The sequence below is a fragment of the Chiloscyllium plagiosum genome, unplaced genomic scaffold (assembly GCF_037043375.1).
Source record: "Chiloscyllium plagiosum isolate Xiang-an unplaced genomic scaffold, Cpla_swu_hap1 HiC_scaffold_4, whole genome shotgun sequence".
Taxonomy (NCBI): domain Eukaryota; kingdom Metazoa; phylum Chordata; class Chondrichthyes; order Orectolobiformes; family Hemiscylliidae; genus Chiloscyllium; species Chiloscyllium plagiosum.
Genome location: NW_028270142.1, coordinates 42,912,984 through 43,201,341, shown reverse-complemented (window position 1 = coordinate 43,201,341; position 288,358 = coordinate 42,912,984). Strand labels below are relative to the sequence as shown.

General features: G+C 41.0%; 7 protein-coding genes across 25 annotated transcripts in view; 3 read left to right on the top strand and 4 right to left on the bottom strand.

Annotated features, from left to right (window-relative positions):
• col14a1a (collagen, type XIV, alpha 1a) overlaps positions 1-29,355 on the bottom strand; it is a 225,792-nt gene extending 196,437 nt beyond the window's left edge. For 5 of the 6 annotated variants that reach the window (XM_043688687.2, XM_043688688.2, XM_043688690.2 and 2 more), the window contains exons 1-4: positions 29,222-29,355; positions 24,362-24,490; positions 14,312-14,428; positions 2,971-3,117 (exon numbers count right to left, since the gene is read on the bottom strand). In XM_043688687.2, the coding sequence (XP_043544622.2) occupies positions 2,971-3,117; positions 14,312-14,428; positions 24,362-24,452 (355 nt within the window). In that variant the 5' untranslated portion in view covers positions 24,453-24,490; positions 29,222-29,355. Of the gene's footprint in view, positions 1-2,970; positions 3,118-14,311; positions 14,429-24,361; positions 24,491-24,584; positions 24,661-29,221 lie in introns of those variants that run through there. The other variant, XM_087986196.1, reaches the window with a different exon arrangement.
• A 23,883-nt stretch (positions 29,356-53,238) lies between these two features.
• On the bottom strand, positions 53,239-53,601 carry LOC122549500 (histone H2B, gonadal-like). The gene has a single exon (XM_043689360.2). The coding sequence runs from the start codon at positions 53,599-53,601 to the stop codon at positions 53,239-53,241; it is 363 nt and encodes a 120-aa protein (XP_043545295.2).
• Positions 53,602-77,198: 23,597 nt separating this feature from the next.
• On the top strand, positions 77,199-120,482 carry entpd3 (ectonucleoside triphosphate diphosphohydrolase 3). Of its 3 annotated transcripts, none has more exons than XM_043688693.2 (10): positions 77,199-77,292; positions 92,329-92,460; positions 94,125-94,242; positions 98,744-98,894; positions 100,154-100,313; positions 103,391-103,618; positions 105,261-105,530; positions 105,631-105,741; positions 106,484-106,621; positions 118,973-120,482. In XM_043688693.2, exons 2-10 carry the CDS (start codon positions 92,341-92,343, stop codon positions 119,159-119,161), a joined length of 1,485 nt encoding a protein of 494 aa, XP_043544628.2. In that variant the 5' UTR covers positions 77,199-77,292; positions 92,329-92,340; the 3' UTR covers positions 119,162-120,482. The 3 variants fall into 3 exon arrangements, with proteins under 3 accessions (XP_043544628.2, XP_087841953.1, XP_087841954.1); XM_087985827.1 differs by lacking the exon at positions 77,199-77,292 and adding an exon at positions 77,658-77,742; XM_087985828.1 differs by lacking the exon at positions 77,199-77,292 and having other exon boundaries at positions 92,391-92,543.
• Positions 120,483-129,133: 8,651 nt separating this feature from the next.
• Positions 129,134-135,107, bottom strand: rpl14 (ribosomal protein L14). The gene is made up of 6 exons (XM_043688701.2): positions 135,083-135,107; positions 134,648-134,749; positions 133,409-133,503; positions 132,173-132,272; positions 131,968-132,021; positions 129,134-129,246 (listed from the first exon to the last, which is right to left on the bottom strand). The coding sequence occupies exons 1-6, from the start codon at positions 135,083-135,085 to the stop codon at positions 129,184-129,186; spliced, it is 417 nt and encodes a 138-aa protein (XP_043544636.1). The 5' UTR covers positions 135,086-135,107; the 3' UTR covers positions 129,134-129,183.
• Positions 135,108-135,134: 27 nt separating this feature from the next.
• On the top strand, positions 135,135-190,184 carry gask1a (golgi associated kinase 1A). Of its 3 annotated transcripts, XM_087986194.1 has the most exons (7): positions 137,169-137,293; positions 140,842-140,939; positions 142,364-142,459; positions 156,785-158,254; positions 177,827-177,949; positions 184,144-184,247; positions 188,359-190,184. In XM_087986194.1, the coding sequence occupies exons 3-7, from the start codon at positions 142,385-142,387 to the stop codon at positions 188,558-188,560; spliced, it is 1,974 nt and encodes a 657-aa protein (XP_087842320.1). In that variant the 5' UTR covers positions 137,169-137,293; positions 140,842-140,939; positions 142,364-142,384; the 3' UTR covers positions 188,561-190,184. The 3 variants fall into 3 exon arrangements, with proteins under 3 accessions (XP_087842321.1, XP_087842320.1, XP_043544635.2); XM_087986195.1 differs by lacking the exons at positions 137,169-137,293; positions 140,842-140,939 and adding an exon at positions 135,135-135,627; XM_043688700.2 differs by lacking the exons at positions 137,169-137,293; positions 140,842-140,939; positions 142,364-142,459 and adding an exon at positions 151,813-152,214.
• Positions 190,185-203,630: 13,446 nt separating this feature from the next.
• pomgnt2 (protein O-linked mannose N-acetylglucosaminyltransferase 2 (beta 1,4-)) lies at positions 203,631-245,422 on the bottom strand. 10 transcript variants are annotated; one of them, XM_087986191.1, is made up of 4 exons: positions 244,911-245,422; positions 236,418-236,597; positions 229,151-229,280; positions 203,631-208,334 (listed from the first exon to the last, which is right to left on the bottom strand). In XM_087986191.1, the coding sequence occupies exon 4, from the start codon at positions 208,260-208,262 to the stop codon at positions 206,508-206,510; it is 1,755 nt and encodes a 584-aa protein (XP_087842317.1). In that variant the 5' UTR covers positions 208,263-208,334; positions 229,151-229,280; positions 236,418-236,597; positions 244,911-245,422; the 3' UTR covers positions 203,631-206,507. The 10 variants fall into 10 exon arrangements, 9 of the variants coding, with proteins under 9 accessions (XP_087842317.1, XP_043544641.1, XP_043544640.1 ...); XM_043688706.2 differs by lacking the exon at positions 229,151-229,280 and having other exon boundaries at positions 244,890-245,422; XM_043688705.2 differs by lacking the exon at positions 229,151-229,280.
• Positions 245,001-283,689, top strand: snrka (SNF related kinase a). The gene is made up of 6 exons (XM_043688703.2): positions 245,001-245,133; positions 255,181-255,904; positions 271,116-271,257; positions 273,734-273,946; positions 275,757-275,891; positions 280,735-283,689. Exons 2-6 carry the CDS (start codon positions 255,316-255,318, stop codon positions 281,915-281,917), a joined length of 2,262 nt encoding a protein of 753 aa, XP_043544638.2. The 5' UTR covers positions 245,001-245,133; positions 255,181-255,315; the 3' UTR covers positions 281,918-283,689.
• The last annotated feature ends 4,669 nt before the right edge of the window (positions 283,690-288,358 follow it).

Sequence of the window (288,358 nt, the reverse complement as noted above, 5' to 3'; positions counted from 1 at the left end):
ATTTCTTTTGCCTGACTCTGGTAACCCTGCAACTATTTTACTTTTCACATATTTATGCAATTCAGTTTTGAAAATTACTGTTGGGTCTGCTTCCACCAACCTATCAGACAGTACATCCCAAATCATCATAAACTGAAACATGAGGTATCTCCTCGACTCTCCTTCAGTTCTATTTCCACATCCCTTAAATCTGTGTCCTTTACTTGGTTGGAGGGTTTGAGACATAGGGAGAAACTGAATAGGCTGGAGCTATTTTCTCTGGAGCATCAGAAGCTGAGGGGTGACATTATAGAGGTTTATAAAATCATGAGGGGCATGGATAGGTCTTTTCCCTGGGGTGGGGGAACCCAAAGATAGAGGGTAGAGGTTTAAGGTGAGAGGGGAAAGATTTAAAAGGGACCCAAGTGACAACTTTTTCACGCAGAAGGTGGTGCGTGTATGGAATGAGCTGCCAGAGGAAGTGGTAGAGAGGCTGCTACAATTACAACATTTAAAAGAAATCTAGACAGGTACATGAATAGGAAGGGTTTAGAGGGATACTGGCCAAATGCTGGAAAATGGGACTGGGTTCATTTAGAATATCTGGTCAGTATGGATGAGTTGGACTGAAGGGTCTGTTTCTGTGCTGTATGACTCTACTAAGCTTTGTACCAGTGGAAAGTTTTGCCTTTCTTATATTTCCTAGTTTTCAACTGGTCCTGATCTGTAACTTTTTTCCAAATGCTCAAAATTTATTCAATTTATTTTGGAGAATTTTTATTGTTTCCTTCCACCCTTTCATTGTGTCAAAAGTCTTAAATCTGTACCTTCTTGTTATAAGCAAGACATAATCCCTCAAAATTTTGAGCACCTCTACTATATTTCATGGCACAATATTCTCTGCTCCAATGGAAACAATCCAAGCTTCTCTAGTCCCAACACATAATTAAATCATGGAACATTATAATAAAACCTCTCTGCATCCTGTCCCAAGGCTTTGACATCCTTCCTAAGTATGTGCTCAGAACTCAACACAGTGAGTGGACATTAGCTATGGTGAGACTTAGGTCAGAATCAGACAAAAAGTCCAGTGAGGCCTATTTTGACACTGGGAGAATTTTGCATCATCTTTTAGATTTTGACACATGTGAGGCACATTTGAACACCTTATTGATGCCACAACTCACCTCATTAACTTCCTAAGTTACCAAATGTGCTAAACAAGCTTATCATTGAGAAATCTCACAATGGAAATCAGAGTAGGTACCTTTATGTTAGACACTGAACACCAACACCTCAGGTCACACTCCATAGGGACTGACCACATGCACCCCGTAATCCATGGACTTTGGCATCTGACATGTGCCAAAGAACCCTGATGGCACATTTCTGATTCAGAGGACATTGTTGTTCTTCAGTGCTGCACTGGCAACTATCATTATAATGCTATGGTAAGGAGCCTGTACTCAAGGGGACACACGCCCAGCTCACGGACAGGACCGGGCTACATTAAAAGCTGTTTGCTCACTGCCATAGCGCTCACTCACTTTGAACCTACCTTGATGCTCACAGCATTCTTGCTTGTATTGCTTTGCCTGTGTGCACTCTGCTACCTCAGCCAGAGTTCCAAGGCTCATACTACTTATGATTCGCCTTGCCATTTAGTACAGGAACAAAGCAGGAAACTCGTCACAGGCTTCAACCAAGACATGGAGGATAGCCTTTGCTTAGGACTTTCCAGCTCAGTAAGTCAAGGGCAGCCTCCGATATTGGTCCAGGGGCTTGGACGTGATCAGGCTTTCCCAGTGATTAGAGTCAGGATGCTCACCACATAAGAGGCAAGGCAGACAGCTGCCTGATCTGTTCTTTCTGCCCTATTGTGGGTTGTTTTCCTCTTGTAATGGGAGAGGGGCAGATATAAAGGGAAATGAAAATGGGTTGCACAGTGGTTACTTTTGGTATAGGTGAGGGAAAGGGTGTGTGTCTCTAGGGAACAGGAAGACCTGTGTCTGCACCACCCCACCCAACAGGATCGCTAGGTCCATGCCCGCAAAGTGGGGCACAAATTTTCTCCCATCAGTCAGCCATGTCTGAGAGAATTGTCAGCAACTATATAGGACAGCTCCGACTGACAGTGCTTGTCCAAGTGCACAACAGACTTTTATAAAGATGGCATAAGGGATGCCAATCTGTTGGCAGATATTGGCTGAGTAGCAACTTGTTCTGGGAACAGTGTAAGGTAAGATGGATATAGAATCAGATACAAGGGATGCCATAATGATGGTTAGTTAGTTAATGAGTTGAGTTTGGTAAGAATAGTTAAGAAATCTCACTGGGTCTTGTGGCAAGAATCTCTGCAAAAAAACTCAACACAATTCACACTTAGCCAAAAAAAAGTACGAAATATTCAGCCCAATAGTCTAGTTGAGATTTTAGAGCAAATCAGATATGGTTAGGTCTGAAATAGTTTCCATCAGCATAGTATCGAGTTGGAAAAGTTTAAGGAGGGAATGTAGATCCCAGAGAGCTGAAGGCACAGCTGCAAACATTGGAGCAATGGATGGGCAGGCAACCAAAATTGGAAGGTAGAGATATCATGGATGGTTGTAGCATTGGAGGAGATTACAGAGGTAAGAAGAGGGGGAGGCCTTGAAGGGTATTTGAAGAAATAAAAACGAGAGTCTTAAAAATTGAGATGCTGCCACACTGGGAACCAACAAGGTCACGAGGGGTAGTACATACAAGTGAGGACAAGAAAGACCAGCTAAGGTTTAAAAAGGATGGAAATTTCACAGCAACTAGGGGACCATTAGAATAGTCACAGGAGTCAAAAGAGGTTTATATGCTACATTAATACGTTCACGTACTTATTGAATATCACATGATTCCACCAGCCAATTCATTATGTTATTTGTTCAGAATCATTTCCCCATCCTCCCACCATCTGACAAAAATATGATACATTTGATAAACATCCTATTAAATGCTTACTTATGAACTGTCCCTGAGCCGGTGAACTCTCTTTGTTATTGTTGCCGATTGCAAAAAGCCGCACCATGTATTCCTGATTTGGGAGCAGACCTTCCATTACTGCTGCTGTTTCACCCTTTGGTAAGCTCAACGTCTGTGGTTTGCCACCTGTTATTGAAAAATAATCACAAATTGTTAAAAGACAAATGCAAAGCATGAGTCTGCTGTAAGAAAAGTAAAAACAAATTGTGCCAGCTGGCAGGGTTCTTATTCTAGGTTCTTGTATCATAGCTGATCTGCCTCTTAACTGCATCCAGTCACCTCTGTTCCCCTACCATGAATATTATTGTCAAACAGAAATCATCTTATTCCTGAGTTCTCTACCTGAAGGCAGTTCCAACGCAAGGCTTGACATTCGCCATCATAGGTAGGTCGAAGAGGCCGGTGCCAATTCCACCCCATGCTATTGGCACCAATCTGCTCCACACCAGTTGTCCAGTCAATGAAGCCGGCCAGAGCCTAATGAGGTCCAGTTGCAGAGGCAGCATATACTTTTAAACACATGTTGTAGCTTGAAGGTATGGATCGTGATGGTAATGACTCTAGTTACTTACCATCACATGGCTGACCAGGAATCATTCCCAGTCTTAAGCTTCTGGTGTGTGCTGAAAGAATTTAAGTGGATAATCTCTGTACAAGCTGTTGATAATCTGTTTGGGCACATTATGAACACATTTCTTTTGGTCCTGAGAGGGGGCCCTGAACCTAGAGATTCTGGTCTAGAGCCAGGGACACTACCAACTGAACTATAAGTCCTCTTCTACAAAGTTTCTGTCTACCTCAGTTTTTAAATTTTCAATTGAAGCTCCAATCTTAGCAAGCTTTGGGTAAAGATACTTAACACATTTCCCCAAAACAATGCTATTGTTAACTCCAGAGCAGAGTATTATAGCTCTCAGCAATTAACGCTCAGAATTCCTTAAAGTGGCATGGTGTAATCAGAGCATGCACAAACAACACTTCCTCTACTCATTGCTTAAATTATAGTCTTGGATTATGGAACATAGTTTGCTGTTACATTCCTTGCCAGACAGAACTTTGCGGATATTGCTGGAGGCTGCTTTACAACAAAGGCAGATAGAACCCAAAACTGCACTTTATGTTCACTTGAAAGAGAGAAATCTAACCCATTTCATACAACTAATCATTACAAAACCTCAACCAATTTGCAATGAAACAGCAAATGGCGAGTTACAACAGTTCTTGCACAAGTATTTCCAGTGCTGAATGCATGTCGATCATTCGAGAGCATTAATGCCTGAAACTGATGCGGGTCAATGAAGTAGCCTCAGGAATGCAGTTTTAGGCTGTAAGATTAATTCAATCATTCAATCACAGTATTGCACATCAAACTAATTGTCCATCTCAGGAGGCAAAACTTGAATAAATATCCAAAGCTGTCTTGCTATTGCTGCACTTTCTTGTTCCGACACTGACTAAGAATTAATCAGTTAATGAATATGATGCAACATGAAAATACAAAAGTAGTGATATGTGGTCAACAGTTCAGCTTAACTCAGCACAAAGCATGTGCAATATTAACAATACATTAGCAGCTATATTAAAGAAAATGGCTTCACCATTCACAACAATAACTTGCATCTTGACATACGAACAGATTCAAGAACTGCTATTTCCTGCTGTTATCAGACATTTGAATTGATGTCTTAAATGTTAATGTTGATCTCACTATGCACTTTCTCATTAGCTATATCACTGCATTCTGCATTCTGTTCTGGTACCCTGATGTACTTGTATAGTATCATCTAGCTATAAAGCATGTAAGACAACAATTTTCACAGTACCTTGGTACACGTGACAGTAACAAATCAAATCAAATCAAATCAAATGACTTTAACATTGTAAACCCAAAGTGCTTCACAACAGCATTATCAAACAAAGTTTTGAACTGGACATAATAGGGCAAGTTACAAAAGGTTCAGTAAAAGAAGACGCTTTCAAGGAGAATTTGAAGGAGGAGAGTGAGGCAGCAGCTCAGGAAGAGAAAGCTCAGAGCCCAGATTGCTAAGACATGACAAAAAATAGTGCGGCAATAAAAATTGGGAGGAACTGGAATTGAAGGAGCAAGGGATTTTCAGAGGATTCTAAACCTGGAGGAAATCATAAAGATAGAAAGGGTAAGACCATAGAGGGATTTGCAGTCAAGGATTTACTGGGCCAGTACCATCAGAACTGAACCAACATGAGGAGTTGCTGCACCATATTTTCATCATCTGTCTACAGTGTGACTGTGTCTGTTTGCTAATACTGTTACCGGATAATTATAATAAATTGTCATTGTATCTGAGCTGTAACAGGCCTAAAGGCCTGCAGAAACATCTGGTCAGAAGATTAAGGAGTGATCTAATTGATGTGGCTAAGTTGATCAAAGCATTTGATATAGTCAATACAAACAAACTATTGTGTCTGGTTGAGTGGAGTTCAGAGCAAAGAGCTTAAAATTAGAGACTGGCTGCTCAGATAATGTCCATATTCACATAGGGTGGTTTGTGTATATGGAACAAGCTGCCAGAGGAAGTGGTAGAAGTGGGTCAGTTACAAAAGACATTTGGACAGGTACATGGCTAGAAAAGGTTGAGGGGGATATGGGCCAAATGCAGGCAAATAGGATTAGTTCAGTTTAGGAAAGCTGGTCAGCACGGACAAGTTGGGCCGAAGGGCCTGTTTCCATGTTGTATGACTCTATGATTCTATTTCTTCACACAAAGATTAATGGAAGTCTGGAACTCATCGGTCTTCCAAAAATGCTGCTGAGGCTGAAGGGACAATCATAAATTTTAAAATTAATATTTATAGACTTTGTCGTGTAAGGGATTGGTCAGAATCTAATAAAATGGAGGGAAATGCTTAACAGGCTGAATGGCTTCGTCTGTTCCAATAACTTTTGGTTAACAGTTTGGGGTATTTGCAGAGAACCCCAAACATCTAATTGCTTGGATGTTGTAACTTTACATCAAATTTTACAGCACACTCACTGCTCCTCGGATGCTGCCTGAACTGCTGTGCTCTTCCAGCACCACTAATCCAGAATCTGGTTTCCAGCATCTCTAGTCATTGTTTTTACCTATTTAGCTCACCCAGTCCATCCCAATATTTATGTTCCACACAACCCCCTTTCCATCTTTTTAAATTCATCAACAGTATGTGAACATCAATTATTGCCAGACCCTAATTGTTCTGGAGAAGCTGATGGTGAGTTGCCTTCTTAAACCACTGCAGTCCTTGGGGGTAGTTCCGCCCACAGTGAGGGGGTGATCCAGCATTGTCCCAGCAAAACCAAAGGAATGATGATGTGGTCCCACGTCAGGGTAGTGTGCGACTGGAGAGAAAATTGAATATCGTGGTGTTCTCATGTAACTGATACCCCTAACTTCCCACTTGTTAAGGGTTTGAAAGATGCAAAGTAGGAATTTTGGTGACTTACTGCAGTGGATTTGCAGATGGTACACAATGCTGCTACTGTAGTGAAGGCAGCTAATGTAGTTCATCTCATCTTATCAGTATACCCTTCTTTTTCGCCTGTGTACTTCCAACCTCCCTTAAGGTTTTCTACCTGCTATTGGTTTTGGACAATTCCTGTGCAGCAAGATTCACGTTCTTATCACTTTCTGTGAACAGGAGTCTGCTGAATTCCCAACTGGATTTATCTGACACTCATGGTCCCTACAACTCAGGAGTAGAAATATCTTCTCTGTTTCAAAATCTCTTTAAAAATAAAGGACTCTGATAGGTCACCCCTCAGAAAAGAGGCCCAGGTTTTCAATCCTTCCTATAAGATTAGATTAGATTAGATTACTTACAGTGTGGAAACAGGCCCTTCGGCCCAACAAGTCCACACCGACCCGCCGAAGTGCAACCCACCCATACCCCTACATTTACCCCTTACCTAACACTATGGGCAATTTAGCATGGCCAATTCACCTGACCTGCACATCTTTGGACTGTGGGAGGAAACCGGAGCACCCGGAGGAAACCCACGGGAGAATGTGCAAACTCCACACAGTCAGTCGCCTGAGGTGAGAATTGAACCCGGGTCTCTGGCGCTGTGAGGCAGCAGTGCTAACCACTGTGCCACCGTGCCACCCTGTCTTCCCTGTATGTCTCTTCCACACCTCCTCCAGAGTCTCTAAAAACATGTTGACATATAGCGACTGGAAGTGTTCAAAAATGTTCAGTTGAATCATAGTTTCAATGCTTTTTGAAACTTTATCCATTGAAAATTAACTCCAGTGATTGGTTTGCATTTGTTATGGCTTCATTAGCTGGTGTTGCTAGTATATTGCTTTGATACCCCAAGGATATTTCTCCAAGAATTAATCAATGAACTTGAGTTGGAAAGGGAGCAAAATCTCTTTATGTGACTTGTCAATGAAATGGTTGGCAGCAGTCTGGAGTGAGCTGAAAGCAAATGGGAAGCTGTTTTTTTTTTCACTGCACCCAATCAGCTTTTCACTAATGGCCATGGAAAGAGATTTCACACTCTCTTTGGAGATTTATTTTCTGAGTTTCACTTTTACTGGGTTTGAAATTGAAAGTCTTGGAAATACAGTAGTGCCTCGACATACAAACAACCCCGTTCACGAACAAGTCAGTTTACGAACAGGATTGTACTTAAAATTTTGCTTCAACGTACGTACGAAATTCAAGGTACGAATGAAGGTACAAACGCAAAAAGCCCGTGTGCGACCACGTGGTTTCATTGTTCTGCTTTGCTACGCACTTGTTGAACGTAAAAGCTCTCAGGCCCCGCGTGATCTCATTCAGTTCGTCTTTGGCGCGTGTGCTGTGAACAGCCGTCCAAGCATTCTTACGCTATCCGAACAATGGGAAAAATTGATTTAGTTTGCGAACTTTTCGGTTCACGAACCGGGTCCCGGAACGGATTAAGTTCGTAAGTCGGGGCACTACTGTATTTTCCAAATAAATAGCAAATTAAAAACGAGCACTGTGGAAAAATTTCTGCTGACATTACCATTGATCAAGCTCACAGTCCTGCCCACCAATAGTATCATTGATGAAGAACTCGAGGTATTCTCCTCCGTGACACAATCCAGTAGCTGCAAGAGGAACTTATCCCAGATCAAAAGCTGGGCAATTAGTGAGTTAATGAACAGGAAAGAGTTTATATTCTATGCAACTCTTAACAATGAGGAAGCAAATTAATGCACTTTCCACAAATCAAAAGCAATTTCCCCCACCCCACCACTCTGGAACTATTAAACAGGAAACACCCTGGGGTTTCCATCTGAAAATTTTCCTCAGATGTTTAATAGAGGTACAGGGTATACCAGGATCTTGTGTTAACTAAACTGGGACATGCATCAGCTCACTCAAGAGAAACATCTGGGTGCTTTGAAAGTCAATTCCCTTAAAGAGTTTTGCGTAAATGTGCGCAATAGTGTGCTCTGCAGCTCCAAGGAAACAGCATAATGAGGATAGAAATTATAATTGCTCTTCTCATATGAATGGATAACAGATTTGTGCCAGGCTCCACACTCCATTACAATAGTGCAGCCAGGGACTCACTCACACAGAGCTGCAAAGCACAAAACAGGTCATCGGTCAATGGGTTGTTCGGTGTTTATGCAAGAGTCTCTTCCCAGTCATCTCACCCTATCAGCATATACTTTGAATCCTGTGTTCCTCATACCATCTTCCAGCTTCCCCTTGAACAGGTTGACAGTAGTAACCTCAACCATACGTGTGATAGCAAATTTCCCATTCTCACCACTCTCTGTATCAGAATTCCCTACTGCATTTATAAGTCACGGTTTTGTTTTTTTTTGGTCCCTCGCTATAGTGTCCCAAAACAAATAAAACATTTTCTCTACATTCAAGAATCAATGCAAAAAAAGTGAAAGGATTGATTTTTTTGATAAATAAAAGTATCAAGAGTTAACGGAAACAAAGTGAGAAGATAGAGTCAAGATACAGATCGGCCATGACTTAACAGGATTGTATATCAGCTAACTGGGCTGAGTGGCCTCTGTTTCCACTCACAGCAGTGTCATAAGCAGTGGCTACAGTCCCAGCACAGTATTCCAAGGCAGCTCTGCCTCATGCTGCTCTCAAAGCTGTACCAATTGCTTCTCATACAAGAAAACTAGATTCCATATAAAGATCCTACTGAAGATCCCTTTGAATTATTGACTTTGAACCCTTGAAGAAGTTAGCACAGTACAGCAATCAATGTTGGTCAGAGGGTCACCCTGAAATAACACCTTCCACGTGGAGCTCTCCTCTGAAATATTCCTTGAAGGCATTTCATGTAAGTCTATCAGATAAAATTTGACACAATAATTGGGCATATTAAAATACCATTTGGAACCCTCCTCACTCAAACAAGTATTTTGTAATGAAAATTTAACACACTCTTTAAAACTTGATTTCAGCTTCGAATAGAAACCCCAAACATTGGCACAAGTTCAGACATCTGCTTAAACATTTGGCAAGAAGGGCAGATTTTGAAAAATATCTGAAAAGCAGAAAGACAGGCAGAGAGGAGGGAACGCCAGAGTTTAGGGTCCTGGTCACTGAAGGCTGCCAATGATGAATCATTGGGAATCGGGAATTCTCAAAAGGCCAGAATTGGATGAATACAGAAATCCAAGAGGGGTATGCGGCTGGAGAAGATCACAGGGATAGAAGGTGGTGAAACCTTGGAGAGTTGGGGAGATGTGGGAAATTTGAAAATAAGGATGAGAATTTGCAATTTCAGGAATCAACAGCAGATTAGTCGCATCTCAGCTACTTGGAGTTAAGCCTGGGCTCTGACTGTGAAGTTAACAGTTAGTAACAGCATAAATTATTAAGACAACATTTTTTTTTCTGTACTTATCTGAAGTTGTGCCAATGTTTGGTGTTTCTATTCAAAGCTGAGATCATGTTTTAAACAGTGTGTTAAATTTTCATTACAAAATACATCTAGGAGTAAGAAGGGTTTAATTTATTTTCACTTCTGCCCAAGATTTAATCCCAAGAGTTCAAGACCTATTCAATTGTCATCCACAAAATAAAAGTTGACAGCGAAATTTCTAAAGCAGTTAATGATTCACAAAGTCAACACAGAAAATGTGGTTTAATACCCAGCATCAACTTATTAAAGTTGTCTCCCACACACAGATGACTGTGGCCCCTGGATTCATTGCTCTGTCAGTACATGGGAATGTTTACTACCTCATAAACAAGATAACACCAAGATATATTGCTTCACTGAGCTATGTTACCTGCAGCTAAACTGACCATGTTAGTTAATAGCAGCTGAGCATAGCTCTCATTGATACAATCTGCACTTGCACCACATGGATGAAACGCAATGTTAATGATTGATATTTCCTAACACAGGAGAAAAACGTTGAGGCTTTAGGCAACCATGGTGATGCTGAAGTTGTAGTAACATTTGTTTATTATTTGAACAAACAAGATTCATGCTGTTATTACACTGAAAGAACTTGACATGGTCGTAATGTGAACATTTTGCAAAGTAAATTGTCATTTAAAAAATAATTGCAAGAAGGTTGAGAAGTAATCTTGTACAGGCATTCAAAATCATGAAAGATCTTGATATGGTGAACATGGAGAAGCTGCTTAAAGTATCAGCAGGGTCTGTAAGTATCAGAGGGACAGATGTCAGGTCATCGGCAAAGAAACCAGAAGTGATAAGAGGAAATATTTTCAGTTACATGGCACGTTTTTTTGAACTGGAATACATTGTCTAAAAGGACGGAGGGAGCCAGTTTACAAGTAACATCAAAGAGCAAATCTGATAGATTCTTGAAGGGAGACATTGAACGGGTCGACCAAAATGTGGGTATAAACATGATGAACGGAATCTACTCAGATGAGTTCACGAGTTTATCTCACTCACTAACTGGCTGTCCACTACGGATACTGGTGAGGCCAACGGTCATCAGAGGAATGTAGCAAGAATGAGCTTGTGGCATCACAAATGTTTCTGCTGCACAGGTGACTGAAGGAAGAGGAGAAAAGCAATAGCAGTGGATGATTTAATAGTTAGAAGAGCAGAAAGACATTTCTGTGGCCAGACTGCCTCCAGAATAGTATGTTGCCTCCCGGGTACCAGGGTCAAAGATGTCACAGAGTGGCTGCAGGTCATTCTTTTGGGTTTTTGCAAAACGCCAGAGGTTGTGACTCATGTTGACACCAGTGACATAGGCAGAAAGAGATTAAATTCTGGAAGTAGCATTTTGGGAAATAAGTGAGACTGAAAAGCAGGATCTCAAATGCAGTAATCACAGGGTTACTCCCAGTAATGTGTGTTGGCAAATACAAAATAGGAACATTGAGCAAATGAACATATGGTTGGAAAAATGGTGGAGCAAAGGCCTGAAATTTCTCAGGCATTCGGACTAGTTCTGGGCAGGTGAACATGTATAAGGAGATGGGTTATACCTTAGCAGAACCCAGAATAATACACTTTCTAGAGAAGATTTAAACTAGCCTGTCGAAGGGTGGGAGAATTTTAGAATTCAGCAAGAGGACTGAGGAATTGGAAAATAAAGAGAAAAGTGAATATGAGTACAGCAAAAAATTGTAAACACTTTTATAAATACATAAAATTAAAAATGCTAGCAAAGAGAAATGTGAGTCAATTACGAGTGAGACATGAAAGTGTATAATATGAATAGAGAAATGGCAGATAATTAAGTACTTTATTTTTGTCTTCACAGAGAAAAACACAAGAAATCTCCCTGAAATATTCAAGATGCAAAGATGTAGTGAGAGTGTAGAGCTTAAAGAAATTAGTATTTGAAAAAAGATGTAGAATTGGAAAAAAATTAACAGGACTGAAGTTGACAAATCGCTGGAACCAGTGACCTTCAACTTAGACTGTTAGAACTGAAAACTGCAGAGATAATACAAGCATTGGTAGTCAGAATGGATACAGAAATTAATGAAATACTCTTTACCTGAGTAGTAGGAAAAAGACAAGAAAGTACCCAAAAAGATGTGATTACTGGATACTCAGAAAATAATGATTGCCTGATTGGTCAGTAAAAATGAAGGGGAAAACATGTTTGACAAAGATTTTTTTGGGAACAGTATTAGCAGAGTCAACAAGGGGAAACCAGCAGATGGCATATATCTGGATTTTCTAAAGAGTTCTGATGAAGGTCTAAATAGGAATAACAAACAACATTTATGCACATTGGATTGTGGTAATACACTAATGTGGATGTAGGAATGATAGGCAGAAAACAGACAGTAGGAATAAATAGTTCATTCTCAGGTAAGCAGGCTGTGATCAGTGAGTTACTACAAAGATCAGGGTTTGGGATCTAGCTATTCACAATCTATAGTAATGATCTGGTTAAGGGATCAATTATAATTTTTCCAAATTTGCAAATGCTGTAAGCATTTGTGAGGATGACACAAAGAGGTTTCAATAGAATTTAGTCTGAGTGAATCAGCAAGAATATGGAAAATGCAACGTAATGTGGATAAACATGAGGCTATCCACTTTGGTAGGTGAAACAAAGGTACAGAGTATTTCTCAAATGGTGGGGATTTAGGAACAGGGACCAAGGTATCCTCATTCACAAAAGCTAGCATGCAAATGAACTAAGCAATTTGAAAGACAAGTAGTATGTAGTCTTTATTACAAGAGGATTTGAGTGCTGGAGCAAAGATGTCTTAATTCAGTTATATAGAACAGTGGTGAAACTGCATTTGAAGGATAGTATGCAGTTCTGGTCCCTTTGCCTGAGGGAGAATACAGTTTTCATGGAGGGAATATATTGGAGGATCACCAGACTAATTCTTTGGGTTACGGCACTGTTCTATGAGGAGACATTGGAAAGACTGCATTGGTACTCTCTAGAGTTTAGAAGAATGAGAAGTGATCTCATAGAAACTTCAAAATTGTTAAAGGGTTAGGACAAGAAGGCATAGAAAGGGGGATGTTGCTCCAAGATGTGGGGCCCAAAACTAGATGACACAGTATCAGAATAAAAGCTGAGACATTTAATACTGAGATGAAGAGGAACTTCTTTAGAGAGTGAAGAATCTATGGAATTCTCTACCCCAGAGGGCTGGGAAGTTTAATCATTAAGATTTCTAATTACTAATGACATCAAGGGATAAGAGGATAATACGGTAATATGGTAATATAGCATCATAGTAGATGATCAGCCAAATTTAGAATGTCACAGTAAGTACAAAGTGTTAAATAGTACATTCTGCTCCAATGTTCTTAGTCATTTGATCTTGTCACTTCTCCTGATGGTATAGACTATTTTAGTTACAGTTCACATTAACTCTATAATAAATTCATCATCAAGATGAGCTGGATACATGCATTTAGTGGGAATCTAGATATAAGCCAAAAAGGAATATGTTGATAGCGCGAACTGAAATAAGGTGGGAGAAGACCTGTGTGGAGAATATAAAATAGCACTGGCTAGATATGCTGAATGGGGATGCTGTGAAAATCAATGTTATTCCAAATATTAATCACTATCATAGCAGCAGACCTTTTAGTCTTTGGAATCATCTTCCAATATCACTGATTAGGAAGTAATCCAATACCAGCACTCTTTGATGGTCATTATTTACTAAGTCTTGACAGAAGGAAGCTATTATTTAAAAAGTGAAAGCCAAAGTTGTTTTGTAAATATTCAGATGATGGTAGGCTTTCCCAGACATAGGCAACTCTAGATTGCCTCTCAGTTCACTCCTAACACTTATCCCTGACTTCCCACACCAATTGCAGTTCATAAGTGCTGCCCAGCAAATGTTGCATTTATGAAAAGGCTTGAAGTGTAATTTCAGCCTAACTGTCCAGGCAGGAACCAGAAATGGCTGGAAAGATAGTTTGATAGCTTTTATCCAATATTGTCATCAAGCCAGACTAAACTAATATGCGGTTTTCAAACTGCAGTGCACCCAATTTCCTGGTGAGCAGATTGGGTTAAAATTACTCCACAGGGTCCATGTTTTTTTAAAAAATCTTGGATGATTTTTCCCTGACCATTATAGGATTTAGCTCAGATTTTCCTACCCATACCCTTTTCAAATAAAACCTGCCTATATATTTTTTTTAAGAAAGCAAATGTCACAGTAATGTATAAACATGGTATGACCCCTTTGAACCATGTATAAATACAGGATTGAATGATATAAGAAGTAATATTCAAGTAATGTCATTTTTAAACAAATTTCATTTTAAACAAGGCATGGGCGGAAATCCACCAAACCAAATGAAAGCAAAGTTTGGATAAAGTCGCAAAATGTTCTGAAATTCAAAATAAAAACTTCTTACCTACAACTGGTGTCACGGTTAATCTGTATTCCTGAAATCTCCCCCTAGGAGCTTTCCATGTAATCTTAACACTGTCCTGAGACACTATAGTAAACTTTAACCGTGTTGGAGAGGCAACTACAAGATGTACAAAAAGAAGAAAAATTAATTAAACATTTGAAACAGACCTCATCATTATATCAGAACATGAAGGGCAATAAATTCAAGGACAAGTCAACAAAGCAGGCAGTCAGTCATTCATTAAAATGAATACATACACATTCTCAACTACAAATATCTACCAGGGTTCTAAACTACATATAGTGTTTGAGTGCTTGTAAACCCTATGAAAAAAACTGAAATGTTCAAATCCACTCACAATACTCACAGTAATGACAATTTTGATCAACTCATTAAGTGCAAAACTATTTAATTATTTATGTTGTAGTGTAGAACCCTGGTCCCAAACACACTACAAAGAACTGTATTAGTTTGAACAGCAAGAAACTACTTTCCAAGCACATTATCCCCATGAATAGTTTCTACATTGATCTACACAGTGGAAGACAAAGACAAAGCAAGGTGCGCATGTGTGGCACCAGAATGCATAAAGACACTATGCATTTCCCCCGCCACCAAACATAGAATCCAAAAGAATTGTCCAATTTTTCAAGTATTTCACTTCTTTGATGGAAGGCGAGGGAATTCTAACCCAAACCTCCGCTGCTCCTTCCATTTTAAAGACTTGCCCATTGGACAAGGCAGCAGGAACAAGTTTATTATCCATCACCACAAACCCAATCAGTTCAATTAGTTGAACTCCAGTGGCCAAATTCAGGGGTCATAACTAGGCAGAGACGTTGTGCAAATCCAAATGCACACATTAGAATAGGGAACGTTTACAGCCCCAAATGCCTAGCAGTTTGCGTGCTTCCCAGCTATGACCCTTGATCTTGTTCAAAAAAAACTAAAGTCAACAAACAATGCAAGGCATCAAGTATCCATACCATGATATGAAAATTAATGGTTTTGTGCCAAAATACAACTATGCTTAACTAGATATGTTATTGATAGCTACCAATCATTAACAAAATTATTTTTGGTACAGTTGTTAGTATGTCATCCATAGGATGATCTTTAATGAGATTTTTTATTAGGAAACAGATGAATTACGTAAACTCAAAGTGGAATTTGTTTTGTACAGTTTGCACTGCAATTCAAAATACTCAAGGGTGACATGTTGTGTTCTGTCTTCCACGGCTTTGTGGTATGCTAATACTCAGTTCATACATGCCTATAACCGTCACAGTACTCTAAACATGCCAAGACTACTCTATAAAGAAAAGTCAGGACAATGATTTCAGTTAACTCATGGAAATTCTCGTAAATAGGGTCATAGAGACGCACAGCATAGAAACAGACTCTTCGGCCCAACTTGTCCATGCTGATCAGATATCCCAAATTAATCTAATCCCACTTGCTAGCATTTGGCCCACATTCCTCTAAACCATTTCTAGTCATATGCCCATCCAGATGCCTTTTAAATCTTTTCATTGTGACAGCCTCCACCACTTCGTCTGACAGCTCATTCCATACAAGCACCCCATTTGCATGAAAAGGTTGCCCCTTAGGTCCCTTTAAAATCTTTCCCCTCTCACCTTAAACCTATGTCCTCTAATTCTGGACTTGCCCACCCTGGGAAAAAGACCTTGTCTATTTACGCTAATCAACATGACATGCAAATAACACTAAAGCCGCCACACTCTTCTTCAGAAAGCTGGGGCATAAGAACACGATGTGTGCCAACTAAATAAATATATTTCTTGTATCAGCTGGAATATTTGATATAACTGATCCTCAATGGATTATAACTACAATTAGTAGCTTGATTTTCATAAAATTCTCATCCTTTTTCTCAAACCCCTTCTGGTCTCATCCCTCCCCGGCCCATGACCTTGAGATTTCTGTACTCAATCTGGCCTTTTGCACATCCCTGAACTTAACTGCTCCACCAGTGGTGGCCATTGCTTAAGCTCCCCTGGGGCCTTCTGAAATTTCTTCTCTAAACCACGTTCACTCTCTATTTCTTTTCTTTCATCTCGTTCACTCCTTAAAACCTAACACTTTGGTTGAGCTTTGGTTGGCCAACTTAAAGTTGCTAGGTAAAAACAAGGACTGCAGATGCTGGAAACCAGATTAGAGTGGTGCTGGAAAAGCACAGCAGGTCAGGCAGCATCCGAGGAGCAGGAAAATTGACCTTTCGGGCAAAAGCCCTTCATCAGGAATAGAGCAACTTAAAGTTGCATCATATGTATCCAGGCCTAATTTTGCTTTATCCTTCCTGGAAAAGCCCTTGCAGGTTCTATTATTTTAATAATTCAAGCAAATAAAGGTCATTATTGGTCACTGTCTGGGCATTAAGATGGTGGAAACCTTTCATAGAACTCATCCAATTTTTAACCAATTGAGGGATAATCGTATCATTGTGTCCTAATAAAAATGCACCTTTAGTACAGTAACAGTTATTAGCTTGTCAGCTCTAATATTAGAAAGTCATTGATTTAACATCCAAGCCTCCCATCCTATTTCTTTCACTCGAAAATTACAGGACACCGATTTCTCAAGATGTTCTCTCGACATGAAGTACTGCTCCAAACTGTGCATGCTAAGATTTCCAATACAGAATTGTACAAAGTGATAAAAATTAGGACATGCCTAGTTTACATTTATAATGTCATACAACATGGAAGCAGACAGTTCAGTCCAACCAGTCCACACTGACCATGTTCCCAAACTAATCTAGTCCCACCAGTCTGCGCTTCACCCATATCCCTCCAAACCTTTCCTATTCATGAACTTATCCAAACAGCTTTTAAACACTAACTCTGCCTGCATCCATCACTTTCTCTGGTTGTTCATTTCATACACGAACCACACTATAAAAAAAAATGTTGCCCTTCATGTCCTTTTTAAAACCTTTTCCTCTCACCTTAAAAACATGCCCCCTAGTTTTTGAACTCCCTCAGCCTAGGGAAAAGACCCTTGTCATTCACCTTATCCATGCTCCTCATAACCTCAATAAGGTCACCCCTCAACCTCCAATGTTCCAATAAAAGAAGTCCTAGTCTTTCTAGTCTACTTTTATATCTCAAACCCTCCATTCTTGCCAACCTGGTAACTTTTTTCTGAGCCCTCTACTAGCTTAATAGTATCAATCCTATAACAGGGTGACCACAACTGACAACCCCTGTCAACACTAGGTGAAATGTGTAAGGACAAGTGGCCCAGGCTTTGAAAATTTGATTCATTGAGTGAAGTTAGTATCTTAGTTTATTAAGCAAATAACTTCCAAGTTATTTTCTTAAACAGTAAAATTACCATTGCATCTATCAATCTCCATGCTTCCACATTGTACTTTTAAAAATAAGTATAAGGAATTCCATATAGAAGAGATTCATTTTAGTGCAGAGAAGCATTTTGGCACAAAGCAGTTTGTTTTCTGCCAAGAGCCCAGTGGACAACGAATGCCAACACAGACAAAAACAAGACAAAAAAATGATAGTTATGTGATTACCAACCTGAATATGGCACCTTTTTTTTCTGTTGTACTTTATTATCCATGCAGCAAAAATCTTGCTCCCCCCCAAATTAAAAATTACGAGCCAACCCAAATTTGGGTTGAAAACTTGGGTGTCAAAATGGCCAATAAAAATGATTCATTTAAAAAGAAATGTACAACTATAAAGTATGGGTCTGCGAAATACCCAGCTGAGATGTCCACAGCTTTATTAACATGCTGAACTAGAAACAAAAAATGCCCCAAGACTAGTGAAGGTTTGACAGATAAATGGTTTCTTTTGAAAGAAAAATAATTATGTAGGTATGCAGCCCTACAGCTCTGTCAAGGGGGCCATCTTTATTAATCTGACACAAAGGTTGGTTTCCTACAATTAACTTTCCAAGGCCCATACTTGTGCTTACTGTTTGCATTTGTTGCAAATACTTTGAAAAATGTATCTGAATCTAAGAAGTTTAACGTGTACACAAAACAGGATCCATTTTATGTAAAGCTGCAAGTGTTTAGATGTTGAAAATGCTGATCTGTTGTAAGCAGATGCAAGAAACAGACATGTGACCTTGTATGATACAGAATTAATTAATTACACAATATAGATCTACTTAAATCTTCAAAATAAATGTAAATTTCCAATGACAGCCTGTGCAAAACATTACTTTATGCTGGGAAATTGGTACTTTTGTAGCTGCAAGGTCATGAAAGTATTACATTTACTGGTTGAATCATGTTCTGTTTTCTACTGGACTTCAGACTAGTCCCAAGGTGCAGCGTCATGGCATTTAATTAGAATCACCGAACCAAAACAATGAATGGCAGACATTTGGAAGTTTGCAACTTAACGTGCCCAGCTGTTTTGACTACAGATTTCAACTTGAATGAGGGAGTTCTTGGCTGTCAACTTACAAGGTTATCAGCTAAGTTCCCAGTGCAATGCCTTGGCTATCATAATGAAGGAAGTTTAATATCAATGGTGATGTGAAACAGCTGAAAAATTTAATTCATTTGAAGATCATCACAATTTCCTGTTAATTTGCCACAGATAACCCACATTTAAAAATGTGGTGGAAAAGATGTAACATGGGGGGAAAAAAGCGAGGAGAAAGTGAGGGCTGCAGATGCTGGAGATCAGAGCTGAAAATGTGTTGCTGGAAAAGCGCAGCAGGTCAGGCAGCATCCAAGGAACAGGAGAATAGACGTTTCGGAATGAGAAAAGTGTGTCCAGCAGGCTAAGATAAAAGGTAGGGAGGAGGGACTTGGGGGAGGGGCTTTGGAAATGCGATAGGTGGAGGGAGGTCAAGGTGAGGGTGATAGGCCGGAGTGGGGTGGGGGCGGAGAGATCAGGAAGAAGATTGCAGGTTAGGAAGGCGGTGCTGAGTTCGAGGGATTTGACTGAGACAAGGTGGGGGGGAGGGGAAATGAGGAAACTGGAGAAATCTGAGTTCATCCCTTGTGGTTGGAGGGTTCCCAGGCAGAAGATGAGGCGCTCTTCCTCCAACCGTCGTGTTGCCATGGTCTGGCGATGGAGGAGTCCAAGGACCTACATGTCCTTGGTGGAGTGGGAGGGGGAGTTAAAGTGTTGGGCTACGGGGTGGTTGGGTTGGTTGGTCCGGGTGTCCCAGAGGTGTTCTTTGAAACGTTCTGCAAGTAGGCGGCCTGTCTCCCCAATGTAGAGGAGGCCACATCGGGTGCAGCGGATGCAATAGATGATGTGTGTGGAGGTGCAGGTGAATTTGTGGCGGATATGGAAGTGTCCCTTGGGGCCTTGGAGGGAAGTAAGGGGGGAGGTGTGGGCGCAAGTTTTGCATTTCTTGCGGTTGCAGGGGAAGGTGCCGGGAGTGGAGGTTGGGTTGGTGGGGGGTGTGGACCTGACGAGGGAGTCACGGAGGGAGTTGTCTTTTCAGAACGCTGATAGGGGAGGGGAGGGAAATATATCACTGGTGGTGGGGTCCGTTTGGAGGTGGCAGAAATGATGGCGGATGATACGTTGTACATGGAGGTTGGTGGGGTGGTAGGTGAGGACCAGTGGGGTTCTGTCCTGGTGGTGATTGGAGGGGCGGGGCTCAAGGGCGGAGGAGCGGGAAGTGGAAGAGATGCGGTGGAGGGCATCGTCGACTACGTCTGGCGGGAAATTGCGGTCCTTGAAGAAGGAGGCCATCTGGGTTGTACGGTTTTGGAACTGGTCCTCCTGGGAGTAGATGCGGCAGAGACGAAGGAATTGAGAATATGGGATGGCGTTTTTACAGGGGGCAGGGTGGGAGGAGGTGTAGTCTAGGTAGCTGTGGGAGTCAGTCGGTTTATAGTAAATGTCCGTGTCGATTCGGTCACCCGAGATAGAAATGGAAAGGTATAGGAAGGGGAGGGAGGAATCTGAGACAGTCCAGGTGAATTTCAGGTCGGGATGGAAGGTGTTGGTAAAGTAGATGAACTGTTCAACCTCCTCGTGGGAGCACGAGGCAGTGCCGATACAGTCATCGATGTAGCGGAGGAAAAGGTGGGGGGTGGTGCCAGTGTAGCTACGGAAGATGGACTGTTCCACATATCCTACGAAGAGGCAGAATTAGCTGGGGTCCATGCGGGTGCCCATGGCTACTCCTTTGGTTTGGAGGAAGTGGGAGGATTGGAAAGAGAAGTTGTTCAGGGTGAGGACCAGTTCAGTCAGTCGAAGGAGGGTGTCAGTAGAAGGGTACTGTAGTTGGGTCGGCGGGAAAGGAAGAAGCGGAGGGCTTTAAGTCCTTCGTGATGGGGGATGGAGGTGTACAGGGACTGGATGTCCATGGTGAAGATAAGGCGTTGGAGACCGGGGAAGCGAAAATCATGGAGGAGGTGGAGGGCGTGGGTGGTGTCCCGAACATAGGTGGGAAGTTCTTGGACTAAGGGGGACAGGACCGTATCGAGGTATGCAGAAATGAGTTCGGTGGAGCAGGAGCAGGCTGAGACAATTGGTCGGCCGGGACAGTCAGGTTTGTGGATTTTGGGCAGGAGGTAGAAACGGGTGGTGCGGGATTGTGGGACTATGAGGTTGGAGGCGGTGGATGGGAGATCCCCTGAGGTGATGAGGTTCTGGATGGTCTGGGAGATGATGGTTTGGTGGTGGGAGGTGGGGTCATGGTCAAGGGGGCAGTAGGAGGTGGTGTCCGCGAGCTGGCATTTAGCCTCAGCGGTGTAAAGGTCGGTGCGCCAAACTAGTACCGCGCCTCCCTTGTCTGCTGGTTTGATAGTGAGGTTGGGGTTGGAATGGAGGGAGTGGAGGGCTGCACGTTCCGAGGGTGAGAGGTTGGAGTGGGTGAGAGGAAAAAAAGCGACACCAACAAGCGTTTACTGGCTTGACAGGAAAGGTGGAATTTTCAAAAGTTGCTGCATTTCTATTTTATTGTTCTTTTAATTCATTCATGGGATGTGGATGTCACTGGCTAGTTCAACATTTATTGTCCATTCCTATTTGCCCTCGAAATGACCATGGTGAGCTGCCTTCTTAATCCACTGCAATCCAGTTCTAACACTTGAACTATTTGGTAAAGCCTTAATTATTCATTTTGAATTGATATCCACTTAAACAACTCTTTGTCTTTGTTACAACGGCCAACACTTCATTTATATTTTGAAGCAAATACTTTCTGGGTTATGAACGCACATTGGTTCTAAGCATTTTACTGATGTGATCATAATCATACAAAGTGAGCTCTTCTTCTACTTAGCAAAATCACCTAAATTACTTGGAAGCGGTTAGCTGTATATTATCATCCTATAAATTCGGTGAGCTCACTTGGCTGAACAACAATGCAGAGTGATGCCAACAGAGTGGATGTAATTCCTATACCAGCTGAGGTTATCTTGAAGGAATCTCCTTTCCAACCATACCCCTCGCCTGAGGCATGGTGACCCTCAAGTTCAACCACCACATCTCTCTCTAATGAGGGAGCAGCTCTCTGGTCTGGTAGCAGCCCTATGGTGACTTTACCTGTACTCTATGAATTGTCCATTTTAAGAACTTTGTGAAGGGTGTTCAGTACATCATTCGACATTTTAAGAACTTTGTGAAGGAATTTTGAAGCTATTCTTAAATTGCAAAAGAAACTGACAGTATATTTAATTCACCATGTTACCATGCAATTAAACCATACAAATGATAATATTTGTACTGTAACAAAAATCTCCCAATGCAAAAAAAATCCAATATTGTACATTTTATTAAAGCAGCTGACTTTGTATCAATTCCTTCCTTTTGAGCTAGTATTTTCAAACCTTTAGATCTCCAAAATAATTACTTTGCTTTAATGCCTTATAATCAGAGTAGAGTTTATGTTGGTCTGAGATTCAGGGAATGCATTTATATGAAGGACAAACGTTCTTGAAGAGAACATGATGTCAGATATTTCTCTTGCAAAAACTAAAGATAAATAAAATATGAAGAACTAAGGGGAGTCCAAGTGAGCACCTAACAAGCAAATTGCAGTGATTTAAAAGTGCAGGACACATTATGTGAAAATGACCAGAATGTAATGAAATTCTTATGGTAATTTAATCAATTTAAAGTGATATACAAACAAAGCAAAGGTAATGGGACAAAAAACTTTTCCACACTGCAAGTAGTTAGGATATGGATTGCAATGCCTGGAAATGTATTGGCGGCCGGTTCAATTGAGGTAGTCAAGAGTGCATTGGATGATTATTTGGATAGAAATGATGTGCTGGGATATGAGGAAAAGGCAAGAAATTGGCACTAGGTAATAGAACCAGTGCAGGCACAATGTGCTGAAAGACTGGAGCACTGCTATGACCTTCCAAACATTTTTCTGAATCTGATTTTGCCGAAACACAGTCATAATTATAATAAGCTCAATTTTAAACTTTAATAATTGTGCATTAGTCCCTAGTACTTAAGAGAGGTTTTTAGGTCATGGAGAATGAGCAGGCGAATGGGAATTGAATAGCTCTTTCAAAGATCAAGCACAAGGACAATAGCCTCTTTCTGTTTCTATCTATGATGATTCCATAAAGTGCACTAGCAAGGTTACTGTCCATAACACCAAATGATGCTTCCTTGCATACCACTGTGCATCACCCGTGTTGCAGGAAATTAAAATGCTGCCATTGCCAGGCACGGGTAATGAATTAGTAGAGAACAAACTGAGAAAACTTACATTAGCATTAGACCATGCTGATTCATATTTCCAATAACTGTGCTTCCCAAGGGCAATACTTAGAACAGAGTGGCAACCACTACATGGTGTCGCTATATCCTCCTGAGAGGAGGTTCTCATTTTAGAAATCTCAAGGAGACAAGTAAACTCTCCTAAAACTGCAGCCCCGGTCCCCTCAAATCAGTCAATAATTTAAGAGGCCTGCCATCAGGAGGAGAGATGTAAAATAAAATGCAATATGTTATGAGGCAACAGGTGATCTTAAAGCCTTATGTTGTCCCCATTGTTCATCTATCCATAATGATCATATTGCGAGTGAATTACACTAACCATCAACAGTTGAAGTGTCCTTACCACATTGCAATCCTATTTTCAACATGTGTAGTTGATTTACAGCTGATAAGTATAACTATGAGTAACCTTTAAACAATTAAGCCTAACCAATCAATTGATACAACTATGGAATGTTACTTTGTAAATGTGCTTGTGGAATTACAGCTCTATTTCCACCAGTAATGGTTGCACATCTTTATTATCAACCAGTACTACACCAACCTGAAGCAGATTCACATTGCAAATTGGAACATAATCAATAGGTGCAACAGGAGGCCATACAGTTCATTCAAGGCTGTGACACTCATCAATAGAATCATGACTGACCTTCTACCTCAACTGCACTCCACAGAAACAGCTAAATTTTTGCACTCAATTCAAAGGCTAGATCAAACCTGACCCTTTCATTTCAGTTAGATCAGAACCTAACTGTAGTCTTACATTACAAGTTGTGCTGAAGCAAAGGGAAAGCCTGTGTCTACAAGTGCAAGTGTAAATGGAGTTCAAGGCCTATTAAGTGCCGACAGTCAGGTATGAGGCAGGCTTAAATGGCAGGTGCTGCAAATCCTCGTGATATCCTGATCCAAAACAAATGTGACACAAGATTGTGTAAAACTGTTCCGCAAAATTAATATTGAATGTGGTACCTTACATACAAGAATGAAAACACATCTTGGAAATGAAACATGCACTTACTCCAGCTTTACAGGAAAAAAAGGAAATGATTACCTATTATTCCAATCAGACAATGAGTTAATCATGCTGTGCATATTGGAAATAGTCACAAAAAGGGTTAATTACAACTTTTACGTTGTTAATATATTAATGCATATTTCAATAATTATTTCACGTTCTGTTTCGATTAACTAATGAATGACTTTAAAAAGCATGATTATAACAATCAAAATTAACATGTACAATGTATTATAAAAGATTGCAAGATTACAAATCAATTGATTTGTCCACATCTGCACATCAGAGGGATTTCTTAAACATTTATTTTATCTTGTCAACAATTACCTTGACCCTGTGCCTTGCTGATGAAATGAGCTGTCACTGCTACAATGGCCAGGAGCAGACAGGTCCCTATTCTGTGTCCAAGGACCAACATATTTAAATCTTGCCTGTGGCCGGGTTTACTCAGCAATCCTGTAAAATCAACAAAGAAGCAGTATTTCTCAGGAAAAGATCACAACTAGCTTAAAATTAAAGCACATTCCCTTCAATTAGTTAAAATCAGCACATTATCACATTTGAGAGATTGGCCACCAAATTGGAAAAATCGATAGTTAGTATCATTCCATCATCAGTAATTTAAGATAAGTCCTGCCCGTATGCAACATTTTTGTATGTCAACTTTCGTCATGAAGTAAACCATTTTACTGTACTCTCACATAGTGAAGTCTGACTTGTGGATGAATTCATTATGACTTGAGCTCCTCCCCTGGTTGTTATGGGAACTTCAGTTGTGACTCCGCATGTCAATTATATACAAAGATATAACAATAACAGCTTGCATTTATCTGGCAGCATTTTAATCAAATAATATTCCATACTAAGTAATATAAGGAGATATTAGCAGAGGTAGTCAAAAGCTTGATCAAAGAATTAGGTTATAAATAGTAGTTTAAAGGAGAGAGTTTAAGGAGTTTTTATGGGAGGGCCTAGGCAGCTGAAGGCATAGCCACAAATGATGGAGCCATTAACTTTAGGGGTGCAAACGATGCCACAAGTAGAGAAGCATAGAGGCAATTGCCTGATGGTATGATCAGTATTAATGCAGATACCTAGGGCTCAAATCTTGCCATGGCAGATGGTGGCATTTGAATCAATAAAAGTCTGGAATTAAGAATCTAACAATGATCATGGAACTTTATTAATTGTAGGAAAAACCCAACTAGTTTCACTAATGTCATTTAGGGAAAGAAACTGTTGTCCTTACCTGTTCTGACCTACATGTGACTCCAGATCACTTCTCTGCCATTTCCTGCTCTCCCATTATTATTTCCATAGCCTCATTCTCTTAGCAACCGATGTTCACTTTTGTCCCTTGCTTTCTTCTCAGCTAGTTAAAGAAGCTCTTGCTATCCATTTTTATAGTATGTGTTGGTTTACTCTCATAGCTTATTTTCTGGTCATCTTTTGTTAGCATTTAAAACTTTCCAAACTCGATGGTTTACCACTAATCTTGGCCAAATTGTGTGTTTTTTTTTCATTTTGATATTATCCTTCACTTTCTTCATTAACCATGGTCTGTCTATCCCATCTAGAACTCTTCTTCACTCGGATTCATCTTTACTGGGAGTCATTAACTATTTCCTTACTCTTCTGTCATTGTTCCTCAACCACCTTTACTATTAAACTCCTTTCACAGTCCACCCCAGTCAACTTTACCCTCACTCCTCTGTAATTACCCCTATTTTAATTTAGCACAATTGTTTCCAACCCACGTTTCTCACTCTCAAGTTGAGTGCTAAATTCTGAAAAATTATGGTCACTGTTCCCTATAGGATCTTTTACTCTGAGATAATTTATTAAACCAACCTAATTACAGATTACCGGATTAAATATTGCTTGATTCCCTGGTCAGATCCACAATATATTGTTCTAGAAAACTGTCTTAAACACAGAATGAAATCTTCCTCGTGTCTAGATTTTCCCAACCTACGTGAAGATTAAAGTCACCCATGAATAATGCATTGCCTTTTTTAAAAGTGCCTGCATTATAACTCGATTCATTCTCTGTCCTACAGATCAAATACTGTTAGGCAGTCTATAGACTACTTCTCCCAGTATCCTCTTCTTGTTATTTCTTACCTCCACCAATGTGGATTCTCTATCGTCTGATCCAATGTCAGTTCTTGCTATTAACTTATTACATGATCACCAACAAAGCTACTCCTCCACCTTCTTTCCTGCCTGTCCTTCAAGAAAGTCACATGTCCTTCAATATTTAGTTCCCAATTTGATCTCCTTGGAACCCATGTCTTCATAATGGTTAAAGTTTGTGCCCTTAAACCCCTAACTTAACTATTAATTCATTTGTTCTGAATGGTAAGTGCACTTAAATTTTAAAAATAATTAATTTTGTCTTTTATCTATATTTTTCCCCTTGAACCTTGTGTGGTTTAATGATAAATTTTGATCATTTGCACTCTTTGGAGGCATCCTGTCTACATTAAAAGATGAGCTAGATACTGTAAATGCAAGTTGCTTTAAAGTATAACTTTCAAACTAAGTTTACCCCAAACAGTCTTTTTCAAACAAATAAAAAGATCAAAAGTTAATTGACATGAATTGTAACAAAAACTTACTTAATCTCCTGAGTCTGGAGAGCAAGCACAGGTAAATTACAAAGGAAACTGAAATTTCATCTTTGCTACCCCCAAGATCATAAAAACAAAATTCTGAAAAAAAAGCAACCCCTACATCCAAACCCACGCTCAATAAAACCTGCTGTGATTGTTTCATGGTTGGAGTGGTTCACCTAGTTCATATCCTAATCCTTGTAACATTGATTCAGAGCGATTTACCTATAGTGCTTTTTCAGATTTATTTGACATGGATCAAACTTATTTTGTTATATGCCCTGTACACACCGATGCTATAGGAAACCATTTTTTCTCAGGATTTAAGATCGTGATCCAGACATCTCCAAAAGTGGCCAGTATAAAAACTGGCCTGTTTCCAGCTTCTCAAATTGTATAGAAAGGCAATTCTCAACAAGCAATGTCACACGGCAAAGTTCAATTGGGAATCCTTCAAGAAGCAGGGTATTCAGTAATCATTTTAGAAAATGCTACACATGGAAACACCGATCATTGTCTGTTTTTGTCATTTACTGATTTTGGGCAGTACTGACTGAATCAGCATTTATTGCACCATCCTGAATTGGAACTGAGAATTGGCAGTGAACTGCTTTGTTAAAACTGCAGCATTCCATGTGGTGCAGCTACACCCACAGTGTTGTTAGGGTGGGTGTTCCAGAATTTTGACCCAGCAACAGTGAAGGAATGATGATTAGATTTCCAAACCCTGGAAACCACTCCCTATCAATACTGCAGGTCCAACTAGAGCTGATTGACTGTGGCTGTTCAAAGATGCAGCTCAACACCAACTTCTCAAAGGTAACTAGGGATGGGCAATACATGCCAGACCAGCCAGTGACCAGCCAGTCCACATCCATGAAGGACTAACAAAATAGCAGGATAGTGTGTGGCCTGGAGGGAAACCTACAGGTTGTGAACCCATGTATCTGCTGCTCTTGTCCTTCTCAATAGTATAGGTCATTGGCTTCAAAGGTACTTTCTAAGGAACCTTGAGTGTTGCATTGCATCTTGTAGGTAGCATCCACTGCTGCTACTGAGCATCAGTGGTGCAATGAGTGAATATTGAAGGTAGTGGATGGGGTGCCATTCAGTTGGGTTGCCTTGTCCTGATTGGTCTTGAGCTGTGTGTTGTTGGACTGCACTCATCTGGGTATGTGGCGAGTATTCCATCACACTACGGACTTGAAACTTGTCGATGGTGAAGAGGAGGAAATTTACTTATCATAGAAATCCTAGCCACATTTCTATACGGCTAGTCCAGTTCCATTTAATGGTAACCCCCAGGGTATTGATAGCAGAGGATTCAGCGCTGGTTATATCATTGAATGTGAAGTTGAATGTGAATGTGAAGAAATAGTTAGACTCTCTCTTGTTGGAAATGATCGTTGTCTGGCACAATGTTGCTTTCCACTTATTAGCCCAAACCTGAATGTTGTCCTGCCCTTTCTGCATATGAACATAGACCGCTTTGTGAGGAGTCACGGATGGTGCTGAATATTGTGCAATCATTGGTGAACATCCCCAGTCCTGACCTTACGAGCTGAGGATGGCTGGGCAGTTTTCCTGATCCTTCCCCAGTAGTGGACCCTGCTAACTCTCCAACTCAAACTGAAATCAACCGGGTTCAAAACCAACAGGTGGCGTGAAGCTAAACAATATCAGTTCACCCAGTCACACAGGAACTTGCAACAATTGCAACTGGGCACCCTCCAATGAAACCGGGGCACCCTGTGTGTAAGTGAACTCCCTGCCGCGCGATTAGAGCCACATTGTGTCTGGGACTTAGTCCACGCTTCGCAAACTCGGTCCCATTCATCCGCCTCTGAGCGCGATTCCAGTGAGATTTAATGCACCGGAAGCGTGTGATGATTTCTTTCTGTAATTTCGAAACCCGCATTCCCCAGAGAAGTGTTTTGAAAATAAAAACAAGGGTAACACGGGAGGCAAAAATAAAAGGTACAAACGCGAGTACTTTTCTGTTGTTCGTTCAATTCGGGAGTTCAAAGCCACAATGAGCGAAATAATTGCAAGGGGCCGCCGCCGCTTTTGATCGCTGGGCAGGGACATTGGGGAGGAAATTTCATTGCAATGTTTAAACTCTCCCAGCAGACGCGAGCGACAGGAGAGGGAGCAAGTCAGGGCATAATCTGTAGATCGAACTCTCCCTCAGAGGGCAGGTATCCAGGGAAACACAAAAACATGTCTTAGAGCCAAACAGATGTGTGTCCAAAAAGTAACAGCTGGCCCCAGAATACCTTCCCGGAGAAAATGTTATTAAAACCCCTTCAATAATTGTCCACATCTTTGCTTTAAGTGTTAATTGATATTAGCATAGTTGAGCACAGCGAACACCATCTTCAGATTTACAGATGTCTACAAGATTTACTTTAGTTTTACTGGAAGAGGACTTGATCAAAGTCAAACCTCCAAACTTATAAAGATCTTAATTTACTTTTGAGTAGGCGTTTCCCCTTATCATTCCCGAAACGACTTTGTCATTAAACATAAATAGAAATGGTTATCTCGTTAAATAATTAGGAGAATTCCTTACCTTTGAGAGACAGGAAGCATTAATGTAAGAGTCGGTTGCTTTATTGTTATACAAAACAAAACTTTCCCCTCACCAGAGGTGACAGCTCCCTCACTTTCCCAGTGTATGGGACTGCGAGACCTGTTCAATCTGATGTTATCTCCTTCCCACTCCACAAGCGCAAAACTCAGTACCCAGCCCCCAGCTCCCCTGGTACACCCCCACCCAGTCCCAGCCAATGAAAGACTCGACAAACACACCCCAAAAAACCTGATTGACAGATTCTTTTGAGAGGGAGACAAAGAAAAAGGTGGATGAGGGTGAAAATCAGGACACAATCTCACGTTTTCAAGGAATCAGGAGTAATAACACACTGAGGCAAGGAATGTGTCTGGCCACAAACACCAGCCATAAAACTCTTTTAGGTACGCTATTTCTCAACTACTGTGATCCAATTTGTTAAAACAGGAGAATGGTTGGGACCACTCACTGTAGAAGTATAATACTCAAACTAGTTCTTTTAGCAATCTGGAAAGTAACTTTGACTTTCTTTGACACCAGCACTAAAAGACATGCATATTCCTTACTTACCACCCATAGCATATAGAGATAAATAATTCTTCAAGAAATATGACTTTCCTGATTACCTATTCCATGAATCACACAGAACTTTACTTTTAGTGTAACAAACCAAAATCAATAGTGACTAAACAATATTGAGTAGATAAATAATGCACTAATCTACTGAAAAGATAGCTCCAATTTATCAATCACCACAATTGAAAAGCCCTGCCACATTTATATGTGCACTGCAGCTACATAGCCTTCTAATAAAGTCCCACATTTTCTCCAGCAATTCTGCAGGATTTCTTCTCCTGCTCCACCAAGAGGCATCTTACGGTATCTTTTCACAGATCTCTTCACTCAATCTTCAATGTATAATCAAGCTGACGTCTAGTAGCAAGGCAACTTCTGATGACTCCTAGATTTTTAAATCAACACAGGTCCCATCTCACCAAATAGGAAAACAGTTCTCACCAGCATTTTGCCCTGTGCTAGTGGTAAACAGTATAGTGCTTTTTCTGCTGCTGGACACTAACAACGTTTGATCTTCCTTTTCACATCTCTCTGATTGACTGACACTGAGTTTGTAGCCAGCAAAACCAGTGTCCAGTCTTTTGAGTGTGTAAAGGAGACTTGTGTTTCTATGAGTTTCAACCTGGTCCACTATCCCAGTGGCAACTGAATCACATGAGCCTGCCTGTGGACAGACTCCAGTAGGATTTGCATCCTCATCCTAGGACATCCTGTCTTATCCTAAATTAAAAGAAACAGTTTAAAATTAACCATCCTATGAAGACTTGCATTTGTAACAATAGCACCTTCAAACTAGTAAACCATGTGTGTTACAAACAAAATTGGACACTGATTTTCATAAAGAGATATTAGATTAGATTAGATTAGATTACTTACAGTGTGGAAACAGGCCCTTCGGCCCAACAAGTCCACACCGACCCACCGAAGTGCAACCCACCCATACCCCTACATTTACCCCTTTTTTTAACCTAACACTATGGGCAATTTAGCATGGCCAATTCACCTGACCTGCGCATCTTTGGACTGTGGGAGGAAACCGGAGCACCCAGAGGAAACCCACGCAGACACGGGGAGAATGTGCAAACTCCACACGGTCAGTCGCCTGAGTCGGGAATTGAACCTGGGTCCCTGGCACTGTGAGGCAGCAGTGCTAACCACTGTGCCACCGTGCCGCCCTTAGGATAGGTAACCAAACAATTGGTCAAAAGGGAAGCTTCAAAGAGGTTTGTAAAATAAGGACGGGGGAGAGAGAGAGATTTACAGAGGGAATTCCATAAATTCAGCACAGGCAGTTTAATGCCTGACCACCAATTATGAAATGGTGAAAATTGGAATGTTCAAAAGACCAGAATGGAGGATAGACAGCTTGGAACATAGGAAGGAGACATGGCTATGAATAGAATTGAAAACAAAGATGAAAAATTTAAATTTGAGTTCAAAAGAATTAACATAGTCATTTTGATAGATGGGTGTGTGCTTTGAAAATAGATAGGATCTTTGAGGCTCTATGAGAGATTAGTCTGCTGGAGGAGTTTAAAAACTCACTTCCAGAGTTGGTAAGAATTCACGTGAAGCAACAGAAAGTTCAGGAAGTGAGAATGGCAGCAGAATTAACAGATGAATATATGTTGGTGCCTAAGACAAGCTTCCAGCCAGAAATCTGTCCTGTAAGGCATAGAAGTTGGGAGAAGAGGAGATCCTACACTCCGAAACCAAGAGTAGAGAGAACTGGTAAGAACTTACCACAGGATAAAAAAGAAGCCCAAGAGGGTGGAAAGGAAGTGAAAGGCCTCATGTGTTTTCACTGTAAGGAGTAGGACACAGAAAATTACAGTGCCGGTGGTTTCAGAAGGGCACTGGGAAAAGGTGTTTTCACTACCAGAAGGTGGGACACGTAAAGACACAGTGCTGGTCGTTAAAGAAAAGCCCTGTGGGAAAAGATGTGGTAAAAGAAGCTAAGCCAGTGGCATTAGTAAAGGTAGTAAAGGAGACCCCCAAGAAGAGTCAAGGAGCTACAGTAGAGGGGCTGGGTAAGGAGTTAGTACCTGATCTCTACAAAGAATTTACCACTGTGGGTAAAGTTTATTCAGAAAGAACAGGGAGAGAAGGACAAGAAATTATAATTTTGAGAGATACAGGATCTAACCAGTCTCTGAGAGTAAGGGACGAGCGAACATGTACTCTTTCAGATCAGTTACCTGAGATTGTGGTAATTTGTGGGATAGCCGGACAGAAATTTAGCGTTCCTCTATGTAAGATCAGGTTGGAGTGCCAACTCAAGACTGGAGAAGTTACAGTGGGAGTGATTGACAGAGTGTCAGTTCCAGGAATTCAGTTTGTTCTTAGGAATGATTTGGCAGAATACAAGGTGGAAGTGACACCCTTGTTGTGGAGAAGCCCAAGAAAGGTCAAGAAACTGAGGAATTAAAACAGAAATATCCTCGTATTTTCCCAGACTGTGTGCTAACCAGATCCCACTATCATAAGTCACAGCATGAAGTGAAAAGTAAAGAGAAAGATGAAGGAGCTGAGGTTCAGTTGGCGGACACCCTATTTGATGTAATGGTGCAGGAAAAACCTGAACAGGTAGAGGGTCAGACAGAAGTGTTTAATCCTGAAAGGCTAAGGGACTTGCAATAGCAAGACAAGACAACAGAAGATATATATGTGGATGCGTACTCCAAAAATGAGGCAGAGAATATTCCAGAGGGTTATTATCTGAAAGAATCCTAGGACAGAAATGGAGACCACGGCAGGTTAGTGCAGAGGAGAAATGGGCCGAAGTGCACCAGATTGTGTTGCTGGTAGCATACAGACAGGAAGTGTTACGGATAGCACATGAACTACCTGTAGGAGGTCACATGGGGTTACGAAAGGCTCAGGCTAAGGTACAAAAACATTTTTATTGACCTGGAATGCACAAGGATGTGGTTAACCTTTGCCGAATGTGTCATACATGCAAAAATGGTAAGTAAATCACAGGCGGTAATAAAATCAGCACCTTTTTTGCCAATTCCCACATTTGAAGGATCTTTCTTGCAGGTTATAATTGATTGCATAGGTACCCTCCCAAGAACTAAAAGTGGGAACCAGTACTTCTTAACCATAATGGATGTATCTACCAGATTTCTGGAGGCAATTCCATTATGGAGTATCAAGGCAAAAAGGGTAGTAGAGGAGTTAGTAGCTCTCTTTACATGATATGGGCTACCCAGAGAGGTTCAGTCAGACCAAGGGTCAAATTTTACTGCTCGGCTGTTGAAGGAGGTTATGGATAGCTTAGGTATACAGCACTTTAAATCTAGTGCATATCATCCTGAATCCCAGGGAGCTTTAGAAAGGTGGCATCAGACCTTGAAGACCATATTGAGACCATACTGTCTCAATATGATTGGGATAATGATTGGGATAAAGGTATCCATTCATATTATTTGCCATTAGAGATGCCCCAAATGAACCTGCTCAGTTCACTCCCTTCGAATTAATATTTGGGCCTGAAGTGAGAGGTCCTTTGAAATTAATTAAAGAAAATTAACAAGACATAAAATTGGAGATCTCACACTTAGATTATGTATCAGAGGTGAGGGAGAGACTAAATCAAATAGGTGAGTTAGCTAAACAGCATGAGCTAAACAGCACCGAAAGAGGACACACTGTAGAATGAAACAGGTGGCAGATAAAAGCTCTGAGACTCAAATGTTTTCCCAAGGGGATGACATATTAGCACTGTTAACAGTGATACCAGAGATCCCTTCAAAGCCAGGTTTAGTAGTCCCTATCAACTTGAGAAAAGGTTGAGTCAGGTGAACTATCTACTAAAGATGCCAGATAGAAAAAAAAGGTATCGGGTATGTCATGTGAACATGTTGAAACCGTATTATAATAGAGAGAAAGAACTGGAGAAACAGGTGTTAGTTACTGCCCCACAGAATAAGGAATCAAATCTAGATGATGTTGATTTTGATGTGCCTCAAAATAGATTTAAAAATGAAAAAGTCCTTGAGGAGTGGGGTAGGTTAGTAAGCTATCTGTCTCAGGAGCACAGAACGCAGTTGAAAGATTTGTTACTGCAGCATGAGGACATGTGTAAGAATCAGATGGGGAGGACTAATGTTATTGAACATGAAGTAGGTGTAGGGAATACTGCTCCAATAAAACACATCCCTATCGGCTTAATCCTTTCAAAGTCAGATAGGTCCAAATGGAGGTGGAGACCATGCTTGACAAGGACATCATTGAACCAAGCCAGAGCGAGTGGAGTTCACCGATCATATTAGTTCCCAAACTAGACAGGAGTCCATGATTCTGTGTGAATTATTGGAAGGTCAACACCATTATAAAATAGGATTCATATCCAATTCCTACATTGGAGGACTGTATCATGAAAGTTGGACCAGCCAGTTACATCACCAAGTTGGACTTAATACATTGTTAGTAGCAGGTACCTTTATCAGAGACAGCAAAAGAAATTTCTGCATTTGTAACCCGAAATGGGCTATATCAATTTAAAGTGATGCCCTTTGGAATGAAGAATGCACCTGCACATTCCAAAGACTCATGAACAGATTTGTGGCTGGGTTAACAAAACTGCACGATCTATTTGGTCGACGTCGTGATCTTTCATAAGTCCTGGAAAGATCATATGGTACAGTGGGCAGAGCTCTTTGAATGACTACAAGAAGCAAAACTTGTGATAAACTTAAATAAAACCAAATTCATGAAAGCAGAGGTGACGTCCTAGGGACGTAGCATCAGGCATGGAGGTTTGACCCCACGGAACACAAAGACAAAGGCTATCGAGGAATTTCCACAACCAACCTCGAAGAAAGATGTGCTTCAATTCTTAGGACTCAGTGGATTCTATCAGAAGTTTGTTCCTAACTTCAGCTGTGTAGTGGCACCGTTAACTGACTTGCTGAAGAAGAACACAAAGTTTCAGTGGACAGAACGATGCCAGGAGGCATTCAACCATTTGAAATCAGTATTAACCACCAAAACCAGTTTTAGCTACACCAAACTTTTCAAAACCTTTTAAAGTTGCCCTTGATGCTAGTGACATAGGAGTTGGAGCTGAGGATGATTCCTCATCAGGAAGATGAGGATGGGTTTGAAATGCCAGTTGGAGACAGTGAGGTCTGCAGATGCTGGAGACCAGAGTTGAGAGTGTGTTGCTGGAAAAGTCTAGCAGGTCAGACAGCATCTGAGGAGCAGGAAAATTGACATTTCGGGCTGGAGCCCTTCATCAGGAATGGACTGCCAGTTGGTTACTTTTCAAAGAAGATCAACATCCACCAAAGGAAATACTCCACGATCGAAAAAGAACTATTGAGTTGGTTACTGGTCTTACATTTTAATGTGTGTGTCACAAATAATCTGTCGGAGATTGTGGTGTATACAGATCACAATCGTCTTACATTCTTAGAATGCTTTAAAGGTAAGAATATGAGACTGTTTCATTGGAGTCTTATGTTACAGACTTTTAATTTAAAAATCGTACATGTACAGGTTTTTGGGAAGAAGGTGGACTTCGATTAAAGTTATTTGTATGGTAGGGTAATGTGTTTAAAGAATAGAAAAAAAAAGTGAAGCCATCTTTTCATTATGATGGTTCATTTTTTATTAAGGGGGGAGGTGTTAGGAAGGTATAGAAGTGTACCGTACCTTTAAGAAAGTTAAAAGCGAGCAGAACTACCTGACAGCACCAAGTATTCTGAACAAGATACAATGTAACCTTTTGGTCCAGCAGCTAAGGTAGCTGGTTGCCTGGAGACAAAAACAAATGCAAATCAGTTTAAATTATACCCCAAAAAATACCAAACTCCAATCATGTTTGAATTTAATATATTGACAATATTGAAAACCAATGACACCATCCGATGCTTTATAAAACATAAACAGTTGAGAGGAGAACTGACAAACCACCAACATCTGCAGACTGCCTGGAAAATTAGACGTCTTAAAGGTACATTTATCTATCAACCACCTGTGAAAGAGAAATCCTAAGAAGAAGAAAATCTACAGAGGAACACACAAAGGGAAGATTCAATAGCTTCCTGGTTTTGAAATTTGAATTTTAGTAAATCTTAATTGGGGTTTTATTGGACTAGTATTGTAGAAGGGGAAGGTAAAAGATAGGTTAGAGAAAGGTGTTGTAAATAGTTGTTAATTAACTATTCTCTGTTAGACTTTAAGAAATAAAGTTGTGACTTTTTACTTTAAATAGTTCTTGGCCTCTCGAATTTTCACAGGTTACCGCACGGGGTAAATCATTTCAGTTTTGCTGGTTTAAATTAGCAGGTGGGGTTCATCCCATGTTGTAACACTCGGGATTAGTTGAGCGATCAGGTCGACTTCTGTTAATAATACAGTATTTTGAACTGAAGCATGAATTTCAGCCCCTCAAAATTAGTGCCCATGTAATAGTCGACACTATAAATTGAACCTTTAAAAATAGTCTAACAAATTAAACTTTTACATGAGTATATATGGTATATTGAACTCTATGTTCAAAACATTCATGTTTTGGCCTCAAACGTGTTCAGTGGTAGAAAATTCCACAGACACACCAATCTCCTAAATGACCTACCCTGTATCCTTAGTTTTGGCCTGCCTGGTCATCAGGAACATCGTTCTTGTGTTGCCTAATCCAGTTAGAATTTTATAGGTTTCTATGAAATTCCACCTAACTGCACATCTTTGGAATGTGGGTGGAAACCAGCCATCAAGCGGCACCCGCTCAGCAATAACCTGTTCAGTGATGCCTGTTTGGGTTCCATCAGAGCCACTCCTGACCTCATTACAGCCTTAGTTCAAACATGGACAAAAGAGCGGAATTCCAGGAGTGCGGTGAGAGTGACAGCCCATGACATCAAGGCCACAATCGACTGAGTGTGGCATTAAGGAGGCTGAGCAAAACTGGTATCAATGGGTATCGAGGGGAAAGTTCTCTACTAGTCAGAATCATACTTGACACAAAGGAAGATGCTTATGGTTGTTGGAGGTCTATCATCTCAGCTTCAGGGCATCTCTGCAGGGGTTCCTAAGGGTTGTGTCATCGGCTCAACTATCTTCAGCTGCTTTATCAATGGCTTTCCTACCATTGCATGGTCATAAATGGGGATGTTGGCTGATGATTGCTCAATGTTCACAACTCTTCAGATACTGAAGCAGTCCACGTTCAAATCCAATAAGATGAGTCGCAGGTAGATAGGATAGTGAAGAAGGTGTTTGGTATGCTTTCCTTTATTGGTCAGAGTATTGAGTACAGGAGTTGGGAGGTCATGTTGCGGCTGTACACGACACTGATTTGGCCACTGTTGGAATATTGCGTGCAATTCTGGTCTCCTTCTATCAAAAAGATGTTGTGAAACGTGAATGGGTTCAGAAAAGATTTACAAGCATGTTGCCAGGGTTGGAGGATCTGAGCTACAGGGAGAGGCTGAACAGGCTGGGGCTGTTTTCCCTGGAGCGTCGGAGGCTGAGGGGTGACCTTATAAAGGTTTACATAATTATGAGGGGCATGGATAGGATAAATAGGCAAAGTCTTTTCCCTGGGTCGGGGAGTTCAGAACTAGAGGGCATAGGTTTAGGGTGAGAGGGGAAAGATATAAAAGAGACCTAAGGGGCAACTGTTTCACACAGAGGGTGGTACGTGTATGGAATGAGCTGCCAGAGGAAGTGGTGGAGGCTGGTACAATTGCAACATTTAAGAGGCATTTGGATGGGAATATGAATAGGAAGGGTTTGGAGGGATATGGGCCGGGTGCTGGCAGGTGGGACTAGATTGGATTGGGATATCTGGTCGGCATGGACGGGTTGGACCGAAGGGTCTGTTTCCATGCTGTACATCTCTATGACTCTATGACTCCATGTGGACAATATCCAGGCTTGTGTTGAAAAGTGGCAAATAACATTCATGCCACACAATCAGCAGATAATGACCATCTCCAATAACCACTGCCCCTTGACATTCAATGGTGTTACCATCACTGAATCCACCATTATCAACACCCTGGGTGGTAAGCATTGACCAGAAACTTAACTGTACTCACCATATAAATACAATGACTACAAAAGCAGGTTAGAGCCTAGGAATAATACAGACGTAACTCACCTCCTGACCTCCCAAAACCTATCCGTCATTACAAGGCACAAGTCAGGAATGAGTTGGAATACTCCCCATTTGCCTGGATGGATGCAGTTCCAACAACATACAAGGAGTTTGACACTTTCCAGGACAAGGCAAGAGTGGATACTGCAGATGCTGGAGATTAGAGTCAAGATTAGAGTAATACTGGAAAAGCACAGCAGGTCAGGCAGCATCCAAGGAGCAGAAAAATCGATGTTTCATCAGGACTTTCCAGGATAAAGCAGCCCACTTGATTGGCACTGCATCCAGAAGCATTCACTTCCTCTATCACCAACACTCAGAAGCAGCATTGTGTACAATCTATGAGGTGCACTGCAGAAATCCTTCCAAGACCTTTTGACAGCAACTTCCAAACTCCCAAACTCTTCCATCTCGAAGGCCAAGGGCTGCAGCTACATGGAAATGCCGCCATCTGCAAATTCCCCTCCAAGTTTCTCACCATCCTGACTTGAAAATATATCATTGCCCCTTCAATGTCACTGAGTCAAAATCCAGGAATTCCTTCCCTAAAGAATTGTGGGTCTACCTACAGCACATGGACTGAAGTGTTTCAAGAAGGCAGCACACCATCACCATCTCTAGAGCAACTAGGGACAGGCAATAAATGCTGGCAAGTCAGCAACACGCACAGCCCGCAAGAGAATTTTTAAAAAGTGATGTTTCCCAATTAATCATAGCCAGCTCACACTATATACCACTGTAGTTTCCTTTATTTAGTTTCAAGATCCTTGTCATTATGCTCCCTGAGCCTTTGAGTTACAGTTGGCAATCACACCGTTGTAACTAGCGCTGAAAAATGTATGCGTCTATTGATAGGAAGGCCAATTGAATCCATCTGAAATCTGTTCCAACGTGCATAGAAAGGTTAAATAAACAGGCTCATAATATTGTTGGATAGCATCCAGATGTAATCCTAATTTTATTGTCAGAGATGATGCCAGGGCATGATGTGTTCGACATTGTACAGCTGTAGTAAAGAGTTCTCTAGTTAGTAAGGACTGGATTTTCCCAGTCCAATATAAGCAGGTTTGGAGATGAGGGCTGGGAATTCAGAAAATAACGGGTTCATCAACTCAGGCAACCCCATTCCTGCTCCTGTGAAACATTCCCATGGGTGTGCTGGGAAATGGATCAGATTATTTTCCTTGTTCTTGGAACATGAATATCACTGGCAAAGCCAATGAACAAATTTATTGCCCATTTCTTACTGTCCTACAGAAAGTGGTGGTGAGTTAACTCCTTGAACTGCTGCAGTCCAACTGGTGTAGGTCGACCCCATTTTTTTGCAGTGGGCTGTTGAGCCTTTCCAAAAGCAATTTAAAAGTTAGCCACCTTGTTGTAGATCTGGATTTCTCTGTTAGTCCAGAAGATATAAGAACAAAAGTAAGCCATTCCGCCAATCAAGTGTGCTCCATCATTTGATGAGATCATGGATGGTCTGATAGTCTCCCACTTTCCTGCCTTTCCCCCATAACCCTGAATTCCCTGACTAATTAAAAATCTATCTCAGCCTTGAATTACTTAATGACCCAGCCTTGACAACTGTCTGTGGTAAAAAGTTCCAAAGATTCACAACCCTCAGAGAAAATAAATGTCTCCTCTGACTTCTTCTGACTTAACTGTGCAAATGCTTATTTTGAGATTATGCCCCCTGGACCTAAACTCTTCCACAAGGGAAAAAAAACGTTCTGCATGTAACATGTCAAACTCCCAATGAATCTTGCATGTTTTAATAAAGCTGCCTCTCATTATCCTATATTCCAATGAGTACAGGTCCATTCTACTCAACTTCTCTTCATAAGACAGTCCCTCCATACTTAGTATCAGCCTATTGAACCTCCAATGTATCTTTCCTTAGAAAAGGGAGTCAAAACTATTCACACTGTTCTAACTGTGGTCTGACTAGTGCCTTGTATAATTTTGTACACCATTCATTTTGAAATAAAGATCCAACATTCTATTTGCCTTCTCTATTACCCTCTGAACATGGATGCTAGCTTTTTATGATTCATGGACAAGGACTCACAAATCTCTCTGTTTCATATCTTTCTGCAGTTTCTTCCATTTAAATAATATTCAGCTCCTCTATTCTTTCTGCCAAAGTGGATAACCTTACATTTTCCCACATTATATTCCATCTGCCAAATCTGTCTAGTGTACAAAAAGTAGAACAAGTCCAATCTGGCCAATTACCGCCTCATGACTCTACTCTCAATGATCAAAGGAGTCACCAACAGTGCTATTAAGCACACTTGCCTAGCAATAACCCACTATCCAATACTCAATTTAGATATCACAGGGCCACTCAACTCCTGATATCACTACAGTCTGGTTCAACTGTGGACAAAATATGTTGACAATATGTGTTCAGTTTCCAGAGGAGAGATGAAAGTGGCAGCCCTTGGCATCAAAGTTACAAATGTGGCATCGAGGAGCCCCTTGCAAAACTAGAGTGACTGGGAATCAGGGGGAAGACTCTTTACAATTGGAGCCATACCCAGCATGAAGGAAGATGGTTCTAGTTGTTGGAGGTTAGTCATTTCAGCTCAAGAACATCTCTGCACGAGTTCCTCTGAGTAGTATTATAGGCCCAACCGTCTGCAGCTGTTTTACCAATTACCATCCTTCTGTCATAAGGTCAGAAGTAGGAATATTCGCTGATGATTGCACAATATTCAGCACCATTCATGACTCCTCAGATACTGAAGCAATCTATGTCTAAATGCAGCAAGACTGGACATTATCCAAGCTTAGGCTGAAAAATGACAATTAAAATTATACCACACAGGTTCTAAGCAATGATCATAGTCATACTGTACAGAAGGCACCTTTGACCCATCCAGTCTGTACCAACAAAACCAAAAATCAATCACCAATCAACATTAATGCCACTTTCCAGCACTTGGCCCATAGGCTTGAATGCTATGACATTTTAAATGTGAATCCAAGTTCTTTTTAAAGATTGTGAGGTTTTCTGATCCTCCAAGCAGTGCATTCCCAATTCCCACCACCCTCTGGGTGAAAAAGATCTTCCCCAAATCCCCTCTAAACTTCCTGCGCTTCAACTTAAAATTATGCCCCCTCATATTGATCTTTCAACTAAGAGGAACAGCTGCTTCCTACCCATCCTGTCTACATCCCTCATAATCTTATACACCTCCATCAGGTTCCCCCTTAATGTTCTAAACTCTGAAGGAAACTCCTCAAGCCTATTTACCCTCTGTAGCTAAACTGCTCCATCTCAGACATCCTGGTGAATCTCCAGTGTACCCCCTGCAGTGCAAACACATCCTTCGTATAGTGTGGTGGCCAAAACTGCGCATAGTACTCCAGCTGTGGCCTAACCAAACTTTTGTTCCGCTCCCTACTCTTATAATCTATGCCATTATTGATAAAGACACATGCCCCCATGTCTTCTTAGCTAACTTATTAACATGTCCTGCTTCTTTCAGGGATCTGCACTCAAGCACCCCAAGATTTTTTTGTTTCTCTGACATTCATTGAGTACTCCCTTGTCTTCTTACTTCTTCCAAAGTGCATCACCTCACACTTCTGAGTGTTAAATTCTATCTGTCACTAAACTGCCTATCTGACAAGCCTGTCTTCATCTAACCTATGAACTTCTTCCTCATTAATCACACATCTTCGATTCACCGACAAGCGTATTAATCATCCCCACCACATTCTCATCATTTTAATTTATATCTGTCACCATTTCCAACAAAAGAGAATTAAGCCCCTTGACATTCAGTAGCATTATCATCACTGAATCTCCCACTATCAACATCCTGAGAGTTACATAGCCAGAAACTGAACTGATCTTGTCATATAAATACTGACTTCAAAAGCAAGTCAGAGGCTATGAATCCTGTGGAGAGTAACACATCTTCTGACTCCCAAAATTCTGACCATCTACAAGTCACAAGTCAGAAGTATGATGGAATATTCCTCACTGGTCTGAATGAATGCAGCTCCAACAACACTCAGTAAAATCTAGGCACCATCCAGGCCAAAACAGCCCAATTGATTGGCACCTCATTCACACAAACATTCACTCACTCCGCTACCAATGCTCAGCAGCAGCAGTTTGTACTATTTACAAGATGTGGGCGGCATGGTGGCAGTGGGCGGCACGGTGGCAGTGGGCGGCACGGTGGCACAGTGGTTAGCACTGCTGCCTCACAGCGCCTGAGACCCGGGTTCAATTCCTGCCTCAGGCGACTGACTGTGTGGAGTTTGCACGTTCTCCCCGTGTCTGCGTGGGTTTCCTCCGGGTGCTCCGGTTTCCTCCCACAGTCCAAAGATGTGCAGGGTCAGGTGAATTGGCCATGCTAAATTGCCCGTAGTGTTAGGCAAGGGGTAAATGTAGGGGTATGGGTGGGTTTCGCTTCGGCGGGGCGGGATGGACTTGTTGGGCCGAAGGGCCTGTTTCCACACTGTAATCTAATCTAATCTAATCTAAAGAAATGTTCTTCAGAAATTCACCAGGTGCCTTCAAAAGCACCTTCCAAATGCAAAACCTCCACCATGTAGAAAGACAGGGCAGCAAATACATGGAAACACCATCACCCACACATTCTCATCCAAGCCTCTCACCCAGAGTTGCAGAGTAACACTCGCTCCCGAACAGCACATTACAACAAATGGACTGCAGCAGTACCAGAAGACAGCTCACTACCACCTTGTCAAGAGCAACTATCAAAGGGTAATAAATGTTGGCCAGGCCAGTGACACCACATCCCATGTATGAATTCTTAAAAAAAATTCCAAGTCAGATGACTCTACTTTGCAAGAAGCATTCTGAAAAGTCAATCATATTGGATTCAAAGAATTAACCCCGTTCCTGTCTTCATTGTTGCTATCAGACCTGTAAAGTTCCTCTTGCACATTCTGTTTTTATTTTAGAATTCCAGCCTGTGCAGTATTTTCCTTTTATTATACTTGGTAAAGTCAGGCATTGGGAGAGAACAATCTCAATCAAAGGTGCTTTTCATAAACATTCTGGACAAATGATGTTAAGGTTTAGCCGTGATCTTGTTGAAATATGGAACTCAGTGATTCACTCCTCTGTCCTCTCAGTTTTTTTCTCTGTAACATTTGTGGAAACATAAGGTGCATCTCATCAGGTGAAGGTGTACTTAACACTAACTTGTGGGCACGCAATCCATCTTTTCAACTCAAGACAAAGGCCTGAGCGTCTCTTTCAACTCTTCCCGTCAGAGATTAAGTTGAAGGAAAGTACCTTCTGAAGCCTTTCATTTTCCACAATTTGCTCTGTCACTTCTCCAGAACCTTTCCAAACAGATCAATAAAAGGATCAGTGTGACAGAGGTCAAATTCATTCTAGGCTAAGGAAGGTTTATGGACACACTTTATACTAGAATGTATGTGGACAGAAAATCCTTACAGCTCCATGATAAACTCTCTAGTCCAGACAAGTTAATCTCTGCTTCCAAATCAGAGGCTGCCTGACCCACTGAAGGTTCCCTGTGCTGTTTTGTTTTTACCTTAGGTTTCAGATTAATCAAGAAATGAAGCCCAGAAGGTGCCTGACAACTGCCACATCTGTTATCCATGTGAAATAATGGCAAGTACCTGCAACTTAGTCTCTAAACATCAATATCAGATTGGAGAGCATTCATCTGGAGTGTCCAGATTGGGAAAAAGAGGACCAAATTTCAGAAAGCTGAAATGATGTTGCAATCCTAATGGAGCAAAAACCAGTTTGGAGAATGGTGAGAGGCCATTTAAAAATGGGCTCTGCACTCTATTGTGGCAAGTGAGCTATGTCAGTTCCATGACCCCCTTTTACACTGCATGAAGAAATTTAATGACCTTACCAGGATAGCCAAGGCAAGTTCTTTCCTTCCTTTGACCCTTTACTGTAGACACTTTGTATATCTAGACGTTTCCATTCATATTACCCTCACAGGAGTCAGAATTGAAGTAGGGATCTGACTCTGAGAATGAGGTTCTATGAAGGTCAGCCCCATGTCCTGATTTCATCATCTCTTTTAATAGGTTTCAATTGCACATCACTAAGGATACCTCTCACAGAAACAAAAGAAATGTTCATATGCAAAAATAACAGTAACTTGTATTTCTTTTAGCATGTTAAACCTAGTCAGATTTTGAAAGGTGTTATGAAATGAAATTTGATACTGGGTCACAAAAGGAGACATTCGGATAGGTGGCCAAAATCTTTGTCAAAGCAATTTAAAGGAGACAATGAGGTAGAGAGGTTTACATGATCAATTCCAGAACTTAAAGCCCAGACAGCTGGAAACACACAGACCAATTGTGAAGTGATTATAATCAGGGATACACAAAAAGACTAGATTGGAAGATTGTGGGGCTGGACGATGTTACAGAGGGTGGAGCCATGGAGGGAAAGCAAAGGTAAGGAATAAATGAATAGGATCAAATTAGTTCAAAGTCAGAGATAGTCTTTTACCAGTGACTTTACGCAAACTACAACCTGTGTTTTATTCCCTCAATAGTTTTCTGGCATCTATTGAAGAAATATAAAATATTAAATTACTTTTGAGGATTAAATCTGAAAGAACAGACTCTAGTATTTCATGCAGTGGATATCTTTCAGAAGATGGTAAACTCGTCATGAACTAAATTCAGCTAATATTATATATGTGGTAGTGATATTCTTACAATGTAGTATGATGAGTTGGACCTTATTCCTCATTTACAATGAAAACCAAGAATTATTTCCTAGAATGTGATGGGTGATCCTGCCATTAAAGCTATAGCAAAGAGAATGAACTTGGGGTTCACAGACATTGTGCGGGCCTTCAACCCAGAAGTAACATAATAAAGAAAAATTGTAATTTCATCAAAATGACTTTGGACATAACAAAGACACACATCCCTGAACACTGTGGGCAATTTAGCATGGTCAATTCACCTAACTTGCACATCTTTGGATTGTGGGAGGAAACCGGTGCACCCGGAGGAAACCCCCGCAGACACAGGGAGAATGTGCAAACTACACACAGTCGCCCAAGGGTGAAATTGAACCTGGGTCCCTGGCGCTGTGAGGCAGCTATGCTAACCACTGAGCCAGCATGCCATCCTTTCTTTACTTTTACAAAGTTTGAAAATGACTTATATGAGTCATTTTCACAAATTATAAATGGCTGAATTGTACCCCTCTTGGTTAAGAAATACAGGTTCCGCTGATCTGATTATACTTGACCTGAAAACAGTACCAACAGAAAGGAAGGAAACTAAGAAAAAGAAAAACTGTGTATCTGGAAGGAACAAAGGAGATCTGCAAACAGAGGAGCTGGAGGCTGAAGATGATCAACTCTTAGATACAGAAGGAAAACTAAAAAGCAGAAACAGACCACAAAATACTATGTTGTTGGTGTTGGAAGAGGCTAGTTTCTCTGTTTTGCGGGAGGTCCTAGGCAGATTGGCTAAAAAGCTCTAAAACCTGGAAAGTACAGTGAATAGGTCATAGATATTATCTTGCTGGATCTTTTCCTAGAGGTGCCTAAGTCAAGACATTGATGGCTTAGTTGAAAAGAAGCTCTGGAAAGTTCTACCATTAGGATTGGAATGACCCAGGTGGGAGAGGATATGTTGAAGGTGAGTGCTTTCGATGTGTAGGACTCCTGACCTATCCTGTGTAAATACAGAACAGCATTTGCAATGTCGCATTTGTACAGGGAGTGATGTGAATACATGTGCTTGGATAAGATTTACCTTTTTTCTAACAGCTATTGACCTTTACCTATTTACTAGTTACATTTTCCTTTTTATTTGAAGTATCATTTGCCAAAGTTTCATGTGTAATTTCCATTGGTTCTTATTTGTGTTGAAGTAAAAGCTACAGAAAGTGAAATCTTCATAGTCATTTCTTCATTTCGGCATTATTTGTTGATTTGGTTATTTTCACTTAGCTGCAGGGATCATAACTACATAAATCTCTGAAGGTAGCAGAAAAAATTGATAAAGCTCTAAAGTATAACCTTATGAATAGAGGAAAAGCAAAGGAATTATGTGAAACCTTTATGAATCATTGGTTAGGCTTCTGCTAGAAATTGTATCCAATTCTGGGCAGCACATTTTTAAGCCTTGCAGAGTGGACGAAGGAGATTTACTAGAGCATGATCAGGAATGGGTGACTGCAGGTCTGGGGAAGCTGACACTGTTCTTCTGAGAGCAGTGAAGTTTGTTGGGAAACTTGACAGAGTTATTCAAAATCTTGAAGAGTTTTCTCAAGTAAGTTCAGAAAAGCTCACAGGAGGGTCAGTAACCAGAGGATACAGATTACGGGCAAAAAAGGGGATGAGGAGGAGCATCTGAGTTTAAAGGAGTTTAAAGGTTTAGGGACGAAGTTCTAAGGTTTATGGCTCAAGCAGCCAATAACTTTGTGAAGCAATGAAAATTGATGATGCACAGAAAGACCAGATTGAAAATAATTCTATAACTGCAGCGTTAAAATGAAGATTATGGTGCTCTGCCTGAGAGGATGATGGAAAGAGATTTAATAGTAATTTTCAGAAAAAGGAACTGATTAGTAACTGGAAACATTACAGGGCTAAGGGAAGATTGTTAACACACCCCAGGGCACTAACACTAACTGTAAAAGGGAATAGCTAGCAAAAAGCTGTTCCAGGAACAATGGGCACATGGATTCCCTCTGTAGTTGTCCTACTGTGATAGAGACCTCATTGCACAGCAGGTGTGAGTCATTTATAGAGTCAGAGAGTCATAGAGATGTACAGCACGAAAACAGACCCTTTGGTTCAACTCGTCCATGCCGACTAGATATCCCGACTCAATCTAGTCTCACCTGCCAGCACCCGGCCCATGTCCCTCCAAATCCTTCCTATTGATACACTCATCCAGATGCCTTTTAAATGTTGCAATTGTACTAGCCTCCACCACATCCTCTGTCAGCTCATTCCATATACGTAACACCCTCTGCATGAAACAGTTGCCCCTTAGGTGTCTTTTATATCTTGCCCCTCTCACCCTAAACCTATGCAGTCTAGTTCTGAACTCCCCCACCCCAGGGAAAAGACTTTGTCTATTTATCCTATCCATGCCCCTTATGATTTTATAAACCTCTATAAGGTCATCCCTCAGCCTCCGACGCTCCAGGGAAAGCAGCCTTTTAAAAAAGGTATTGCATTTACACAACTTCTTTCCCAGTCTCAGTATATCCCAACTTGTTTGCAGCCATTCTGAAGCAAAATATTGAACCATTTTGGTAAGACAAACAAGTTCAGAACTTATACAGTTAGTGTTAGTGCCCTGGGGTGTGTTATCAAACAGAGAGTCCCAGAGATGCAGGTACATAGCTCTTTGAAAGTGGGGTCACAGCTGGCAGGATGTTGAAGAAGGCATTTAGCATGTTTGTCTTTGTTGCTCAGATCATTGAGTATAGGAGTTGGGACATCATGTTGTGGTTGTGCAGGATGTTGGTGAGACTACTTTTGGGATACCGTGTACAGTTCTGATCACCTTGCCATAGGAAGGATATCATTAAATTGGAGAGAATGCAGAAAAGATTTACAAGGATGTTACTGGGACAAGAGGGTTTGAATTATGGGGAGAAGCTGAATAGGCTGGGATTTATTTTTCACTGGAGCATAAGAAGTTAAGGGGTGACCTTAGAGAGGTCTATAAAATCATGAGGGGCAATAGATAAGGTGAATAGCAAAGGAAGGGGAGTTCAAAACTGGAGGGTGAAAACTGGTGCGAGAAGAAAGATTTAAAAGGGACCTGAGGGGCAACTTTTTCACACAGAGGATGGTTCATGTGTGGAATGAACTGCCAGAGGAAGTGATTGATGCAGGTACAGCTACAAAATAAAAAGACGTTTAGACAAGTATGTACATAAGAAAGTTTAGAGAAGTATGGACCAAACGCTGACAAATGATGCTAGTTTCGTTTGGGAAACTAAACCTGCCCCACCAGGGCCCAAACATTTTAGACCATGTGACACCACTGTGAAAGATGCTGACCACGCCAACTCCTGCCCTAATTTCAGGAACTCCAACCACAATGCCGTGTTTCTTCTCCCGGCTTACAGGAAAAAGCTCAAGCAGGAGACCCCCCTCATGGATGCAGGTCCAGTGCTGCTCAGAGGAGGCAGAGGATCAACTCCGGTGCTGTCTGGAATCGGTTGAATTTGCCATGTTCAAACAGTCCGCAGGTACCTTGGATGAGTACACCACCACCATCACAGAATTTATCAGCAAGTGTGTGGAGGACTGCGTACCGAGGAAGTCAATCCGGGTGTTCCCCAACAGGAAACTGTGGATGAATCAGGACATACAGAACCTGCTAAAAACCAGGTGTGAGGCCTTCAGATCAGGAGACCCACTCAAATATAAGGAATCCAAGACCTTTGCAGAGCCATTAAGATAACCAAGGACCAATATCGATCTAAACTAGAGACCCAGACAGACACCTGGCAACTATGGCAAGGACTGAATGATATCACAGATTCGAAAAAGAGACAGTGCAAGATAGCAGATGATGACACATCCCTCCCAGATTGTCTCAACACCTTCTATGCTCGCTTTGAGCAGAATTTCGGTGGAGAGGTAACACCTATTCCGACAAGTCCTGATGAACCTATTCCAACAGTCACTGCATCAGAGATCAGATTAGTTTTCCTTTGTGTGAATCCAAGGAAAGCGATGGGACCAGACGGAGTACCAGACCGTGCACTCAGAGCATGCGCAAATCATTTGGTAGAGGTCTTCTCGGACATCTTCAACCTCTCCCTGCAGCAGGCCACTGATCCTGCATATAACAAGAGGGCCGACATCATCCCTGTGCCTAAGAAGGCTCCTGCAGCAGGTCTCAATGACTACCACCCAGTGGCCCTAACTTCAGTGGTCATGAAGTGCTTTGAAAAGCTGGTCATGGCATTAATCAAATCCAGCCTCCCCACTACGCTTGACCCACTCCAATTTGACATTCGGACTAACAGATCCACATTTGTTGCCATATCACTTGCCCTTCACTCCTCCCTGGACCATTTTGACACCAAGAACAGCTACGTAAGAATCCTACTCATTGACTACAGTTCAGCCTTCAACACTATTATCCTCTCGAGACTGATTACTAAACTTAATGATTTCGGACTAAGCCCCACTCTAGATCCTCAGTTTCCTGATCCACAGGCCACAATAGTGAGAATTGGGGACAATATTTCATCCTCACTAACACTCAACACTGGAGCCCCCCAGGAGTGTGTACCCAGCACCCTACTGTACTCATTTATACCCATGACTGCGTCACCAAATACCAGACTAATGCCAGTTACAAGTTTGCTGATGACACCACCATACTCGGTCGAATCTCAGATGGTGACGAAACAGGGAGGTGCAAGACCTAGAAAAATGGTGCACTGAAAACAACCTAGCTCTCAATGCCAGCAAAACCAAGGGACTCATTATTGACTTTCGGCGGGATGTTACTCATGCCCCCCCTACACATTAACAGCACAGAGGTGAAACGAGTGGAGAGTGTCAAGCTCCTGGGAGTGGTCATCCACAGTAAGCTTTCTTGGACACTTCATGTGGTTACACTGGTGAGACAAAGCATTGTACCCCTGATAACAAGGAAAAGACAAACACACAACCTCAACACCAAGGAGAGGGAAGCACTAAAAACACTAAGAAATGATAAGAACATAATCATACTACCAGCAGACAAAGGCAGAATGACGGTCATCCTGGACAAAGCAGAATACATCCAGAAAGCGCAACAACTACTTGAAGATACCAACACCTACCAAAAGAGAGAGTTTGACCCCCACCCCACAGCTCACCAATAGAATAAACAATACATGAGGAACCTGCAAAAAAACAGACAAATAACCAGGTTTGACCTACAGAGAATGAAACCTGAAAGCAACACCACCCCCAGATTCTATGGACTACCTGAAGTGCACAAACCAGATATCCCACTCAGACCCATCGTATCTCTACCAGGGACACCATCACACAAACTGGCTAAAGAACTACAGCAGAAACTGAAACACCTGATCAGCGGATCTAGACACTCTATACAGTCAACACAGGAATTCTTGGACATCATCAGAAATATACACATAGACAAGGAAGAAACTATGGTCTCATTCGATGTAACGGCACTGTTCACCTCTATCGACGAAACCTTAGCCAGAGAAACAATAGCCAACCTGCTGGACATACAGAACAGACAAGACGGGGAACCTATCAACAAAGACGGTATACTCAAACTACTGGACCTGTGCCTCACAACACACTTCACATTCAACAACCAAATATATGAACAAATCAATGGCTCACCCATGGGCTCACCCATCTCTGGACTCATAGCAGAAGCGGTAATGCAAAGATTAGAACAAACAGTCTTACCGCAGATTCAACCCAAACTCTGGGTCAGATATGTAGATGATACCTTTGTAATCATGAAAAACACAGAAATAGAAAACACACACCGGATCATCAACACCACACTCACAGGAATCCGATTCACTAGAGAGGAAGAAAAGGACAACCAATTCCCATTCCTAGACGTGATGGTACAGAGAACACCGAACGGAGAATTCACTACAAAGGTATACAGGAAAGCCACACACACAGACCAAGTCCTGAACTACGAAAGCAACCACTCCAACACACACAAAAGAAGTTGTATCAAGACACTGTTCAAAATGGCCACAACACACTGCAGCACACCAGAACTGCAAAAAGAGGAAGAAGAACACCTCTACAATGTATTCGCCAAAAACGGATACCCCCACAATTTCATCAACAGATGCCTAAGGGAAAGACAACGGAATGAGGACATGCCACAACCCAAAGGACTAGCCACGTTACCATACATCAAGAACATTTCTGAACTGACAGCCAGACTACTACGACCACTAGGACTCATAACAGCACACAAACCAACAGCCACTCTCAGACAAAAACTCACCAGGACAAAGGACCCGATACCCAGCATGAGCAAAACCAATGTAGTGTACAAAATCCCATGCAAGGACTGCACAAAACACTACATAGGACAAACAGGAAGACAACTAATGATCCGTATCCATGAACACCAATTAGCCACAAAACGACACGACCAGCAATCCTTAGTAGCCACACACACGGATGACAAGCAACATGAGTTCGACTGGGACAACACTACTATTATAGGACAAGCCAAACAGAGAACAGCCAGGGAATTCCTAGAGGCATGGCACTCATCCACAGATTCTATCAACAAACACATTGACCTGGACCCAATATATCGGCCACTGCAGTGGACAGCTGGAACTGACAACCAGAAGCGGCAGAGACAAACCACTATAAATGCCGGAGGAGACATCGCAGAAGCGCTTCACAAAAGGCTCCCAAGCACTGAGGATGTCACCTAGACAGGCGACGAAACGTTTGCAAAACAAATTCCCAGCTCAGCGAACAGAACCACAACAACGAGCACCCGAGCTACAAATCGTCGGACAAACTTGAACTGGTTACAAAGGCCCAACAACGTCTCTTCCTCAGGCAGTTGAGGAAATTTGGCATGACAGCGAATACCCTTGCAAACCTTTATATGTGCACCATTGAGAGCATTCTGCCTGGATGTATCACTACCTGGTATGGCAACTGTACTATTCAAGATCGGAGATGGTTACAGAGAGTGGGAAACTCAGCCCAGGCAATCACAAAGGCCAACCTCCCGTCTATAGAATCCATCTACCAAGTACCCTGTCAAGGAAAGGCTGCCACCATTCTCAAAGATCCATCCCACCCTGGCAATGTTTTCTACAACCTCCACCATCGGGGAGAAGGTACAGAAGCCTGAACACATGCACCAGCTGGTTTTGAAACAGTTTCTACCCTACTGTTGTTAGAATACTGAATGGACCAACAAAATCTTAACATTCGCCTGTACTTGCGTTTTTGTTTTTGCCGCTGTTTACCTATTATTTACTATCTATGCTATTTAACTCTGTGATCTGCCTGTATTGCTCACATGACAAAGCTTTTCAATGTGTCTTGGTATACGTGACAATAAATTCAATTGATTTCAATTCAATTAAATTCAATTCAACTTGTTTGGCATGGACTGGTAGGACCAAAGAATCTGTTGCGTGATGTATCACTCTATAACTCTATGACTCCTGATGACAGCTCATTTGCACTTAGTAAGATCCCACAAATAGGAATGTGATGTTGAACAGATCAACTGCATTTTAGTGATGTTACAAAGGCGATCAATATTAGACCTGAAAACAAAACTTGCTGGAGAGTGGAAAGGGGGCAGAATTATGCAATAAGTGGGGTATGGAGTGCAGGGGGAGAAGGGGTGTTGATAGTGCAGACTAAGTGATCAGAATGTGAGAATGGTGTGTCTAACTGCCAGATTGGAAAGAATAGACAGTTCCACTGGAGTAGGAGAAGGGAAGAGAGGACATGGTGACCGAGAATGTAACAAGTAAAGCTCCAGGAAAAGGAAGGGATGAGAATGGGTTCACAATTTGAAGGTGTTGAACGCAATATAAAGTCCAAAAGGTTGTAAAGTGCCTTGTCTGAAGATGAGATGTTGTTCCTCCAGCTTGCGCTGTGTTGCACTGGAGCACTGCAGCATGCTGAGGACAGACTTGTCGGCATGCGAGCAGGACACTGTATTAAAATGACTGGGTACGGGAAGGCCGAGGTCATGCTTGCGCACAGACCAGGGGTGTTCTGTAAAGCAGTCACCCAGTCTGTGTTTGGTTTTTCCAATGGAGAATAGACCACATTGGGTATAGTGAATGCAATACACAAGATTGGAGGAGGTACAGGCCAAATAATGCTTCATCTGGAAAGACTGTTTAGGCTCTTGGATGGTCAGCAGGGAGGGGGTGAACGGGCAGATATTGCACTTTCTGCGGTTATGTAGGAAGGTGCCATGAGAAAGAGGGGAGTCCCGGAGGGAATGATCCCTGTGAAATGCAGATTGGGGAGTGAGGGGAAGATGTGTTTGGTGGTGGTCTTCTGCTGGAGCTGTCTGAAATGTTGGAGAATAATCCGATGAATGTGGAGGCTGGTGGGGTGAAAATTAAGGACAAGGGGAACCTGATCACACTGTTGTGAGTGATGGGAAGGTGCAAGGGCAGAAGCACACATGATAGGTCAGATGCGGTTATGGAAGAAGGAAGCCATGTCAGTAATATTAGGCTCAGGCTGCCAGAAAGAACTCTGAAACATTTCTTCCGGATTATACTATGGGATGCCAGTGCTCCCTCCGAGAGGTATTCTCTGCAGAAAAGGACAGAATTGTGGGAAATCTACTTGGTCACCACCTTTGTGCCCCCGGACACAGCATGCTTGGCCAGCTCCTCAAGCAGCAGTAGGTGCACAGCGGTCTGGATCTCCAGGGAACTGATGATGCTGCACTTGTTGTAACGGGCCAGGTGGGAAGTCCCCCCACCCCCGCTGCTCCCACCTCCACCCCCCGCCATGATGCACTCGAAAATATCGTTGCTGAGTGAGTTCATGATGCTCACGGCCTTGAAGGAGATGCCAGTGTCGGGGTGAACCTGCTTCATCACTTTGTACTTTCCTTTCCTGAACCTTGTCCTCTTCTTGCTGCCCTTCGCAGCTTTCTTAGCACCATTCGTGGCAACTTGCCATTTCTTTTCCATCACCATGGTGACAGTCAATTTCAAACACAGATAGAATTGTGGAAGTATCAATAGCAATTCTGCTGATTGCCTCTGAGTTCCAAACAGGTATTCCCTAAGTATATTTACTCCAGCGGGGCTGCATTTCTGTCAGAGTTTCTACCAACCTCCACTTGCAACTTTGGATTTTCCAGCAGCCTGTTGAGTTTTATGGGCAGTTCATATGTCAATGTCACAGCTGTTGCTGAACTTTACCTGGAACAGTCAATGAGAAGGAGTCAAAGATGCTAAATTCAGATCAGTTCAACTTCCCAACAACTTTGTCTAATTGCCAATGAAATTGGAAGTAACCTAACCTCTGGCTGCACAATGTATTTGAGCCGTACTCCAGGGACTGAATCCATGCCAATATTAACTGGACCTACCTCAGACACATTCATAGTCTATTAAAGAGAGACCTGAATGAGGTGTCAATTTCCTCTTTCATCTTCAAAACGAAGCCCAGTATTAACTGGGTAGATCCAGTTACCAGTATGTGATATTTGCATTAGGTCCATATTAAAACCTCTCTGTATGATTTAGACATGAGCACTTTCACTCTTGAAGTTCCCTCAAAAAAGATTTCTATTTCAATATTTCGATTTCATTTATCATCACAGCCGGATACTCCAACACATTTTATAATCCAAGCAGTACTCCTAAAGTATAGTCATAGTTACAATGTAGGAAATAGCAGCCAATATGTTCACAGCTCGCACCCACAAACAACTATGTGTTAGTGACATGTTAATCTGTTACTAGTAGGATAAATATTAGCCAGATCACTGTTGAAGACTTCCTTAACCTTACAAAATAATGACTGTGGGATATTTTATGTGTGCAAAGACATACATAGCTTCATTCAAAATATGACATTGCTGATTTGCTGATGGTACAGCTCCCCTTCAGTACTGCACTGGAGCCTCAGAGCAAATGATCACTGCAACTCTGTGGAGTGGAATGGGAACCCATAGCATAGAGGTGAAAATGTTGCCCAATGATCAATTGCTGATCATTGGGTAATATTGGGTAAGATCCAAAAGCAGCCTGTAGTTCTATAATCTAGTACAAGGCAAATTGAAAATATTCCAGTAATCACGAGGATTCATTGTCCATAATTCCGGATTAAATTTTGTTTATACAAATGACAGACAGACTTTGGAATCTTGGAGAGTCAGATTATCGTACTGAATTGAAGGAATGTGTTTTATTGTTAAAGGTATGGGCAAATGCCTTTCTTCACTGAAAGCGGAGAATTAATAAAAGACGTGAGTTACATTCATCACTTCTGACAGTAATTACCTGAAAAGAATGTTGAAATAAACGTAGCCAACGCACCAAACCTTCCTGACAGCCATAAGTTGAAGTCAAGCATGTTTCTACATGTAGAAACAGATTTTGTGTAAAAACCATCATGTGCAAAGCTTGCACATCATAAGTCACCAGATTATTCAACTGTCAACAGTAACATCTCAAAGCCGCAGCTCTCCCATCTCTCACTTTGTGTCAGCTCACCTCTCACCAGAGGTCACTGATTGTGATCAGAGAGCTCTAACCTTGGTATTTTAATATCCCTCCTCAATAACCTCACAGCAATGAGGTCCAATCATTCATGGCCCATTATTACTTCAGCATATTTTGGAAATTTAGCCTGACAGGCCTTGACAGGTGGTTTTACCTTGTGGGGGATTCTGGAACTAAGAGGCACAGTTTCAGAACAAAGGGTCACCTATTTAAGATGGAGTTAAAGGGAAATTTTGTCTCTTAGAGAATTCCAAAGACTTACAACCTGTATCTAAGAGCTTCAATATCTTCAAGGCTAAGATAATCTGACACTGGTGTGATAGTTTCCCTCATGACCACTCCTTGTGGTTTTTGCCACCTCCACCCTTATGTGACATTGGGGGAGGATCTTCTGAGGTAGTTCAGCAAACTTCCTTTAACTGTGTTTTCTATTGGGCCCATCTAATGTTTACTGGTAGAGGACTGTACACTATCTACAGAAGCAGTACTGTTCTTAGTTGACAGGGATTTGTTACAAAATAACATTAAATACAATTACATTTGGTCAGGAATAATTACTAGGACTTTAGGGAGTGGGCATAAATAAAACAACTCTCTCTAAAAACTCTGGCAGAATCTCATTAGAGCATGAGTAGTGTAGTTTATAGTGAGATTTGTGGCAAAATTAGGTGAAATGTTCAGTGAGGCCTAACACGACATTGCAAACAACTTGGTGCATCTTTGATGCCTTTGTCAAGTGGTGAGATGAGATTCTCAATAGACACCACTGAGTTACTAACTAAGGGGGATTATTGCTCATTAAATAACTGTAAAATCCACAACTTGTCTCATTAATATGCAGCTTCCTATCTTACCAAAAAATGCCAAGCAAACTGGATATTGAGAATTCTCAACCTGGAATTCAGCATGGGTATTTTGTGATTCCAGCTCAACACTGACTGTGAGGACCCTCCATGTTGCTCAGTACCAAACTGCAGCTCAGGGTATGATCCACTGGCACCAGCTGCATGCACCCATCATCCAAGGACATTAGCATCCAATATTTGCCAGTCCCTTCTGACAATCATGGCACCTCCTGAAACCACTCGCAGGCTGCTTTGGACACATGGTCTCACATCGGCAACTGGCATTGAAAGGTTGTGGCAGTGAAACTTTGCACACAGGGGCAACTCAATCACTGGACCAGGCTGCATCTTAGAGCTGCTCACTTATTGTATTAGCATCATCCACTTAGCACTAACCTGCATGCTCACAGAATCTACGCCTTGTCATGCCTTTCCATGCATGTTCGCACACTGGCATTTCAGCAAGAGCCAAGTGTACTGTTTTGCACAAACAGTGGGATCTGTCACTGTGGTGCAGGGAGGAGGTCTGTCATTATGAAAGGCACACCGAGATATCAATGCAATATCAATACAATATCTACAGCATGTGTGCCAGCTGCCTGCATGACAAACACACTGCATATTTATTCAATCAAATGTCTTAAACTGATAGGGACTCGTCCTCAGTTCAGTTGCAGTTTTGCTTAGTAAATCAGTTCAAGATGTAGCAGCTGCCTGACATAAATTTCGTAGCTTTACAAGCTGTCCAGAATTGTGATGTCGCCTATATATTTAAACAGATCTTAACACATCAGAAATGTTGATGGCAAATACCTCAAACCATTGAACAGTCTCAATGCTCCAACGGCAAATTCATGCCAGATGTCACTGGACAATTAATATGAACAGAGATGATGATATTCCCGAAATGTCGATTTTCCTGCTGCTCGGATGCTGCCTGACCTGCTGTGCTTTTCCAGCACCACTCTGATCTAAACTCTGGTTTCCAACACTTGCAGTCCTCACTTTTGCCTAATTAATATGAACAAGTCACCTTGAGAGTAATGGTGAATCAGAAGCAATACAGTCAATGGACGGTAAAGTAAACACAAGAGGGGATCTTGCAGATGTAGAAAAACCAAAATAAAAACAGAAAATGCTGGAAATACTCAGTAGGTCGGGCAACATCTGGGAAGAGAGAAGGCATTAACATTTCAATAAATGAATAAACCTTTATCAGAACTAAGGAATTAACACTTTTTAAACAAGTGCCATATGCAGGACTTTAAGCTAAATTGCACAGAGACAGCAGCAGAGCTCATGTGGCCAGAGATTTGGAAGTTTAACAAATAGGACAAAGAAATAATGCAGGGTAACAATGTGGATAATGATAACCAGAGTGTGACAGGAAGGGAGAAAGTGGACAAACAATAATACATAGTTTAAAAGTGACAGACAGTCAGAGTTCTGCTTTTGCTGGGAAGCTTGTTATTCAAAGGTTCATCTGGGATTGACATCTCAGTGTAAGACTGGAGCAGCAAGTAGGCTGTGAATTCCTTTATTTACAAAAGGAGTACCACCTCGAGCTTGGAGCATTTCTAGAGGTTCAAAAAAAACTGTTGGTTGTGCTTAGAATAATATTTTAACATTGATTGATGCAAAAATTAATTGAATGGAAATGAAGCCGACACCTCAGTGTGCCCATGAGGAATAACATAAGATTGATCTATACTTTCATAAATTGTGAGTACAAGTTCTTCATAATACTTAGTAGATGGGCAGGAGATGATATGGACTTGTGCCCACTTAACAAGTCCTGTGCTATTTTGACATCCTGCCCACCAACCTCTGGATTTTAAATAAACATCCATGTTTATCGATCTATCTATAGCCTCACTCCTTCCTTCTCTGGAACTCACTCCAGCCCCAGAATCCTCTAGAGGCTGCTCCAATTCATGCGTATTGGCCAAGAGATCAAGGAGAACAAGGTGTTGGCCTGACTGTAACTGAGGGGAGTTACCACTCTCCTCCTGTAATGTCAGTGAGCAAGAGGATGAGACCATTCAACCTATCATGCCTGTGCTGACTCTGTGGGTAAGCTGTCCATTTATTCCTGTTCCATTGTTGTTACCCTCATAATTGTGCATCTTTCCCTCCTTCTCCAGCACTTATCCAACTTCTTTTTGAAACTTATTATTGAATCTGCTTCCAACACAATACTTGAACATCTCTGATTTTAATCCTTTCATAATTGGTTGCGCCTTTAATTGGCTGGACTTTGAACACAGTGAGAAAAACAGTGGAGAAAATGGATATCTGATATAATGGACTGGATTCAGATGACCAATAAAGGCTGCACAGGAAAGAAAAAGGTGAAAGAGTAAATGACAGTCAAGCTTCTGGGAAGAAGATAACACCCATAAAATAAAAAGAATTTGCCTAACCGCTAAACAATCTATTGGTAAGGTCATAGAAAAACACAATTGCTCTTTCTGGTTAGAAGTGAAATGGGCAGGTTTTATGCAATACAAGACCATCATTGGCACATATTACAACCTCATTGTTACCTTTCTGTCCTCATTAAAAGGCTCCAGAAGGATTTCAAGACTAGGGGGCATATTTTTAAGGTGAGAGGAGAGAGATTTAAAACAAAACATGGGGGTAATTTGTTTACACAGAGGGTAGTTCGTGAACTTCCTGAGTAAGTGGTGGATATAGATACAGGTGCAACATTTAAAAGACACTTAGATAAATGCATGAATAGGAAAGGTTTGGAGGGATATGGGCCAGGAGCAGGCAGATGGGACTAGTTTAGTTTGGGGTTATGTTCAGCATGGACTGGTTATACCGAAGGGTCTGTTTCTATGACTCTATGTCACCCAGCAGGTTGTTGGAATAGACAACATGGAGGAATTTGAGGAGGGTGAAGGTGTTGGCCTGACTGTAACTGAGGGGAGTTACCACTCTCCTCCTGTAATGTCAGTGAGCAAGAGGATGAGACCATTCAACCTATCATGCCTGTGCTGACTCTGTGGGTAAGCTGTCCATTTATTCCTGTTCCATTGTTGTTACCCTCATAATTGTGCATCTTTCCCTCCTTCTCCAGCACTTATCCAACTTCTTTTTGAAACTTATTATTGAATCTGCTTCCAACACATTCTCAAATGTTGAATTCCACATCACAACAGCACTTGTGTAAAGTAAAATTCTCCTCATCTCCCTTCCTTTTTTTACTATCAATTTCTTAAAAATGACTCATTTGGTTATTGACCCAGCTGCCACTGTAAACAGTGGCTTCCTATCTAGTTATGTCAGCTCTGACTCAGTTGGTAGTATTCTTGCATCTGAGTCACAAGGTTTCCAGTTCAAGTCCCATTCTAGGGCTTAAACATAGAAATCAAGCCTACCACTCTAGTGCAGTACTGGGGGAAATGTTGCCTGTTAGATGAGATGTGAAACAGAAGCCTTCACCTGTCGCATGAGGTAGATTTATAAGATCATAAAGTGTGTTTTGAAGAGGAACAGGGGAGTTCTCCTTGATCTCTTGGCCAATACTTATCCCTCAATCAACATGAGTGCATTATCTGGTCATTATCCCATAGCTGTTTGAGGGCACTTTCTATGCTCATACTGCTGCTCCGTTTCTTACATTATAACCGTGACTAACTTCAACAAGTACTTAATTGGTTATAAAGAATTTTAAAATGTCCAGTGGTCATAAACTAAAATGCACTAAATAAAGGGAAAGTTTTCATTTTCACTCTATCAATGCCTCTCATAAATTTAAGCACTTCTATTAAATCTCTCATTAAAATTCACTGCTTTCAGGAGTTACTCTGTCCATGTCATTGAAGCCCTTCAACCCTGAAACTATTCTAGTAAATTTCTTCTGCACCGTCTCCCATACCAAGATCCTTCCTAAAGGGTGATGCACTGAATTGGACACAATGTTGCCTCAAGTGATAGAATGGTGACAGTTTGTGTCCGGTACATGTTAACACATTATATTCACTTGTTTGCTACTTTTTTGAATTGAATTGAATTTATTGTCACATGTACCGAGGCACAGTGAAAAGTTTTGTGTTGCGAGCAATACAGGCAGATCACAGAGTTAAGTAGCATAGATAAGTAAATAATAGGTAAACAGCAGCAAAAATAAAAACATAGGTACAAGCAAATGTTAAGAGTTTGTGAGTCCATTCAGTATTCTAACAATAGTAGGGTAGAAACTGTTTCAAAACTGTCTGGTACGTGTGTTCAGGCCTCAGTACCTTCTCCCCGATGGTAGAGATTGTAGAAAAACATTGCCAGGGTGGGATGGATCTTTGAGAATGCTGGTGGCCTTTCCTTGACAGTGGGCCTGGTAGATGGATTCTATAGATGGGAGGTTGGCCTTGTGATTGTCCGGGCTGAGTTTCCCACTCTCTGTAACCATCTCCGATCTTGAATAGTACAGTTGCCATACCAGGTAGTGATACATCCAGACAGAATGCTCTCGATGGTGCACATATAAAAGTTCACAAGGGTATTCGCCGTCATGCCAAATTTCCTCAGCTGCCTGAGGAAGAAGAGACTTTGTTGGGCCTTTGTAACCAGTGTGTCTGCATGAAAAGTCCAAGAGAGCTTTACGCTCTCCACTCGTTTCACCTCTGTGCTGTTAATGTGTGGGAGGGCATGAGTAACATCCCGCCAAAAGTCAACAATGAGTCCTTTGGTTTTGCTGGCATTGAGAGCTAGGTTGTTCTCAGTGCACCATTTTTCAATGTCTTCCACCTCCCATCTGTAGTCTGTTTCGTCGCCATCTGAGATTCGACCGAGTATGGTGGTGTTATCAGCGAACTTGTAACTGGCATTAGTCTGGTATTTGGTGACGCAGTCATGGGTACAGTGAGTACAGTCAGGAGGAGTACAGTCAGAAAGGATGGGTTGGTTCATCTTGCTCTATTCACCTTCACCACCCCCTCACCACCACATGCCAAAATTTCAAAGAAACATTAATCGTGTAACTAACACTCCAGATTCTAAGCCTTCCCTCCATCAGAGAGATCAGTCCTGCCTTATGCAGATAGCTGAATCTCTACACTTTCACGTTTGAACCTCTTGCACTGTGCTACACTGAGCCTTTGTTGTCTGCAAACACCTGACTCCTGTATTACAAAGAAGAATGTAAGTACAAAGAATAGAATGTGTAGAAAAATAGCCCCATCTACTGATTTAAAATGCTAATGTTCAGAGGAAGGAATACAGTATAGCTCTTACAATCTCCAAGAGACAACTGGCTTCTTTTACTCTGTCCATTTACGCTAGACTGATCTGCTGCCTGGTTTCAGAATGTGGTGTCCCTACTACCTTAGTATGTGTACATTTATATACTCACACCACAACAACAACTTACATTATAGCTCCTTTAGTCGTTCCAAGGTACTTCACAGAAGCAAATCAGACAAAATCTGCCACCAAGCTGTAAAAGGAGATAATGGGGCAAAAGCTTAGTCAAAGACATGGTGTTTAGAAGCATTTTAAAAGATAAGAGAGATAGAGAAGCTGAAAGATTTATTCCAGAGCTTAGGGCGCAGACTACTCGTGACCACCAATACCAAATACCGAACAACTATAAATATTAAATGTATTGCAAAGTGAACTGAGTCACTTCAGAGTGGAACATGCTGCACAGAGAAACGGTCATTTGTATTACACCTCCTTTGAAATTCAAATTGAAATGTTTTGTAATGTATTTTAAAAAATTATATGAATAGAGTGTAGCTTCACAGAAAAATAATTGGCACACTAACTAAAATTATGGTTTCCCCAACAGGTCAGAAATTGAGGAGTGCTGAGATCTCAGAGGTTGTAGAGCTGGAGGAAATGACAGACACATAGATGGCATGAGACCTTGCAGCATTTGAAAACAAGAATGAAATGTTTAAAGTCACGATTCGGTGGTCAGGTACCCAATGGGGTTCAGCAAGCATGAGGATTTTGGGTGAAAGGGACTTAGTGCATATGCAAACAGACAAACATATATACAAGCATGGTCACTTTTGCACATGTACATGTGTGTACACAAAATCGCATGCAATACATCAATCTTAAAAGTGAAAATTAGCTTGGTCAAGGAGGTATAGATGTGAAGGAGCATTGTAAAGAAGGAGGAATAGGCTGGGAGGTTTGGTGAGAGGATTCCAGAGTTTAGTGTCTCAGTTTCTAAAGGCATTATTGCCATTGTGAAACAACTGTAATTGGGAATGCAGTTGAGACCAGAGAAACATAACAAATGGATACTGCTGGAGGCCATTTGGCCCTTCAACTTCCTTTGCCATTTTAAGAGATTATAGCTGAACATTCCCTTCCTATCCCCAGAACTCTTGATTATCTTAGGAATCTAAAATTTATTGAGTTCTGCCTCAATACCACTCTATGGCAGAGCATTCGTGATGTTTGGGTAAAGAATTCCAAAGATTTTGGGTAAGAAATTTTCTTCGTCTCAACCCTAAATGATGGTCCCTTTATCTGGAGACTCTACCTCTGTGTTCTAGACTTTTTATATTCCCAGCATGTACCCTGTCAAACTCTCTCACAACATTGTACATTTCAATGTGTCATCACTCACTTTTCTAAACTTCAAAGAATATAGGTCACATTTGACAGAGTGGATCCACAAGCAGGCTAGAGTGTAATTCCAGTAACAAACACAGAGAAACTCAGCAGGTCCACAGCATCTGTAGACAGAGTTTTGTGTTCTGAGTCAGTATGACTTATTCAGAAGTGCAGAAGCTTCCTTCAGTACCTTTCTTAAATGTTGGCGGTGAATGTGGATTGGCTATTGAACTATAAGAACCATCACATCTAGATCCAATCCAAATGGCATCCATATTCCAGAAACAGTGTCACTGCTTTTAAGTTGCAAGCACCCAGTCTGATAGCACTATCACCTCCTCTGCCCCAACCCTTGTCATTCCTTCATCACTACTCCAGGGGTGACAAGTCATGAAGTGGAAGAAGAAATAATAAGATAGTTGAAGTAGAAGTGTACTTTCATCCTTGAAAACTTTTTTTTACAATTTTTATTTTATTTTTAGTTTTTACCGGTGATGAGAGTCTGAGTCTCAACCGGAGTAGCCCAGATTGGTGCGATGGCCTTTGTTCCAGAATCTCTCCTTACAACAGTGGAGACAGCGCCAAACAGATTCATGAGGGTGGTGCCAGTGACAAGGAATTTTAGTTGTGAGGGTGGTTTGGAGAGGTTAGGATGATCTTCCTTGGAGAAAAAAAGAATTAGAGGAGATCACGAGTGGTCTGGACTGAGTGGATAAGGAAAGACCATTCCCATTCATCAAAGGTTCAGGAATGGGAGGGAATAGATTTAAAGTGATTGGCGAGAAAAACAAAAACAATGTGAGAAAAAGCTTTTTCAGGCAGTACGTGGTTACGGTCTGAAATATGCTGCTTGAGAGGATGGTAGAGGCAGCCTCAACCAAGGCATTCATAGAAACTAAGACAGAGGAACTCGGGAAAAGGAGATGGCCATTTCCCTTGGAATCTAATCCACCATTCCATAGATCATGGCTGACCTCGTTGTGATCTCAGCTTCACTTCCCTGTCCGCCCTCTATAATCTTGACTCCGCCATATCAAAGATTTATCTAACTCAGCCTGGAATAAATTTAAAAACCAAGCTTCCACCATCTTGCACTCCAAAAGCTAATTCTTCTAAACAAACCTGTTGGACTATAACCTGGTGTTGTGTGATTTTTAACTCTGTACACCCCAGTCCAACACTGGCACCTCCAAATCATGACTACCACCTTGTGGGGAAAAGAATTCCCCACTTTACAGACCATTTGAGACAAAGTTAATCTCCTCATTTTTATTTTAAAAGGGAGCCCTCCTATTCTTCAATTATTTCTTCTATTATTAGTCTCTCCCTTGAGAGAAACATCCTCCCAGGATCCACTCTATCAAAATCTTACATGTTTCAATGGGTCATCTCTCATTCTTCCAAACTCCAATGCATGTTGGCCTAACCTATTCAACCTTCCATCATAAGACAAGCTCTTCACCCCTAGAATAAGTCACGTGAACCTTCCTTGAACAGCTTCTAAAGCATTCAAAAATAAATTAGACTATTACTTTAAAGGAACTATATTCTGAGTTACAGTGTGGGGAGAAATCAGGAGAATGGCACTGAGTGAAGTGCTCATTCAGAGTTGGTGGGAGAATGATGGGCTGAGGGCCTTCTGTGCTATTACAACTCTGGGATTTTGTACTGGCTTCATGAAAAGGGACAACTCAGCCGATAGCAGTTTAAATGTCGTGAACTCAATTGCAATGGATCGAATTGACTCCTTCCATGCAGTCAATTCATAGAACATAGAACATATAACAATACAACACAGAACAGGCCCTTCGGCCCTCGATGTTGCGCCGACCTGTGAACTATTCTCAGCTCGCCCCCCCCTACACTATCCCACCATCATCCATGTGCTTATTTAAGGATTGTTTAAATCTCCCTAATGTGGCTGAGTTGACTACATTAGCAGGTAGGGCATTCCACGCCCTTACCACTTTCTGCGTAAAAAAAAACTGCCTCTGACATCTGTCTTAAATCTATCACACCTCAATTTGTAGTTATGCCCTCTCGTACAAACTGACGTCATCATCCTAGGAAAAAGTCTTTCACTGTCTACCCTATCTAATCCTCTGATCATCTTGTATGTCTCTATCAAATCCCCCCTCAGCCTTCTTCTTTCCAATGAGAACAGACCCAAGTATCTCAGCCTTACCTCATAAGACCTTCCCTCCAGACCAGGCAACATCCTGGTAAATCTCCTCTGCACCTTTTCCAATGCTTCCACATCCTTCCTGTAATGGGGCGACCAGAACTGTACACAATATTCCAAGTGTGGCTGCACAGCATTTTGTATAGTTGCACCATGATATCGCGGCTCCAGAACTCAATCCCTCTACCAATGAAACCTAACACACCGTATGACTTCTTAACAGCACTATCCACCTGGGTGGCAACTTCCAGGGATCTATGCACATGGACTTCAAGATCCCTCTGCACATCCACACTACCAACAATCTTTCCATTGACCCAGTACTCTGCCTTCCTGTTATTCTTCCCAAAGTGCATCACCTCACATTTAGCTGCATTGAACTCCATCTGCCACCTCTCAGCCCAATTCTGCAGTTTATCCAAGTCCCCCTGCAATGTGTAACATTCTTTCAAACTGTCCTCTACTCCACCGTCTTTAGTGTCATCTGCAAATTTACTAATCCATCCACCTATGCCCGCGTCTAAGTCATTTATAAAAATGACAAACAGCAGTGGTCCCAAAACAGATCCTTGTGGCACACCACTCGTAACTGGGCTCCAGACTGAATATTTTCCATCAACCACCTCTCGCTGCCTTCTTTCAGAAAGCCAGTTTCTAATCCAACTGCAAAATCACCCTCAATTCTATGCTTCTGCATTTTCTCTATCAGCCTACCATGTGGAACCTTATCAAAGCATTGAAGCCTATTATACCACGTCAACTGCCCTACGCTCATCTACCTGCTTGGTCACCTTCTCAAAAAACTCAGTGAGGTTCGTGAGACACGACCCGCCCTTGACGAAACCATGTTGACTATCTGAAACCAAACTGTTGCTTGCTAGATGATTTTAAATCTTATCTCTTATAATCCTTTCCAAAACCTTTCCTACAACAGAAGTAAGGCTCACTGGTCTATAATTACCTGGGAAATCTCTGCTGCCCTTCTTGAACAAGGGCACAGCATTTGCAATCCTCCAGTCCTCAGGTACTAAAACTGTAGACAATGCTGACTCAAATATCAAATATCAAATATTCTTGCTGGTTATTAACAGAAGAAAAGACATAAACTGTCATACTCAACATGGCCACTGGGTGTAGGTATTGGGCTTTGCAAACATTACAAGTGTAAGGTTAGATTTTAAAAATATGCTGTATTTTCCTTTGGGTAATTTCATCAGCTAATGTGCAATCCAAAAGCTTTCTCTTTCAGAAACCTTAAAACACAAGATGAGAGATTACTGTCAGTGATGATATCTTCCCATTATGAGCATGTTTTTGTAATGTTCTTCAATCTGCTTATTAGAGGCATCAATTCTTCTTAATTAACTGAGTCAATATCCTAGATACTGGATGGTTATGTCACCCAGATTTTATGGGGTGAAGTGTGAGAGCATTATGTCCATACGTCTGGTGGTCCCAGCTGATGGTAATACAGGCCAAGACTTGATTTAATAATTCATACATTTTATTTTCCCTTTTTGTTACCTTTGACTGGGCCATGTCCTGAGCGTAGAGGTTCGAGCATTGTAATATGAAGGGTTTTTTGTGGCTTGCAGCATCTGAAGTGATGTGAAGCTGTGCGTTGACTATGGTACCAGAGGCATGTAGACTGGAAAGACCCTGGCAGTGGGGGGCACTTGCAGCTCTCTAGCTGCCTGTGAGAAAGGCACCCCCACACAGCCCACTGGCATAATTAATAAGGTGAAGAATAAAAGCATGCATGAGAAATGTAATTCTGAGCCAATGGCAGGCCAGGCACCATAAATATTATTTGACAAAACACCTAGATTGAAAATGGGAAAATTCTACACAATGTCTTCTCTCTCATTTAACACATATTCAAATTCAAATCTAGCGTAAGGCTATATATCACTCCTCCACTTTGAACCCAAACTCTCAAACAATGATAATAAATACAAGCCTTCCTCCAGGAAATCTTCAAATGCTTGAGGAGCGGCCTAGTTGTCTATTGATGTTATTGCTAGACTATTAATCCAGAGACCAAGGTAATGTTCTGGGCACCTGGGTACAAGTTCCACTGTGGCAGCTGGTTAAGTTTGAATTCAATATAAAATCTGGAATTAAGAGTCAAATGGTGACCATGAAACTATTGGCAATTGTCAGAAAAAGCTCATCTGGTTCACTAATGTCCTTTAAGTAAAGAAACTGCTGGCCCATATGTGACTCCAGACTCACAACAATGTGATTGACTCCTAACTGCCCTCTGAGCAACTAGGGATGGGTAATAAGTGCTGGCCCAGCCAGGGACCCCTATAAACCATGAACAAAAAAAACAATAAAAATTTAAAAATGGTTAGGGCCTCTCCAGTTTCAGGCTCATTAGCTTCATTAACAGCCTTTTCTAGCCCAAATAGGAAGTTGTATTGCAAAAGTGCTACCACACACCAATTACAAAGCTTCCCTGAAGCAGAGACTAAGTTCACTGAGTGTGCACCAGGTTGTGTTACAAAATACTAACCACAAATAGAGGCCATTCATTTGAAGTGGTCTGTGTCAGTGTTTATACTTCACATAGGCCTCATTCTATTCCATTTCATTTCACCCTATCAACATTACCTTCCATTATTTTCTCTCTCATGTGTTGATCTAGTTGACCCTTAAATGCATCTACAATTCACAACAACTTAAAGATAAGTTAAAGACAGAGAACAACTGGGAATTTGCAAGAGCATTGATAATCTGAGTGTGACAAGAAGGGGAAGAGTATAAAAACTTAAGAAAATAAGACTAGAGGTTGCAAAATTAATAAATCGACAGAATTAAAGGCTCCGTATCTAAATGGATGTGAATGAAAAGTTAGATAAGTTGACAGAATAAATGCAAGTAAACAGATATGATTTAATTGCCATCACAGAGACTAGGGTACAGCGTGACCAAGGCTGGGAACTGAATGTTCAGATTCCACATTTATTGCTTTCAGTGAAAAGAAAATTGATTCCTGAAGATGCACTTGCACTGCCTAGACTTCAAGATGAGCTCTCCAGTACTCATTAGACAGTGTGTCCAAATCAGTGACTGTTTAGTGCTCCCTGCACAAGTGAGCTCAATGATAGAGTAAGAAATTAGAAGAGGGGGTGATGGACCAGCCATCTGTCTGTTCAAACTAAGAAGCAGGGGGAGTCTGTTGGAGGTACTGAGAGAGGTAACGTTGGTAACAAAGATGCTGAAGAAGCCAAGGCAGCATTGGGACAAAGAGAGAACATGATAGCAATTACTTTTAAAGGGTAATTATTTTGTATTAACATACGTAGACACCCAGAGCTATGAGCCAATTATGGCACACAGAAAGCCCAATCCTCAAGGGAATGCTTGCTTGATTACCTTGATTGTTTGGCATAAATTATAAGTTGATTTGTTTCCCTTGCACCAACAAGCTTTTGCTCAGTTTTCTAGTCAGAGCATCACTAGGATTATAAAGGGGCTGTGCTTACATGGCTCAAAGTCTTTGTACAAGGAGCATTCCTAACATACATAAGAACATATGAACATTAGAACTAGGAGCTGGAGTAGGTCATCTGGCCCTTCAAGCCTGCTCCGCCATTCAATAAGATCATGGCTGATCGTTTTGTGGCCTCAGCTTCACTTACCCATCCTCTCATCGTAACCCTTGTTTCCTTCATTATTCACAAAAACCTATCTTAGCTTTAAAAACATTTACTGAAGTAGTGTCAACTACTTCCCTGGGCAGGGAATTCCATAGATTCACAACCCTCTGGGTGAAGAAGTTCCTTCTCATTTCAGTCCTAAATCTGTTCCCCACAATTTTGAGGCTATGCCCTCTTATTGTAGTTTCATCTAACATTGAGATGTAAACAGACTGAACTATGCCAACTGATTCCCAAAACCCAAACATCCAACTTAAGTGCTCACTTTCCTGTTGGAGGGCAGTGGAAAATGACAGGATCTGGTCTCTCCTCAGAGCTGTGCTTTGAGGTTCAGATCCAGGTGGGCCTGGGCATTTAGGGATCTTCTTCTTTGGACCCAGCTTGAGAGTGTGTTCTAAAAGCTGCATAGAAAAAAGTACAGATTTGTTTGTGTTACCAGCTGTTGGCCTCACCAAGGTTTTATTAAGATGTTGCTCCTTGATATGTAATTAGTAGTAGTTGCTTGGAGGTTCTCTCACCAGCTTGCTGTAGATACCCTTTCAGCACAGACACCTTCCCCCTGCTGTCTTGCCAACTCAACAGCCGGCTCCTCAATGAGAGTCAGGAGCCTTACATTGGGCCCATGTCTGCACATTTGCACTGGTTGTCCGCCTTTGTCTTCTGCAGATGGAAACAAGTATTACTAGTCATTACTCATGGATACATGAGCACTTTGGCTGCTTTAATAGAAGCAAGTTGATGTATTTATTGCAATCTTCAGTGCTGTAATTGTCTATATGCATTAGTTGTAAGATGAGTATGGTATGGGGGACATTAGGAGTTAAAAGATCCTGATTTAAATGCAGTTCAGTGTTGTCAAAGAGCTAGAGTTGATGCAAATCAATAAAGCTTTATATGACAGGTGAAGTGACAGACATTGATTGTACATTAGGCACCTGATGAAGATGATTGGCACTCAATCTTGTTTGTGATAGTCCTGTCAACATTACAATGCTAACTCACTCTCATAGGCATATGAACCATTGAGTAGACACTCAGGCAGACTGCGGCAGATCATTCATCCCCTTTTAATGAGCCAGGTTCTTATGAGATGCCCACCTGCACTGGCCTCCATAGTCACCTCAATCCAGGCCCACCTTTGTCAGTTGGGATGACCTGCAGTTGCCATCTAGTTGGGAAAAGCACTTCCCTCTGTCCTGGACTGCCTTCAGGAGAACATCAAGGGAGGTGTCACCAAGTTGTAGTACTATGTTTTTGCCTGTTCTCTGACATCTCCTGGGGTCAGTGGCAGTGATAAGCAGAGATTGAGCAATGTTCTTGAGTTAAACAGAGTGAAGTATTGTCCAAGTGCCTTTTAAATATGCCAGTGGGATGTTGGAACTCATTAAGTTCCCATCACGGGCAGGACTTTCTGCCTCCCCATTAAATTTGTCATTTTACCCAAACGTGAATGTGCAAGAGCCGAGAAGGACATAACAACATGAGAAAACCTGACTGGCCTCTGAAGAGAAGCATCTCCCAATTTTAGATCTCAGTCAAAAGAAAGTATTTTTACATCAACTCTAGCTCTTTGACAACACTGAACCACCTTTATGTCATGAGCTTTTAACACCTAAAGTTCCCCATGCCACACTCATCTTACAACTAATGCATACAGACAATTACAGCACGGGACATTACAATAAATACATCAATTTGTTTCTCTACCTTTTTGAGGCCCTGATGGTCACCTTTTGAACTTCCATAGATTTGGAATTATAACTTGCAGATTGGAAGGTAGTAAATGGATCACCAACATTTACAAAAAGAGGGAGAGAGAAAATAATAACTTTCAAACCTTTTAATATCTGGAGTGGTAAAATCTGGATTACTCCCAGTGCTATGAGCTACTGAGGGCAGGAATAGAAAGATAGAGCAGATGAATGCATGGCTGAGGAGCTGGTGTATGGGAGAAGGATTCACATTTTTGGATCATTGGAATCTCTTTTAGGGTAGAAGTGACCTGTACAAGAAGGACGGATTGTACCTAAATTGGAAGGGGACTAATATACTGGCAGGGAAATTTTCTAGAACTGCTCGGGAAGATTTAAACTAGTAAGGGGGGGGGGGGACCAGGGAGATAGTGAGGAAATAGATCAATCTCAGACTGGTACAGTTGAGAACATAAGCGAGCCAAACAGTCAGAGCAGGCAGGGACAAGATAGGACAAATAAATTAAACTGCATTTATTTCAATGCAAGGGGCCTAACAGGGAAGGCAGATGAACTCAGGGCATGGTTTGGAACATGGGACTGGGATATCATAGCAATTACGGAAACATGGCTCAGGGTTGGGCAGGACTGGCAGCTGAATGTTCCAGGATACAAATGCTACAGGAAGGATAGAAAGGGAGGCAAAAGAGGAGGGGGAGTGGCATTTTTGATAAGGGATAGCATTACAGCTGTGCTGAGAAAGGATGTTCCCGGAAATACATCCAGGGAGGTTATTTGGGTGGAACTGAGAAATAAGAAAGTGATGATAACCTTATTGAGATTGTATTATAGACCCCCCAATAGTCGGAGGAAAATTGAGAAACAAACTTGTAAAGAGATCTCAGCTATCTGTAAGAATAATAGGGTGGTTATGGTAGGGGATTTTAACTTTCCAAACATAGACTGGGACTGCCATAGTGTTAAAGGTTTAGATGGAGGAGAATTTGTTAAGTGTGTACAAAACAATTTTCTGATTCAGTATGTGGATGTACCTACTAGAGAAGGTGCAAAACTTGACCTACTCTTGGGAAATAAGGCAGGGCAGGTGACTGAGGTGTCAGTGGGGGAGCACTTTGGGGCCAGCAACCATAATTCTATTAGATTTAAAATAATGATGAAAAAGGATAGACCAGATCTAAAAGTTGAAGTTCTAAATTGGAGAAAGGCCAATTTTAACAGTATTAGGCAAAAACTTTCAAAAGCTGATTGGAGGCAGATGTTCGCACGTAAAGGGACGGCTGGAAAATGGGAAACCTTCAGAAATGAGATAACGAGAATCCAGTGGAAGTATATTCCTGTCAGGGTGAAAGGAAAGGCTGGTAGGTGTAGGGAATGCTGGATGACTAAAGAAATTGAGGGTTTGGTTAAGAAAAAGAAGGAAGCATATGTCAGGTATAGACAGGATAGATCGAGTGAATCCTTAGAAGAGTATAAAGGAAGTAGGAGTATACTTAAGAGAGAAATCAGGAGGGCAAAACGGGGACATGAGATAGCTTTGGCAAATAGAATTAAAGAGAATCCAAAGAGTTTTTACAAATACATTAAGGATAAAAGGGTAACTAGGGAGAGAAGAGGGCCCCACAAGGATCAGCAAGGCGGCCTTTGTGTGGAGCCACAGAAAATGGGGGACATACTAAATGAGTATTTTGCATCAGTCTTTACTGTGGAAAAGGACATGGAAGATATAGAATGTAGGGAAATAGATGGTGACATCTTGAAAAATGTCCATATTACAGAGGAGGAAGTGCTGGATGTCTTGACATATATAAAGGTGGATAAATCCCCAGAACCTGATCAGGTGTACCTGAGAACTCTGTGGGAAGCTAGAGAAGTGATTGCGGGGCCTCTTGCTGAGATATTTGTATCATCGATAATCACAGGTGAGGTGCCGGAAGACTGGAGGTTGGCTAACGTGGTGCCACTGTTTATGAAGAATGCTAAGGACAAGCCAGGGAACTATAGACCAGTGAGCCTGGTGGTTGGCAAGTTGTTGGAGGGAATCCTGAGGGACAGGATGTACATGTATTTGGAAAGGCAAGGACTGATTAGGGATAGTCAACATGGCTTTTTGCATGGGAAATCATGTCTCACAAATTTGATTGAGTTTTTTGATGAAGTAACAAAGAGGATTGATGAGGACAGAGCAGTAGATGTGATATATATGGACTTCAGTAAGGTGTTCGACAAGGTTCCCCATGGGAGACTCATTAGCAAGGTTAGATCTCATGGAATACAGGGAGAACTAGCCATTTGGATACAGAACTGGCTCAAAGGTAGAAGACAGAGGGTGGTGGTGGAGGGTTGTTTATCAGACTGGAGGCCTGTGACCAGTGGAGTGCCACAAGGATCAGTACTGGCTCCTCTACTTTTTGTCATTTACATAAATGATTTGGATGTGAGCGTAAGAGATACAGTTTGTAAGTTTGCAGATGACACCAAAATTGTAGGTGTAGTGGACAGCAAAGAGGGTTACCTCAGATTACAACAGGATGTTGACCAGATGGGCCAATGGGCTGAGAAGTGGCAGATGGAGATTAATTCAGATAAATGCGAGGTGCTGCATTTTGGGAAAGCAAATCTTAGCAGGACTTATACACTTAATGGCAAGGTCCTAGGGAGTGTTGCTGAACAAAGAGACCCTGGAGTGCAGGTTCATAGCTCCTTGAAAGTGGAGTCGCAGGTAGATAGGATAGTGAAGAAGGCGTTTGGTATGCTTTCCTTTATTGGTCAGAGTATTGAGTACAGGAGTTGGGAGGTCATGTTGCGGCTGTACAGGACATTGGTTAGGCCACTGTTGGAATATTGTGTGCAATTCTGGTCTCCTTCTATCAGAAAGATGTTGTGAAACGTGAATGATTTACAAGAATGTTGCCAGGGTTGGAGGACCTGAGCTACAGGGAGAGGCTGAACAGACTGGGGCTGTTTTCCCTGGAGCGACGGAGGCTGAGGTGTGACCTTATAAAGGTTTACATAATTATGAGGGGCATGGATAGGATTATTGACAAAGTCTTTTCCCTGGGGTCAGGGAGTCCAGAACTAGAGGGCATAGGTTTAGGGTGAGAGGGGAAAGATATAAAAGAGTCCTATGGGGCAACTGTTTCACACAGAGGGTGGTACGTGTATGGAATGAGCTGCCAGAGGAAGTGGTGGAGGCTGGTACAATTGCAACATTTAAGAGGCATTTGGATGGGTAAAAGAATAGGAAGGGTTTGGAAGGATATGGGCCAGGTGCTGGCAGGTGAGACTAGATTGGGTTGGGAAATCTGGTCAGCATGGACGGGTTGGACCGAAGGGTCTGTTTCCATGCTGTACATCTCTATGACTCTATACCTAACAGTAGTAGAGAAAAGGCGAGAATCTATCATAAATAACGTAATAACTGGAGACTTAGAAACTCATGATAAGATTGGGCAAGAGAGATAGCCTCATGATATTATCACTGGCCTGTTAATCTGGAGACTCAGGTACTGTTCTTGGGTTCAATTCTGACTATTGCAAATGGTGAAATTTGAATTCAATAAAAATCTATTGGTGACCATGAATCCATTGTCAATTGTTGGGAACAATCCATCTGGTTCACTAATGTTCTTCAGGGAAGGAAACTGCCATCCTTACATGGTCTGGCCAACATGTGACTTTAAATGTGCAGTAATGTGGTTGACTCTTAACCATCCTATGGGATGGGCAATAAATGCTGGCCTAGACAGCAAAACGCTCATCCCATGAATGAATGAGTGGGATATGGATATATGAAAGGGAAATCATGTTTGACAAATCTGTTGAAATTTTGTGAGGATGTATTTTATAGAATAGAAAAGGGGTATCAGTGGATATGGTGTATTTGGATTTTAAGAAGGGTTTCAATAAGATCTCTCAGAAGTAAACAAATTTAGAACACATGGTAATATATTGACACAGATTGACTGTTGGACAGAGTACAGAATACAGGAATAAATGGGTCATTTTTGTGTTGACAAGTTGTGTCTTGTGGGATATCTCAAGGATTAGTGCTTTTGCCCAAGCTGCTCACAATCTATATCAATGATTCGGATGTGAGGACCACATGCTATATCTGCTAGCTTGACTCAAACTTAGTGGGAATATGATTTGCGAGAAGCAAAGAGGCTACAAAGGACTAAATGAAAGAGCAAGAACATGGCTGGAGGAATATAATGTGGAAAAAACATGAAGTTATTCACTTTGATAGGAAAACAGAAATGCAGACTAATTTTTATATGGTGAGCAATTGGGAACTGTTGATGTCAAAAAAGAAATGGATATTTTTGCCCATAAGTCACTGAAAGCTAATGGATAGTTGCAGCAAGCAATGAGGAACGCAAGTGGTAGGTTGGTCTTTCCTGCAAAAGGATTTGAGTACAGGAACAAAAAAATCTTTCTACAAATATACAGAGCCTTGGTTCGGCTGCATCTGGGGTCTTGTACACAGTTTAGGTTCCCTGACCTAAGGAAGGGCGTACTTGTCACAGAGGGAGTGTAACAAATGTTCACTATACTGATACCTGGAATGGTGGGAATGTCCAAAGAGGGGAGATTGAGGAGACTGGGCCTATATTCTCCACAGTTTGTAAGAATATTAGATGATCTTATTGAAGAGTCCAACACTCTTACATGGTTTGACAGGAACCATGGTACACAGAATAAGTCTCAGCATAAGAGTAAGTTAGGATGAGATGGGAAGGAATTACTTCACTCAAAGGATGGGAAACCTTGGGAATTCTTTACCTCAAAGGGATATGGAGGCTCAGTCATTGATTATATTTAAGATAGATTTCTAATTTCTAAATTTATCAAGGGATATGTGACCAGTGCAAGGAAATGGTTTTGTGGTAGAAGATCAGTCATGAATGGGCTGGGTGACCTAACCCTGAACCTCTTCCTATTTTTCCACCACTCTCTGTGATAGCGAACTCCACATTGTAACCTTTCCCTGGGCAAAGACATTGCTCCTCAATTCTCTCGTGACTATTACATATTTGTTGCCCCTTTTCTGGTCTCCCTGCATCTTCTTTAAAGTCCACCTGAATGAACCCTTCCACAAATCTAAACACCTTCGACTGATTTCTTCTCAGTCTTCGAGAGATCATAAGACCATAAGACATAGGAGTGGAAGCAAGGCCATTCGACCCAGCAAGTCCATTCTGCCATTTAATCATGGCTGAGGGGTGTTTCAATTCCACTTACCTGCACTCTCCCCATAGCCCTTAATTCCTTGCAAGGTTAAGAATTTATCAATCTCTGCCCTAAAGACACCTAACGTCCCGGCCGCCACTGCACTCTGTGACAATGAATTCCACAGGCCCACCACTCTCTGGCTGAGGAAATGTCTCCCCATTTCCATTCTAAATTGACTCCCTCTAACTTTAAGGCTATGCCCACAGGTCCTAGTTTCCCCGCCTAATGGAAACAATTTCCTAGCATCCACTCTTTCTAAGCCATGCATTATCTTGTAAGTTTCTATTAGATCTCCCCTAAACCTTCTGAACTGTAATGAATACAATCCCAGGATCCTCAGCCGATCATCATATGTTAGGCCTACCATTCCAGGGATCAGCTTGTGAACCTCCGCTGGACATGCTCCAGTGCCAGTATGTCCTTCCTGAGGTGTGGGGCCCAAAACTGGACACAGTATTCTAAATGGGGCCTAACCAGAGCTTTATAAAGTCTCAGAAGCACATCTCTGCTTTTATATTCCAACCCTCTTGAGATAATTGACAACATTATATTTGCTTTCTTAATCACGGAATCAACCTGCAAATCAACCTTTAGAGAATCCTGGACTAGTTCTCCAGATCCCTTTGTACTTTGGTTTTATGAATTTTCTCACAGTTTAAAAAATAGTCCATGCCTGTATTCTTTTTTCAAAAGTGCAAGACCTCGCACTTGCTCACGTTGAATTCCTCAGCTATTTCCTTGACCACTCTCCTAAACTGTCTAAATCTTTCTGTAGCCTCCCCACCTCTTCAATATTACCTGCCTGTCCACCTAACTTTGTACCATCGACGAACTTCACCAGAATGCCCCCTGTCCCTTCATCCAGATCATTAATATATAAAGTGAACAGCTGTGGCCCCAAAACTGAATCCTGTGGGACACACTTGTCAGCAGCTGCCATCCCAAAAAAGAACCTTTTATTCTAACTCTCTGTCTTCTGTCAGACAGCCAATCCCCAATCCATGTCAGTAGCTCACCTCGAAAACCATGGGCCCTCACCTTACTCAGCAGCCTCCCATGAGGCACCTTATCAAAGACCTTTCGGAAGTCTAGGTAGATAACATCCACTGGGTTACCCTGGTCTAACCTACTTGCTTCAAAGAATTCTACCACGTTTGTCAGGCACGACCTCCCCTTGCTAAATCCATGCTGACTTGTTCAAATTGACCCTGCACTTCCAAGAATTTAAAAATTTCATCCTTGACGATGGATTCTAGAATGTTAACAATCTCATCTTTCATGATGTTTGTAATATTTCAACTTATCTGTAAAGAGTATTAATTTAAGAACATATTCACTGATTCAATCTGTGGGGAGAAAAAAGAGATGATCATGATGGTAGAATACGTGTGGAATTTGGGTTACTAAGGAAGTAATCCCTTGCACCACACAGCTCAAAGAGAATTATTCACTACATTACAGCTAAATTTTAACAGCTGTTCCAAATGAAATCAGACATTACATTATAACTGGCAGTAAGATGTCACAGAGTTCACGTGGACAGACCAAAACCACTTCCCTGTGACTACACTTGGGACTCAAGCATCCATTAGTGTCTGCAGTACTATTAGGCTGCAGGAAACAGGAAAACATTCTGTATCGCCTGATGCTGTGAAAAAAGAACCAGTTCCATTAACATGATAGGTTTCCCATTAAGTTATTTATTTGGTCAGGAGCCAGCTAACTGTCTTGGCAGTAGATTCCACCCAATCGAGAGAGAGACTGTAAAAAAACTGTGAGTGTTGTCTTTAGAGGAAAGAAGGTTAAGAAGAGATTTAATAAAGGTGTTTAAAATTATGAAGCAATTTGATAGAGTAAATCACGAGAAGTTGTTTCCACAGTCGGGAAGGTCGATAACCAGAGGTCACAAGTTGAAGATAATTGGCGAAAGAACCAAAGGGGAGGTGAGCAGAATTCCTTTTTATATGCAGTGAATTGTTATGATCCGGAATGTGCTGCCTGAAAGGGAGCAGATTCAATAGTAACTTTCAACAGGGGAATTGGATAAATAAGAGAAAATTTATAGGACTTTGGGGCAAAGAGCGGGGTGGGGGAGTTGAGATTTATCAGACAGTACTTTCACAGAAGCAGTGGAGAGAAGAAGGGTTGAATAGTTTCTGTGTTATATGAATTTATGTGTAAGATCAATCTATGTCCTCGATAATTACTGTAAGTAGGTAGGAAGGAAACAAGAAGACTGGGTTTCTCTGAACCTTATGGAGCTTTAACTTGATGTTTATTTCCAGTTGGAAGCCAGCCTGAGATAGGTTTGGCTCTCTGTTAGACCAACAATGTTCCAGCAAAGACTGCAGTAGACTTCCTGCTGCTGAAGGAGTGATCACAAGAGCCATCTGGTGAGTGTTAGACGTTAGTTTGGATGGTAGGGTGTTGCTCTCAATATGTTAGAGAGAGAGAGATGGGTGGCCAAGATGGGGGTCGGGAAAAGTTGGCGATTATGGTGGGAGCTGATTGCAGGGAGAACGGGTATCAGTGACTGTGTGAACCTTATCTATCATGTGTTAGGGGACTGGGGAATGTTTTAATTTGGGGCTCTGGAGAGTGCATTTCTGCTCCTCCTGGACCACAGGAAGCATTGGTTGAAACCTGAAATCCTCCACACATCAGCGTCTCGTGCCTGTTCTGCTATTCAATGTGACCCTGACTAATATGAGCCCTAATTCTAATTTCCTCCCTTACTCACTATTCTAACATAAGCTTGGCAAGCACAAAATTCTACTCAATCTCAGCCTTTGAACCCAAGAAAGAGTTCCACACTTACACAACCATTACATAATAGTTAGGCAAAAGTGAGGACTGCAGATGCTGGAAAAAAGAGTTTAGATCAGAGTGGTGCCGGAAAAGCACTGCAGGTCAGGCAGCATCTGAGGAGCAGGAAAATCGACATTACATAATAGTTAACAATTGCAAGGTTTTAGAATGAAAACATTAACACAAAAAGCTAAGAGCAATAATCACACACTATAGATCGAATTCCAAAAACATAAACATAAATAGGTAAAACTCTATGTGGAGACAGATAATATTCCAGAGGGGGACAGAATGTTGGAGAGTGGAAAAGATACGGTCCCCAAATTTGGAGCAATCTAAGCAGAATGAAGATATTGTGCCCCAATTGTGCACCCACATGCCTTCCTTATCACACTTTATCACCTTCCAAACTGTACACATTCCCTTCCTCTCAGGTGCCTATCCAACCATTCCTCCTCCCCCCATCCCCATTCCAAGTCCCAGCAATTCTGGGACATGCAGTGTCTAAGTTGTGATGATTCCTGTGAATATTCTCTATGTGAATTGCAACAAGATTCACAATAATCTGACAGTATGCTCATGAAAAGCTGATTACACAGCAGGCAGCCTGCACTTAGTCTGGGAGTGGTCAGAACAGGCTCTGGAAATGAAACGTTCTTATTTCAGCAAGCCAGAACAGATTTATTTGAAACCACTTAACCAAGCCCACTTCACTCATCTCCAGTCATTAATGCAAAACCAACAAAATCTCTGCCTGCTCTTCACTGGAGCAGATAAAGGCTTCTAACCTGGTAAGTGGATGCTTAAAGGAGTGAATCATTTCAGGATTTTGCTTTCATTGTCAAAATATAGTTTCTGCCAACAGGGATTTGCTTTGAGATTTCCACTAAGGTCTTACTGTAATTATCTGGATGTAAGCACAAGTGTAAGGCCATCATTCTAATCAATAAAAAGATTCAGTAACTGGTGAAAAGCTGCAGCGCCTGTGGATCCAGGATGTTGTGATGCAAGATAAATTTTTAACATGAGTAAAAAGTGTAACATTTCCTGGACACGATATGGATTTCCTGGGTGAGGTCAGTTATCCCAGAGGGAGTCAGGCTTAGTAGGAAGGTCCAAAAGAGCTCTGTAACAGCAGCTTAGTGATCTGTCGGACAAGGGGAATCTTTTGACTGTCATGCCTAGTTACGTCTGTTTTATTTTTGGGACATTCCTTGTTTCAATCCTCCCCAGGCCCCCTCATGTAACTTGCTTCTAGTACACTGATGATTGCGTCAGTGTCACAGTTGACCTCAAACTATGCCCGATCCATTTTCCACTCTTCTGCTCTCGTCTTTTTGCCTCCCAATTTCAACCTGGTCTATCGTATTCACTGTTCACAAAGTGGTCTCCTCTATGTTGAGGAGAGTAAATGCAGATTCAGTTGACCATTTTGTGGGACACCTCTGTTCAGTCTGCAAGCATGACCCCAGCTTTTGGTTACTTGCCATTTTGATTCATCATGTGGGATATAGGTAAAGCAGTGTTAATTTTGCAATCATAATTGCTTATGTAAGGTAAATGAACTCACACCAGTGTATAATTGTTTCAGCCAAGAGCTGAGTTAACAAGAATGAAAACTATGTGAAGGAAATATACAATTGCTTTTGCATTAGCTAAAATGTGCATACAGGAATAAAATGTGCCTGCAAACAATGGTAGATGTTACAGACAAATAGATAAGGTGCTGTGAGGGGAGGGGGTGTAGGTTAAGCTAGATATGCCTGTACAAATAGTTACAAGCATCTGTTTCCCACTTCAGCAAAAACAAAAATAAACCCACCATCAAGAGGTCATAAGGCTCTGCGTAAATAAAGAATAAAAGGAAATATTGTTTTGGAAAGCACGGAAACAAATGGCAGTGAAGAAGAATATATAACAATAAGACCACAGAGGGAGGTGGTCAAACGGCCTTGTGAAGCCAGAGATAAACATTTTGTCACGGACAAGGCCGGACGAGTTCAGAGATAAACAGCCGGGTTTAGGTAGTGACAGATGTCAACAGGGGAGAAGCAATGGGAGGAGGGAAGAGAAATGAATTACATAAATATTGTGTACTCGTTAATCTCGGTGTGTGTGTGACTACCTTGTAAATAGTAGACACCACACCCCTCTTGCAAGAGCGTAATAAACGATACTACTGCTTCAGATCTTGTCTCGGACTGAAATTATTGAATTGAGTGAGCTTCATTTCTCACAATCACCTTAATTGCTGTCATGCTCACAGTGCTTTCCTTGACCTGCTGCAGTGTTCCAGTGAAGCTCAACACAAGCTCAAGAACTGCACCTTATCTTCTGATTAAGTACTTTACGGTCTTCTGGTCTCAACAATTACAGACTATGAACTCTATTCCCTATTTGATTCTTGTTTATCAAGCACTAGTCTTCACAACGTTCTTAATACCTTTTCGCTTTTGGTCAGAATTGTTTGTTAGTCTTCCATTCATATTCAATCTGCACTAACATTGTATCTCTTTATAACCATTACCACTTCTTTTACCTTTTGTCCTATAAAATCTTTGTTATTTAATCCCTGCTACCCTCTACCCGCTCCCAATCCTTCCATTTCATTCATCCTCCTATTGCCCCTTCTACAAAAAGCATAAAACCCATCACAGTGCTACCTTCCCTCAGTTCGGCAGAAGAATTGGATTTGAAACAAAACTGCACATTTCCAGTATCCACTTTCCCGATGGTTGTTGTCCTCTGTTTTGGTATTAGCCTTTACATTTGTTTTCTACCTTCTCCCGCACCTCTAAATCCTTTGTATAACTCGGACATTCTTGAACTGTTCTCTGAAAGGTCAAAGGGAAGAAGAAGGCTTACGTTAGGATGAGATGTGGTGGCTCAGCTGGGGCACTTAAGAGTTACAAGTTAGCCAGGAAATTCCTAAAGAGAGGGCTAAAAATAGCCAGGAGGGAACATGTGAAGTCATTGGCGGATCGGATCAAGGAAAAACCTAAAGCTTTTTATGGCTATATCAGGAAGAAAAGAATGACTCGAGTAAGTTTGGGCCAATCAAGCATAGTAGTGGGAAGTTGTGCATGGAGTCAGAACAGATAGGGGAAGCGCTAAATGAATACGTTTCATCAGTTTTCACACGAGAAAAAGATAATGTGGTCGAGGAGAATATCAAGATACAGGTCACTAGACTAGATGGGACAGTGGTGCATAAGGAAGAGGTGTTAGTAATTCTGGAAAGTGTAATATAGGAATGCAGAGTACTGGGTTCATGATAAGATTCTTGGTAGTGTAAATGAGCAGAGAGATCTTGGTGTCCGGGTATACAGATCCTTGAAAGTTGCCACCCTGGTTGATAGGGTTGTTAAGAAGGTGTACAGTGTGTTAGCTTTTATTGGCAAAGGGTTTGAGTTTCGGAACCATGAGATCATGCTGCAGCTGTACAAAACTCTGGTGCAACCACATTTGGAGATTTCGTATAGTTCTGGTCACCGCATTATAGGAAGAATATGGAAGCTTTGGAAAATGTTCAGAAAAGATTTACTAGGATGTTGTCTGGTATGGTGGGAAGATTTTATGAGGAAAGGCTGTGGGACTTGTGGCTGTTTTCATTAGAGAGAAGAAAGTTGAGAGGCGACTTAATTGAGACATATAAGATAATCAGAAAGTTAAAGATATTGGACAATGAGATCCTCTTTCCTCAGATGGCAATGGCTAGCATGAGGGGCCATAGCTTTAAATTGAGGGGTAATAGATTTAGGACAGACATCAGAGGTAGTTTCTTTACTCAGAGAGTAGTAGGAGCATGGAACGCACTGGCTGCAACAGTAGTAGACTCACCAACTTTAAAGACATTTAAATGGCCATTGGATAGGCATATTCATGAGAATGGAATAGTGTAGGTTTGATGGGCTTCAGATTGGTTCCACAGGTCGGTGCAACATCGAGGGCCAAAGAACCTGTACTGCGCTGTAATGTTCTATGTTCTTTGAAAGCCTAATATGTTCTAGTCAAATTTAACACAATTTCACTTGACTTAAATAAATGTCATGGTTGTGGGTATGTTCGCTTAACTGGGAAGTTGATTGGCCAATATTTCATCCCCTGTCTAGATGACATCCTCAGTACTTTGGAGCCTCCTGTGAAGCCCTGCTGTACTGTGTCTTCTGGAACTTATTTGGTTCCATTCCTGCTGCTTCCAGTTGCCAGTTCCGATTGTTCGTTGCAGTGGCTGGAATATTGGGTCTAGGTAAATGTGTTTGTTAATGGAGTCCATGGATGAGTGCCATGCTTCTAGAAGTTCTCTGGCTGTCCTCTGTTTAGCTTGTCCTATTATCGTTGTGTTGTCCCAGTCGAATTTATGGCCTTGTCATCGGTGTGTATGGCTACTAGGGACAGCTGGCTGTGGTGTTTCGTGGCTGGTTGGTGTTCATGGATGCGGATTGCTAGTTGTCTGCTGTTTGTCCTACATAGTGCTATGAAGTTGAGGTGTGTACTGTAACTTAGAGAGAGTGAATGCTGTTCTGAACTAAGCACCTATGTATATGACTAGATGGCAGTCCCAGGGTGTACTGAAAAATTGAAAATATGTAACATTTCGCTACGGAATGTATATCTGAGTTTTGGTTGCTGTTTTGACAATAAGTCAAATTTAACCAATCAGTTTAAATTATGTCCCAGGATACTAAAACCCAATCAGGTTTGAATTTATTGTTTTGCTAACATCGAATCAATGAGGTGATCTGGTGTCATGGGTATGAAAATGTGGGCATTTTGAAAATTGGTCAGAGAGCAACTGCCATTGAGACAGATCCAAGAAATTAGGAAGCATTCTCTATCAAAGGTACCTTTTCGTAAAAAACCTACTTATTGTAAAAAGAAAGAAGACAACCCAGGGAATTCAGTAACCGGAAAAATGAAGTTACAGAAGATGATAGTGGCTGTGTGGTTTTGAAATTAAGTTGCTGTAATTTTAGAAAGTGTCTTATTGAAATAGCATATTGTTATAGAGTTGGAGACAGGTAATAAGCAGTTTAGGGAAAGGGGGCTTAGAGTTGTGAATGGTTGTTGTTTCGTATTCACTTCTGGAGTTAAAAAATAAATTGCTGTTATTTTCTTTAAATAGTTTGGTAGTTCTTTGTCACTCATATTTTAACAGATTACAAGGTGAGGTGAGCTTTTCTGGGTGTTTGGTTTAATTAACAGAAGAGTTCACTTCTGTGTCAGTTTGGGGGCTCATCCAGGATTTGGACAGGTTTAGACGGATCCAGTCTGAGATTTAAACAGATTTAGAGTATGAAAGATCCCAGCAGATTAAACACTTGCCAGTTAGAGTCCTAGAGTCTTTAAGTAAAACTAGGTGAAAAAATTTGTTCAATTTCAGTTACTTGTGATTGATTAAATTAAAAGTGAGGGAAATGCTAAAGAGGTTCTGGGGTTTGAAGATGCTTCCCAAATTTGCCAAGAAAGTTTAGAAAGACAGAGGAAGGGCACACTTTTAGAATTAGCAAATAGTTTAGAATTGGGTTTAACCAGGGACAAAAGGAAAGCTAAAATTGTAATGGAGTTGGTCAAGTACTCAGGTGTATCAGGGAAACAGACCAGTGTAGTAGAATTAGGCAAATTTAAACTACAATTGAGGCAAAGGGAATTAGAAGATGAGGAAAGGGAAAGAAGAGCCATGAGAGAAGAAAGAGAGAGAGAGAGAAAGAGAGAAGAAAGAGAAAGAGCGGGCGGCACGGTGGCACAGTGGTTAGCGCTGCTGCCTCACAGCGCCAGAGACCCGGGTTCAATTCCCGCCTCAAGTGACTGACTGTGTGGAGTTTGCACATTCTCCCCGTGTCTGCGTGGGTTTCCTCCGGGTGCTCCGGTTTCCTCCCACAGTCCAAAGATGTGCAGGTCAGGTGAATTGGCCATGCTAAATTGTCCGTAGTGTTAGGTAAGGGGTAAATGTAGGGGTATGGGTGGTTTGCGCTTCGGCGGGTCGGTGTGGACTTGTTGGGCCGAAGGGTCTGTTTCCACACTGTAAAGTAATCTAATCTAATCTATCAGAAAGGAAGAGAGAATTTGAACTTCGGAAGGTATGAATTAGTCAGGACAGTCAAATTAACAGGATGCCGATGAAGAGAGAAGATATTGATATATACAAATATGCTAAAACACTGTCACATTTTGAGGAGAAAGATTTCTAAGCCTTCGTTATTCATTTGAAAAATTGGCTCAGCAGATGGAGTGGTCAGAGCACTTGTGGGTAATGCTAGTTCAGACTAAGCTGGTAGCAGAGCTGGTGAGGTATTTGCAGCACTGTCAGATGAGGGATCAAGAGATTATGCAGATATCAAATAAGCTATTTTGAGTGCTTATAAATTGGTACCAGAAGCATATAGACAGCAGTTCAGAAACATAAAGAAGGAACCAGGTCAGACTTACACTGAGTTCGAAAGAATTAAACACGGTAATTTTGATAGAAGGGTGCGGGCCTTTAAAACAGATAAGACATATGAGGCTCTAAGAGAAATTATTCTGCTGGGGGAGTTTGAAAACTCACTTCCAGGGATTATAAGAATTCTTCTCTATGAACAGAAAGTTCAAGAAGTGAAAAGAGCAGCAGAGATGGCAGATGAAAATCATTGGTGCCTAAGGCAAAGTTTAGCTTCCGACAGGAATTTCATCCTGTGAGGGATAGAAATCGGGAGAAGGGGTGATCCTTCACTACAAATCAAATAGTGGATCACACTGGCAATAGTTTACCATAGATGAAAAATAAGCCCAAGAGGATGGAAAGGAGGTGAAAGGCCTCAGGTGTTTTCACCATAATGGAATGGGACACAGAAAATTACAGTGCCGGTGGTTATGGAGAGGCACTGGATAAAGGCCTTTTCACTGCCAGAAGGTGGAACACATAAGATCCCTGGTCATTGAAGAAAGGCACTGTGGGAAAAGGTATGGTAAAAGAAGCCAAGCCAGTGGCATTAGTTAAAGTAGTAAAGGAAACCCCGAGAAAAGTAGAGAAGCTGCAGGAGAGTGCACAACCTAGGCTGAGGCTGGGTATTAAGTTAGTGCCTGATTTCTATAAAGACTTTGCCTCCGTGGGTAAAGTTTACTCAGGAAGTACAGGGAGAGAAGGGAAAAAAGTTACAATTTTAAGAGATACAGGAGCTAAACAGTCTCTAATAGTAAGAGATGAACATATTTGCACTCTTTCTGACATGTAACCCAAATCAGTGGTAATTCGTGGAATAGATGGACAGAAATTTAGTGTTCTTCTCCTGTTAAAGGTCAGGTTGGAGAGCCCAATCCAGACTGGGGAAGTAACAGTGGGAGCAGTTGACAGAGTGTCAGTTCCAGGAATACAGTTTGTTCTTAAGAACGATTTAGCACAATCCAAAGTAGGAGTGATGGCCCTTGTTACGGAGAAGCCATAGGAAGACCAGGGAATGGAGGAGTTAAAAGAAAAATACCCTGGAATTTTTCCAGGCTGTGTAGTAACAGAATCCTGCTGTCATAAGTGACAACAAGAAGCAAAAACTAAAAAGACCAAGGAGTTGAGGTTCAGTTAGCTGACACCTTGTCTGATGTAATGGTGCAGGAAAAACCTGAACAGGAAGAGGGTCAAGCAGAAGGGTTTAGTCCTGAAAGGCTAATGGACTTACAACAGAAAGATAAAACAATAAAAGATATATATATTGATGCATACTCAGAAAAGGAGTCAGATTGTATTCCTGAGTGTTATTATCTTAAAGATCACCCAAGTGATTGGGATAAAAGTATCCTATTCATATTGTTTACCACTAGAGAGGCTCCGAATGAATTGACTATTTACTGTACTCCCTTAAGTTAATATTCATACATGACGTGAGAGGGCTTTTGAAATTAATTAAAGAAAAATTGTTGGATGGAAGTCGGAGGTCTCACTTGGATTATGAATCTGAGGTGAGGGAGAGATTAAATCAGGTAGATGAGTTAGCAAAACAGCAACTGAAGAGGACACAGAATAGTATGAAACAGAGAGATTAAATCAGGAAGGTTTGTTAGCAAAACAGCAACTGAAGAGGGCACAGCATAGAATGAAGCAGGAGGCAGATAAAAACTCTACAATTCGGATATTTTCCTGTGGGAATGACGTATTAGCATTGTTACCAGTGGTAGGATATGCCTTCAAAACTAGGTTTAGTGGTGCCTATCAAATTGAGAAAACGTTGATTCAGGTAAACTATCTGGTAAAGAGGCTGGATAGAAAAAAAACTGTATCAGGTATGTCATGTGAATATGTTGAAACCTTACTATAATAGGGTCATAGTTATAGTGACGTACAGCATGGAAACAGACCCTTTGGTCCAACTCATCCATGACGACCAGTATCCTAACCTAATCTAGTCCCATTTGCCAGCACTTGGCCCATATGCCCCTAAACTCTTCCTATTCACATACCCATCCAGATGCCTTTTTAAATGCTGCAAGTGTACCAGCCTCCACTACTTCCTCTGGCAGCTCATTCCATACACGCAGCACCCTCTGCTTGAAAAAGTTGCTCATTAGGTCGCTTTAATATCTTTCCCCTCTCACCCTAAACCTATGCCCTCTAGCTCTGGACTCTCCCACCTCAGAGAAAAGACCTTGTCTATTTATCCTATTCATGCCCCTCATGATCTTATAAACCTCTATAAGGTCAGCCCTCAGCCTCCGACGCTCCAGGGAAAACAGCCCCAGCCTATTCAGCCTCTCTCTGTAGCTCAAATCCTCCAACCCTGGGACCATCTTTGTAAATCTTTTCTGAACCCTTTCAAGTTTCACAACATCCTTCCAATAGGAAGGAGACCAGAATTGCACACAATATTCCAAAAGATAGAGACAGGGACTGAGAGAAACAGGTATTAGTTAGTGCCCCGCAGAATGAGGAATCAATCCAGATGTCATGGAGATTGATGGGCCTCAAAAAATGTTAAATAATGAGGAAGTCTTTGAGGAGTAGGGTGGTTTAGTCAACTATCTGTCTCAGGAGCAACTAAACCGGTTGAAAGGTTTGTTGCAGCAGTATGAGGACATATGCAGGAATACAATGGGGAGGACTAATGCTATTGTGCATGAGGTGGAAGTAGGGAATGATGTTCCAATAAAACAACACCTGCACAGACTTAATCCTCTCAAAGCCACACAGGTCCAGAAGAAAGTGGATGTGATGCTCAACGAAGGTATCATTGAACCAAGTCAGAGTGAGTGGAGTCAACCGGTCGTGTTAGTTCACAAATTTTGACAGGACTCAATGACTTTGCGCGGACTATCAGAGGCTATTCGTAACAAAATTGGACACCTGTCCAATATCAAGATTGGAGGACTGTATAGAGAAAGTTGGTCAAGCCACTTACATCACAAAGTTGGACTTGCAGCATGGTTATTAGCACATACCTTTACCAGAGAAAGCAAAATAAGTTTCTGCATTTGTAAACCCAAATAGGCTATATCAATTCAAAGTGATGCCCTTTGGAATGAAGAATGCAAGAGCCACATTTCAAAGACTCATGAACAGAGTTGTGGCTGGATTAACAAATCGTGCAGTTTATCTGGATGATGTGGTGATCTTTAGTGAATCTTGAAAAGGTCACATGGTACAGTTGGCAGAGCTCTTTGAAAGATTATGTGAAGCTAAACTGGTAATAAAATTAAAGAAAACAGAATTCACAAAGACAGAGGTGACGTTCTTGGGACATAACATCGGTCATGGAAGGTTGAACCGAAGGAACTCCAAGATTAAGGCCATCAAGGAATTTCCACAATGATCCTTGAAGAAAAAGGTCCTTTGATCTTTGGGACTAAGAAGACTCTACCAGAAGTTTGTTAAAAACTTCAGCAGCGTGGTGGCACCATTAACAGATTTACTAAAGAAGAATGTAAAATTTCAGTGACAGAACAATGCCAGGAGGCATTTGACAATTTGAAAGCAGTATTAACCACCACACCAGTTTTAGCTACACCAATGTTTCTGAAACCCTTCAAAGTTGCAATCAATGCGAGCAGTATAGGAACTGGAGCTGTACTGCTATAAGAAGCTGATGATGATGGAATTGAATGGCCAATTGGCAACTTTTCAAAGAAACTCAAAACCCACCAGAGAAAATACTCTACCATTGAAAAGGAATTATTGAGTATGGTACTGGCCTTACAGCATTTTAATGTTTATGTGACAAACAATGTGTCAGAGACAGTTGTGTACATGGCCCACAATCCTCTTGCATTCTTGGAACGATTTAAAGACAAAAACATGAGACTATTTTGTTGGAGTGTTATGTTACAGACTATTAATTTACAAATTATACACGTTGATGGTCATAAAAATGTGATAGCAGATGGTTGTGGTGGATTTAAAGGAAAATGTACAGATAAAATTGGTCAGATCCCAATGTTATATATATGTGTGCAGAAATTAATATGAAAAGTATAACTTAGATTAATGACCTGTGTATTTCATTGTAATGGGATTAAGAATTAGAAAAAAAGAAGACATCTCTCTTTTGATCGTTCTTTTTTTTTCTTAAGGGGGGGAAGTGTTATGAAGTTGAAGGCATGTACTATAACTTAGAGAGTGTGAATGCTGTTCTGAACTGAGAGCTTACAAGCACCTATGTATATGACTAGATGGTAGTCCCAGGGTGTACTGAAAAATTGAAAATATGTAACATTTGGCTGGGACATGGATACCTGAGTTTTGGTTGCTGTTGTGACAACAATTCAAATTTAACCAATCAGTTTAAATTATGCCCCAGGATACTAAAACCCAATCAAGTTCAAATTTATCGTTTTGCCAACATCGAACCAGTGAGATAATCTAGTGTTGAGGGTACAAAAATGTTGGCATTTTGAAAATTGGTCAGAGAGCAACTGCCATTGAGACATATCCAAGAAATTAGGAAACACTCTCTATCAAAGGTACCTTTTCATATAAAACATACTCGCAGTAAAAAGAAAGAAGATGGTCCAGAGAATTCAGTAACCGGAGGAGTGAAGTCACAGAAGATGACAGTGGCTGTGTGGTTTTTAAATTAAGTTGATCTAATTTTTATAAGTGTCTTATTGGAACAATATATTGTTATAGAGTTGGGAGCAGATAATAAGCAGTTAAGAGAAAGGGGGGCTTAGAATTATGAATGGTTGTTGTTTAATATTCACTCTTAGAGTTAAGAAAATAAATTGATATTATTTTCTTTAAATAGTGGAATTTGGGAGTTCACTGCCACTCATTTTAACAGATTATGAGGCAAGGTGAGCTTTTCTGTGTGTTTGGTTTAATTAACAGATGGGTTAATCTCTGTCTCATGGCAATAGTGTTTTGTGCAGTCTTTGCATGGAATCTTGTCAGTTACGTTGGTCTTGCATATGATGGATCTTTTGTTCTGATGAGTTGTTTATGGGCTATCATGAATCCGAGTGGTCGGAGAAATCTGGCAGTTAGCTCTAAGACTTTTTTATATAAGATAGCGTGGCTAGAGTGTTGGGTCATGGCATGTACTCGTCACATTGTTTGTCTCCTGGGCATCTACGGGTAATGTTCCGGGGATATCCATTCTTGGCAAGACTTTGTAGCAGTGATCTTCTTCGCTTCACAAGTCAGGAGTGCTGCAGTGTATTGTAGCCCTTTTGAAGTGTCCTAATGCAGCTTCTCTTGTGTGTTTGGGCGGTTGCTGTTGTTGGATCTGGTCCATATGTGTGGTTTTTTCTATAACACTTTCATTGTGCTCTCACCGTTCTGTGTTCTTTCTACCATCACATCCAGGAATGGAGAGTTAGTTGTTAGTTTCCTCCTCTCTCATAAATTTGATCCCTGTGAGCATGGTGTTGATAATTTGGTGTGTTCTCTCGATCTCTGTTCTCTTAATAATTACAAAAGTGTTGTCCACGTATCTGATCTAGAGGATGGGTCAGATTTGTGGGAAGGCTGTTTGTTTCAATCTTAGTATCACTGCTTCTGCTGTGAGTCCAGAGATGGGTTAGCCCATTGGTGTCCCATTGATCTGTTTATATATTTGGCTATTGAATGTGAAATGTGTCATCAAGCTCAGGTCTAGCAGTTTGAGTATGCAGTCCTTGTTGATAGGTTCCCATCGTGTTGTCTGTTCCGTTTGACCAGGAGATTGGCTATTGCCTCTCTGGCTAGGGTTTTGTCGATTGAGGTAAATAGTGCCATTACATCAAATGAGACCATCGCTTTGTCCTTGTCTACATTTATGTTCTTAATGTTGTCTAGGAATTCCTATGATAATTCTATGGAGTGCTTGGATCCGCTGATAAGATGTTTCAGTTTTTGTTGAAGTTCTTTTGCCAGTTTATGTGATGGTGTTCCTGGAAGTGTCACGGTAGGTCTAAGTGGTAAGCCTGGTTTGTGTCCCTTAGGTAATCCGCAAAGTCTTGAGGTGTTGTTGCCTTCTGGCTTCATCTTTTGTAGGTCTGTCTTGGTTATCAGTCTGTTTATTGTAGGTTCCGTGGTCTGTTATTTATTCCACTGGTTAGCTGATGTGGGGGTCAGACTCCCTCTGCAGGTAGTTGGCAGTATCTGCAAGTAGTTTCTCCACTTTTTGAATGTTTTCAGTCTTGTCTTTATCTGTCTTTATCTGCTGGTACTATAATTATATTCTTGTTCTTTTTGTTCTTTCCTTTGTTAGTAAGAGTACAATGGTTTGCCTGACTGTGTCTTTTTAGTTAGTCTGTCAGTTCTGAGCATACTAGTGCAGCTAGGAAGTCCCTATGCCCAGCATGTGCAAGACCAAAGTAATTAACAAGATTCCATGCAAAGACTGCACAAAACACTATATCGGACAAACAGGCAGACAACTAGCAATCCGCATCCAAGAACACCAACTAGCCATTAAATGCCATGACCAACTGTCCCTAGTAGCCATACACACAGATGACAAGGATCACAAATTCAACTGGGACAACACAACAATAATAGGACAAGCTAAACAGATGACAGCCAGAGAATTTCTAGAAGCATGGCACTCATCCATGGACTCCACCAACAAACACATAGACCTAGACCTAATATAACGACCACTGCAACGAATGACTGGAACCAGCAACTGGAAGCAGCAGGAACGGAACCAAATAAGGTCCAGAAGATACCGTGCAGCAGGGTTTTAGAGGAGCTCCACAGCACTGAAGATGTCACCTAGAGAGGGAATGAAATGTCTGCAAATCAACTTCCCAACTCAGCAAACACAACCATGGCAACCAGCACCCGAGCCACAAATCATTATGCAAACCTTGGAATTAAATGAATCTCAGGGCTTTAGTTTGCCTTATTAAGGGCCCTACTAACTCACGTCACTACTTTTAGTGATTTGTGCATCCAAATCTTTGGATAGAGTCATAGAGTCTGAGAGATGCACAGCATGGAAACAGACCCTTCAGCCCAAATTGTCCATGCCTACCAGATATCCTAAATTAATCTAGTCACATTTGCCAGCACTTGGCCCATATCCCTCTAAACCCTTCCTATTCATATATCCATCCAAGTGTCTTTTTAATGTTGTATTTGTCCCAGCATCCAACACTTCTTCTGGCAGCTCATTCCAGGCACACACCACCCTCTATGTGAAACTGTTGCCCATTAGGTCTCTTTAATATCTTTCTCCTCTCACCCTAAACCTATGCCCTCTAGTTCTGGACTCCTCCACCCGAGAAAGACCTTGTCTATTTATCCTATTCATGCCCCTCATGATTTTATAAACCTCTATAAGGTCATCCCTCAGCCTCCAACACTCCAGGGAAAACAGCCACAGCCTATTCAGCCTCTCCCTATAGCTCAGATCCTCCATCCTTGTAAATCTTTTCTGAACCCTTTCAATTTTCATAACATCCTTCCGATAGGAGAGAGACCAGAATTGCACGCAATATTCCAAAAGTGGCCTAACCAATCTCCTGTACAGCTGCAACATGACCTCCCAACTCCTATACTCAATGCTCTGACCAATAAAGGAAAACATACCAAATGCCTTCTTCACTATCCCATCTACCTGCAACTCCACTCAACCTGCTCCTCTATTATTTTCCAAGTAGTATACGGTCTCCTTTACTGTTTTTGGCTATCAAAATGTGCTACCTCATCTTATTTGTAATGAAACTAATGCGTAACCTGCTGAAGGATACCCTGCTCATCTTGTTTCTGTGTCTTTTTGCAGGGAGGTTGCTCGATGGGGCTGGAGAGACCACTCGTAGTGGCTATCATTGTGCTATTCAGCAGTGTGATCATCGTGGTGACAATCTCATTGCTTCAGCAGATGAAAAAAATTGCTCTTCCTGTCGGATATAAGGTCCTTCACTCATTGTAGTGGTCGGCAAAGCTCTCTGGGATTGATGGGGAGCCAGATTTCCCAGAGTGGTTTGAAATGTTTCAGTAGGTGTCAGTGTAAGACCATTTTGTCTGCTAACCCTGAAGCTCCCTGATAACAATCACTTGATTTGTCCTAGCCAGTACCCACCTACCCACATCTAGTCTGGAAGCAAATACAGTGGAAACTTGATTATCCGAATGAGATGAGCGGGCACTGTTTTGTTCGGATAATTGATTATTTGGAAAATCAATTAAATGCCATTCCTCTGGAGCTCGGAGTTTTAAAGTCAGCTCCCTATTCAGGAGACTGCAGCAGCACACAGCGCGGGAGACCCCGCCCCCCCAACCCGGTCCAACCCTGCCTCCCCCAACCCCGTCCAACCCCGGTCCCCGCCCCCTAACCCAGTCCAAACCCGTCCCCCCCAACCTGGTCCAACCCCACCTCCCACCCCCAGAACAAAGCACGCGAGCCCATGGCCACCCCCATCCACCCCCAGCCCCTCTCTGGGGCATCCAACTGCACATCAACAACAAGACTACTGCTGTTGCTGCCTCTGTGGGATAAGTCTCCAAATAGCGCGCACACGCACACAACTTTTTACTTCAAATTTTTGACAGGTTCCATGTTTGCCCTGTACAGGACAATGTTGGAGAGATTATTCCTGGGAAGTGCCGGGGGGGGGGGGAGGTGTTCAGGTACACTCCTCTATAGAACTCCAGGGAAAGTGTGGGGACAGAGAGAGGGCGGGAGGTCAGTCATTTGGAGGCAGTGCCTGTTTAATCATTGTAAATAAAAGACGCGATCACTGCTGGAAACACGTTTTTGATGTAATGTTTCTATCGGGACCTCGAGCTCTCCTTCGGATAATCCGATTTTCGGATAATTGGTATTCGGATAATCGCGTTTCCTCTGTAGATTTATTTGTATGTGATTGGATGATTCTTGACTCTCAAACCAACAGCCCTTTTTCTCTGAATTTCTAAGATGTTGAATCCTGTGTCACTCATCTGGCCTCTTAAGTGACTGTAAAAGATACAAAAATATGAAAAAGTATAGACCACTTGGCCCTTCCAGCCCGTATTGCTGTTCAATAAGATCTTGGCTGATCTAGATCCCAGCTCCCTCCTAGTATCTTGGCCAATATTATTCAACATCACAGAAACACATTGCTATTCAGGGAGCAAACTGGCTGCCACAATTCCTACAGTACAACAGTGACTGCACTTGAAAAATATTTCATTGGCATCTCGCACTCTGGGAGACCCTGAGACTGTGAAAAATGCAATACAAATGTCAGTTTGTTCTTTAATCCCCAATAGATTTCACAACAGATGAACTGAATAGTGAAAATATATTTTTTCAAAACACAATATTTCAGGTTTGCTTGTGATTTTTTTTTTCTCTCTGAGGTTTTTGCTCCCTACAGCAATTAATCTTTACTTGCTGGAGACTCCAGGAAAATTCTGGAGCATTACTAATCCTACTTGGAGAGCTCCACCCATTTCCCATACCACCTGAAGATTGGCTGGTAAATCCATGGAACAGTGCAACTAGATTTCTTTCTTCCAGTAATAAACCACAGCATAACTGTATCTTACTGTAGTCTAACTGTATTTAACTATGACTAATCTATATTTTTCCAGTATGGGATTGTCTTTGATGCCGGAGCCTCCCGTACGACTCTTTATGTTTACAGATGGCCAGCAGAAAAGGAGAATAACACTGGCGTAGTCAGTGAGTTTCACCTCTGCCATGTCAAAGGTATAGAGCTGAAATTCATTTGAAATGTATTGTACGTTAATTAGCAAGATAATTTTACTAACATCAATTCTACAATCACATAGTCATTATAGCACAGAAGGAAACTAATTTGGTCCCAATCAGTGTTGAAACTTTATTGCTGGAACAGCACAGCAGGTCAGGCAGCATCCAGGGAACAGGAGATTCGACGTTTCGGGCACAGGCCCTTCTTCAGGAATGAGCAGAGAGTGTTCAGCAGGAGAAGATAAAAGGTAGGGAGGAGGGACTTGGAGGAGGGGCGTTGGAAATGTGATAGGTGGAAAGAGGTCAAGGTGAGGGTGATAGGTCGGAGTAGGATGGAGGCGGAGAGGTCAAGAAGAAGACTGCAGGTCAGGAAGGCGGTGCCGGGCTGGAGGGATCCGGCTGAGACAAGGTGGGGGGAGGGGGGATGAAGAAACTGGTGAAGTCCAAGTTCATCCCCTGCGGTTGGAGGGTTCCCAGTCGGAAGATAAGACGCTCCTCCTCTGACCGTCGAGTTGTTGTGGTTTGGCGGTGGATGAGTCCAATGACCTGCATATCCTCGGTGGAGTGGGAGGGGGAGTTGAAATGCTGTGCTACAGGGTGGTTGGGTTGGTTCGTCCGGGTGGCCCAGAGGTGCTCTCTGAATCGCTCCGCAAGTAGGCGGCCTGTCTCCCCAATATAGAGGAGGCCACACCGGCTGCAGCGGATGCAGTAGATGATGTGGGTGGAGGTGCAGGTGAATCTGTGGCGGATATGGAAGTTTCCTTTGGGGCCTTGGAGAGAAGTGAGGGGGGAGGTGTGGGCGCAAGTGTTGCACCTCCTGCGGTTGCAAGGGAAGGTGCCGGGAGTGGAGGTTGGGTTGGTGGGGGGTGTGGATCTGACAAGGGAGTCGCGGAGGGAGTGGTCTCTACGGAAAGCTGATAGGAGAGGGGAGGGAAATATATCCTTGGTGCTGGGGTCTGTTTGGAGGTGGCGGAAGTGACGGCGGATGATGCGCTGGACATGGAGATTGGTGGGGTGGTAGGTGAGGACCAGTGGGGTTCTGTCCTGGTGGCGGTTGGAGGGGCGGGGCTCAAGGGCGGAGGAGCGGGAAGTGGAGGAGATGCGGTGGAGGGCACCGTCGACCACGTCGGGGGGGAAATTGCGGTCCTTGAAGAAGGAGGCCATCTGTGTTGTACGTATTTTGAACTGGTCCTCCTGGGAGCAGATGCGGCGGAGACGAAGGAATTGGGAGAATGGGATGGCGTTTTTACAGGGGGCAGGATGGGAGTAGGTGTAGTCCAGGTAGCTGTGGGAGTCGGTTGGTTTGTAGTAGATGTCCGTGTTGATTCGGTCGCCTGAGATAGAAACAGAAAGGTCTAGGAAGGGGAGGGAGGAGTCCGAGACTGTCCAGGTGAATTTGAGGTTGGGGTGGAAGGTGTTAGTGTAGTGGATGAACTGTTCAACCTCCTCGTGGGAGCACGAGGTAGCGCCGATACAGTCATCAATGTAGCGAAGGAAAAGATGGGGGGTGGGGCCAGTGTAGTTGCGGAAGATGGATTGTTCCACATACCCTACGAAGAGGCAGGCATAGCTGGGGCCCATGCGGGTGCCCATGGCTACTCCTTTTGTTTGGAGAAAGTGGGAGGATTGGAAAGAAAAGTTGTTCAGGGTGAGGACCAGTTCGGTCAGTCGAAGGAGGGTGTCGGTGGAAGGGTACTGGGTGGTACGGCGGGAAAGGAAGAAGCGGAGTGCTTTGAATCCTTCGTGATGGGGGATGGAGGTGTACAGGGACTGGATGTCCATGGTGAAGATGAGGCGTTGGGGACCGGGGAAGCGGAAATCCTGGAGGAGGTGGAGGGCGTGGGTGGTGTCACGAACGTAGGTGGAGAGTTCTTGGACTAATGGGGACAGGACCGTGTCGAGGTATGCCGAGATGAGTTCGGTTGGGCAGGTGTAAGGGACTGATTGGTCCCAATCAGTCCCTTACACCTTCCCTGCATCTCTCACCCTAAATTCTCTACTAGTTGGAGTCATATCTGACATATAGGAATATGGTTGTGGTTGTTGTAGGTCAGTCAAATCAGCTCCAGGACATCTCTGCAGGAGTTCCTCAGGGGTAATGTCCTGGGCCCAATCACCTTCAAATGCTTCATCAACGACCTTCCCTTCCTTATAAGATTGGAAGTGGGGATGTTCGTCGATGATTGCCCAATGTTCAGCAGCATTCGCGATTCCTCAGATACTGAAGCGGTCCATGTTCAAATGTAACAAGACCAGAAAATTATCCAGACTTCGGCTGACAAGTAGCAAGTAACATTCATGCCACACAAATGTCATCTCCAATAAGAGACTTTTTAACCACCACTCCTTGATTTTCAATGGTGTTATCATCATTGAATCCCCCACTATTAACATCCTTGGGATTACCATTGACTAGAAACTCAACTGGACTTGCCATATAATAGTGTCTACAAATGCAATCAGATTTTCAGAATACTGCAGTGAGTAACACACTTCCTGACTCCCAAAGCCTTTCCATCATGTACAAGGCACAGGTCAGGAGTATGATAGAATACTCTCCATCTGCCTGGATGCATTACAGCTCCAACAACACCCAAGAAGCTTGACACCATCCAGGACAAAGCAGCCCACTTGTCTGGCACCACATTCACAAACATTCAATCAGTAAACAACCGATGTTCAGTAGCAGCAGTATCTACAAGATGCACTGCAGAAATTCACCAAACATCCTCAGACAGCACCTTCCAAACCTATGACCCCTTTCATCTAAAAAGACAAAGACAGCACATACATGGGAACACCATCTCCAAGTTCCCCTCCAAGCCACTTGCCACCCTGTCTTGGAAATATATCACTGTTCCTTTAATGTCACTGGGTCATAATCCTGGAATTCCCTCCCTAAGGACATTTTGAGTCTACTTACTGCAAATGGACTACAGCGGTTCAAGAAGGCAGCTCACCACCACCTTCTCTAGAAGAACTTGCAATGGGCAATAAATCCTGGCCAAGCCAGCAATGCCCACATCATATAAATGAATAAAAGAACTCAGTTCCTCTGTTTATAAAGACAGATCCCATTTGCTTTGATAATGGCTCTCAATATGTCCTACCTCATCAAGAATCAATGAACATGAGCAAAAATAATCTGTCCCTGCATACAATTTAGAACTTGTAGCATTTAGTCAACATGGTGCCTCCCTGCCCCTTCTGGAAAAGTGGTAGAATAATGTAGTAAAAAGAAAAAAATGCATTGTTTAAAAGGATACTGATCAACCTCTGGATTATTCAATACTGAGATTTTTTTTAACTTATTCATGTGTTGAGGGTGTCACTGTCCAGGCCAACATTTATTGCCCATCTCTAATTGCCCACAGGGAAGTTAAAAGTCAACATTGCTGTCGGCCTGGAGTCACACGTCAGCCAGACCAGAAAACAATGGCAGTTTCTTTCGTTAAAGGACATTAGAGAACCAGTTGGGGTTTTGCAATAATCAACAATGGATTCATGATCATCATAAGACTCATAATTCTAGAATTTTATTGAATTCAAATTCCACTATCTGCCGTAGCAGAATTCAAAGGTCCCCAGAACATTACCCATGCCTAAACATTAACAGTCCAGCAATAATATTCCCAGGCCAACACCTCCCCATGTAAAGCGCACCTGTAAAAACTCATTGGTGGAAAAACAGCTGCTTCTTTTGGTTCATACTCTCACCTCTAAGCAAAGTATTATGGGTTCAATTCTAACTTCAAAGACTTGGCCACAAAGTCCAGGCTGACAGGATGTTGTGCTGTCAGAAATGTCAACTTTCCAATGAAACGTTAAGTCAGATCCCCATCTACCCTCTAGGTATTCGTAAATGATCCCTCTATTTTGATTTGATTTATTTGATTGTCACATGTATTTAGTTACAAAATACAGTGAGAAGTGTTGTATAGTGTCGCCACTCTCTGGCGGCAACTTTAAACACAGAAATATAAACCAAAGCAGAAAAATGAAGAAATAAAGAAAAAGTGTCCATCTTTACAGGCCTTCTTGTTAAGTGCTCCACCATGGCCAATGGCCTGGTGGCTAGGCACAAGTCCTGTTTTGGTACTACTTTGAAAATGAACATGGGATTTCTCCTAGTGCCCTGGCCAATATTTATCCCAATGTTTATACTAATTTCCTTGCACTGTCAATCCTTTTGTCACCTTTCCCGCTTTCCACCCTATCAAATACCTTCCTTTCTTAGCTTGCTTCCCATTTCACTTTGTGCTAATTTTAAACATCTTGAATCTCTAAACTCATTCCAGTTCTGATTAAAGGTCACAAGCCTGAAACATTAACCCTGTTTCTCTCTTCATAGATGCTGCCTGATCTGTTGAGTATTTCCAGCATTTCCTACAGTAGGAAACGTGATTATGTTTTGAAAGTCGTTCATTGGCTGTGCAAAGGCAATTTCTGTCCTGATCATTTTTTTTAAGGCTGACCCAATTTATGTGATTCTCCACAGGACCTGATATTTCTAGCTATGACAAGGAACCTGTACAAGCAGCTCACTCAATGGAATGGTGCCTCAACAGAACAATAGAAAAAATCCCAGCAGAAAGGCATAATTCTACACCAGTCTACTTTGGTGCTACTGCTGGAATGCGACTACTCCAGTAAGATTATATGGTTATTTATTAATTTATTTAAATAATGTCACATTCCAGAGGACTGGTCACCCATAGTAATCAAAACAAACATACTGTTGAAAGAGAAAAGATTTGCAAGGCTATGAGAAGAAGCCAAGGGCATGACAGTTGTCAAGCTGCTCTTGCCGAGAACCAGCACAGATACAGTGGGCCAAAAGGCCTCGTTCTGTGCTGTAACTACAGTACTCTGTTTGATCTATACCAGATGTTTCATAACCCAAAACAAAGTTCCTGGAACCTCAGAAATGGACAGAAATTTCTGGAAGATTAGGTGGGAAGTAGGATTGGATACTCTTTCAAAGATAAGCCATATGTGCGTTGGGCTGAACAATGATATCCTCAGAGACATCCTTGGCCCAACTCTGGATCTTTACCAAAAATGAGAGGCTGGGAACTCAGCTTTCTCTGAAGGAATTGGATCATTTTGAAGAGATTCTAAGAAGGTTCCCAGTCCTGCTTTGGAGAATGGCTGTAATGGTGTGCTTATTACTGGACAAATAAGCCTGAGAAGAGTTCAAATTCAAAGCTCTGAGTACTATGGAAATTCTAGCTGTGTTTCTGGTCTTTGCCATCCCCCCCACCGTTTGTTGGAGATCAATAACATTTATTTGGCAACCCTTGATCTTAAAATTTTCTGCCTGTTTTTTAAATCCTTCTATGGGTTCATCCTTTTCCTGGAATAATAGAATCTTATTAGCATGGAAATATGCCATTCAGCCCATTGAATCCATGCTGACTCTCTAAAGAGAGCATTCTAGTCAGGCACCACCTTCCACCCCCACCCCCCCCCCCCCCCCCCCCGCCCCCGTCCCACCTGCATTTCCCATGACTAATCCATCAAGACTGATATCACCCAAAGCAGGAACCAAACCCAGTTCCCTGGTGTTGTGAGGCTGCAGTATCAACCTCTGAGCCACCATGCCATTCCCATTCCAGCAATCTCTTTATCTGGAACACTGTCTGAAAAAAAACAGAAGCAATTGTAACTTTGAAAAGGGGAATTGGATAAATACTTGCAAAGGAGAAATTTGAAGGGCTTGGGGAAAGAGCTAATGAAGGAAGAACTAATTGGACAGATCATCCATGAAGCCAGAATGGACACAAATGGCTTTTCTATGCACTCCATGAGTCTACTAAATAGCTGAGGTAAAAACAACCTTTATACCTAATAAAGAAATGTGCATCTCACTAAGTCTGTCTCTAATTCTTCCAACTGGCGGAACTAGGCTGGAGAACCAAAGAGCTGCAGCCACGATCCTCACAGAGATTGAAAATTTCCTCCGTTCTTCACCATTTGATTTCAAAGGTGCCCACATTCTCTCAGGGAAGGAGGAAGGCGTTTACGGGTGGATCACAGCAAATTATTTACTGGACAATTTGCAGCAGGTTTGTCAAACTTACATTCTCGAAGCTCAGCATGCTTTGGGTGAATCGTTTCACCATGTTTGCTGCTTTGCTCTCCTTCTGTCCCGTAGACTCTGACAGCCACCAGCAGACTGAAGCACAGCTACCCATGACTACCTGCAGGTATAACAGGTAATTAGGAATGCAAATTAAATGTTCTCCTTTATTGCTAAAGGGATTGAGTTTAAAGGCAGGGAGATTATGTTGCAGCTGCATAGGGTATTGGTGAGGCCACACCTAAAGTACTGCATACAGTTTTGGGTCTCCTTACTTAAGAAAGGATGTGCTGGCACTCACACAACAGCAGGTTATAGTCCAACAATTTCATTTGGAAGTACTAGCTTTCAGAGCAATGATCCTTCATCAGGTAACCAGTGGGGCAGGATCAGAAGACACTGAATTTATAGCAAAAGATCACAGTGTCATGCAATTAAAATGATATATTGAACAAACCTAGATTGCTGTTAAGTCATTCATCTTTTAGAATGGGTTGCAGGTTTTGGTTCATTAATATGTCAATCTCAGAACTTCTTTTAAATCACATTCTAAAGATTATTTACCGTTTTATAAAAAAAGGTAACATTTCAGCTCAGATAATGTATTAAAGGTGTGAGGTTAGAGTCTGTCTCTATCCCAAGCTTGAGTCAGACTGGTTCTATTTCCAAAGTAGGAATTTATAAACTGTTATGTGGATCGACTGCCTGCAGGTTACGTGCTTTTTGAGCAAAAATAGAATGTATCTTCAATTGCAATTCTGCAAATGCAAATGCAAATTTGCAAGTAGGCCTGAAAGCTCTGAAAGCTAGTACTTCCAAATAAACCTGCTGGACTATAACCTGGTGTTGTGTGATTTTTAACTTTGTCCACCCCAGTCCAACACTAGCACCTCCACATCATGGCATGAGAAGGGGTGTAGAGGAGGTTCACTGGGTTGATTCTGGAGTTGAGGGGGTTGGCTTATGAGGAGACACTGAGTAGACTGGGATTATATTCATTGCAATTTTGAAGAATGAAGAGGGATCTTATAGAAACATATAAAATTATGAAGAGAATAGATAAAATAGACGTAGAGAGGATGTTTCCACTAGCAGGTGAAACTAGGACAAGAGGGCATAGCCTCAAAATTAGGAGGACCAGACTTAGGACTGAATCAAGAAGGAACTTCTTCACCCAGAGGGTTGTGAATCTGTGGAATTCCCTGCCCAGCGAAGTAGTTGATGCGACTTCAGTAAATGTTTTTAAAGCTAAGATAGATTATTTTTTGAACAATAAAGGAATTTAAGAGTTACGGTGAGAGTGTGGGTGAGTGGAGCTGAGGCCATGAAAAGATCAGCCATAATCTTATCGAATGGTGGAGCAGGCTTGAAGGGCCAGATGGCCTATTCCTGCTTCTAGTTCTTATGTACCTTTCTCAGAACTCATTCCAAATGGTGTGAGACAAGGCATTCCATTGGACAAGAGCTTGCATTTTTATAGCACCTTTCACCACCTCCTTATCTGCCAGATCCTTTCACAGACAATGCAGCCCTTCTAAGATGTGATCACTATTGTAAAGTAAGAAGAGTATCAGTCAATCTGATCACAGAAAAGTCTCACAAGAAGTACTACGTTAATGACCAGATAAGCTGTTTTAATGATGATGGTTGAGGAATAAATATTGATTTGGATACAAAGGAGAATTGACTTGCTCTTCATCAAAATGGTACCATTGGATTTTTTACATGTATTAGAGAGGGCAACCAGGACCTCTGCTTAACATCTGATCATTGAAGATAGCACCTAGAACATTGTAACCATTTTTCAGTACTCTACAGTGTGGATCAGGTCCGCACTGACACTCAACACGATGGTTGGAGGAAGAGCGCCTCATCTTCCGCCTAGGAACCCTCCAACCACAAGGGATGAACTCGGATTTCACCAGTTTCCTCATTTCCCCTCCCCCCACCTTGTCTCAGTCAAATCCATCGAACTCAGCACCACCTTCCTAACCTGCAATCTTCTTCCTGACCTCTCCGCCCCCACCCCAGTCTGACCTATCACCCTCACCTTGACCTCTTTCCACCTATCGCATTTCCGACGCCCTTCCCCCAAGTCCCTCCTCCCTACCTTTTATCTTAGCCTGCTGGACAAACTTTCCTCATTCCTGAAGAAGGGCTTATGCCCGAAATGTCAATTCTCCTGTTCCCTGGATGCTGCCTGACCTGCTGCGCTTTTCCAGCAACACATTTTCAGCTCTGATCTCCAGCATCTGCAGACCTCATTTTCTCCTCTGAAGAGCAGCACACCCAGACCCAGCTGTCCCTGTAATCCTGTATTTCCCTCGGCTAATCAATCTAGCCTGCACACCCCTAGACACTATGGGCAATTTAGCATGGCCAATCCACCTAACCTACATATCTTTGGACTGTGGGAAGAAACCAGACCACCCAGAGAAAACCTACACAGACACACGAACATGCAAACTCCACAGGAAGAAGTCACCTGAGGGTTGAATCAAACCTGGGTCCCTGGTGTTGTGTGGCAGCAGTGCTAACCACTGAGTCATTGTGCCACTCTGCACAGGGAGAGTCAGCTTGGTATGTGTACTCCTGAGTGGGACTTGAACCGATAGCCTTCTGACCCAGAGATACCCACATACTACAGATTGATGAGAACAATTTGCAAGTGAGCTTTGCCAGCTCTATCTCTACAAACTCTTCCATTCCTCCAATATCTGTGTGTTGTCTCCAATTCTGGCCTCTTGAGCATCCACAATTTCTATCTCTTCAACAATAGTGGCTGCGGCTTCAGTAGTTCAAGTCCAAATCTCTGCAATTCGTCCCCCAATATCTGTGTGTCTGCCTCTTCCATCTTTCAGAAGCACCTTAAGTCCTACCTCTTGAATCAACCTTTTTATCATTTACTCTAAGATCTGTTTAGATGGCTCAGTTTGTTTGATAATGCCCCTGTGAAGACCCATGGGGCATTTTGCTGCATGGAAGGGTTATGTAGATGTAAGTCGTTCTGTTTGTCAATGTTCATCTCAGCACTTTAATTGTTTAATACACATCCTTTGCCAGAGACGTACTTGGATACACCTGGAAAGAAACTTTACCGTGAAGACCACAGGAACTCTCGATCTGGGTGGAGCTTCTACTGAAATAGCTTTTGTCCCCAAGCAGCACTCACATATGAGTGATACCGTAATAATCACGTTGTACAGTTACAACTACACTGTCTACACTCAAAGCCTGGCATGCTATGGAAGGGATGAAGCCGAGAAAATGTACAGGGCAAAAATCCTCCAGGTAAGCTGGGTGGCTCAAAATTGCTTTTTGTGCTAAGAGTCCATGGATGAAGAAAGGAGGAAATTCTATAGCACCTTCCATGGCCTCAGGACATCCAAATGTTTCTTGCGAATGAAATAAAGACAGAAAAGGTCAGGCAGCATCTCTCGTGACAGCAACAGAGGTAATGTTTCAGATCTATGACCTTTCATCAGTTCTGAGGAAACCCCTGAAACATAAACTATATTTTTGCTGCATATGGACAGATAAATTATTTTTGTAGTGTATTTATACTTGAGGGACAAAATATATGAGGAGGTGAAAAATTAAGAATAGCATATTTATAAATTTCCTAAATATTCCTAAGTGAGTGAAACCTAGTCCAGTGGGTACAGCTTCATATAGACTGAATTCAGAGTGAAATGTGATGATGAAATAGCTGAATTTATGTATTAAATACAAACAGAACTACATAACGTGGACTGTGACTCAGTGCATTTGTCTATACAAATTCCCAATCTAGAGACACCTGAGCAGCACTGAGGGACAGCTGCACCATCAGATTTACTGTCTTTTGGATGAGAGGTTAAACTAATGCTCCTCTCGAGTAACCATAAAGCAATGCCATGGCTCTATTTTAAAAAGAGCAGGGGAGTTCGTCCCAATGTTCTGGCCGATATTATCCCTCAACATGCATCACCATAGTAAATAACACATTGCTATATGTGGAAGCCTGAACGCAAATTGTTTGAATCATTTCCCACATCACAACCGAGACTACTCTGCAATGGTTTTCACTGACTGTAAAGCACTTTTGGTCATCTTGAGATCATGGAATTTTAGAAATACAAATAGGCCATTAAGGTCCTTGAGACTGTCCCACTGTTCAATTACATTTAAATTCACTTTCCTGCTCCAAGTTTCATAACCCTGAATTCCTTCCATATTGTTTTTTAGATTAGATTAGATTAGAATACTTACAGTGTGGAAACAGGCCCTTCGGCCCAACAAGTCCACACCGCCCCGCCGAAGCGTAACCCACCCATACCCCCACATTTATACCCCCACATTTACCCCTTACCTAACACTACGGGCAATTTAGCATGGCCAATTCACCTGACCTGCACATCTTTGGACTGTGGGAGGAAACCGGAGCACCCAGTGGAAACCCACGCAGACACGGGGAGAACGTGCAAACTCCACACAGTCAGTCGCCTGAGGCGGGAATTGAACCCGGGTCTCTGGCACTGTGAGGCAGCAGTGCTAACCACTGTGCCACCGTGCCGCCCAAAATCTTGTTGATATTTATTTTTACCAGGAGCACTATCAGCCCTCTGAGCATCTGCAGCCTGCTGAGATAAAGAATTCCAACAACTATATAAATGAAAAACAATTCTCCTTATCTCGATCCTCAATGGCCGACCTCTTACCTTATCTTCTATATCCCATAATTCTTGACTCTCAAACACCTTTCAGTATCTACACTCTGAAACTTTTATGTTTCCACAGATTATCTAAATTCCAGGACTATTAAATCTATCAAAGCTCTATAAATGCATGTTTTTTCTTTGTGCTAGTTCTATTTTAGCAACTTTATCTATCTATTTATTTACCTATTCTATATAACCATATTTGCATACATCTGTCTGTTTTACCAACTCAGAACACAAAGAAAAAATCAAGCATTGAAGATCCTTGCCTTCCCTCAAACTATAATCTGACTCTCCAACTGAAGCATATATTTGATGGTTTATGCACTGCAGCTGATATACCACCGAACTATGACCCTGACATCAATGCTACATTTATAGGAACTGGAAATCCTGTTCTATGTCAGCAAAAGTTGTTGTCAATATTTAGTTTTGAATATATCAATGTTGGAGGTAATTGGACACAAGAAAAACTTCAGCCAAACATCCATGGAGATTTTGTGGTACGTTACTAAATGTTTGGAATATTTTATTTGCATTCCCGTCTTGTTTGGTCTTGAGCTTGACTTGTGACACATGTTCATCTCTATCCAAACCATATAGGCCTTTTCTGGTTTCTATTACTCAATGGAAGCCTTGAACTTAATCGGTTCCTTTCCTATAGAAACTTTCAACTCGACAGTTCAGGAATTCTGTTCGAAGAACTGGGATCAGGTAAGTGGTGGAATTTCTGTCATATTGTATTCACTGCAGACAATTGGAGATGGTAGGGTCAGCTGTTTTGCTCAAGACTAATAGATGGTAATATTTTTAATGCCTATTAGCATGCAGCAAAACAAGCTAAGGGAATGTCATTCATCTCATTCAGAATGCATCTTGAGCTTAAAAATCTAAACTTACTCACTCACAGACATATTACATATTATTACAGGCACAGCTCATTTCATACTGCTTACAGTCACGATGTATCCTATGAAACCTACAGGTATGACATGTCATGTCTTACTTAGAGATATGACCCTTTAATACTCATGATTTGCTACATATATTAACATTCATGTTACATGCTACTTATAGGTGTGGTGTATTACACGTCCATCTGCATATATGTCCTATTGCACACTACGTCGATCACATATTACATGTTACTTATGGACATATGTCAAATGCAATGCAAATTGACAGGGACTGACACAAAACAAAAAGGTTGGGGTAGTTCTGTTACAACAGGCATTTTGTCAATGTGAATTCACTGTGACATGATTGACGAACTGTGGGCGTGGTTTCTACAGCACAAGTTTTTAAAACATGTTGGCTGTAATGCAATTAATCACTTCAAGCGTGATTTTTCTATAATACAGAGTTGCACAAGAATTAAACCATCGCATTATAGTAGAACTGACTGTACATCATTATCAATGCAAAAAGGAAACTAACGTTATTACGTGTCATGCAGGTGCAGCAGTTATTTCCAAACGTGTCAGACCCATTTCGCAGATCATATTGTTTCAATGCAAACTACATCTATGCTGTACTTGTGCAAGGTTACAAGTTTGATCAAGAGAGTTGGAAATCAATAAGCTTTCAAAAAGAAGTAAGTGCAGACAGATGAAAACCTTGTTTGGTTAAAATGGCCTGTTAGTTGTTTGGCAGTGATTTATTTGGGGTGAGGAGGGATTATGCTCCAATTCTACATTTCATTCCAACTCTGGTGATGGAGATAGGAAATTCATCTCTTTTTGCAGCCAAAGTATAACAATGAACTGAAGTGATGATCAAGTTGAATTTTAATAATCCCACTGTACAAAATCACACCAGAAAGGTGAACCAAGTCTGGGTGTCATCGCTTTTAAATTTTCAAAATTTTCAGCTATGTGTCAGATTGTGCCTTTGTACTTGTGAGACACTGACTAAACCATTTAGTGTTGTTTTCAGTCACAAACTCATACTTTAAAGCACAGGAGGAGGCCATTCAGCCATTGTGTCCGTGCCAGTCAACAGAGATCTAACTACATTAATCCCATTTTCCAGCTTTTGACACATAGCCCTGGAGGCTATAACAAAACAAGTGAATATCCAAAGTGAATTTTTAAACATTACAATTTCTGACTCAACCAGCTTTTCAAACCAGTGAGATGCAGAGTGAAAAATGAACTTTTGGACTCTCCGCTTGGTCTCCTCCCTCTTGCCTTACTTTTATACCCACTGATTATTGACCTTTCTACTATTGGAAAAAAATGCTATGTCCCTCACAATACTATACACTTCTCTCACTTGCCCTCTCAACCATTGTTGCACCAAGGAAAACAGCCCTATCCATCTTCGTCATACTTCACACCCTCCAATCCAGGCAATATCCTGGTAAATCTCCTTTGCACCCTCTCCAGTATGACCACATCCTTCAGAGAAATGTAATTATCAGACTGGGTGGCGCGGTGGTTAGCACTGCTGCCTCACAGTGCCAGAGACCTGGGTTCAATTCCTGCCTCAGGCAACTGTCTGTGTGGAGTTTACACATTCTCCCCATGTCAGTGTGGGTTTCCTCCCACTGTCCAAAAATGTGCAGGTTAGGTGAAGTTTCCATGCTAAATTGCCCGTAGTGTTAGGTGAAGGGGTAAATGTAGGGGAATGGGTCTGGGTGGGTTGCTCTTCAGAGGGTCAGTGGAACTTGTTGGGCCAAAGGACCTGTTTCCACACTGTAAGTAATCTAATCTAATCAAACTGCATGCAATACTCCAGTTGTGGCTGAATCAGTGCACATACAGCACCAGAGTAACCACTTTGCTGTTGTATTGTATGCCTTGCCTAATAAGGGAAAGTATTCCATGTGTCTCCTTAATCATTTTATCAAACTGCCCTACTACTTTCAAGGATTTGTGAAAATGCATACTAAGATCCCTCTGATCTTCAGTATTTTCCAGGGTCCATTAGACTTTAACAGGACACTATCCCATGGGTTTTCCAGATCAAATTCCACTTGCCACAGCTCTGCTGAGCTGTGACTGTTCCATAACATGCTTCTGCAGTTCACAGCTATCCTCTTCACTCCTTACCACCCTACTAATTTTTGAGTCATCCCTGAACTTCTCAATCATACCCCTATATTTAAGTCCAAATCATTAATGAACACCACAAACAGCAAGGGCCCCAGTACTGAGTCATGTGGAACCCCACTGAAAATTGACTTCCAGTTACAGAAACATCTCTCTACTTCCAAACTGTCAGACAATTTTGGATGCAACATTCCACATTGCCTTTATTTCTATAGGCCCATATTTACTTGGCCAGTCTGCCATGAGGGATCTTATCAAAAGCCTTGTATAGGCAGTTGGGAGAAAGCACATCAGAATGAGGCACAGCTGGAGTGAGTGTGTTTCGGAAATGTTGGAACACCATGAGAATTCAGTGCAGATGGGAAGAAGTGTTTTTTTTTGCATTTTATTCTTTGCTTCATAGTTTGTAAGGTTTAAGTGGACAAATTAAAGCCCAGCACAAAACAAAGAATAACATCACAGGAAAACATAAGTTCATTGGTTGGTGTCAGCTGATAATTTGAATACCTATTTTGAATTGCTTTCAGGTTAAAGATGAATAGGATAAATATCTTACAGATGAAAAAATTAAAGACCAGTAAAATCGGTACTTTAGAAAATTAAGAACAAAGTAAATTAAATAGAGATCCAGAGCCAGGCAATGTGTTGTACCTGACTGATGTGGGAATTGATGGACCCCATTGTGGTTGATAGTGACCACATCTGTAGCAAGTACTGGTTGCTTGAGGAAATCTGGCTCTGAGCTGATAAGATGGAATCTGAGCTTCCAACACTGTGTCTTATCGGGGAGGGGGAAGAGTTACGTGGATGCTATGTTTCAAGAGACAGTCACAATCGCTAGATTAACGACCTTAAATTTGGAAGGTGTGACTATGAGCAAAGCAGGTACACGAATAGAGGATGTAATTGTACAAGAACCTCCACCGCTGTCCTCATCCAACAGGTTTGAGATTCTTGTTCCCTGTCTCGATGAGAGTGAGTGATGTAGGGAGGATGAGCAAACTGACCGCAGCACTGTGGTATATTCAATGAGGGTGGGGAGAGAAAAGAGAAATATTGTTGTAATTAGGCATAATATAGTCAGGATCTAGACAATTTGACTGCCCGGCTCCAGGATATCTCATCTGGATTGCAGAGGAACTTGGAGTGGGAGGGGACAGATCCAGGTACAATGGTTCATGTAGATTCCAATGACAGATAGAAAGAGGAATGAGGTTCTTGTGAGGGTATTAAAGTGAACTGAATTAATTTTATTGTACACAAACAACTTGTTGCTAAATTCGAAAGCAGAAACAAAAAGTTAATAATCTCTAGATTATTCCCTGAGCCATGAGCTAATTGGCACAGGATCAATAAGTTTAAACCAGTAAATGCATATTTCAAAGATTGATATGAGAGAAATGAGTTTCACTTCATGAGCATTAGCTCCAGTATTGGGGAAGGAGGGAAGTGTTACAATGGGATCTGCTCCAGCTGATTAATTCTGGGACTGGGGTCTGGCAATAACCACAGCTGTAAGTAGGGCTCTAAACTAAATTGTGTCAGGTAAGGTCCATTTACATGGGAAATGAGATAAGCAAATTTAAAGGAGAAAGCAGGAGTGGAGATTAGTGGATAAGGCTTATTGTAACCAGAAAGTAAAAGGAAGTGACAGAATGTGTGAATATCATATTGCACCAAGCAATTGTACAAGAGTAGGGAAATTTGATAACAGGACAAACTTAAAGGCTTTTTTATCTCAATGCATGAAGCATTCGGAATTAAGTTAACAAGTTAACAGTGCAAACAGAGACAAAACGCTATGACATAGTGGCGATTATTGAGATGTGGTTGCAGTGAGACCAGGCTTGGGAATTGAATATCTGCGATACAGTGTTTTAGAAGAATAGGCAGCAAAGAAAATGAGGTGGTGTAGCTTTGTAGTAAAAGAGTTCAGTGCTGTACTGAAGAAAAAGATATCAACACTGGAGATGTAGAAACAGTCTGGATAGAAATACATAGCAGGGGAAAGAAGTTGCTTGTGGGAGTAATCTATTGGTCCTGAAACAATAACTTCACAGTTGAGCACTGTATAAACCAGAAAATACTCCAGTCTGGAAGAATGGTACAGCAATAATCATATCTGACTTTAATAGGCATATAGACTGGATTAGTCAAATTGTGAAGAGTAACTTTGAGGGAGGGTTCACTAAATGCATTAGAGATTGTTTCTTGAAGCAATATATGTGGAACGAATCAGGGAATAGGCAATTCTGGATTTGCTATTGTGTCATAAGATGGGACTAATTAATGATTTGGAGGTGCTGGTGTCGGACTGGGGTGTACAAAGTTAAAAATCACAACACCAGGTTATAGTTCAACAGGGTTATTTGGAAGCACTAGCTTTCGGAGCGCTGCTCCTTCATCGGTGGTTGTGAAGTTTAGGATCGTAAGACACAGAATTTATAGCAAACGTTTAGTGTGATGTAACTGAAATTATATATTGAAAAAGACCTGGATTGTTTGTTAAGTCTCTCATGTTTCAGAATGAGCATGTTGGTTTTAGTTCTTTCCTATGTAAATCACAGAACTTTTTAAAAGTTACATTATCAAGTGAACTTTAACAGTGAGAGGGGAAAGATATAAAAGAGACATAAGGGGCAACTTTTTCACACAGAGGGTGGACGTGTATGGAATGAGGTGCCAGAGGAAGTGGTGGAGGTTGGTACAATTGCCACATTTAAGAGGCATTTGGATGGGTAAATGAATAGGAAGGGTATGGAGTGATATGGACCAGGTGCTGGCAGGTGGGACTAGATTGGATTGGGTTATCTGGTCGGCATGGACAGGTTGGACCGAAGGGTCCGTTTCCATGCTGTACATCTCTATGACTCTAATAGGTGTCATTTCGGCCCAGATAATGCATTGAAAGAGTGACGTGCCCTGTGTGAGGCTGTCTGTGCCACAGTGTTCAGACTGATTCTAATCTAAAAAATAGATCTATGTAAGATTCTGTAAATCCGTTTTTTAGTAGAGTGATCAGAGCATGCTAGAATTTCAAATCCGGTTGGAGGGCAAGCAACTGGAGTGCTACACTAGCATTCTAGAGTCATAGAGTCATAGAGATGTACAGCATGGAAACAGACCCTTCGGTCCAACCCGTCCATGCCGACCAGATATCCCAACCCAATCTAGTCCCACCTGCCAGCACCCGGCCCATATCCCTCCAAACCCTTCCTATTCATATACCCATCCAAATGCCTCTTAAATGTTGCAGTTGTTCCAGCCTCCACCACATCCTCCGGCACCTCATTCCATACACGTACCACCATCTGCATGAAAACGTTGCTCCTTAGGTCTCTTTTATATCTTTCCCCTCTCACCCTAAACCTATGCCCTCTAGGTCTGGACTCCCCGACTCCAGGGAAAAAACTTTGCCTATTTATCCTATCCATGCCCCTCATAATTTTGTAAACCTCTATAAGGTCACCCCTCAGCCTCCGACGCTCCAGGGAAAACAGCCCCAGCCTGTTCAGCCTCTCCCTGTAGCTCAGATCCTCAAACCCTGGCAACACCCTTGTAAATCTTTTCTGAACCCTTTCAAGTTTCACAACATCTTTCCGATAGGAAGGAGACCAGAATTGCATGCAATATTCCAACAGTGGCCTAACCAATGTCCTGTACAGCCGCAACATGACCTCCCAACTCCTGTACTCAATACTCTGACCAATAAAGGAAAGCATGCCTAACACCTTCTTCACTATCCTATCTACCTGCAACTCCACTTTCAAGGAGCTATAACCTGCACTCCAAGGTCTCTTTGTTCAGCAACACTCCCTAGGACCTTACCATTAAGTGTATAAGTCCTGTTAAGATTTGCTTTCCCAAAATGCAGCACCTCGCATTTATCTGAATTAAACTCCATCTGCCACTTCTCTGCCCATTGGCCCATCTGGTCAAGGTCCTGTTGTAATCTGAGGTAACCCTCTTCGCTGTCCACTACACCTCCAATTTTGGTGTCATCTGCAAACTTACTAATTGTACCTCTTATGCTCGCATCCAAATCATTTATGTAAATGACAAAAAATAGAGGGCCCAGCACCGATCCTTGTGGCACTCCACTGGTCACAGGCCTCCAGTCTGAAAAACAACCCTCCACCACCACCCTCTGTCTTCTACCTTTGAGCTAGTTCTGTATCCAAATGGCTAGTTCTCCCTGTATTCCATGAGATCTAACCTTGTTAATCAGTCTCCCATGGGGAACCTTGTCGAACACCTTACTGAAGTCCATATAGATCACATCTACTGTTCTGCCCTCATCAATCTTCTTTGTTACTTCATCAAAAATCTCAATCAAGTTTGTGAGACATGATTTCCCACGCACAAAGCCGTGTTGACTATCCCGAATCAGTCCTTGCCTTTCCAAATACATGTACATCCTATCCCTCAGGATTCCCTCCAACAACTTGCCCACCACCAAGGTCAGGCTCACTGGTTTATAGTTCCCTGGCTTGTCCATACCACCCTTCTTAAACAGTGGCACCACGTTTGCCAACCTCCAGTCTTCTGGCACCCCACCTGTGACTATCGATGATACAAATATCTCAGCAAGAGGCCCCGCAATCACTTCTCTAGCTCCTCACAGAGTTCTCAGATACACATGATCAGGTCCTGGGGATTTATCCACCTTCAACCGTTTCAAGACATCCAGCAATTCCTCCTCTGTAATCTGGACATTTTGGAAGATGTCACCATCTATTTCCCTACAGTCTATATCTTCCATGTCCTTTTCCACAGTAAAGACTGATGCAAAATATTAATTTAGTATCTCCCCCATTTTCTGTAGCTCCACAAAAAGGCCACCTTGCTGATCTTTGAGGGGCCCCATTCTCTCCCCAGTTACCCTTTTGTCCTTAATAAAACCCCTCTGGATTCTCCTTAATTCTATTTGCCAAAGCTATCTCATGTCCCCGTTTTGCCCTCCTGATTTCCCTCTTGAGTATACTCCTACTTTTTTTATACTCTTCTAAGGATTCACTCGATCTATCCTGTCTGTACCTGACATAGGCTTCCTTATTTTTCTTAACCAAACCCTCAATTTCTTTAGTCATCCAGCATTCCCTATAGTTAATAGCCTTCCCTTTCACCCTGACAGGAATATACTTTCTCTGGATTCTTGTTATCTCATTTCTGAAGGCTTCCCATTTTCCAACCTTCCCTTTACCTGCGAACATCTGCCTCCAATCAGCTTTTGAAAGTTCTTGCCTAATACCGTCAAAATTGGCCTTTCTACAATTTAGAACTTCAACTTTTAGATCTGGTCTATCCTTTTCCATCACTATTTTAAAACGAATAGAATTATGGTCACTGGTCCCAAAGTGCTCCCCCACTGACACCTCAGTCACCTGCCCTGACTTATTTCCCAAGAGTAGGTCAAGTTTTGCACCTTCTCTAGTCGGTACATCCACATACTGAATCAGAAAATTGTCTTGTACACACTTAAGAAATTCATCTCCATCTAAACCTTTAACACTATGGCAGTCCCAGTTGATGTTTGGAAAGTTAAAATCCCCTACCATAACCACCCTATTATTCTTACAGATAGCTGAGATCTCCTTACAAGTTTGTTTCTCAATTTTCCTCTGACTATTGGGGGGTCTATAATACAATCCCAATAAGGTGATCATCCCTTTCTTACTTCTCAGTTCCACCCAAATAACTTCCCTGGTTGTATTTCCGGTAACATCCTCCCTTAGCACAGCTGTAATGCTATCCCTTATCATAAATGCCACTCCCCCTCCTCTTTTGCCTCCCTTTCTATCCTTCCTGTAGCATTTGTATCCTGGAACATTCAGCTGCCAGTTCTACCCGTCCCTGAGCCATGTTTCCGTAATTGCTATGATATCCCAGTCCCATGTTCCTAACCATGCCCTGAGTTCATCTGCCTTCCCTGTTAGGCACTTTGCATTGAAACAAATGCAGTTTAATTTATTAGTCCTACTTTGTCCCTGCCTGCCCTGACTGTTTGACTCACTTCTGTTCTCAGCTGTACCCGTCTCAGATCGATCTCTTTCCTCACTATCTCCCTGGGTCCCCCCCCCCCACCCCCCACCTTACTATTTTCAATCCTCCCAAGCTGTTCTAGCAAATTTCCTTGCCAGTATATTTGTCTCCTTCCAATTTAGGTGCAATCCGTCCTTCTTGTACAGGTCACTTCTACCCCAAAAGAGATTCCAATGATTCAAAAATGTGAATCCTTCTCCCATACACCAGCTCCTCAGCCATGCATTCATCTGCTCTATCCTCCTATTCCTGCCCTCACTAGCTCATAGCACTGGGAGTAATCCAGATATTACTACTCTCGAGGACCTCCTTTTTAAATTTCTACCTAACTCTCTGTAATCTTCGTTCAGTGTCTCAACATTTTCCCTTCCAATGTCGTTGATTCCAATGTGGACAATGACCTCCTGCTGGCCCCTCTCCCCCATGAGAACATTCTGCACCCTCTCTGAGACATCCTTGATCCTGGCACCAGGGAAACAACACACCATTCTGCTTTTTCTCTGCCGGCCACAGAAACGTCTGTCTGTAACTCGGACTACAGAATCCCCTAACACAATTGATCTCTTGGAAGCCGATGTACCCCTCGTTGCATTAGAGCTAGTCTCAATACCAGAAACTTGGTTGTTTGTGCTACGTTCCCCTGAGAATCCGTCACCCCCTGCATTTTCCAAAACAGCATACCTGTTTGAAATGGGTATATCCACAAAAGACTCCTGCTTTAGCTGCCTACCTCTCTTACCCTTCCTGGAGTTAACCCATCTATGTGACTGTATCTGAGACTTTCCCCCCTTTCTATAACTGCCATTCATCACATACTGTAGCTGTTGCAAATTCCTCATCGCTTCTATTTGTCTCTCCAATCGATGCACTCGATCTGATAAGATTTGCATCCAACAGCATTTATGGCAGATATAATCTGCAGTAACCCTTAAACTCTCTTTAAACTCCCACATCTAACAAGAAGTACATATCACTGCAAAGGCCATTTTTGCTCCTTCACAATCTACAGACCCAGAAAATAATACCATCATATTCCTCTACAAACACTGCCCCAGGTTAAATTAATAGCTATGGCTTACATTTTAAGTTTAATCAAGAGACTTATCTCCAAAAACATATAATCAAGAAAGAATCCACTATACTCACTACAGCAGCCTTTCTCTAGGACAGACTTAAAACAACAATTAACTTATCTGATTCTGTGCTGTGAACTTCGCCCAACAGTTCCTCCAAGCTTAGTTGTGAATTTCACTGCTTGTTAATTTTCCCAGATGCACTCCGATGTCCAGCGATCCACAAATTCAAATAGCAAAGGCAGTAACTGTGCAGGTTTTCACTCTCTCTCTCGCTCTCTCTCCTGCACTATCCTCACCATCTGCTTCCTTTGTCTGCCCTTCTCCCTTTTAAACTGCTGTTGTTTTGACCTTTTTTTAACTTTTTTTTGAGTCAAACAGAGCTAATTACATAGACAGCTTTGGCCCAAACGGACTAGGCCAGAAGATGACAGCTTGGACAGTTGACAAGCATTGGCAGATATTTAAGGAGATACTCAATTGCTCCCAACTAAAATATATTCCAAAAAGGAAAAAAGGTAGTAAGAGGAAGAAAGAAAATCCATGGTTAAGCAAGAATGTTAAAGATATTATAAAGATAAAAGTTATGGTATATTATTTTGCAAAGGTGAGTGACAGTAAAGGTTTCCCAAACATCAATACTAAAAATGCAAAAAAAAAGACCATGGTAAGTTATCAAAGGAAACTGTGCAAAATATAACAATCGATAGCAAAAGCTTGTATACGTATGTAATAGGGATGACAGTAGTTGAATGTTGATCCCTTGGAGGATGAGACTGGGGAGCGGAATACAGAAACAACATGGTCACTAAATAAATATCTTGCTTCAGTTTTCACATTGGAAAACACTAGTACCATCCCAATTGAAGCAGGTAATACAGAGGCTATAGAAAGGAATGAACTTAAAACAATCATCATCACAAGAAAAAAGGTACTGAGCAAACTGTTGGGATTGAAGGCAGTCAATGGCTGATGGCCTACATCCTCAGATCTTAAAGGAAGTGACAGCAGAGATAATCAATCTGTTGGTTATAATATTCCAAAATTCCCTTGATGCAGGAAAGATTCCAGTGGATTCGAAAATTGCTAATATAATGCCCTTATTCAAAAAGTAGGAAACAATAGTTTAGTTAGTTCAATGTGTGCCATTGGGAACAGTTAGAAGTTATTATTAAGGAAATAATAAGAGTATTTAGAAAGTCAATAACACAATCAAACAGAGTCAGAGTGGTTTAGTGAAAGGTAAGTCACATCTGACTACTTTGCTAGAATTATTCAAAGATGTAGCAAGCAAGGTTGATAACAGGGACTCTACACATGTAGAATGTCTGGACTTCCAGAAGGCTTTTGATAAGGTGCCATATACAAGGTAAGACAGCATGTGGTGAGGGGTAACTTTTCAGCTTGTTACAGAATTGGCTGATCAACAGAAAGCAGAGTTGGGAAAAATAGGCCTTTTACTATTTGGTAAGGTGTAACTAGCAGGGTGCTCCAGGATTCAGTCCTCAATCTATATTAATGACCTGGATGCATAGAAAGAAAGTAATGTAGCCAAATTTCCAGGTGACCCTGAAATACATGGGAAAGTAAGTTGCAATGAAGAAATAAGAAATTTACAAATAGATATGGATAGGTTAAGTGAATGGTCCAAAACTTGGCAGAAGTAGTTTAACGTGAATAAGAGTGACATTATCCATTTTGGTCAGAGGAATAGAAAGACAATTTATTATCTAATTACAGAGTGCTTTGGAACAGAGTTATCTTGGTGTCCTCATGCACGAATTATAGAAAACTAGTATACAGGTACAACAGGTAACAAGAAAGACAAATGGAGTTTTGGCATTTATTGCTAAAGGAATAGAGTATAAAGCGGGGAGGTGTTGCTGCAACTGTACAAGACATGGTGAGACTGTACCTGGAGTACTCCATAGAATTTTGGACCCATTACTTGAGGAAAGATGCAGTTGTATTGGAGGCAGTTCAGAGGAGGGTCACTAGATTGATTCCATAGATGAATTTGTTTTATGAAGAGAGATAGAGACAGTACAGGCCTAAACTGTCTCTAGAATAAGAGGGTATCTGAGCTACATAGGGTGCCAATGGAGATTGCCAAAGTAGATCTCGAGAGGATGTTTCTTCATGCAGGGCAATCTAGAATGAGAGGTCATAGATTTGGGATAAAGGGTAGCAGATTTAAAGTAGAGAGATGAGGAGAAATTACTTCTGTGAAATTCACTACAGCAGAGTGCAGTAGATACATGAACATTGAGTAAATTTTGAGGAGAGAGATAGGTTTTTAATTAATAATGTCTTGAAGGGTTGTGGAGATTGGGCAAGAAAGTAGAGTTGAGGCCATGATATCAATCATGATCATATTAAATAACGGAGCAGATTCAGTGGCTGAATCTTCTACTTCTAGTTCTTACTTTCTTGCCAAAATCCACGTCGATTACATCACTTATCAACACTTGTGTCATCTCCTCAAAAGTTCCATTTGTCAAACATCACCTGCCTTTCATAAATTCATGCTATCATGGTTACACTGACTGGCCTATTTTATTGTAATTTTTGTTGATAATGGGACATTACAGTTGCTGTGACACCTCACGTGGCTAGAAAGGATCTGAAAACTACTATCAGGCCCATATAATTTCCTTCCTTGCCTCCTTCAGTCAGGGTTTATACCTCATCCTGATTTATCTATGTATAGGCTGCTAAACCGGTTAGTACCACTTCTTGAAATTTTACTTATGTATTTGATCTGCAATCTCCCCTTGACTATCTGAGGGCCTATAATACACATCCAACAGCATGTTTGGTCCATTTGTTTTTTTTACTTATACCATATGGCTTTATTTTATGAGCCTTCACTGTTATAATTAATTCTTTGATCAATATTGTGATGCCACCTTCATTTATTCCCCTATCTCATCTGAATACCCTATAACCCAGGAATGCTGAGCTGCCAAACCAGCGCATCTTTAATATGAAACATAGATACCATTCATTTATATGTCTACCTGCGTCCTCAGCTCCTCTATCTTATTCATCAGGCTCCTTGCATTAAAACATATTGTGTTGAGGAAATAAGTGTTTATTATAACATTAATAAGTCTGGAAGATAGAGCAAACTTATGTTTTAACTTATAATTTCATTTCAGCTTCTCTTCCCCCCTCTGAGATATCTGTCAAGGTCCCTGCCAATCTAGTTTAAATCCAACCTAACAACATTAACAAACCTGCCTATTCTAATTACTAAGATTGGGCAATAACGAATGACAGGAACATAACAAAAGTTAACTGGTTAAGTACAAAAACAGGCCCATTTATAGCAGATATTAATTAGGAGGAGGTTGAAGTTAACCAATTGATTAATTGGTATAAGTTGACTTCTTGGTGGCAGATGCTGTTGCCCTTAATAAGATTTAAAGTCCTTAAATTTCCTAATGGAGATACCATGGATAGGTTGATCAGGATCCTCATTGTTCATGACTTAAGCCTTCTCCCAGAGTTAAGAATTGGACAAAAGAGGCAATACTGTTAAAGATGATGGAAGTCGGTTATATCACTAAAGAGACTTAATGTAGCTCAACCTATATTTTGCTGGGGTGATTTAATAAGGTATGTCCTTTAAAAATTCAGCTATCCTATTCTATTTTGATATGCCATCCCCAAATTCTTTTTTTAAAAGTGTTATCCAATACCTTCTTAAATCTTTCTCTGTTGCAGGCACTAATACTGTACATGAATTATCTAATCCACTATTTTCTGTTACAGGTGAAGAACAGCAGCATAGGCTGGTCACTTGGTTACATGCTAAACCTTACCAATCTGATCCCATCAGAAAATCAAGTGATTCAAACACCAATGAGTGAAGGTGTATTCTGTGGACTTCTCTTTCTATTTTCCACTTTAGTTGTGTTCTGTTCAATCTTCATTTGTATGTCAATAATACGTTTTTTTTAAAGCGCAATTTAAAGCTTTGTGAGCTCTTAACAGAATTACTGTTGAATATTGGGAAAGAAAAATATTATGCAAATGATGAAAACGAAGAAGAATACTGAAATGGAGCATCTCTACCGCATTTATAATACAGTCCCTGTGGATTTAATAGGAAATGTTGAAAAGCACTATGGCATCCAGCTGATATCATACTTCCATAGTGTTCTGATGTCCTTCATCCTGGCCACTGCACTGAGAAAGTAGAATAATTATAACACTAAGCCATAAATTTGACATTAAAAATTGAGTAAGGACCAGAAAAATAAATGACAGTAGAGGCAAAAGTAATGGATACAAATTGTTTAAATATATTATCAGGCCAAATTGATGATGTAATATTAGTTCAATTTCACAATTAGGGAAACTGAGATGTACTTTCACTATGTGGTATCATTGCTGCTTATAGTGGTTTCTATTCATGGGATGCAGATAGAGAGGAAGTTGTGTGCCTGCCTTCTGCCAAATAATCTGATGAAAAATTAGTTGGCAAGGTAGTCAGTCATGTCTTTTAGTCATTAACATGTAAATGATAGGGCTCAGCACCAAGCAAAGGTTGAGCAGGTGCACAAATTTGAGAGAGCCTTAGATAGCCAACTTTAGAGGATATTTTGCCATCTGGTAAACCTGAACCATTATTTGCTGACAGGAATTTTAAATACTCTTTTTTTTAAAATCTCCTCTTGCAGTTTTGTTCCTTTCCCTCAATCCTTACTTGTCTTAAATATTACCCCTTAGGTTAATACCTAAGTTATTGACAAATTTCAGTCAATAATTCTATAGGACATTAAACCACTCACTCCAAGCATGAGGTTTTTTTTTTAAACTAGAGGTGTACATTTGCTGTGAAATGTCTTGCTGTATAGATCATGTAAAAAAGAAATCCAAAATGTAATACTGCTGATCTCTCTCTCATATATATATATATATATATATATAATATACTTAAGACAAAACTAAGAAAGTCCAATCTTTGCTTCGTAGTGGATTATAGATTAATGCAAACTTAAGACATAAAATATAACTGAAGGGCATTCTGATGTGCAACAAGAACTTCTGGGAACACTAATCCCACAATCCAAGTCTTTCATTATTTCTTGTGAAATAAAATGTACTGAATTTGTAAAGAATGAGAATGTAGCACCGTAATGCTTCCTATTGTCTGAAACACTAATTATTACAACAATTGAATGAACAAGTGAATGGTCTTCATTGCTGCTTGTTAACTTGCATCTATGGACATTAGAGCTGAGATAATGAACAAGACGCAGGAAATCAGCAATAAAATATGCTAAAAGTACTCATTAGAGTCCACATGTAGGCCAAACCTTGTAAAAATGGCAATTTCCTTCTTAAAAGGATAATTGTGAATAATAGGTTTTTCTGTCAATTCAAAATGGATTTGTGGTCATCTTTAATTCCAGATTTTCACTGACCTCAAATTCCACCATGTTATGGTGGGATTTGAATGTAGGTCCCCGGAATCTGGGTCTCTGAATCAACAGCCAAAAGGTCAATTTAAATAAAAGTTCAATTAAATTTTAATTCATTCAAAACACATCCACTTTCAAGACTTAAAATCAGACCCAGCATTTCAAGTCAATGGCTTCTTGCCAGAATGTTTCAGCAACAAGTCATTAACCTAAAATAGCTTTCTAACAATGTAGCAGCACTAAATGAAAATGCTTCGTTTTGACCATGAACTTCAGTATATATTAATATTGAAATGAACTTTGGGGGCAAAAATGCAGCCAGACATGCTCTGACGTTGGGCATTATAGATTATATTACAGCAGCAGGTGCTTGTCCAATAGAACATTTGATCAATGGCTCCACTGGAAACAATATTCTCACTATTGGCGGACACATTTATACACATTTTTAAAAAGCTATAAAAAAAACGTAGTTCTGCAATGACTGCTGAATGCTAATGTGCATTACATGCAATAACATACTAACTGCATTGCACTTGTGTAAAGGAATTGAATTTATTCCAATACCACTGTTAATAAATAAAGTTATTGATGCTGCCATTTTGCAGATCAGGCTCCTAAGAAAATAAATTGGTTTGAACTGGTTTACATAGATAAGACCATAAGACATAAGAGTGGAAGTAAGGCCATTCGGCCCATCGAGTCCACTCTGCCATTCAATCATGGCTGATGGGCATTTCAACTCCACTTACCTGCATTCTCCCCGTAGCCCTTAATTCCTTGTGACATCAAGAATTTATCAATCTCTGCCTTGAAGACATTTAGCGCCCGGCCTCCACTGCACTCTGTGGCAATGAATTCCACAGGCCCACCACTGTCTGGCTGAAGAAATGTCTCCGCATTTCTGTTCTGAATTTACCCCCTCTAATTCTAAGGCTGTGTCTATGGGTCCTAGTCTCCTCGCCTAACGGAAACAATTTCCTAGCGTCCACCCTCTCCAAGCCATGTATTATCTTGTAAGTTTCTATTAGATCTCCCCTTAATCTTCTAAACTCCAATGAATACAATCCCAGGATCCTCAGCCGTTCCTCATATATGCTTGATATTTTCCACTTAAAGCATTAAGTCGGATTTTATAGTCACAAATGAAGCAACTGGCATAGAACTGTCCCAACGATGGCTCCAACTACAACAGTCACCACTGCCTAACACCAACAATAATATAGGGTCTTTGGAGTCAAACATCCAAATACATTGTTCAATAATGTTTTTGAGCAGTCGTAACTGAGTAACATCAGATTATAGTAAGACGTGTCTAAAGAAGGTCTCATGGTTCAAAGGAGGTTTTAAAAAGCTTCTTAAAAGGAGGCAGTGGTGTGATAATGAAACAGAGTTTAAAGGAGCTAAATTTCAGAGCTTAATCCAGACTTCTGCAACTGGGAGCACGAGACACATGCAGCTCTTTAACACCTCATTCTTGACCTCCACCTTTTCCAGTGGGTAATATTAACATAATTTTGGGTGTAAAAGACACCTCACTTTAGTTTCAAATTATTTTTATGCAAAACATCATTGTGCTATAAATAAATGCAGGAGTGGTTTAAAGTGACCAAGTATATATATAATGCCTTTGATTTCAAAGATACATTTTAAGGCTGCAATTATTATTGTTTCAAACATACCAGATACAATAAATTATTCTAAATTTGCTATTCGTTACTTTTCATTCCAAGAACCAACAACTGAAAATGCATAAATTAAGGCAAGTTTTAAAATTTGTTTTGTGGTTTTCAATGACTTTTACCTTGAGCATTTAAACTGTTCAAACTTTGCTGCCCTTGGTATGTAAATGCATGACTGAGCTGCCAAAGATGGAGCAAGGAAAATTTGGGAGACCAAATGAAAGCTTGATAATTCAGTATCAAGCAGAGTTTTCAGAGCTGAGAAAAGGGCAAGGCAACAGAGGGATTTGAAAATCAGGATGAAAATTTTACAATGATGTCATTACCAAATGGCGATGGAATGGTGAGACATTTGTAATAAAAGTTCGATTTTGCAGCCTAAATAACATGCAAACACTTCCAACTTCATATGCTATTTTACTTTGTTTTTTTTATAGATATTTTTATTAGAAATTTAACATTTTTACAAGTTTACAAAAATAAACAAAACTCTCAAGTACAAACATTGATATACAATTAAATCTTAAATATACAATAGCCAAAATTTAACAAAAGAAAAATACCGAGAAAGAAAAATCAAAACTCAACTAACTACTAATCTAACCTACAATTAACCAGAGTGTATATTTAAGTCTCTTACATTATTCAAGTAAGAGAGAGAAAAGAAAACAACAGATAACACAGAAATTGGATAGTGAGATACATGCTCGGAATGTGTTAACATCAAATGTAACAAAACCCGTATTCGTGCGGGATTCCTCTCCTAAGGGGCCCCGGACCAGCCAGGTTCGTAATCTCAATTAAATAAAAGCCCTTGTTAGGATAGCCGAAATATCTGTATTTATGTAATTCAAGAAGGGCTGCCATATTTTATAAAATAACTCGGTCTTTCGGTGCACCATATTTGTAAGGAAGTCAAGGGGAATACATTCCATAATTAATCTGTGCCAATTTGAAAGTCCAGGGGGGCCCTCAGCCACCCAGTTTACCAAAATATTTTTCCTTGCACAGAAAGAGAGAATAGAAAATAGTCTCTTCCCATACATGTCCAGGGAGGGAAAGTTCGAAAAGCCCAAAAGGAGAGATACAGGGTCCACTTTAATTTCCGTTCCTAAAATTTCTGTCAGGGTACTTGCTACTTTAGTCCAGTATCTACGGATCTTATGACAGGTCCATAGACTATGTACAAGAGTGCCCACCTCTATTTTACATTTGGGACACATTGGAGATGCTCCTGCCTTAAATTTTGCCAATCGATCCGGTGCTATATGGGCCCTATGAAGTTTCTTCAACTGGATAGCCTGAGTTCTGTTACAGATGGTGATTCTTCTGGCGTTTTCCCAAAGGTCATTCCATGTTTCTATAGAGATTTCTAGCCCCAAATCCTGATCCCATGTTTTAAGCAAATTGTCCATATCTCCTGATATTTCATCATGTAAATGATGGAGGATACCCCCATTGGTCGTAGTACTCTACATTCTCTATCTGATTTATAAAGACTATCTAATAACGTAGTCTTCTTCTGTATATAGTCTCGAATTTGGAAGTATCGATAGAGGTCTCCATTAGGTAATGCGAATTTCTGACGCAGCTGTTCAAAAGACATCAGGACCCCATCTTTAAATAGGTCCCCTAGACATGAGATACCCCGGATCTCCAGAGTTTAAAAGTGGCATCTGTAAACCCCGGTTGGAATCCCCATGCTCCCACTATCAGCTCATAGGGGGATGTTTTATGTGAGTTGCCCTCATTTTGCCACATTATATACCAAGCTTTAATTGTGTTTAGGGTTGTATAGGGTTTTTACAGTGATCCGTAATGATTTTCCTCTTGTCTGAAAATAAAAGGTTAATAAATGGGTATTTTACTTGAGAAGCCTCGATGTCCAACCAGATTGATTGTGGATCAGACAAGACCCAATCAGCTATGTAACTTAATAGGGAACTTAACTGATATTTCCTAAAATCTAGGAAGTCCAATCCTCCCCTTGCCTGTGGAAGCTGTAGCTTCTTCAGCTTAAATGAGGGGCCATCTATGATTCCAGATAAAGGAACCCAACCAGCCATATAATTTACGTAGTGCCAGCCTCGGCAGCATCACCGGAAGCATTCTCATAGGGTATAGGAGACGGGGGCAGGACATTCATTTTAATTAGTGCTATTCTACCTAACCAGGAAATTGGAAGGTCTCCCCATCGCTGGAGGTCCTGCCTTATCCTTTCCAGTAAATGCACAAAGTTAGCCTTGTACAACTGACCAAATACTGGGGTAATAAAAATGCCTAAATATAAGAAACCCTCCAGGGACCAACGAAAGGGAAAATGGGATCCGTCCACAAAGTGGGGTATCATAGCCTCCGATTTTGAGAAATTAATTTTATAGCCTGAGAATGCTCTAAATGTATTAATAATTTGGATTAAGTGAGGTACGGACATCAGAGGATTACTGAGGAATAGAAGAACATCATCTGCATAAAGGGTAACTTTATGTTTACCTGTACCAATCCTCGGGGCCGTTATATTAGGATCAGCCCGTATAGCTTCTGCTAGTGGTTCAATTATTAGCGTAAATAACAATGGCGAGAGAGGACATCCCTGACGGCAGTCCCTACCCACACTGAAGCTATCCGAACCTAATCCATTGGTAACCACAACTGCTTTGGGATCACTATACAATGTTGAGACCCAGTTGGTAAACACCTTTCCAATGTATAAAACAAATATGACCATTCAACCCTATCGAATGCCTTTTCCGCTTCTAATGAAACTACTACTCCTGGTATCTTTCCCTGATGGCAGGCTTGAATCATATTCAAAACCCTTCTAATATTATTGGATGATCTACGGCCCTTAATAAACCCCGTCTGATCCTCCTTTATGATATGTGGCAGTACCCTTTCTAGTCTCAATGCTAACATTTTAGAAAGGATTTTAAAATCTACATTTAGCAAGGATAGTGGTCTGTATGACGCACAATCTTCTGGATCCTTTCCTTTTTTAAGGATAAGAGAGATATTTGCCTCTTTCAGCGAAGGCGGGAGACAGCCCTGACTATATGCATAATTATACATGTCCATAAGTGGACCAGCCAATATTTCTGTAAATTCTTCATAGAATTCAGCTTGAAAACCATCTGGGCCAGGTGCCTTACCGCTCTGAAGTTGCCTGATTGCGTCAAGTATTTCTTGGACTGTTAGGGGAGCATTTAAGACCGATACTTGTTCCGGAGTTAGGCCCGGAAAGGTCAAATTTTTAAAAAATGATTGCATCCTCCTAATCCTGTCTTCACAATCCTGCGATTTATATAAATCAGAATAACATTTTCTAAAGATTGCATTAATCTTGTTATGATCATGAGTCAAAATACCTGTACTTTCCTTGATAGACGTAATAGTTTGAGGGGCTTTTTTCTCTTTACAAGAAATGCTAAGTATCTACCCGGTTTGTCGCCAAATTCATATAACCTTTGTTTTGCAAATAATATTTCCCTCTTAGCCGTTTGGGTAAGCATCGTGTTTAGAGCTGTCTTAAGGGCCGTAATCCTTTGCAATTTGATAATAGAAGGTCTATCAGCATATGCTGTTTCAGCTGCTTTTAAGCTAGCTTCGAGCAGACGCTGTTGTTCTCCCTTTAATTTTTTCTGGGTCGCTGAGTGATCAAACCTCGCGCGTATGCTTTGATGGTCTCCCACATTATAGGTGCGGCTAGCAACCCATCAAAATTAATTTCTAAAAAAGTTTTAAATTCTTGAGAGAAGTACTTTACAAATTTACTATCTTTCATTAGGAAGGGGTCCATACGCCAATGCCAAGGGGATGTCCCGTTGTTCCTCGCCTTGGTTTCCATATATACAGCAGCTTGGTCAGAAATTGCTATACTACCTATTTTACAGGATGATATGGAATTTTTAAAAATCGAGGGGGCAAAAAACATATCAATTCTGGTATGACATTTATGTGGATTGGAGTAAAAAGAAAAATCTCTGCCCTGTGGATGACGACATCTCCATACATCTACTAATCCTAATTCTTTGTTTAGATCCACCAATTGTCTAGATCTGGGAGATACTCCTGCAGTACTCTTGGGAATCCTATCTATTTCCGGATCCATAATACAATTTTTAGATTAGATTAGATTAGATTACAGTGTGGAAACAGGCCCTTCGGCCCAACAAGTCCACACTGACCCGCCGAAGCGAAACCCACCCATACCCCTACATTTACCCCTCACCTAACACTATGGGCAATTTAGTATGGCCAATTCACCTGACCCTGCACATCTTTGGACTGTGGGAGGAAACCGGAGCACCCGGAGGAAACCCACGCAGACACTGGGAGAACGTGCAAACTCCACACAGTCAGTCGCCTGAGGCAGGAATTGAACCCGGGTCTCTGGCGCTGTGAGGCAGCAGTGCTAACCACTGTGCCACCGTGCCGCCCAATTATAGGGGGAGACTTTAATTGTATGACGGGCACCAAGAGCCATCAATTTTGAAAAGGCTTCCATTATAAATTTAAAAGGGGTGTGCCGGGGGGCAGTACAAATTTAAAATCCCATATTCCTCTCCATTTATAAGGCCTTTAATCAAAATATATCGTCCAGATTCGTCTTTTATGTGATTTAGGATTTTGAAAGGGAAATTCTTGCGAAGAATAACAACTCCCCTACATTTTGAGCTAAAAGAAGAAAAAAAGGCCTGATCAAATCCACCCTGTCGTAATTTCAAGTGTTCTTTGTCCAACAGGTGTCTCCTGTAGGAGAGCTATATCAACTCTTTCTTTCTTAAGATTTGATAATATTTTCTTCCTTTTGACTGGCGAATTACTCCGCTTGACATTCCAGGTGCACCACTTAACCGACTGATCAACCATAATCATCCGGGCAAATCCGAGACCCCTCGGGAGGGGAAACTCCATCCAGAACATCTCGAACATAGAGCATATAAAATTCACAAAAATAAAGGCTCTCTAATACACTCACAACAGTATAACAAAAAACTATTTCTAAATAATAAAATAAAACGTATTTAAATGGAGATTTTCCCCCTTGTTCCCAGGGGGTGTCACTTCCTTTCCAAAGGTCCATCGTATCCTCTCCCAACCAATGCCCCACCCTTGACCCAGGCGCTCCTCAATAGGATGAGAATTCAAGATATAATACAAAGCTAGAGTTAATAGTGAGCACCCGATCCCCACCCACACCAACACCTGGATATATTTGGTAATGTTAATACCATGTATAAACATATATAACTATAAAATTACAACCTCAACAAATAATAATTAAATATAATAATACAAAATAACAAGGGAAAACAACCCCGCTCCTAGAGACAGAGGTAAAATAGAATAAGGTAACCACCTCCCCCCACCATATATACATACCCACATACATACATAGAATAATAAAAAAAAACAACCCCGGGGGGGGAGAAAATCGTTAAATAGAGAACAAATAAATAAATCCCTCTCCCCACCCCCCAAGATAATATTAAACAATAAGGTAAGAAAAAAGAAAACGGGGGGGGGGGGGATATAAACCAGAGTGGGGGAAAGGCAAACCAACATCCATTACCTCTTACATTTATCTAAGAGTCCAAAAATTCCTTAGCCTTTTCTGGCGATCCGAAGTTATACACGGATCCTTCATGTTAAAGCGTAGCATCGCTGGGTAGCGTAAGGAGTATTGAATATTTAAGTCCCTTAAACGCTTCTTCACCTCATCGAATGCCTTCCTCTTTCGGACCAGAGCTGGGGAAAAGTCCTGGAATAACATGATCTTGGATACTTTATAGATCATGGCTTGGGAATCTTTTCAAAGATTTCTAGAAGCTTCTAGGAGTATCTGACTCTCCCTCTAGTTCTGCAGCCGGAACAGGACCGGGCAGGGGCGCTGGTTCGAGCCAGGCCCGCGTATTGCGACCCGGTAGGCCCATTCCACCCTTACCTGGCCTGATCCAGCTTCCAGATTTAAAAGCTGTGGCAGCCACTGCTTGAGAAACACTGTAAGCTGGCCTTCCTCTTCCTGTTCAGGAAGGCCCAGCAAACGAATATTTTTTCGACGACCTCGATTATCGAGGTCATCAACTTGATTCTCTAAGGTCCGGACTCGCTGTTCGAGAGTCCGGACCCGATCCACGGCCGATTGCGCTGTAGTTTCGGAGGTCACGGCCTTTAGCTCCGCCCGATTTCTTTAATGTCTCGGTCGTGCTTTTGCAGCGCGGCCGAGAGTGAGTCCCATCGACTTCGGGATTCTTCAATGAAAGCGTCGATTAGATTCCCTACAGTGTGGAAACAGGCCCTTCGGCCCAACAAGTCCACACCGACCCTTCGAAGAGCAACCCACCCAGACCCATTTCCCCCCTGACTAATACACCTAACAATATGGGCAATTTAGCATGGCCAATTCACCTAACCTGCACATCTTTGGACTGTGGGATCTTCGCATCCAGTTTAGAGATGATTTCCACGAGTCTCGCCACTGTAGGTAAGTCCCCCGGGGCGGCTGTGGACGCCTCTGCTGCAGCTGGAGAGGGAGGGGGAGGGGTTCCTGCTTGCTGAGAGCTGCGGGCTCCCTTCCCTTTAGTCATTTTTACTAAAGATTAGATTGTTTAAATTTAATACTAAACAACTAATTAAATTAAACAGCTATTTTAAATGATTTGGTGAGTGTGGTGGGGGTGGGTAACCCACTTTACCCAAGTCTTGGGAGGAGCACTATAGACTCAGACTTGCTGGGTCGCCGCCATCTTGGATCCCCCTATTTTACTTTGTTAATCTACTCAAAAGTACTGAATATTAGTAATAAAGCGATGGACCAATTTAAATTTCTGGTATAAACTTTATTCTTTTGCTTAAACAATGAACATTTGTGCTTTTATGCTTTCTTGCTGGCTTCCTTCTTCAGTTTTAACAACTCATGCTTGATGATTTTGTTTCTCTGAGAAAGAAAAAAACAAAACGTTACCACAACTCAGTCCGATTTATTAAGCATTGCAAACATTGTCAGGGTCACACACTGTTGTTCAACCAAATGGGAACGGTCTGACAGCATCAGGTGTTGACTCTCATTTCTTTGGCATACACTTCCCCCCTTTGTGACCATGGTGCAAATCATAAAGGGTCTACTAAGTATGCATAACATTATAAATCTTTAGATGACTTTACTTCACATTTTACGTATCACAAGTCAGTAAATTCCATTTTAGAAAAGTTATTTTTTGAACAAATACTTATTTTTCTCAGCTTGACAATTATGCAGATTAGGTGCTGGGACCAGTGTTCTAGTGAGTCGTATAATTAATCTTATTGCACATACAAGATCCTGAATGAACTTCACATAATAGATGTTGAAAGAATGTACAAACATATTAGGAATGGTGGGGGAAAAGAGTAGTTCAAGAATTGGTAACTTTCCATTCAAGTATAAGATGGGGATAAATTGCATTTTTACAGAGGGTTCTAAGTGTCAGATTCTCTGCCCCAGAACAGCAGTGGAGGCAGAATCATTGAATATGATCGTAAGGAAGATAGATTTGTGACAGAAGAGTCAAAGGTTATCAAGGGCAGTAAAAAAGTGGAATTCAGGCCGCAATCAGATCTAACACAATTTTATTTAAGGACGGTAGAATCAAAGGGCCAAATGGCCTACTCCTGCTCCTAATTTGTATATTTGTTCATGCAACTGGAGCAGCAGAGGGCTTTAAACTAAATAGTGGGGGTCAGGGATTGAGTGAAAAAGGAGATCATTTAAAGGGAGAAGACAGGACAAATATACAAACCAGACTGCAGTAGCTAATAAGACTAGAGGTCATAAAAATAGTAAAAGGACAGAATTAAAGGCTCTGCACATTAATGCTCATAGCATTTGTAATAAAAGAGATTAATTGCCAGCTCAAATAAATATAATCTCATAGCCATTGTCCAGAGAGATGGTTGCAAGATGGCAAAGTACAGAGTAGCAGTATTAGGCATTACATTAGCACCTCAACAGTGGTATTCTGGAAGAATTCAAAAAGTTTAGGGCCAGCCAGACAGGAAATTATCCAACATTTGGTCATGCGCAATGAGACAAGATTAATTTACTTAAATCACAGGAAAGGTATCTCTAGTTAGCAATGATTTTAATATGAATGCAATACATTTGAGGCACAGAAGAGTCAGACTTGTAATTAAAACCTAAACAATTGAAAATATGATGGATTTGAAGATAGAAATGGCTAAAGTGAACAATTAAATTAGGGCAAAGGATAAGTTAGCAGAGGTGCTGTGGCTGATATTTTGAAAATTATTTATTAACAGGCAAAGAGACATTGCAATGAGAAAATAGCTCAAAGGGAAGTGCACACCATCCGTGGCTAACTAAGTTAACAATAGCATGAAACTGAAAAAGCCATAACACTCAAGCTCGGTGGCCAGAGAATTGGGTAGAATATAAAACCAGTGAAGAATCATACAAAATTAGGGAGAAACTCGAGTATGAGAGACAACTAACTAGAAATATTTTTAAAAACCACATATACTTAAAGTTGAGAAAAGGTAAAGTGAGCACTGGTTCTCCAGACAGTCTAGCGATTTAACAATGCAAAATAAGGGAACACACTTTTCAAGCTTCACTCTAGAAGGTACAAATAACATCTCAGAAATATCTGTAAACAAGAAGGTATTCTTCATTTAAGATGGAGATGAGTCAAAATAGTCTCCAACTGGGTCGAAAGTTTGTGGAAATCTCTCGCCCCACAGCAGAGGAGTTAAGATCACTGAATACCTTAACTTGTTAGGTAGATCCTTGATGAACATAAGATTGGTTGGATACTGGAAAAAACATTGAAGTGCGGCCGAATCCAGAATTAGGCCAGCCATGATCTTCAATGGCAGAGTAGGCTCAAAGGGCTGAATGGTCTGCACCTAATTCCAATGGGTGCTCATACCAGTGGTTGATAGCAACAGAAGTCATTTAGTTTCAAACTTTTTACACCATTCAATATAATCACAGCTGATGTGCAACACAATATCATCCATATGGCTGTCTGTCCAATGTTTCTTAACAGATATCTACATCATTCTCAGCCTTAATGCTTATAAGTGTTCAACTATTTTCTGTTTGCAGGAGAGGGTTCCAAACTTGGATCAGTCTTTGCACGCACAAGCTTTTCCTAATTTCATTTCTGAAAAACCAGGCTGCAATACTCAGGCTGTCCCTCAATTCTGGACCCCTCAAACAGATGAAGTAATTTCTGTACTAAGTTTATCTGCTACCACCCCCAAAGTAGTCTAAAAACTTTGATGAAGTCATTCTGCAACCTTCTGTAGCTTTCTAAATTTGAGAGAATACAAAATTGATGTGTGGTAACTCTCTCTGCCGTTTAATCCTGACGATTATTTTTAGAAAGTTAAATACTACTGAACCTTATTTACCATGAATTTCAGTGAAACCTTGTGATATGTCCTCATACAGCAAATTTCTAGTTTAGTCGAAATGCTTCTTAGTGCTAAATTTAAAGCAGTTATGAAAGATCCCTTTTATCTTGTATCCCCACCACTTAAACAAGCCAATCGCTAAGTACAAGGAATTTTGTTAATGAAGAAAGATTTAAAAATGACTACTTAATGAAATATCAGATAACATTAACAATAATCATTCTTGCGAAAGCAAGCTCACCATTTTCTTGGCCTTCATGACTTTGTAGCGATCGAAGTCTGTCATTTTGGCTTTCTGTGAGCAAGAGAAAGAGTTTCAATACAAATTGCTAGATTGTTCAAATATCTCTTTCCTCAGAGACATTTTAGTTATGCAAAATATTGATGCATATATGAAAGATTTTCATCACAATTTACAGTTAAACTAGAACAGGTCCAAAACCTACCTTTGCCCGGGCTTCAATTTTCTTTGCCCAGTGGGTTGCTTTCCATTTCTCAGTAACGTTCTCCTTTTCCCAAGCAGCTTTTACATACTTGTGACGAACACTAAAAATGTAACAACATGTACCTGTTAAGTTATCCGGCTACACAAGGTATGTTGAACTATTTTTAGACTTGACTCCTAATTCAGATTTTTTTTTGACATAAATCATTTTTCAAATAGCACTTAAAAAAACTCAAGTAATTTAACTGACGGAACACAAGGCAGACAACATAAATTGTCTGAAACATTAAGAATACAAATGGAGGATTGATGTTCGTTGGCATGAAAAATTCGATGTATTTTCAAAGTAAAGCTCCTTTCTTGGGTGGGCTGACTGATCAAAATCAACTTTCTTAACTAACAGAAGGTAGATAGACACAAATTAATACGTGCAGCCATGCAGAAATACACACTGTTGGAGGTCAAAATCATGGCCAAGTGTAGGGTCAATATTAATGATATGCAGTTTTTGAAATGTTTTACAAACAACATTAAAACTAGCACACAGCATAAATGACAGGGAATATAGATAGAATGCACAGCCCAAATAAGCCATGCTGCTTTTCATACTTCACATGAAACTCCTTTAAATTCTCTTCATCCAACCCAACACAACATTCAATTTGTTGCTCCATCATGTATTGACCCAGATTTCCCTTAAATGTATTTATGCAGTTGCCTCACTACTTCCTATTCTAATCACTGTCTGGAAGATCCAATGCTAAAATACCTCAGAAGTTCTGCCCTGAATTCAGAGTTTTTTTTGTTTTGGAAGGAAATCTGTAGGAGCTGTCAGCACGCACGCATGAATGCAAAGAACTTCAACTAAGGTCATCAAATACATTTTGGTAATGTGGTTGAGACATCAGACATTTATATTGTGGCAAAAGCCCACACAGCAAAGCTAGTCAATAGATAAATGGGTAATAACTATGCAATTTGCCAATCCATGAAGGAAATTACATGATCAACCCCAAATTCTGCAACGGTGCAGTGTAAGTTATGACTTCAACTTGATTATATTCAGTCCACTTGAAACCTGATCGTTGACCTCAATTTAAAAATATTGGTAACTTGGACTATGACAGAGAAACCAGGTTTGAATCCAAACCAAAATTGATGAGTTCAGATTTTTATTAAACTAAATACTTTGTATAAAAAGGAAATACAATTTTACTTAAAGAAACCTGGACCTTACCTGTGTGGGATTCGAATCTTGAAGTCAGTAAGTTGCATACATTTAAATGGCATGGCCTGTCGCCTGACTCCACTGCAAGGGCCATCTACCAATGCCTATAAAAGTGGGCTGGTTAGATGCAGCTCATAATTGAAGTTTGCAAGTACAATCATACATAGAAAGTTACAGAAAGATTCCATGGGTAAAGGATAAATTCCCCAAACAGTTCAAAGCAATGGCAATGAGGGAACTCAGTTGCTGTTACCAGCCAGATCGAAGGGAAACACAGATTCTTCTACCTTTGTAGGAAATTGTGTGTTTGGGGATGAGTTCGCGTGAAAGGAATAGTACCTGAAAGAACACCAACTGACATGAACAGGTTGCGAATATCTGATGGTCTTTCATGTATTAACCACGCAAACAGAAACTCTTTTTATTTGAAGTATCATTTGTTAATTCATATGTAAGTTCTGTTTTATAATTTCCGCTTGGAGTGACTTGGTTAATGTGATTTACAGTTACAATGAGGATTATGAAATAAACTCCTTTTACAGCACTGCAACTGTCAGAAACAAAAAGGAATTGCTGGAAAAGCTCAGCCAGTCTGGCAGCATCTGTCCAGAGAAATCAGAGTTAATGTTTCTAGTGTTCTGAGGAAGGGTCAGTCCTGAAGAAGGGCTCATGCCCGAAACGTCGATTCTCCTGGGATTCCTGAAGAAGGGCTCATGCCCAAAACGTCGATTCTCCTGCGCCTTGGATGCTGCCTGACCTGCTGCGCTTTTCCAGCAACACATTTTCAGCTCTATCAAGTATAAGCAAGAACCTGTTATGAGAAGGTGATGTACCCACTTCAATTTACACCTTGCATTTCCAAGTTAATGTGGAGAAAGAGAATCGTCAAAAAAAAGCATTGCTGAACTAGAAGAGGGTGCATGATTCTCTTTCTCCACATTAACTTGGAAATGCTAGATATAAACTAAAGTGGGTACATCATTTTCTCAAATTCTTGTTTATACTTGATAGAATCAGGAAAGGACAGGCACAGTGGAATTGGTCTTCTGCGAGAGCAGAATCCTGCGGGGGACACAGTGGAAATAGAGCCAGTGCTGATGAAATATTTAACACGAATAAATTTCAACTCTGCCGATGGGCAGCACCGTTAAACCGTGACCTTATTTAAGCTAGTACCCAGCGATGACGAATTTCATTGAGACTGAACAATCTCTACGTGAAGTAAAGGACCCAAGTGAGCGCACCTACCCTGTTCTGGTCAATAACATCGACAATTGCCACCAGTTTGCCAGCGTGTGGGCCAAAGGCGATATAGGCCACGCGGCCGATCTCCACGTACCGCTTGTAGACCTGAAAAACAGAAGAAAATCAGCGGGGAACTGCAGAGAGCGCGGATCGGGCGGACCCGGGAAAATGTTCATTTCTCTACGGCCGGGTACGGGGTGGGGTGGAGCTGACTCTATCCCGCGGGATCCCGGGGCCTCGGGCCTGGGGCCTGGGGCCAAGAACACGCGGGACCCTGCAAGGGGCTTATTTCCCCTTTACTGCGGCCCCCGGGGGATCGGGACTAAAACATTAATGACACTTGTGTGGCTAATGTAAAGACGGACGAGGGCCTCTGGCGGCCCGGAGCTGCGGGAACCTGTATCCTAAAGCAAACAGCCCCGTCCCGCTAACACTCACCATGGCGGCCTTCCACAGCAAAGAGAGAGAGAGAGGGGGAGAGAAGGACAAGAGAGACTTCCGGTTCCGGCCTGACACCGGCAGCTCGTGCACATGCGCACACTCCCGCCCAGCGCAGGCCCGTCCCGATCCGTGCGCGCGCGCGCCCCGTACTAACCAGACGGCGCACGCCCAGTGCCGCGAGCGTCATAGAGCGGTATCTTAAGTTCCTCAAAGAGGCAGCAGGGGGAGCATGCTGGATCCTTGAGTGGAAGATGCTGGGTTCTAAGGTAGGTAGGCAGGAGGCTGCAGGCACACAGCAAGCCAGGCAGCATCAGGAGGTGGGCAAGTCAATGTTTCAGGTATAACCCGTCTTCAGGACTTGCTGTGTTCTTCCAGCTTGCTGCTTGTCTACCCGATTTATCAAAATTTGGAGATGCTGGTGCTGGATTGGGTGTGCAAAGTTAAAAATCACACAACACCAGGTTATAGTCCAACAGGACTAACTGGAAGCACCAGTTTTCGGAGCGCTGCTCCTTCATCAGGTGGTTGTGGAGTACACAATTGTAAGACACAGAATTTATAGCAAAGGTTTACAGTGTGATGTAACTGAAATTATACATTGAAAAATATCTTGATTGTTGTTAAGACTCATCTTTTAGAATGACCATGTTGGTTTCACTTGTTTCATATGTAAATCACAAAACTTTTTTTAAAAGTTATATTCTCAGGTTAACTTTAACAATTGGTATCAGCCTAGATAATGTGTTGAAGGTGTTAGCCCCCAGTGTGCTGTGGTTTCTGTGTGTGTGTCAGGGGTGGGGGTTGTGAGTGTCTGTGAAAGAGAGTGTATGTGTGTGTGTGAGTGAGCGAGCGTAAAGGGGTCTCAGTCTGTGAGAGAGTGCATGTGAGAGTGTCTCTCTCTCTCTCTCTCTCACAAACCCACATACACATATAAGTTTGTGGGGTGAATTTGTACTTGCAGTGTTACATTGTACTTTACTCAAAAACTGCATGAATCCATGCAAGACTCTGTGAACTCATCCTATCATCCTGTTGTAGATTCCAGTTTTCCTAAGGCTCCTTGTTGCCACATTCAGTCAAATGTGGCCTTGATGCCAAGGGCTGTCACTCTTACCTCTGAAAATCAGCTCTTTTGTCCATGTTTGAACCAAGGATGTAATGAGGTCAGGAACTGAGTGGCTCTGGCAGAACCAAAACTGGGCAACACTGAGCAGTTGCTGCTTAATGGCACTGTTGATGACACCTTCCATCAAGTGTAGACTCATGCTACCAAGTGCTAACAGTGCTATCAAGCAGCAATCTTCAGCCAGAAGTCCCAAGTGGATGATCCATCTCAGCTTCCTCCATTGGTTCCAGCATTGCAAGTGCCAGAATTTGGCGTGATATCAAGAAACAGTTGGAGGCACAAGATACTGCAATGGCTATGGACCCTGACAATATTCTGGCAATCGTACTGAAGACTTGTGCTCCAGAACTTGTCGCTGTGCTAGCCAAGCTGTTCCACTACAGCTACAACACTGGCATCTACCCAATAAAGTGGAAACTTGCTCAGGTCTGTGCTGTACACAAAAAGCAGGACAAATCCAACCCAGCCAATTACTGCCACATCACACCTTCCATCAAGCTGTGGAATCTAAGCTGGACCTAGTATTTGTTTTGTTATACTGTTTTTCTGGAAACGTTGATCTGTCTGTTGCCCATTTTCCATTCTTCTCCAGTTATGTAGTGCCTGGTTCTAAACAGCACTATTAATATCTTTAATTGTCACTGTTCCATGAACAATCTGAGGAGATTGAAGTTTTGGTTCATTTGCCACAGCGGGCAGCCATGGTATGGTAATGTTTTCACTCTCTCATTATAATTACTGGTGAGTCTAAGGACCAACAGAGGTCTGCTTTTCTTTATATTTGGAAGATTTAATGGTTATGTGAAAGAGATTTTCATTAGATTGTGCTTGTGAACTCTGATGATCTTTTGCGATGAGATTTTGCAGCCAAGGCAGAAAATATCAGGTATAACTTCAAGAAACACATTATAACTGGAATAACCGGAAGAATTTGCTCTCCTTGTTCACCAGAATCAATCATATAGAGCATGTTATGAAGAAGAATTGTTCATGGGTTGCTTCTCCATCTCTGCATAGCCCAAGATATGGAATGCCTGGGGACTCTATTGAAGAGAAGACATCAAGGACTGAAGCTGTTCAATGTAAGATCTCCTAGCTGCAATTCCTAAGGGGGTTACCAGGTGCCAGCATAATTCTGGCTTCTATCACTAATATTAAGCAAAGTTTTAAACTCACACAACACCAAGTTATAGTCCAACAGGTTTATATGGAAGCACCAGCTTTCAGACCTTCGCTCCATCATCAGGTGGTTGCGGAGGTTAAGATCACACTCAGAGAATTTATAGCTAAAGGAGTCCAGTGTCATGGAGATGTAATACAGTAAACAATCTTAGATTAAAACTTTCAACTTTTATAATGGGATATGTTGGTTTCTGTTCTTTGATATGACAACCCCAGAACTTCTTTTCAATTACATTCTCAAGGTAGCTCAGCTTTTGAAATAATAGTTGCGAAGTCTGTCTGTGTCCCAATGCTATGTCAGACTGACAAACCCTGTGTATAGTTTTACAGAGTTTTACATGGATTCATATAGTTTTTGAGCAAAAGACACAGACTTACCCTGCATGGATTTCAACTCAGTTTCACCATTTGTGTTTTGAATCCAGCCAGGATTACAAGTGCCTCCAGGACATACAACGTTCCTCGGACCACTGTTCCCGCCACAACCTGTGATCCACAATTAACGCCATGCGTCAGCATTTGTGCATACTCGACTCCACTCTGCAGCAACATTGACTCACCTCTCTAAAAGCTGCACTGGTGCCCAGTTTAATTTCATTCCTTGCCTCATCCGTCACCTCAACGAAAGTTTTTTTTTCTCTTTCTTCCAGACGTTAAGGCGTGCAAGCTCCAACAACCTATGGACTCCAAAATCCATCCTGTGGACCACCCCTCAGCACCCACTCATTTCCAGCCCTCAGATACCATTACATTCTGTCCCCCTGAGGCCATTCACACCAACCCCAGCCCTTGCTGTGTTTTCACCACAGGTTTTATTTTGCTCAAAAATGTAATTCTGCAAAAACAACATGACATATGTAAAGAAGGAGATATCCTTCCTTCTTTTTCTTAACCAAAAACCCTCAATTTATTTAGTCATCCAGCGTTCCCTATATCTACCAGCCTTTCCTTTCACCCTAACAGGAATATACTGTCCCAGGACTCTCATTATCTCATTTCTGAAGGCTTCCCATTTTAGATTAGATTAGATCCCCTACAGTGTGGAAACAGGCCCTTCAGCCCAACAAGTCCACACCAACCCTCTGAAGGGTAACCCACCCAGACCCATTTTCCCTCTGACTAATGCACCTAACACTATGGGCAATTTAGCATGGCCAATTCCCCTGACCTGTATATCTTTGGATTGTGGGAGGAAACCAGAGCACCCGGAGGAAACCCATGCAGACACTGGGAGAATGTACAAACTCCACACAGATAGTCGCCCGAGGCTGGAATTGAACCTAGGTCCCTGGTACTGTGAGGCAGCACTGCTAACCACTGTGCCGCTCCTTTACCTGCAAACATCTGCACCCAAGCAGCTTTTGAAAGTTCTTGCTTAATACCGTCAAAATTAGCCTTCCTCCAATTTAGAACTTCAACTTTTAAATCTGATCTATCCTTTTCCATCACTATTTTAAAACTAATAGAATTACAGTTGCTGTCCCCAAAATGCTCCCCCACTGACACCTCAGTCACCTGCCCTGCCTGATTTCCCAAGAGTAGGTCAAGTTTTGCACCTTCTCTAGTAGGTACATCCACATACTGAATCAGAAAATTGTCTTGTACACACTTAAGAAATTCCTCTCCATCTAAACCCTTAACACAATGGCAGTCTCAGTCTATGTTTGGAAAGTTAAAATCCCCTACCATAACCACCCTATTATTCTTACAGATAACTGAGGTCTCCTTACAAATTTGTTTCTCAATTTCCCTCTGACTATTGGGGTATCTATAATACAATTCCAGTAAGATGATCATCCCTTTCTTATTTCTCAGTTCAACCCAAATAACTTGCCTGAGTGTATTTCCGGGAATATCCTCCCTCAGTACAGCTGTACTGCTATCCCTTATCAAAAATGCCACTCCCTTTCCTCTCTGGCCCCCCTTTCTATCCTTCCTTTGGCACTTGTATCCTGGAACATGAAGCTGCCAGTTCTGTCCATCTCTGAGCCATGTTTCTGTAATTGCTATGATATTCCAGTCCCATGTTCCTAACCATGCCCTGAGTACATCTGCCTTCTCTGTTAGGCCTCTTGCATTGAAATAAATGCAGTTTAATTTATCAGTCCTACCTTGTTTCTGCCTGCCCTGACTGTTTGACTCTCTTCTGTTCTCAACTGTACCAGTCTCAGATTGAATCTCTTTCCTCACTATCTCCCTTGGTCCCACCCCCCACCTCACTAGTTTAAATCCTCCCAAGCAGCTCTAGCAAATTTCCCTGCCAGTATATTAGTCCCCTTCCAATTCAGGTGCAAACCATCCTTCTTGTGCAGGCCACTTCTACCCCAGAGAGATTCCAATGATCCAAAGATGTGAATCCTTCTCCCATATGCCATCTCCTCAGTCATGCTTTCATTTGCTCTATCCTCCTATTTCCTACCCTCACTATTTCACAGCACCAGGAGTAATCCTGATATTACTACTCTTGAGGATCTCCTTTTTAAATTCCTGCCAAACTCTCTGTATTGTCCCTTTAGAATCTCATTCTTTTCCCTTCCTATGTCATTGGTTCCTATGTGTACAATGACCTCCTGCTGGTCCCTCTCCCCCATGAGAACATTCTGCCTCCTCTCTGCGACATCCTTGATTCTGGCACCAGGGAGGCAACACACCATTCTAATTTTTCACTGCCGACCACAGACAAATGTCTGTCTGTGCCTCAGACCAGAACATCCCCTAACACAATTGATCTCTTGGAATCCGGTGTACCCCTTATTGCATTAGAGTAGGACTCGATACCAGAAACTTGGCTGTTCATGCTACATTCCCCTGAGAATCCATCACCCCCTACATTTTCTAAAACAGCATACTTGTTTGAAATGGGATAGCCACAGAAGACTCCTGCACTACCAGCCTACTTCTCTTACCTTTCCTAGAGTTAACCCTAGGAGTATATCTGACTATATCTGCAACTTTTCTCCCTTCCTATTATCTGCCATCCATCACATCCCCTTGCTCTTGTAAATTCCTCATTGCCCCTAACTATATCTCTAACTGATCCATTCGATCTGATAGCATTTGCAACCGATGGCATTTATTATAGATATAATCCTCAGTAACACGTAAACTCTCACTAAACTCCCACATCCGACAAAAAGAGCATATCACTGTACTAAAAGCCATTTTTGCTTCTTTCAATCTATAGACCCAGATAATAGCACTGTCTTATTCCTCTACAAGACACTACTCCTCGCTAACCTAGTACTTATGGCTTATATTTTTAAGTTTAATCAAGAGACATCTCTCAATAAAGCATATAATCAAGAAAGAACCCACTCTACTCACTACTGTAGACTTACTGTAAGGTCATACTTAAAAATATTCACTTATCTGTTTCTGTGCTGTGACCTCTCCCAAATGGGATCCTCCAAAATTAGTTGTGAATTTCACTGTTTGTTAATTTTCCCAGATGCACTCAATGTCCAGCGATCCATGAATTCAAACAGCAAAGGCAGTAACTACAGCTGAGAGTGATGTTTATCTGTGCCACCAAAGTGCCCTCAATAGGTATTTTTTCTTTTATTCTCTCCCACTAAGAAACAATACACTCCCTGGTTCCACAGCTGGGGGATCCAACTGGCCTGAGTGACTCTGAGGGCATGTGTGTCTAGATGGGTCAGACGTGCTGAGTGTTTCTTGCCAGAGACACCCCTTTGCTTGTATGTGTGTGTGTGTGTGTTAGTAGTATGGTGGTGAAGGCAGGCTGCAGGTGGAGGGCCAGCCACATCTGCAGTGCCCTCAGTGGAAAGTGCAGAGGCGTCTGTGGTGGAGCACCCTGTTGCATGTCTTCAATCCTGGGAGCCAGTTGGTAGAAACCTTATCAAAAAGCTTCCAATTCACTGTCTTAAACTGAAAGGAGTTGGGGAAGAGCTGTAAAATACAGAAACATAGAATAATGTAGTACTGAAGGAAACCATTTGTTCCTTTGTATCTATGCTCCCTCTTTCATCTCATCCACCTGTTGTTTCTGCAAATCCCCGCAATATCTTTCTCCTTTAGGTTTTTATCCAACAATTATTTGACGATTGTTTTTGCCTTCATTATCTTTCCTGAATGTTTAAAACTTCTAGACCTTGTATGTGAAATGTTCAGCCCTGGCTATTGAATTTTAATTGTGAATTTTGGTTGATTGTGTAAATAAACTTAATACCAAATAGAGTTTTATTAGCATTTCATTCACTCGTCTCAAAAAGTGAACCCTAAAGTAATGAAACTGCACCAATCTTATCAGGTAAAATGAGTAGTTCCCTTGGTACTAGTTTATGACAGACTGACAACTGTTGTATAGAAGAAAAAGGGTAATAATTACACTCCTTCCCAGACTCCAGGGGACGCTTTTCACTTGACATTCTTTAAGCTGTCAAACTGTGAAAATAGCAAATGAAAATGTACCCAGAATAGCTTTCTACTTACTTCAGTGCAGAGCTATGCTGTACCTCTGCAGGCAGTGATGCCCAATTGAGTTCTTGCTGTGCATCCTTTATTGACAGCTGCTCTTTTTGTGCTTACTTGAACCCTCAGGCAGTGAATTCCCAAATGAGCCTTTACCAGATGTGTTTTTAATCAAATCTGATCCAGCAGTTCAGCTTTGCCAGTTCACACTGACAACTGTTTGGTATGCTCATGTTTCAGTCTGATGCTCTGCATCCCACATTGTTAATTGTCATCTACATGCAATTTACACTTACTAGTTCATCTCCCCCATAGCACAGCCTGGAGAGAGATATTTCAAAGGTGTGTATCTCTCACTGTCTGCTTTAGTCTTTTTTTGAGTGGTTCTCACATATTACCTTACAGTTTCTATCTCTGTCTATGTTTTGTCTTGATTGCTCCTGCAGTGGGCGTTTATAATTTATCCCTTTTTGTTTCTTTTTCAGTTTATGCCCCTTAAAACTATAATCTTACAGTTTACATTGTTTTGCCTTTTTTAGAAAATCCACGCATACAGGAAGATGACAGTCAACGCACAAACAAAAGACAGAGGAGGAACGTGGATTTTGGAACAAAAAGCCAAAATGACATCCCATGTGAGTACACCAAAATGGGACTGTCCCTCCTTGTCCTGCTTAATTTGTCTGCAGCCTTTGGCACCACTGATGAAATCTTTCGTCTCCATGCCTTTCTACCATCATCCAACTGGGTGGGACTGCAATACTTTGTTCCATTCTTATCTGTCTTGTCTTCGGCAGGGAATCACTTGCTCTGGCGCCGTCACATCTAGCCTCTCCAAATGACTTATCTTTGCTATCCTTTATTTCTTATCTACATGCTACCCCTTGGCAATATCATTCATAAACACAATGTCACTTTCTGCATGTATCTTGATAAGACCCAGATTCACTTCATCGCCACTAGTATTTATCTGCCCGCTGTGCCATCCAGCACTAGCTGAGCAGACATTTTTTTCAACTAAATATTGAGAAGTCCAAAGCCATTTGTCTTCCAGTATAATCCTTGGTCACAGATGCTATACTCTTCGTGCAAACTGCCTGAGACTAAACTAGACTGATGTCATATTTGATCCCATATTTTGACTATCACAAGATGTTAACCTCCATTACTTTGCCCAATTCCACTCTGACTCAGCTTGACCACAGTTAAAACTCTCATCCATATTTTTGATATCTTCTAGATTTGACTATCTTAATAAACTCCTAGTTGTTCTCTCACCTCCTACCCTCTGTGCATTTGAAATCATCTAAAAATCTATTGTTCATGTATAACCTCATAATAAATTCCATTCACCATCACTCTTTTAGATTAAATTACTTACAGTGTGGAAACAGGCCCTTCGGCCCAACAAGTCTACACCGACCCTCTGAAGCGCAACCCATCCAGACCCATTCCTCTACATTTACCCCTTCACCTAACACTAGGGGCAATTTAGCATGGCCAATTCACCTAAACTGCACATTTTTGGACTGTGGGAGGAAACTCCACACAGTCAGTCGCCTGAGGTGGAAATTGAACCCGGGTGTCTGGTGCTGTGAGGCAGCAGTGCTAACCACTGTGCCACCATGCCACCCACTGTTGTTAGCTCCGAGTCTGCCAATGCCTTAATTTTAAAATTATTTCCTTATTTTCAAATCATTCCACAACCTGAGCCCTTCTTACTTCTATAATTTCATACCCTTCCCACCCAAAGATATCTGTGCTTTTTCAATTCTGGCATCTTGCTTCCTTTGAAACTTATTTCTTTTTCTAAATTTTGGTCACCTGACCTAATATTTTCTTATGTGACTCAGTGTAATTTTTTTTGAAGATTTTCCTGTGAAGTGTCTTGCTTTTTCCTGCATGTTCTTAGGTGCTTACGTTTTATATGAGCAATACATTATTCGTTGAAGTGCCTTGAGATGTTTTACTGTGCAAACTGCTATATAAATGCAAGTTGTTGTTGCAAGTGGCCTAAGGATGAGGCATGACTAGAGACTGCACTATTTTAAGGATAACAGCAGAGTTTTTCCAATGTCATGGCCAGTACTTATTCACCAACCAGCATCATCAAAACAGATTGATGTTATTCCTCACCTCCAACTAAAAGTGTTAATGTTTTATCTAAAAGGAGACGACCTCTGATAAAGCAGGACTCCCTCAGTACTCTGCTGAATGTCAGTCAAGGATATTACTTGAAGGGCACTTGAATCCACACCTTCTGATTCAAAAGCCCACTAAGCTAAGCGGATATGCCAAATATAATGTGCAACAAAGTATGTCACATTGTACTTCCTGCCACGTTGGCACCATTTTCAGTGTTGTGTTGTCTAAGACTGTTTTGACTTCTTGGTGTCAATTTAGTTACCATGACAGCAGATGTGACATTTCAAATTTGCACAAAATATTTCAGAATACGTGTTCTGAGTGCATTAAAGTACTGGAAATTATAACTAGATAAAAGCAAACAGTGTTTGAGATAAGAGGAATGGTTTTAGTTTGTCTTGCATTTTTCCTGCATGTTCTCAGGTGCTTAAGTTTTATACCAGTCATACATTAACACTGGGATACCTGATCATGCAATCAATGTGAGATTGGAAAAGATTTGGCAATTTGACAGTAGAGCAGGACTATGGTAATGTTGAGCTGAATAATTTCTTTCAAAGCTTTTGATGTTTTACTTTGATGATTTGAACAAGTCAAACCTTTGCATCTGGGAACTCGCTGCATTTAAGAGGAAGCTAGATAAATATTGGAGTGAGAAAGGAATAGAAGAAATATGTTGATAAGGTGGTGAAATTATGTAGGTTAGGAAAAGGTTTATATGGCACCTAAGCAGTAGCATGGTCCAGTTGGGCCAGATGACCTGTTTCTGTGCTGTAAACTCCATATAATTAAACAATATTTTTAAATTCCTAGTCATATTTGTAACTTCTGAAAGAGAAATGCATGGAAGAGGTGTCATGACACTGCAGCCACAAAGATCTAAAGAAAAGTGACAGCAATACTGAACTAAAAGGTGATTCAGAAATTGCTACCCAAGAGAGCCTTCTTGCAGCTGAGTATCCAAAGATGATTTTTGCACCAGCATCTTGTACTTTTCTCTCCAAATACTGTGGTTACGACAAGATCTGGAACTCCTGAAGGAGGAGCTAATGAACAGGAAGACCTTTGACAAATGGCACAACAGGCTAGCATGCCTCAAAGTCCCCAAAGCAACACTGAATACTTTTGAACAGGCAGATAGACACCTTTTTTTCCCTTCTTGGAACAGTACACATTGGATATTAGGGCCAAAGTTAAAAATCTCACAACACCAGGTTATAGTCCAACAGGTTTATTTGGAAGCACTAGCTTTTGAAGCACTGCTCCTTCATTGGATGGTTCAGAGCAGCGCTCCCAAACCTAGTGCTTCCAAATAAACCTGTTAGACTAGAACCTGGTGTTGTGTGATTTTTAACTCTGTACACCCTAGTCCAACACCAGCACCTCCAAGTCAATATATTAAGGATAGTTAACTGTTGCAGTCAATGCCAGCAGTGTGGTCCAGAGGAACTGAATTAAGTGCTGCAAAATGTTTAATGATTTCACAAAGCTGGTCAACATCCATGAATTATCATCACTTATTTTTTCCTACAAATAAACCACTAGCTTCACACACTGTTGCGTTACCCATACGACCTCCATTCTGTTACCATAACTATCAATGTAGATTTATACCCCATACTGATAGCCTCACATCACCCTCGTACATTTAGCTCAAGCTGCAGGCTATAAACTCATTCTCATAGCTTGTGCACATTGCCAGCTGTTCAATTGTGTCAAGCACATCACCCAGACAGAAACATTCACAGAAATGTTACCACTTTCCTTGCAGGAATAAATGGACAATAATTGGAGGCATGACTTCATGTCCACACCACTTCATCTTGCCATCCCCATTCTGCATTTTGTTATGATTTAAAAGTTGCAGATAGTGTAACTGTACACCTCCTGCATTCCACCCTTCCCTCACCCCAATCATGGCGTTTAAGCTTTTTATGTATTCATAATTCCAAGAATTACCAGACAGCCAGTGCTCTGGATAATTAAATTACTCGAGGTTCAAGGGACTGATGAAGAAGAAAAAAAACATCACTTGATCTGATCCTTGCAGCTACGAGCACAGGCTTCAGGGGATAGCGTTTCAGTGAGCTTTGCTCATGATGTGGGAAAAAAGATAACATGGGTGCCAATTCCCATAATATCATCTTATGTGGCTCAGTGTTAACTTTTGTTTTATAGTTCTCCTCTGAAGCATTTTGAGCCTTTTTTTTTAAAGGTACTTTCCAAATACAACCTGTTGCTGCTAAGGTACCACTCCAGGGAGTTGCAGTGCTCTGTGGGAGATATCATTTGTGCTCTCACTGTCAATTGGCCAGTGCCTGTACTGAACTAGTACAGATCTTAACCAGACCTTCAACGCACAAAGCCACTTGAGGTCATCTTGCAAGGCAATCTGCCATATCCCCAATAAAATAAAAATCAGCATTCTCAAAAAGCAGGTACAGTCACAGGGTAGCACTTTAGGGAAACACAAGGCCAGGCAAAGATATCCATAGAACAGGCACTGGGGGAATGCATTTGCAATGTAAGAGAGGATGTTTTGCTGGATATAATAGGTGTGGGTTGGTTGCTTTGTTATGGCCTTTGTTTCAGGCTTGTGGCTGAGAAGATACTATTATTGTCTGTAACTGGGGTGTGATAAGGGTCAGGAATAGGTGAGCAGTGGGGATTTGGGATTGTTTTCAGGAGAACTGGAGTTGTTTGAACTGCTGCCCATTTAAAAGGTGAGTGTGCCAGATGGCTTCACCATTTCATTTCTTCTTTCTCCTCCTGAGATAGTAACCAATCCTTGATGGCAAGGTCCATACCTTCATGATGACCAGATTGTGGAGGATATAACAGACCGCAACAAGTTGGGACAACCATTGCAGTGAGGGTCGTTCCAGAGCAGCTGAGGTGATGGAATCCAGTTTGCTCCTGGACAATGTTTCTTATAGCAACATAGCTCTCATTATATGCATGTGAGGCACATGTGATTGGGTTGCAGAAGGAAGTCATGAGTTAGGTGTTAAATGAAGAATTTTTGATGCCCTTCAGCCAGACTCTGATTTGACTTAGTGGGTGAAAGATTGATGGCTAACACAGAATGGACACATCTTGAGTGGTAGGTGAAAGTGAGGACTGGAGATGCTGGAGATTAGAGAGTGTGGTGCTGGAAAAACACAGCAGGTCAGGCAGCATCCGAGGAGCAGGAAAATCCACGTTTCGGGCAAAAGCCTTTCATTCGGAATGAGACTGGGAGCCCTGGGGGTGGAGAGATAAATGGGAGGGGGGTGGGACTTGGGGGGGGGGGGGGGGGCGGTGGTGGGGGGAAGGTAGGGGAGAGAGTGCAATAGGTGGAGGTAATGGTGATAGTTCAGAGGGGAGGGGATCGATGGGAACGAAGATGGACAGGTAGGAGAAGTCATGAGGGCAATGCTGAGCTGGAAGGTTGGAACTGGGTTAAGGTGGGGGGAGGGGAAATGAAGAAACTGGTGAAATCCACATTGATGCCATGGGGTTGGAGAGTTCCGAGGCAGAAGATGTGGCATTCTTCCTCCAGGCTTCGGGTGGTTAGGTAGTGGCGATGGAGGAGGCCCAGGACCTGAACGTCCTTGGCAAAGTGGGAAGGGGAGTTGAAATGTTCAGCCACAGGGTGCTGGGGTTGGTTGGTGCGGGTGTCCTGGACATGTTCTGTGAAGCGCTCTGCGAGTAGGAGTCGTATCTCCCCAATGTAGAGGAGACCACATCAGGAGCAATGGATACAGTAAATGACATGTGTGGATGTGCAGGTGAAACTTTATGGATGTGGAAGGCTCCTTTGGGGCCTTGGATGGAGGTGAAGGGGGAAGTGTGAGCGCAGGTTTTGCAAATCCTGCAGTAGCAGGATAAGGTGCCGGGAAGGGAGCATGGGCTGTTGCGGGGCATGGACCTGACAAGGCAGTCGTGGAGGGAATGGTCTTTACAGAAAGCTGATAGGGGTGGGGAGAAAAATATATCTGTGGTAGTGGGGTCCGTTTGTAGGTGGCGGAAATGGTGGAGGATAATGCAATGTATACGGATGTTGGTGGGGTGGAAGGTGAGGACCGGGAGTACTCGTCATGAGTGATACCAGGATAGCAGGTATCAACAGCACGAAGCACTTTCAGCAGCTGGCATCCTTTGCATTTGTAATATACTTCACCACTGAGACATAGTGCCCACAAAAACAAGTGTGTGCAGTTGATGGCACCCTGTGCTGTGGGAAAGCCTGCTATTCTGGAAAAGTCACCATGTGGTCTGCACAGTGAAGACCAGCCTTCTGGTATAAAGAACCTGTGTATTCTCTCTGATGCAGCAACTGATGGCTAACTAGGAAATGTTAGCTATCTTTCCTGTCAGTTTGGAAGAATCCCAATATGACAAAGTTGACAGTCGTGGACACTTTCACAATCAAAGTTAGTGTCATTCTCATCTTGCTTTGAAGCTGGAAATCTAGTACCACGAGGTGAAAGAGTTCTGTGAGCACATCTTTTGTGAATTGCAGATGATACACACTGATGAACTCTGATCCTGCCTGAGGCAAAGGTAAGAAAATGGTGGTCCCAAAGCACCTCAGGTGGGCATGGACTCTGGCTGAGAGCCCCTTCACCTTTTTATGAGCATCCTGTTTTTTTTATTTGCTGTCTGTACACTATCTCCCTGTTATGCTGCAGCCCAAGTGGGACTCGTTCCTGAAGAAGGGCTTATGCCCGAAACGTCGATTCTCCTGTTCCTTGGATGATGCCTGACCTGCTGCGCTTTTCCAGCAACACATTTTCAGCTCTGCTACTGTAGTACCCACGACTGAGAGCAAGTGGTTTGCCCAGGTTCCTTGCAGACCCAAGCAAAGTCATTGCCACTTATAGCACTGCTCCCTGCAAACATCACTCACTGTAAGCAACTCCTCAAAATGCTGGCATTTCCAAAGACTCAAAGAGATCCAACCAAAAGAATCAGAAACTAAACGCAAGGTGGTAATACTTTTAAATAGTGCTGGTGTGGAGTTGAGAACTTTCTTGTTGTTGAATACAGATTCAGTTTTTTGTTTTTAAGCGAGGCCTCTGATGTCTACAGTTAGGTTAGCAGCGATAGTGTCAAAACCAGATCAGTGTTACACACTGACAGACATCACAATCGAGCTACACTGTATAGTTTCCATTCACACTCATAATGCCCAAGCTAATGTTGTCACCAACACAGTGGTTAGTGCAGGTCACACTGGAAGTTGGTGTAGCGCAAGCCTATTTCAATATCAAAAGAATTCATGCATTGTGCCAAAATATTGGATGCCATGGAACCAATTTTTACATCTTTTAAGTTAATATTGGAATGACAGACCAAATATTAGCGTGTAATTTCCATTAGAGATGCAAATAGCTGCATTGGGATTGCGCTTAGCATCATGTGGCTACTGACTGATGAATTGGACAACAGTGCTATAAAGAAGTACTTAGGTGCTGCATGCAACTGGAGGACCAATAGACATGGTTATTTCCCTTTAATTCTTAACAGGGTCTTTAAAACTTATTTTGGAATCTAACATTCTACTTGATGTACTATCTTTCTCCACTGATTTTGTACATGTAGGAAAATACTTAATGTCAGAATGGAAAGAGAATCTGCTGATTAGTAAATTATTTAAATTAGATTACTGCAGATGCTGGAGATCAGAAATAAAATCAGAAAATGTTGGAGAAACTCAGCATGTTTGGTAGCATTTGTGGAGAGAGAAACAGAGTGAATCATTATTTTGGGTTTTGGTGCTTTTGTGTCTGTACAATTCCATGTCTAAAATTCTCCTAAGGAAGAGGTAGTTGGTTAGTTGGTTTCTAATCTGACGAACAGACCTTAACTGCACAAACCTTTCCAGGAAGGCAATAAGCCAGAAAATACATATGTTATTGCACTATATTGTTGCTCCGTATGTTATTTCTGTGACAGTAACACTGAAGGCAATAATATAATAATACTTTATGATGCAGTGATACGTTCTTGCATGGTTTCTAGCGTTGAATTATACTTGACCAAGTTAATGAGCTAAGCTTTGCTCAGTATTTTCCTAATGAAGGTGGAGCACCTTTCTCAAATGTTTTATTCCAACAATAATGGCTCTATCTCAGTATTTTTTTTTTTAAACATCTTTCACAGCTCAGCCTGTTGCACTGAAAGGCAAAAGGTTTTGCAAAGACAGAAGGGAGCAGAGTCATGCTGGACCATCTAACATAGATTAATGATATTCTACAATATAAATAGAAACTGCTTCATTATGAGCCATTTGCTTCAGAATTTCATACAGCAGCCCAACCAATTTCCTGTTGACATTATGAGCACAGAGTTTATTCCTTAGGCTGAGCCAACTGCAAAACTGAACAACTACCCATCTTTAGTTTCATTTATTCAAATTGTACAGAAATTATTAGAACAATGCCTTAAAGTCTCATTGAGATTTTAAGTACTATGATTAGTTTTTATAAGTTTACAATAATTTCTGATCTCAGGTTTGTTTTCCCAGTTGCCACAGATCCACTATGTATTAGTTTAGACATTCACTCATCGTAAAGTTAAAAGAATCAAATCATTGGATGCAAGGCTTCTGTTCAGCATACTTTTGATTTAATTTTACAATGAATTTAGTTAAGTTGTTAACCCATCATTGTTTTGGATGTTTGTATTTTTTAAATCACTTTATGTTTAGTTGGTCCATACTCACTTGCTCCTCAGACACTATTTGGGTGACAAATGGTAGTCAGAAAGCAGTGACACAGTCTTGGTTGCGAAGTGCATGACACATCCTATTGGACAGGAGGAAGAATGAGGTTTCCTTGCCCCATGCCCTCAGTATTGTATTTGGTCTTAAAGGAACATATTAAAGTATCGAATTGCCACTCCCAGTCTCATTCAGCTTTCCCAATCACATTTCTATTCCTGATCAATTCCTGACAATGAACTCTGGATCCCTGACTCTTGCCCTCATCCTGAACTTCACCTTGTCCCCACATAAGGTACCAACCTTCCATCAGCATTAAAGATTTACATGCTGCACCATTAGCAAATTGCTGTCCTCTTTCATGTCGGACACTCGGAGCTTTGCGGGGAACATTAAAATAAGGAACAATTGCCAATTTCTGGAGAGCTCCAAATCTCACCTTTCAGATGCACTGGGGCTTAACTACAGTCTCCATGCATGGCCCAAATTCTGGGGACCAATCTAATCATTTCCAGGAAATTATTTTCTACTTGCTCATTAAACACCTTTTTTTATTCGTTCATAGAATGCAGGCATCATTGGCAAGGTCAGAATTATTGCCCCTACTTGAGTGCCTTGCTGGGCTATTTCAGAGTTAAGAGTCATTCACATTGTTCTGGTCTGCAGTCACAAAAGGACCAGATTAGGTTAGGATGTCAGATTCTCTTCCCTGAATGATATTAGTGAGCCAAGATAGTGGCTATCTTTACTGATAATATCTTTTTAGTCCAGACTTTCAAGTAACATTAACTTGAAGTAATTGAATTTGAACTCTCGCCAGATCTTTAGCAAGGTCACTTATTTACCAGTCCAGTACCATAAAACCATGCCACTGTTCCCTTCAATCTCAGCAACTTGCCTAAAGTTACAAACATTTGATTGTTGTGTAAAATCGCACTTCATACAGCAATAAAGCTTTTACTTTGAAATGATCTTCTGCACATCAACAGCCCTCCCTATTAGGGGAGGGGACAGACTGACAGTTTTAACTGTGATTCTGCTGGTACTTTTTCTTGTAGGTTAGAAGTGATACGGAGTTCACTGTGAGTGATGGCTCGTTGACTAAGCCTCTGGGGATAAAGGAGTTTATACAAGGCAGGGAGCTTTTAATCATCAGATACAATATTTCAGCACTTAGCAAAAGAGATAAATTTCACCAGAAGTGAATGAGCAAATAGTTTGCATTGATACTTCTGGACTGTAGAGGTAAAGGACAGTTAGCTGATTTTCCTAGAAATTGTAAGTAGCACAGCAGGGAATGTGAAGCAAAGTACTGTGACCAAAAAACCTTAAGACTGGCTCCAGTATAAAACTGGCTCAGTGTAAACGAGCTCAGGTTTCTTACCAACATGTTGCTACTGCACAGCAGGAAAAAATGCAGTAAGTCCCCATTAAACTCCATATGAAGAAACGGATAAAGATAGCAGAAGATCTTCTGACATTAATGCAAACAATTTATTTGAAAAGGTGCAAGAGAATCGTCATTCCTGAGGAGAAATGGTATGATTTTATTTTTATATCAAAATTCTTTTGTATGTTTATTTTGGAGGATTAAAAAGACGTGATTGAATTTTCCACAGGAATATCTGTGAAGCAAACTGCACCTAAATGGTGAGGTTTGAAACTCTTTGGATATTGATTATTTTAATGTTCCCAGAAAAGCAATCTGACAGGGAAGAGGATGATAAGGTTATGTGTTTGCTAATGATGCAGCAGCCTTTGTAAATATTTCAATGCTGATGAGAAGTTGAGGCTTTGTTTAGAGATAAGGAGAAGTCCAGGGTGAGGGCAGGAGTCAGGGGTTCATTACCACAGTGTGAGGATAAGACAAAGCTTCACGACACATATATCTGCCTTGCATTAAGACCATGAAATGGAACAACAGAAATAAGCCCTTTAACCCATCAAGTCTCCTCCACCGTTCTAGGAGATCATGGCTAATCATGTGTTTTCCTGCCTTTTTTCCATATAACTTGATTCCATTAGTGATTAAAAATCTATCCATCAGAGGTCTAAATATACATTTACATCGATAGTAGTCATGATTCAGAGATGCCGGTGTTGGACTGGGGTGTACAAAGTTAAAAATCACACAACACCAGGTTATAGTCCAACAGGTTTAATTGGAAGCACACTAGCTTTCGGAGCGATGCTCCTTCATCAGGTGATTGTGAAGGATCACCTGATGAAGGAGCGTCGCTTCGAAAGCTAGTGTGCTTCCAAATAAACCTGTTGGACTATAACCTGGTGTTGTGTGATTTTTAACTTTGTACATTTATATCAGTCTCGATGGCCCACTGTGGTAAAGAATTCCAATAATTCACTGCACTCTGTAAGAAAAAGTTCCTCTTCACTTCATGACTTAAATAGGTGACCTTACTCTGAGATTATGCTGTCTGATCCGAGAATCTCCCGTAATAGAAAAGTAATCTCCATTCAAATTCCACTAGATACTATGGTGGGATTTGAACTCATCCCCAAAGTTTTGGACTGGGCCTTTGGATTAGTAGTCTATTGATGTAGCTACCATGCCATGTCTCCAGCATTTATAAGACTAGTGATTTCTGAAAACTAATGCCATACCATCATTTCAAGTCATAGCAGAAGGCCATTAGGATCTTAAAGCCACGTTGTGATGAAATGTTATGTTAAAGAGAGATTTACATGCATTTAGTGCCATTCATAAATTTAGTATATCCCAAAACTCTTTACAAAGATAGCAGTACTTTTGAAGTGAAACTTTGCAGTGGAAACCTGGTCAGAACTACCATGCTACTCTTCAAAGGTTAAAAAGCACACAACACCAGGTTATAGTCCAACAGGTTTGATTGGAAGCACTAGCTTTCGGAGCGCTGTTCCTTCACCAGGTGGTTGTGGAGTACACAATTGTAAGGCACAGAATTTATAGCAAACGTTTACAGTGTGATGTAACTGAAATTATACATTGAAAAATACCTTGATTGTTTGTTGAGTCTCTCATCTGTTAGAATGACCATGATAGTTTCATTTCTTTCATATGTAAATCACAAAACGTTTTGTAAAAGTTACATTCTCAGGTTAACTGTAACAATTGGTGTCAACCAGATAATATGTTGAACATATTATCTGGTTGACACCAATTGTTACAGTTAACCTGAGAATGTAACTTTTACAAAACGTTTTGTGATTTACATCTGAAAGAAATGAAACTATCATGGTCATTCTAACAGATGAGAGACTCAACAAACAATCAAGGTATTTTTCAATGTATAATTTCAGTTACATCACACTGTAAACTTTTGCTATAAATTCTGTGCCTTACAATTGTGTCGTCCACAACCACCTGATGAAGGAGCAGCGCTCCGAAAGCTAGTGCTTCCAATCAAACCTGTTGGACTATAACCTGGTGTTGTGTGATTTTTTTTTAACTTTGTACACCCCAGTCAAATCACTCTTCAAAGGGATAGTATGAGACCTTTTATGTTGAGAAAATAGATGGAACCTTGGATAACATTCACCCAAACCAGGGTTTCACCTGTAGAATTCCTTCACTAAAATGCCAAGTGAGATATTTAAGTCCCTGGAATGGGTCTTAAACCATCAATATTTTGAGTATAAAGCAAGAATCACAGAATCACTTTTTGTTTACATCCTTGATTTCCAGAGCTGTGTTTAGCTTTTAATTCATTGTCAATTTTCTTCTGGAAAGGTCTGGCTCAAAACAGTTTTGTTATTTCCAAGGGATTTTTACTTTCTGTCTTCTGCCTTATCTGCTGTTATGGCTTTCCATTAACCCTGAATTACAGGTATTTCTGAGAAATACAATATTCCTCAGCTGCTATACGCACCACATCCTGAGGTCCTCACTTAATGCCATGTGTTATCATATATACACACTTGACCTCTTTCTCCAGTAGAACTGACTCATTCTGTTTCAACACTGTCGACCATAGTTTCATTTCATCCTATGCCTCATTCTACACATTAACAGGAAATGGAGTTCTTTCTTTTAGGTGTTTAAAAATGCAAAGTCCAAAATAATTAAAGCTCCATATCTGAAGAAGGGTCATTCGCTGTCCCTCTGTTTAAGCCAATAATCTTCCCTCTCCTACCCCTGAATCTGAATCATATTCTGTTTTTTTTTCTTCCGTCCCATCACACTATCATGGAGGTTGTGTTGTCTTTGTTTCCCCCAACCCCACCCTACTCCTTTGTCTCCATTCCTATTTAATTGTGTACCATCTACCTTTTGTCACTGTCCATATGCGGCACAGTGGCTCAGTGGTTAGCACTGCTGCCTCACAGCATCAGGGACTTCGATTCAATTCCAGCCTCAGGTGACTGTCTGTGTGGAGTTGGCACATTTTCCCGTGTCTGTGTGGGTTTCCTCCCACAGGCCAGGTGAATTGGCCATGCTAAATTGCCCATAGTGTTAGATGCATTAGTCCGAGGGGAATGGGTCTGGGTGGGTTACTCTTGGAAGGTCGGTGTGGACTTGTTGGGCCAAAGGGCCTGTTTCCACACTGTAGGGAATCTAATCAAAATTACCTTTAAATTGGTTCCCTCTCCTCTGATATATGTTCCCACCTTTCAAAATCACCCCTTATCACCCCTTTCCTCAAAGTAAAGGATATTGATCTTTCTATTCTTGCAAACTGCCAAAATGACATTAAGCTTTCTTTTTTTCTATACTTAATTTTTCAACCTGTTATTGTGTCCTAGATCTGTGCCATCTATTTTACAGCCCTACATTATAATTTCTGTAGTCAGGTTTCCACCTTGAAGCTCTAGCAAATGGTAGAACTTATAACTTCTGAGACTGTGGCTAGGGTACATTTTGTCTTCATCTCTGATCTCTCTGCAAACTAATTTTCCATGCCTTTTCTCTGTTGTCCGATTCTATAGAATATCCCTCAGTTTGCCCTGCTTTTCCTTATTCAAATGTAACTACAGCATTTCCTGCAGTTGATTTTGTTATTACCTCCACAATTACCTCTAAAGGTCCCCAACAATCTAATCTTGCATCTACAAACATAGTACATTGAAAAATTGATTGTCTGTTAAGCCTTTCAGATGAATCAATTTTTCAATGTATAATTTCAGTTACATCACACTGTAAACTTTTGCTATAAATTCTGTTACGATCGAGCCCTCCACTATCATCTGATGAAGGAGCGTCGCTCCGAAAGCTAGTGTGCTTCCAATTAAACCTGTTGGACTATAACCTGGTGTTGTGTGATTTTTAACTTTGTTTCCCCCAGTCCAACACCGGCATCTCCAAATCTGTCCAACATAAGTTCCAGCTCCTTCAAAACTCTGCTGCCTTTATCCTATTCTCCATCAGGTCCTGTTCACCCAATATTTATTTGCTTTGATAGCTTACATTGATTCCTGGTCTGACAAAGTCTGCAGCATAGAAGTTTCAGTTGACGCTTAGCATTTTTGTCCACAGAACTACTTCAAAGAACACACCTGATATTGTTTCTGAAATGTTATTTCCTCAGGAAGTAATTGATTCTGAAACCTATTTACAGACCACCGTTAATGGGCTTAACTATTGAGCAGTTAAGTATTGCTTGCCATCATGAGGAGTTTCCTGAACTACTCAAAACAGCGTATTTTAAAAGACAGCAGTGTTCAACTATTATGTTGATAAATTAGGCCAAAATCAATGCAGGTTCAATAGAGGTAAAACTATTGTAGTCAGATTATAGAATTAGAGTGGAGGAGGCAGATAGCATAGATCCATTTAAAAGGAGAAAGAAAGATATGTTGATGGAATGAGCTAAAGATGGGTTGGAGGAGATTTGTTGAGCATAAACACTGACACAGATCACTTGAGCCAACTGGCCCGTTTCTGTCTGTCAATTCTACATACTGTAAATGCACAATTTCTTTCCTGCTTCATTGATGAAAACCATCTCCACTGTTTTCACTGAAGGATTCTGTAAATCTAACAAACATTCAATGCATTTTCCGTCAACCCTTTCCAGTAGTTTGTGGGTAATGAGCTTTTATATTTTTGTTATGAAGCAATACATCAGTGGTCCAACTCTGTAGAACTGTTGTTTTATTTTCCACTTCCTTTCAGGCACCCAGACTATCATTGAAGAGGACATTAAGGAAGAAACCTGTGGTTGTCTGCTGTTTCTTCACTGCCCTATCGATGGTGGTAATAAATACTTACCCATCTCTCCATTTTGACGACAAAATGTCTGACCTTAATTACCAAGCACCCAGCCAGCTACACGGAAAACTTACTCAGCAAAGAAGACTGTCGAGAAACACTGGCATCTTCCCCAAGCAAACAAATAACTTCCACAGAGATGAGAAATTACTGCCAATGGAAAACAGTCATCTAAAGAGATGGCATTCAAATGTTAAGCCACATAGCTATCTGGAGCCACTTAAAGAATGGTACAGCTATAGAGAAATGCAGAAGGCTTTCAACATGTCAGAACATCGAAACAAACTTCCACAGAAAAGATACAAAAATAGAAAGATCATACCACTTCGAACACTAAATAGCCAGATACAGGAAATCAAGGATGCTGAGCCGCCTCTGATTCCAGGGCGTCCATGGATTAACCCAATCTGTTATCAATCCTCAGTGGACAAGGCCATTTCACAAGTCCCTAACTCAAGTAGGAACACAACAACCCTGCCTGAAATAGGTTCAGTTTTGAATTACTCAATAGATAAAAAGGGCATGAAGTTTCTGCAGACTCAGTGCAAACTCGACATTCAGAGCAAATCTAAAAAACGAGTTTTACCTCAATTTAAAATTCCATCAAATCAGAGCAGAATACTCATTCAAATGGTTAAAGGCAATGAATACAAGGGAATTGGGAAAGGACTGCCCATTACCACCGAAAGGATAAAGTACCCAGATTTTTCTTCGATAAACTACGGGAAATCTGAGCAACTGAGTACATCACAAGTGAGCAAGAGGATAATTGAGTCTAAGATCTGTAACAGTGTTGAAACCAGCCATCCAGTTTTAGAGGTGGAAGATAACATTACATTTCAGGATACTCCACCCTGGTTTGACTCAAATGATATTGGAAAGATGAAACTTTTGGCTCATGGGTCAGTGGTAGCAAAAGAACGGATACCAGCTCATGGGCAAGTCATCAAAATAGGTCTGAGCTTACATTCTCCTGTTGTGATTGATGACCTTACAGGGCATTGTCAAGAGGGATTGTGTGGGATAATAAAACGATCTAGTGACCTTGATGAGGTTCTAGCTTTCCATTTGGACAGGGTGTTGGGTCTAAACCGGAGTCTGCCTGTTGTAGCGCGAAGATTTAATGATGCATTGCTCCCGTACAAGTTCACAGATGGAATGGCTAGGCCAGTTGTTTGGTGGGATACAGACATTCACCATCTGAATGATCCCAATAACGACCAGAATTCATTCGAGTTGAGTTGGTTTCAATACCAGGCAGTGCTGCGGCAACACTGTGGCATCAATAAAGCTTCTGAGAATCACACGGTGCCCTGCCTGGGTGTGAAACACTCCGAATGGGGCAAGTTAGCTCTGTTTGATTTTCTCTTGCAGGTAAGCTTTTCTTTTTCAGGGCCGAGCTAACTTTTCACGAATGTTCTACTTAGAAACATTAGACAAAATGGCTGGATTTTTTTATCACCCACGCCAGAGCTGCAGCTGATGGAGGTGTGGAGTTATAACTGATGAACATTGGGATGGGGGGGAAGTGGTGGTGGGTGCAGGGAAGGAGAGTGGAGGTGAGAGTCGGGGGAGGGGCCACCTACCAACTTCCACTGATACTTCACTTATAGGATAGTATCTTATAAATCATCTGCCTGCATTCGGACCTTGTCAATTATTAGCAAGTTAAGGGTCTCTTCCCACTGCCGGTGTTATATCTCACCAACACTGTAGTTTTGATACATGCATCATTGTGAAGTCACTGAGCCTTTAACCTGAGCTTACATTCTCCCATTGTGATTGATGACCTTGTAGGGCATTGCCAAGAGGGATTGTGCGGGATAATAAAACTATCTAATGATCTTGATGAGGTTCTAGTTTTCCATTTGGACAGGGTGTTGGGACCAAACTGGAGTCAGCCTGCTGTAGCTATAAGATTTGATGATGGATTGCTTCAGCCTGACTTCAGCCTTTGGTGGGGATCAGGGATGGACAATTGGGTTCTGTCCACTTGGAATACTCAGGACCCTATCTAGCTGCAAAGAGCCACTCCAGTTTGAAAGAATCCCTGTGGCAAATTGGTCAACCCTCCTCCACTTTGCCAGACTCTGCCCAAAAAAGCTTACCTGATTTCCCTTAACCTGCAGCCTCCAGCTCTGCCCGGCACACGTTTTATCTGCAGCCCCAGCTGTGTGCATGGTTCCTAGTTGCACAGCTGGCACCAAAGAGCTGTCAGCCCTCTGATTGACTGGCAGCTCTTAGAGGCAGGTTATGCTGCCTCAGGATGTGGATGCCATGACCTCATGACCAACGGTGTGAGGGCTCCCCAGGACAGCAGAGACAGGATGATCCTGAGTTACCAGTTACTGAAAGGGGTCACCACCTCTGCATTAAATCCTGGTTGATGCATGATTTTACACGTTTTTGTGGGTGTGTTGACAATGACAATAAGGCATGCTGGATGTTGTACGTGAGGGAGTTCAAAACTAAAGGGCATAATTTTAAGGTGAGTGGCGAAAGATTTAAAAGGGAACCGAGGGGCAACTTTTTCACACAGAGGGTGGTTTGTGTGTGGAATGAACTTCCATTGGAAGTGGTAGATGCAGCTACAGTTACAACATTAAAAGACGTTTGTACAGGTATATGAACAGGAAAGGTTTAGAGGAATATGGACCAAATGCAGGCAAATGGGACTGGTTTAGTTTGGGAAGCTAGGTTGACATGGATGAGATGGACTGAAGGGTCTGTTTCGGTGCTGGACGACTCTATGTAGAGATATTTGCAATACGACAACAATTTATAGCATCTTTAACATACTAAGATACCGAAGATGCTTCTCTGGAGCATTTTCAAACAAGGTTTGACACTGAGGAAACTTCTGGGCAGTTGATCAAAAAGCATGGTCAAAGAGGTGGGTTTGAAGGAATTTCTCCAGGCCTCTGGGCATGGATGGGGTGCGGTCTGTATAGCAATGAAAGAAAGTGGGAGTACCAGACATTTCTCGTCGTCATGAGGATGTCTCCCCTACTTAAAGGCAAATTGAGCCACTTAAGTGATCAATTAAGGACCTCATCCTGTTGCTGTTGCCATTTTGCTAATGGCAAGTGGACTCTATGCTACTCGGGGACACTCATCAGGCTACATGGCAGATGGGGATACTTTCTTAGAACAAAGAAAATTTACAGCCCAGGAACAGGCCCCTCGGCCCTCCAAGCCTGAGCCGGTCCAAATGTACTGTCTAAACCTGTTGGTCAATTCCTAAGCATCGATATCCCTCTGCTCCCCACCTACTCATGCATCTGTCCAGATGCATCTTAAATGAATCTACCGTGCCTGCCTCTACCACCTCTGCTGGCAACGCGTTCCAGATACCCACCACCCTCTGTGTGAAATACTTGCTGCGTGTTTCCCCTTAAACTTTCCACCTCTCACCTTGAAAGCATGACCTCTCGTTATGGAATCTTTCACCCTGGGAAAAAGCTTGTCTCTATCCACCCTGTCTATACCCTTCATAATTTTGTAAACCTCAATCAGGTCCCCCCTCAATCTTTTTTCTAATGAAAATAAACCTAACCTACTCAACCTCTCTTCATAGCTAACACCTTCCATACCAGGCAACATCCTCGTAAACCTTCTCTGCACCCTCTCCAAAGCATCCACATCATTTTGGTAATGTGGCGACCAGAACCGTACACAATATTCCAAATGCGGCTGAACCAACGTCCTGTACAATTTTAACATGACTTGCCAGCTCTTATACTCAATACCCTGTCCAATGAAGGCAAGCATACTATATGTCTTCTTGACCACTCTATCCACCTGTGCAGCAACCTTCAGGGTACAATGGACCTGCACTCCCAGACCTCTCTGCCCATCAACTTTTCCCAAGGTTCTTCCGTTCATTGTATAATTCGCTCTAGAATTAGTCTTGCCTAAATGCATCACCTCACATTTGTCTGGATTGAAATCCATCTGTCACTTTTCCGCCCAACTCTCCAGTCCGTCTATATCCTTCTGTAATCTTTGACAGTCCCCTATGCTTTCTGCTACTCCACCAATCTTCGTGTCATCAGCAAACTTGCTGATCATTCTAACAGTGCCCTCTTCCAGATCATTTATGTATATTACAAACAACAGTGGCCCCAACACTGACCCCTGCGGAACACCACTGGTCACCTTTCTCCATTTCAAGAAACTCCCTTCAACTACTACTCTCTGTCTCCTGTTGCTCAACCAGTTCTTTATCCACCTAGCTAGAACACCCTGCACACCATGTGACTTCACCTTCTCCATTAATCTCCCATGGGGAACCTTATCAAACGCCTTACTAAAGTCCATATATATGACATCAACCTTCATCTATCAACTTGGTCACTTTCTCGAAGAACTCTATTAAGTTGGTAAGGCACGATCTCCCCCGCACAAAACCATGTTGCCTATCACTGATAAGCCCATTGTTTTCTAAATATAAATAGATCCTATCCTTCAGTATCCTCTCCAGCAACTTTCCCACCACCGACGACAGGCTCACTGGTCCGTAGTTACCCGGAATATCTCTGCTACCCTTCTTTGTACAGGGGGACAACATGAGCAACCTTCCAGTTCTTTGGACAGTCCTTGGCTCTCGGAAGCATCCACACCCCTACCCTTAGAAGTCTCCACTCATCTCAGGAACACTGCCATCTGCCCTCATAAAGTGCCCCACCCTCCTCACCAGGCCCTGCCAGGTCTTGATATACCCAGGTTCCACTTATTTGAGCGAGAGGGGTGCCATTCTTTCATGTCCTTTTTCCTGGTGCAGCCCCAGCAGTGGCCACTGCTCCTGGTAGCACTGTTGAGTCACTGCCTCTATGATTGGTCAACAATTCCTGGAAAAATTGAAAGTAGTGGGAATCAAGGATAGAATTTTCCATTGGTTGGAATCATATTTAGCACAAAGGAGGATGATTGAGATTGTCAATGCTAATCATCTCTGTCCCAGGCTATCACTGTAGGAGTTTCTTGGGGTAATGCCCTCAACCCAACGAACTGCAGCTGTTTCATCAATGAATTTCGCTCCATTATAAAGTCAGAAGTGATGTTTATTGCTAATTACACAGTGTTCAGTGCAAGTTATAACTCTTCAGCAGTCCACACTCACATGCAGTAAGATCTGGACAACATTCAGGTTTGGGCTAATTAGTGGCAAATCACATTGGTTCCACACACAAGTGCCAGACAATGACCATATCTGACAAGAGAGAATCTAACTAGCTCTCTTTAATATTTAGTGGCATTGCCATCACTGAAGCCTCCAGTGTCAACTTTCCATAGGTCATAATTGATCAGAAACTGAGCTGGACCAACCATCTAAGTGGTGTGGCTACAAGTGCGTGGTCAGAGGATAGCAATTCTGTGGTGAGTAACTAACCCTCCAAAGCCCATCTGCCATCTACATGGTTTAAGTTCATGGTTTAATGGATTACTCCCCAATTCCCTGGATGAATACAGCTCCAACAACATTTAACATCATCAAAGATAAAGTAAACCACTTGATTGGCACCTCATCCACCAACTTCACATCCATGCTTTATTTTTATTTCCAAAGCCTACTTTATTCAAAAAAATCTTTGTATATATACATAGTCACAAATGCAGTTCGGTTCTGTACAGAAGCTTATCAAGGAAACAAACAAACATTGGAGTTTAAATTTATCTAAACAAACCAAAGACTTCTCTTACATATATTAGATTATATTTACATGTATTGAGGCACTAGGAGAGTCTGATAACTGAACAGATCCCTGTTTGACTTTAGTAGGAAAACCTCAAGTCAGTGGTCTTTCCCCACTGTGCCCTGGCAGCAGCTGCCCCAAACTTTAGTGTGTCACTCAGCACGCAGTCCTGGACCTTGGAATGTGCCAGTCTGCAACACTCAGTTGAGATCAACTCCTTGTTCTGGAAGACCAACAAATTTCAGGCAGACCAAAGAGGGTCTTCCACCAAGTTGATGGTCCTCCTGGCACAGTTGACGCTTGTCTCAGTGTGTCTGTCGGGGATCAAACCTGTAGAGCACAGAGACCTACATCATGGAGCTATTTGGTATGAACCTCGACAAAAAACATTGCATTTTTCTCCAGACTTCCTTTGCAAAAGCGCATTCCAGAAGGAAATGAGTGACAGTCTCAATCCCCCCTGCAGCCTATTCGAGAGCAACGTTTAGTGATACTCACATCCCTGCATCACAGCACCAAATAGGGCTGGAGGGAAATAATTATTGTACTTATCTCTCTTGCAATTTGATCCTAACTCTAACCTTAAACACTTCAGGGGAGGGTGAAAGTGAGGAACAGTGGGTGGGAAATATAGACACATGAACCCACAGTTGGATGCCACTTCCTCTTGGAAAACAGTTCAGAGCAAACGAGGTTCTAGGTCCAGAATTTAGAATATATTACTGAGGAAGACGGAATTAAAAGTTTAGTAACCATTGGACGCAGGCTGTATTTCTTCTAGTTTATCACCATTCTTCCACTCAATCTCAAATAAATGGCAGAAGGAAGTCAAGCTCAACATGCCAGTAATGACTAATAAAACTTTGAAGAATGCTTGTTATTTGAGATTTTGTTTGTTGCAATTGCCAACTAACAGTATCAGACATTGCTGAATGATAGGGAGCTCACACAGAAATCAAAGGAGTCGCTGTATAAGACTATGAAAGTGCAGCTGGTGTGTTAGTGCTGTGATTCATTAAGTAGTCATAAAAAAAGCCATGGGCTGGAAGTAATTGAGTGATTAGTCATAACTCTGCATTGCAGACATTAATTACCATGACCAAACACTGAAGCAAACGTTCTTGATAATCTAAATGAAAACCTGATGTCTTAGCAACAACTGATTAAAAAGCACATGTTTTCTATCACAGAAAATTTGAATGCCTTTACTGGTCTTCCAAGGTGCATCTTATTCTGTTACCCAGTATCAGCACAAATAGTTTCAGTTGGCAAATGGAACCATTTTCAAACAAGAGAAATGCAGATAATTCTCATTTCTAATGAGTGCTGTTTCAACTAAGTATTATTTTCAAAAGGTTTTGTGCAAACATTGTCCCAAACATTCATCACATATGTGGTCTGTGGGCTGAATAGCCACAAACTCTGCTGAGGAGCCAGTCTCTTCTGAAATTACACTGGGAGATTAATCTCACAAAGCAGTAATTGCTACTCCTCAGAACTTTGCATGTCCTTCAGTGGTAAACTCAGAAAAGTTGGCTAGCCTGGGGTGATGGAGGATATGTGGTTGGTATTTCCTTTCATTCAAAGAACAATCTAATTGTGCCCCTTGATAAAGGGGATTGCTTCTGTCCCTCTGCACCCAAAAACATTTTAGTTTCTTCACCTTCCTGGGGCAGGTACCATGAAAACAGATCATAACCCCAAAAGGCCGAAAGACATTTTGAACTTTTAATGACAACACATATTTGTTTGAAAAAGAGTATCTGAAATAACTCCACAGAGGGAGATAACCCATCATGAAGTTACCCTTTATTTACATGTGTAGAGTACATGGACTCTGACTAGCTAGCTCAGAGACAGTCCCTAGACTGAGGAGAACTCCTATTTGTTTTTTTTTAAATGATGCACTCCACTCACTGCGGCGCCCACCTCCCCCTGAACAACTCCAGGGTGTTGGTGGACACCGCGTGCTCCTTCTCCAAGGACACCCGGGCTCTAACGTAACCGGAATCTCCTGTTTATTTATTTATTTTTTCTTTAAATAATTTAACCCCCACACTACCACCTAAGTGCGGTAGTGCTTATTTTATCCCCAGCACCCATGGTGTGTGTGTGCAGGTGTGAGACACAGTGAAAGACACAAAGTGCACAAATCTTTATTCAATTTCCACCACCAGGAAGACAGGAAAACACCCGGGTGGCCAGTGACAAACACTGCCCTTCACATCAAAGGGCAGTGCTGTGTGATCAAAACAGTGAGGGGGAGGGTAGGGACTAAATCAAAATAGAGTTGGAGGGAGAAATGATGCACTCCACTCCCTGCGGCGCCCACCTCTCCCTGAACAACTCCAGGGTGTTGGTGGACACTGCGTGCTCCTTCTACAAGGACACCCGGGCCCTAGCGTAACCGCGGAAGAGGGGCAGGCAGTCGGCCCTAACGACCCCCTCCACGGCCCGCTGCCTGGACCTGTTGATGGCCAGTTTGGCCAGGCCCAGGAGCAGACCCACGAGGAGGTCTTCAGACCTGCCCTCCCTCCTCCGTACAGGGTGCCCAAAGATCAGGAGCGTGGGACTGAAGTGCAGCCAAAAACAGAGGAGAAGGTTTTTCAGAAAATCAAAAAGGGAGTGCAAACACCCACACCCAATATATACGTGGTCCACGGACTCCACAGCACCACAGAACAAGCAGTTGGGCTGGGAGTCCGTGAACCACCGCAATCTGCGGTTGCAGGGGACTGCTGCGTGCAGCACCCTCCACCCCAGATCCCCGAGAGAAAGGGGGAGGACTCCCGTGTAGAGAGCCCTCCACTGGGGATCCCCACCGCCCGGTGGACTCCTATTTGTATCTGTCAGCCAGGACTCCCTTAGTGGCCCAGGTTAATAGCCCCAATCAGGGAACTCCTACTCACTGACATCCACCTGGTCAACCTCGTTCCAATCATGACAGGATCTAAAACAAAAAAATGACCGCATATGTAAAATTCTGTGCAATAAACATCAGTGACAGTCCAGAAAATCTGTGTTGATAACTTTTTGCCTAAAGGAAGTCCCTCATATGTCATATCCTTTGGATGTCCAGAAAACTTCAAAGTGACGGACCTCAAAAGGAGTTGTCTCTGATGGTGAACATGATAGGAGAAAAGAGAGTGATTTGGGTGAGAAACTACAGAGGTTAAAGCCAGTTTCAAACATGATTTGTGTTTACTGGTGGATGAAGGTATATGTTAAGAGGGTCACAAGTAAGAAAACCTCTAGTCATCCCCACACTGTAAGTAAAAAGAAAGGAAATCTGTCTGTCTATGCTGTACAAGCTGTAAAGCAGCAAAACCACAGTCAAAAGCCTTTCAGCTGTCCTACAAAGCCACGGACCTGAAAACCAACTACTCACTTATCAATATTAGTGCTACCATTACCACTCAATGTTAAAGCTACAACATCTCATTAACTATTCTTCATAGAGCTCAAAGATTAATTTAACATTCATCTTTTTTTGGATTCAGCTCTCATTTCTAATCTGTCCATATGTGAGTTGTTATTATTTCTTATGTTTGGTAACTAATGAACTCACTCTTTTGTTTACACAAGAAAGCCTGGTTATATTGGCTCCTGTTAAAACATCAATTCATTGGCCTCAGAGAAAGATTTCTAAAAGGGAAGGGATTATTTTTAGATTAACCTTATTGTGACCAACCAAAGGGTTGAGTGATTAATGAACCAGTTCGTCCCTCCTTTATGTGTCCCATTTGAATCTGTAATAAAGTGGTGAGCCGAGCCTGGAACTAATCATAATACAAACCCCAACCAAGCCTCAAAAAACAGGCATGTCCCTTTCCAGTAACTCCTACAAAACAGGACTGTCAAATGTAGGCTTTCCATTCCTTTGGACTGAGAAACGGACATTGAGTGGGGGACTTGTAACGTATAGTCATCCTAGAATCTGCACAAATTTTGCATCCTGAAAAGGGTGCCTGAGTTTCATTGTAGAGTGTTAACACAACATAGGAGACACAGTTACGGTGATAAGCTCAACCCATTTGACGTAGGGGATAAGTGCTGTGGCTGAGGGACTATGGTGTCATCCAGCATCCAACTCAGGTTTGGCTTCCCCAACAGGTAAGGTGCTGAAATACCACGAACCACCTGCTTCAGTGGGAGCTTGGAGCTTTGAGTATCTGTTCTGCAATTGGATGGAACACAGGCAAACAACTGAAACTTGTAAAAGAGAGGCCAACTCCTCAATTGGCAAACTGGAATATCAGGACCATGTGTATGGGATTGATAGGTGTCTTGCAGCTAATCTGTAAAACGTGCAGAACATTAATGATTGACATGGAATTTAAAAGCTGAAAATTGATATAGCATTCTAAATGGCCCTCTGAGATTACCTTGAATTGTACTTGAAGGAGAGTACTCTCATCGAGGATACACTAGACACCACAGGGATCCTGCTTTCGGTCTTTGATATTGAAGGAGGATTTTAGCAAAGCTCCTGACTCACTTGCCATATGCAAAGCTCCAGGTGCTGATGCTACACCACTTGATTTTATCAAACAAGGGAAACCAGCCTTCTGCATAATCACCTTTACCTCTGCCTGTACCTCAGGATATGTATGATGCAAAGAGTGTGACCCAATACAAGAACAAGAATGACTACTGTGACTGCAATGATTATTAAGACAACTTTCTACCCAGCATTGAGGAAATTGTACTTGCTTATACTGCCCTTACATACCTGCAGATCCTGGCAGACTGCATCTAATCTGAATCCCTGTATGGTTTCAGGCCAGGACAATCTACAATTGATATGATCTTCTTAGTCTGGCAGCTGCAAGTGTAATGCCATGAACAAAGGAGACCATAAACAAAGGAGACCACAATATATTGTTACAATTCTAATAGGAGGCAAGCACTGGTAACAAGGCCAGCTGCTTCACAAAACATACCAAAACCGTAAATCTTTTATGTCTTCACCAAAGTGGGCAGTTATTTCTCTTTTGCACTACCGTCCAGAGAAAAAGACATACCTGCTGACTTTCTGCAATTAACTCAAAAAATAATTTGTTTATTAGAAAGAAAAGTCTTACAATAGATGGTAAAACTGCTTAACAACTAAGCTACTGTGTAGAATTGAATGATATCTGCTCGATCCTAAACACACACATGGCAAACAAGATAATACAACTTTGCAGAGATGATACGGATTTAAAATAAAACAAAAAAGGACAAAATACCACGGTGGACCAAGAGTCCAAACTTAGAAGTTAAAAATAGGAAGACTTCTCACAGTCCAGTTGATTTCCTGTTGACGACATCGAAATGCTGGCAGCTAAAGAATTGACAAGATTTTCAAATCAGATTTGAATCCAAATGAGACTCAGTTAGAAATCCAACTATTTCAATTTATTAGGTCTCTATAATATTTCTGCTGAGAGATGGAGAGAAAAGGATCATTGCAGCTGGTTCTGCTTTGGGGTTTTTTTTTTGTAATTTTTTAGAAGACATAGCGCTTTGCCTTCCAGCTTGGAAGACTTTCTTCAACTAACACGGTTCTGTATAGTAAAAAACATTGACTCCAATCTAGAGGCTGTTGCTAGGCAACCTTCAGCACAGGACTTCTTCCAACCAGCGTATTCAGTAATTAAAGCCATAAAAGCCAAATCTATTCACTCTTAAAAGCTTGGTTTGTCTTCACTCCACGAAATGACCTGACATTTTGTAAACAGTAGGTGAACCACAACACGTTATTTTTTCAACTTTTCTGTTCCAAGAAATCACATGGATATCCTCTTCAGCACAGGAATTGCCCAAATACTTACATCTCTTCCAGCTTTTTTCTTATCATCTTCATTAAGGGCTATGTGTTCCTGACAATATTGCCTTTATCAATCTTACCAAACCATTCAATCATGTGACAGAGACAGTCTCTTTAAGCTGTTGGAGAAACTTAGCTGCCCATTAAAAGCTCCTCAGTGCGATTTTGCCTTTCCATGACAACATAATAGTTGAGGTCAGTTATATTGAGGCAATATCAGATCCCTTTGAGATTTCCATATGGGGTCAAAGAGAGTTATGTTCTAATACAAACATCTTAGATTTATCTTTTTCTTTGCTGCTATAACATACCTTCAGTTCAGCTACAGAGGGGCTACTTAAACATTAGAACTGAGAAAAGCTTGTCCAACCTTCCAAGACAAAGTTGCACAAGTCCTCATCAGACAGTTGCTCAATACACCTTCAGCAGCAGATAGACAGACTTACATGTGCCTGTAAAGAGTTTAGTTGACCATCAGCTTTGGGAAGATAAATGTCATGGTCCAGGATGTTGCCAAACCAACATCTGTCAACACTGACAATGTGATTCTGGAGCTTGTTGATAGCTTCTCATACCTAGCCTCTACATCACCAGCAATCTAATGATGCTGAAATCAACACATGCATTACCAAAACTGCAGCTGACTGAGAAGACCAATCTGAAAATTTACGACATACATATCCTCAGCAAAACATATGCTAGGCAGGAGAAATGGCTGAACAATCCCTACCTTCACTGTCTGAAGCTTATCCTTGGCATCTCTTGACAGGACCAAATCATCAAGTCAAACGGTCTGAAGTTTGTTAATTTCATCCACACACACTCATTGTTGACATTGTCCGACAATGTCTGAATTGGCTACATTAATCAGATGAATGATGGTTGTATATGCAAAGACCTTCTGTATGCTGAACTGTCCACTGGGTCATGAGTTCCTGGGTGTCCATACCCTTACCACAAGGAGCCCAATGAGCCAGCCTGGACTGTCTCTTGTTCTACTGCTGGCATGTGAGCTCAGATTATCTATTAGTTTCATCATATTACCACTTGAACAGAACCAAAGATGGACAGGTTAGTTGGATTGGCAGTGCTAAAAATTGCACTGCAGTGTTCAAGGATGTGCAGGTTAGATGAGTTTGCATTGGGAAAAACCCCATGAGTTTGGGTGGCATGTTCGTCGATGGGTTGGTATAGACTTGATGGTCCATATGGCCTCTTTCTGCACTGCAGGGATTCTATAATTCTATGACTTATGAAGTTAATATAGTCGCTAATTAATCCAGTAGGAATTCAGGAAGAACATATTTACCCAAATAATGCTACTTGCTACTATTGGATCATAGATGTTTACAGCATGGAACAAGGCCCTTCAGACTGTAGCAGCTATCTACTCTATTCCCATTTTCCAGCACTTGGTCCAAAGCTTTGTGTGCTGTGGCATTTCACATATTCATTTAAGTACTTCTTCAATGCTGTGATGGTTCCCACATCTAACACCCTCTCAGGCAGTGAGTTCCAGAAAAATTCTTCCATAAATCCCCTCTTTACATTAAACCTATGGTCCCTGGTTATTGACTAAGAGAAATGTTTCTTCCTACCCACCCCATCTATGCCCCATATAACTTTGTTTGCCTCAATCAGATGTGCCTTCATCCATCTCTGCTCTAAGGAAAACAACCCAGCCTGTCTAGTCTCTCTTCATAGCTGAAATGTTTCAGACCAGGGAACATCCTGGTGAACCTCTTCAGCACTCTCTCTGATGCAATTACATCCTTCCTGCAGTGTAGCTTTCAGAACAGCACACAATAACCAAAGTATAGCCTAACAAATGTTATATATGATTCCATCATAACCTTGCTGCTTTTATATTCAATGTGTTGACAAACAAAGCTGAAAATGTGTTGCTGGAAAAGCACAGCAGGTCAGGCAGCATCCAAGGAGCAGGAAAATCGATGTTTCGGGCATGAGCCTTTCTTCAGGAATGAGGAAAGTGTGTCCTGCTCCTTGGATGCTGCCTGACCTGCTGTGCTTTTCCAGCAACATATTTTCAGCTCTGATCTCCAGCATCTGCAGTCCTCACTTTCTCCTGTTGACAAACAAAGGCAAGTATCGCATATGCCATCTTCACCACCTTATCAACTTGTCCCTCACACATGTATGCCAAGGTCCCGCTGCTCCTCTGTACTTTGAAAGTTTATCATGAACTTCTTTGCTTTGGTAATCCTCTTTTTAAAAGCATCATATCACACTTATCCAGATACAATTCTATTTGCCAATGTTGTGCCCATATGGGGTGATTAAACCAATTAGTGTCAATGCATGTAAGGAGAAGCTTGATAAGCACATGAGGAACAATGAATAGAATCATGATTTGGAGATGCTGGTGTTGGACTGGGGTGTACAACGTTAAAAATCACACACCAGGTTATAGTCCAACAGGTTTATTTGAAAGCACACTAGTTTTCGGAGCACCGCTCCCACAACCACCTGATGAAGGAGTGGTGCTCCGAAAGCTAGTGCTTCCAAATAATCCTGTTGGACTATAACCAGGTGTTGTGTGATTTTTAACAATAAATAGAGGGTTCTATTGAAGTGAAGTAGGGTGGAAGACTTGTGTATAACATTGACACTGCAATAGCTTATTTTTCTTTCATAAAGTCTTTGTAATTCCCACGTAATTTCAATCTACTGTCAGACATTTCATGAAATAACTGAACTCAAAGAGAGGATACACATCATACCCCACTCCCACCTCAAAACCTTGAAACAGAGGGGAAAGGTCCCACATTGTCACGTCCATGATTATTTTTCCAAAACTAATTTAATGAATGGAATCACAGATTTGAGAGACAGAAAGACACTCAGTTTCAGTTGGGAAAGCTATTTTGGAAGCGAGTTGTCTGAACAGTGCAAGAGTTAGTGTTGTAGAGTGTGAGCGTTTGAGATCTCCAGCATTATTGTGGAATTTCAGCAAGCTGTGCTACATTTCTTTGGCGATAATCGCAACATTGTACCTGTGTAAAACTTAGCCTGTCACCTGTTAATGAATAGTGCTTCAGTTTGCCTGGGGTTAACTACACTTCAGCATATCACTATAGCTTAGAAATGTTAATGCTGTCTTGCAGCACATGAAACAAGACCCAACAAGAGTACTTCAGTCTTCCATAATGACCTCTATGGAAATCTGAGATGTTTCTTGCTACTGTCATCCACTTCATGCTGTAAACTGGCCGACCTTCAATGTTTACATCCAAATCATTTATGTAAATAACAAAAAGCAATGGACCCAGTACCAATCCCTGTGGCACTCCACAGGCCTCCGGTCTGAAAAACAACCCTCCACCACCACCTTCTGTCTTCTACCTTCGAGCCAGTTTTATATACAAATACTTAGTTCTCCCTGTATTCCACGTGAGCTAACCTTGCTTACCCATCTACAAAAGGAACCTTGTTGAACGCCTTACTGAAGTCCATATAGATCACGTCTACCACTCTGTCTTAACAAACAAAGAACATCCTCTCATCAATCCTCTTTGTTTCTTCTTCAAAAAATACAATCAAGTTCAGGAGAAAATATTTCCCATCCTCAAAACTATGTTGACCGTCCCTAATCAGTCCTTGCCTTTCCAAATACATGTAAATCCTGTCCATCAGGATCTCCTCCAACAGTTTGCCCACCACTGATGTCAGGCTTACCGGTTTATAGTCCCCTGGCTTTTCCTTACCACCTTTCTTAAACCTATCCAATGTATTCCTAACTCTGAAGGATGTAGCACATTGCAGCAGAGGTGACTCATCCCGCAGCGATCATTCATAGACTAGCTGGGGGACAGTGGATGGTGTTGACAGGGTCTTCCTTCTTCCTGTGTGATCTTTAATTTTTTTTCACAAAACTGCAGAGTTCCTCCATGTTGAGGCACTCTCACAGACTCCTGCCTGCCTTAGCAATGTGCTTCTGTCTCACTATGTGGCTGGCAGCTGGAATTGCTGTAGGCCCTTTTAGTTTACTTCAAACCTCGCTGATACCCATGCTGGCCTTAATTTGGCACAGCTCCTGGACTTAGTTTCTTAACTGACTGACCATGGGAAGATAAGAATGAATGTCCTCTCACAGTCACTTCAATGTTCCATGGGTGTCCTGGTGTTGCCAGCTGCTCAACTTCCATCATGAGGACCTTTTGTACCTTCCTCTTTTCCAGCAAGGGATACAGAACTTGAGCCCGAATTCTACTCTCCTTGACTCCCTGATTCTGTGTCACTGTGTAAAGAGCCAGGGGAATGGACTGCAGTGCAGTGCACATCCCAACAACTATGTTTGCAATTAGTTGGGTCTGCCCCTTCAATAAATTCAGGATGTTGCAGGGAATGGAGGGTAGAGTTATAAAGAGAAGCTGGATAGGCTGGGACCTTTCTCACTGGAGTGTAGGATGTTGAGAGGTGACCTTTTAATGTTTTATAAAATCATGAGGCATACAGATAAGGTGGATGATAGGTCTCATTTCCCCAGGCTAGGGGAGTTCAAGACTAGGGGGCATATATTTGAGATGAGAGGAGAAAGAGTTAAAAAAAGACATGGGGAGTAATATTTTTACACAGTGGTTTGTATGTGGAATGAACTTCTAGAGGAAGTGGCCAATGGAAGTACAGTTATAACATTTAAAAAATACTTGGATAAGTACATGAAGGTTTGGAGGGATATGTGCCAGGAGCAGATGGGACTTGTTTAATTTGGGATTATGGTCGGCATGGGCTGCTTGGACCGAAGGGTCTGTTTTGTGCTTATGATTCTATAATCGGACTATGCCACTTTATTGCAGGATTACCAGGCCTACAGTTTCCATGGTAGATGAGCCAGACAGGAGGCAAAGTGGCTGAACTGGCCATTCTCACACCTATAAATGAGCTAGTCCTTGAACTTGCTTCTTATAATTGGAGTCACCTCATTGACAAAGGTGAGACTGAAGGAAGGTGATGGGAAGGTGAAGCTTTCAAGGGCACATTTTGTGCTGCTGACAGAACCAGCTTGGTAACAGGCTCAAAGGGAGGGTCCATGATAGCCACTACAATCATACAGGCTGAAAAAGCACAGCAGGTCAGGCAGCATCCGAGGAGAAGGTAAATCAACGTTTTGGGCAAATGCCTTTCATCAGGAATGAGGCAGGGAGCCTCCAGGGTGGTGAGATAAATGGGAGGTGGGTGGGGCTGAGGAGAAGGTAGCAAAGAGTACAATAGGTGAATGGAGGCGGGGATGAAGGTGATAGGTCAGAGAGGACGGTGGAGCGGATAGGTGGGAAGGAAGATTGGCAGGTAGGACAAGTCATGAGGATGGTGCTGAGCTGGAAGGTTGGAACTGGGGTAAGGTGGGGGGGAGGGGAAATGAGGAAACTGGTGAAGTCCACATTGATGCCCTGGAGTTGAAGTGTTCCGAGACGGAAGATGAGGCGTTCTTCCTCCAGGCGTCGGGTGGTGAGGGAGCGGCGGTGGAGGAGGCCCAGGACCTGCATATCCTCAGCAGAATGGGAGGGGGAGTTGAAATGTTGGCCATGGGGTGGTGGGGTTGGTTGTTGCGGGTGTCCTGGAGATGTTCCCTGAAGCACTCTGCGAAAGAGCGTCCAGTCTCCCCAATGTAGAGGTGACATGTACAGTCATACAGGCAACCCTTATTTCATTTGTGATATTAGGGTTCTAATGCGTTGGGGGTTGGTTAGAGCGTTGTGATGGTTTATTAATAAGACTATTGGTATAAGTAAAATATTTTGGGATATGTAATCTGAGAGAGGAATCTAGCTGTAATTTTAATGCTGCTATTTCACTATGTTGGGTATTCACAATTTCCATGAGTTTGGAATGATCCTCCACCTTTCTGTTTCCTACTCAGGTGGACCATTGAATACCCCAGCTCTGAGGAGATAAAAGAGGAAGAGTCAGAGGATGCAGCAGCTCATTCTTTCTCTGTACCATGCACCAGCACAGATACTGGTATCTCAACAGGGTTTCATGACTTGGCACAGAGGGATGCACAAGCTGGTGAGGACACCTCACAGTCACCCATGCAGCTACTGGACAGAGAGAGAAATGGAACATGATTGTGGCAGTTGGAGGATTGTCACAATTGAATGGTCCATAAGGTGGCAGATGCTGGATGTTCAGTGAGAAGCATGTGAGGGCTTGAATGCTGTGGAAAGGACTTCAGAGATGTCCGCTCAGAATTACAGGGCATCTTGGTGTCTGGACAGCATCCACTACTCCTTATCCCTCTCTGGAAGGCAGGGATGTGCAAAAGAACCTCATTGAGCAGCTGGTGACACCTAGACATCCTCTCAGGACAGATTTGAGGGGTCCAGCCATTCCTGCACCATTCAGCTTTAAGACATCACTATCTAGTGCATGACAACAAGCAGAATTCCTGCAATGTTGCATGAGCATCCTCCCTGAATGGGCCCTCACAGCTGAAGACAACCAGAAGACTGTTTCTGCAAAATTATCCACAGCAAGAGTGCAAACACCTCTGAATTGCCGCTGAATGTGATGGGGTGGGGAGCTCTGTGCACAATTAGCATCATGTTATACAGCATGGAAACAGACTCTTCAGCCCAACACATAATTGCTGACCAGGTTTCTTAAACTGACCTTGCATGTGGTAGGCTATTCATGTTCTTAGGGGAGATTTTCATTAGAAGACTCAATGTTGCATTTTGCACACTCTTTATCTCAGGCCGCACAAAGTGCAATACACAGGAATCATTTGGGACTCTTTAGTTGTAGCATACTGCTCCAGAGCCTCTTCTGACCTCTCCAACCTGTCTAAATCTACAGTCCGTGCAATGATTGTCCTTGTTGTACTATGGTTATCATTGTATCTTCATTTAACTGCCATCCAAGGCACCCTGACAGATGTTAGGAACCATTTCTTCAAGGGATAGCACTTGTCCCCCAACAGCCATCCCTCTATGGCATTAGACCAATGGAACATTCCTGGCACCTGAGATGTCCTCAATGTGTATGAATCGTTAATGCTGCCAAGGTATCGGACACACACTTGCGGTATTCATTGCTGGTGGCCACACATCAATTGAAAAACTGTAGATTGAAATTATTCCAGTAGATGAATATACAGGGCTGGTCTGCTGGAGACTTAATGGCAAATGTGAGTGGTCGAAGGCACCCAGTATCCTCAGGAAGCCTGCCTTTGCAATGAACTTGCTGGTTCTTTCAGAATGGCAGATGTGATCAATGTAAACTCAATTGTTGTACAGATTATTGGAACGTTGCATCAGTGAAAACCTAACTGTAATGATGGGCTGCAGGCTGGGTAACCCCACCTGAACCTGAAAAACTGCACTTAGAAAATAAACTCAGGGCCATGGTCACCATTTGGAGCCACTAGAACTGGTTGCCCTTCCACAGAATGATACAAAGAGATATAACTGTGGGTCTGGAGAGTCTCAGTCTCTGACAGTACAATGCCTCAGGCTTTGCAAACAGATCATTCTCTGTAAGTTAGTTGGTTGCCCAATGCCTTTGAGGCCCCACCATTTTTACCTCTGTAGTCTTTTGACCCTGAGCAGTTCAAGTGACATCCTTAACCAGGTGGATCCTACACCTGAACTTCCATCCTTCTTCCTCTCTTTCTCATTCTCCTTCTCTCCTTCCTCATCTTCCTCCTTACCGGAGGTTGTATCTCACATGGAGATCACTATCTTCATTTTCCTACAGATACACAGGTTGCAGTGCGGATGGGTTAGCACTTTACAAAACACATCAGGTGTCAAATCCTCATAAAGTGTAAACAAATACAAAACCTTAACTCAGGACTGCTCTCACCTACAGACCTGATCTGCTGTGGTTGATCACTGATTCCAGCTGCTGTATTTCAATCTGCCTGATTAAACACAAATAATTGAAAACTGAGTTCTTCATCTGCTTTTTGTACATCTACACACCATGTTATTGCAAGTGTAAGCTTTATTCAAGTCTATTGCTTTCTTAATGAACTTCAAAGCTCTTTAATTGGCTCTTTCAGTGTTGCATGAGGGCTCCAATTTTGAAGGCTATCAGATCATCATACTGAAGCATCTTGATGTGATAACATCTGGACCATGACTGAACGTCATCATCCTGGGTATTGTGCCAATGTGGGTAGAGAACAGTCTTGTCCTGGAAGGGTAATATTCTGTTCAGTGAGTGAGGGGGTGGCTAGGAGAGTGGGCAGTTGGGTTGAGCGGGTAGTTGGTCAGGGGATGGTTGGGTCATGGGTATTTAGGATGGGTTGGTTGGAAGTTGGGTCAAGTAATCTGATTAGTGAGTGGTCAGCTTGGATGAAGGGGTAGTTAGGACAGGTAAGGTGGCAATTGAGTTGAGTGAGAAGTGGGGTTGGGTGGACAGTGAGGTCAGATGGGGTTAGGTCAGTATGAGTTTGTAGTCGGTTTGGGCCAAGGGAGTTGATGAGGGATTTGGATTGATGTGTGAGTGATGAAGGGGTTTGGGTGTGGTTCTCAGTTCAGTCATGCTGGCTAATTTGAGTTACATTTTCTGGATAATTTCAGCACGTGCACCTGTCAGGACATCTGCAGAGAAGATTTTCCCTGTTTTGCAGGGATCTAAGATGAAGGGACATAAATTTGAAATCAGAACCAGTCTGTTGAGGAGACAAGTTAGGAAATATTTTCTTACACAACAGAAGCTGAGCGGTGGAAATTTTTCTTACAAAATTAGTGGATCTGAGATCAATACTTTTTAGTAGCCAGGAGTATAATGTGATATGGAGCCAAGGCAATGGAGTTGCAATAAAGATTATCCATGATCTTATTGTATTATATAATGCAGGGGGTTGAATGGTCTACTTCTGTCGCAGGATTGTTATCAGTTCCATAAGTGTAATCCAATTATTGCCAGAGTGTTAACAAACAATGGTAATGAGTTTGAGCAGATACAGGCAACAGTACCACTTGAAAGTGCCCTCCAACCCACCCACCTTCCATACCCTGTCACTGGGTCAAAATCCTGGCACTCCCTCTGTAATGGCACTATGAGTGGGCTGCAGTAATTCAAGAAGGCATTTCCCCATCACCTTCTCAGGGGCGACTAGGGATGGGCCAGCCCAGCCAGTGATGCCCACATCTCATGAATGAATTTTTAAAATCCTACTAACATTAGTTAGGTTATGGAAAAATTCTAGCTTTAATTCACATCTGTGCACTCCAGTCCTTTGCATACAAGAGAATTAGAGGCCTCTGTGTTGATTCCACAGTAACTGATGATATTAGGAAAGTTGAATTAAATTTTCCCTCTACATGCAGGCTTCTAAAAACCTGAGCTAAAGAGCTGGCCCTCACTGGCACACGTCCTGGTACTTTGCAAGGGTGTGGAGATGATCCAAACATGTGGCATATGTTTATGTATTTGTTAAATTCACAAATGAGCTTTTGTTTCCCTCAGGTCCATGATCGCCTGGATCGACATTGCTGCGGTTTTAATCCAGACTTCTCAGAACCCTGTGTAGAAGATTTGCTGCATGAGAAATGCAGGAATCTTAAGGACCATCTGCTCGTGCATATCCTGGTATGTGAGGAACTGGAAATTTTAGAATGGTCCCATGCGAAAGGAAAGAAAATATAACATTTTTTACCTCTTGTTGCCGTAGAACATCACAAAGTACCTTCCTGCCAATTAATTATTTTTTTAAATCAAGTTACTTTTGTAATTGGAGATGTTGCAGCCAATTTGTACATAGCAAGATTCTAACATCAGCAATGTGATGATGACAAGATAATCTGGTTTTAGTGATTTTGTTGGAGGGGTAAATATTAACCAAAAGGAAAGCGAGTAGCTGTGGCCTATCAACATCTCATCTGAAATATGGTACCTGCAACAACGCAGCCCTCCCTCAGAACTGTGCCTGGAGTGTCAGCTTTGGTTTTGGGCTGAATTCTCTCAAGTGAGACTTGAGCCCACAACTTTCTGACTCAGGATTAAGGTTGTTGCTACTTTCGGCTGTATTTTGTTGTCTCAGCAGTTCACGCAGTCTGAGGGTTTCAGATATATATCCTGACTATATGCCAGATGCTGACACCAATACTACTTATGAAGTTGTTCAACCTTCAAGGACTGCAGAGGCAAAGAGTAGCAGTAGGTTAGAAGTTGGAGTTTGTGGCTGAGGCTCAAAATCAGAAATAAAACTGTTTCACTGCTGGCAAAAGATGATATGGCATTGAAGGTAGACATTCAACCCATCATGCCTACCTACTACTCTCTTTCACTGACTGGCACAGTTCCACTGGCTCTGACATATTTCATCCATGAACCCTGGGCAGCAACTTTCAGCAGTTACTAGTGAAGGATATCACAGCCAATCTGATTATCATCATCCAACCAAGCACATCATGCTCAATGGTAGCTGGTTCCAAGGCTAATAAAAAAAAAATTGGCCCGTAAGTTCAAATGACCACATCATGTCAAACACAACCCTAGCACGCATTAGCAGCTTGTCACCCGAGAGTCCTATACACGTAACATTCTGACACAGCTTTAGATTGAAGAGTTGCCTGATAAGAATGGCAGTGGCATCATTTAAGGAGAGTGAATGGAGGTTGGGGGTTCGGCACTGAGAGATGAGAAGGAGGTATGAGTGCAGGGAATGGGCACCATTATTCTTGTGTCTAGAAGGTGTGTTTGTTCCCATGTTAATTGGTCGTAGAAGGTGTCTGGACATTCCTGAGAGTGGACTGCCCATAAAACCAAATCCTAGGGCTGGAATTAATGGATATGATGGGGTTTTGGATGAAGACATGAGAACTCCATATCGCTCTGTTTTTAGTAAGGGCGACCACATCATGCTCCACACAGACATTTAACTAGACAGCAGTGAGCCAGCCTGAAGATCAAGGAGCCTGGGGGAGGGGTCATGTAGGTTGGGAGCTATAAACCAATCAGAAGCTAGCAGTTATATTGACCAACAACACTGGATGGAAAGTATTGGCTGCTGCTGGCATGTCACCCACTCAGGCTCTGGATTGAAATGGACTCTGACCACAGGAGAGAAGTGGTGGGGTGGGAGTCACAAGTGCAGGTTGCAGTAATGGGGGAGGAGTGCTGGCAGCAGGGATAGGTGGGTGTAACTGTCACAGGCCCCCCCGCACCCCCACCCCCTTGTGGATGCTAGCTGCTTTGATCTGACTAAAGTACTGACTGAGTCTCATTGAGGGAGAACCCCCCCCACCCAAAAGTCCACAATCAGCAACCACATAGGTTCGCTGTCAAGCTTTTCACATGGTGACTGCCCCTGTCCATCACTTCATGGTTACCAGCGTTGAGATGAGACTCATTACTGGGCATTAATTGTGGCAAGCAGAAGGCATCCCACCATGAACTTTATTGGAGCGGATGCAAAAATATACCGATGACCTCACCTACCACCATCCACTAAATTAAATGCCTCCTGCCAGCAAACTCACTATGAGGGTTGGCATTAAATGACATCCTATATTTCCCGAGTTAAATATCACCTCCCTCCATGTCACATACCTTCTCTTCTGCAGCCTTTCCCTGTGAGGTTTCAGTACCATAGACATTCCCCTTCCACATCCACATCCAGCAAAGTAACACAGTGTAGTGTATGTCAGAATGGAGAGATTGGCTGAATTCTGGTGTAGCACCCCATCTCATCTGTACAAAGAACAGAATTGTTCCTGAGTTATACCTGCAATGTGCTGCACTTGGGTCCATAGCATATGTATTGGCATACTGGAAAGGTAGCTGAAAAATGTGTTGCTGGAAAAGCGCAGCAGGTCAGGCAGCATCCAAGGAGCAGGAGAATCGACGTTTCGGGCATAAGCCCTTCTTCAGGAATTCCTGAAGAAGGGCTTATGCCCGAAACATCAATTCTCCTGCTCCTTGGATGCTGCCTGACCTGCTGCGCTTTTCCAGCAACACATTTTTCAGCTCTGATCTCCAGCATCTGCAGTCCTCACTTTCTCCATACTGGAAAGGTAGGTATCCATAAATGGCCAAGACCGCAAAAGCTAGAATAGTTGCCAGCCATTCACACATTTGCACAGGCATCAATGATTTTGAAATGATCTTTCTGTGCCCCAACTGTTTCCTAAAGTCTGCTATTTTTCCTGAAATGCAGCATCCTGCACTGGTTTCCCATCTCCTTGCCCACCCCCTCATGCCACCTGAATGTTATTCGTGTATGTGCGCCCACTTTCGTGTGTCTGTGGAATTCAAGGCCTTTCTGTGCCAAGGCTGTGGTTCCCCTGTTGGCTTACCTTGGACGTTCCACATACATATCACAAAACCCAAACAAGGTTATCTTTGTCAGACTTATAGAATAATATAAACAGTAAAAATATATTTCATCCTCAACCAGAGGGCTGTGGATGTTCAGTCATTGAGTAAGACATCTATATATCCTCGGGAGTCCAGGGAGCTATGAGTTATTAGGACAGGGCAAGACACTGCAGTAGAGGTAGAATCTCAGGATTCATGTGCTGTAACTTCACTGCATCTGCATTTTAATAATGCATTACTGGCAGTTAAAAGTGCTTATCCATTATATTAATATTTTTTAACATAGCCCAACATTTTACAATTTATACCGATAAAAATTGATGTTTTAATCCTTCAAACACAAGTCATGTTCAATTTCTTACTACACAAGAATCGTAGAGAACTGACCTTTTATAAGGAGCATTCCATGCTGCATTTAAATTGATTGTGAACTTTCTACTCTAAGGTTAACTTACTGTCCTTGACACAAAAAAATGTCATATTCTTGATAAGGAAATCATTGAATAGGCACACATTCTTCCCGTAACCCTGACTCCAACCTGTAAATATGGATCTAAAATACCTTTATCTTCTTCCTTTAACTCAATGAACTGGAATGGGAAATTCCAAGAGTACATTTTACTTTGGTAAGTATCTCCCAGTGGATTATCAACTATATTGTCTAGAGTTTAGAAGAATGAAAGGTGATGTCATTGGAATGTATAAATTTTTAGAAAGGCCAGCCTCAGGAAAAATGTATGACCATTCAGCACTGACATGAGAAATCTATTTGTTTCCTGCACGTCAATTTGGAAAATATTTTGTATTGCTACTGTGCACTCCTATAGCTGGTTGCATGTCCTAATCCTCACTAGAAACACATCTGATCAGAGAAGGGAAATTGTATTATAATTGGCACATAAGGCAGTAAAATAGCTCTGTACTTAGTATACTGCCAAGTAGCAGTGTCAATTTATTGAAAAAAATTCCATAGAGTAAATCAGTTAATACAGCAAAAAGAAACATTAAGGTTAGAAGGGGTAAGGGGTCATGTACAATTGATTTTTTTTAGCACATAGTGTCAAGAAATGTCTGGACATGGAGATTTGTCAGTGATTTCTCACACAGACCTCAATAACATGAGACATAATGAGGATTGGTAAAGGCGAAGATGGATGAATGAACAGGTGTTGTTCTCAAACAATTAGCTGCCTTTCAAAGCAACGTTGTTTTAAAAAGTATTGATAGCAGGTTACTTGCCAGCTCTCTGATCACCCATTAAGCAAACCAAAAAAAAACTAAATTTTTAAGGAAAGTAAAAACCAAGAGAGACAACAAGATGCTTTGCAAGTATACAAGAAGGAGCTGTCCAATCTCAAACCATTTCCAGCAATGAATTAATGATCAGTCCCAAACGATGTTTCTCTGTCTCTTTTGATTGCATTCTGGAAAGAAAGTTGACAAATGTACGCTCAATAAGCAAAAATCCCAGAAGAAAAAGGGTAGCACAACTATTATATACATTTCATTCCTTTGGAAGTAAAGTCCAAAACCAAATAACTAATTTGCCACCTGTCTTATCACATCTGCAGTTTCACAGCTTGGTAATTTTGTGCTGCAAATATAGAATTTCCTGATCTGTGCAATAACGTAGTCTAGTTCACAAGATCAGGAAATTGTGCTTCTACAGCACTAAGCTAAGTGCCTGACTGCGAGAGCAGTGTCTGAAACAGAGAAGACAATGAATTAGCTTGATGCTTGCTGATGGGATCCACAGACAATAAGTTAATTTTCACAGCCATGCGAATAACATTCCCTGAGTCACCTCTCCATCAATTTCCTGGACATTTTGATTGCCTCTGTGTGATCAGACTGCTTTGCTGACATCAAGTGAGTGTTCAAACTCCAAATTTGAAAGATCTCAACCATCATTTTCTGATCTACTAGTCACAAAGTCTACTTGCTTGTCACCAATTCCTTTTCATTCACAATTGTCAGTCTCTGATTCAAATCCTTTACAATGTTGATGTTCTATTCATTCCTGAGTTTCAGACTAGACAGCCCCTCCACACAAAGTTAAAAATCACACAACACCAGATTATAGTCCAACAGGTTTATTTGGAAGCATTAGCTTTCGGAGCGCTGCTCCTTCATCAGGTGGTTGTGACTACCATCGACACCACTAACTGCCGGCTTAAAGTGGAGATGATCTCCAAAAACATCGCACACCTTGGACAACCACCTGATGAAGGAGCAGCGCTCCAAAAGCTAGTGCTTCCAAATAAACCTGTTGGACTATAACCTGATGATGTGTGATTTTTAACTTTGTATACCTGACCAACACCAGCATCTCCAAATCATGACTTCCACCACAAAGTTCACTAAGTTCCATTTCTACAATATTGCCCACCTCATGCCTTGATCATCCCCAGAATTCAGTACACCCATCCTTTCTTTGTTAATCTCTTCCATGCAACATAATTTCTATGTTGTGCAAATCTTGGACCACTATATCCAGCAAAAAATCTTGGACTACTGTGTCCCACTGATTATTTACCCTGTGTCTATTTTTGCCCTTTCTACCCCCAATTTTTCAAAATTGTGCATTCCTGCATGATTTTATTACCCTCTGTTTCTCTGACTTCCTGCAGTGCAAAATTCAAGTCAACATCTAGCTCCTCCAATTCTTTTTTTTGCCTCACCAGCAATGTCTTTAGTCAATGTATCCTCCTTACTTGGAATCCCCTCCTAATCCTACAACGTCTCCACCACCCTTTAAATATATGTATGTCTATTCAACAAGGCTTTCAGTAACTCCTCCTAATCTTTTCCATTATTTTGCCTATCCCTACCTTTGAAGCATTTTCAGGACCTTTTTCCCTTTAAGATAGTGTACAAAACTTTTATTGTCACCTGGAGCTTTGATGGCTTAATGAGTTCCATCTAAAATACTTGGGACTCTTGGGAGGCCTTCCAACTACGAAATGTTCAAAGTCTTCTCCAGATGGCATGTCCTCTTAAACTGAAAGATGATAAAAAATGGAATCAGTCACACATTTTACACAGGGTTTAGCTCAAGACTTGGTTGAACAGATGTCCTCTGCAGTAGCTTAAAAACATCCTGTGCTGTGGAAAATTGGGGAGAAAAAAATCATCCACATCTGTGCCAAGTTTGTAGGTGATCCTGCAGCAGGTGATTTGGGTCAATCATTTAAATTAAGGAACCTATCCATCAAATATTGGTGAGACGAATGATGGAGATTCTTGGTTGGGCGCATCTTTGCAGAGATGTACTTCCTAATCATTATGGGTTTTCAATTGGACACTTTCCAGTCTCCTCTGTTCTGTAAGATATAGATAATAGGATGAGCAAGTGGTAAATGAGAACTATTGAAAAAATTACCATTCCTGATTGATATCAGCAACTGGAAAGTATACAAGTGCCTAAACCTAGATTGAATTAATGAATTAAATTATTGCATTAGGTTCGAAAAGGAAATCCATCTCAACTTGTGTACATAGACAATGCAGGAAGACTTCTACAGCATGAAAACAACCTCAACTTCAAATTGTTGGAAGGCATTGATGAGTAAGTACGCCTTCATTGTCAGATTCCTAAAACATTTTCTCACATTGATGTCAATATCTCCCAAATTCAGTAATGCTTAGAACCCATGCTAGGGAGTTGAAACCTTGGACTCTTGGAACAGCTACAGCAACTGAGCCATAGTCAGTTGCTGATGGAGGGGACACACAGGGATGAATTTCACCAGCTTCTGGGTAGTGGGAACAGAGGCTGGCAAGAGGGAGAGAACGGAAAGGAGAGATGAAGTGTTTGGTATTTGGTAAATGCTGATGCTTGGTGCCAGATTGATCCAGTGGAGTATAAAAGGCCCCAATAAGAGGCACCAATGACACATTGCCAGCAGCAGATTAATACCCATCACATGGAGAGTCCACAGAGGTTGGCCCACTTCTGGGGGAGGAGGTGGCACCAGAGGAGGAGGTCCCATTGCCTGAAGAGGGGCCATTAAAATGGAAAACCCATTCATAAAGTCCTCCAGAGGAATTTCTCTTCTGATCAGCATTCTGCCATCTGATTATTTGTAAGGAACTACCTGTTCCTAATGGTCTGTGGCTGTGTCTGACTCTCCTAGTTGGAATTGTTGGCACTCACAATGGGGCAGTGATATGGAAATCCTGCCCATAGGCCAAATATAGGCAGTTAAAAGATTACCTCAAGAAATATATTGAGTGGATTCCTCTGCTGTCAAGTATAGTCTTTTGGTCCTACGTGTCATGGTCCCGAAGCCTGTGATTAAAATTCAGTCTATGGTGTGGGAAGATGAAACCTCAAAAACTTATTCCTCAAGTAGGAGAAACATTTCAGAGTCACAAGTTACTGCACAAGAAAAACATATCTCTCAACGTCTTACAGGTCTCCTCCCACCTCAGCAGATGAGTCAGTACTGAAAAATAATATCTCATGTTCTCTACCTTTCATGACCTCAGGACATCACAAGTGATTTACAACTAATAAATATTTGTTAAAGTGTAGTTATGTGCAATTTACATACAGATAACAATGTGTTAATGCCTACATAATCTGCATTAGTTAAATTTGTTGGAAGTCTAATATTGATCAGGATATCAGGGAGAACATCCCTGCGCACTCCCCTACCCTTTTCCTTGAATAGTGGTTGTAGAATATATTGCATCCATCTAAGAGGGCAGGTGGAGCCACTGTTTTCAGTCGGTGTCACTTTAATAACTTGCCTTCATTTTTACCAATGAATAATTGGGTTACTGTATTTCATATCCTGCACTCCAGTAACAACTCTGTGCAAAACCCTCTGACTACTGTGGACAGTGCAAACTGGATGCAGCATGCAATGCCAGTACCTGAATGTAATGTGCAACGCTGCCTGATTGGAGCATTCAATGTGTGCTGAATATATGCTGTTTCATTACTCAGATTCAGCAGGCCATCAGAATTTAATGAATCTAAGTAATGCAGCTAACTGAGATATTGCACAGGCTGATGCTTCCAGTTGGTTTTGCAGATGTTGTTCTTGGAGATTTCTGAAATACTGTGGTATGAAGAGAGATTCATCTGTCCACATTCCTGGATGAAAACTTCGATATAAATCCATAAATATATAAAACCAGCTGTTCAAACCACTTTACCCTAGAGATATGTGTGTGGCAGCGGAATTACCTCAGCAGACCTTCTTCAAATATTACGAGCTTTCTGCTGAAACTGGCCAGCCCTGTACAGAATTCATATCTGAGCCATTTTAGACTGTCAAGTCAAGGAAACACAAGTAAATTAAATAAATATTCATAACAGCCTATAGAGATTCTAAATTCACAAACAATTAACTATGCAGTGAGCTGTCAGTGGTGCTGGAGATTGCATGATGTTTCCTCAATTCACTTACACCACTTGTGCAACACCCAACAAGATAACAGCATTGTTCCTATAAGTGCACATAAATGTGAGAAAACTACAAGTTGTAGTGTGTCATCTCAGATGCAGGAATGTCACTATGGAGGAGTGTTATCAGAGAAAGATTGATGCGAAACCAATGGAAAAGAACTTGTTGGAATGTTTTAAGGAAAGCTTTCCAGAAACAGAAAAAGTCAGAGAGGTATAGGGAAGAAATTCCAGATCTGAGGTTCTGGACAGGAGGAGGAATGACCATGAATGTTTAAAATTAATTAAAGCTGGGAATGTACAATAATCCACAGTTGGAAAAGCGCTAAAAGATTGTGTACTTTCATTGTACATACATAAGGAAACACTAATATGTAGTATAAGATAAATACATAATGCAGCTATGCTGGACACAATCTGAGGCATTAGCTAGAACTGTACAATACATGATGTAGCAGAACTGCAAATCCTCAGGCAGTAGTTGTCCATTGGTCCTTCTGCCTGATCCCTACACAAATTCCATGAAATTTGTCTAAAGATTCCTTTGATCAATTTCCAAATCTAAATACCTTGCTATTTGCAGAAAGAGATATTTCTGATGCTTTATTTATGCGTGTCACAGATTTCTTAATGGTTACATCTGCTCTCCTAATATTATGTGCGACCAATTTATCATATTCTATTTTAAATATTTTGACCAAACTTTCATTCTATATTTAAAATGCAGTTCCTTTGATTTGAAATTTTGTTCAGAGCAAATATTAATGGCCTTAAAATTGAATAAAACTCTAGAGTGACCAGTTGAATTATATTTTGATTTTTTTTGAAAGGCATTGCACAGCATGGCTTTGGAAATTAAGTATCTGATAAACTAGGTAAAGGCCTGGTTTGTATTTGCATAATAATGGAATAAATCAGACAATGGTGCAGTAAAATGCAGAAGTCCAGAAGTTGCTGAGATTTTCCCTGCTGTTTCACAGCCTTTGCTGCACCAGGACCTTGCAGAGAGGCTGTGCATTAAAATGCATGAAAGGGTGCCAAGTACCTGTGTTTATCCACTAAACATACCTGAGAAGACCACATTGGGAACACCAGATACAATAAACCAGGTTGGGAGAGAGACAGGTGAACCTCTGTTTCAACTGGAAGGACTGTTTGGGCCCTGGATGGAGGTGGTGTGCTGGCAGGTTTTGCAACTTTTACGGTTGCAGGTGGAGGTACCAGAGGGTTCGGGAGTGGAAGTGGGGTTGGTGGGGAGAGTGGTGCAAACCAAGGAGTGATAAGGGAGCGGTCCGTCTGGAACAGAAAGAAGGGTGAGCAGGGCCAGATGTTCTTGGTTCTTAATTATTACCAGATTGCCTCTCTGACCCCAAAATTCTACTTTAAAGAAGTTACATCTTATTCCTTCAAAATATAATTCATGTTAAATATTTTTAAAAACCATTCATTAAAGTGGAACATTTTAATTCTTCCATCTCTTTTAGTGCACTCTGTCTTAATCCCATCTTTCTTGCCCTCAGTAACTTGATATAACAGATGTTAAAGTAGATGACCAAAAGCTCAGTTACATGTTTAGAGATGTATTTTAGCAGAGAAAAGAGATGTTGAGAGATTTGGGGAGGGAATTCCAGAATTTTGGGGCAGCTGACAACCATCAATTCTGGAGTGATTAAAATCGGGATGAGGGGCTCTTCTGGCATGGTGGTAGTGCCCTTTCTTCTCAGCCAGGAGGCCTCGGTTCAAGCGACGTTTGCTCCAAAGATGTTTAATAACATTGCTAAACAGGTTGGTTAAAATATGGGATCCCATTCTATCTCCATTTTGGTTTAACCTCCTCCCCCTTCTCCTTATCTTTCCCTCACTTTTGACTGTTTGTATTGCCCTTAGCACATTTTGCATCTAAGTTATTCAATTGGAAACATGGATGGTTTACTAGTGGTTGTTAATAAGATGAAAATAAAACACCTGTGTGTGTAAAAGTGTTTCTGGATATTATAAAAACAAAGAAAAGAAAATTAAATCAGAGTACTCAAGAAACCAGAATTAAGGGCTAATGAAATCGTCGCCTTCCAGAAGGTTACAGCAACACGGAGGGCCAAGGAAAGGTATAGACAAAAATGAGAATTTTAAAATTGAAGCATTGCTGGACCAATGCAGATCAGCAAGCAAGTTGAATGATGAGTGAACGGGAATTGGTGTCTGGGGTGAGTCAGCAATGTTTTGGATAATAATAAATGGGTTCTGGTGTCTCTCTCTTCCTTAGGTTTCCTGCAAATGTCATCTCAGTTTTACAGTCTGGATGTTTACAGAAGAGGTTGCTGAGGTCTCTGCACATGGACACTGAATTCTGGGGCAGTCACAATGGGATAAGAGGCCTGAAGAAGCTGGTTCAGGTCATAGAGAAGAGGGCTCAACTATTGCTCAAATACATCCAGGAAAATAATATCAAATTAGTTCAGGAATAATGTGAACTCAATACAATCGACAGTCAAAAGTATGATATTTAGCTATCAGTTGTTTGCGACCAGAGATGGAAAGCCTAATCTGAAAGACCACAATGTCTCATGTTGCATACATGATGAGACTTTTGGAGACATTATTATCACCAGAAAGACAGACAGTTATCAATCCAAGTTTGCAGTAATTTTGCTTTAATGCATTCAAACACATTCACTGTGAATTCTCTCGGAAATGCAATAGCAAGGGACTTGCGCCCTCCTGGTGTTTGTGGTCCCTCACCCTGGCCCGTTCTTATGGAAAGGGATGCTTAAATGTTTCAGGGAGGGGCCAGCTGAGGTGTTGCCTCAGTTGTAGGGTAGGGGGAAGGGAGCAAACATTGACCAGCTCTCGCAGTCAAAAATGTTTGCTAAAGTTTGTTGCCAGATTTTAAATTTAAATCAACAACCTTCATCCAATCCTTGGTTAGAAAACAAATCATTTAAACCTTTGTACCCTCTACCTGCCTCTCGATGCCTAACTCCTGGCCCTCATCAGTGTAGACTCCATTCTCTTGTGGCCAGTGTTGCCAGTACAGAAATGTGATAATATGTACCATATATGTTAAATAAGAATGTAAATAATTTCTCCTGATGTTTCAGTTGTACTTCGGTAACTAAACTAAAACTAGTGCATACACTGAAATCTGCCATCATTACTTGAAATAATTAAAAGACCTATTGGGAATGCACCTGTAATTAGTATTGGTTCTATTCCGATCCCCCAGGAAGGCTTAGAATTGATGTGTGACCAAGCTAGTAATTTAATTTTGACTGATTTCACTTTTTATTTCTGGCATGCCACACCTCAAAATCACAAATTTAACAACCATATGTCATAATGAAACTACAGTTTTCCTTAGAAATTTAGATATGAGCTTTTAAGTTTAATACACTCTGCAAAGTTGTCCCCTGCACCTATTAAACTCCATTTATAATATAGCAGGATACAGAGTACAATCCAATTTTTCTCAAAAAATAGACTTCTGAAGTGAAATGATTCATGCAATGTTTCTATTACAGGAGACAAAGCCACGTGGTCAGATGCACCCATTGAACTGGTATTAATTTGCATTTAGGAGTAGGGGATGCATCCTAAATCCCATTAACCAACAGCTAAACTTTTTCTGAATCTTTCAGGATTTGGTTCATTCGTACCCTAAAGAGATTACATTAGGGTGTTGAATGTAGAAAATCACACAACACCAGGTTATAATCCAACAGGTTTAATTGGAGCGTCGCTCCTTCATCAGGTGGTAGTGGAGGGCTCAATCCTAACACACAGAATTTATAGCAAAAATTTACAGTGTGATGTAACTGAAATTATACATTGAAAAATTGATTGTCTGTTAAGCCTTTCATCTGTTAGAATACCATGATAGTTTCACTTCTTTCATGTGCAAATCACAAAACTTTTTTTTAAAAGTTGCATTCTCAGGTTAGCTGTTAACAATGCTGATAGCTAGATAATATGTTGAAGGTGTTAGCCCCCTGTGTTCTCGGTCTATGCCATGATGTTTAGCATGGCACTGTAAATTTTTGCTATAAATTCTGTGTGTTAGGGTTGAGTCCTCCACTACCACCTGATGAAGGAGCAACGCTCCGAAAGCTGGTGTGCTTCCAATTAAACCTGTTAGACTATAACCTGGTGTTGTGTGATTTTTAACTTTGTACACCCCAGTCCAACACCAGCATCTCCTGGCTTTCTTTTATCTCTTTATCTCAAACTTATCTCTATGTGAACCACATCAAACCCTCAAATTATAATCATGAGCTTAATATTAAATTGGAGTACAACAGAGTGATTATGTGAAAAAGAGAGCTATGCAACTCATTGTACTATTGCCACAAGCGGTTTTTACAGTTTCTCGTAGGTAAATTGAATTCAGTGTACTTAAATTACTTAAATGGCAACATTATTTTTTAATGTGAAGACAATGGAGATAACAGCTTGTTCTGATAGTTTAAATAACAATGTTTGTAATGTCTACCTATGTCTGTGGTCTAGATGTTAGCCTCCATAAAGCCTATATTACGTATATATAAGCCAACTTTCCTCATCCTGCCTCCTCCCACCTTTCAGTGTTTGTAGAAATAAAGTGATATGCTGTTAAAACGCATTCCAGTCAAACACACCTGAGTTCATTATTATCTCTGGGCCTGTATATAAGTCAAATACAGCAAGAATTAGAGTGTATCCTTATGCCAGGGGAAGAGCACACACCCAAGAGCTGGTGAAATTCAGATGCTGTGGCCGACTTTTAAATGTTCTGGCAGATTTTTTTTTAATTCATTAACAGGATTTGGATGTTGCTAGCTGGGCCATGATTTATTGACAATGTTTAGTGCCATTGCAGTCCATTTCCTGTAGTATGCCAATGCCTTTGGTGGGGGGTGGTTTCAGGATTTTGATCCAGTGATACTGAAGGAATGATGATATACTTCCAGTTCAGGATGGCAAGTGGCTTGAAAGGGAATTTGCAGATGGTGGTCATCATAGAATTCCTACGGTATGGAAACAGGCCTTTCGGCCCCTCAAGTCCACACTAACCCTCTGAAGAGTAATCCTCCTGGACCCATTCCCCTACCCTACTACTCTACATTTTACTTCTGACTAATGCACTTAACCTACAAATCCCTGAACACCACAAGCAATTTAGCATGGCCAAATGACCTAACTTGCACATTTTTGGATTGTGGGAGGAAACTGGAGCACCCAGAGGAAACCCACGCAGGCACAGGGAGAATGTACAAACTTCACACAGACAGTTGCCTGAGGCTGGAATCAAACCCAGCTCCCTGGCACTGTGAGGCAGCTGTGCTAACCACTAAGCCGTTGTGCCATCCCAGTGTTCCTATCTATCAGCTGCCCTTGTTTTTTCAAATGGTAGTGGTTGGGAGAAGGAGCCTTGGTGAATTTCTACTTCTCGTAGATAGTGCACACTGCTGCTAGTAAGTGTCAGTGGTGGAGCAAGGGGATATTTGTGGACCTGTTGCCAATCAAGTTGTTTTGTCCTGGATGGCGTCAAGTTTCTTGAGTGTTGGTGGAGCTGCATTTATCAAGGAAAGTGGGAAGTATTCCATTACACTCTGGACTTGATTAAAGTTACACCAATTACTTGTGAGGCTGACTGAGCACATGTCTGGCTGAGTGGGAAGTGGGGGGGGGGGGTATAACAAATGTTTGAACAACAAAACAGTTGAAATTTTGTATAATCAAAATATAGTTCCAGAGGGATCCTGCATAACTGCTTATCAATACCCGATGTATCTGTCTGCATCAACACTAGCAGATTTGATTTTAACACTTAAGAAATTTCTTGTCTCACCAGGACATGATAGATTGAAGCTTTCAATATCAATTCATATGTTGCTATTTTACCAGTTCTTACTGTCTCATGGATTCTTTTACTTTCCTTCTGCCTTCTTGTAGTTCCCCATTACCCTGCCCTGTATTCTTTCCAGTTGACCCACCCATGTCTGGCAACACCTTCTTCTCATGATAAACCATTGTCAACCTTTTCATTAGCCACCATCCACATATTTCAACAACAAGTTGCATTTATAACATAACAAAACATCCTCAGGTGCTTCACAGAAATGATAACTGGACGAAGTTTGATACTGAACTACACAAATAAACTCTGGGACAAGCGATTATAAAATGGGTCAAATCAAGCAGCAGAGGGAGATAATGAAGCAGAGAGATTAAAGGGGGAATTCGAATCTCTTACTATTTTCTGCCTGCAATATCCAGAAAGAGAACCTTTTAATATAGAGTCTGTTCCATCAAGAGCATGTAATCCTAGAATTCCCTTCTTGAGGGCATTGTGGGTCAACTATAGCATATGGATTGCAGCAGTTCAAGAAGGTAGCTCTGTCACCTTCTCAAAGACAACTAGTAAATGCTGGCTTAGCCAGTGACATTCACATCCCACAAGTGAATAAAACCTTTTGCTTTGATAGGGACAGGCGCCATACAAGAGGTAACAGGAGTGGCTCATTTGCCCCATCTGTTAGTATATTTCCCAAATTTAGGGTGAACAACAGAGTAGGAAGCACCAGCTCAAGAAAGATGCCTCACTCCTCCCTGTAAGCATCTTGTTATTTAGTTATGCAAGCACTGATACACAAGTTTGCTCCAGGCTGCTGCCCACAAATGATCTGCTACCAGGACCCAGTCTTCTGCATGATGGTGGTGGGATTGGGCCCACACATCAGAACTCAACTGACAACCTATCACTCTGCCCCATTCCAACACAATTCATTGCAGCTCTACAGAATTCAGGCAGTTTAGTGGTCATGATTTAGTGGCCCACTGCATATATTGGTGCAGGAAAAGATGGAGGTGCTGACACTCTTATCTGTATGGTTGTATCAATACTATTTCATATGGAAAATCACGGTTTACCAGGTTATTTGATTTATATAGCTGATACCAAGACAGTGAGTGAAAATGTTGGTGTAAACTATGCCAGATTGTGTCCTTGCATCATTCAATAATATCTTATGTTGTCATTCTGTAAAGGCCCTAGAGGCTAAGAGTTCATATAATAATTGAATGATTGATATCCAATGCTAGCCACATGTGCCTCTCTCTTCCTCTAAGTAATAGGAGTTCAAAAGAAGTCCAGAAATGAAAATGGAGATGGTGGGATCTTCTTGGCATCTCCTGCCCACATTTACCACTTTAGCAAGGCCTCAGAAAATCTTATCTAATACATTATGATTTTAAACAGAGAAGCACTAAAGATTTGAAATGAAATGTATGTCATTCCCCTATTCCTAAGGGCACTGTTTGCAGCTGGTTTATTGATAGTGAGAGCAGATTAGTATACAGGCCTCATTAACATTGAAGATCCTATCACTGTGTTTACATTGAAATGTCAGTTACAGGATAAGACATAACTCCCACTAAGCTTACAACCAGGAAGAAATGAGGACCAGATGTGGGGAGGTCACTATCTTCTTTTTACTGCACACTTACTACTGGAAATTGAGTTGCATAGAGAATATGTAATGTAGAGAAATAAAAAAATCAGCCCTTTTGCAACTTAGAAATTGGAGTAGACTTTTCAGCTCCTCAAACAATACTCAAGTTCTGAAGAGGAGTTGGACTCAAAAGATTAACTCCCTGTCTGTCTCCACACAGATGCTGCTCGACCTGTTGAATATCTCCAGAATTTCTGTTTTTATTCAACCCCTCAGACCTACAATAGAGCTTGTTATTATTTTTCTATAAAAGGTATATGTGCAGGCGAGGGCACAGATGTATGATTAAACTCAAATTTCCAAGATTGTCACTCTGTCATTAAACATTTCAAAAAGAGCATCTCACCATCTGCTTTATCACTGATGTACAATGAACACCATAAAGCTACTCTCTTTGCATATTAGATACTCACTAAAATAGTTACTAAAGGTGAAGTTCATGAATTTAGGTTTAAGAACCTTTTTAACAAACTTTATTGATAATTACTACGTCAGTCTCTTCAGCCATGAAAATTATTAAGTTTACTTGTTGGAGATCTTAAAAATGCAAAAACTTAAACTAATTGTTTTTAACTTTTGTCTTGTTTCTTACTTTGTCTATTTTAAGACAATTGTTTGTCTGTTTCAATTTCTCTGTCTGATTTGAAATTGAATTCATTCTACTTGTTATGTATGGCTTTATCTATTAATAATTCTGCTCAGCTTATTATTGTTAACTTATTCCTCAACCTCCCAAAATCCACCATCCCTAAAAGCAGCACCATGCCTATTCATTCATTTAATTGAGGAATCTTCAAAATCATCCTCCTGTTCCTTCATTTCACTATCATGGATCTTGGATCATCATTAGCTCAATCCCTTTGTCTGCCTCTTGTGAAAAGCTGGCCAACATAGTTCCACAGCAATGTCCTCAGAAGCAAATTAAACCTCTTGAAGTATATGTTACCTTTGGAAATTCTGGTGGAACCACACTTTCCAGTAGCATGTTCCTGCTCTTATCAACCTTCAGTGTGAAAACACTTCAGCCCACATCTGCTTAAGTTCTTTTGACAATAATTGCAACCCAATTGCTGAAGGAAATAAATTCTCCTTATTTGCTCTTGCAAAACTTCCATAATTTTGAACACCTCTGTTAAATATCCCCCTAAAGTTCTTAGCTTATCAGAGATTAGTCCCAATTTCTCCATATATTTGAACACCCTCACCTCAGGTATCATCCTGACACAATTTATAACTGTAACTGAGATAAGACTATTCATTATTTCAACAGATTTTTGGTACTTGATTTTGCGGATTAGTTCCTCACCACAGGTTAATTTCAGTGGTTGCAAGAAGTTTGATTGTCCAACCACTTTTGAAATTTTGTGCAACTTTTATTGCTAAAGGATTTGAGTACAGGAGTAAAGAACGTTTGCTGCAATTGTATAATGCCTTGATGAGGCCTATACTGGGTACAGTTTTGGCCTCCTTACGTAGAGAAGGATTTACTTGTCATAGAGAAAATGCAATGGAGATTCACCACACTGAGCAGGTTGGCCATATGAGAAGAGATTGAGGAGACTGGGCATCTATATGTTAGCTTTTCAGAAAATGAAAGTTGATCACATTGAATTTACAAAATTCTTACAGAGCTTGGCATGGTTAATATAGGAAAGATATTTCCCCCGGTTGGAGGAGAGGGGTTCTGGGACTAGGGGATACTGTCTCAAAAGAAAAGGTCAGCCATTTAGGATGTAGATGAGGAAAGTTTCTTAACACAGTAAAATCCTTTGGTGGGGGTGAGGCAGAATGGAAAGTAGTGATCAGAGTGAGAGATGGTTTGTGTGGGTAAAAATCCCACATACACTGTAAGATTCTACAATGATAGGAATGATTACAGCTGTTACTACACTGTAACTTCTTTTACAGTCTCTCAGCGTTTCTTGGTTGTCAAATTATCTGTGATCATATAATTTTCTAGACATGAGTTACAGCCCATATTCGTAAGAGAAAAAGGTTTTTTTTTCATTTGCAGGATGAGGACATCACTGGCTTGGCAGCATTTATTGCACAATTGTTAATAGTCAACCACATTCATGTAGGTGTGGAGTCACATGTAGGCCAGACTGGGTAAGGATGGCAGTTTCCTTCCCTCAAGGACATTAGCGAACCAATCGATTCATAGTCATCATTAGATTATTTTAATTCCAGATTTTTAAAAATTGAATTCAAATTCCACCATGGCAGAATTCAACTCCAGATCCCCAGATCTTTATCTTGGTGTCTGGATTAACAGTCCAGTGGTAATATCACTAAACCATCATCACTATGACTTGGAGAAACAAATGCTTGTCCCTGTTTGTTGTGAGGACGTGCCCCTTCCCCTTGCAGGTGCTATCACTGGTATCTCCTCCATCCATGTAGACCTCAGAGGTCACCAGACTCTTGCACAATCCTGCTTTTCCTTCACCCCACCATTATAACTGTGCCTTCAGCTCTTAAGCCCTGAACTCTGGAATGCATTTTCAGCCTCTCTACCTCTCTTACTTCAAGACTCTACTGAAAACCAACCTTTTTGACTAAGCTTTTGATTATTTACTTTAATTTCCCCCTTGTGACTTGGTGTCAGATTTTGTGTGGATTGCTCCTCTTAAACCCATACAGTCAGGCTGTGAAATGAACTTGGTAATGATGGTTTATCTCTGAATGAGAAGCCTTCATTGAACAGCAGATGGCGATATTACAAAAGACACAAGTGATGTCATGGGCTGGATGATTCTAGGAGTGGCAATCTTATGTCGATTGAGTTAGATTTGGTCAGGATCAGAGTGGTGCTGGAAAAGCACAGCAGGTCAGGCAGCATCCGAGGAGCAGGAAAACCGACGTTTCAGGCAAAAGCCCTTCATGAGGAGTAGAGCTGGTTTCCAGCATCTGCAGCCCTCACTTTTGCCTTAGATTTGGTCAGATCTGGAGAAGGGAGCAGGTTTGGGTCCAGTGGGTGGTGGGAGTGTAGGTTGAGTCTGTTGAATAGGAAGGGGGCTCCTGGCTTGGGGAGTGTTGGGTCAGGAACTGGTGAGTGCAAAGGGTGGAGGTGTGTGAGGTAAGTATGGGGTCAGTTGAATAGTTACTGAGAAGGTGGACTATGTGTTTAATATTCTGACTTTCCCTCAGTGACTATTTTCCCTAATTTCATCAGAACTTGCCGAAACCTCTGATTTCAACATAGACTTTTGGAGCTTTCCAAGTATAGAGGAACTGCTCACCAGACAATTCAGTTTCTGAGGCAATTCTGTAGAGTGTGCTACATTAGGCATACGCAGGATCCCATGTGCAACTCCCACCTATACTGGAAAAACAAGTGTCTGGCCATCATAACATCTGGGCCATGGATATTGCAATGCTGTCATCAGCCAGAACATACAACTATAAACACTACAGCTGCCCAATGACAACAGGATAGCTTTGATTTGTATAGCACCTTTCATGAGCCCAAAATGGTCCCAAACACCTTATGAATCATGAAGAACTTTCCAAGTGTAGTCACTGTTATAATGCAAGAACCAAAACTCTCAGAATGATCCAAATAACACACTGTCATGTCTAAATAACATGTTAGGGATAAATATTGGGTGAAAATGAGTACTGCAGATGTTGGAGATTAGAGCCAAGAGTGTAGTGTTGGAAAAGCACAGCTGGTCAGGTAGCATTGGAGGAGCAGGAAAAATCGACGTTTTGGGCAAAGGCCCTTCATCAGGAATGAGGCTGGGAGCCTCAGGGGATGGAGAGATAAATGTGATGGGGGTGGGGGGGGGGGGGGGGGGGGGGGGGAGTGGGCGAAGGTAGCTGACAGTGCAATAGGTGGATGGAGATGGCAGTAAAGGTGATAGGTCGGGTGGGGAGGGTGGAGCGGATAAGTGGGAAGGAAGTTGGACAGATGGGACAGGTCATGAGGACAGTGCTGAGCTGGAAGGTTGGAACTGGGGTAAGGTGGGGGAAGGGGAAATGAGGAAACTGATGAAATCCATGGATAAATATTGGACCAAGGATAAATATTGCACAAGACACCAGAGAGAACTCCTTTGCTCTTCATTGAAATAGCAGCCCTAAGTTAATTTACATTTACCTGAGAGGCCATTGCTGCATGGGTTTCATTTAAAATTTCAGCAAAAGAGAAATAACAACCTCCAAATGAGCAGCACTCCCTCAGCATTGCGTGTCAATTGTAATATTTATTTTTACACGCAATTGATGGGAATTGTGATTTATTTGAATGCAATAAATAGACACAAACTAAAACAATAGTTGTTGGGATAGAAGATGAATACCTATAATGTAGAACTCTAAATAAATATAAAAGTCAACAAAGATTTGTTCCACCATAGTGCTTTACCAACTGAATGCCTGGAATATGGTCTGCACTGAGTGGCAATTGAATTGTGTGATCATGCTGCTGGACTATGGCATGAATTCACAGCCTTCTGACTCCGTGACAAGACTAATAACCACAGAGCCATAGATGACACATTGAAAGAAGCTTCTTGAGGCTCAAAGTCAAGAATTGAGCTCTTCTCTGGTTGTACTTCATGTTTTTTTTAATCAGTTTACAGACCAAGTTATTTTTGTTTGCTTTTCCAGTTCCAAAAAAAAGAGATGGATAGGTTTCCTCTGTGGTTAATATTACTGCCTCAGACGTTTAGTGGCACTTAGGCTTGTATCTCATGGTTACCATGAACTCCTGGAACTCTGTATTGATTGCCTTACGAGATTATTTTGGCTCCAAACTTCTAAACTGGTTCAAAATACTCATCCTTGTTTCCTAATCTCCATGCTGTTACTCCTTTCCTCCAGGAGGCTAAGGAAGTTTGGCATGACCGTAAAGACTCTTACTAATTTTTTTTCAATGCACCTTAGAAAGCATTCTATCTGGATGCATCACAGTTGGGTATGGTAACTGCTCTGCCCAGGACCATAAGAAACTACGGAGAGTTGTGAACACAGCCCAGTCCATCTATTGATTTTCCATCAATTTTCCATCTATTGATTCCATCTATACTTGCTGTCTCGGAAAGGCAGCCAACATAATCAAAGACCCCTCCCACCTCCCTCAGGCAGAAGGTAGAAAAGCTTAAACACACATACCGACAGATTCAAGAACAGCTTCTTACCCGTTCAAATATAATGTTGACCTCACTCTTTGTGCACCTTCTCTAAGCTGCAACATTGTATTCCTCGCTCTGTTCCATTACCCTTATGCACTTTTCGGCATGCTCTGCCCGTTCTGCACCCAACTACCGAGTACATATGGCAATAATAAATCAAATCAAAGCAAAGCAAACATAAACTTTTCCAACCCAAACATAAACTTTTGTCTGAGACAAAAACAAAAATTGCTAGAAAAGCTCAACAGGTCTGGCAAAATGTGTGGAGAGAAATCTGAGTTAATGTTTCAGATCCAGTGGCCTTTGCACAGAACCTTCTGAGACCGTCTTGACAATACCTGATAAAATCTCATTGCATTTAAATTTATGTTCAAACTCTTATCAATTAATCCTATTTGCTATCAATGACACTAGTTATCCACTTATGGATTGGCTAAATACAAATTAAAGCTATTAACAGATGGTAAACAATTGGATATGGAGGTAGTAACTGATTTTCTTCCTAAATTATATAAGTAGCTACAAACCTTGGAGACTTCCATGCTGTTCCAGTTTTGGCCTCGAGCATCCTCAAAAGTTTTCCATCAATGGAGTCTGTGCCGACAAGTACCTGGGCTTCAGATTCTGGAATTTCACCCCCAACCTCACCATCTCTCCAGTCTATTTTAAGACACTCCTCAAAATTTACCTCTTTGATCAAACCTTTAGCAACATGTCCCAAAATCTGGCTCAATGTCAAATGTTAACAACATTCCTGGGAAGTATTTTTCAATGTTTTAAAAACTTTAATGGTGTGTGTTATTATAGGATACAAAAGCATTTCAAGAAAGGTGTAGATAATCAGGTTTAGGATTTGTATGAGGTGAATTGATATTCAGGACTTCCCGAGTGAAGACTGTAAAGCTGTCCTAAGACTCAGGAGAGAAGGTGAAATCTTGAATACTATTTCTGCACTGGGTTTGTCATTGTCACTCAAAATACTGAACGTTTTCAAGTAGGAGTTAGATATAGTTCTTAGGGCGAAAAAGATCAAAGAGTATACGGATAAAGCACGCACAGAGTACTGAGTGTGGAGCAGATTCAAAGGGCTAAATAGCCTACTCAGTTTCTTATTTTCTAGTTTTTATGTCGTCTGAAGTTTGCTTTATTCTGATTGCTTTTCATAAAGAAGACCTGCACTGTCAGCTGTGTGTATGAGCTCCACTCTGACAACCTTGCCAAGTAAAATGATAAGGACTGGAAAAAAAAACATAGGATTTTGCAGTCAGCCAGAAATAAAAGAGACAAGCTTTTAATAGTAGTGTCACAGCATGAAATGAAACCACTGCACTAAATCACATCTGTTGGCTTAACCTTGCAGAAAATAACCTCGAGATGAAGGGAAGCAGAATCTGGAAGAAGACTGTCATCCAATCAGACACCCCTCAATGCATATTTACAGATGCAGAAATTAGCATCAAAATGATGTGACAGAGACAAAACAACTGGGAATGCTCCAGCTTCAACACTTTTTAATTTACTTTAACATGGACTCCTAGGCTTCGTCTTTGTAACTCTTAGATTTACAAGTCTCATGTATATTCCAAACCAGACATATACTAAATTACAGGATGACTTGGTGTTTGGAGGAAAGACAATCAGAATATTTGCCCAGAATCTCGTATTAAAAAGAATTCAAAGTCAAATAGATTATCCACATAGCATGTTCCCAGAATGGAATATAAAGAGAATTATATTCGCATTGGGATGAAATGTCACCATCTTACAACTGGCTTATAATATGAGTTTAAGCCTTCATTGATGTAACAGATAAAAGAATTTTCCTATAGGGACACATCAACACATCAGAGTGCCAAGAACACAGTGCAATTTCAGCCTAGCTTGACATCTCTTGTACATTGTGTCTGGCCTGTGAGACTGCATTCTTCAAAACTAAAAAAAAAAGGTTGACTGTGTAGTTTCATCACTGCTACGCTGGCTTGGAATTTACAGTCAGTGGTGAAGAAGTGCCATTCAGCATTCTTTATGCTTAGAGCAGCAAATGCTTCACAGGCTCCTGAGCGGCAAATCAATGTTTCTAAAGATTCTTTCCAACACGTGCCTTTTGCAGAGGCTATGTGGCTTATGTAAGCAGACAAGCAACTGCATGATTCTCTAATTGCTCAAAGTGGAAAACTGAGCCACACAGAGTTTAGACCAGGAAGTATAAATTAGAATGTTGATTTTATCATAAAGCCATGTACTAAAGCAAAATAAAAAAAAGAGGGAAAGAACAACTGGATTCAGAGAAAAACATTTTTTAAATGTTTCTGAAAATCTCAAATGATTAAAGATTCCACACTTAGAAAATGTAATTTTCAAGGCCAGAGAGGTTACTTAAATAAATAACTAACTTGACATGAAACATTAATTTACATCTGAATATATCAGCCTTAACTCTTTCTCCAGTATTTGATAGGTGTCCAGTAGGTAAATTCACCAATCTCATTCCTTTTACATAATTGAATGCTGGCAAGCTGGAATTCTGAAGAAAACTTTATGGAGCAGAGCAAACTGGACAGCAACTTCTGGATGACTATTTTAAGCACTGGACATTTTGCCCAATTTACTGCAAGACACCAATGCGAATATAATTCTCTTTATATTCCATTCTGGGAACATGCTATGTGGATAATCTATTTGACTTTGAATTCTTTTTAATTCGAGATTCTGGGCAAATATTCTGATTTTCCATTAGTCTTAACATAAAATCTGATAATTGAAGTGAACAGAATGATCAATTCCAGATAAAGAAGGGCTTGTCAGGTTTTCCAACTTAGCTTAACTCTGCAATTGTTGCTTATTAAGCTGCAACATCATTCTGTGTGCAGCAACCTATGATTTGTGCAAATTTGTATTTCCATTTTAAATTTTTGTTCCCAAGTCAAACAAAATAATAAAATTGATAAGTTACCTTGAAATGGAGACTCACTGTGGACTTCCAGTCTCGAGGTGATTCCTCAAAGTGTGCTCCCACGGTGGTTAAGCCAGACTGCAACGTTTGAACTTGCAGCTTCATTTCTTTATTTTCTACTTAAAACTAAAAAGGTGCCACTGTATTATAATTGCTACAAAGTTTTAACTTTGTTGTTTCTTTCTGCGTTGTTCTTATGATTCTGTACCTAGGTACTTGTACCTAAGATGGCGCCTTGCATAGCGACATAATACACTTTTCACTTTACTCCAGTACGTTTGTACTTGTGTACATGTTACAATAAAATAAAATCAAAATATCAAACTATTCAAGTTTACTTCAGTTTGTTTCATGTTAGTCCTAGCTGATAAGGTAACTGCTAACAGAAACAACCATTGCAATGAGACATTTATATATAGAGTCCTTGAATTTCAGCTCATCACAGATATAGTAACATAGGAACAGGAGAAGGTCATTCAACTTACTGAAGCTGAATCTGCTGGAAAATGTTGATGTGTGCCACAACTCTATTCATCAATCTTTACTTCACCTGTCTGAAAAATCTCTCATCAATTTCAGGCTTTAACGTTTCAACTGACCTCAAAATCATAACTTTTTAAGGGAAAAGAGTTCCACCACTCACAATGTGAAAAAAAGTTTCTTGATTATATTCCCAAATGGCCACGGTCCAACTTTAAGAGAAATAATTGCTGTATTCACTTATCAAATCCCTTAGTTGTTTTAGAGACCTCAATTAAACCCTGCTGAATCTTCCAGATTCAAGGAGATTCATGGCAGATAAAAGTGACCTATCATAAATTAATTGATTAAGCTCGGATATCATCCTGAAGAGTCTACATTGCAATCCCCTGCAAGACTAACACAGCCTTCCTGAGATTAATTTCCTAGAAAACTGAATATAGTTACTCCAGATGGGTTCTAATCAAGGCTTTGTGCAACCGAAGATGAATCTCTTTACTTCAATTGCATTCCAATCAATTTCAATAAATATTCACTGTGCCATTCTTTGCAATTTCTACATGACTTCTGAATTTTTCTGGCATTTTCTGTTCTTATTTAATATATATTCTAGCTCATTTTTCTCAGGGCTAGATTGGACAAACTCATGCTTGATCATATTGAACTGCATCTGCCACAGTCACTTAAATCCATCATGTCTCTTTATAACAATTCCCTGTTCCTCCTAACTCAACATCACCCTAACAAACTGGGCACTGTGGATTTTGTTTTCATGGAATGTGGTCATCGTTGGCAAGGCCAGATATTTGTTACCATCTCAAAATGCTCTTGAGAAGTTGATGAGCAACCTTCTTGAACTGCTGAAGTTGTGTGCTGTGATGTTAAGGAGGGAGTTACTGCATTTTGTCCCAAAAATCAGGAAGGAACGACCACATCAGAATGTAATGTTTGGCTTGGCAGGGAATTTGTAAGTCATCCCCATGTATCTGCTGCGCTAATTTTATGCCAGAGGAAGTTTTGTTTTTGTTAATCGCATCAAACCCGACAAATGTTTTAACACTTTTTAAATCTCCACTTCACTTTCCCTGCTCCAAGAAGAACAATCCCAGGTTCTAGGTTGTTTAATCTACATCTCCAAAGTTTGTCATCCCTGTTACCATTATTTGAAACTCTCCAAGGCCTTAAGATTCTTCCAAAAGTGTGGTGCACAGGATAAAACAGTGAGGACTAACCAGTGAATCATAAAGTTTTAACTTCAGTTCCTTGCTTTTGTACTCTGTACCTCTATATAGCCACAAAATGATGGAATTATCTGAATCTGCACCCTTAATTCTGTCATTTTGCAAATTATAATATGAGTAGTTACGGATTTGGAGAACTTGCCAATTTCGTTTTTGCAGCATAGATCTCAATTTCATGATTTCAATTAAAAAGTGCAGACAAAATATAGAAAAAAATCCAGAGTTGAAACTGTATCTCTTAATACTATATTTAATCTTCAAGGTACATAAATTCCACACAGATTTATGTTAACACTAAAAACAAACTTAAAATAAAATCTCTCAGCCTTTGGCTCAAATTTTACTTGAACAATAATACACAAACATACCTGGGCACAGTATCAAATAAACTGCAACGACCAAGTTAAAGCAGCATGTTTCTCCTGTCTGTACAGTTAATAACACATAGAGCAATAAATCAATTTAATTATTCATTAAATAGTCAATATTCCCTGATTCAAAAGAAAGGTAATGCACAAAGATTAAAAATCAGACAAATATTAATGACAGTTCAAAACTTTCACAATAGTCATCTTACATACACTCCGAGCACACATTTTATACTATTACATTATTATTTTAGCTTGGCTCCCAAGGTTGAAGTGTTTTTTAAATTTGTTTTATCTGTTCATTCCTCTTACTGATTTTAAACTCGTGCAATTGTTCATCAGTCCATCCTGCTACCAGTGTAGTTTTCATTTTCATGACTTTGATCTAGACACAAATTGGTTGTTGAACACTTTGAGATATCGGATTGTTGTGAAAGATGCTATATAAAGGCAGGTTTTTCTTTATATTCATCTACTGAAATTGATGTTCTGCAGCACTGTTCACATTTATCAAATGTAATTTGTATGGTCATTAGTATGTCACATTAGAATACTCCCATTTAACAGCAATAAGACTAATATCTGTGTTAATGAATACACTGACATATTCTTACAAGTACTGGCAATCAGTTCTGTTTTCACCAGTACTACAATTTCATTCAACAACTTGAGAGCACTATTTCATGTTCTCTTCAATTTTTAACATGAATCAATATGGATAATTCATAACACACTGTCCATTTTTTTCATGTTCATTCAATACAAGTTATGATTCCAATAAAGCAGCTTCTGTGCTTGGCAATGGCCATCTCAAAGAAAAAGGTGCCACTGATGCTTGCCTGATCTTTAATAATCTCATCAGTGCAGAGTCCTCCACTGTTGATGTGTTGACAAGAAGTTAAACTGGAGAAACTAGTGGCTTTAAGATCAGATACTGGATACTTTTTGACCAGTGACTCACTTGTATGTTCCATCAAAGCCTCACCACCATGTGGAGACCTCAAGAGCATGATGGAATAGTCACCTGAATAAGGTGCATGTCCAACAACCCAAGAAGCTCAGCACCACCAATGCAAAACAGTTGCCAGATTGGCACTTCCACACCTGAAATCAAGATCTACCAATTACACCACCAACACATTTTCAGCATGCACTATTCACTGGAAGAAGAACAGGGATTCAGCAAATATATTCTAACAGCATAGTCCAACCACACGAACTTTACTAAGGTCAAAATTGGCAAAATAATCAGAATATTTTCATTTCTAAAGTGCTCAACATCCTGACTTAAAAATGACCACAAAAAGGAACTAAGGGTATCAAGACCTGCAAATACCTATCCCATCAATTTTATTTAGAATCATTGAATGAATAGCGCAGAAGATGGCAGTCAGTCCATTATACCTGAGCTGGATTGAATGACCTATGCTTTCCAATGGGAATGCAAATTTATTAACTCTACTTCTACATTTAATCTAATAAGATTATTGCAAGTAAAGTTGTAAACATAAATATTGAGCAAGATTATAACATATAAATCAAAAGGGACATATTAAGATTGCAACTTGATATTGGCGAAACCATATCTGGAGTAACATTTTACTGGAGAGGTTCAGCCAATGATCAAGATTAATAGTAGAATTTCACACATTTAGGCGCAATTGTGGAACCTGGGGTTTTTTTTATTCCAAAATGAGATGGAGGAGAGTTGGAAGAAGATTTTTAAGACAGTAATTTAGAATCAGGTAATTTTTAAAAAGAGAACTACACACAGAATTGCAGAGCTGTGAGAAGGGAACTGAAATAAGTTAGCATCTCGGCTGATTGCTTTAGCAAAGGTTACTCAATGTATGAAAAGAAAACAACAATTTGTGGAGACAGAGAACATAAAGTCTATAAACAGCCATGTTTTTAGCATCTTAAGGTAGTTGCCCTTACTGTATTTTATGCAGAAACAGTGATGGAATTGACCATTCTGCAAATAAGCAGGTACGATGAAGTAGTTTCCAACTGGGTTGGGCCAGGCTTTAATAATAGGAACTTCTGACAGAGGGGAAGAGAAAGATTTATAAAACACAAACACTTTACCAAGCAAATTCATTTTAGCTTATATGCAATCATCATGTATTCTTTTCTGTAGCTGTGGCTCAGAACACAGCAGGCCTGTGTAAAGCTCACAAGCATTCAGTATTTATAATCATTACCTTTGTTGAAGAAGCTTTGGTTGATTTTTGTTACTTCAGTCAAATGATATATAATACTTCTAAGTTGTTAGTGGAAGCAAGCTAGCCATTGTTGCTTCAACAGCAAACTCTAGCACTATCTTCACATGAATGCAAACATTCACATTGCCATGGTGAATGGTACAACCCTTACTTAGACATTCAGTTTCTGATTTCAGGTACGTCTCATGTTTTATCCAACCACTGTGTTACAAAGCAGTCTAAATCTACATTACTGATTTTAGTTACGATCTGCCCCAACCAGGGTGAACTGCAAATCAGCCAAATCTTAATTGGCTTTGAATCTGTATTTCTTTCCATCGGGGCAGCACTTGACTATAAGCTCACTCAAATTGTACAAAGCCCCAAAATATCTACTATTATTATTATTTAACATCTGTCCCTTTATTCGCTACAAGTATTTTCAGCTACAGGGACTTAACGAATATTGAATTACACATTTCTAAGTCACACAATTTATTGAAGCACATGATGTTTCTTCTTGTCTGTCTAACAAACTGCATTATGTGTTACAAGTCAGTACCTCTGCAAAGGGGCCAAGAAGGTTTTCATTAATGATGCATCTTATCCAAACCATGTAGGCTGTAAATGGTTTAATGTTTTCCATGAATGTATAGTTCTGGTAAGGCAGGATGTAAGGCATGTAGGTATTCTCACCTCGTTCCTGGATCCATACCTCATACTTCACCTCTTTTACTTTTAAATACTTTAGGTTCCAAGGTACTTCCCATGAAATGGATAACTTTCCAACATTTGTGACCTGATCAGGGGGATGGCACTTGGAATCTCTTACTTTTCCAGGATATATTAAACTGCTTGAAATAACCTTTTTGAGAGGAAGTTTGGATCCCACTGTCTGATGAATGGCACTTATCACTGATGGGATATCCACTATGGTGTCCTGATAAGCACGAAACAACCACTCAGGATTTCGGCAGCATAGGTGGCGAGGAACCTCTTTGCTCTTTTTTATACGCTCTTGTTGAGACTGAGCAAGATGAGCAATGCCACCTTGTTCCCATGGTCTGTTTGGATGGGTAACTGTATTCACCTCCTTAGTATTCCTCCAGGCAACATACTGTAGGTCCATACCAGGGAGAGATGTCAGAGTTTTATAAGGCGTGTAATGTTCTGGATTAATAGCATAGGGGAACAATTCAACAACTACAGCACCTGGGGGCAGAAAGAGTGCCATCACCAGCTGAGCTCCGTGCATGCTGACCAGCATAGAGGCTCCGCGAATTAATCGCACAAGATCACTAAAGGAATGGTCATCCAGAGTCACCACAATAGTCTTCATCTGAAATTCCTGTGCCAAACCCAAGATTAATTCCGCTTCATTCAGAATCAATCTATTAATTGTGCGACTGAACACCACAATGTACTCTTCACCACTGGAGTCTGTGGTAACATTTAATTTTTCCACCAGGAAGTTTGCAAATTGCCTAATTTCATTCCCCGATATCAATATGTTTGCTTTTGGTCGCTGAGGTTGGATGAACCCATACTGATACCAAGTGGTCATTTTTGACAATCCAACATAAGACTTTGTAAAGCAAAGCAGCTTTCCGAGACCTTTCAGGTGATCCTTCAGAAGGGGTTGCTTGTTGCTAAACAATTTGTAGAGGTCAAAGTGTGGCCCTTCATTCCAACCTTCCATAAACACCAATCGTGATTCTTGGTCCAAGTCTGGGAACAGTTGCATGGTGTAGTAGATTGGGAGGAGATCATCATGAAAGACATGCATGAGGTTGTCTGGGTTGAAACGGTTCATAATCAATGCGACGTCTGGCACAAAGACAGGTTTTGGCATGAACTGAAGAGCATCAATAGTCAACTCTACAAAATTGAAGTACTGTGCACTATGATCTTCAGCAGAAGATAAGTCCAGCAGAGCAGGCTGGAACCTCCGAGAACCTAGATTTGGCAGCAAGATAGAAGCATTGCTGTGAAAGAAAACAAACTCATCAATATTAGTAGAGTAGCAGAGGGATTCAAACCGGCAGATCCGCTCAGTGTGCATTGTTCCTGTACAAGCCATTCTGGTGCCATCTTCCATGAGGGCTTGCAATGCAGCATGGTAGTCAATCTTTACTTGGGACAGCTCTTGAGTCTGTTGAGAAAGCAACAACTCTTCCTCTATGGACATAGCATGTTCCCACAGCTTAGCATACTTCCACAACACAGCCGCTAGGATGGACACAAGTAAAGCATTTAAAACAATGGCTATGCTCATTCTGCAATGTGGTCTATGCATGTAGGGACGGATGCATTTCACAGCCAGGAGTTAGTGATGAGAGCTTCTTCAGCCAAGGCAGAAGTCAGGATTCTTTAAAAAGAAGAAGATAGTATTATCAGGCAGTAACTTCTAATCAAAACCTTTGAGAAATTCTATTGTACACTCAATGTAAAATGAACTACCAACTAATGATTTGCTTTTATATAGCACCTTTAATAGAATAACCCAGGAATACAAACAAAATTCGACATTAAATCAGATAGGTAACCATAAGCTTGTTCAAAAGGCTTTGATGAGCATCTTAAATAAAAAAAAGACGGACAGGGATTCAGGTACAGAATTCATGATCTTGGCACTAGGCAACTGCAGGTAGATTAGATTACTTACAGTGTAGAAACAGGCCCTTCGGCCCAACAAGTCCACAACGACCCGCCCCCATCCAACCCCACTCCCCTACGTTTACCCCTGCACCTAACACTATGGGTAATTTAGCATGGCCAATTCACCTAACGTGCACATTTTTGGACTGTGGGAGGAAACGGAGGACCCGAAGGAAACCCACGCAGACACGGGGAGAATGTGCAAACTCCATACAGGCAGTTGCCTGAGGCGGGAATTGAACCCGGGTCTCTGGCGCTAAAAGACAGCAGTACTAACCTCTGTGCCACCATGCCACCCGAAGTACAGCTGCCAATGCTGGAGTAGCAATAGTCAAAACCATTAAGGAGAGCAGAAATCCTGGACAGTTTCAGAAGTAGAGAAGGGTGAGGACATTAAAAGATCAGAGAATGAGGTTGAGAATTTCAAAATACAGGTTTCTTCTAACGTTTGGAATTCCCTATCTCAGAGATCTATGGATGCTCATTGATAGGTTTTTGGTGCTAAGGAAATCAAGGGATATGGGAATGGAATGGGAAAAATCAAGTGGAGATAGAAGTTCAGCCATGAACTTATTAAACATCAGGGCAGGCTGGAACGGTCAAATAACCTACTGTTGCGCCTATTTCTTATGCTCTTATCTTTCCACCTTCCCATCAGTGGCCCTTCTTCCTGTGTGGTTGGGTGGGAATATATTGCGCTGAAAATATTTGCTTCCCCAGCATTCTTCCACTCCATGTCATTTAAACAGAAGCCAGTTTGATATTTCATAAACAACAAATAATTAGTTAACTCATTACATCTACACTTCTTAACATACAATTATTACCAACTAGCTCAATGTTTTAAAAAAGTTTTATCATTGAAAAGAACTCAAGGATCACAGAATATTATTTCATACAAAAATAATGTAACCATTACACTATCAAACACCCAAGGAGAGTACTCCAATGGCTCCCTATGACAAGGTGCTGTATAAATGCAAATTGTTAATGCATATACTAATGATGCAATCATATAAGTATGTATAACATTTCTAAAGCATTTAATAGAGGTTAGTACAATAATTAACTTGACTCACTCCTTTCACAAGACACACTCCAGTATATTTTGTTACATTCATTCCACTCCCCTCCCCAGCAGTGCTCATAAACTATTCAATGAATTTACATACTCTATAGCCATCTGACATCAATATATTAATTCAAACATTTCTACGGTCAGAAATTAAACTGCAGTGATGTCCCAACGATGAAACTGCTCACTTCTAACCAATTGTATTTGGAGTAATATTAAATTGAAAGTAGTGAAGGTTCTTTAGTTGCTATCTGGCCACTCCTATCCTCCTAGCTGTATCTAACCCTCTCCCCTGATCTATTGCTTCTATAGCTGCTTCCTACAATTGTTAGCTTCCCAAAGGCTGGACACATTGGTGCTCTTTGTAATTCTCCAAGAAACTGAACAAGGACAGAAATAAACACAAGGTCAACATTTTCACAGCCAACTTGCAGATGTGAATGTGGGAACCAGGTGCAAACCAGACTTGTGTAGAACATGAATAAAACAGCAAATTTTTTTTTTTCAAGTACAGCAAAAGCTTTAGTCAGGAATGCTATTTATGTCAAATATTGTTTGTCTATTTTCAGAATAAATTAATGTATGTTTATGGATGCATATGTATAATCACTCTCTCTCATATTCAGAAGTTTCCTGTGAAGCTGATAATGAATAATCAATGTATTAAAGCATGATCACACTACGCCCCAGTGACAGCCCTCTGGGGAAAAAAAACCACTGGGATAGTTCCTCATCCCATATTGGGTTTCATCCAACTCTCCTCTCATACAGCACAAGAAGTTGTGTTTTCTACTGTCTCTGCCACCTTGCTATAGTTACAGAATATTCTTACCATTCCTCCCCCTCCCCTCCCCAGTAGGTTGCCTTTCCATCCATTATCTCCAACATCATGGATTTCCATGTCTTGGCTGAAACAAATCTTCACTCCATCTCCTAATTAACCAACCTGATCTAAGAGCAACAGAGATGTTATAGGTTAGGTGTGCTCAATAGAGGTGGATCTCAGGTTATACTACGGAAATATTATTGCATCAGAATCTAAAATAAATTCTTACAGCTTCTTGCCCACCAGCAGTTGCAAGAACATTTCTAACCAGCCACTATCTTGGTTTTACTCCCAGATGTATAACTGCGATGTTCCAATCTATGATACTGCTCCCTGAGGGTTCTTAAGCACTTCTCATCCTGAATTTGACCTTGAAATCTATTCTAGCTCTTCAAGAATGTCTAACATTTCTGAACTTGGGAGTCAGGTGGGATTTATGTTCAGATATACTTGAACTTCAGAGTGACTGTGGAGCAGAAACATGTTCCTTGCGTTGTAGTCTGATTGCCATCTTACTTATGGTTCATCATTTTATAATAGATTGACTTTCAAAATAAATGAAGCATTGAAAAGCAATTTTGACTCCATGATGACTAATTCCCAGTTGTAAGTGAATGTGTTTTAATTGGCTACTCTCAGCTGCAAACCTAATTGGTGCCAAAAAAAATTCTGCATTCAGATTAACTGTGCTTCACATAATATAAAATTGCAGCTTGGTTTATAATGTTGTGATCACAAATGAACAGGAGGAGAGTATTTCGGTCTTTCAGCTTGTTCTGCCATTCAATGACTTTTTTATCTTAACTGCATTAATCTGCTTTGGCTCTATATATTTTTTATATTCTCGTCTAACAAAAATATATGGATTCCCAAATTTAAAGTTATTAATTGAACTAATGCCTACTGTTATTTGTGGGAAAGAGCTCTACACTTCTTCCACTGTTTTTGTCAGGAAGTGTATCTGAATGCTTTGCTGGATGCCCTGTCAATGTCCCCTTGTTTTCAGCTCCTCCAGGGGTAGAAAATGTTTCCCTCCATCAACCCTAACAATTCCCTTAAAAGTCAGAAAAATCTTAATGAAATCATCCCTTAACCATATATATTTTGCAGGGATTATTAGCCTATGTTACAAAGCCCTGTGGTAGTATTCCTGCTTCTGATCTAGAAGCTCTGGTTCCACATCCCACTCCATGACTTGATGGCGAAGGAAGAACTCATCATAATGTGTCCACACAGGCTGAAATTCCAAACTGTCAGCACACGCCAATGACAAGCAGAAAGAGTGAGGCAGATACCTAATCATCCATTTGATGGGAAGAAATTGGAGTCTCTATAACTCTATGCCACAACATGCATGAAAACATATGTACATAGATTGGTCGGCGCAGAGGTCAGTTGGGTGGATGGCAGTATGCATCAGATTTGCAACAAGCACATGGCTCGTCTGGACCTGTATTGAAGGCTGCACTTGATATATCATATTAGGAACCCCTCAGCAAAGGCTAAGACTTGACTGACACTCGTTGATAACTATGGGAAGTTTCCTAACTTTATGCCAGACTTTGACTGTGCACTAAACAATGCAAGACAGCAGTAATATGAGCCTAGTACCTCTAGCTAAGGGAGCAAGGCCAAAAAAAGATATATTACATGGGATTGTAAAGCTGTGGATTCTTTGAGCAACCAGGCAGGCTCAGAACGTGAATGGTATGGCAGTGAGTAACTTGCCCATTGATGCAGCTTGGTCCAGTTCATGAGCTAGGTGTGTGTACCTGAGCAGCTTCCTTGTAGCAACATTAAAAGGATAGTTGCCAGTACAGACAGAGGTACAACACTGATGTACCGAAGAATCGGTAAGTTGGAGATATGCCGTGAGGGTTCAGTAAGTCTGGCAATATGCTAGATACCAACATCTGTGGAGGTGGGATATGTGTGGCCAGTGTCCAGAAATGTTGATGCCCCGTTTCCAGAATGGAGATCATTCAGATCAAGCAGACAGCTGAATCTGACAGGCGCTTGCTTTGTTTCCTTGTCAGGTTTTTACTGACAACAAGCTTGTTTGGCAAGTTGGGAAGCTGAATATCAATGAGGCAATTTGTGCCATTAGAATCATAGAATCCCTACAGTGTGGAAGCAGGCAATTTGGCCCAACAAGTCCACACCGACACTCTGAAGAGCATTCCATACTCAACCCCTAACCTATCCATGTAACCCTGCATTCTATATGGCTAATCCACCTAACCTACATATCCCTGGACACTGTGGGCAATTTAGCGTGGTCATCCACCTAACCTGCACCTTTTTGAGCTGTAGCAGGAAACAGGAGCACCTGGAGGAAATTCATGCAGACACGGGAGAATGTGCAAATTACACACAGACAATCGACCAAGGATGGAATCAAACTCAGTTTCCAGGCGCTGTGAGGCAGCAGTATTAACCTGCCTCACAACACCACTTGGACACTTAAGAAAGTGTCTTACAAGCTTTACCTTCTGACAATTGGCATCTCATCACTGACCAGTCAGAATCTTGCCGCATTGCTTGTGAAAAACATAAAAGACGGAAGGAGTTAATCCTGATGTCAGGACGGGTCATACTTGTCACTTGATTCTGCCACATGTCTCACCAGAGTCTACATCACTCAGATCCCTACAAGATTCTGCCCTGTATTTATTCCCCAACATTACGAGATGTCCCTCTTCTCTCCCTACTTGAATGACACTGAGACACGTGCTGTTGTCAGTTTGCTCATCCTCCCCACAGTCTGTACCATAGTCCACTGAGAAAGCAAGAAATCATGTTTCTTATGTGCCAAATTGGGGATGGACCCAATGCTGATCTTGGCAACAATGCCCACCTTTTGAGAATGACAAAATTGGATGTAAAAAATCATGAAATTATCACCAGAAATTTAATCAATACAACTTTCCTCATGCAATGCCAACGGTGTTTATTTACACTATGAAACTCTTCAGATTTGGTCAACAATACACACTTAGCTGAGCCAAAGCTCAATCAGTGAAACGCTCTTTGAACAGCCAATGCAAAAGTACCTCGAAGCAGTAAAATAGTAGGGATGAAGGGGAAAAATATATTGGCCCAATGTTCCATCAGCCAGGCCATCATTAATGCAGTGCAGAGATGGAAGTTGTTCATGGGAACCCTGTGGAATCCCCATCGTAGCATATTACAAAGGAACTGCACAGGAAATTGAATATTCCACAGGATAATTCATATACCCTGAAATCCTCTATTTAAGTTGGGGGATTCAGAGGGGTCCAATGAAATAAAGTAAAATAGTTACCCAGAAAAAGTTAGATTATTAAACACATAAATTTGACATAAATACATTAGACTATTAAATATCCCAGCCCCTGATTTGACCCATTCTCCAAATCCATTGTCACCAGACCTGACACGATCGACCCCCACTGCCAGACCCGATTTCCGCATCCTCCCTGACCTACCCTGCACATTGCATTACTTAACTGGCCCCGTTTCCACCTTACCCCATTTCTACTTCATATCATACTCACAGGTACTCTATCCTCTGCTCCTCTGCCATCCTACCCTTGACACACAACCTAGCTGATACTCTATTTACCAGGCACCCAAGCACTCTACCACCTGGTACTATTCAGTGGGGACCAGTGGTGGGAGGAGTGGTGGTTATCCTACACATGATAATTCTGCATTATGGAAGAACTGTAAGACTGGAAATATGGATCTGCTGATCAGAATCCTTCACCCACCTAGGAAAATCCAGTCCAAGAAAGCTTCAAAATAGTGTACACTCTATCATAAATTAGAACACGAGCATAGCAATTAGTTTAGGCAATGAACAACATAGCTCTAAACTAAGCTTATGCAACCTTTTTTGTGTCATTCAGGGGCCACTGAGCAAATTTCAGAAAGCTTTGTTTTCCCACTACAATAAGCAAGAGCCAGCAGCAGAGCACAGAGAAAGTGGTTGTGGTAATGTCATTGGACTTGAGGTAGCCAGAGACCCAGGCTAATTCTCTGGGCATCTCGGTTCAAATCCCTTTCTAGAAAGGGCGACATCTGGAACCTTAATAAAAAAGCTAGTCTCCAGGAATGGGACTAAAGGAGTTGGGCTCAATTAATACTGACCTTAGTCCATACTGTGTTGGCTTTGGTGGAATTCATATGAAAGTAGGGCTGGAAGTGCTTTGCCTTTCAGAGTGGTTTCTTCACTTCCATCTTACCTGTGAACTGTTTATTTTGCAGTGCTATGGAATTCATTGACCATATAAATATTGGTTGTAGGTGGTTGCACTCCCTTTTTAGTTATTGGAAACATTTTGTTGTTCATTTTACTCTTGAGGGTGCAGAGGGGGAAGACAAGTCAGAAGATCCCATGGGTCTGCTCCTGGGTCTGATGTGTGTGTGACAGAGAGAGAGAGAGAGAGAATGCAGTTTCCAGCAAAACTCTCAATGCTCTTACAGAAAGTGGGCGCCCCAGGGGGGTGGAATGCCTTCTCTCACCATCTAATTCCAATTGTATTTGGCCTTCGACCTTTCCCTCCGTTCTGTCATCATTGCACTGCCCTTATGAGTGGATAGGTTTAGGAAGGAATAAGAAGGCTGCATGTTTGACTCAGTCTTGTTCACTCACTCACATAAAAACCCAATCACCTACCCCAAATGGTCTGCCTCACTCATTTTATGTTCCTCCCTCAAGCCAGTCTCTCCCAGTCCCTGTCCTGCAGCTGCAGCCTCGGACTGAGTGAAAGCAATCATGTTCCAGTGCTCCTTCACAGACTTTGTCTCTTGCAATGGCTACTCATGGGATCATGAGTGAGCTTATCAGCAACAAACACCTTGGGGATACAGCATCTGACTGGAGGAGCTGTTCCTTTCCAAATCTCCTAGTTATACTTAGCTACAATTTGAAGAAAGGCATGCTTAGACACACAGGACCCCTTGGTGGGCTGCATAATGGCAATCATGCTGCTTGTTAGACAATTCTGATCTGGGCAGACTTAAACAATTTGTAGACCATCCTACAGAAATGATTTGACAGGTTAAACTGCCTCATTACTTAACAAGTACTTGAAACACTATAGTGCATGTAGCAAAGCTGTCATAAAATAAGTCAAAATTGTTTTCCATGGCTACAGGCAGCTGTCAGTTCTTATTCCAATATTTGTTGCATATTCTGTAAGGCACTGAAGCATGTTTGGACTTCAACATAATTTAATATTACATGAAATGTGTTTGTTCCTGGCACTGCCTGCTTCATTTTGAATCCCCTGTACTGACAACAAAACTGATCTCAACACCTGGAAGCTGAGTGTAGGTCTTAACAATTGTCTACACTGACTTATTGGTCAATAGCAACATTGCAGCATTCAGGGCTTTCAGGCCCTCTAGTGTACTTCACTTAATTACATCCCACATCATTTCCCTCACTCCCATCTCCTGACTTTTTTTACAGCACCAATACCCTTTTGTATTTTCCTGATTTAAAGCAGAAAATGTTTGACCCTATCGAGTAATTTCACAATGTGTGGCACTGCAAGGAAACAGCCAAATGATCAGGTATGGCAAAAATGAGGACTGCAGATGCTGGAGATCAGAGTCATGATTAGAGTGGTGCTGGAAAAACACAGTAGGTCAGGCAGCATCCGAGGAGCAGGAAAAGGGCTGATGAAGGGCTTTTGCCCAAAACATCAATTTTCCTGCTCATCAGATGCTGCCTGACCTGCTGTGCTTTTCCAGCACCACTCTAATCTTGACAAATGGTCAGATATGGACTATTGTTTGATATAAAGTTATAGCATACATCAGTGGCTTTTACAAAGAAAAATCTGAAGCTGTTTGAAGTACCAGGTTCTGACTGACACGTTATCAGTCTGGCTTTCAGTATCCAGTAGCAACTGTAGATCAGGGCTCCAACTTGCGCAAAAGCTGCTGGATTGACATTTTAAGCTGATTTTAAATTTATATTTTGTGAAGCTCAATGGGCAGCACGGTAGTGCACTGGTTAGCACTGCTGCCTCACAGTGCCAGGGACCTGGATTTGATTCTACCCTCGGGACTGTCTGTATGGACCTTACACATTCTCTCTGTGTCTGCACAGGTTTCCTCAGTTGTGAGGAAAGATGTGCAGTTTGGGTGGATTGGCCATGCTAAATTGACCCGTAATATTTAGAATGTGTAGGTTAGATGGATTAGCCATGGGAAGTGCAGGGTTAAAAGGATAGGGTAGGGGATGGGTCTGAGTGGAATGCTTAGAGGGTTGGTGTAGACTCAATGGTGCAGGTCAAATGTCCTGCTTTCACACTATATGGATTCCATGATTCTCTACTTGATCTGGGCTTCTGTATCTCACTAGTAACACAATGTGACTTGAGCATAAGGTCTAAAAATGTAAAAGCCAACATTCCCAGCTCACAAGTGAGGGAATGCTGCACTATCAGCAGTGCAGTCCTCCAGATGAGGGGTTAACCTGAGGACCCATGTGCCACCTCAGGTGAATGTAAAAAATTCTGTTCCATCATTTTAAAGAAGAGCAGGAAAATTTTCCCCAGCCAATTTTCCACAGGCCAATATTTATCCCTCAATCAGCATCTATAAATCTAATAGCAATGTAAGAATTACAAATGTATGCATAAAGTGGCTGCTCAGTTTTGTACATTACAACAGTGGCTACTTTCAGAAATATTCAGTTGGCTGTAAAGCATTTTGAAATGACCTGAGATTTTTATTAGTGCTATACTAATGCAAGTCTTTTCCTTTCTAACTTTACTGCAAGCAGCTAGTATTCCATGGACAGTCAACAAAAAGCAGAGAATAACAGATGCTTTAACTGTATTATTTTAACAGTGGGCATGGGAGCTATTTTATCTTTAAAAGACACAGTTTCATTGAATCACTTTAGCCTGCATAGAAACATTCCAAGTTGCTCTGATTGTACCGGCCATTTTGCTCATTTTTAAAAAAAAATCTCTAGTCCACCTATTGCTGGCTCTTAAAAATATTCAGGGCTTTTACCTCAGCTGCTTTATTGATAAGTCAGTCCATGCATTGATCATTCAATTAGTGAGGGAATTGCAGAGAATGAACAACCACAAACTCTGGCATTATTTCATAGGCTGCAGTGGAAAGACTTTAGAATAGCATTCTGTTTGTGCAATCAAGCAAAATTACATTGCAAATAGAGTGGAAAGGTTCTTGTAGTGCATTGATGGTGTCCCTGCCCCTCTGCTAGGAGGCCTGGGTTCAAATCTCACCTGCTCCAGAAGTATGTACTAACATTCCTGAATAGGTTGAATGGGAGAATATCAGTTAGGTGGAAGGTATTGTACACAGCTGTCCCATCTAGTCATAGGTTGCAGTGGTTCCCTGTGAACTGTTTATTTTGCAGTGCTATGGAATTCATTGACCATATAAATATTGGTTGTAGGTGGTTGCACTCCCTTTTTAGTTATTGGAAACATTTTGTTGTTCATTTTACTCCTGAGGGTGCAGAGGGGGAAGACAAGTCAGAAGATCCCATGGGTCTGCTCCTGGGCCTGATGTGTGTGTGAGAGAGAGAGAGAGAGAGAGAGAGAGAGAGAGAGAGAGAGAGAGAGAGAATGCAGTTTCCAGCAAAACTCTCAATGCCCTTACAGGAAGTGGGCATCCCAGGGGAGTGGAATGCCTTCTCTCACCATCTAACTCCAATTGTATTTGGCCTTCTATCTTTCCCTCAGTTCTGTCATCATTGCACTGCCCTTATGAGTTTTGCACGTAAACCGGTAGTCAATTCAGAAACACAGGTGATTTGGAGATGGAGGATAAAGCAAAAAAGTAACTCAGGTGATTTGGTGGTGGAAGCAAAAAGCTTGCAGTGGCTTGTACCTGTATGGCCTATTTCTGTTCCTACATCTTACAGTTATACAGCTGAAACCTCAGTCCTAACCTGTCAAAAGGGCAGCTACATGTGTACTGTTAAAAATAATTTGCATTAATTTAATTGCTTTTCTTTTTATTAGGTTCGATATCTTGTCCAACTGCAGCATCCAGAAACCATCAAAGTGTAAAGCATGTGGATTGTATCTGAAGTGTCTATTCCCAAACCAAGCTCAGTACAAGTGTTGCTAGCAGAATCACTTGAAAATGGAGCAACATATACCAACATTTAAACTATTTACAGTCCTTAGTAAGTACAGTTTTGGATTCCTCTTCAAGACAAGACACAGGAGTGGAAGTAGGCCATTTATTCCATTCAGTCTGCTCTGCCACTCAATAGGGTCATGGCTGATCTGATAATCCACAACTCCATTTTCCTGCCATTTCCCCACAACCCTTGATTTCCTTACTGATTTTTTAAAAATCTGACTTTCACAGCCTTGAATACACTTAATGATACAGGCTCAACAGCCCTCTGCAGGAAAGAATTCCACAAATTCACTACTCGCTGAGAGAAAAATCCCTCTTCATTTCTGCCTTGAATGTGCGACTCCTTATTCTGAGATTATGCCCTCTGGGCCTAGACTCTTCATGTCTACCCTGTGAAGCACTATATGGGGACTGAGTGGGGGTGGGTAGGCGGTTTACCAAGCACAGTACAAGGAATCACAAGTTACTATATGAGAGTCAGACCAAGGATAATATGGATCAGGTATACAGTGTCATACAATGCTTTATGAGAAGGGGTCACATTTAGAGTTCCATCATGAGGTGTTCATGCAGGTTGTCAAATGGGAAAGTAGTAGGGTGCAGTGGGTCTTGCTGAGTGGCTATACAAGGCTCTATCTGAACAAACATTAAATCTGGTTAGTGTGGTTGTAACCAGCCACTTTCACTTGCAAACCTTTCTTGAATATTCCCACAAAGAATTAACAAATGCAACACAAAAAAAAGTGTAATTAGCACAGCTGGCTTACTCCCATAATCAGGTCTCATTTGATGTCAGCTCACAAGATAGAGGCAGATCATGCAGCTGAAGTAAAATCCTAGAAATAAACTCAACACATCACACAACCAAACTCTGATAGTGTATTACATATGGGTCATGTGAATTAGGAGCAGGGGTAGGCTAATCAGCTTATCAACACTGCTTCGCCATTCAATAAGATATAATTAGCAGCAGCCAGATTGTTTGGCTGATCTGATCACTCCAGGTTCCATCCTATCCCCGATAATCTTCACCCCCTTGATCATTAGGAATCCATCCAGCCCACCTAAAAATATTCAAAGCTGTGTTTCCATTGCCTTTTGAGAGAATTCCAAAGACTCATGGCGCGCTATGAGAAAATATTTTCTTTATCTATGTCTTAAATGGTTGACTCCTTATTTTAAAATAGTGACCCATGGTCTTGATTCGGCTATAAGAGGAAACATTCTCTTCACATGCACCCTGTCAACATCCCTCAGGATCTTTTATGCTTTTTCTACAGCATTTGACTTCCTTGTTCCAATTTATCTACAAATAAGTCAGGCCAATAGTCTTAACTTGTACACTTTGGTCAGCTGTGATATTTTTCTATTTGACGAGCTCAAAGAATGAAGTTAGCATTACCCCATGTGATCGCCAACAATAAAGGGAGTATATCCATGGACACTGTTTACAGGAACTTCCAGGTAATCCATATACAAGACTGTTGACAAAGATGAGGGCACATATAATTAGCAGCAGCCAGATTATTTGGATGGGGAAAATTGGATAAGGAGGGAGGAGACAAAGAATGATGTTAATGGTTTTGTATTCAAATTGGCAGAATGGGATTGGTACTGGGGCTGCAGCTTTTCATTGCACTTATATATTATCTGGATGAAGGAAGACAGAGACTTACATTAGGTTCCAGTTAAGCAATGCCTCCAAGTTTTCTGATGATGATAATTTAAGTGGCACAGCAGATAATGCAGACGGAAGCAGAACATTGTAAAGAGAAATTGATAGGTTATGAGTGAGTGAGTAAAAATATGGCAGAATAATTTTATCCAGTTTGCATCAAAGAATGTTAGACCAAAGGATTTTGAGAGAAGTAGGATTTGCAGTAGTTTTGGACTAAGTACAGAGGGAAAAACTAAAAGCTAATAGAAAGCTAGCTTTATCTCAGAATAGCTGGAATACAAAGACATTGAAGTTATGCTTTAGTTACAAAAAAACTTTGTTTAGAAATCATTTGAAGCACTGCATTTGTTTCTGAGCAATGGATACCAGGAAGGATACTTTAACAGGGTTGCAGCACAGATTCATCAGTATGATACTTGGCCTAAAAGTGGGTTATGAAAACAAATTACATAGACAAGCCAGGTATTCACTTGATGGGACAGAGTACAGAACAAGATAGCAGAATATTAAAATTAGAGTAATTAAGATTGCTTGGAATGATATCAGGAAGGTGTTTGTCAAAGGGTACTGGAAATCTGGAACTTTTTCGTAGAAAAAAAGCTTTTGAGGCTCAGAAGTTGAATTTCACATTTGAAACTGAAATTAATAGCTATTTTCTACAAGAGAGTATAAATGGTAAAGAGCCAAAGCAGTCCAATGACATTAAGAAACATCAATCAGGATGTGGTTGGGGGTGCTGGGGATCAGGCTCCTGGAGCTGAATTGTCCTTACCTGTTTCAATGAGCTACATGGTACAGCTGGAGGATTATTGTTAACACGTGATGTGTTGTTCATATATGGTATTATAAGGCCACACATCTTTTATGGAAAGCTTGAGAGATGTAATGGGTCTTAGCCAGTAGAACAAAGGTGGTGACAGGAAATCAGTAGCTGTGTTACAACACTACAAGACTACTGCTCTGTTTAAGAAAAGACTTGCATTTATACAGTATTGAAGCTTTCCCAGGACATCCCAAAGTGGTTTGCAGCTGAACAAGTGCTTCTTAAGTATAGAGATTGTTATAATACAGCTCATTTGTGCACAGCAAGTTCCCAGAAGTAACAATGCGACAATGACTAGAGAACCTGTTTCAGAATAGTGTTGAGGGAATAAACATTGGTCAAGACACCAGTGGGGGAATCATCCCTGCTCTTCTTTGAAATAATGGTCCAGACTCTCATACATCCACCTGAGGGGGAAGTTATGATCTCTATTTTACTTTTCAGCTGAAAGACAGCACCTCTGACAGAGCAGCACTCCATCAATATTACACTGGAGTGTTCCCCTAGATTGTGCTGAAGTTTGGAGTGGAACTTGAGTCCACAACCTTTTGATCTACTGAGCTACTGCTGACGTAAGTCAACAGTAAAGAAAATTACATGGATATAAAATGTAGTGAAGTTTGGCAACGGCCCATTATGTGCATCCATTTAAGACATTTCAATCGCTTAACCTCTAAACCCCAACCTTTCCAGGAATGAAAGACAAAGGTTTTAGAGTGAAAGGCAGAAATGGTCACATGATGACTTTTATCAAAAAAAACTGTGTAAGATATATGAAGGTTAACAGTGAACACATTTGAACTTAGCAAAAGTCACTGCTTTTAGTTGAGAGGAGAAAATGAAACCAATGGAATATCCATCATGCATTTTGAAAAGTGGGGATGCTAACCAATGTTCAGTTACACTCAGTACATTTCATTTGCACCACACAATATTAAAAATGGGGACCAAAGTGTGAAAAACAAGGATGAGTATAGGCTAGAGATTAGAAGCAGATTTTGGAAGACAACAAGTAATTGTATTACACCATTAACACACATTAATCAACTATCAGAACTTAGCACTCGCCAGTTTTACAGCAGTGACCAGGGCTGTTCTTTCATGAGAGACACCAATGGTGAGTTCAACCTGAGGATCACCACGCCTCTGGCGAGAAAAAGAGATTGAGAAACTACTGCGTTTCAAAAAATATAGCAAATGCTACGTAGTTTGAAACTCAAGAGTGTGTTAAGGTGCGAAAATAGCCACGTTTTTTAAAAGTCTTCTTACGGCATTGCAATTGGATGCTCTTATATCTGGATCATAGTTGTGAAGTTTATCTGCTAGTATGGCATTTCCCTTTAATACTACAGGAAAAGAGATAAATCTGGGGATGAGATCAGAGAGTAATTTTCAATGTTTGTAAATTTTTGGGCCATACATTATTTTTAGTCTTTTTGATCCAACACACTTTGCACATCAGAGTCAAAACATGAATATTACAAACCACTCACACTGGCTTTTCAACGGAGTTACAGGGCTGATATATTTTCGAATAATTCCCTGCTTTCACCCGACAGCACGTCAAATAAGAGCAACATCAATAACACCCACATGCAATAACGCGGGAAGAAATATTCTTAGGCCTCGGGCAGAGGCTGCTCTGTAAAAAGGACTAGCAGGTGGATGAGTGGGCCGGATTCTCACACATCACCATATTTCTTTCCTTCTTCATCAGAGGCAGCATTGAGCATTTGGCAAAGGCTGGGTGATCTTTTCACAGAACAGTCCGTGATATCTACCGGGCAATGTCAATACACATTTAAAAACAGACACATTGTATCACAGGGACACATTGTATCGAAAAGAAACACTATCAGCATTGCAATGTCTCAGATACATTTCACCAACCAGATACATTGCGGCTGTTGTTACAGACTCTTATCATTAAACTGTGTGTGGAATAGTTCACGCACTGTCTCATGTAGCTCTTTCACCAGCAGAGCCTCCATTTGTTCCCACACTGTCGCTGGCCAAAGCTCTGGTACTCACTGAGACGTTGTCGTTGTCACTGTCACAGTCTGCCAATGCCAGCTCCGAGCCGGCGCCACCACCACAACAACAACCTCCTGCCTCTTGGACACGTCACAAGTCACGTACACTACCTTTAGAGCCCCCACCCCCGGCTCGGTCAAACAGGGGGTTTCAACTCGAGAAACGGCTGCAGTGTTGCGCTTTGTTCCCTAGTTGCAGTACTGGTGCTGCAGGCTATAGTTTTAAACAGGCGAGATTGGCTGTCTGGGTTCTAATCTAGAGGATAGACTGGCGCATTGGATTTAATGTTAATTAAGAAGGCATAAACATTTTTCAGGACTTCTCCACAGTCTCTGTTGTTAGATTGATTGTCCCCGTTCTCACACTTATATCCTTTTTAACCGATCTGAGCTTCTAATCACACATCTACTCTCTGTCCCGAGACCACTAAAAAATATGAAGAAAATAGTCACCGGACTCGAAACATTAGTTCTCCCCACAGATGCTGCCAAAGCTCCTGAGCTTTGCCAGCAATTTCTGTTTGTTTCAGATCACCAGTTCGCAGTTCACCACGGGAATGCACACAGCTACCCCAGAGGGGCAAGACCAGCAGCAAATGGACACTGTTAACCTTGTAAACTGTTAAAATAAGAGTTGCCAGCATCAATGTGCATAGCATCAAATCGGCTACGCGATGTGTTTCTACGATGGCCTTCCTGGCCAACGTTAAAGCCGACGTCCTGTTTCTGCAGGAGTGTGGGATACCGCACCTCAGCAGCTACAGGAGATGGTCGAGCTTATGGGCCCATGGGCCGTCAGTTTGGTCAGGGGGCAATGATAGCCGGGCCTCCTGTTGAGAGGAGGCAACCTCACCATCTCCGAGGTTAAGGAGGTGGTGGGCGGGCGCCTCCTCGTCGCCGACATCATGTACAGGAATGCTCCCCTGAGACTGATTAATGTGTACGCCCCAGTGGGTAAGAGTGAATGGTTGGCCATCCTGCAGCAGCTTCCACTGTTGCTGGCTACGTCCAGGCCGGTCATTCTGGCCGGAGACTTCAACTGTATCATTGATGCAGATGGACGATCCGGCGGGGGGGACAGTAAACTGGACACCACGTCCAGAGCCCTGATGGACACGGTAAAAGATGCCAAGCTCCACAACGTCTTCAGCGCCCCTGCAGATGGAGCGCAGCGTAGATACACCTGGTCACGGGCAGACGGGTCTATCCGCTCAAGGATAGATTACCTGTTTGTGTCCTGAACGCTTTCGGTCAGATCCACCGACGTCAAGCCGGTGTTCTTCTCCGACCACTGCCTCCTGCTAGCCGACTGTCACCTACAGGACGAGCAGCGGGCTGGTAAGGGAACGTGGAAGCTGAACACCAAGCTGTTGACCCCGGGAAACATTGAGGAGCTCAAGAGGGACTACGCAGGTTGGAGAACCGTGAAGCCCCTCTTTGAGTCCCCAGCGGACTGGTGGGAAACAGTAAAAGGGAACATCAAGAGGTTCTTCATCCTCAAAGGAGGCGAGAGAGAGGCGGGGAAAACTGTCCCAGCTCCAGGAAAGTATGCAGAACCTGCTCCTGCTGCAGACGATGGGGGTGGATGTCACGGAGGACCTCAAGGAGGTGAAGGGCCAGTAAGCCACGCTCTTTGCTTCGGAGGCTTCCAAGATAATCTTCCAGTCCAGTGTCCACTCGGTGGAGCAGGATGAGACATGCTCACGTTTCTTCTTCCAGAAGGTGCACAAAGAGAGCTCTGTGCTCAGCAGCCTGAAGGAAGAAGATGGCTCGCTAACGTCATCTCAGGCTGACGTCATGAGGATCAGTAAATCCTTCTACGCCAGTCTGTATGACGCGAAGCCGACCGACAGCGCGGCCTCCCAGTCGTTCCTGTCCTCTATCACAGAGGTTTTAGACGACAGAACACGGGAGAGGCTGGACCAGCCGCTATCTCTGGACGAGCTGACCAAGGCCCTCGAGTCCTTCGAAAAGAATAAAACTCCCGGAAGCGACGGCTTACTGGTCGAGTTCTATTTCGCTCTATGGGACTTGATTGGCCAGGACCTGCTGGAGGTGTATGTCAGTAAGCTTCGGGCAGGTACCATGAGTGAATCTATGAGGAAAGGCATCATCACCCTCGTCTACAAGCGGAAGGGGGAGAGGGAGGAACTCAAAAATTGGAGACCAATCTCACTGTTGAATGCAGATTACAAAATTCTGTCAAAGGTAATCGCCAACCGGGTCAGGTCTGCTCTAGGATCGGTGATTCACCCTGACCAAACCTGTGCTGTGCCGGGCAGGAAGATCGCTGAGAGTCTCGCACTCCTCAGGGATACGATTGCCTACGTGCAGGACAGAGGGTTGGACACCTGCCTGATCAGCCTGGACCAGGAGAAAGCCTTTGACAGGATATCACACACACGTATATGAGAGATGTTCTCTCCAAAATGGGCTTTGGAGAGGGAATCTGCAATTGGATCAGACTGCTCTACACCAACATTGTCAGTGCAGTCTCAATCAACGGGTGGGAATCAGATAGCTTCCCAGTCAGATCTGGAGTCAGGCAGGGCTGCCCCCTCTCTCCTGCCTTGTTTGTGTGCTGCATAGAGCCATTTGCCGAGTCCATCTGGAAGGATGCGAGCCTGTGAGGGGTGACTATTCCTGGCAGCGGGGGCCTGCAGGTTAAGGCCTCCCTGTACATGGATGATGTTGCCGTTTTCTGCTCAGATCCGCTGTCCGTGTGCAGACTCATGTGCATTTGTGACCAGTTCGAACGGGCCTCGGGGGCCAAGGTAAACCGAGGCAAGAGCAAGGCCATGCTCTTCGGGAACTGGGCCGACCAATCCTCGATCCCTTCACCGTCAGGACTGACCACCTGAAGGTGCTGGGTATTTGGTTCGGAGGGGCTGGGGCATGCGCCAAGTCTTGGGAGGAGCGTATCAGCAAAGTGAGGCAGAAACTGGGCAGATGGAAGCTACGGTCGCTCTCCATCGCGGGAAAAAACCTGGTCATCAGGTGTGAGGCACTGTCATTGCTATTATACGTGGCACAGGTCTGGCCTATTCCCAGAACCTGTGCCGCTGCAGTCACCTGGGCCATCTTCCAGTTTATATGGAGGTCAAAGATGGACCGGGTCCGAAGGGACTCACTGTATAAAGATCTGGGCAACGGGGGAAAAAATACACCCAATGCCACCCTCACCCTGATGGCCACCTTTGTGTGTGGCTGCATCAAGCTGTGCGTGGATCCCCGGTACGCAAACACCAAGTGTCACTACGTACTGAGGTTCTACCTGTCCCCGGTGTTGCGAAGGATGGGCTTGGCCTCGCTGCCGCGGAACGCTCCGAGTAGTTGGACCGTTCCGTATCACCTGTCCTTCGTGGAGAAATTTATGAAGAAAAACACCTTTGACCACAAGTCCATTAAGAAGTCGTCAGCACGTAGTGTCCTTGAGACCCTTCGGGAAAAAGAGAGGGCGGATCCTGTCGAGCGGTTCCCTGAGCAGACTGTCAAAGCCATTTGGCAGAATGCCTCATCGCCAGAACTTTCCAACAAGCACCAAGACATGGCTTGGCTGGTGGTGAGAAGGGCTCTGCCTGTGAGATCCTTTATGCACGCCCGGACTCTCAGCCGCACCGCACGCTGCCCTCGAAGCGGCTGCGGGGGGGGAACGAGACTGTCACACACCTCCTTCTGGAATGTGCCTACGCAGAGGAAGTCTGGAGAGGAATGCAGTGGTGTTTGTTGAGGTTCGTCCCGAGCAGCGCCGTGACGCGGGACTCCGTGCTCTACGGTCTGTTCCCCGGGACGCACACCGAGACGAACATCAACTGTGCCTGGAGGATCATCAACTCGGTGAAGGACGCTCTCTGGGCGGTCCGAAACCTGCTGATCTTCCAGCTGAAGGAGTTGACGCCGACTGAGTGCTGCAGACTGGCACATTCCAAGGTCCAGGACTACGTGTTGAGAGACGCGCTGAAGCTTGGGGCAGCTGCCGCCAAGGCGCGGTGGGGAAAGACCACCGTGTAACATCTGCCTGCCTAAAGAAGAACAGGGGGCCCGCGCAGTCATTTGGGCTCTGCTGACGCCTCAGCTAAAAATGTAATCGTACAGACCTGTAAATAGGAATGATTACTCTGTTTTTGGTATGCAAACAAATGGAATGTTTACATATGTATGGCATGTCCAACTGTACAGACCATTAAAGTATTTTATGAATAAAGTAAATTTTTGAAACAAAAAAATATTTTACCCACAAAATATTGTCCATCTGAACTGGTGCTCAAATCCTACTCTGTGATTTTATTTCCAGACTTAGCTACTCTATCCTGTTGGACTATAACCTGGTGTTGTGTGATTTTTAACTTTGTGCACCCCAGTCCAACACCGGCATCTCCAAATCATGACTACTCTATCCTGGAATCTTTGATAAATTAATGCTCCTCCAAATTAATGCAGATGCTGGAGAAACTCAGCAGGTCTGACAGCACCTGTGAAGCGAAAACAGAGTGAATATTTTGAGTACAATTACCTCTCCTTCATCTTATCCAAAACTCTGCTCCTGATATTCTAAGACATTGTCCACTGTGCTCCCTGTATGTTGTCTCTGCACCAAACTTATTTTCAAATCTCTTCATGATCTTGTCAGCCCTTTTGCAACTCCCTTCAGCCTGAAAGTATGTATGAATTTTGCATGTATCCAAATCTGGCCTTGTGTTGTACATTCTCAGTTCCCTTCACCCCAACATCAATGGGTGTATCTTCAACTGCTGAAGCTCAAAACTCAGGTATTACCTCCCAAAGCCTCTCAGCCCCCTTCATTGACACTCCCAAAACCTACCTTTCTGAAGTAGTTTTTGGTCATTATGTCTTAATGTCACCCTTTTAGGCACACCATCAACCTTTGTCTACTTACACTCCTGTGAGCACTTGGAATATTTTCCAACATTAAAAGTTTTTGGATGTTTCACCAATTCCACTGGTATTGTACACAGCTGTGAAATATTACTTAGACTAAACCTAGTGCTCACAAACATCATAAAGAAATATGTATCTTTTTCATTCTGGATTTAACTGTATTATCTGTACTCAAACTGATAAAAATGTGTTACACTTTCATACAACTAGTATGACAATACTATGGCTTTAAGAGGTATATTTTGTCCTTTCTTTGAAGAGAGATTTTAAGAGACAATGAGCTATCTATTCAAATCTAATAAAATAAACAGCTTGTGAGGCCTTGAGATTTTTTTTAAGAGATGGAACAATAGAAGCAGCCTGAATGGGTGGGGTCAAGGTCCCACAAAGCCAGGCGTTTTAGTTTTTCAATAGCAGTTGCTGGGGTTTGAAAGCTGGGTTTGGGAGCTGCAGTGTATATCTCGCTGCTACTCTCCCTCTCATAGTTTTCTCTTGATGCTTTTCCTCCTGGAGTGAAGAATTATCTATGAGACTATCTATTTTACTGAATTTGCTTTTGCCAAGGCAATTGTTTATGGGATGTTACTATATTTGAACAGTTACTGTTTAGTAGTTTAAAAACCTATAATTGGGTTAAATTTTCCAATGGAGTTAAGTTATTCCAATTTCTTCTTTCTTTTGTCTGTATTTTAACTATAATTTATGAATAAAGTGTGTTTTGCTTAACGTTGAATAGTTGACCAATCACATTGCATCTGGATTGCAACATGTTACATTTACCTTTAAAAGAAGAAAAAGTTAGGATCTAGACTATCTTCTGAATATATTTTGAGGGGCTTTGGTCTGGTCCATAATACTAGTCAGTTTATTAATTTTCAGGTTTTTAAAAACAGCTTCATGAAATTTAGGAAATGAATGGGTGAAAATGGATTATTTGAGCTTATTTTCTGTGCCGACATGTTCAATGTTTCAACTTCTTATAACACATCAAGATTGAGTGTTAAAAACATTTACATTAAATATCCCACAGTAGCCAATTTAAAGACAAGGCCTCTCAAACACTACCTTGTCAAGCCCCCTCAGAATTTTACATATTTCAATAAGATCACCCCTTATTCTTCTAAATTTCAGTTGTGCTTTTGATGTCCAGCTCTTAGGGCTTGTGGGATCTAGGGTCCAGAATTCTATCAGAAAGCTGGGGGAAAAGGCATAAAATGGGTTACAGCAGTTGAAAAATCACGTCATATCCAAACTTTATTCAAAAGAATCAAAGAACTACAGATATTGGAAATCAGAAACAAAAATAGAAATTGCTGGAAAAGCTCATCAAGTCTGGCAGCATCTGTGGAGAGAAAGCAGAATTAATATTACAGGTCCAGCGACTCTTCTTCAGATATGAATGTAGCTAGGAAAAGGTTGGTTTATATGCTACAAGTTGGCTTCATTGAAACAGATGTGATGGAGTCAGAGCAACTATCAGACACCACACAACAATTTATTTGCACTTCACTCAATCTAGCCTACTGTATTCATTGTTCACAATACGTTCTCCTCAACACTGGGGAGACAAAGCGGAGGCTGGGCGACCACTTTGCAGAACACCTACCTTGTCTGTAGAAATGACCCTGAGCTTCCAGTTGCCTGCTACTTCAACACACCACCGTTTCTCCTTGCCAATATCTCTTTTTCAGGCTTGCTGCAGTCCTCCAGTGAAGCTCAGCACAAGCTGGAAGAATAGCACCTCATATTCCACTTGGGAACCCTGCAGCCTTCTGGACTCAATATCAAGTTCAACAATTTTAGTGCATGAGCATCTCTCATGTCTTTTTCCTAACCTTCACATGTCATACCTTGTGATCACAGGGGCTGCTAGTACAAGCAATCCCATTGTCAGCCACTAACAGTCCACATTGGCAGCTACTCATTTTCCCAGGCTGATGTGTATTCATTCCTTTTTCTGTCCAACTGTTTTCTTCTCTTTCCAGGTTTCGTATCCACCTATTACTTACCCCACAAGCCTCCCCATATTTAGTATATGTACCTTTACCTAGGTACAATCACTTCTTAAGAAGAGTCACTGGACTCGAAATATTAACTTTGCTTTGTTTCCACACATGCTGCTAGACTTGCTGAGTTTTTCCAGCAATTTTGGTTTTTGTTCCAGACTTATTCCTGTCTGCTCTGCCTCAACAGTAATGCTGACCCCTCTCATAAAGCAACTACCATTTGTATTCAGTATTATACTTGCTCACTTATGCCAAGCAAAACTCTTCTTGCCAGCACACTAATCATTGGCCATGTTATAGACACAAAGTATCAGCACTTATAGCAGTCCAAGTATTCTATCAGCCCAGTCCAAAAGTGATATCACAATAGTGGCAATTTAAGCAAAAGAAAAACTCTCTTATCTGCCCTCACCACCTCACTATTTTAAAACAAATCCAAAAGGGCCAGAATCATACTGGAAATGGGTTCTGCGCCAAAACTTTACCAAATCTAGACAATGTTGATGCTGATGAACAATTTAGAATTTCAATTCTATTCTATTATAGTTTATTGTGTTATTTGTATTGCTGAAAAGAGAGACACTTCAGAAGACTTTTGATAAGACCCCATGTAAGAGATTAGCATGTAAAATTAAAGAGCATGGGTTCAGGGGTAATGTACTAACATGGGTAGAGACATGGTTAGCAGTCCAGAAACAAAGAGTAGAAATAAATGGGTCATTTTCTGAGTGGTAGCCAGTGACTATTGGGGTACTTCAGGGACTAGAGATTGGACCCGTTATTCACAATTTATATAAATGATTTAGATGAGGGAAGAAAATGTAATGTCTCCCATGTTTGCTGGATGGAAAGGGAACTATGAGGAGGATGCAGAGATGTTTCAGTGTGATTTGAGCAAGTGAGTGAATTGGTGAATGTATGGAGATGAAGTATTTGGTAGCAAAAACAGGAAGGTAGATGATCTAAGTTAGGATAAGTTGGAAAATGGGGCAACAGGACCTGGGTGTACCAATCACTCAAAGTAAGCAGGCAGGAGCAGCAGGTGATTGAAGGTAAATGATATATTGGTCTTCATAAGAGGAATTGTGTACATGGTATGTGCAAGAGGAATGCCTTGCTGCAATTGTATAGTCTTGATGTGATTACTGGAGTACTCCATGCAGGCTTGGTCACCTTATCTGAGAAGGGATGTTCTGGTTATGTAAGGTGTGCAATGAAAGTTTACCAGATGAATTCCTGGAATGTCACGACTGATGTATGAAGACAGACTGGGTTGGTTGGACTATATTCACAGGAGTTTTCAAGAATAGGAGGGGATTTCATAAAACCTATACCATTCTAACAGGACTAGTCAGGATAAATGCTAAAAGAATGCTCCCCAAGACTCCCTATTGAAGTTCAGAACGAGGGGTTACAGTCTAAGGATATAGGGTGGACTATTTAGGACTGAGATGAGGAGAAATTTCTTCACCCAGAGAGTGGTGGGTCTGAGGAATTCTCTTCCACAGAAAGTAGCTGAGTCCAAAATATTGATTATTTTCAAAAAGAAGTCAGATATAGTTCTTAGGGCTAAAGGAAGTAGAGGGTATGGGAAGAGAATAGCGAAGTCCCAAAGAGGCAAATGGTCTACTTTTGCACCTATTATTTATGCTTCTATCATAGAATCCCTACAATATGGAACAGACCATTTGGCCCATCGAGTCCACACCAAACATCTGAACAGCATACCATCCAGACTGATCGCCCACCATATCTCCACAACCCTGCATTTCCCATAGCTAATCCATTTAACCTGCACATCCCTGGATTCTATGGCTAATCCATCTAAAATGCACGTCTTTGAACTGTAGGAGGAAACATGAGCACCCCATACGAAACCCATGCAGACACGGAGAGAATTTGCAAACCCCAAAAAGACAGTTGCCTGAGGGTGGAATTGAATCTAGGTCCCTGGCACTGTGAGACAGCAGTGCTAATCATGGAGACACATTGTGTCCCTGGTGCTTCATGTTTCTGTCATCTTGCACTCATCACAACATCATAAGATTCCAGATATAAGAACATATTCCTTTTGTCTGCAGAGAAGGGGTCCCTGTTTATGAATGTATGTCATTTCTAGCAAGTGCAATTGAGACACATTATAAGCTTGATTGGTGATCTTAAATTGTTGTTAGTATAGCTATTAATGTACTAAGGTTTGCTCAAAAAGTGCTGCCCAATTGGAATTGTTCCCCTTTGCTCTCTCCATGCCAGTTTCATCCAGAGTCGATATGCCCACCAAAATGCACCCTTTTCTCCTTGGTATGAATTGTGGGGATCATCTGAAATTTGGTATTCTTGAATTGTCCTGATGAGTGCAAAATGAAAAGTTTCAACAACATCTTGTTTTCAGCAACCATCAATCATACTACCAAACAACTGCTTATATGCATGTTGGTTTAATTCCAGTACTGACTGCTCCACTTTCCCCGACTGAGCACATTCCCATAGATCTTTCCTTCTACATTCTTGATCAAAAGTGCTGAGATCAAGACGCTATGAGAATAGAACAAAGGGAGGCTGGAACAAAACACACAAATTTTGAAATATTGCTTGTCTGGATATTGTGAATCACAAAGGCACATACCCATTATATGAGAGAATGTTTTTTATTCATTCATGGGGTGTGGCCCTTTCTAGCTGGGCCAGCATTTTTGCCTAGTTGTCCTTGAGAGTTTTGTAGTGAGCTGCCTTCTTGAAGTGCTGCAGTCTGTTGTAGGTAGACCCACAAACTCGTTAGGAAAGAGTTCCAGGATTTTGACCCAGTGACACTGAAACAGCAGCAATATATTTCCAAGCCAGGATGACGAATTGCTTGGAAAGGAACTTTCAGCTGGTTCTGTTCTTCAAGATGGAAGGGGTCATGGAACTGTCTCAGGATCTTTGGCAAATTTCTGCACTACATGTTGTAGATGGTACACACTGCTGCTACTGAGTGGGGGAGATGAACAGAGTGGATGTTTGTGGATGTGGTGCCAATCAAGCAGACTGCATTATCCTAGTGTGAAGCTTCTTGAGTGTTGTTAGAGCTGCACTCATCCAAGCAAATGGAGAATACTCAATCACATGATGACTTGTGCCTTGTGGATGGTAGGCAGGCTTTGGGGGGGGGTCAGGAGGTGAGTTACTCACTGATTCCTAGCCTCTGACCTGCCCTTATAGCCACTGTATTAGTATGGTTAGTCCAGTTCAGGTTCTAACACTCAGGATGTTGATAGTGGGTGATTCAGTGACGGCACAGCCATTGAACGATGGTTAGATTCTATCTTATTGGATTGGTCACTGTCTGGCATTTGTGGGCCATGAATGTTATTTGCCACTTTTCAGTCCATGATATTGTCCAGGTTTTGCTGCATTGGACATGGAGTGCTTCAGTATCTGAAGACTCACAAATGGTGCTGAAAATTGTGCAATCACCAGCAAACATTCTCACTTGTTGCCAAGGAGATTAGATTGTTCTAGTTAAGATACTGTGAAGGAGTACCAGCCCAGTATGGCTCAGTTGGTAGCACCCTAGCCTCTGAGTCATTATTGCATTTCAGAGACTTCACCACAAAATCCAATCTGACCCTCCCAATGCAATGCAGAGCAATTGCTGCACTATTTAAGGGATTGCCTTTTTGATGAGATATTAAACCAAGACCTCATTTGCTGTCACAAGTGAATGGAAAAAATCCTAAAGCATTATGCAAAGAAAAGCAGGGCAAATTCCCCAGCTAACTTTTTATACATCAAGCAAGATCACTAAAACAGCTCATTTGGATTTTTTTAAAAAAATATTTGTATTAGGGACCCTGATGTCCACAAATTGGCAACTGCGCTTCCTGCATTCCAACAGACAAAGAATTTTATTGGCTGTGAAGTGGTTTAGGATGTCCAAAAGTTGTAAAAGTCTCTAAGTAAATGCAAGTTCTTTTTACACCTTTTAAAAGTTGAACCAGAACCTTTTTCTCTGCCTGCTATATATCTTCTCCTCTAAATATCTTTGAAAAATAACATTGTTTTACTTGAAAGTGAATTGTTTGCATTTTAATTTGAACATCAGATGTCTTCAGATGAAGGCATGACAGATCTGTTTGTCTGCCAAACAGTTCTGGTACTTTTCCACATTATCATCTGCTTTCTGGTGCTTACACAGCGGTCCATTTATTCACTGTTATGCAAATTCATAATCCATTAGCTTCAGCCTTTCTGCAGCATGGACTCTGAAGATTTTATTGGGGTCAAGTTACATGTGACTTTTTCGGTCTATGATGGTCACCTATTGTACAAACATTAAACCATTCCTTGAAATAGCTGACATACATTTGTGAATGATCAAACAGCCCTGCATATTGTTTCTTGACATTATTAATTGTTGAGCATTTAACAAATCAGTGCACATAACTGAATCCTACTGAAGATTAAATTTAGCTACCTGTTAGATATTATTTTGGTTCTGTCTTTTAATGCTTATCTGGCTGGACTTGTTAGCACTGCAACCAGTTAATGAGCTGCTGTTGCGTAAGGACTCTATTGCAGTAAATTTCCAACATCACATTCTCTGTGGGGAGCCTAGTTCATCAGGAGTGCAAATTGGAAATTCAATTATGCTTATCACATCCAGTACAAGTTGTTGACAGGAGAGCCTGAACTTGGAAAACTATCAGTAACATTGTTCAGTTATAGAAACTGAGATTATCCCTCCATTTAAAAAAAACTGAGAAAACTGTGGAGGCTGTAAACCAGAGACAAAAAAATAGAAATTGCTGGCAAATGGAACTAGATTACATTAGGATATGTGGTCACATGGATGAGTTGGACCGAAGGGTCTATTTCCAGGCTGTACATCTCTATGACTCTTACCTTAAATCATTCTCAATTCTTCCACTAGTAAGAACAGTTCAGTCTGCCCAGACCCTCATGGTTTTGAATATCTCTGCCTCTCAATCTTCTTTTCTCTAAGTAAAATAGTTCTAATTTCTCAAATCATATTAGTATTATGGCACACAATGAAACAATTTGGCTTATTGTGCCTCCACCAGCTCGTTAAATGAGCATCATTACTTAGTGGTAATCTCCTGCTGCATCCCCATGCTCTTGCACATTATTTTTATTCAAATAATCATCCAATGCCCTCAAATGCCTCAATTGATATTGCTTCCATCCCAGTTCCAGGCCATGCATTCCAGGCTCTATCTACCCACTGGAAAAGTTTCCTCACTTCACTCTTGCTTCTTTTCCAGATCACTTTTAACATATGCCTTCTTGTTCTTGTTCCTTTCATAATTGGAAACATTTTCTGCCAATCTAACCTATCCAGCCTGCTCATGATTTTCAAAACCTGCAACCTCTTGACTTTCCGCTCTCCAAGGACAATAATCCCAACTTCTTCAATCTATTCTAGAGTAATGTTATATATTTTTCTAGAGCATCTTTTCTAGAGTAATGTTATATATTTATTTGTTCATTGTTCCAAACTTAATTTCAATGTGAAAGGGCAATTTATAGATTGGGTTTTTTGTGTGTTATCCTGGGCAGATTACAAAAATATTATCTTAGGAGCTGAGAATTCATATATGACAGTAAAGTAGATGCAAGAGCATCTGAAGTAAATGGACAGTCAACTTTGATGTTTTCAAGAAAACTTTTTCTTCAATCTACCTCATAACTCAAGTTCCTCATCTTGGGAATCATTCTTGTAAACCACTTCTGCACTCTATTCAATGTATTCAGAGGACATAACATTGGCTCAGTGGTTAGCATTGTTGCCTCACAGTGCCAGGGAACTGTTTTTCGATTTCACCCTTGGATGACTGTCTGTGTGGAATTTGCACATTCTCCTTGTGTCTGCATGGGTCCCCTGGGTGCTCTGTTTTCCTTCCACAATGCAAAAATGTTCAGTTAGGTGGATTAGCCATGCTAAATTGCCCATAGTGTCCAGGGATGTGCATGCTAGATGAATTTGTCATGGGAAATGCAGAGTTACAAGGATAGAGTAGGGGATGGGTCTGGGTGGGATACTCTTCGGAGGGTCGGAGTGGACTTGTTAGGCCAAATGGCCTGCTTCCAGAGTGTGGGATATTCTATGATCCTTCCAAAATGTGGCACCCAGAACTCTACACACTAATCTAAATGAGGTCTAATTACTGATTTATTCTATGTAACTTAAGCCCCTCAATCTTGAAACTATTTGTGCAAATCTGTTCTGCTTATATAATTTTCCTAAAAGTGTGACAGCAAGAACTGGACATAATATTCCAGTTGACATGGTTTGTTTAGGATAAGATATTAACTCAAGGCCTCACCTGTTTCCTCAGATAAATGTAAAAGATACCAAGGCCATGTTTTGAAGAAGAACAAGGCATTCTCCACAATGTTGTGGCTAATACCTATCCTTCAGTTAACACTGCTGAACCAAATTATCTTGTTGTTATCTTTTTACTTTGAGCGGGAGCTTGCTGTGTAAAATTGTGATTGCTGCAAACCTGAAATAAAAACATAAAATGTTATGAATACCCAGTAGGTCAGACAGTATCAATGTTTCAGGTGTAACCCTTCTTCATGGCTGGGAAATGCAGGGTTACAGGGACAGAGTAGGGGATGGATCTGGGTGAGATGCTCTTTGGAGCTCAGTCCTGAAGAAGGGTTACGCCCAAAATGTTAACTTCTCCACCTTCTGATGCTGCCTGGCTTGCTGTATTCTTCCAGCCTCCTACCTGTCTACCTTGGATTCCAACATCTGCAGTTTTTTTGTCTCTAACTTATTTTCATTGTAACAGACACAGGAGAAGTTTCTATTTCATTCAAGAAGAGCTGGAAATAGTCTGTTGTTATTGAAATGAAAGTCAAATTCTATATTGCTTCTCCATTTTAATGGTAAATCTTTTTAAAATAAAATTTGATTCATCTTTGTACGCTGCTTTTAGAAATAGAGTTTAAAATCAACTGCTGTTGGAATTACATCTCCTTGTCTTACTGAATAAAAATGTTGCAAAGTTTGTGCATTATCTCAGAAGCTTAAGGAAAGAGCTGAACTACATTCAAACAAGTGCACATTATGTGAATTTTCAGTTATGTGTACAGGCAGCAGTTGCTGTTGAATATGTAATTTAAAATCAACAAACCCGGGCAACTGTTCAACTCTAAATCAGTTAGGTCTGTTCAAAATTATGGGAGCTTAGTGAGTGTTGAGTCAAGTCAGTTGGAGCCTTCAGAGGAAACTAAGGATGGCTGGCTAGCTCCTGTGGTTAGGAAAGGATTACAAGAAAAGAATAACAAGTAGAAAATGTTACCTTCAAAATAGTAGTTTCATATTTTAATATTTGTTTTCATCTAAACTGGTTAGTATACTAAGTTATATGCATCTTTTCTAGAGTAATGTTATATGTTCATTGTTCAAACTTAATTTCAACCTTTAACCAAATAAAAATCTGATTTTGTGCTGTCGTCACTTTGGAAGATGTGAAAGGGCAATTTATAGAAAGGATTGTTTATGTGTCATCCTGGGCAGATTACAAAAATATTATCTTAGGAGCTGAGAATTCAGCTATGACAGTAAAGTAGATGCAAGAGCATCTGAAGTAAATGGACAGTCAACCTTGATGTTTCGAGTAAGATCCATTAAGAAGCATTTGATGATTGAACTTCTCTCAGTCACAGCAATCTTATATAATCCTTGTGTAGCAAGCAAGATTGAGGTCCATAAGCCTGGAGATGGTCATTTGGAATAATTGATACTCTAATACAGACTTAGTAGTACTGAGCCAAGGCAGTTGATGTTGACCAAACACCCTGGCACTTTACAGAATTAAGAAAAGGTTAGGGTTTCAAAAAAAAGTTGGAAAAACGCAACTAGTCATGCAGCATCTGTAAAGAGAAACAATATTAACTTTTCAGGTCAATGAGTTTTCATTAGGGTTAGAATTTTTACTTAGCATCAGATAAACACTGCAAAGCAAAGTCCCAACAGTTAGCTTGGCCCTGGCTGGACAAGTAGCAGGAAACTTACCTGTGCTATGTTGGTAAAAATGCTGTTATTTGTGTGAGCTCAATTTGAATGTAAATGTTAACCTTTTTTGTGCATTGATTAGTAAAATTATAAGATGTAAAGCAGATCAATTCATATAATTTTCATCAGATCCTGAACTTCAGTACCATTGAAACATCAGTAGCATTGAAAGGGGGAACTGTTATCATTATCAGTTTAACTAATCATAGTAACCACTCCTGATCAGTAAGGAAAAACAAACACAATCAATAACTAGCAGCCCAAAAAGGGAACGTCTTGGCAACAGATCTCAGCAGTCATTGTGATAAAGTCAAAGTCCTACATGCTGTGCTAGACAAGAACCTAGAAACTGCACTAAGAAATAGGGCACCTGATAAATGTGTAACTGAATTCCAAGCTTTACAAAAAAAGACTACAGTGTTCTTACTAAATGATAGTGGATACTTGTTAAATAAGTATACTTTGAACATGTACATTTATCTAAATTGTGTTGAAGGTTTTTTTTTTACCAAATATAGTGCCAATAGCTGCTGCTAAAATAACATTATCTTTGTCCCACCTGTGGTGAATCAACAATTTCTGCTGGTCAACACAGGAAAAGCTGAGCCAACTCTGTATGAACCCTGTCCTATGCCTTCCTCACATAACCGGATATAGAAAACTAACTCTGCCTTAACACCTGTCGATTTCATGATGCTGCCTGGCTTGCTGTGTTCTTCCAGCTTCCTGCCTGTCCACTTTTAGCCACCTGGCTGAGTTGCTGCTCAGCAGTTAGTGGCACTTTGGTTTATTCCCAAAGCCTTTTTTTTGTATGGGGGGAGGGGGGAGGTATTTTGACCCAGTTTTCTTCAAGTGTCCACAAATACCCAAGAAGGAATGGATTCTCAGAAGAAAATCTAGCCCCCTCACTTTAAAAAAAACTGGTTAAATTGAGCTGATATTTAGCAACTCTTTTAATCATCACCCATAAACTGTTGCACATAAGAGATCAAAATGAACTCATGTCTTTAAATAACTTTTGTGGAGGTTTGTCAATTTAAATTTTTCCAGTATTTCTCACTTACTGCCAGTACTTCTTATTCAGATACATATTGAAGAGATTGACGATGCACAAAGAGATGAAAGAATATTGATTTTTCTCATTGTTCTCATTTAGATGCTTCAGACATACTCTAGCTTCGCACACAGTATCAGGAATGAATTGTCACAATAGCTGTGTTTTCCAAGGAGAGGTCGTAGTCCTGTCACATTAGGTTTAGCCTTTATGTAATGTTGCGTCAGCCACTTTATGTATTGGAATCAATTCAGTGAGAAAACAGAACATTGCCAGACATTCTGCAGTGAGAAAAATCACACCAACAGCTTTAATCTAACACCCTATGATTGATGAATGCACAAGTTTATTTATATTGCATTACATAGAATTAACAGCACAGAAGTAGGCCATTGGACCCAACAAACATCTACGTCAGGAATTATGCTTCAGAAGAGTGACCTTCACTAACATAACCTTCTATTTCTTTTTTTTTCAAATGTTTATCCATCCTGCCTTTGAATGTAACTGCCCTTAAATATCAACTGAAACAAATTGTCTTGTGAAAGTTCTTCTTCCCATCACAGAAATGGTAACCAATTTGAAGACTAAAAGTTACATTTTTCATTTTTGTAAACTTTGTGGATTTTTGCATGTCAGAAGCATATATCTGATTTTGGAAGTACACACAAAACAAGACATCTGATCTATCAAATTATTTTCAAAATTATTCTGACACTTTTAAAACATTCACACATTCCATGTAACGAACAAAAAAAATTATACAGATGCAACGAAGGGTTAATTTGGAGGCTTTGACTTAGATGTTCACCTTGTGAGTTACTGCAGCACAACAAATTGAACAAAAATGGGTCAAATTCTCTACTTTTGTATTCAATTCCTCTCATTATAAATTACATAATTCTACCAGCTTTCCTAATTATATACCTGCACACTAGACTTTTATGCTTTATGCATGATAACACCATGACCCCCCCTACATTGCTCCAGTCTCTTACTGTTTAGGAGTGTGCTTCTTTTGCTTTCTTCTCACCCAAAATGGACATTTTCACATTTTCCCACATTATACTCCATTTGCCAAATTTGCCATTCTCTTTATCTATCTATATTTCTTTGTAGATGAAAGTGAGGACTGCAGATGATGGAGATCAGTCAAGATTAGAGTGGTTCTGGAAAAGCACAGCAGGTCAGGCAACATCCGAAAAGCATGAAAATCGACGTTTCGGGCAGGAGCCCTTCATCAGGAATGAGGTTGGGAGCCTCCGGGGTGGTGAGATAAATGGGAGGGGGTTGGGGCTGGGGAGAAGGTAGCTAAGAGTGCAATAGGTGGTTGGAGGTGGGGATAAAGGTGATAGGTCAGAGAGGAGAGTGGAGCAGATAGGTGGGGAGGAAGATTGGCAGATAGGACAGATCATGAGGATGGTGCTGTGCTGGAAGGTTGGAACTGGAGTAAGGTGGGGGATGGGGAAATGAGGAAACTGGTGAAGTCCACATTGATGCCCTGGGGTTGAAGAATGCCTCATCTTCCGCCTCGAAACACTACAACCCCAGGGCATTAATGTGGACTCCACCAGTTTCTTCATTTCCCCTCCTAATATGCAACTTTCAATGAAAGAGCTCTTGTGGTACAATGTAATGTCTCTAATTCTCGGCCAGGAGGCCAGGGTTCAAGTCCAAACTGTTCCAGAGGTGTGTAATATTATCTCTGATTACATTGATTAGAAAATATCTAATAAATCCCCTTTATCAATCAATACCCATTAATTTCTCCAGAATTATTTGTAGGAGATTTATCTTCTTCTGTGAAAACAGACCCAAAGTAATGATTTGGCTTCTCTGCTATCTCTCCATTCCCCATTATAAATTTTCCTGACTCTACTTTTAACGGACCCATATTTGCCTTAGCCGAACATTTTCTTTTCATGCACATAAAATAGTCAATTCTTATATAATTATCCAGGTTAATATATTATCTTCATGACAATGAGCTTTCATTTTTCAACAATTATCCTTGATTTGGGAGCTTATCAAATGCCTTCTGGAAATCTAAGTACAGCATATCCATCAAGTCCCCGAATGCACAATACCTGCTACTTTCTCTAAGAACTTTAATAAATTGAATGAGCAATATTTCCCTTTCACAAAGTCATGCTGATTTTGTCTGATTACCTTGTACTTTTCTAAGTACCCTGCCATTTTCCAATCTAAAAGAATGTTTCCCAATTTTAGAGAATTTTAGATAGTGAAACCTAATGTATTAATTAACACAAAAGCCAATTCTTTTGAAATCATAGGATGAAGTCCATCAAGACATGGCTATTCGTTAGGGTGAAATTCCAACAAATTATTCAGTACCACTTTCCTGAAGATCATTATTTGCTTGAGTTCCTTCATCCTTTCCATTTCTTGATTTACAGCTATTTCTGAGATTACTTTTGTCTTCTGTAGTAAAACTGAAGCAAAATACCTGCTCAATTCATCTTCCATTTCCTTATTTTCTATTATTAACTGTCAGACTCACTTTCTGTAGGAATAACACTTACTATTGACTCTTCTTCTATAAACACCTAGACAAACTATCTGTTTTTATATTTCCAGCTAGCTTCCTATTGTACTCTATCTTTTCCCCTCATTTGTTAACTCTCCTTTGTGGTTTATTTTATTATTCTGTCCATCTTTAAAATGGAAGTTTAGTAAAATACTATTAGGAGGAATAATCAAAATAAATCTGACACTGAGCAACATTAGTATAGATAATAAAACACTTGGTCAAAGAGGTAGGATTTATGGTGAGTTTTAATTTTGCAGAGCAAGGTAGAGGAATGGAGAGCTATAGGGAAGCAATTTCAGAACTTAGGGTTAAAACAACATATCAAAATTTGGGCATTCTTGGTCACTGATGTATTGAAAAGGACAATCTTTTGGCCACCTTTTCATCTTTAGGACACTGATTTTAAATGCTCCAAAAGTCTTCCTCTGGCAGGAGGTCCAGAAAGAGCAGTACTCCTTTCAGGCTCTTGTCTCATTAGCTATAGGGTATCAATTCTCACTATTCTCACAAAAGGCTGGATTTGCTCATCAGTGGACTCTCAAATGATATGCAGTGGAAGCATTTGCCTAAGTAATACCTCAGTAAAACCACATGCACTTTATTAGCTATTTGCTGTAATTCCTGCACTTGGTGGGATTTTGTTGAATTAGTGGTGTCCAATTATCGGGTACTAGTGATTTAGTTAACTGTGCATTCTACAGCAGCAAACCATTCATTGGGTTTGAAACACAGTAAAGTCATGGCAGGATTCTTCAGAATCAGCACCTAGCTTTGACAATGCAGCAGTGGTGCTGCTGCAGGAATAAGAGAATTGATCTTGTTTACCATTCCAGGGTACCCTTACCTCAAAAAAGCCCTACAAAAAAGGAAATTGCTGAGGGAGAAAATACCCCTTGCAATAGCAAGAGGGCCTGGAAGAGAGGGAAGATCATATTTGCAATGCTGAGGAAACTGCCAGTGCTAGTTAAAACATCATTTGCATCTAACAAAAAAAGAAAAAAAAAGTATGCATTTGCACAGCAGTTATCATGATCTCAGGACAATCCAAAGTATTTTATAGCTGAAAATGTGTTGCTGGAAAAGTGCAGCAAGTCAGGCAGCATCCAAGGAACAGGAGAATCGACGTTTCGGCCATAAGCCCTTCTTCAGGAAGGGCTTATGGCCTTCTCCTGTCGATTCTCCTGTTCCTAGGATGCTGCCTGACCTGCTGCGTTTTTCCAGCAACACATTTTCAGCTCTGATCTCTAGCATCTGCAGCCCTCACTTTCTCTCAAAGTATTTTATAGCCAGTTAAGTGCTTTTGAAGTGCATTCATCATTGAAAAGTAGGTCTCCAATTTGTGCACAGGAAACTCCAACTAACAACAATGTAAGGTAATCTGTTATAGAGGTTTTGCACGAAAGACAAATATTGAGCTGAACATCAGGAAGCGCTCCCCTGAGTTTCTTCAAAATATGCCATGGATCATTTATAACCACTCAGCTGAAAGGTCTCCTCTGAAAGGGGTACTTCTGACAGTCTAGCACTTGCTCAGTAATGCACTGGGCATCTCGGCTTAGTGAACACATTTCTGGAATAGTTGGACAAAGGTGCCCAAACTACAAATGATAGGGTAACAAGAAATGTGTTCACCTTGAGCTTCCAGGTGTAGCTAATTCATTCCTTTCTACCAGCTCATGTTAGTATTGAAGAAACATAAATGACATTAACATGTCATGGACCTTGAATTGATAGCTCCTCAATTATTTGGGAGGTTGCTTTCAGTATGATGTACCCTGCCAGAGAGACAGCTATCAGGAGAAAAAAGCAAGTAATAAATAATTGGAATTTTCATTTCACAAATATAATTAAAATCTGGTTGAGACATGCCTGAAAGCTGATTGATATATGTGAAAATGATCCATTTCAGTAACATGGACATCCCTTCTGCCAGACCCGACAAGACTCCACCATCCACCCTTGCCTAACACGACTCACCTCTCTGCTGGAATGGACTAGATTAGTGGTGCTGGAAGAGCACAGCAGTTCAGGCAGCATCCAAGGAGCTTCGAAATCATTGTTTTTACCTGGAATGGACTAGAAGTGACTGCACTGCTACTGAATCCAATACAACCCTATCCCGATCAGAACTGACCCGATGCCCTTCCACACTGGACTTAATCTGAGGCCCACTGCCAGACAGTCCTTCCAAGGCCCAACACCCAACATCCCTGAACCCCCCCACTGGACCCAATTTCCTCCATCCACCCTGACCTACCCTAAACAGTGCATCACTTATCTGCCTTCCTAGCCACCTTGCACCCTACTGACTGGGCATCCTACCCACCTGACACTCCAGCCCCGACTTTGACATTCTTATCTCTGATACCCTATCCTCTCCAGCAGTCACCTTACCCAGCTATCACTCTGTCTCCCAGGATCCTAACATTACATTTATCTTTTGTATTTACCATTTGATAGTAGTTGTCAGGGCCCTTAAATTTCAGCATACAGTAGCTGACCATTGTGAAAAGGGGATCTGGTTCACCTTCCCGACATTTCTACACTAGAAACGTACATCAAAATGGAAGTGCAGTTCCGCATTCTGAAGGTTCCTGATCGAAAGGTCGTCTCAGAAATGCGGAGCTCCCTTCTTTCAAGGTGTGATTACCCCTCCTTGTCAGATCAGTGCAGTACTGAGTGAGCACTGCCCTCATGATGGTACTCGCTTTGGGCAATAAGTAGAGCCCACTTTCAAACCGCTGGGCTCTACGTGTTCTTCGTAATTTTTGCACTTCGAAATGTATTAAAGATAAAGAAAAGTTATGGTGTGAAAATATGTCACAAACACCTAAAAGCTTAATGCTTTGATGGCATCACTGGTCTCGTATTTTAGGAGTTAATTTTTCGGAGTTCTCCTGTCAGCGGTTTTGCGATGAGCTTGTATTTTATGCCGCTGCACCTATCTATTTGCATCTTGTTTACTGGAGTCTTTTTAAGCAATCTGCTGGTGTTAACTAGAGTTAGAACTGAGTCAGCTGAAGAAAAAATATTTTGAGGATTTAACACCCCCTTATTTTTGCAGATTACAGCTGACTTCCGCATTTTAATTACACAGAGATGATTTACTCACAGTGCAAAAACAAGAAAAATGCCTTTAATTTTTTTCGATTGAGTAATCTTACCCAAGCCTTCCAGGAACTTACACGGTGTGTTTTGATGTTCGTTCCAAGCACGGGCCCGCCCCTTAGAAGATGTGACGCGCTACCGAGAATGGCCCCGCCTACACCACGAGCTGTCTGTGACGTCGGATAGGGATGCGCAGTTGGAGACTACGCAGGTTCCTCGAGCCTTCGTTTCTGTTCACGGTCTTCGGTTGCGCGGCGGCCGAAAATTCCGCCGGAGCAAGGGATTTGTCTCAGAGGCCAGGTACGTGTTGGCGCATTCCTTCTCTGTGGGTGTCCGTCTGTCACGAATTTAAATCGGGGTTAAGCGATTAACAGTAACGGTGGCTTTCCTTCAGTCAGATTAGGTGAGCGGATGAAACGCTCCGCTGTCGGCTTCGGGGGAGTGCGGGTATGAGCGTGGGTGCGGGGGGAGTTAGGTGACAGGGGTCTGTTTGTTTCTTGTTGCCTCGTGAGCTGGCATCACGGTCTCCTCCTGCTACTGCTCCTCCGCTGCCTGTCGAGTGCTGCGCGAGAGCGAGGCGCTGCCCATCCGGGACTTTCAGCGATTTCTTCTCCCACCTTTCCCCCCCCCCCCCCAAACATCCGCCGCGAGCGACAAAACGGCCAGCAGGCGCGGTTGCTACGGTAACCGGGTCATTTGGGAGGCGGGACTACCGCGCCCTATTCTGACTATTTCTATTCCACCCTGTCTCTTAAATTGCTTCTGCCATACGGGACAATGGTAAGAGGATGGATGGCGGCTGGTGGGTTTATATGAGGTGGGGGTATAGTCACCCCAGAGTGGAGTATTGTGAATCTTTGAAACATTCTAATTCGGAGAATTGTAGGTTGCTCATCTGTTGAGATTTCTGGACATCTCCGAGGATCAAGGGATATGAGGACCTGATGAGAACCTGGAGTTAGACGTCGAGGATTAGCTACGATCTTATCGAATGAGCAATAGGCTTGATAGAAACCGATCCAGAAATCAACTATGTTCATTTAATTCATTCTCTTCACCTATCCAGCCCAGGTTTTTTTAAAGCGTACAAGCAAGGAATTATTTAATATTGTCACTGAGGGAAGTTGTTCCTTTAAGCGTTTGACATTGTTAAAATCAGACCTTTCCTACAATTATTTTTATCAGCATTAAACAACATGGTATTTTTTTTAAAGGCCAGTTGCATTAGGGTTATTATCACAATATGTTCATAACTTTCTTGTAATACTACTTATGGTAGATCGATGAAGGGTCATCAATGTGAAAAGTTAACTTGATTTCTGTTTCCATGGATGTTACCTGACCTGCTATTTCTGGCATTTTGGGTTTTGCAGCATCGGCAATATTTTGCTTTTGTATTGTGGATCTATGTTCTTGTAAGGCCATAAAGTTTTAATGTGTCATTCCAGCCATCATGAAAGCCAGCTATTTGGCCCAAAGGGTTCATGTTGCTATTTTTACATTCCACATGAACAGCCTCTTTGTCTCATCCCAGAAACGCGTATTTCTATTTCTCTTAAGTAAATGAAAGATCCAAGTGAATTTTGTTATAATTCTCCTCTTTTTTTTTTTTAAAAAATAGTTGTAAATTTTGAATGTATTGTCAAGGCCTTTGTTTACCTTTTCTTGCTTCTTACTGTTTGATGCACATGACATCATACACACAACTTCAATGTATCTGTGGAAAATTTACGTGTCAGGGCACTCATTTATCTTGTTATATGCTTATGGAATTATCACAATGTGTTTTTTCCATTTGTTTATCAAAGTTCATTCTTGTTTTGCATCTTTAGTGACTCTGCTTATTTGCTACAGTTTGATAAGCAATTTCCCATGTATGTTTTGAAGGCTTGTGGTGGACGCACTCAGCGTAGAATTACATTCCATCATCATTATTCCAAATTATAATAGCCATATTCAGTTTAAAGACTGCATTATTTATTTATTTATTTCCTACATTTGTCACACATCATGATTACATAATGAGCACACTTAATAAGTTTCTTGAGTCATTTTAATTCTGCCTTTATTACAGAACTTTGCAATGCTAAATCTCTCCTCCTCCGACCGTCGCGTTGTTGTGGTTTGGCGGTGGATGAGTCCAATGACCTGCATATCCTCGGTGGAGTGGGAGGGGGAGTTGAAATGCTACCTGCATATCCTCGCTCCCACTCCAACGAGGATATGCAGGTCATTGGACTCATCCACCGCCAAACCACAACAACGCGACGGTCGGAGGAGGAGCGTCCTATCTTCCGACTGGGAACCCTCCAACCACAGGGGATGAACTTGGACTTCACCAGTTTCTTCATCCCCCCTCCCCCCACCTTGTCTCAGCCGAATCCCTCCAGCCCGGCACCGCCTTCCTGACCTGCAGTCTTCTTCTTGACCTCTCCGCCTCCACCCTACTCCGACCTATCACCCTCACCTTGACCTCTTTCCACCTATCACATTTCCAACGCCCCTCCTCCAAGTCCCTCCTCCCTACCTTTTATCTTCTCCTGCTGAACACTCTCTGCTCATTCCTGAAGAAGGGCATGTGCCCGAAACGTCGAATCTTCTGTTCCCTAGATGCTGCCTGACCTGCTGTGCTGTTCCAGCAATAAAGTTTCAGCTTTGATCTCCAGCGTCTGCAGACCTCACTTTCTCCTTAAATCTCTCAAATACCCTTACAAATATGCAAAATTACTTTTAAGGATGTTTAATATTAGATTATAACTCTCTGGAAATAGTTTAATCGTATTTGTATTCTGCATGAAACTGCACTCTAACTTGAGCGTCTGCATGCAGATTATGGATGTTTCAGAAGCAGGAATTGATGCAGATTGTACCAGACAGCACTGCATTCTAACACACAAGCATATTGCTTTGGATGAAGAAACTTTGAAATAAGAATAGAATATGCTGGAAATACTCAAGTTTGACAGCATTTTTTGGAGAGAGTAATACTGAAAGATCATCGACTTGAAGTATTAAGTTTGTTTTTCTCTCTGCAGGTGGTGTATGAACTGCCAGTGAATACCTAAATCTATCATGTTCAGATTGGTTAACAAAAAAAAAACACCTTTTCCCTTGAGCCTGTTTCCTAATACATTGTTCCATTTCTTGCCCATTTCTCTCTTGAATCCTAATTAATAACTGTTACTTTTACAGCTTGACTGTTGTCATATTTTGTAATTCAAATTATGATTTTAGGCCCCATTCACTTCATTTTTGGAAAACAAATCTGTGATTGATATGAATATATAATATATGCATAATTTAAAAAGACTGGAGGGAGCTTTAGTGATGGGGAAATGACAGGCGGTTCTGTGGTGGCACTGGTGTGTCTCCCTGGTGCCAGGGTCAGGGATGTCTGAGTGGCTAAAAGGCATTCTGAAAGGTGAAGGGTGAACAGCCAGCAGTCATGCAACATATTGGAACCTATGATATAGTTTTTTTTTAAAAAAAAGAAAGAGATAAGGTCCTGCCGCATAAGTTTGGAGAGTTAGATTAAAGAAGATGACTACTAAGGTTGTTAACTTTAGATTGCTTTCAGTGCCATGCGCTACTGAGTTTAGGAATAGGTTAGGTGAACACATGGCTAAAGGGATGATGTAAGAGAGAGGGCTTTAGATTTATGGAGCATCAGGGCAGCTTCTGGGGTAGGTCAGATTGTACCCGTGCAAACGGCCCTCTTGTGGCACAGTGGTAATGTCCCTTCCCTGAACAAGGAGGCCCAGGTTCAAGTCCTGGGAAGTTTGCTTCTGCTATTGGGGAGGCTTTAAACTGATTTGGCAGGGGGTGGGACACAGTTGATGTAAAGTCGAGAGCAAGGTCCAATCATATATACAAGGGATACTAGGACATTTCAGTAGGCAGTACGTTTTGGGAGGTCTAATAGAGCAGAAATGTTATTACAACTTTATAAAACTGGATGGAATACTGTGTGCAATTCTGGCCGTCAGTGTTGGAAGGATATGATCGCATTGGAAAAGCTGTAGATGAGGTTCACCAGAAGTTGTTCTTTGAAGACTAATTCTTTTAGAATCAGCTTTTCGTAATCTGCCAAATATCTCAGAGAGAAAGTGAGGGCTGCAGATGCAGGAGATCAGAGCTGAAAATGTGTTGCTGGAAAAGCGCAGCAGGTCAGGCAGCATCCAAGGAACAGGAGAATCGACGTTTCGGGCATAAGCCCTTCTAAGGGCTTATGCCCGAAACGTTGATTCTCCTGTTCCTTGGATGCTGCCTGACCTGCTGCGCTTTTCCAGCAACACATTTTCAGCTCAAATATCTCACATAGCTTGGTGTCATTTGTCATTTAATGCTCTTGCACTTGGGATGTTTTACCACATTCAAGGTAAATGCGAAATGGCTGGTACACTACAGACTGGTTCAGAATATCCGTAAGAGTTTCTATTCTGATGAATTATCTGGATCCTCAACCAAGGAGTCAGTACTTGGGACCACTTACTGCCTTTTAGGCTTTTCAATTAATTCCTTGGGAAAATTACAAATGGGTGGGGATAATTGATGAAACTGGACAATCGTGCAGTGTATGATCAGATCGTATACTAGTATCCCAGTCATCCATTTTGTGTCCTTGATCCAAAACTCTGTCTTACTCACTCATTGCCATGTGCTTGCAGATCTATTATAACTAACAATCAAGTTATGCCTTGATTTTTAAAATTGTCATCCTTCTTTTCAGATTACTCTCTGGTCGTCTTCATATGTCTGTAAATTCTGATAGGCCTACAACTTTCAATATTTTTTGCATTCTTCAAGTTCTGATTTCTTGTATTTCCTAATTTGCATGTCATATTTCAAAAATATACTTTAAAATTTTTTTGAATATAGTTAATACAAAAGATCCTAAAACAAATCTGTGCAGTCTTTGCAGAGGAGGAAAAAAAACAACAAACTGAAATTAGACATTCGTCAGTGCTTCCATGCGTGCCTTCAGCTAAACCTGGCTTTTAGATTAAGGAGCCACATATCTCCATATGTTAATTTTGGTTGCTACTCAAATGTAGTAAATGCTTGTTAAGTTTACTATTACAAAACATAGTTGCAAACTTTAGAAAGTGCACAACTCTTAAATTAAACTAATTTGCATAATGGTTAGATCTCATGGAGTACAGTGAGAACTAGCCATTGGGATACAGAACTGGCTCAAAGGTAGAAGACAGGGTGGTGGTGGAGGTTTGTTTTTCAGACTGGAGGCCTGTGAACAGTGGAGTGCCACAAGGATCGGTGCTCGGTCCTTTTTTTTTTGTCATTTACATAAATGATTTGGATGCGAGCATAAGAGGTACAGTTTGTAAGTTTGCAGATGACACCAAAATTGGGGGTGTAGTTGACAACGAAGAGGGTTACCTCAGATTACAACAGGATCTGGGCCAGTGGGCTGAGAAGTGGCAGATGGAGTTTAATTCAGATAAATGCGAGGTGTTGCATTTTGGGAAAGCAAATCTTAGCAGGACTTATACACTTAATGGTAAAGTCCTAGGGAGTGTTGCTGAACAAAGAGACCTTGGAGTGCAGATTCGTAGTTCCTTGAAAATGGACTCGCAGGTAGATAGAACAGTGAAGAAGGCGTTTGGTATGCTTTCCTTTATTGGTCAGAGTATTGAGTACAGGGGTTGGGAGGTCATGTTGCAGCTGTACAGGACATTGGTTAGGCCACTGTTGGAATATTGCGTGCAATTCTGGTCTCCTTCCTATCGGAAAGATGTTGTGAAACTTGAATGGGTTCAGAAAAGATTTACAAGGATGTTGCCAGGGTTGGAGGATCTGAGCTACAGGGAGGGGCTGAACAGGCTGGAGCATCGTAGGCTGAGGGGTGACCTTATAGAGGTTTACAAAATTGAGGGCATGGATAGGATAAATAGACAAAGTCTTTTCCCTGGGGTCGGGGTGTCCTGAACTAGAGAGCATAGGTTTAGGGTGAGAGGGGAAAGATATAAAAGAGACCTAAGGGGCAACTTTTTCACGCAGAGGATGGTACGTGTATGGAATGAGCTGCCAGAGGATGTGGTGGAGGCTGGTACAATTGCAACATTTAATATGCGTTTGGATGGGTATATGAATAGGAAGGGTTTGGAGGGATATGGGCCGGGTGCTGGCAAGTGGGACTAGATTGGGTTGGGATATCTGGTTAGTATGGACGGGATGGACCGAAGGGTCTGTTTCCATGCTGTACATCGCTATGACTCTATAATCACATGTTTTTTTTCCCAGCATTGCTTGGAATTAACTGAAGTTAACAACTCAATTCTGAATCTTTTAAATTTGAGTAGTGGTAAACTTTATCACATATTATATCAGAATCATATTTATACATGTGAACTTATCACTTTTTTCATCTCCTTGTCAGCTGTTTTGCATCTGAAGTCACATGACACCAAGTTATAGTCTGACAGGCTTATTTGAAATGACAAGCTTTCAGAGTGCTGTTCGTTCGTCAGGTGAAGTGACATCCTGACAAAGGAGTGAAGGCTTGTGATTCCAAATAAACCTGTTGGACCATAACCTGGTATTGTGTGACATCTGATGTTGTCCACCCCAGTATAGCTGTATCGTGAGTTGCCTTGCTGTTATTTTGGGGTATGAGCTGCTTTTACTTTCAAAATTATCCCTAGCAGATGGATCAACTCTGCAAGAACTTAGTTCTGTTTTATCTTTCCTCATATTTGTGTTACATTAGAAAAAGTAATGAAAACATCTTGCCTATTCTAACTTTTTAATATCAAATATTCTGGTAACAATACAAAAGATTTTCCGTGAATTTTCACCATATCTAAAATAATTAGGTTTTGAAATATAAGATATACCAAATGGTTGTATACTGGAAAAAAAACTAAGCTGAATACATTGACAAAAGTTTGGGCAAGACATTTGATGGCATTAGATGATTCCAGTTGTTCTGTCTTTTACTGTAAATATTTTAAAACATTAATCCTATAAACCTTTAGAATCATAGAAACGTAACTGTTTATTAGTATCTTAAAGAAAAAGCAGTCAGTTATAGTAAAGCTTTATTTTTGCATGACAAGTAGTTTTTATTTGCATTACTCATCTTTGATTTAAAATCATAGATTATAATCTAGCTGTGTCATAAAGGAGTTTTACTTTTTTGATCTTAGTTATTTCCATACAATCAACATTAATCAATGTGCACAAACTATAAATTCATTAATATTTGGCATGAATATTTAAGCTGTCTTAGATTATCACTGACTGTAGTATGTTTTATACAGTTTGCAGAACCATTTGCCACTTACCTAATGTGAATAAGGTTATATTTGAAGGGAGTTTTTCCACCATTGAGTTATAGAGATGTACAGTGCGGAAATAGACCCTCCAGCCCAACTCATGCATGCTGACCAGATTTCCTAAATTAATCTAGTCCCATTTGCCAGCACTTGGACCATATCCCTCTAAATCCTTCCTATTCATATACCCATCCAGATGTCTTTTAAATATTGTAATTGTACCAGCCTCCTCCACTTCACTTGGCAGCTCATTCCATACAGAGAAGCTTCAGGCTAAAATTGTGAGAAAATGTTTAACTTTATTCTTTTAGGCATGGAAATGCCTTGTCTGAGATGATAAAATGACTTGCTTCTCAAAAGTTGGGGAATGTTGAGTGATGGTGATTTATGATTATTATGCAGATGAAGGACATGAACTGAAATGGATGAATGAGAATCCAACACGAAGGTCACTGAGACAAACCTGACAAAAACTTAAACATGCATATCTGGAAAGGTTTAAGAAATCTGTTTAAATTTCTTCCCACGTGAGCACACATTGCAACAATGCATGTTGACATCAAACAACAGTTCCATATTTATTGAACACCATGGACATAAAGCATTAATCTTAATTCTGACTTAATATCCACTGTATCAAATCTAACATAAAGTGGATTGCATATGTTTAAATTAAATTGTGCATTTATTTATGTATATATGTTTTGCTTAAAAACAATACAAGAAAGCAGGGGCATTATATTGTAAGAATGGTTTTTATTTGACCTTCAATTCAATATACAGAATATATTTAATTTGAATCCTTCTCGATATTTGTAACATTTTAGTGTTAGCTTATAGAACAAGTCTCATCAGTTCTACATTTATAAATGTCTAAACCCAGTGCTTAATTGGACAGTTTTCTTCTAAAGTATTTTCCAAACCTGTTCTGAAAGCTCTCTTACATCTGTTTCTCAGTTTAATTTTGGCGTCATAACATGTAAAATAATATAACAGTTTGCGGTGGTGATAATGTTGGCATATCCTGTTAATGGTATGCTGATTTGCTTTGGTGATTTTGCACTAGCCTGAAAAAGAGCTTTGGCATCTCTGTGTGAATCCTTTTTTTTTCTCTCATTCCCAATTTGACTTTTGTCCTCTTTAAATCTTTCAAGCCAGACAATACAGTTGCTATTTTAATTCTGTGACAAAAGTAAGAATTTTTTTGGAAATGGAACAAGTATTATATCAGGCTAATGATCTTCAGAGCTAACTGGTGCTTTTTACCTAGAAGATCTTGAAACTGCTCGATGCAGGTGGCTCTCCATTTTAAGTAAATTTCAGATAACTCCTGCAAGTTATTGAAAAATGATTTCAAAATTTATTTGATAATGAATTTGATATTTGAAGTCTTAGTTTGATTCAACTTTCGGAAAAATTTGATTAATTAACTTTTATACCAAAGACTGACTGACTTTGCTGGGTATATTAGTTTATTTTGATTTAAGCAATAATCTAATATGCAAATTTAAAATCGTAATTGATGACATTGACTGTAAAGGAAACCAAAAGGAAATGTGATGTGGAAAGAGTAGAACCATATGTACATGGTCATTTTATAGTGATTACTTTCTCTTGCTATATTCATTGGGGGTTTTAAAATATTTCCATGTCTTTTTGGTATCTGTTAATGCACCTGAATTTATTTTTACTTGCATGGCATTTTCTAAGTCTCTTATAGAGTTAAGTTGATAGGTCTAGAACATTGAGACATTACTAATGACGTCAACGTGATTTTGAAGGATTTAGTTAGCACATATACTGGTGACCTTTTATCAAGGTTCACGGTTTGTCACGTGGAATTGTGTTGCAAATCATACTATTTACATCTATGACCACTGTTTTTAAATTTCTTTTTAAATTGTTTGGTAGGTACCACGTGGTGAAAGTAGAAGTGCTAGTTTAGCCATAATTAAAAGCCCTGCATGCAGCTATGGTTCCTGTTTACAGGAAGGCTATGATGCACAGTGGAGATAAGATAGGGTGCACAGCAGATTTATGAGAATATTGCGAGGAAAGGAGAATTTTAATTAAAGTTTGGATACGTCAAGCTTGAATATGAAGAACCTATATCTTACAAGAATGAGGTCTGTAACTGGTGCCAAATATTTAAAGTAATTGACAGAAGGATTAGAGGGGAGGTGAGGAGAAATCTTTTCACACAGACTGTTTGGGTTCTGGAATTAACTCCTGCGTGAAAGAGTGTTGGAAGTTGGGACTTTCAACTTATTTGAAAAATACTTGAATATGTATTTGAAGTGCCATAACTCTCAAGGCAACGGACAGTTTTTGGTAATTGGATTAATTTGTCAGTTTTTTCTAACTACAGCAAATTGAATGGCTGTCTTTTTTGAACATTAAATTTTCAATATTTACAAAACTAGTTACCTGTAGTAAGTAATGTTTTGCTTCTTGATGTAGAGTGTGATTTTAAGAGATTAATGTTCAACGGTATTAAAGTATCTACAGGCTGAGTTGAAATCTATGCATGTGTTATTACCAGTGTCTGAGTGATGACTTAACCTTCAATCCTGGAGTTGCAGCATTTATAGAGGGAATTGTATGTTTGTCTTTTAATTTTTAATTTTCTCACTTTTTTGGCAAGGTTTTATGTTTTAGTTGCCTGCATACCCCAACATAGTCACGTTATTTAATAAACTTGCATGTGGTCTTTCTTTGTAGCCTAGTTTGTACTGCTAATGAGAGTCTAAATGAAATCTTAATCCAGTAACTGCCTTTCAAATCTAATCGTCTTTGATAGACTTATAAGTTGTAAATTATGAAATTCCATAAATTCTCTTGCTATCAAATATGTGACTATTTTAAGAAATAGTATGGCAAAGCATGCATTTATTTTTGCTGGAGGTACAGTAGCATAATTCATGCATTTTGTTGTCCCATTCTATTTTAATTCTGTAGATTAATGAATTGAAAATATTTTCCCTTGACTGACTTACACACAATGCTGTACTTTTTAAGTAAAGCTAATGTTTTCCTTTTGTTTATTTTACAGGGTTCATCATATTAAACACTGGGGAAAATGCATTCTTTGTCTGTGATGGAATTTTTGAAATAATTACATATTGGCACATTTTATCTGCTACTGGATATAAACATCTTCTGATCTGCTTCCAGTTTTGAAAGCAGCATGGCAGGATTTAAGCGTGGATATGATGGAAAAATTGCTGGGCTATATGATTTGGATAAAACACTGGGCAGGGGCCACTTTGCTGTTGTGAAACTTGCTCGCCATGTTTTCACTGGAGAAAAAGTAGCAGTGAAAGTCATTGATAAAACAAAACTGGACACAGTAGCTACAGGGCATTTGTTCCAGGAGGTGCGATGTATGAAACTTGTGCAACATCCCAACATTGTCCGTCTGTATGAAGTGATTGACACTCAAACAAAACTTTATCTCATTCTGGAATTGGGAGATGGAGGTGATATGTATGATTACATCATGAAACATGAAGACGGTCTTAGTGAAGATTTAGCAAAGAAGTACTTTGCACAGATAGTGCATGCAATATCATATTGCCATAAGCTACATGTTGTTCACAGAGACCTTAAGCCAGAAAATGTGGTTTTCTTTGAACAACAAGGAATTGTAAAACTTACAGATTTTGGGTTTAGCAACAAGTTTCAACCTGGAAAGAAGTTAACAACAAGCTGTGGGTCACTTGCGTATTCTGCCCCAGAGATTCTTCTCGGCGATGAGTACGATGCTCCTGCAGTAGGTATGTTCATGATAAATGAGACTTTTGAGATAAAGTAATCAAATTTCTTTTTTGGTTTTATAAATTGAATCGTATTTTTATGCTTAGATAACAATATAAAATTATTTATCTGTAAGAACCTATTAAACTGCTTCTAGTTTATTTTCTTGAATAGATATTGCACTGAAATATTTTAAAATTTGGCTCAGTTGTGTCTGCACATACAAAAATGGAAGGCAGACGAAAGATTCAATTGGTCCATTCAGTATTTCATGACACAATACAATTTTAAAAAAAGCTGTCTACTCTTGCATCCCCTGTTCCTTCTGAAAGGGAGAAAATACATGCCTTTGTAGGAAAAAATTTAAGCAAGCTCTGTTAGCCATGATAATTGACATCACTGATGCTGCTTTTACTATCTATCTAGTATGACTTGTAAGTTCCTTTCAGACTTGTAAGTTCTTTCCCATGGAGGATTTAGATTAGATTTAGATTACATTACAGTGTGGAAACAGGCCCTTCGGCCCAACAAGTCCACACCGACCCGCCGAAGCGCAACCCACCCATACCCCTACATTTACCCATTACCTAACACTATGGACAATTTAACATGGTCAATTCACCTGACCTGCATATCTTTGGACTGTGGGAGGAAACCGGAGCACCCGGAGGAAACCCACGCAGACACGGGGAGAATGTGCAAACTCCACACAGTCAGTCGCCTGAGGCGGGAATTGAACCCGGGTCTCGGGCGCTGTGAGGCAGCAGTGCTAACCACTGTGCACCGTGCTGCCCACGCCACCCAGTTGCTACTATAAAGCAAAAATTGTAACAAATCCACACTTGTTTAGATATGTGCTTTTGTAATTTATGGTGATATCCTTGGTCGTCATATTTCCGTCTAACACAAATTTTTTTCCTAAATTATTTTAACATTCTAACTCTAAACTGTAGCCCTAGCAATTTTTCGAAATAAGAAATCGTGAGTTCCCTGAGCCTAACCTGATAACTAAGCTTTTAAATAAATATTAATGGAAAGGTTGTCTTCTGGGACTTGTAGTGCACCTATTATCTCCTGCGATGTGACTAGTCCAGAACAGGGCATGGTATTCTAGGTCTAATCAGATGAAGCTGGAAATGTGTTGCTGGAAAAGCGCAGCAGGTCAGGCAGCATCCAAGGGGACCCCGTTCCTTGGATGCTGCCTGACCTGCTGCGCTTTTCCAGCAACACATTTTCAGCTCTGATCTCCAGCATCTGCAGCCCTTACTTTCTCTCTAATCAGATGAAGGTCTTGGACAAGAACTTGTAGCTCTAATTTTATATTACTTGTCCCAATGTGCTAGTCATTTTGTCAACGCCTAATCAACACCAGCTATATATTTATAACATTTCAAATAATTCTTCAGTTTAGTCTTGAGCAGCCAACTCGAATGGCATATACATACCCCAATAACCACTCAGTCCAATGTTCCACATGCAGTCATCTATCCTACACTAGACTCACTCCCACAATGTGTCCGGGTTTATTTTTGAACAGCTCGTTTGTCTGTTGCATATGTCTTTTGTGATCAGTACTTCCTCCCCCACCGTCCTCCTGCCTGAGAAACAGGCCTGATGAAGGAGCAACGCTCCAAAAGCTAGTGCTTCCAGCTAAACCTGTTTGGACTATAACCTGGTGTTGAGTGATTTTTAACCTTGAAAGCCAAAGTAGACTGTACTCAATGGGCATTTATGCTTTAAAAAAGTAATGTTCTAATTGTTGAAATGGTTCTTTGAAGCAAGGTTGGGATTCTATAATAACAATTGCTCTATATTTGATACAACATCTGTTTATTAATGTCTTCCACAACCTGTGTAAATGCATAAATATTTTGAACCTGTCAATAACATATTTAGGTACATGACTTAGAGCTAGTGTGCAAGTAGAATAAGTAAAGGCTCATGGAATGTTGGCTGGTAGCTCAAGGGCTTTGGAGTGGAGAAGAGAGTAACTTTATTATTCGAATTGTAAAGTCATTGTCTGGCACTATCTGAAGAATTGTGAACAGGTTTGGGCACTGCACCTTACCTTGAACGAGCATGGTATAGATTTAGCAGAATATATTAGAAAGTCAAGTAATCATTTGTTTAAGGTATTTAAACTGATTAAGGGGCACAGACTTGCTCTGCTATCTGCAGAATTCAAAGCTAGGCAACATAATCTTAGTATTAGAACCAAGCCATTCCAAAGCGAAGCATTTTTTCAGACGAAGGGTAATGGAATTCTGGAGCTGCCCATCAAATGTTTTAGATGCTGGCTCGCTTGAAATTTTGCAGTTTTATATTAAATAATGTTATTAGGGACATAACGCTTGTAATCTCATTTAGATGTTGAAACAGCTTCAAAGAACTGAATGGTATATTGGTTTCTATGATAATGGAACTAAAGAGCTCTGGTCTGGTCTTGTATTTTCTTGCCAGGATTATACTGAAGTAGAGGGTGATTTATTGCGAGGACAGTGAGGCTCAATACTGTTGAGTGTGGTTTAGTGTTGGAAAGAGTAAATATTTTACTGTTATGAGTATTAGATACTGGTGCAAAAAGACGTTATGTGCTGAGCAACAGCTGCAGGGTTGCTTTCACAAATGGAGTGCCAAAGGCATGGCACTTAAAATGCAGCTGTAAGTGAATTGGAGAGCGTTTGCCTGGAATGTGAAACCAGTGCACATCTCATTTTATGGAAAAATATTAGGATTTCCTCATTAGTGATCCAAATATATAAGCACTCTGGATGAACAAAGATGGCACATCTGCACGTTTATAGTTAACCCCAATGTAACTGATAACAGAAACAGGCATAGGAAGCTCATCTGTGCTATGGTATGAGCTAACTTGGTTAGCACTGTAACCAAAGTAATTTTGTGTTATGTTGAGTGTGATGACCTTTTATAGAACCACCTTTTGGTATATAGGTCATTCTATGAACCTTGCATTTGTTTAACTCTGACTTTTTTCCTTGTGCCAACTTTTTCAACCTTTTTTCTTTGCAAGTAAAAGATATCTTATAAAAATTCCAATGTTTTTCTTTTTGTTGGGTTAACCTATTATAATTGATTATAAATACAACCATAGATTGTCCTGAACAGATATATAGAAACTAAGTATTTACAGTTTAGCAATATAGCATTGAGTATGATAGGATGCAATAAAAGGGATATATTGTGAAGAAAGAGGCATGTTGGTAAATTTGTTTTCATTAGTAAGAAAATTAAGGTCCGTCACTGAAATCTTTGAAATGCAGATACGTTGAGATTGTAGAGATAAGCAGGGCATTTGACAGAGATTGAGTACAAATTAAAGTCTGAAGTTTAAAATTGGCTATCCTCCAATTAGATTCCCTGCAATACGGAAACAGGCACTTTGGCCCAACAGGTCCACACCAACCCTCTGAAGAGTAACCCACCCAGACCCAGTCCCCTATCCTATATTTACCCCTGGCTAAGCCACCTAACACTATGGGCAATTTAGCATGGCCAATTCACCTGATCTGCACATATTTGGAATGTGGGAGGAAACCGGAGCACCCGGAGGAAACCCACGCAGATACGAGGAGAATATGCAAACTCCACACAGACAGTTGCTTGAGGCAGGAATCAAACCAGGGTCCCTGATGCTGTGAGGCAGCAGTGCTAACCACTGACCCACTGTGCCGCCCAATTCATGTAGAATCTTGTGAGGAGAGATCTGATAGATTAGGCCATGTGTGAAGCAGACTTCTAGTGGAAACAATAATTGCTTTGACAATTTCTTCAGAAAAGAAACATACCTAATTGGAAATTTATATGATCACATGCAGCAGATCAAATTAAATCGGTTATTGGATACTCATAGGCTCAGTTTGGAAGAGAGCTATGTCTGACACCCAGTGTTGTTTTTTTTAAAACCCTTGGTCACCTTGCTCCTCTAAAATTGGGTAATTTCAGGACCCAAAGACTGCTTAAAAGCTATCCAGCGAATCTCTTTATTCAGATTTCTGTAAGTGGGTCTTTTGAGCAAATAAACCACCTTTCCTCAACCCAAGTATCCTGCAAACATTTCTTGATTGGGCAGTCAAGCTTAGGTCCATCCACTCATAATTATTTGTTGTTATATCAGTGCTAACTTTTCATAATGTGCCTAAAATTATTTTACAACTTAGTAATATGTTATCTACATCTGTCCCCTTCATCCTTTCCCTGCTGACTAGATAAGTCGTTGAAACACAGATGCTTGGAATCTCTTGCATCTTGCCTTTCTTTAATCATGACCCACTCACTGTTTGTGACAGTGCAGATTTACTTAATTGTGAAGTAGAACATTTGATCATACTCCGCGAATATTCAAACATATTCAGCTCTTGCATTGCCTTCAGAATTAAAAATCGTGAATTAAGTACCCTGCTGTGAGTCTGATATCGGCTGGAAGGGAGGGACTGTTGCACATGAGTTTTATCTCAATCCAGCTGTCTGCTGAGAGTGAATGCTTGTTAAAAGCAACTATCAAAAGCTAATAAGCCTTAAGAGCTTTTTGTTGATTACTTCTAATTTCCGACCTCAGTTTCTTTGCAGCTTTTTTGAGATTGTGCTGACTTGTACAACTATTCTGTTACAAATGTGCAACTAAATTTAATTGTGCAATAACTTTTTAAAGGCAGTTTTTGTTTTTCTTAGCAATTTCTGTTGGACAATATTAGTTATCTAGATATAGGAATAGCTATAGCAAGTGTATTTGTGTTTGTACGTATTTAATATATTTTCTCTCCATAACCAAAAAAGTAAAACACCCACAAAGATTAAATAATACTTTTTTTTTATTTTTTGTCTTACCATTTATCAATGTGCAAAAGATTTAAATGTTCATGTGGATATCCTGTAAATGTGTACTGAAATTGCATACCCAACAATGGTGTTTATTGCACCTATTTATTTAAACTAACTCATGGTCGACCACATTTTAATTTTGAGTTAGTCACACTTAGCTAGTGTGTTTTACGTATTTTAGCTGTTATTTACTCACAAAAACTATAGTATTGTGCTTTTAAGTGAACTTCACAGACTCTCAGAATAGTGGCTCTGAGCATTGTAACTTAGCACCAATTAATATTAATGCTCCATGGTATCAGCAAATGAAGCCTTGAATACTTTAACCTGCGTCCACCACAACCACAACTACTCACTGTATTGAAAAACTTTCTTCTTGCACTTTTTACAAAAAGATTTAAAACTGTTCTTTGGCTCTTGATTCTTTTTCTGTTTGAGAGCAATTTTGCCCTACCTGTTCTGTCTAGATCCCTCATTATTTTGAAAACTTGTAGTCAATATCTCTTGGCCTTCTCTCCAAGAAAAACTGTCAAACATCTCCAATCTCTTTCCTTTATAACTGATTCCAGGGATGAGAAATTTCATTCTCTTAAATCTCCTCTGAGCACTGTCATATGCATTTCTATCCTTGCAGAACTGTACACCATTTTCCACTTGAGAACTCACTAGTGCTTCTCTAAGTTCATCATGCCTTCCCTGCTCTTGTAATCTGTGACCCTATTTATGAAGCCTAGAATAGTGTATTCTTTGTGCAAAGCTTCACCTGCTAGTACTATCATCTTTAAGCAGTTAACTGGATTCTACTTCTGTAGGCTAGCAGCAGGACCTTTGTATATCCAGTGTCTTTGGTCCTACACACTTTTAAGACTTAGGAACAGAATTGGGCCATTTGGCCCATCGAGTCTGCTCTGCCATTTGATCGTTTGCTTGTATGTTTCTCAACTTCATTTCCTAATCTTGTCCTTCTAACCTATTGATCCCCTTTCTAATCCAGAATCTATCTATCTCTGTCTTAAATACGCTCAGTGACTTGGTGTTCACAGCCTTCTGTGGTATTGAAATCCATTGAAAAACCACCAGGGTGGCTGAAGAAGTTCCTCCTCGTCTCTATTCTGAAGAGTCGTCCGGGGCTGTGCTCTCTGGTTCTAGTCTCTCATATTAGTGGAAACATCTTCTCCATGTCTGCTATAACCAGGCTCTTAGTATTTTGTAGGTTTCACTGAGATCTCCCCTCCTTAACTCCAAGTACCCAGAGTCCTCAGTCACTCCTCATATGACAAGTCCCTCATTTAGTGGGTCATTCCTGTGACTCTTCTGAGCCCTTTCAAAGACCAGCACATCCATCCTTTAAATATAGGGCCCAGAACTGTTCACAATGTTGCAAATGTCTGACCAGTGCCTTATACAGCCTCAGCAGTGCATCTCTGCTGTTGTATTCTAGCCCTCTCAAAACAAACACTAACATTGCATTTTGCCTTCCTAACAGTCAACTGATCCTGCATGTTAATGTTAAGGGAATCCTGAACTTGGACTCTCGAGTCCCCTTGTACATCAGATATCCAAAGCTTCTCCCATTTAAAGGATAGTCTAAGCCTCTTCTTCCTACAAAAGTTCAGCACATCTCACTTTCCCACATTGTATTCCATCTGCATCATCTTTACCCACTCTCCTAGCCTATCCAAGTCCTCTGCAGCCTCCCGGTCTCATCAACATTACCCATCCCTTTGCTTAGCTTTATTTCATCTGCAAACTTAGCAACAATGCCAGATCCTTGACACATATTGGGTTGGGATATCTGGTCGGCATGGACGAGTTGGACCGAAGGGTCTATTTCCATGCTGTACATCTGTGACTCTATAATATGAATAGTTATGGTTATAACACTGACCCTGTGATTCTCCACTAGGTACTGGCTGCCATCCTGAAAAGACTCTTATCAACAGTCGGGTCCATCTGTGAACCAGACAACCCTCTAACCATGCCAGTACTTTGCCCCTAACACCATGGGTTCTTTTTATTAAGAATAGTACACTTTATTTATACTGTTTCTCCTTGTTCTTTTTACCAAAGTGCATTACATTGTACTTCCCCACAGCGAACTCAGTCAACCACCTATCTAACCATTCCTCCAGCATGTCAACTTTATGAAGTGAATTTCTGAATTTGGCTAGAATGAAGTGCACTGTTTTGTTACCTGGTTGGTTCCATTTCTTCAGTGAATAGTTACAACAAATTGAAAGATTGCATGTCTAATCACAAAAATAGATCATATCGCGTTGTTATATGTGAGCAGTTGCTGTGCTCAAATTGGCTGCTTTGTTTCTTAGAACTGCATTTTAAAAGTACTTTGTTAACTGTGAAATACTTAGGGACATATTGTCATGGAAGGCGCAATCGTTTTGCAAGTCATTCTGCTAAATTAACTCAGCCAGTGCCACAATTGGGTACTAAAAGTTAAAGGTAAATTTTTTTCTGATCGCAATAAGTTTATACTTGGTAGTGCATGCTCATGATTCTGTTTAGAACCCCATTTACCTCCACTGTTCTTCACTGTCAGAACTGCCTATCATCAGTCATTAAAAATGCATTTGATGGAACATTGCATCAATGTTCAGCGCTGACAAAAAGGGAGGAAGATGCAGGTTGGATATCATAAACAACCTTCACTATTCATCGGAGATCTCCAGTGTCTAGTATGAGTGAATTTGCTTGTGTGCAACTGCTGCCACCACCTGAAGTCAGTTCTGCAATGTATAACTTCTAATTTCCTCTTGCAAAATATCTCTTGAGGTATTTTTACAGGTGTGGTTGGAATGTTGCATAGGTATGTTTCTTTTGGTGTGTTAACTACAATAAGTGTGAGTAAGTTCTTGGCTGGAAGACTGTTCAAACTTGTTAAAATGCTATGGATGTTTCTGACTATATGCTTGAAGGAAAGCAAATTGAATATGACCAACATAACTAGTTATCCTACATTCTGAAGCCAATGACCATGTGGAAAAATTAATTGATTTCTCATTTTGGTATACAATGCTCTTTTTTTTTAAAATGTCAGATGCATTAGTGACTAGCTTAAACAGTTGTCAACGTTAAGCAGTTTAAAGTCAGTTCTAACAGAAGTGAAATTCCTCTCTCGCTCACTCTGTTGCTGTTCTGTCTCTGTCTATCCTCTTTCTCCTACCCCAAACTTTTGTGACCCCTCAGTGAGAGGGGAAAGGGCGTAGACAGTGTCGAGTCAGATTTTTACCAATGTACAGTTTTACCGCAGCATGGATGAGGCCTCAAGGCTTGGCCTGTTTGGCCACACCTACCATAGATATGAGATGGAGGAGTGTGTATATGTAATTATGAAGACAAAGAAGTAAGATTAATATTTAGATATCAGAAATGCTGATGTTTGTATTCCTGTCACTTTAAGTGTAATGGTTAATTTATCATACTGCCCTTTAAAAGGAGTATTTGTATTTTGGAAAATATAGGAAACAATCCATTTTGGGTTTCAAAGGAAATGGATAAAGAAAGTTTTGAAGGAGCGCTAGGGCAGAATGTCTAACTTAAAGCACATCAGTTGCTTGACATCTTTGTGTCAAGGAGAATGGTGTCAAAATAATGAACCAATAATGATCTGATATAAATTCAAATCTTATCATGTCAACTGCAACATTTAAGTTCTATTCATTTGGAATTATAAAAAGTCTGCTGTCATTAAACCTGGTCTTGCCTATATGTGACTGCAAACCCACAGCGATGTGGCTGACTCTTAACTGACCTACAAATATACCCTGCAAGCCACTTGGTTGTGTAAGGACGGGTAATAAATTCTGATTTTTGTCAGCAATATGCATATCCAGTTAATGAAACAAAAATTGTTGGGAATGGTCAGCAGGTGTGGCAGCATTTGTGGAAAGAAATCAGTTAATGTTTCAGGTCAACTGACTCTTCCTCAAAACTGGTGAATGATTTTTTTGTCCAACAAAAAACCTAGTGTCTACTTTTTTTGCATTTTGTGGGATTCATTTTTGACTTTAAGGAGTGTAAAATGTTAATGTTGTTCAGTTACGGTGCTATTCTCCAAAGCAAATTGCAAGATTACTCCCACCTTGTAAATAACCTAGATTACTCCAGGAGGAAAGAGGTGTTTCTGAGCATGTGGATTTCTGAAAGTGTAGCCTGTGGGAATAGTGAAACCTCTATGCAAATCCCTTTTGAGTTATTTTGAGTGTATGTTGCAAAGGTTTCAGCAGTATAAGACGTCCTTAAACCTACTTGATTTTCCTTAATACAGTCTGTTCTGCTATAATACGTTCTCGTGCGATCTCATGTGACAGAAAATCGTGCAATGGAAATAATGGGGTCTATAGGAAAAACAGGGTTAGGGGTGAATCACCAAAAATTCCATTTAAAAATTAAAACAAAAATATTAGTTAGCCTAACACAAATGATAGCACAGTCTTAAGTAAATGTTAAAATCATACTTTAATGAACTAATACAATGCATTTTAAAACTTTTAAGGAGTTTGAGTTTGCTGAGTTACAATACTGTGTTAAGACGGGCTGTGGGTCATCATCAGCATCATCATTACTTTCAGGTGCAGGCTTACGATGAAAGAAAATATTTAATCAGAAGTGGGTGGCTATGGTTCATTGACCTCCGACTGTTTCTTGGGGGTTGGCTTAAAAAATCTAGTTTTTGCTGTTTTGCCATCTTTCTTCTTCCATGAAGAAGCTGTTCTTAGGGTGTCAGATAAGACTTTATGCCACAATCTGCTATTCTGCTGCGTTCTGCATTGTAGTCATTTTCTTCTAAGAGCTGCGACTGCTTCTCAACTTCCCTCAGGATAGAAGACAAAAGAAGTGGAAAGTTGTTATAGATCAGTCTCCACTTTTTCAAATCCAACTTGCTTTGCAAGAGCAAGACATTGTTCTTTGATTGCTGGAAGCACCTCTGACTGTTCAATGCCTTTAAAATCATGAAGAAAATCTGGGTGAGGCTTCAGCAAAATTGCATGCAAGCAGTCCTTACTGACATCACCCCAGACCCCCACAATTATGTCAGCTCTTCCAAAATTGAAGAACATTGTCTGGAATTATCCCACTCAGAAGCTGCAATGAACTGCTAAAATGTGCACTGTAAATAATAAACTTTAAAAGCTGCTATTGTACCCTGGTACATGGATTGAATGAGAGGTTGTGTTTGGAGATAGAAATAGCACTTTGGTGTTTTCAGAAAGCTCACCAGTGGTGGGAGGATGGCTTGGTGAATTGTCCAGATTGAGGAGAATCTTGAAATCTGAATATTTTCTCCTGCAGTAAGTTCCAAATACATCCTCAAACATCAACAATAGAAAAAATTTGCCCAGTCATCCAACCTCTTTTGCTTGACCTGAAGTAAACACCTGGCATGGACTTGAGGTAACCGGTGATGGATTCGCATAATAGCCAAATCCTGTTGACGAAATGAGCATTATAGGAAAAGGACTTGTACAAACATATAACTTTTATAACTGAATCTTTTATTCATCTTCTTTCTTTATTTTATTGTCAAAGATAGTTCCAAAGGGGGAAAAAAGGGAAAATCCCAACAAACTATCTTTTTGCCCAAATAAAGATTTTGAAATATTTAATTCCTCTCCAAATTGGAAAAGACCATGAATGCTTGGATAATTGAAAATTATGCCAGTTCCAATATCTTGATTGTAAGGAGGACATTGTAGCAGTCAAGCGAAAGCACCTGTGATAAAGGGAATAAGGATTGAATTATACTGTGATGGCTATGTAGTGTTCCTCCACTGTAGAGGTTTTTTTTATTATGTTATAAAGACTGCTTCTTGACTTTATCTGGGAACGCTGCAGTCTCAGCTTCCACACAAGCAAATCGGATTATTTAAATACATAATCTATGCTTGTATCTCAGAGCCATGAAATAAAAGATTTCTACCAAATTTCTTTCCATTTTGACTTCTTTAACCTTTCATCTACCTTCCCTACCTGCTAGGCTTTTAAAAGCCTTTCCACTGTCCAGATTGCAATAATGTTTATGTTACTAAACATTGTTCTATTAAAGTTTGTGCGAAGATTTGTAGCTCGGGTGCTCGTTGTTGTGGTTCTGTTCGCCGAGCCGAAAGTTTTTGTTGCAAACATTTCGTCCCCTGGCTAGGCGACATCATCAGTGCTTGGGAGCCTCCTGCGAAGTGCTTCTTTGATGTTTCCTCCGGTGTTTATAGTGGTCTGTCCCTGCCGCTTCCGGTTGTCAGTTTCAGCTGTCCGCTGTAGTGGTTGGTATATTGGGTCCAGGTCGATGTGTTTGTTGATGGAGTTTGTGGATGAATGCCATGCCTCTAGGAATTCCCTGGCTGTTCTCTGTCTGGCTTGCCCTATGATAGCAGTGTTGTCCCAGTCGAATTCATGTTGCTTGTTGTCTGCGTGTGTGGCAACTAAGGAGAGCTGGTCGTGTCGTTTCACATTAAAATAGAAAATTCAGGCTGCTAAACTGATTAACCAGTTAACAATTAACATAACTCTCCAACTATTTTTTTAAAACCCTCCATCTTTGTTTAGTCCTATTATAGGATTACGGTCTGAAAATGGATATGTGCTAGAAGTATTAACCTGTTTCTCTTCATTTGCAGCTGCTAATAGGCTTGTGTAATTCCTGCATTTTCAGTTTTTAAACCTGAGTGTTTTAGATTTGGCATTAACACATCTGAATTAGAATTCAAACCTAATAAAATGTCTTTATTAGTTTTACTCTATACTATGTTCCAATCCTTATTGTTTTTTTTTTCATAATCTGCTGAAAAAAATGAGCTGAAAACTTGCGTTTTTATAATGCCTCAGGGTTTCTCAAAGTTTTGCAGTCACTGAGATACCTTTTTTGAAATGTAGTTGCTGTGGTTATGTATGAAAATGTGGCAACCAATTCGCACATAGATTCTACAAATATCAGTTTCAATTCAGGGCGATGATATTGGCAAGTGCACCAAGGAGAACCTATTTACTTTTTGACTATTCCATGAATGGTTTGCATCTCCTTGAGAGGACTGCTGTTTCAAACACTGGACTGTGATAAATGTTATAGTCTGCCAAAGTTGCATAATGTTTTGGAAGGAATGAGAATTACAGCTGTCCTCAGGACAAAGGATGACTTGCTTCCACTTCAGTTCTGAAGAAGGTTGACTAGGCCTAAAACATTAACTCTCCATAGATGCTACTCTCCATAGATGCTACCATCCATGCTGAGCTTTTCCAGCAATTTCTGATTTTATTTCTGATTTTCAGCATCTGTAGTTCTTTTGCTTTTTTGCTCCCACTGCATTTGATTTTGAAATGGCTGATAAATTCAACATGGAATTAAGATGAGATGAGGAGAAAACTCTTCATTTTAGTGTTAACGAATTTTTGGAATTTCCTAACCCTAACCCTAACTCGAACTCTAAACACAGATGTCCAGTTGATGATTGCTTCCCAAGCACCATTTTGAGGTTTGAAAATTGCCATGGCATCTTAGTGAGAATTACAAGAGCAGCAGCCTATTAAAGGGAGCACAATTGTGATGGCTGGGTCAGAGAGCAGTGGTGGCTGTTGTTCCCTCAGAGCTAAGCAATTGTAAAATTTCATGTCCAGACTTCCACTTTGGCAAGCCCTGCAATGGAGTACTTGACTCTCAGGGAACTGAGAGGTATGGAGATAGTTAAAGGAGAGGATTTTGAGATGGAAGATTGACATGATTGTACTGAGTGAGAGAGAAGGCTTAATGCGCTAAATGCCCTGCACTATGTTTTTGAGCTTTATATCTGGTAGGTTTTGCTTTGCAATGAAGTCAATAGGAAATAATTGTACTGAGGGATGGAGTGATGGTCGGCAGAGATGTAAAATGGAAAGCTGATATGATCACAGCTTCCTGCTGGGTGGATCGCGTTAATATTGTTGCAATGGGTTTGTTAAATAACAGCCTTCATTTATGAAGGGCTTTGTCTTTGCAACATCCCAGAGTTATAGAGTCATAGAGATGTACAGCATGGAAACAGACCCTTCGGTCCAACCCGTCCATGCCGACCAGATATTCCATCCCAATCTAGTCCCACTTGCCAGCACCCAGCCCATATCCTTCCAAATCCTTCCAAACCCTTCCTATTCATGTACCCATCCAAATGCCTCTTAAATGTTGCAATTGTACCAGCCTCCATCACATCCTCTGGCAGCTCATTCCGTACACGTACCACCCTCTGCGTGAAAAAGTTGCCCCTTAGGTCTCTCTCATATCTTCCCCCTCTCACCCTAAACCTATTCCCTCTCGTTCGGGACACCCCGACCCCAGGGAAAAGACTTTGTCTATTTACCCTATCCATGCCCCTCATAATTTTGTAAACCCCTATAAGGTCACCCTTCAGCCTATGATACTCCAGCCTGTTCAGCCTCTCCCTGTAGCTCAGATCCTCCAACCCTGGCAATGTCCTTGTAAATCTTTTCTGAACCCTTTCAAGTTTCACAACATCTTTCTGAGAGGAAGCAGACCAGAATTGCATGCAATATTCCAACAGTGGCCTAACCAATGTCCTGTACAGCCGCAACATGATCTCCCAACTCCTGAATTCAATACTCAGACCAATAATGGAAAGCATACCAAATGCCGCCTTCACTATCCTACCTACCTGCGACTTCACTTTCAAGGAACTACGAACCTGCACTCCAAGGTCTCTTTGTTCAGCAACACTCCCTAGGACTTTACCATTAAGTGTATAAGTCCTGCTAATATTTGCTTTCCCAAAATGCAGCACCTCGCATTTATCTGAATTAAACTCCATCTGCCACTTCTCAGCCCATTGGCCCATCTGGTCCAGATCCTGTTGTAATCTGAGGTAACCCTCTTCGTTGTCCACTACACCTCCAATTTTGGTGTCATCTGCAAACTTACAAACTGTACCTCTTATGCTCGTATCCAAATCATTTATGTAAATGGCAAAAAATAGAGGGCCCAGCACCAATCCTTGTGGCACTCCACTGTTCACAGGCCTCCAGTCTGAAAAACAACCCTCCACCACCATCTGCAGTTTTTGATATTTCTAAGTGATGTAAAAGAATTTAATAACAGCATTGTGCATTTATAAAGGTCTTCTACCTTTGAGCCAGTTCTGTATCCAAATGGCTAGTTCTCCCTGTATTCCATGAGACCTTAACCTTGTTAACCAGTCTCCCATGGGAAACCTTGTTGAACGCCTTACTGAAGTCCATATAGATCACATCTACTGCTCTGCCCTCATCAATCCTCTTTGTTACTTCTTCAAAAAACTCAATCAAGTTTGTGAGACATGATTTCACACGCACGAAGCCATGTTGACTATCCCTAATGAATCCTTGCCTTTCCAAATACATGTACATCCTGTCCCTCCGGATTCCCTCCAACAACTTGCCCACCACTGAGGTCAGGCTCACCGGTCTATTGTTCCGTGGCTTGTCCTTGCCACTTTTTTCTTAAACAGTGGCACCACGTTTGCCAACCTTCAGTCTTCCAGCACCTCACCTGTGACTATCGATGAGACAAATATCTCAGCAAGAGGCCCAGCAATCACTTCTCTAGCTTCCCACAGAGCTCTCTGGTTCACCTGATCAGGTCCTGGGGATTTATCCACTTTTAACTGTTTCAAGACATCCAGCACTTCCTCTGTAATCTGGACATTTAGAATTACCATGTTGGTTTCAGTTCTTTCATATGTAAACCTCAAACGTTTTTTTAAAAAGTTACATTCGCAAGTGAACTTTAACAATAGAGGTGCCATGTTGTCTCAGATAATGCATTGAAGGTGTGAAGGGCCTAAAAGATGAGAGACTTAACAAACAAGGTCTTTTTCAATGTACAATAGCGCCTCGATTTACGAACTTAATCCGTTCCAGGACCCAGTTCGCGAACCAAAAAGTTCACAAACTGAATCAATTTTTCCCATTGTTCGGATAGCGTTCACAGCGCATGCGCCAAAGACTAATTGCGCACGCTCCAAAGACTAATTGCGCACGCTGCAAAGACAAACTGCTCGTGCCTTCATTCGTATGTTGAATTTTGTATGTATGTTGAAGGAAAATTTTATGTACAATGCTGTTTGTAAACCGATTTGTTCGAGAACGGGGTCATTCGTATGTCGAGGCGCTACTGTATAATTTCAGTTGCATTACACTGTAAACGTTTGCTCTAAATTCCGAGTCTTGCAATCTTCTACTCCACAACCACCTGATGAAAGTGCAGTGCTCAAAGCTAGTGCTTCCAAATAAATCTGTTGGACTATAACCTGGTGTTGTGATTTTTAACACTCCAGTCCAACACTGCCACCTCCAAATTGTAACAACTTGATTATTCTGTTTTAATAGTTTCTGCATCCATCCCCATCTCTCTCTTTTCAGATATCTGGAGCCTGGGAGTTATACTTTTCATGTTGGTATGTGGCCAACCTCCATTTCAAGAGGCAAATGACAGTGAGACACTTACCATGATTATGGACTGCAAATATACAGTACCATCCCATATATCCAAAGAATGCAAGGAGTAAGTGGAACTAGCATTTTTTAATCAGGGCTTTGTTTTCATATTTGTTGTTTCTGCAGTTTTTGATATTTCTAAGTGATGTAAAAGAATTTAATAACATCATTGTGCATTTATAACAGCTGCATTTTACATCGAAGTATAATGTATGAATTTCCAAGTTTGGCATTTCCACAAAATAAGGCTATTGTGCCAACTGGACACAATTCATAATATCTCTTGATATCCTACTGCTGCATAGAATCTTGGATTTATAGGCAAGTCTAGACAAATCTGTCCATTTTTATATCACATTTGTAAGCTTCTAATATCTAAAGTGGGCAGACATTCCAAGTTTGAACTGAAGATTAATTTTGATTATCTTTGGAATGAAAATGTGAGCTATTAGTCATACATTTGGTTGTGGTTGTTGGTCAGTCATTTTGGCTCCAGGATATCTCTGTAGGAGTTTCTCAGGGTAGTACCCTAAGCCCAACCATCTTCAGCTGCTACATCAGTGACCTTCTCTCCATAATAAGGTCAGAAGTAGGAATGTTTGCCGATTGTGCAATATTCAGCACCAATCGCAAATCCTCAGATACTAAAGCAGTCCATCTTCAAATGTAACAAGTTCTGGACAATATCCAGGCTTGGGCTGACAAGTGGAAAGTAATATTTGCCTGGCATTTCTGTGGTGCCAATGACCATTTCTAATAGTGACAATCTCACCACTACCCCACTGAATACCCTCACTATTCTTGGGGTTACCATTGACCAGAAACTTAATTGATTCACCACATGAACACAGTGGCTACAAGAACAGATCAGATGCTGGGAATACTGTGACGAGTAACTTGTGTTGTGAGTTCCCCAAAGTCTTAACGAGGTTGGAGAAGATTTGTAGCTCCTGTTGAGTTTCGGGATGTAGGTTTGCTCGCTGAGCTGGAAGATTCATTTTCAGATGTTTTGTCACTATACTAGGTAATATCTTCAGTGAGCCTGAAGATGTTACCTAGTATTGTGATGAAACGTCTGAAAACAAACCTTCCAGCTCAGCGAGCAAACCTACATTCAGTTCCCCTGAGTCTGTCCACCATCTACAAGGCATAGGTCGAGTGTGATGGAATATTCCCCACTTGCCTGGAGGAATGCAGCTTCAATAATACTCAAGAAGCTTGACCTCGGGGCAAAGCAGCCCGCTTGATTGGCACAACATCCACAAACACCCACTCCCTGCACCACCACCAATGCTCAGTAGCAGCAGTATGTGCTATCTACAAGGTGCATGATAGAAATTCACCAAAGGTCCTTAAATAGCACCTTCCAAACCTACGACCGCTTCCATCTAAAGGACAAGGGTGGCAACACCCTCACCTGAGAGTTCCCTGCCGAGTTACTCATTATTCTGACTTGGAAATATATTCAGTGTTGTTGGGTCAAAATCCTAGAATTGCCTCTGTTAAGGGAATTGTGGGTAAATCTACACTTGGACTGCAGCAGTTCAAGAAGGGAACTCACCACCATCTTCTCAAGGGCAACTAGGGTCAGGCAATAAATGTTGGCCAGCCAGTCGTGCCCACGAGTGAATTTTAAAAACAATTTGTATGCATGGTTCACTGCTTTTGCTGCTTCCCTTTTTGCTTGATTGCAGGCACTACTGAGAGAAACTTAAAATGATTCGGCTCAAGTAAGGTGCTCATTTATCAGTGGTGAGCACAATGTTTGAATTTCAATTTGAACCGTCTGCCATCCACATTAGGAGAGGAGCAAACGGAAAGTAAAAACATTAAATGAAACAATAAAGCTTTAATTTAAAGAAAAGGATCACATGTAACATTAAATACATTTTGAGGGTTTAAGTTGGTAAAGGAGTAAATGGGGATTATTTTTACTTTTCCAAGAGATTTTGAAAATGAGTAAAATTTATGACTGCACTGATGCGTTTATTGCGCCAGTTTTTCACCTGTACTCCACAGGTGCAACACAACATTGTTGGACTTTAGTAGAGCTTGAGGTGTGTCTTCCATTAAAATATTTTAAAATATACATGAAATACTTCTAACTCCAAAAATGAAATAGTATCATGTTGTTATCTGATGTTTAGTCCTAGTTGGCATCCTAATTTTTTTTTGTGGAGGAGGCAAATATCTGTTTTATTTGGTCAAAAAGACTAATATTACCTGTTCATTATATTCCTGTTAAGCTGAATAACAGAAAACATTAAATTTACCATTTTAAAAGGCCTAGACTTATCACACTTACTTTTTAGTAATTGTTACTTCCTTATTCCACTTCCCTTTAAGTTAGACCAAACCTAGTCAGTATGTTTTATCTTCTAGATCTTAAATCCATAGAGAGGGTTTTACTGAGCAATCCTCAGATTTACATCCATTTTCAAGCTCAGCTACAGTTCTGCTTAATGTTTGGGTATTACGTTCCCTTATACAAGACCTAGAAGGCAATATTCACGAATATTTACTTTTATATGACTTTTCAACAGTCTCATTAATCGAATGCTGCAGAGGGATCCTAAGAGAAGAGCTTCGTTGGAAGAGATAGAGGACCACCCCTGGCTTCGAGGTATTGATCCCTCGCCTGCAACAAAGTGCAACATCCCTCTTGTCTCTTACAAGAATCTCTCTGAGGAGGAGCACAATGGCATTATCCAACGCATGGTGCTTGGTGAAATAGCAGACCGAGAAACCATTGTTGAGTAAGTTAAGAGAGCCTGGTGGGCAAAGCACAAGACCGTATCGATATCGGCATTGTTTTCTGGAAGATATTATAGACATATTGTTTAAAATGTATGTGCTCTTTAATTTCTGGCGTTGATGCGTTTCATAGAATCCTTACCATTTGGAAACAGCCCTTCGACCCAACAAGTCCACAACGACTCTCTGAAGAGTAACCCACCCAGACCCATTCCCCTAACCTTATTACTCAACATTTACCCCAACTAATGGACCTAGCCTACACATACCTGAACACTATAGGCAATTAAGCGTGGCCAATTCACCTAACCTGCACATCTTTAACACTGTTGAGTTTTTTTTCTGTAAACCATCTGTTTAATAAGTCTTAAATTAAATGGCTTGATGGCAGTTGCAGCAAATATATGCAAAATAGTAAAATAGAATATTCTTTGAAATACAAATTGAGAGAGAAAATTTGAAATTGTGCCTCTGTGGATTTTGGCTGTTAGATTTTCGTGCATGCATTCAGAACTGCAAAGGAATAAACAGATAATGCTCTTCTTTAGTACTGAGTCATAAAAATATAATCTTCACTAACTTTCCAAAATAGTAATCTTTTACATCTACAGTTGTGATGTTATTTTCCATCAGCATGGAAGATTTGCTTTGCTGATTTGTTCTCTGCATTGTTCTAAAAATGTGGCTTGCCTAATACGTCTAATATGGAAGATGTTTGTTGAAATATCTGTTTGTTCTCCAAATTACCAAACATTAAGTGCAGGTTTTATGTTAGATGCAGTGGTCGCAAGAAAATAAATAGGGAACAAATGTCCGGTTTCTAGCAGGTTGACTACAGTAGGTGTTGTATTACATAGTGCTCTGTAGCATTAGTCTGCTATGGTGCAGCTGTCCCTTGTAGGCTGAAGTCACAATTATGGAGAATCCAGCAATGAACTATTTAATCGGGAATCTTTGGAATGTGCTTGTGAAAGTTAAGGATGCAGCCTAGAAACAGTATTTTAAAGTTACTTGACATTTGTAACAAAACATAATATCTAGAAAATAAATGAATGTGGCTAGATATAAGTGCTGTACAAAATCATTACCAGAGTTCACATTTTCTTCGTTTTATTAAACATGTCACATTTTGTTACAGATGTAGCGCAATTATCAGAAAAGAGATAAGACTGCGTGCCTTAAAGCTGAGCACTTTAACTGCCTGCTGGAACAGAACTCTTCCAGCTTTTTCAATCAAATTGATTTAAATTATGATTTACCCTTAATTTTAATATTTTTAATTAAAAACATTTGGGATATGCGGCCTTAAGGGCACTCCAGTATGGTGGAATTACTTTACAGGATGTAGCTTCATAGTCCTTATTGTCTGACTGTGTGAAACTTGGTGGGAGATGTATTAGTGTAAGGAACACCTATTCTTGATGAATTTTACAAAAACATAGAGTAAACATTCTGCCTCGTTCCAGTGAAAAGCCATTTAAAAATCTTGGTTGTGGTAGAAAGTTTACTTCACAATAGCATTAGGTCAGTGCAAAATGGACTACAGTTCCACTCAGTTTATTGGATATGGATGTGATTGTCAATTCAAGATTTATGCAATTTAATTTGAGCATAATGGTGCCTTATTATCTGGTTACTGCTCCTATTTTGATTGCAAATATGATAAAAGTTAATAGGTGGTTGTCAGCATATCGTTAATGTAGCTTATTTTAGACCTGTCCCAAAGAATGTTTCTAACAAATAGATTGATATAAATCATAGATTTCTAAATGGCTGCTAATGGGAGATTTTGCTGCTGACTTTTGTTTTAAGGGCCTTGGAAAGTAACAAGTACAATCACATCACTGCCACTTATTTTTTGCTGGCTGAGAGGATCTTAAAGGAAAAACAAGAAAAAGAAGTCCGGAACCGATCTCCTAGTCCAAGCCATATCAAAGCTCAGTTCAGGTAAGGACAAACGGAGGCTGTAGTTTGATGGTTAACATGGATTTTCTAGAAATACAGAGCACATCTTTCAATAGTAATATCCTTTAGTTTTTGGATTCACTATGTAGATGCATTGCTCATTATGCTGGATCTGACATTGCCTCCTGCAACCTGGAAATAATGTTACACTTAGTTTGTTAGCATGAAGCTATCCACCATAAACACACACACACACATTATTGCAGCCTCACTTTCGCAAACGTTCTCGTACTTACTCTCCCAAATCCTGTGACGCTATTGTCCATATCTCATCCATACTTGGATAAGAATGGCTACCGTATTGTGACAGTTATCTACATGCTGCAGGATTGGTTTGTTCAGTTGTCAGGTTTTGATGTAGAATGATTTGTGGATTCAATTGCAGCATTGGCTGAGGTTACCATGAAGGGCCTTCCTCTTCTTCCTCTCCCCTTGCCTGAGGCATGGTATTCCTCACGTTAAACCGCCACCAGTCTCTCTCTTTTTTAATGAGAGAGCAGCCCAATGTTCAAATTGGAATATGATGACTTCACCTTTACAATTTTAATCTGGTGTGTTTCACGGAGGTATTTAATAGAAATATGCATGTGATGAGCAAAGTATTCTACAGATTATTCTTTTGGGTTTTGCAATGTTAAACCTTTGGCTAAATACACTCACTGCTCTGTGGTATGTGCACTACGAGTGCCCTTTTGAGGGTGTTGAGAGTGTGGCGCTGCCTGACCTGTTTTTTTCATCACCACTAATCTTAACTCTAATTTCCGGCATCAGCAGCCCTTACCTTCATCTTTTGAGGGTGTTGCCAGTCCTGATCAAATTGCCCACACTGACCGTTCTCAAGGTATATATCCGCTTGGTAGACTGTCCTTAAGGAGTTATTGCAAATCCTGGGCCTGGTAAGATGGACAATAGGTGCCCTTTATTCCTGATACATTTGATTTTAGGGGACCCAGAGATTGCACTGAAGTGTTCAGAACAGCTGTTTCCAAGTTTAATTTAGTGTAAACAGTTTATTTGTAAGAACTAAAGACAATTTTCTGTTGGGGTCACTAGATTCACTGGGGAGGGAAGTTTTGAGTAATTGTTTTTCACCTGAGGAATTATTTTCTCGAGTGTTTATCTCTCTGCTTTTAGAGTTTTGAGTGAACTGCTCTGCTAATTCATTTTCCTACAAATACAGATATCTGAGATAAAAGATTTGCAGAAATAACTAGAGTATAATTCTAAATCCTTCCTAATGAAGGGCTAATGCTCAAAACGTCGATTCTCCTGCTCCTCAGATGCTGCCTGACTTGCTGTGTTTTTCCAGTGCCACACTTTTTGGTTCTGATCTCCATCTGTGGTCCTCATTTTCTCCTACAATTCTAAATCCCTTGCTTTAATTAAATTTACTTAAAGCTCGTTGGAATTAGATAAATTTTGAATATATAGTGCTTGAGGGATAAATATTAAGATTTTTGGCATGGTTTATTTGTAGACTGAGAGCAAATTGGTCATTTCTTTTTGGATCAAGGATGCCTGTCTTGCCTCCAAAATGGTCACTGTTCCCACACAAGATTTGTGTATGCAATATAAAGTAAGATTATCGTGCTGTACTAAGTGAATGCAATGATCTTTCATATGAGCTTAAACTCCAACCCTGTCTTTATTCTCAGGAATTAATGTATAGTTACCAGTCCTTCCAGAATTCTGGGCAGTACCTATCTCAAGTAATGCTTTAAAAAAAACCAGAACATATTTTATTTTGCAGACGTGAAAAGACGTGGGGTATTAGTTTATTGTTGTACTGATTTAAGGCTGGAAGAACTAGTTCATATTTGTCTGACTCAAATCAGAGTTTGGACAACAGACATTCAGGTTGGCTTCAGGTATGTGTTTCTGTGGATAGTGGTGTACTCAGCCACAACAAAAGCTATGTAAACCTGTGTGCTACACAGGATGCATGACATCTCCAGAATTACATTAGCAGGCCTCTGAAACTGAGGCTGGTTATTGTGATTGTTCCAATGAGATATTGGAGCATGCGTGAGTATTCACAATTCCATTTGATGGACAGCAGTGTGTATCAGTTATAAAGCCTTGATAGCCTTGGTAATAAAGCTCAAATCTTATGAATGATCACAAAAACATAAAAATTGTAGTAGTATCTAGATTATTGTCTCCTGCTCTCCCTGCCATTTGTTTCCTGCTATTTTTGCAGCCTGAAACTAGAGTTTCCACATTTATTTGCAAATAACACATTTCAAGTTTTCCTGGTGCCATGTTGGTTCAGTATTTCTTTGTTGATAGTTTTGAAAGTGTTCAGCTTCTCCCTCTGTATTTTTCAGCTTCATTGTCACACCTGGGTCTTGCAGTCTCCTCCTCCATTCAGTTTATAAACTCAATCTCGCTGGCATAGCAACTTCTTGCTGCCTCCTCCGTACCAATCACCTACTTACAAATTCCTCTTCTGCCGTCACTATCTCTTCTTGCAATCCCCCCCTCCTCATCCATCCCCATTCTGACTTGCAGCCTCTTTCCCTTCTGTCTGTTGCCATTCCCCTTTGCAGCTTCCACCTCAGCTAGTCTCCTGAATCACATTTTGGCAGTCTCGTTCATTCCCATACCCCATGCATCATTGTTCTTTTCCCCTTCATGCAGTTTTCTTTCACTTTTTTTCTCTCTGTCAGGGATACCACCCTCCCTCCTTCTCTGTTGGGAACCCACCCTCCCTTTGGGGCTGTCCCTCCCCTCCCTGGCTGGGATCGCTCCTTCCCACTCTCCCTCCCTCCCTCCCTCTTAACCTGTTGTGTTGGGGACCCACTTCCCTTTCTGGATCAAAAATTCCATTTTAGGATTTGTCCCCCTATCGGTATGTCCCCACCCTGCTCTCTTTTGGGGTCAGTTTCCTTCCTCCCACATTCTCTCTTTCAGGGTTCACTGCCGGGCTTTCTCTTTGAGGGTCCGTTCCCTCCCCTTTTTTTTTCTTGGGGTCTTATCTTTCCCTCCCTCCATTTTGGTATTCTACACCGACACACCTGCCCCACGTCTGTTCCATCGCTTCCTCTTTTTCTCTCTCTCTCTCTCACAAAAAGCATGGATAGAATCAGCCTCTGATTTAAAGGAGCAGTGCTTCAGAGCTGACACTTGCAGGCTGACGCTATTTTTCCAAGTGGTTGCTCAGGTGATTGAATTTTCCCATGTGCTTTAGTGACGCTTGGGGTGGGAATTTTGCTGCGCTCCCATATATTGTTTTTCTATGGTACATTTACTGAGATCTTGCTTAGAAAAATAAATTCTATAATTATGGAAAAATAATTAGCATTTATCTATCTTCGAAACAAAACAGTCGCAGGTTTCTGTACAAAGAACTGCCAAATTATTTACTATTTCCCTCAAGCCAGTGCATTTAGTATCCTGCAGACTGTATTCACCAACATTTCATATTGTAATTTCACTGAACCTCTGACTGTCTAGCTCTTCAAGATTAGTTATCACACAATTATGTTCCTTACAGCTGTTTGAGTGAATGTGGTGCAGTTTTTTTTGTTTTTTCTGAACTTGGTAATAATTCTCTAAGGTCTGTTATGATCATGGCCTCAGTTTCTCCGATAACAAACGAGTTGTCCTTGTCCAAACTATGCCTGTGATCAAAGGTGATCTTATCTATCCAGATACATGCTCACGATTTCTTTGGTGGGTTTATTACTTGTCAATTGTGAAAGCACTAATTCAAAGATCTGCTTTGTCAGTTTATGAAATGACCTGTATACTGACCACCTTTTTGAAGCAACAACCAGATGACTGTAGTTTTGTCAGCAATTCTTTTACAATATTTGTTTGAATGACTTTATCTGGTCTCATTACCAACGCAGATTGAGATTAGGCTTTACTTTAAATAAATTTCTCATCATTGAGCATGTTGGCCACTTTCACTCTTCAGCAAATGCTATGACCTCCCAAAGATAATGTTTACTATGCAAAGTGGCAAATGTTTTACACAGGCTGAGGAACTAAGATGATTTTGATCTACCTCCTTCCTAGCATTGTCTGAGCTTGAAACTCTGATAAATCTCTGGGATGATTAGCACTTTCAAGGCACTTTATCAGCTTTGTTACAATAGTTAATTTACTTTAATTGATACTGTTTTGCATTTCAGGAATTATTTAAGTGCTTATCCTTTAGCATAAAGAACTTACTTTTATTGCTCACTATATATAGAGGATTATTTAATAGAAACTCCATTACCATCACAGTAAGTTTACATGAACACTAAGGAGACAGAATGGTAAAACATTCTAAAGCATTTTCAAGAAGCATTATTAACCAAAATTTAACACCATTCCAAAGAATATACTAAAGAGCGAGCTAAATAGTGGGAGTTTGGGAGAGAGTTCTAGAACTTAGGAACCAGAGATGTTGAAGCCCAGCTGTCAATAGTGAATCGATAAAAATCAGAAGCTTTAGAATAGCACAGACACCTTGTGGCTGGAGCAGGTTAGAGAATGGAGGGGTTTGAAAACAAGTTTGAAAACTTGTAAATTGAAACATTATCAAACCAGAAACCAATATGAATGAGCAAGCATTTATATGGTTAGTAAACAAGTTGAAAAATGGGGAACTGAATGTCAGATAAGCTGAAATTTGCAAAACAAAAAAGGCTTCAAGGGAATTTAGACAACTTCAAGGGGTGAGAAAAACAGAATTACAGAATATTACTTAAATGGTCATAGATTGTGATCTCTGGTCTCCCAAACATTTAATATTAAGCATGGTTGTTTTGTTTATTGTTAAATAGCTGAAATAAAAAATGGATGACATGATGCTTTTTATGTTTTAATCTAGGCAGTCCTGGCCTACAAAAATTGATGTGCCCAAGGATATTGAAGACATCACAGCATCACCCATCATCCATCCTGTGTCTATTCCTGTTGTCTGTTCACCAGCTCGCACTGCAGAATCTATTATTAATGGGCACCGAATGAAACCTAATGAGCCAGTAAAGAAAGAGGAGTCATCAATTGTTGGGTCAGCAGGAAAGACTGGCACAAGCAATAGGACATGTCTGTTCAGAGTAGAGGAGGATGAGGAGGACGATGATGATGACAAAAAAGCAACTCCTCTTCCTACTCAAGTGGTTTTGCGACGTAAGCCTTCTATAACAAACCGGCTTACAACCAGGAAGAGTGCTCCTGTGCTTAATCAGATCTTCGAGGAGGGAGAATCTGATGATGATTTCGACATGGATGAAAACCTACCTCCCAAACTCAGTCGGCTAAAGATGAATATAGCTTCTCCAAGCACTGTACACAAACGGTATCATAAACGGAAAAATCAAGGGCGAGGTTCAAGTTGCAGCAGCTCAGAAACTAGTGATGATGATTCAGAGAGCCGCAGACTTCTAGACAAAGATGGAGGATTCACTTACTCCTGGCATCGCCGTGATAGCGGCGAAGGACCTCCAGGAAGTGGAGGGGATGGAAGTGGACAGGGCAAACCAGGTGATGGTAATGCCAGTCTTGACAAGAGCAGCCCAAGTGATGGTAACAAAGGTGGGGGCAGTCCTTCTAATGACTCCAGTGGGAGCACCAACAACACAGGAACAACTCGCAGCTGTACAAGCCAAGGATATACATCCCAGTCCAAAGCTGCAGAGGATTTGATGGAGAGTCTGAAGCTGATGAGTCTCTGCCTGGGTTCACAATGGCATTGTGGAAATGGTAGCAGGTACATCATTGAACCAACTTCAACGATATGCATTCATGAGAAATCAACCTGGAAAATGTGCATCAGTTCCAGCAATATTATGGAGCGAGCTTCCCCCTCCTGCAACAGGAAGTTCTATTCTAACCAAATGGCTGACCTGCTGAATGAGCTGGAAATGTCAAAAGAGAACAACATGAACTTGAAAAACAATGTTCTACAGCTACCTCTCTGTGAGAAAACTATTTCTGTGAATATTCAGCGAAACCCTAAGGATGGATTGTTATGTTCCTCCAGTCAGACCAGCTGCTGTCAAGTTATTTAAATAGTTTGAGTCTGTTCTAATTGTTGTCCTTGCTTGTTATGGTTTGTGACTGACTTAGCACAGTGAAATATCCTTTTTCAGTCTTGAGCTTTTAAATGGGCTTTGAGAGTTATTTATTGCTGTTTTGAATTTTTGTTCAATATCTTGACAATGCATGGTCTTTGTGCATGCAGCTTGCTACTACTTTAATTTCCCAACAAGAAAAACATGAGCTGGGCAGAATTTTAATATCTGTATAAACTTAGGCGTTTACAATCACCCCATTTGTGTGTTTAATGAAACTAAATGCAATTAAAGTAAATGGAGCACTTTGTAGCTCCCAATACAGCACTTAAGGGAGAATCCAACAAATCTTGTTATTTAAACCATCTGCTCAAAGAATGCCGGTTAAGTGGCATGCTCCATCGCATCTGACAGAAAAGAATCAAAGCAATAACTGAAATGTTGCAGCTCCTGTATAAGTATTTTAATATTCCAAGGCTGATGATCAGCTCTCTACAGAACAGCCACACGAAGAGTCATAACTTGTATGCAGTGAGCTCACATCAGTACAAGTTGTTCTGTGTTGACTCAAACTCAGGATCAGGCAAGCAAGCATGAATTTTAAGGTGCTATAAATGGACAGAGTAAATGGTGGTAGGTAATTCTGCCACTGCTTAAGGCACAATGCTGCCCCTCTAATGGAGAGAGCACTATATTCAGGTTAGCTTGTCTCTTAGTCTGTTTGTTTGCATTTGCTTGTTCTGTCAGCTTGATGGGGTAATCTGTGATGTGACTGGAAATATGAAACTAAGTTGTATTGTTTTTTGCCGGCCAATAAGATGTAATCAGTTGGAAAGACAAGTGTCAGTGTAATTTTTTTTAAAAGAAATGTGAATTACTTGCTGCTTATGTGTTGCAGTGTAAGGTCTGAAATTCTGTCCACGTACTTTCTGTTGAAGGAAATGATCTCTAGGTGTCTACAGATCAACATTTCAAGGCCCCAGTTGAAAATTTATGGTGATCCGTAGGAGGGTCAGTAGTGATTGAATCCAAATAGGAAACTGTTTGTAACTAGAACATTTTGCAAACATTTCACACAATGTTTTCTTTTCGGTTTAGTGTGGAGTTAAAAAATTAGAAAGGGTTTAGTTTTTTTTATCAATCCTTCCCTGAAATGTAGATCTGTGGGCTTTGCAGGGAAAAACGAACTTCCAGTCAGTCGTCTAGTTATGGAAGTATATTCCAAACCAAACACTGCCTTGGAATTGGGGTGGGTTAGTCACTCTCACATATGTATTGGCATTCCAGTTTTTAATAATCTGATTTTAATTGTGGAAACATTTAAATAGTGAAGGAATTCACAGCAGTTGTGTAGTTGCAGCTAAGTTAATGTATTATTGTAAATAGTTTGTACTTTATGATGTATAACCTTGTGATGGCACCTTTTAGAACTCTCCAACCCTGTGTATTTGTACAAGAACTGTAAATATTTGTGTTTACATGGTACTGAGGGTAATAGCAGTGACTATGTACAGCTGTCAGTTGTATTAGATTAATGTGGTGGAAACACCCAATGTTAAACATGTATGTATTCTGGTTAGAGTTGTCCCAATTGATTGTGCATGTGTTATATTTTGTGATGCATCGTTTGGTGCAAAGAACAGAAAGAGTAACCACTACTTATGAATGTTATTGGACCAAATAATGTAACAGTCTAAAAACATGGCATCCCAAGCTCCAACCTGTTCTCAAATTTATATATTCACATCTGAATAAAAAAGTGTGGCTGACTTATTATCAATCAGTGATTCTTTCAAACTAAGCATTGTTACAAATGTGACGAAAGGAACACACTGGTAATCAGGTCCTGCTACTTCCAGCAATCTTACCATTCATATAAATGTGTTGATTCAGACCTAAGGATTGCTGGACAATCATTAGCACAGAAAGCCAGGCCCTTCCAGCAATTAAGGGCCATAAACCCCATTTCTGAACTCAAGATTTTCTTTTTCCTCAAGTCCAATGTCTGACTTTCTGTAGACAACACCATACATTAAGCTGCTGACTTAAATTATATTGAAGATCATTTCTCAATCCAGAAAATGCTCAAACAGCTCCATTTATCATAATTCATAAATGTCAAAATTTGTTCTACTGACTGGCACACATGAGACCATACTTATACCAGTTGATCAAATATTCCTATTGATCTAGAGGTCTACGTCATATTAAAACACAATAATAGAAATGTAATGCTCGGCACATCACTGTTCTACTATATTTACAGCATAAATTACTTAAATAAAATGTACTGGCGGAGAGTCTTCTCATTCGTGCCCTCAACTGACTAATCAGACAGCACAAGATCATGATAGTACAGTAAACGTCTGGTATTTCAGATGTATAATTTTTACCAGTTTAAGTGCTGGTTCACTAGGTGCCAGTTAAACCAAGTTTGCTGTATAACCAAATATACCATTTGACTTCCTGTTTTTGCACTTGAATGCTAGCTTTCAGTGACCAGTGCACAAGGACATTGGAAATAAAGAAATGATGTACAGAGTCTACATTTTGACATTCAAATTTTTACACCCTTTGAAGTTGTCTAAATTGCCTTGAAGCCTTTTTGCAAATTTCAGCTTATCTGAAATTCTGTTCTCTATTTTCCAACTCATTTACTAACCATGTAGATGCTTGCTCATTCATATTGGTTTCCTGATTGATAAGTTTGAAAACTTGTAAATTGAGACATTGTTTTAAAATCCTTCCATGCTTTAGCTTACCCAGCCAAATGATGGCTGTGCTGTTCTAAATTCTGGCCTCTTGAGCAACTAATTTCTATCTGTTCACCATTGTGCTTCCAGCTCTCTGGTTCCTGAAGTTGTGGACCAGACCAGATCAGACTCCTTCAAAATATTTTAAGGTGGCCTAGACGCTAACTTTCCTTTATTTTTAAAGGCAAATGCTGTGTTTCAGATGCAATTTGACTGGTCAAACTACTCTGCGTTAAGCAAAACAATTTATTTGAACTCTAAAGTTAAAATGCAATAAAAGAAGAAATTGGAATAACATTATTGGAAAATGTAACAGTAATAGATACAGTAACTATTACTAATTAACTGTTCCAATATTAGGAACATCCCATAAATACGTCCTTTATCAAAAGGCAAATTCAGAAATCTGATTTTCTTGTATGCAGTGCCCACATTAGGAAGAGGAAACCCTAGCGTCTAGGTGTAACAGAGAAGGGGGGGGGAAGAGGGGTGAGTAGCTGCTGCTTCAAAACTGCAGCTTATGTCAAATCTAAAAACTTAAAAAAACCTAGAAATCCTGGTCTGAATGCTGGCCACACCCATCCAGGCTGCTTCTATTGTTCCAAGTGTTTTTTTTAAAAAAACACCCAAGGCCTCACAAGCTGTTTGTGCTACCACAGACTGCTTGGTGCTTCTTGTTCAATCTCTCAAAAGAAATCAAGACAAAATACACCTCTTAAAGCCTCAGGGCTCTGGAGCTCTTTTCATAACTCTCAACTTAATATTGTTCCAAGGAATATATTAAAGCGATAAGTTTTGTTTAATCATTCTGTTGAAAATACTTTGGAACACTACCATTTTAAAGGTGATATAAAAATGCAAGTTGGATGGTACTTTAAGGGCTGATTCCAGACTCTACATTTTTGAAAGATTTGCAGTATGTCAAACACCAATGTAATTATACAACTGGACTGGGAGATGGTAGATGCCATTTCAACTATACATCTCAAATAATTCAGGTTATTGAATAGATGGCACATTATTCATGCATTTCCACAGCTTGGGGTTCTTAATATAAACATTAGTGAGAGTGTGGTTTAGCTTCAGCATAAGGAAAAACAGGATGGTTCTTTAATCTCTTGAGAGGTGTGTCACTATTAAGACCAGCATTTATTGTCTATTTCTAATTCCCCTTTAAAAGGAAATGGTGATCCACCCTGCAGTCCATGTCATGAGCAAACACCACAGTGTTGTAAGGGAGAGCCTGTGAGATACTGACAGAATGGTGGTATAGTTTCAGGTCAGATGGTATACTGCAATGCTATTTATTGATTCTCCTCTTGTTCTTGCTTTGTTGAAGTAAAATGTGCACTTATTATATCAAAAGTAATCAATCCCCTCATCTGAAAAGGGGCACATTTAGATATATTCGCTCAAAGATCCACAGCTACCCCAAGTCCAGCTAAAGCTTGTATGTGGCTGGAAGGGTGGCAATTTGGAACTGGGCTATGCTGTGGAAACTTGGTACTATTGGTAAAATGACATTTCAGGAGCTGATTGGAGTGCCAGTAAATAGCATTGAGTGGGTGTGCAGCACTATAATCCATGCTTTAGATCAGGGTACCTTGATTCGCCAAACTATCAAGCACATGAGATGAACATATGGTACAGGTGTTACCAGTGTTTAAATCAAGGGACCTACTCCTACCCTGTATACTCTAGCAGGGAATGTCTTTCCTCAAATTTGGAGACCAGAACTGCACACAGTACTCCATCTGTGGTCTCACCAGGACCCTGTACAGCTACAGAAGAACCTCTGCTACTATACTAAATCCCTCTTGTTATGAAGGCCAGCATGCTATTAGCCGCCTTCACATGGAATAAAGTTGTTCTTGAAAGCACTTGCCTCCATGTTGTTTCCATGTTGTAGCTCCAGTTTGCATCTTGACATGCAGCCAAAGAATGTATCAGGTCAGAACACTGTCCACAGTTGTTAATCTAATGCACTCTCAATTTTAATGCTCAAATATTCCTTTCAAAAGCCATTTTGAACACAGTCAGTGGGTGTTTGTAAGAATAAACTTGTTAACCTAAACCTGGGGGCAATGAAAGCAGCCAGAGCGCTCAATGTATTTCAGAAAACTGTATTGTCCTAATTACTTAGAAACAGGCATTTTGCTCAATTGGAGAATGTGTTTATGATTCACATCGGCCTCTTCTCACTTTAATACAAAAGTAAGAATTTGCTTTTAATTTCTAATGCTGGAAATACTTGACAGGTCTGGTAGCATCTGTGGAGGGAGTTGGAAAATAAATGTCGTCAGTCTAACTGTTAAATCAGAACTGATTAAAAACTTAGCAGGGTTTCCGCATGTGAAAAGGTGGTGCTTGGACAGAGGTTGGTAATAAGACATAAGTTGTGGTGTTAAGCCAAAAGGAAGTGATATGGCAATTTTTAAAATAAAAGATCTAGTAGAAGTGCAAACGATACAAATTCAAGATAGGAAATGAGGAAGAAAAAACAAGTTGGTGATGTAAGTTATGATCCAGGATTTTTAAACACTATGTTGAGTCTGGAAGGTTGTAAATTTCCTTATCAAAGTAGGAGTCACTGTTCCTTGAACTTGTGTTCAGTTTCAATGGAACTGTATCAGCTGAATGCATTCCAGGAATTGACCTCGTGAACCTACACTGCACTCCCTCAATAGCCAGAATGTCTTTCCTCAAATTTGGAGACCAGAACTGCACACAGTACTCCATCTGTGGTCTCACCAGGACCCTGTACAGCTACAGAAGAACCTCTGCTACTATACTAAATCCCTCTTGTTATGAAGGCCAGCATGCTATTAGCCTTCTTCACATGGAATAAAGTTGTTCTTGAAAGTACTTGCCTGATAAGGTCATAAGATATAGAAGCAGAACCAGGTCATTCAGCCTATTGAATATCCTCTCCCATTCGATCAGCCCTTTTCCCCATTCTGCCTTCTCTCCATATCCCTTCAAGCAATTAAAGATCTAACTCCTCCTCAAATTTAGTCACTGTCCCAGCATCCATTGCATTTTGGGGTAGCAAATTCCAGACTCCCAACCTTTGGGAGTAGTTTCTCCTCAACTCTGTTGTAAATTTGCTTCCCATTATCCTAAGACTATGAGCTCTCCTCTTAGAATGCCCCACAAGATGAAGCATCCACTCTGCCTCTATTTTATTCACACCTTTTATCATTTTGAATATCTCAATTTATCTCCCCTCATTTTTCTAAAATTCCAGAGAATTATAGGCCTGATCTTTTCAATCTCTCTTTATATGACAAACCCATCCTCTCTGGGATCAATCGAACTAGTGAATCTCCTCTGAAATGCCTCCAATACCACTACATCTTTCCTCAAATAAGGGGACTAAAACTGCAACAACACTTCCTTACCTTTATATTCTACTCCCTTAGCTATAAAAGCCAACATTCAACTAGTAACATCTTGCCATCCAGAAAACAAACCCGTTTATTCTGACTTTCTATCTTCTGTTCATCAGTCAGTTATCTATCCAGGCTGATTGATTAGGAGTAATTTATCACATATGATCCAACATTAGTGTTAATGAATTTTTTTTTCCCCCCACTTAGTGTTTGGGTCTTTGGATGATGAGAAGCGGGTGTTGTACAGAAAAGTATCATAGGAAAATGAAGGTTGTTTGAGGTGCCTTAGGGCT

Excerpts from the sequence above, each read along its gene's own strand:
- snrka (XM_043688703.2), top strand. The coding sequence starts at position 255,316 with ATGGCAGGATTTAAGCGTGGATATGATGGAAAAATTGCTGGGCTATAT. Across the intron at positions 271,258-273,733 it reads ATATCCAAAGAATGCAAGGA|TCTCATTAATCGAATGCTGC; the intron begins GTAAGTGGAACT and ends ACTTTTCAACAG. Across the intron at positions 273,947-275,756 it reads GACCGAGAAACCATTGTTGA|GGCCTTGGAAAGTAACAAGT; the intron begins GTAAGTTAAGAG and ends TTTTGTTTTAAG.
- LOC122549500 (XM_043689360.2), bottom strand. The coding sequence starts at position 53,601 with ATGGTGATGGAAAAGAAATGGCAAGTTGCCACGAATGGTGCTAAGAAA.
- entpd3 (XM_043688693.2), top strand. The coding sequence starts at position 92,341 with ATGGGGCTGGAGAGACCACTCGTAGTGGCTATCATTGTGCTATTCAGC. Across the intron at positions 94,243-98,743 it reads TCACCTCTGCCATGTCAAAG|GACCTGATATTTCTAGCTAT; the intron begins GTATAGAGCTGA and ends GATTCTCCACAG. Across the intron at positions 106,622-118,972 it reads CAATAAGCTTTCAAAAAGAA|GTGAAGAACAGCAGCATAGG; the intron begins GTAAGTGCAGAC and ends TTTCTGTTACAG.
- rpl14 (XM_043688701.2), bottom strand. Across the intron at positions 132,022-132,172 it reads AAATTGAAGCCCGGGCAAAG|AAAGCCAAAATGACAGACTT; the intron begins GTAGGTTTTGGA and ends TCTTGCTCACAG. Across the intron at positions 129,247-131,967 it reads TCATGAAGGCCAAGAAAATG|AGAAACAAAATCATCAAGCA; the intron begins GTGAGCTTGCTT and ends TTTCTTTCTCAG.
- gask1a (XM_087986195.1), top strand. The coding sequence starts at position 142,385 with ATGACAGTCAACGCACAAACAAAAGACAGAGGAGGAACGTGGATTTTG. Across the intron at positions 177,950-184,143 it reads ATCTGCTCGTGCATATCCTG|GTTCGAAAAGGAAATCCATC; the intron begins GTATGTGAGGAA and ends TTATTGCATTAG. Across the intron at positions 184,248-188,358 it reads TTGTTGGAAGGCATTGATGA|GTTTCCTGCAAATGTCATCT; the intron begins GTAAGTACGCCT and ends TCTCTTCCTTAG.
- pomgnt2 (XM_043688706.2), bottom strand. The coding sequence starts at position 208,262 with ATGCATAGACCACATTGCAGAATGAGCATAGCCATTGTTTTAAATGCT.